Below are 288,358 nucleotides of genomic sequence, written 5' to 3'. Positions count from 1 at the left end.
TTTTTTACACACTATGATTGCTTATAATACAGCGTACACACGGGTGGACAATCCAATCGTGTGTGGGCTTCACCGGACCTTCAGCGGACTTTTCCAGTCCCAAATTTGACGGACTTTAGATTTGGAACATGCTTCAAATCTTTACGTCGTAACTCCGCCGGACCCAGAAATCCGCTCGTCTGTATGCTAGTCCGACGGACAAAAATCGACTCTAGGGCAGCTATTGGCTACTGGCTATCAACTTCCTTATTTTAGTCCGGTGTACCTCATCACATACAAATCCATCGGACTTTGGTGTGATCGTGTGTAGGCAAGTCCGTTCGTTAAAAAGTCCATCAAAAGTCCGTCAAAAGTCCGCTGGAAAGTCTGTCGGACCAGTCCGGTCGAAAAGTCCGACTGTGTGTACGCGCCATAACAGTAAATATCACTGTTACAAACAACCATTTTTACTGAATGATATTGATTCATTCAGTGTTTACTATTTGTGATTAGCTGTAATTGGCCACAGCTAATCACATGGTACAGATGGGCTGTAATCGACTCTGTGTCTACCATGTAATCACTGTGATCAATCATAGAGATCAACACAATTGTACACAATGAATGGACGCCATCCATTGTGTACTATTGTCATGTGATCCTGCTGTGATTGGTCAGCATTGTGACACAGTGTGGCCCATGGACATGCACAAGGCACATTCTGGGGAGGATGTCATATGACGCCCACCCAGAACTGTAAATGTCCCGCCCAGCCGTCATTATTGCTGCTACTGACACCAATGCTGTGGGTTATTATTGTACAAACTGGCACTTATGCTGGCGATTATTATTATGAAAATGGACTCTTATGTGAAAGTGTGGCTCCTTGTGTAATGAGGGCCCTTCATGTAAGGGGGCCACTGCTATAAAAGGGAACTCGGATGTAAGGGAGCTCACTTGATGCTAAGTAGGAGCTCCTGATGTATAGGGGGACTCCGAATGTGAAGGGGAGACGCCTGATGTATAGGGGGACCCCGTATGTGAAAGGGAGGCTCCAGAAGTATAGGGGGACTCCGGATGTGAAGGGGAGGCTCCTGATGTATAGGGGGACTCCGGATGTGAAGGGGAGGCTCCAGAAGTATAGGGGGACTCCGGATGTGAAGGGGAGGCTCCTGATGTATAGGGAGAATCCGGATGTGAAGGGGAGGCTCCAGAAGTATAGGGGGACTCCGGATGTGAAGGGGAGGCTCCTGATGTATAGGGGGACTCCGGATGTGAAGGGGAGGCTCCAGAAGTATAGGGGGACTCCGGATGTGAAGGGGAGGCTCCTGATGTATAGGGAGAATCCGGATGTGAAGGGGAGGCTCCAGAAGTATAGGGGGACTCCGGAAATGAAAGGGAGGCTCCAGATGTGAAGGGGAGGCTCCAGATGTATAGGGAGAATCCGGATGTGAAGGGGAGGCTCCTTATGTATAGGGGGACTCCGGATGTGAAGGGGAGGCTCCCGATGTATAGAGTGACTCCGGATGTGAAGGGGGGCACTGAAGGGCATTGATAGGTGGCACTGAAGGGCACTGATCGGCAGGGGTAGGTGACACTGATAGGTAGCACTGCTAGGTGGCACTGATGAGGCACTGATTAGCACCAATGGTGGGCATTGATAGGTGCCACTCGTGGGCATTGATAGGTGGCACTGATTGCTGCCACTTATGTATTGGTGGGCACTGATAGGGCACTGTGGGCACTGGCAGGTGGCACTGGCAGGCGGTACTGATGGTACTGGGCACATATGAGGCGGCTCGCCTCTTCCTCTTCGGGACTGATGTCCCTTCAACAGAAGCCATGATCGGCTTTATTTTCTCTTCATGCTGTCAGCGTGAGAAGAAAAAAACAAAAAACGATTACCGATCTTCTGTTTACATCACGTGATCAGCTGTCATTGGCTGACAGCTGATCACGTTGTAAGGTACCGGGGTCAACCCCTTACTCCGATCTGTGATCACCCGAGTCTCATTGACTCGGGTGATCACAGCGAGCGTAGCGTGCGCCCTTTAGGGGGGGCGTGGTGAGCGTGCAAAGGGGAGGGCATCTATTGACGGACTCCCAGCAAAGCAGATCCACGCTGTAGCTGTCATTCGGCTATAGTGCAGATCTGAAGGGGTTAACATAAAAAATAACTTGAAAAGTAAAACACAATAATGTAAGAGATCAGTAACTGTCGGGTATGTGCATGTTTTCCGATAGCTGGGAGAAACATTGCAGACCGTACTGAAGTCACTGGATCAGCATGGCGGTATTTCTAGTGAAGTTGAGCTCCCGCAGCCTCATTATTCCTCCCTCTACAGGATACCTTTAAAAGTTTCAACAGACGGACAAGGATTCCTTAAGGCTCCATTCATATGGATCATATGAATTTTAATCTATAAGCGATGAATTTGAAATGATAATTTACATCACAGCAATCAAACACGATAACGCGGAGCTGAATGACCTTGGCCGAGTCTCTGGCAGAGTCTCCGAGGCAAAAATAGATCTCACAATCTGCAGACCATGAAATCATTGACCGCCACTGTTAAGTAGTCAGCTGCTGCGCACACCAAAGTCACATTAGAGCCCGCCGCCCTCCCGCTGAATTTATGGATGTCTCCTTTCCTCTGTGTGCTCAGGTGGCAAAAATACCCCTCAAGGTAATGGCGTCATAATGGTATGACCCAAGGATGAAAACTAACGTTCGGCTTTCATCGTAATTCAAGGAAAGGAGTAAAGACTCAATGGCAGAAGTACATCAACTGTCACAACTATGACCAAAGGAAGAAATACTGCCAACTGTCACTCACAGAGGCCAACTATCATCAGTAGGTTAAATCACCTTACTTGTCACAAAGACTTCCACAGTAAGTAGTTTGTGTCCCTCCCACAAGACCATGATGAAGGCATCCCTCAAGGTTGAGGACTCGCCAAATATTTATTGTACAAAGGATTCATCAGGAGAGTATGGCACTATTATTTGATCCAAACGGCAGTACTAAGAATGCGACCACTACAGAGATTGTCAGTCTGCATTCTTCTCACTGATCACCAATGTAAGGATCATTCTTCCCACTAACCACCAGTGTAGGGAGCATTCTTCCCACTGATCACCAACGTAAGGATCATTCTTCTCACTGACCACCAATGTAAGCAGAATTCTTTTTACTGACCACCAATGTAAGGAGCATTCTTCCCACTGATCACCAAAGTAAGGATCATTCTTTTCAGTGACCACCAGCATAAGGAGCTTTCTTCCCACTGACCACCAATGTAAGGGGCATTCTTCTTACTGACCACCAATGTAAGGAACATTCTTCTCACTGATCACCAATGCAAGGAGCATTCTTCTCACTGATCACCAATGTAAGGATCATTCTTCCCACTGATCACCAACGTAAGGATCATTCTTCCCACTGATCACCAACGTAAGGCTCATTCTTTTCAGTGACCACCAACGTAAGGAGCTTTCTTCCCACTGATCACCAATGTAAGAAGAATTCCTCCCACTGATCACCAGAGTAAGGAGAATTCTTCCCACTTGCCACCAATGTAAGGAGCATTCTTCCCACTGACCACCAATTTAAGGGGCATTATTCCCATTGACCACCAATGTAAGGAACATTCTTCTTACTGACCACCAATGTAAGGAGCATTCTTCTTACTGACCACCAATGTAATGGGCATTATTCCCATTGACCACCAATGTAAGGATCATTCTTTTCACTGACCACCAATGTAATGAGAATTCTTCCCACTTGCCACCAATGTAAGGAGCATTCTTCTCACTGACCACCAATGTAAGAAGTTTTCTTCAAACTGACCACCAATTTAAGGAGCATTCTTCCCACTGACAACTGGTTTAATGGGATCCTTTTCTCACTGACCAACAGTGTAAGGGGGCCTTTCTCCTATAGACATCCAATGTAAAGTGGTCTTTCTCTCACCATAGGGGGTACTTCTCCACTGACCAACAGTATAAGAGGCACATCATCACTGGCCACTAACATAAGGGGATATTCTTCTCACTGTTCACCAATGTACAGAGCGTTCTTCCCAGTGAACACTACATAGTTAAATGGAACATTTCTCTCACTGTACATCAGTGTAAGGGGCACCTTCTCCCAATGACCTTCATAAAAGGTAGTCCTTTTGTCACTGATCCCCAATCTACAGGGGACCTTCTCCACTGACCACCAATCTACAGGAGACCTTCTCCACTGTCCACCAATCTACAGGAGACCTTCTCCACTGACCACCAATCTACAGGAGACCTTCTCCACTGTCCACCAATCTACAGGGGACCTTCTCCACTGACCACCAATCTACAGGAGACCTTCTCCACTGTCCACCAATCTACAGGAGACCTTCTCCACTGTCCGCCAATCTACAGGAGACCTTCTCCACTGACCGCCAATCTACAGGAGACCTTCTCCACTGGCCACCAATCTACAGGAGACCTTCTCCACTGACCACCAATCTACAGGAGACCTTCTCCACTGTCCACCAATCTACAGGAGACCTTCTCCACTGACCACCAATCTACAGGAGACCTTCTCCACTGTCCACCAATCTACAGGAGACCTTCTCCACTGTCCACCAATCTACAGGAGACCTTCTCCACTGTCCACCAATCTACAGGAGACCTTCTCCACTGACCACCAATGTATGGGAGCATTTCACTAACCACTAATGTAGGCAGGTACATTTCTGCTGATCGTTAATATAAGGGGCATTTCACTAACCGCAAAGAGAACAATACAATGTTCACAGTGCCGGACCGGAGCCCGCGATATCCAGAAGTAACTCCGGGAGCGATGTTGCCGGCTGGAGCGGTGAACGAGGACCGCTGCGGGGGCTTCAATCTAAGATAAGTAATACATAATGAGCTAGTATGCTATGCATACTAGCTCATTATGCCTTTGTCTTGCAGGTTTTTTTTTTTTTTGCTAGGGTTTACAACCACTTTAACCGCTTGCCGACCAGCCGCCGTCATTATACTGTGGCAGGTCGGCACGATCCTGCGAACCGTCGTAGCTGTACGTCGTTTTGCAGTATTGGGATAGCAGGTGCACGCGCCTGCTGAGGTCGCGACGACCGCCGACTACGAGTGATCGCGGGCACGAGAGGCAGAACAGGGACGTGTGTGTGTAAACACACAAATCCCTGTTCTGTTCTGTGAGGAGTGACAGATCGTGAGTTCCTAATAGCTAGGAAACACGATCTGTCATTTCCTCTAGGTCAGTCCCCTCCACCTACAGTTAGAACACACACAGGGAACACAGTTAACCCCTTGATCGCCCCCTAGTGTTAAACCCTTCCCTGCCAGTGACATTTATACAGTAATCAATGCATTTTTATAGCACTGATCGCTGTATAAATGACAATGGTCCCAAAAATGTGTCAAAAGTGTCCGATGTGTCCATAATGTCGCAGTCCTGATAAAAATCGCAGATCGCCTCCATTACTAGTAAAAAAAAATAAAAAATAAAAAAATAAAAATGCTATAAATCTATCCCCTATTTTGTAGATGCTATAACTTTTGCGCAAACCAATCAATATACACTTATTGCGATTTTTTTTTTTTTTTAACCAAAAATATGCAGAAGAATACATATCGGCCTAAACTGAGAAAATATTAGCTTTTTTTAAAAAAAATGGGGATATTTATTATAGCAAAAAGTACAAAAAGTAAAATATTTTTTTCAAAATTGTTGCTCTTTCTTTGTTTATAGCGCAAAAAAATAAAATAAACGCAGAGGTGATCAAATACCACCAAAAGAAATCTCTATTTGTGGGAAAAAAAATCTCAATTTTGTTTGGGTGCAGCGCCGCACGACCGCGCAATTGTCAGTTAACCACTTGCCGACCGCCGCACGCCGATGTACGTCCAAAGTTTGCCGGCGGATATCGTTGTTATGGCAGCAGCTAGCTACCATAACCCTGGTATCCCCGTTTTTGTGCGGCGGTCGGCTTTCAGATAAAAAAGGATTCTGCAGCGGATTCGCTGTGAGATCACTTTTATCGGCGGCGGGATAGGGGCCCCCCCTACCGCCGCGATTCGATGCCCTCCGCCGCTTACCGGAGCCGTTGTAGTGCTGTGCCTGGAGACGAGAGAGGCTAAGATGGTGCCCACCCGTCTCCATGACACTGCTGGGCATTGGCACAGTACTGGGGCCCCTGTGGCCCCTGGTGCACCCTTTGTTATTATACACTGTTACACTGGTCAAAACGTCACTTCCGCCCATATGTCTTAAAGGCACATTTTTTTTCAATGTCATTATTTTGAATGACTTTTTTTTAATTGCATTTTAGTGTAAATATGAGATGTGAGGTCTTTTTGACCCCAGATCTCATATTCAAGAGGTCCTGTCATGCTTTTTTCTATTACAAGGGATGTTTACATTCCTTGTAATAGGAATAAAAGTGACACAATTTTTTTTTTTTTAAACAGTGTAAAAATAAATAAAATAATGTAAAATAAGTAATAAAAATAATTAAAAAAAAAAAAAAAACCCTTTCTGTCAAGCTCGCGCGCAGAAGCGAACGCATACGTGAGTAGCGCCCGCATATAAAAACGGTGGTCAAACCACACATGTGAGGTATCGCCGCAATCGTTAGAGCGAGAGCAATAATTCTAGCCCTAGACCTCTTCTGTAAAGGCAAAACATGCAATCTGTAGAATTTTTTAAACGTCGCCTATGGAGATTTTTGAGGGTAAAAGTTTGACGCCATTCCACGAGCGGGCGCAATTTTGAAGCGTGACATGTTGGATATCAATTTACTTGGCGTAACATTATCTTTCACAATATAAAAAAAATTGGGCTAACTTTACTGTTGTCTTAAAAAAGTGATTTTTTTTCCAAAAAAAGCGCGCTTGTAAGACCGCTGCGCAAATACAGTGGGGAAAAAAAGTATTGCAATTACCGCCATTTTATTCTCTAGGGTGTTAGAAAAAAACAATATATAATGTTTGGGGGTTCTAAGTAATTTTCTAGCAAAAAAAACTGTTTTAAACATGTAAACACCTAAATTCCAAAACGATGCTGGTCTTTAAGTGGTTAAAGCGACGCAGTGCCGTATCGCAAAAAATGTCCCGGTCATTGAGCAGCCAAATCAATGAATGAAGTGGTTAAGTACATCCAGGTCATTAAGCCACCAATGAAGTGGTTACCAATGTCCCGGTCATTGAGCAGTCGAATCCTCCGGGGGTGAAGTGGTTAAGTAGATCCTCTGTATTGCACCTAGGGAGCCATCCTCAGCACAGCCCCAATATCTCTTGCGGGGGGCTCTGGTTGAATGCTGGGTGGCCTCTTTAGGACCCACCTGGTGACACAAAGGGTCCGCCGTGACAAAAATATCGGGTTTGGGTTGACCGACCCTTTAAACAAACCACCCAGCGTTCCCAGAAAGATCTCTAAATCCGCCCTAGACAATTACACATCAAACCACGGCGCCTTGGCATTCCCCGCTCTCAGCGCGCTGCGATGGAATGAGATAAGCGGCCCTCATTTCAAGTCGACATCCTGGTATCTGTATAGAACAGGTTTACGCTCCAGGAAAGGCACAAACTAATATATTCTTTGCCTCCGGTGAGAGATGTATCTACAAATATCTAAAAAATCCTAAATGAAATAAAAATGCAGATAAATGGAAAACCGCCTGAGCCGGGAGCTGCGACTCTCCCCGGTGGCGGCGGCAGTGCGATGTTTTTAGGGCATTTTAAATTTCAATATTTCTGCATTTTTCCCCTGACGGCCTCTGATTGAGGGAATGATCGGCTTATATTCATGTGGATATTCAATCATCTCCTCGTATAAATACAACATTTCCATAATGAAGGCCGTTAGTTAAAGGACCACTATAACTAAGGGGGTATAAAAAAAGTTTCTTTAACGCTGAACTCTGGGCAGATATAAAAAGGCACAAAATACTTGGGCTCTGTAATCATACAATAAAACGCCATTACATTTATTTATTTTTTTTAAAAGCAAGCAGTCAGCCTCATACAGTCCAGGTACAGCAGAACTCAGATTTGGAGAGGGAGAAGCAGCACAACGAGCCAATAAGGTCATATGCTGACAAGGTGCATGCCTGTTAGGAGAAGAAAGCAGAAAGAGGATTTCCTCACTGTGCTGCTTCTGCATACCTCCCAACATTTTGAGAAGGGAATGAGGGACACCTACCAGCAAACGTATGTAGGCATAGGACACGCCTCCTGCCACACCCCCTTAAGCAAAAAAAAATATGTTAACCAATTAAATCCACAAGAGTTTTTTTTTACCACTACTATTCCTTTATATTGGCTTTTAAAATTTACAAATGCAGCGATTTAGAATTTGGATGAGAGGTTTAGCACTGAGAAACACTTTTTGAAAGATAAAAAGTGCATTTTATATACAACTATATAGAACAGACCAAAATGAGGGACAAATGGAGAGGGAAGAGGGACGGAGGGACATTGCTCCAAATCAGGGACAGTTGGGAGGTATGCTTCTGCTTCACTGTCCAATCACTGTCTGGGGGCGGGTCCATGACAGCCTGGACTCAGGAAGTGGATTGATAGTTGTTGGCCTATCATTCGAGTGGAAAACTGAGGACATCTAGTGGTGGAAAAGAAGAACTGCAAGAGGCAGAACTGGATTAAAATAAGTTATTGAAGTTTGATCTTCTGATGGGCTCTTAATATTTTTATTCTTGACCAGACATCTGCTTTAGGTGTCTATAAGTAAAATATATCCTCCAACAGTACTGTCTGATCTCAGATATCAGATTTTTAATCTATGTAAAAGGTGAAGGAAAGCATTGATTTTTTTTTTACGCGTTCACTTTTTTTTATTTTCAACACTTTTTTAGTTAAAATGATCTGTTTCAAATGCAGCTTTATGCATTGACATACCTCCATAGACCCAGTCTGTCCAGACAGTATGGTCACCTGCTGACTCTGAAGTTGAATCCAAATCAGTTAAGTAATTGTAAAGGATCAAATTATAAAAAAAAAAAAAAAATTAACAAACATGTCAAACTTATCTGCTCTTTGGAGTGGTTTTGCACAGAGCAGCCCTGATCCTCCCCTTCTGGGGTCCCATGCTGGTGCTCCTGTCCCCCCCCCCCCCCTCCAGCCGAATGCCCACTATAGCAAGCTGCTTGCTATGGGGGTACTCGTGCATGCACGCTCCCGAGTCTATGGACTCACAGAGTGTGGCTCAGCCCCGCCCACCGCTCCCTCCTTACTAGCTATGATTGACAGCAGCAGGAGCCAACAGCTCCCTCTGCTGTCTCTGAGCCAATGAGGAGGGAGAGAGTGGAGGGAGCAACTGCCCCCCTACTTACTGGATCAAGTTTGGGCTCAGGTAAGTATGGGGGACTGCATGCATATGCATTAAAGAGTTCCTAAACCCAGGAGCCTGCATTCACTATATCTGGTCTCCCGCAGTACACAGAACATGGAAATGCAATTATTTTGGTAAATATAAACTGCTAAATACCTTTTCTCATCAGCAGTATATAGCAATCTTGTGACTTCTATCAGTGTCTGGTTAAAGCTTGTAAGAGGAGTTTGCATTCTCCTCTGGTCATCCTATGAGGCAGCAGGACCCCTGACCCTCTGTCTGGACAGTGCTGATTGGTACTGATCACATGCACCCCCCCCCCCCCCAAAAAAAAAAAAAAACTCTCTAGCAATACACACCAAAATGAGAATATGCAGAGTGACTCCAAGGCTCTGTACTATTAGGAGATAGTTTGGGGACAGTAAAAGAAGGGAAGACAGGATCGAACAGCTTTTTTACACAATAGGAGGATTAAGTGGTTCTACTGTGAGTATAACAAGCATGTTTTACTGCATATAAAGACTGATTTTACTGTTGTGGGTTTAGTAACACTTTAAAGCGGCCCTTCAGTCATGTTTTCATCTTTCCATGTTTAAATCTTCTGCCCTTGTTGTCCTAACTTTGGATAGTAAAAGTTTTTTTTTCTGCCACTAAATTACTTATACAGCCCACTTCCTGTTTGTCTGGTCATTAGCCTAGCCTAACTCTTTCACTTTCCTGAGAGTTTGCCAGGAAAGGAGGGGGATGAGTCATAAGAGGGATAATGAGAGCTGCAGAGCTGGAGGTGTGCCTCTGTGTATATCCAGGAAGTGAACAGGCAGCAGCTTCAGCTGCCCACAGTTAAAATGATTGCAGCCAGACTCAGTAGAGGGAGATTTCTGCAGCATATTTGGCAAGTGCAGAATCACAGTATATATAAAATAATAAAATAATATGCAAAGTGGTTGGAGGGAAGCTTCAGAATGGCAAATTATGTGAGCAGACCGCAGTTCCTCTTTAAGGTAAAAATGCTGGGTTTTGGTTTCAGGTTGTATGTCTGTTGTATGTCTGTTCTCTGTGAAGCAGATCAGCTGCTTCCTGCACTGTCCTGTCCCCTCCCCTACGTGTGACGATACAAGGGAAATTCGTATCTTTCTCAGGGGGATCCCCCTGAGGAAGATACAAATTTCCCTTGTATCGTCACGCGTGGGACAGGACGGTGCAGGAAGCAGCTGGTCTGCTTCACAGAGAACAGACATATGATCAGAAACCAAAACCCAGCATTTTAAGGCACATTACAGATTGGTGTACTTAATGCACCCAACCCATGTGAGTACTCTGTACTGAGGCTTTTTTGTTTGTACAATAAAATTGTGTTAAACGATATCACGCTATGAAGTGTGTTTCTACTGTTTGTATATGAGGATATATATCATTGAGCAGTCTGGATCCATACAGCTAACTTAGAATCCTTGAAGTGATTCATATGCGTGTTTGACCAAACTTAATTGCGAGATGACACGCTCTAAGGTGAGCGGCCATTACCTGAGGGTGGGGAGCACCTGAGTGTGGACACCGCAACACATTTTCACAGTTTTATGAAGTCACCATTATACCTTTAACCACTTGCTGTCCGCGCTATACCCGAATTACGGCCACAGCGTGGACCTGAATTTCCAGGAGGCCGTCATATGACGTCCTCCCCTGTGCACGCTCCCTGCGCGCTGTGATCACCGAGTCACTGAGACTCGGGTGATCACAGATCCGAGTAAGGGGCCGGTCTGGTCCCTTTACCACGTGATCAGCTGTCATCAGCCGGTCCCATCCCCTTACCACGTGATCAGCTGTCAGCCAATGACAGCTGATCACATGATGTAAACAAATGATCGCTAATCATTTTTTTTTTCTCCTCACGCTGACAGCTGACAGCGTGAGGAGAAAGAAAAGCCGATCATCGGCTTATCTGCAAGGGACATCGGTCCTGAAGCGGAAGAGGCAATTATGCCTCATCTGTGCCCATCAGTACCCCCTGCAAGTGCCACCACCACCTGCCAGTGCCCACAGTGCCCAACAGTGCCACCTATCAATGCCCACAAGTGTCACCTATCAATGCCCATGAGTGCCACCTATCAATGCCCACAAGTGTCATCTATCAATGCCATGAGTGCCACCTATCAATGCCCACAAGTGTCACCTATGAATGCCCACAAGTGTCACCTATCAATGCCCATGAGTGCCACCTATCAATGCCCACAAGTGTCACCTATCAATGCCATGAGTGCCACCTATCAATGCCCACAAGTGTCACCTATGAATGCCCACAAGTGTCACCTATCAATGCCCATGAGTGCCACCTATCAATGTCCACAAGTGTCACCTATCAATGCCCACACGTGTCACCTATCAATGCCCATGAGTGCCACCTATCAATGCCCATCATTGCCACCTATCAATGCCCACAAGTGTCACCTATCAATGCCCATGAGTGCCACCTATCAATGCCCACAAGTGTCACCTATTAATGCCCACCAGTGGTGACAATCAGTGCCACCTAGCAGTGCTACCTATCAATGTAACCGATCAGTGCCCATTATTGCCACCCATCAGTGCCCATCACTACCACGCATCAGTGCCCATTACTGCCACCTATTGGTGCCCATCAGTGCCGCCTCATCAGCGTACATCAATGAAGGAGAAAAATGACCTGTTTGCAAAATGTTATAACAAAATATATATATATATATATATATATATATATATATATATATATATATATATATATATATATATATATATAAAAATCTTTTTAAATTCAGTCTTTTTAAATTTTTTTAACAAAAAATAAAAATTGCAGAGGTGATCAAATACCATCAAAAGAAAGCTCTATTTGTGGGGAAAAAAATTATAAAAATTTCATTTGGGTACAGTGTTGTATGACCGCGCAATTGTCATCCAAAGAGTGACAGCGTAAAAGCTGAAAATTGGCCTGGACAGGAAGGGGGGTTTAAGTGCCCAGTAAGCAAGTGGTTAATAAGGACTATATACAGATTATGTTGGACTGATCTGCGTTGTTTATATGCACTATAGCACTTTGCGATTCACGTTTGTGGCACCATATATTTAACTCTCATAAGTTTGTTTATTATTTTTATTTTTGTCTGTGGAATGTGACACTTAACACAGAATTTATCATCACAGCAATCAAGAAAAACTCTATATACAGTTTTGGAATATATTATAATTTTTGTCAGTTTATCGTGTTTTTTTTTTTTATTATTATTCCTCATTATTGTAAAGTCAGATATTCAGATCGCCTTGTCTGATTCCGTCACACTGACAGTCGCGGAAATGATGACAGGGCTTCGGAGCTTCATTAGGAGACGCCGCTCTCGGCCCGGGGTCTTCAATACGTGCCGCTCCTCATCCATTTAGTATCACTTTGTTTCTTGGCTCGCAGGGAAAACGCTAAGTTACAGGCAGACGCACGCCACATAATAATTTGTCGGTGTCAGCGGCGGCTGTAGACAGCTGTTTAAGATATTGTACAGCAATTTAAAGCAGATAAGCAGGCATGAGTGGCGGAGGGAGAGGATGAAGGCAGATTTATTGAGTAATCCCCGGAGGGGGAGCCGCGGGGACATTTCAGGTCATCGTGAAAGCAAATGTTAATCTTTTAATTTTTTTTCCTACGTAAACCCGCTGGGGAAAGTTAAAGCTGAATTCCAACCTTCCCTTCAGTCTTGCACAGTTATACCGGCTCTTCTCCTGTTCAGAAATGGCTTATGGTGACTGTGAGCTTCTCACAATGTGCATTAGAAGCTGCAGGCAAGTCACATAGAGCTATGGTTGCCACCCATCCGGGATCCACCCGGACAGTCCGAGTTTTGAATCATGTGTCCAGGTTTCAGACCGCCTGAAACCCGGACACATTATTCGGACTGGACTGTGGCTTCACGTAACCAAGTACCACAACCGCCAAGTGCCTAGGTGTGTGCACGGGCCAGGTGTGCCTGGGCTCAACCTAATCATTAGAGATGCCAACAGTCTGGAGGGCTAACTGCAGTTGTCTAAGACGAGTGTCTGTGCCACCCTCTCTCACACTGTACAGAGCCAGTACAGTTCCGCTCAGGGGCGTAGCTATAGGGGTCTCAGGGGTCTCAATTGTGACCGGGCCCCATGCTCCAGGGGGCCCATGTGGCTCCCCTGTGCACCTGATAGGAGGGGCAGTGGGGGTGACAGTTCCTCTGTATGTCAACCCCACCACCCCTCCTATCCAGGCCCTGCAGCCAGGTCTATGCGCAGTATCTAGCTCGCCATGCCCCTGCCTCAGGAACTTTTGCTGAGCCATACACCAGTCATGGGGGGAGGGGATGCAGAGAAGGCCGAACTACAAGTCCCTGAAGAGGGGGGGAGGGGCAGAGGAGCCCATGAGGGTCAACAAAGTATTAATTACACCCAACCAACTACTATCACTGACCTAGGATCCTCTGACCCTAGATAAAATAACAACAATAAAAACCACTGACACCAGTGGCAGAACTGCCAGGGCAGGAAAGGTTGCCCTTGCAACTGGGCCCTGGTGTTCTGCCACTGTGGGGCGACCCCAAGACAGCAAGAAGGGGGCCCACTGCAGAACATGTGAAAGGATCCCACTACGGGACCGTAAAAAAAGAGCCCTGCGACAGGAGTAAAGGGCCTCTGGATCAGCGGGAAGGGCCCGGGCCCAGAGGGAGGGGCCCCAGCTGGGAGTCAAGGGGGCCCTTAACGGTTTCTTGCGGGGGGGCCCTAAAGGTTGTAGTTACGCCTCTGGTTCTGCCCCCACCAAAAAACGGATGGTAGAGGAGAGAAGGCTCGTTCTGCTCCTCTTCCTCCTGCCCCTACCCCTCTGTGTCTAAAATTTGAAGCCCAGCAGCTAGCAGGCCTGAGTCTCCATCCTTGGGTGGGTGAGCTCACCATCCACTGTCTGTGACTTCCCTCCCTTCTCTCTCCTACCTCTGAGGGAGGGAGTACCCTAAGGTAAGGAAGACTAAGATGTAAGGGGTGCTCTGCAGACTCTCATGTAGGGCGGGGCTTTGGTAACCCTGATTTAAAGGGGAATGTTAGGAACTCTGATGTAAGTGGGGGCTTTGGTCAGCAGAACCCCCCCTACATCAGATTTCCTCTTTACACCAGTCCACAGTGTCCCCCCTAAAAAAATAAAAAAATGTAGTGCCCCGACTGTCCCTCGCAATATTGCAGGCTGATCGCCGCCATTACTAGTAAAAAAAAATATATATCTAAAAATAAAAAATCCATAAATATATCCCATAGTAGATGATATAACTTTTGTGCAAACCTTGTGGATGGCCTTCCCAGAAGAGTTAAAGCTGTTATAGCTGCAAACTCAATATTGAACCCTGAGGACAAAGACTGGGATGCCATAAACCACTTGCCGACCTCCCGTCGTCATCATACTGCGGCAGGTCGGCACGATCCCGCGAACCGTCGTAGCTGTATGTCGGTCCTTTTAAGCGGGATAGCAGGCGCACGCGCCCACTGCACAGCGGGGGGTGCCAATGCTTGTGACCAGCGGTCGCTATGACCGCCGGCCACAAGTGATTGCGGGCATGAGAGGCAGAACATGGACATGTGTGTGAGGAGAGGAGAGAGAGATCGTGAGTTCCTACGAGCTGGGAACGACGATCTGTCATTTCCACTAGCTAGTCCCCTCCCCCACAGGGAAGGGGAGAATCACCTCCCAGGGAACACAGTTAACCCCTTGATAGCCCCCCTAGTGTTAACCCCTTCCATGCAGTGACATTTATACAGTAATCAGTGCATTTTTATAGCACATATCAATGTGTCAAAAGTGTCCGATGTGTCTGCCATAATGTCGCAGTCCTGATAAAAATCACAGATCGCCGCCATTACTAGTCAAAAAAAAATGCCATGAAACTATCCCCTATTTTGTAGACGCTATAACTTTTGCACAAACCAATCAATATACGCTTTTTGCGATTTTTTTATTACCAAAAATATGTAGAAGAATACATATCGGCCTAAACTGAGGAAAAAATTTGCTTTTCAAAAAAAAATTGGGCTATTTATTACAGCAAAAGGTACCAAATATTGTGTTTCTTTCAAAATTGGTGCTTTTTTTTTGTTTATAACGCAAAAAATAAAAACCGCAGAGATGATCAAATACCACCAAAAGAAAGCTCTATTTGTGGGGAAAAAAGGACGTCAATTGTGTTTGAGCACGGCATTGCACGACCGCGCAATTGTCAGTTAAAGCGATGCAGTGCGGTATCGCAAAAAAATGGCCTGGTCATTGAGCAGCCCATTGTTCCGGGGCGGAAGTGGTTAAAGTTCATGGTCGTGTAAAGGCAGGCGTCCCAATACTTTTGACAATATGTATGTAGTTCCTATAATTTTCAGCGCCACCTAGTGGCCATAATGCACTTTTTTCCATAACGACTTCAATCAGGAAAAAAAAAAAATGCATTGTGGCCACTAGGTGACGCTACAATATTAAATCAACACATATTAGAGAAAATACAGCGATTTTCTTTCTAAATCTGCAGATGTTTGTCAATTCTACACAACAAACATTTTATACATAGCAACCTATAAGATCAGAGCAGGATAAAAAAAAAAGCTGCAGGGGTCTGTGATTTGCCTTGGACCCCTTGGACTTGCAGCCTTGTTACAACTGCCACTTCAACAGCCCCAACTTCCACACCACCCATACTCACATTATATCCGTACAGGAATAGTTTGAGCTGATATAGTACATAATTTTTTTTTGGCAGGTAAAAGATCTACAGAAGATTATTAGAAGGCTGTCTCTTTGCTGTCATAACGATCTACTGTGTATAATTGGGATTGATAGCTACATCATTAAATATCATTAACATGCTAGTTTGTAACTGATCAGATATAGTAACCTTTCCATCAAAAGGCTTTCTCCTTCAATGCAACGCGTGTCTCATTGTCAGTCGCAGTTATGAGATGCTTGGAAATGTTTTTTAATTTTTCTGATATTATAAAAGGTCATACCATCCAAAACTGACAATAGAAAGTTAAAATAAATAGACTCATTTTTATTGACTGACTCCACTGTATACAAGAACAACAACGAAAAAAGGAAGAAAAAACAGACAGTAGTTGGATCAACTGCAGCATAGTGACATACATTTTCTGACACTTCTTTCTTAAGTTAAAATCAATATTTTTTGCTAGAAAATTACTTGGAACCCCCAAACATTATATATATTTTAGCAGAGACCCTAGAGAATAAAATGGCAATTGCTGCAATATTTTATGTCACACTGTATTTGCCCAGCGGTCTTTCAAATGCAATTTTTTTGGGGAAAATATACACTTCAATGAAAAAAAAAAAAAAAAAAAAAAACGAAACAGTAAAGTTAGCCCAATTTTTTTTGTTTTAATGTGAATGATGATGTTATATCGCGAGAATCGTGAGAGAATTGTGATCTATCTTCTAAGCAAAAAAAATCGTGATTCTCATTTTAGCCAGAATCGTGCAGCTCTACTCTGTGATAACCAGTGTTCATTTTGTAGACTAAAACATTTTCGTCGACTAAATTAATACTATTTTAGTTGACTAAAATACGACTAAAACGAAAACAATTTAGACGACTAAAATACTACTAAAACTAAAATGGCATTTTAGTCAAAAGGGTATGACTAAATCTAAATTGAAATTTGACTTTAAAAATTAACACTGGTCTGTAGTGCATGTTCATACCTTAATACCATAAATAATAACATATTCGATTTTTCACTCCAGCAGTATATAACGAGTTTGTAAATTGTAGAGAAATGCTTAAATAATGCATTACAATTTAACCACACCCATTAGATTTTAGACCACTAAAATGATTTTTAGTCAACTAAAATGATTTTAGTCGACTAAAATGTACTGGAGATTTAGTCGACTAAATTACGACTAAAACTAAAACAATTGCAGAAGACTAAAATGAGACTAAAACTAAAATGCCGTTTTAGTCAAAAGACTAAGGCTAAAACTAAATTGAAACTTGCTGCCAAAATGAACACTGGTGATGACCTTAAAGTGAATAACTTAACACCAAGTTCACTATATGGTCCCCTTATGTATTTGTACACGTTGATCATATCCCCCTTAATCTCCTCTTATCAAAAGTGAATACATTCAGTTCCTCTAATCTTTCCTCATAGCTGAGCTCCTCTATGCCTCTTATCAGTTTGGTTGCCCTTCTCTGCACTTTCTCCAGTTCCCTGATATCCTTTTTGAGAACTGGTGCCCAAAACTGAACTGGATATTTAAGATGAGGTCTTACTAATGACTTGTACAGGGGCAAAATGATATCTCTCTCTCTGGAGTCCATACCTCTACTAATACAATAGAGGACTTTGCTCACTTTGGAAACCGCAGCTTGGCATTGCATGTTATTATTGAGCTTATGATCTACCAAAACCCCCAGATCCTTCTCCACTATGGATTCCCCCAGTTGTACTCCCCCTAGTATGTATGATGCAGATTCTTAGCCCCCAAGTGCATAACTTTACATTTCTCAACATTAAACCTCTTAGTGCATTGAGGTCGGCTTGTAAATTGGAGACATCCTGTAAGGATATTATTCCACTGCTTAGCTTAGTGTCATCTGCAAAGACTGAAATAGTACTTTTAATCCAAGACCCTATATAATTTATAAAGATATTAAAAAGTAAGGGTCCCAACACTGAACCTTGGGGTACACCACTGATAACCTTAGACCATTCAGAGAAGGAATCATTAACCACTACTCTCTGAATTCTGTCTTTTAGCCAGTTTTCTATCCATTTACAAACTGATCTTTCCAAGCCTGTAGACTTTACCTTACACATAAGCCATGTGTGGGGATCTGTGTCAAACACTTTTGCAAAGTCCAAGTATACCACGTCCACAGCCACCCCTCTTTCCAAGGTTTTAATTACCTCTTCATAAAAAGAAATCAGATTTGTTTAACAAATTCTGTCTTTCAAGAATCCATGCTGTCTGTTGCTTAAACAATTTTTTTTCCAGCAAGAACTCGTCTATGTGGTCTTTTATTAAACTCTCCAGTATCTTCCCGACTATAGAACATCAACTATATGGTAAAGACTTTGATCTTTTTGTAATAATGGGCATCACATTGGCCCTGCGCCAATCAAGTGGTACCATTCCAGTCATTAATGAATCCCTAAAAATGAGATACAATGGCTTTGAAATGACAGAGCTCAATTCTTTTAGGATCCGTGGGTGGATGCCATCTGGTCCTGGTGCTTTATCCACCTTTATGCCCTGTACACAGGTTCGCATTTTCTGACGGAATATGTGTGATTGGAGCTTGTTGTCGGAAATTCCGACCGTGTGTAGGCTCCATCGGACTTTTTCCATCGGAATTTCCGGCACACAAAGTGTGAGAGCAGGCTATAAAATTTTCTGACAACAAAATCCGATCCTTTAAATTCCAACCGTGTGTAGACAAATCTGACGGACAAAGTGCCACGCATGCTCAGAATAAATTAAGAGACGAAAGCTATTGGCTATTGCCCCGTTTATAGTCCCGACGTACGTGTTTTACGTCACCGCGTTCGGAACGATCGGATTTTCCGACACCTTTGTGCCACCGTGTGTATGCAAGACAAGTTTGAGCCAACATCCGTCAGAAAAAATCCATGGATTTTGTTGTCGGAATGTCCGATCATTGTCCAACCGTGTACAGAGCATTATTCTGTCTAAATATTTCTGGACCATCTCACTTTTGAGCCATTGTGGATCATTTGAGGCTGTGTCACTACCACCCCCATTATGGACATGAGCTCCCCCATGCTCCTTTGTATACACAGAGCTGAAGAATGTATTTAATAAGTTTGCCTTCTCTTTGTCCCCAGTCACTCACTCCAGATTATTTTGTAAAGGGCCTACATGCTCAGACCCGACCTTTTAACTTTTAATATATTTGAAGATTTTTTGGGGGGTTTGTCCTACTATCTTCTGCAATCTGTCATTCATTTTTAATTTTTGCATCCTTGATTTCTTTTTTACATATTCTGTTATATTCTTTGTAAAATTTAAACGATGATAGTGTTCCTTCATTTTTATATTTTTTTAAAAGCTCTTTTCTTATTATTTATAACTTTTTTAACTTTGGCCGTGAGCCACATAGGTTTTATTTTTAGCTTTTCAAACTTATTGCCCATGAGAATATACTTTCAGTGAGTTGGAAAACAGTCTTTTTGAAGAATTCCCATTTCTGTTCTGTGTTCATCGATGCCAATATTCCCTCCCAGTCTAAGTGCTGGAGAGCAGCCCTCATCCTTGGAAAATTTGCTCTCCTAAAGTGTTAAGTGTTTTTATCTTTCCCGTATGTGTTTTTTGCATACAGCTAACATTAAATTAGATCATGTTATGGTCACTGCTACCCAAATGCTCTTTTTATATGAATATTGGTAATAGGCTCTGCATGGTTTGAGATTACCAGGTCAAGCAGAGCATCATTCCTAGTCGGGGGCCTCAATAAACTGGACCATAAAATTGCCTTGTAATAGGTTTTTTGCCCTTTAACTGTCCCAGCAGTGCCATTACCCCAGTCATACTATTGCTTTATTTTTTACATTTTTTAAATTACAAAAGAAAAATGACATAAAGGAAAGAAAATATAATGCTATTATTAATAATCAATAAAAAATAGCAATGCTCAGGCGTCTACTGTTCATCCTTCCATTGGATCTCCTCCTACAGTGGGTGCCAGCCCCTCTAGAAGGACGTCTCGCTCCATGGAACATTTACAACAGCTAACTTTAGGGGTGTGCACCACTGCCACGCCCTTGCAAAAGGGATACTTTTTTGTGCAATGCAGAAACACATGTCAACCTAGCCTAAAAGATGTCTTCAACACCTTCATCTTAATAATGATAGCAATAGCAAAATTAGGGGGTGCACACCATATAGAGCAACTCCATCCATTGGTAAACTACAAGAGGCTTCAGCTGCAGTCCCTGCATCTTGGCCACGCCCTTCTGATGTGTTTTAGCACTGATTGGGTTTAGGTGTAGGTGGGAGTAGCAGTGGCGGTGCGTCCATTAGGGGTGCTTGGGCGCCGCCCCCTCTCTCCAGCCACCCCCTCTGTGCACTATGGATAGATTGATGCATTGCATGAATCTATCAACGGCCGCTGTATACGCCCCCTATTCAGGCGTCTGGCCAGTTTTTGGGCACCGAGCCTCTGAATTACAGTGGCGGGGGTTTTTTTTGAAGCACCTGATTAGAGCCATAGGCTCTAATAGGCATCAAAAAAAGTGACCTGCGAGTGCAATCCATTGTGCACCCAAGTCTGTTAGCAAAGCAAATGAATATTTGCTTTGCTAACACAAAACCACCTCTAAGGCAATCAGGAGGCCCTGATGTAATACCGGGCATCTAATTGGCTGAAGGCACAGGTGCTCCCATTGGCGCCAAAGAATACAGGAAGAAGACACGCACAGAGGAGTCAGAGGACACACAGGAGCCATCGCCGTGGAACACTGTGCTACCATCCCACAGCTCGACGCCTGTCCCGCTGCCTGACCCACCACCACGATGGGGTAAGTGCCAGGCAGACAGCGGGCAGGCGGGGGGGCACAAAGGCTGCATATGATGGGCACAGAGGCTGCATATTATGGGCATAGTGGCTGCATTTGATGCGCACAGAGGCTGAATATTATGGGCACAGTTGGCTGCATATGATGGGCACAGAGTCTGCATAAGATGGGCACAGAGTCTGCATATGATGGGCACAGTGGCTGCATATAATAGGCACAGCTGGCTGCATATAATAGGCACAGTTGGCTGCATATGATGGGCACATTTGGCTGCATATGATGGGCACAGTGGCTGTATATGATGGGCACAGTGGTTGCATTTGCTGGGCACAGAGTCTGCATATGATGGGCACAGTTGGCTGCATATGATGGGCACAGTTGGCTGCATATTATGGGCACAGGTGGCTGCATATGATGGGCACAGTGGCTGTATATGATGGGCACAGTGGTTGCATTTGCTGGGCACAGAGTCTGCATATGATGGGCACAGTTGGCTGCATATGATGGGCACAGTTGGCTGCATATGTTGGGCATAGTGGCTGTAATTGATGGCACAGTAAGGCTGCAATTGATGTTTTTGTTTCAGTATTTTTCAGTTCGTTTGCGCCCCCCAAAAAATTTTGAGCACCAGCCACCACTGGGGAGTAGTCAAGAAGCTTCCAGGCATGGCGGTGATGGCCCAGCCTCCAAGATGTCCAATCAAAGAACACTTTGCATTCATTGAGATAATACAAGGCGGTCTCTGAATGGCGCCTGTACTAAGTCGTCGACCTTTTGAATGCAGCAGGGAAGCCACTCAGGAATGGGACCTTAAATCTAGTGGAGATCACTGGAGTAGCAATGTCTACTGCAGAGATTTTTAGCTTCTAGAGGGATCCCACAGGTATGATAAATACATAGTTACATTGGTCTAAGTTGGAACTTTGTAAAAATATCCATATTTGGAATTCTTCTTAAAGGTGGTCCAGGTTTTTCACCTTCATGCATTCTATGCATGAAGGTAAAAAACATTCTGTGTGCAGCAGCCCCCCTCATACTTACCTGAGCTCCATTGCGATCCAGTGATGTGCATAAGAGCCTTGGCTCTCCTCCTCATTGGCTGAGCCATTGACTCCTGCTGCTGTCAATCACAGCCAATGACCGAATGAGAAGAGAGAGGGCTGGGGCCAAGCCACAGCTCTGTGTGTGAATGGCCACGCAGAGCAATGGCTCGTGAGCAAGCCTGCTTGTGTGCCGCCATTGAAAACTGCTTCCTCTGGGGCAGTGGCGGCTGGTGCTGGAGGATTTTGGGGGGAGCAGAAGAAGCAGAAGCAGGAGAGGGAGAACATTGTCTGTCAGCTGCAGTACCTGTGTCTGTGTCTCGTGCGGTGGACATCTTGGAATTCTTGTCATCTGTGCAGCCAGCGTGGGAGAGACTGGGAGCCGGTCCTGTTTCTGGTCACAAATCGCTCCATTAATGGAGAGTGTCAAAGGGAAGCAAGCGGGGCTAGAACTGGATCGCCTGGACTCCGCGCTCACCTTACAGGTGGAGCCCTCCGGCAGTCACGGCTTCCCTGGTGCCGCAGCGTCTGCGATGACATGGTCTTCTTGCTCTTGTCCTGATTGGCTGGGTCAGGAAGCCAGAAGCCGATGTCGATTCGCTGGTATCACAGGGTGGGAGGCTCGGGGTGCAGTGCACTGCGCCCCGAGGACAACCTAAAACTGGCCAATTGGGGCCTCAGGCTGTGGTCATGTGCTTGTGAGGGGGTGACGGACCAGGTAGAGACCTGTCGGTCCGGCGCCCCACACAATGCACGGCCACACAGATGGTGCAGGCTGGGGGGCCCTTTGCCCCTTGTTGACTGGCGGCTACTGCTCTGGGGGCACTCAGCAGGAGGGAGGAGCCAGGAGCGCCGGCGGGGTTCCCAAGAAGAGGAGGGTCTGGGCTGCTCTGTGCAAAACCAACTGCACAGAGCAGGTAAGTATAACATGTTTGTTATTTAAAAAAAAAATAATTACCTTTGATATCACTTAAAAATGAATTGCACTTTTTATCAACGTGTAAAATCAGGCATATCAAAATACCCAGAACCCACAGGATAGACCTCAACCAGAACCAGTCTACCTCTTCAAATGCCAACCTTTGATGAAGAGGACAGAGGGCATAGTGGTAGTTATCATTAGTGTGACTCTGAGGACTTCCATCATTGTGTCTTATCTTCTAATGAGCGCTCCTTTCCAGCTTTTGAAGGGATAGTTTTCTTTTGGTTGAGGACTATCCTTAAGTAATTTTTAAAATTGATCTATAAGTGCCATCTTCATTCATTTTTGTTATTACCAGCACTATCGGAGTCACTGTGTTTTAACTGCTTTCCAATGTCTATAACAGTTGTCACTAAATGGCAGACCACGGTCCAGACACGGACCGAGTGACAGTCCTGTCCGGACCGCGGCTGCACCACTTAACAGCCTTAGTGGACTCCTCTCCTCCCGCCACCACTGCTGTTAAAACTCACAGCAGGCTGGATTCCTCTTCTGTATATGTATTTGCCTGTATGTTGCTGCCACTGCTTTTAAACTCGCAGCGGGAATAAGAGGGTAGAAGATATGGTGGGTCTACACGCGTGTGAGGGAGCACTGTGTTTGGTGGGAGCATTGATATTGGGGGGGGGTAGGCAAAAGGGGAGACTGTAAGGGGAGGGGGCAGTGATGTGAGGATAGGGGGCTCTGATGTGAAAGGGGGTCTTTGATTTGAAAGAGGGGACCGAAGAAGCTGTGATATGAGGGGGGCTGTGATGTGAGGAGGGGGGGCTGTGATTGCAAAGGGGGTGTGATCTGTGATGTGGAGGGTTGTGATTGCAAGGGGGATTGTGATGTTGGGGGGGCTTTGATGTGAGAAGAGGGGGCTCTAATGTGCAATGGGGGGGTCTGTGGTTTGAAATAGGGGACTTAAGACACTAATGTAAAGAGGGCTGTGATGTAAAGGTGGTGTGTGTGTGTTTTTTTTTTTTTTTTTGTGGGGGGGTAAGGGGACGCTGTGATGAGTCATAGAACAAAAATTAGATTCGTACCTCTGGAGAAAGAACATTTTACGGACTGGACCTCCATGAATTTGAATTCAATATTTCTGGTGTATAAGAACAAGCCTACTGTGCCTAATGGTGACCCTACCTGTCACCTCTCCTTTGTGCACATACCCAAAAAAGTTCAAAAGAGTAACTAAGACAAATGTGTCAGTAAAGTTAAAGCTACACATCAGATAGAACAACAACAATAAAGACTTGGCTTTACGTTAATCCTGATGATAGTGACAAACACGTCGGAACCTCCAAGGTGACAATACCGCAGGGTCACTATAATTGCCAAGCAGTCCTTGGCCGGGAAGATGGCCTGTGAGATGTAATTTCAGAGCCAAGCACAGATGGCTGCGGTTCACATCTGCCAGCTTAGAAAAGTCGAAGGTTTTACGTAAAGCTGTTGCCCCTTCGGAGGTTTATTGGAGGGATCAACTTGCGCTCGAAGCCTGGTGCGGTTCATAGACCTTGTCTGTAATGATGGACAGATCCGAGAGGAGAGGGAGTGGGGGCAGGGAATTAGAGGAAAAGGTCATACTACAGAAAAGATAGAAAACCTTTTTTATTACTTTATTTAAAGCACCTGCCTGTGTAGAAAAAAACATTATGGGCTTTTATTTTATTTAAATTTTTTTACATACCGTATTTATCGGCGTATAACATGCACGTTTTCCCCCTTAAAATAGGGGGAAAATCGTGTGTGTATGTTATACGCCGATATAGGCTGCCACCGAGGGGAAGGAGGGGATGAGCGCTGCCAAAATAGAGCCGGTGTCTTGCCGAAAAAGTTCACCCGGCGGATAAGGACCCCCCTGTACTGCGCAGGCACAGCGCTTGCGCAGTACGAAGCACTACTGAGCCTACCAAGCAGCCGAAAATAGCCGAATGAGAGTCAGCTGTACACCGCGCCTGCGCTATTAAAACACCACATTCTAACAGATGCTCCCAATGCTACGCTGCACGCTCCCGATGCTCGTGCTACTCTGCAAGGGGCGTGTTTAAGGGCGGGTTTTGCATGGGCGTTTGCATCCGCCCCTTACCACGATATGACAGTTAAAGACCCACCCCTTGCAGAGTAGCACGAGCATCGGGAGCGTGCAGCAGCGCCGGCCACAATGTCCTGCTCATTGCGCAGGCGCCGTGAACAGTTCACTCACAGCTGTTCAGCTTTGGAGATTTTCGGCGGCTCCCTTGTTTTTCGTACAGCGCAAGCGCTGCGCCTGCGCAGTACAGGGGGGTCCCTATCCGCTGGGCGGAACTTTCTCGGCAGAACACCGGATCTCCTGTGTACTCGGCTCGGGTCTCAGTCAAGCTCAGTCCCGCCCCCTGGACATCTCCTAGCATTGACGTCCCAGCATTTGACCAGCGTTATGTCCATCATAGAATCCGGGCCAAGGGGCAGGACTGGGCGTGACGCCGAGCAAGTACACAGGAGATCCAGCTCTATTTTGGCAGCGCTCGTCCCCTCCTACCCCTCGGTGGCAGCCTATATTTCGGCAAAGCTGTAGATGGACACTGATCAGGCTGCAGTGAGGAGCAATGCTGCAGGTGGGTAATGATTAGGTGCAGATGGGCACTGATTAGACTGCAGATGGGCACTGATCAGGCTGCAGATGGGAACAGAATAGGCTGCACTGAAGCTGCAGATGGGAACAGATCAGGCTGCATTGATGCTCACTGACCATTATTTTGCTTCAAAGTGGTTTATTTTTAAAAAAAAGTTTTTTTCCCTGAAACTTCCCTCTGAAATTGGGGTGCGTGTTATATGCCAGAGTGTGTTATACGCCGATAAATACGGTATATGTTGTGAAATTGGAGGTGTTTAGTTCAAACTGGAGAAGAGCATGAGGGGGAGGGGAACCAGAGAATAGCATGGAGACCAGAGCACAGGGGGGAGACTGGAGAACAGCACAGGGGGAACCTGAGACGAGCACAGGTGGGACCGGAGAAGAGCACAGGGGGGACCGGAGAAGAGCACAGGGGGGACCGGAGAACAGCACAGGGGGGGACGGGGGGGGGGACTGGAGAACAGCACGGGGGGGACTGGAGAACAGCATGGGGGGGGGCTGGAGAACAGCACAGGGGGGAGACTGGAGAACAGCACAGGGGGGACTGGAGAACAGCACGGGGGGGGGGTGACTGGAGAACAGCACGGGGGGGACTGGAGAACAGCATGGGGGGGCTGGAGAACAGCACAGGGGGGAGACTGGAGAACAGCACAGGGGGGACCAGAGAACAGCACGGGGGGGACCGGAGAATAGCACGGGGGGATGGGAGAACAGCACAGGGGGTGACTAGAGAACAGCACAGGGGGGACTGGAAAACAGCACAGGGGGAACTGGAGAACAGCACAGGGGGGGGGGAACTGGAGAACAGCACAGGATGGACTGGAGAACAGCACAAGGGGGACCAGAGAACAGCACGGGGGGGGGGGGGGACTGAAGAAGAGCACAGGTGGGACCAGAGGACAGCAGGGGGTTGGATAAGGGGGGCGGGGTGGGAGAGAGCAGAGAAGTTGCTAGGGAAGATCGCAGAGGGGCCAGAAGAGGGTTGAGGGACCTGTGGGCAACAGAAGGAAACTGGATAGGAGGGGCGGCATCAGAGGCGTAGCTTGAAGCTTGTGGGCCCCGATGCAAAAGCTGACCTGGGCCCCCCCCACTACTTCCAACGTGCATGCAGATACTTCCACCGCACGCCAAGATACTCAAAGTGGCTTAAGAGTTTTGAGTTCCCAGAGTACCTCTTTACATCAGAGGACAGGGATTACCGCTGGAGAATCAGAGGACAGGGACCCCTGGCAGGTCACTTGGTAGAGCTCCTTTCCCATCCCAGCACTGTATAACCCCCCCCCACACACACACACACTACACAGGGCTGAAATCACATTCCTTTACACACAATCTATCAGCTTCACAGGGTGTATCTGGCATTTATGTTGCCTTTCTGACCTGTGAAATTCTCTGGTTGGAACGGCAGTGTAGTTGCAGTAGGCAGATACACTCTATGCAGATCATGGCTGACTGGCTGTGTTGTAAAGGAATGTGATTTCAGCTCTGCGGAGAATGAACAGTATAGAGTGCTGTAATGGGAAAGGAGCTCAGCAGCCGGGCATAGCATACAGGGTGGAGGGGGTGGTCAGGGGGATTTGGGGGAGGGGGGCAACTTAGATCTGGGAGGGCAAAGCCATGTGACACAAAATCTGGAGCCTGCAGCCCTTCAGGGGCCCCCCGAGGAGGTGTTAAGGGATTTGTTTTAGCAATTTCTGAAGGTTTCTCTGTCAGTGTTGGGGGAAGGTCACCTCCCGAAGGTCTGTATCTTTTCCCCAGTTGTCAGGGAAGTGGGGTGAGTAGACATCCCCGGGTGGGGGGGTACAGAGAATCCCAGCTGGTGACTAGGAGACACTGAGCAATGTCATACCTCACCAGTGACATCGATCCCATCGTGGCTACAGGACGGCACTCTCCTCCTCTTGCCTCGCTGAGCTTGGTTACCATTCCATGTTGTCAGCACATAGCACAGACACTTCCCCATCCTGGGCTGTTCTCACCCCATGCTCCTCTCCATTCAGGAAATGGCTCACAGCTTCTCCCCAGCCAATGGGGAGAGGGTGTGGACTGTGGAAGGCAAAGTAGAAGCCCAGTACTGGAGCATGGCTGTGGGGCCCTAGGGCAGATCGGAGCTGTATTTTGTGGAGGATACAATAATATGACAGAGAGGCTGCAGGAGCCCCCTGGAGCTAGGGGCGGGGTTGTGATGGTGACCCCTGCAACCCCTTGTGCTATGCCCATGTTCTTCTTGCAGCCACTGAATGCCCACATTTCCTCCTTTACCTCCTGCAGGCATTCAGCAGCTGCAAGAAGAACATGGAGGGCATCAGTTCCTTTATATACCGCCCCTCCTATCCAGGTTTAGAGGGAAGCTGCATGGGCTCCTTGGAGTATGAGGCTGGGTTGCAATGGCGACCCCTGTAGTAGGAAAAAATAGTTCTGGCAGGTTGAAGGAGCAATGAGCAATGAATGGAATGCTGGCAGGATTCTGAGGCTGTGACAGTTGCAGATGAGAGATGGGCCACTGCTGAGAGGATTGCTTGGCATACAGAGGGGTTAAGAAGACTAGTAGGTGAAAAGGTGGCAGAACATGAAATGCTGAAGATGAAGGAGGAGGAGGGGGGGGGCTGCTGCAGGTGTAGTGAGAGCCAAACAAGTAGTGGGAGAGAAGACAGTGAGCAGCTGGAGAGAAGGGCTGCGTGTGAGGAGTCATCATGTGTGCAATGATGCGGGAAACATCTTCAACTCTGAGGGGTTCATGCTGGGACCTGTAGTCCTTTACTTTTGGGGGGGTCACATCCCCCAAAAGTGAAGGACTACAAGTCCCAGCATGAAACCTGCCCTGATATCTAAGGATGTGTCCTCCTTCCATCCAGGGTGTCATCTCATCCAGTGCCCTCTCCTGCTAACTCTTATCTGCCTACTGTCCTCTCCTCTCTGCACTGAGAGGCTGGCTAGCTCCAGGCTGACACACACTCTAAGCTCCTGAGAAGTGCTGACAGTTCAGGATAGAACTCTGGCTGCTGGGGGGAGAGCTGACTGAGGATTTTAACCCCAATGGAGCTTTGCATTTTACTTGCCTTTCTACCATCTCTCCATTTTGTTTGTGCACTCCAGTCTGCCTCAGTTGTTTCTTCTGCATGCCGCTGCCTGGCTGGACTCGAGAATATACAAGGAGGAGGTGGGTGGAGCTAAACAGTAGGCGCGGAGAAGGAGGAAGTTAAATTTCCTCTGCTGTGAATGCTGGGTCTCTGCCTCTCTCGTCCTCGTGATGTCACTGGTTGCTAGATGCTAGGCGGGCGGCAGGTAGCAACCAGTTTGGGCACTGAGCCAGCGCCGGTGGTGAATAAAGTAAAAGGGGTCTCTGCCAGTCAGGGGTCCACCAAAGGGTGACAGTGAGAGACAGCAACGATGCAAAGGATATTTCTTTTTCATACACCATGGAACACAGAGTCAGGCTAATATTCATTACCTGCTGGGTTATACTTCATCGTTAGGTAAATGGACACTGATAGACCAAAGGTCTTCAGACAGGAAGTGATCCCCTATATAACCCCGCCCATACAGGAAGTACTTTAGTTTTTTACCAGTGTCTGCAAGGCGGATGGCACGGTTTGTTTGAGCTCTCTGAGCTCTAGGTCTCTAGTCCCATTGACCGATCAAATCCATTTAGCACAGGTTTTTATGCTTAAATAAATGGTACCCGAGCCTCAAGACTCAAGATCCCGCGAGGCTTTGCCTGTAATGTGGCCTCTGGGTGCTAGACCCTGCGAAGTGGAAATCCTGGACACTACAGCGCTAAGGCATTTCCTGCAGGGTGCTGTACAGGTCCAAGGGAGTGGACCCCAAACATGAAAGGGTACCTAGTCCTTGAAGGTCCAAGTGACAGGAACCCGCCGTGAAGGGTGAAGATTGAGCCCTTACTATCTAAGTGGCCCTGTGCCTGGACGGGTAAGTGAAACCCCTTTATTTTATTATTGTGGGGTGTCCCAGTGATTGTAACAATCAGTCAAGCTAGTGGTGACCATACGGTGGAGTTCTGGGCTAGCTGTGGGTGTTTGCAAAGTGTTCGGCTGTTTTTTACCTGTTTGATGGCGCACGATGGTGCGCCATTTTGCCTTGGTTCGTCATGGCGCACGTGCGTTCCCAGGAGTTTTGCTGGGCTCAGCAGTTTGTTTGGCGGCCATGGCGCACACGGCTTCGCTGTACATGCACCGTAGCCTTTATCTGGCCACACGAACATTTGCATCGTACGCGAATATAGTCACGCCCGTTCGCTGGGACCATGCACATGCATGCGCATGCACAAAACATTCCAGTGCACACCCAGCTTATTTAAGCTGTGTAAGCCAAGTGGTGCTTCCAGAAGGCAGCTGTGGGACACAGAGCAGGCTCTGAACAGACACTTGCAGTGGTTCATTTTTCCTTACCCGGGTCATGTGAGTCACCAGGTGTTGCTTGGCAGGCTAAAGGTGCTTAGCAGGATTGTTGCATAGGGGCTTGATGAGTCCTATTAAAGGGTCTCCCTTCTGAGGCGTTTTAATACTACACCCAATTACTCTTTGTTTGTGGCTATTAAATGTCTTCCAAAAAGAGTAGTGGGACTAACACCATAGGGAAGGGCACAACTATGTCGTCAGTAGTTCCTGATGAACCTAGTCGTATCCCTAGTGTTGTATTCCCTGAAGGACCAGAGGCTTCCGGGCAATCTGAGCCTCTGCGCCTATCTGGTATTGTGTCAACAGTCAATGCTGCTGCTTCACCCTTTATCACTAAGGGTGAACTGTCCTCAGCCCTAGCTGGGTTAGACCACAGGATTGCCTCCATCCAGCAGGGTGGCAGGAAGTGCGACAGATCCCCCTCCCCAGAGTCTCCTAGTCTAGAGCAGGAATGGGTTGAGGATGGGGAAGATCTTAAAGCTCAGGACTCGGTGGAGTGCCCGGCAGATGAGTCTGCTTCCGAGCAATCTGGACAAGGAGATATACAGTCGATGTCTGCCTCTCAGTCTCAGAGGCTTTTGATCCTGACTCTGACCGAAATGGTTCATTCTGCCTTTAAGTTGCCCCTTGCAGAGGTGACTGAGCCCCCCTGGTCGTCTTTGGGATCTCTGAGGCCTTTTCAGGCTTTCCCGCTACACTCCCTGTTGGAACAGGCGGTGTATGCTGATTGGGAACATCATGACAGGACTTTTTTGCCTTTTATATCCCATGGATGAAAAGTTTGTTAAAAAATGGAGCATGCCAGCCGTAGATGCAGCAATCTCTTCCTTAAACAGTAACTTAACTTGTCCGGTAGATAACGCACAGGGCTTGAAATTGGAGTTATTATTAAAGGCTTCCTTTTCTTTGGCCAGTTCAGCTATTCAGCCAGCTGTTGCAATTGGTATTTGCCAGTCCGTAAAGGATCAGTTCAAACGGCCTAACCAGGAGGATGATCTGCCTGAAAGTAAGACAGATATTCCTCGAGTGCTGTGTTTTGCTGTTGATGCTTTAAAGGATTCAATACAGCAGGTTTCTCGTCTGGCTCTCTTGTCTGTACATATGTACAGACTCTTATGGCTTAAGAACTGGTCAGCTGAGCTTCCTTGTAAAAAGTTATTGTCAGGTTTCCCGTTTCATGGGGAATGTTTATTCGGTGATCACTTGGACAAATATATCCAGAAGATTTCCGGAGGGAAGAGTTCTCTACTTCCTGTGAAGAAAAGCACCAGATGTCCCTCATTTAAAAACCCAGGGACTGCTTCCTCAAATGTCTCAGCGTCAGGGCGGTTCCGCCGCCAACAGGCGCTAGGGCCAGGGGCAAGCCACAAGGCCAGGGCCAGAAAAGGCCCTAGGTCCAAAATTCTTCTAAACCCAGCACCAAGCCCTCCTTTTGAGGGAACGCCCCCACTCCATCAGGTAGGGGAAAGGCTGCTGCACTTTGTGGACATTTGGAAAATAACAATTCAGGACGAGTGGGTCACCTCAATTACAGTGGGGACGGAAAGTATTCAGACCCCCTTAAATTTTTCACTCTTTGTTATATTGCAGCCATTTGCTAAAATCGTTTAAGTTCATTTTTTTTCCTCATTAATGTACACACAGCACACCATATTGACTGAAAAACACAGAATTGTTGACATTTTTGCAGATTTATTATAAAAGAAAAACTGAAATATCCCATGATCCTAAATATTCAGACCCTTTGCTCAGTATTTAGTAGAAGAACACTTTTTGATCTAATACAGCCATGAGTCTTTTTGGGAAAGATGCAACAAGTTTTTCACACCTGGATTTGGGGATCCTCTGCCATTTCTCCTTGCAGATCCTCTCCAGTTCTGTCAGGTTGGATGGTAAACATTGGTGGACAGCCATTTTTAGGTCTCTCCAGAGATGCTCAATTGGGTTTAAGTCAGGACACTGGCTGGGCCATTCAAGAACAGTCATGGAGTTGTTGGGAAGCCACTCCTTTGTTATTTCAGCTGTGTGCTTAGGGTCATTGTCTTGTTGGAAGATAAACCTTCGGCCCAGTCTGAGGTCCTGAGCACTCTGGAGAAGGTTTTCATCCAGGATATCCCTGTACTTGGCCGCATTCATCTTTCCCTCGATTGCAACCAGTCGTCCTGTCCCTGCAGCTGAAAACACCCCCCACAGCATGATGCTGCCACCACCATGCTTCACTGTTGGGACTGTATTGGACAGGTGATTAGCAGTGCCTGGCTTTCTCCACACATACCGCTCTATCTTGGTCTCATCAGACCAGAGAATCTTATTTCTCACCATCTTGGAGTCCTTCAGATGTTTTTTTAGCAAACTCCATGCTGGCTTTCATGTGTCTTGCACTGAGGAGAGGCTTCCGTCGGGCCACTCTGCCATAAAGCCCCGACTGGTGGAGGCCTGCAGTGATGGTTGACTTTCTACAACTTTCTCCCATCTCCCAACTGCATCTCTGGAGCTCAGCCACAGTGATCTTTGGGTTCTTCTTTACCTCTCTCACCAAGGCTCTTCTCCCCCGATAGCTCAGTTTGGCCGGAGAATTTTTTTGTAACCTTAGATCTGTGCCTTGCCAGATCTGTGCCTTGCCACAATTCTGTCTCTGAGCTTTTCAGGCAGTTCCTTTGACCTCATGATTCTCATTTGCTCTGACATGCACTGTGAGCTGTAAGGTCTTATATAGACAGGTGTGTGGCTTTCCTAATCAAGTCCAATCAGTATAATCAAACACAGTGGGACTCAAATGAAGGCGTAGAACCATCTCAAGGATGATCAGAAGAAATGGACAGCACCTGAGTTAAATATATGAGTGTCACAGCATACTTAGGAACGTGATATTTCAGTTTTTCTTTTTTAATAAATCTGCAGAAATGTCAACAATTCTGTGTTTTTCTGTCAATATGGGTTGGCAAATGGCTGCAATATAACAAAGAGTGAAAAATGTAAGGGGGTCTGAATACTTTCTGTCCCCGCTGTATATCTCGTGGTTTTCAGTTTGAGACTCTACCCTTCAGGCTTGCTACAGCTCCCCGGGTGTTCACAAAGGTCCTAGCACCAGTACTGGGCCTTTTAAGGGCCCAAGGGATCCTGGTGCTCAGGTATCTGGATGACCTCCTGCTCAGAGATCACTCAGTACAGGCTCTAGAACAGAGCATAATATACACAGTTCGGTATTTGAAAAGCTTAGGCTGGATCATAAATACCAAAAAGTCAGCCTTAAGACCAGCTCAAAGTCTAAGGTATTTATGTCCAGAGGGTCCAGAGACAGAGATAGCCAGCACGGAAGATATTCCAGAGGGTAGAATTGGGGGCATTAGTGGTAGGTTAACCAAAGCGCAAAAACACAAGGTGAGTATAGTAGCAAGTCCTAGTTGCAATCTCGAAACACCCAATACGAGGACAATATGCGACCGGTCTAAACTATATGGCATGTTCACCAATGCCAGGAGCATGGCGGACAAAATGGGTGAACCAGAGATACTGTTGTACAAGGAGGATTTGGATTTTGTGGGAATTTCAGAGACCTGGTTCAACAGCGCTCATGATTGGCTGGCAAACATTCAAGGGTATACCCTATACCGCAAGGATAGAGAGGGTAAAAAAGGGGGAGGGGTGTGCCTATATATCAAGAATAATGTACAAGTGAATGTGAGAGATGACATCACTGAGGGAGCTAGGGAGGAGGTGGAATCCTTATGGGTAGAGCTCCAAAGGGATGAAGCTAAGGGGAAAATAATACTGGGAGTATGCTATAGGCCCCCTAACCTGAGGGAGGAAGTGGAGACGGATCTCCTATCACAAATTGGATTAGCAGCAAGGATGGGAAGTGTTATCATAATGGGGGATTTTAATTATCCAGACATAGACTGGGCGGAAGGAACCGTGCATTCATTTAAGGCTCGCCAGTTGCTTAATGTCTTGCAGGACAATTTTATGGGTCAGATGGTAGACGCCCCAACTAGAAATAAAACATTACTGGATCTACTGATTACCAACAATACAGACCTGATCACGGATGTGGAAATAAGGGGCAATTTAGGTAACAGAGATCACAGGTCAATTGGCTCCAGTATAAATCACACAAATAGAAACATAAGGGGAATACAAAGACAATGAACTTCAAAAGAGCCAACTTCCCTAAACTACAAACCTTGCTAAAAGGCATAAATTGGGATAAAATATTAGGAACAAAGAATACAGAGGAGAGATGGGTTTGCTTTAAGAGCATATTAAATAAGGGCATTAGCCAATGTATCCCGTTGGGTAATAAATTTAAAGGAGCGAACAAAAATCCTGGATGGCTTAACTCCAATGTAAAAATGCATATAAAAGCAAAGGAGAAGGCCTTCAAAAAATACAAGGTTGAGGGATCATCCTCAGCATTCAGACTTTATAAAGAATGCAACAAGAAATGTAAGGGTGCAATTAGGACGGCTAAGATAGAACATGAAAGACACATAGCGGAGGAGAGAAAAAAAAATCCCAAGAAATTCTTTAAGTATGTAAACAGTAAAAAAGGGAGGACAGACCATATTGGCCCCATAAAGAATGAGGAAGGACATCTGGTTACAAAGGATGGGGAGATGGCGAAGGTATTGAATTTATTCTTCTCCTCAGTCTTCACGAGTGAATCGGGGGGCTTCAGTAACCAAAACTGCAGTGTTTATCCTCATGACACATCACAGGAAGCACCTCCATGGTTAACAGAGGACAGAATTAAAATTAGACTTGAGAAACTTAACATTAATAAATCACCGGGACCAGATGGCTTGCATCCGAGGGTACTTAGGGAACTCAGTCAAGTGATTGCCAGACCGTTGTTCCTAATTTTTACAGATAGTCTACTGACTGGAATGGTACCAGCTGATTGGAGAAAAGCCAATGTAGCACCAATATTTAAAAAGGGCCAAAAATACATCCCTGGGAATTACAGACCAGTTAGCCTAACATCAATAGTATGTAAACTCTTGGAGGGGATGATAAGGGACTATATACAAGATTTTAGTAATAAGAACGGTATCATTAGCAGTAATCAGCATGGATTCATGAAGAATCGTTCTTGCCAAACCAATCTATTAACCTTCTATGAGGAGGTGAGTTGCCATCTAGATAAAGGAAGGCCCGTAGACATGGTGTATCTGGATTTTGCAAAAGCATTTGACACAGTTCCCCATAAACGTTTACTGTACAAAATAAGGTCCGTTGGCATGGACCATAGGGTGAGTACATGGATTGAAAACTGGCTACAAGGGCGAGTTCAGAGGGTGGTGATAAATGGGGAGTACTCAGAATGGTCAGGGGTGGGTAGTGGGTTTCCCCAGGGTTCTGTGCTGGGACCAATCCTATTTAATTAGTTCATAAACGACCTGGAGTATGGGATAAACAGTTCAATCTCTGTATTTGCATACGATACTAAGCTAAGCAGGGCAATAACTTCAGCAGGATGTAGAAACCTTGCAAAAAGACCTGAACAAATTAATGGGGTGGGCGACTACATGGCAAATGAGGTTCAGTGTAGAAAAATGTAAAATAATGCATTTGGGTGGCAAAAATATGAATGCAATCTATACACTGGGGGAGAACCTCTGGGGGAATCTAGGATGGAAAAGGACCTGGGGGTCCTAGTAGATGATAGGCTCAGCAATTGCATGCAATGCCAAGCTGCTGCTAATAAAGCAAACAGAATATTGGCATGCATTAAAAGGGGGATCAACGCCAGAGATAAAACGATAATTCTCCCACTCTACAAGGCTCTGGTCCGGCCGCACCTGGAGTATGCTGTCCAGTTCTGGACACCAGTCCTCAGGAAGGATGTACTGGAAATGGAGTGAGTACAAAGAAGGGCAACAAAGCTAATAAAGGGCTGGAGGATCTTAGTTATGAAGAAAGGTTGCGAGCACTGAACTTATTCTCTCTGGAGAAGAGACGCTTGAGAGGGGATATGATTTCAATTTACAAATACTGTACTGGTGACCCCACAATAGGGATAAAACTTTTTTGCAGAAGAGAGTTTAATAAGACTCGTGGCCACTCATTACAATTAGAAGAAAAGAGGTTTAACCTTAAACTACGTAGATGGTTCTTTACTGTAAGAGCAGCAAGGATGTGGAATTCCCTTCCACAGGCGGTGGTCTCAGCGGGGAGCATTGATAGCTTCAAGAAACTATTAGATAATCACCTGAATGACCGCAACATACAGGGATATACAATGTAATACTGACACATAATCACACACATAGGTTGGACTTGATGGACTTGTGTCTTTTTTCAACCTCACCTACTATGTAACTATGTAACTATGTAACTATGTCTGATCCCCAACACACCCCAAGCAAGAGTATTCTTGCCACCCATAAGGATCTGTGCCCTGAAGGATCAGGTGCGTCAGATAAGAGGCACCAGACAACCCTCCATTCGACTCTGTATGAGTCTTCTAGGGAGGATGGTATCCTCTTTCGAGGCAGTGCCCTATACCCAGTTCCATTCCAGGCCCTTACAACAAGACATCTTGTTGGCTTGGAACAGAGGTAGAAAAGCCCTGGATTATCCAATGTGCTTATCTCCTCAGGCATGCTTAAGCCTAAACTGGTGGTTGCAGGATCAGAACCTGCAAAAGGGTAAATCCTTTCTCCCGGTAACTTGGAGAGTACTGACTACAGATGCCAGTCTCTCAGGCTGGGGAGCGACCCTAGACAGGCTCACAGCTCAGGGGAAATGGTCAGGGACAGAGCATACCCTGCCCATCAACATTCTAGAATTATGGGCAGTATGTCTGGCCCTATGGTCCAGGATGGTCTAGCTTCAGGACTGCCCCATCAGGTTTCAGTCTGACAATGCCACGGCAGTGGCCTATATAAACCACCAAGGCAGGACCAGGAGTTGTTCAGCTCTGAAGGAGGTGAACTACATACTAGCCTGGGTAGAGACATGTTCCAATTATATCGGCAGTCCATATCCCGGGAGTAGAGAACTGGAAGGCAGATTATCTCAGCCGCCAGTAGATCTGCTCGGGGCAATGGTCCCTACACCCAGAGGTGTTCCAGGAAATTTTTCAACGTTAGGGGTGGACAGAGGTCGACCTACTGGCATCCAGGTTGAACAACAAGCCACAGCAGTTTGTGTTTCGAACAAGAGATCCTCTGGCAATTGGAGCAGATGCTCTGATAGTTTCATGGAGCCAGTACTCCCTGGTTTATGCTTTCCCTCTGATCCCTCTCCTTCCACATTTGTTGCGCAGGATTCGGAGAGAGGGGGTTCCAGTCATTCTGGTGACAAAAGCCTGGCCCAGAAGGCCCTAGTTCCCAGAGATTGTGAGACTGACAATAGACGGGCCATGGACGCTTCCATGTCGCCCCAATCTACTGTCTCAAGGTCCTATATTCCACCTCAATTTACAGTCTCTAAATTTGACGGCATTGGCTATTGAAGCCAGGGTGTTAAAGGACCGTGGCATCTTGGGACCACTCTAGTGAATGCTAGAAAAGCTGTCACTAGGAAGATTTATCATAAGGTCTGGAAGACTTATATTGCTTGGTGTGAAGCCATAAAATGGCATCCTGGGAAATATGTGATAGGGAGAATTCTCTCTTTTTCACAGCTGTGGAAATCAAATTGGCTTTAAGTACAATCAGAGGTCAAGTTTCGGCCCTATCAGTATTCTTCCAAAGGCCTTTAGCCTCCCATTCACTGATCCAAACCTTTATGCAGGGGGCAACTCGCTTGCTTCCATCCAATTAGGTCACCTATGTGTCCTTGGGACTTGAACTTGGTGCTGTCTGTGTTACAGAAACAACCATTTCCATCGACCTGTTCCATCCTTTTTGGCAAAAGTGGTGTCGGCCTTTCATTTAAATTAGGACATTATTTTGCCTTCTTTTTTCTCTCAGCCTCGTTCAGCAGAAGAGAGACAACTGCATTCTTTGGACATTGTCCGAGCAATCAAGGTTTATTTGTCTAGATCTGCGGTGATCTGAGGATCAGACTCCTTTTTTTGTTTTACCAAAAGGACCCAAGAAGGGGCAGGCAGCTCCCAAAGCTTCCATTGCCAATTGGGTCCGTCAATTGGTTATTCAGGCCTACGGTCTGAAACAAAGCTCCTCCCTTTAGGGTGAGAGCTCATTCCACCAGGGGTGTAGGAACCTTCTGGGCTTTTCACCATCAGGTATCTGTGGCTCAGATTTGTAAGGCTGCCACCTGGTCTTCAGTGCATACATTCACAAAATTTTATCAAGTGGATGTTCGAGCAGCCGAAGATTCGGTTTTCGGCCGCAGTGTACTGTGGGCTGCCGTATAAGTTCTGATGGCTATTGTTTGGCAGGATGTCTCCCCTCAAGGCTATTGCTCTGGGACATCCCAGCAGGTAGTGAATATTAGCCTGACTCTGTGTCCCATGATGTATGAAAAAGAAAATAGGATTTTTACGTCATACTTACCTGTAAAATCCTTTTCATTGAGTACATCATGGGACACAGAGATCCCTACCCTTGAGGATTTAGTGCTTGCTACAAAACTAAAGTACCTGTACTTCCTGTATGGAATCACTTCCTGTCTGAAGACGTTTGGTCTACCAGTGTCCATTCACCTAATGATAAAGTATAACCCAGCGGATAATGAATATTAGCCTGACTCTGTGTCCCATGATGTACTCAAAGAAAAGGATTCTACAGGTAAGTATGACGTAAAAATCCTATTTTTAGGGGGCATTAGGTCGGCCCAGGGCCAGGGTGCAATTCCAGGACACTGTATTGTCCCTGAATGAGGATGCCCGGGACCCGGGACAGAGCTGCCAATTGTGGGAAGGTCCTGCGGAATCCGGGACGGTTGGGAGGTATGCACCCAAGACTCTTAGGGATCTTCAAACTACACAGACCCATCCGGAAATAGCAAAATCCGGAGAAAGCTGCCAGAGTAGTTTTCTCCGTTTCAAATATATACTCTGTAGCTCCGCAGTCCACCGGTATGCAGGCTCTGTGTCCATTTTTAATCTAATCCATAGGGACAGAGCTTTACTGTGTTACAATGTGTAAAAGGAGTCTACTTAAACCAAAAAATTGAAGCTGAACTTTAGTTTACTCATATTTTCCTCCTTTCCATTTCTGTTTTTATTACATACCTTATTTTAGGCCCAATGATGTCATCATTGGGTCTCTATGCTTCTTTATGTAATGCAGGCAGATCAAAGCCTCCTGAAAACATCACAGCACCTTGCTCCAGTACTCCTCTTAAAGTGGTACTAAACACACACTGTTTAACCTCTTTACCCCGGCCCTTTAAGAGGTTTTCGACCCCGGGAGGTGGGGCTTAAGATCACGTGACCACCGTGATTGGCTGTCACAGCGGTCACACACTCCTAAAACGCTGCTTTCGGTTAGGTGACGGTAACTGTGCTGGGAGCGCGCAGCATGCGCGCTCTCGGCACAGCTGTATTGACAGCAATTCACGCTAATATGTGGTCCTGAAAGGCCGCATATTGCCACATATTGCATGATGAAAAAATTTGCATGTGCACGACGAAAACATTTGTTTTGTTTCATTTAGATTTGTTAATCTAGTTATTTTGTTTAGTTAAATTCGGTTGATTCATTCAATTCATATTCGGGATTCGTATTTGGAATTTGTTTTGTCTTTTTACGAATTTTCTTCAAATTTACCAATTTTTTAAAATTCGATGCTTTTAAATCGATAAATTTTGAATCGGTGGAAATGAAAATGTTATATTTTTATTCGAATGCAGCAAAGTAAAAAAAAAAATTAAAACTCTTCATCAAATGATTACAATGACTCTTTAACCACTTGCCGACCAGCCGCCATCATTATACTGCGGCAGGTCGGCACGATCCTGCGAATTGTCATAGCTGTACGTCGGCCCTTTAAATAGCTCTAGCAGGTTCGCACGTCCACTGCACGGCAGGTGACCCGATGCGCGTGGCCGGTGGCCCGAATGTCTGCCAGCCATGTCTGCCGCGATTGTAGGCACGAGAGCCAGAGCGGGGATGTGTGTGTGTGTGTGCCCTATACCACCCCAAACTGCCCTATATCACCCTAACCTGCCCTATATAGTTACATAGTTACATAGTAGGTGAGGTTGAAAAAAGACACAAGTCCATCAAGTCCAACCTATGTGTGTGATTATATGTCAGTATTACATTGTATATCCTGTATGTTGTGGTCGTTCAGGTGCTTATCTAATAGTTTTTTGAAACTATCGATGCCCCCCGCTGAGACCACCGCCTGTGGAAGGGAATTCCACATCCTTGCCACTCTTACAATAAAGAACCCTCTACGTAGTTTAAGGTTAAACCTCTTTTCTTCTAATTTTAATGAGCGGCCACGTGTCTTGTTAAACTCCATTCCGCCAAAAAGTTTTATCCCTATTGTGGGGTCACCACCAGTATGGTATTTATAAATTGAAATCATACCCCCTCTCAAGCGTCTCTTCTCCAGAGAGAATAAGTTCAGTGCTAGAAACCTGTATTAGCTTTGTTGCCCTTCTTTGTACTCGCTCCATTTTCAGTACATCCTTCCTGAGGACTGGTGCCCAGAACTGGACAGCATACTCCAGGTGCGGCCGGACCAGAGTCTTGTAGAGCAGGAGAATTATCGTTTTATCCCTGAAGTTGATCCCCTTTTTAATGCATGCCAATATTCTGTTTGCTTTGTTAGCAGCAGCTTGGCATTGCATGCCATTGCTGAGCCTATCATCTACTAGGACCCCCTAGGTCCTTTTCCATCCTAGATTCCCCCAGAGGTTCTCCCCCCCAGTGTATAGATTGCATTCATATTTTTACCACCCAAATGCATTATTTTACATTTTTCTACATTAAACCTCATTTGCCATGTAGTTGCCCACCCCATTAATTTGTTCAGGTCTTTTTGCAAAGTTTCAACAACTGTGTGGAGAAGTTATTGCCCTGCTTAGCTTAGTTTTGTCCGCAAATGCAGAGATTGAACTGTTTACCCCATCCTCCAGGTCGTTTATGAACAAAATAAATAGGATTGGTCCCAGCACAGAACCCTGGGGGACCCCACTACCCATCCCTGACCATTCCGAGTACTCCCCATTTACCACCACCCTCTGAACTCGCCCTTGTAGCCAGTTTTCAATCCATGTACTCACCCTATGGTCCATGCCAACAGGCCTTATTTTGTACAGTAAACGTTTATGGGGAACTGTGTCAAATGCTTTTGCAAAATCCAGATACACCACATCTACAGGCCTTCCTTTATCTAGATGGCAATTCACCTCCTCATAGAAGGTTAAGAGATTGGTTTGGCAAGAACGATTCTTCATGAATCCATGCTAATTACTGCTAATGATACCGTTCTCATTACTAAAATCTTGTATATAGTCCCTTATCATCCCCTCCAAGAGCTTGCATACTATTGTTGTTAGGCTAACTGGTCTGTAATTCCCAGGGATGTATTTTGGGCCCTTTTTAAATATTGGTACTACATTGGCTTTTCTCCAATCAGCTGGTACCATTCCAGTCAGTAGACTGTCAGTAAAAATTAGGAACAATGGCCTGGCAATTACTCGACTGAGTTCCCCAAATACCCTCGGATACAAGCTATCTGGTCCCGGTGATTTATTAATGTTAAGTTTCTCAAGTCTAATTTTAATTCTGTCCTCTGTTAACCATGGAGGTGCTTCCTGTGATGTGTCATGAGGATAAACACTGCAGTTTTGGTTACTGAAGCCCCCCGATTCCCTCGTGAAGACTGTGGAGAAGAATACATTTAATACCTTTGCCATCTCCCCAACCTTTGTAACTAGATGTCCTTCCTCATTCTTTATGGGGCCAATATGGTCTGTCCTCCCTTTTTTACTGTTTACATACTTAAAGAATTTCTTGGGATTTTGTTTGCTCTCCTCCGCTACGTGTCTTTAGTGTTCTATCTTAGCCGCCCTAATTGCACCCTATACCACCCCAACCTGCCCTATACCACCCTAACTTGGCTTTTACTACCCTATACTACCCTAACCTGCCACTATACACCCTATACTATCATTTACAGGGACCGGTTTGGGGTGCGCCCTGTGCACTGCCTGAAGGGCGCTGGGCAGGATACACAGGAGGTCGGGGGGGGGGGGGGGGTGGCATCATGTTCTACCGCACCAGGTGACACCAACCCTAGTGACGCCACTGGGGTGCTAAACTTTATTTGAAAGATCTGCAAATGCCAACTGTACCAAATTGTCTGTTCTGTGAAAACTGTGAGAAATGTAATGTTGTACTTACAGTATGTAACATTTGTTTATATGTGTGTGTCTGTGAATTTCAGTGGAGTGCAAATCCACTTTTCTAAAGGTCAAAAATATTTATGCAAAGAGTAGCTGAATTCATCCTGCACAGGTACCAATTAGTTTTATGGGAGAGGTGACATTTCTAATCCACTGTTGACAACATCTACAAGCACTGATGAATTTTCAGTGTCATTTTGCGTTTACTGTATATATTTTCCTGAAAGAGCAACGTGGTGATGGACCACTGTAAAGGTTATAGCAGTACCCTAGTACAAAATACCTACCAGCCATGTGACTGTCCCCCCATTCATGCACTAAGGTGAACAAGAAAGCATCTGACAGTCGTTGTTGAAGAGTCAATGAAGAGTCTGATCCAGCCAATAGTGTTGCCATCTTGCAATCATTTGTGCACGTAACATAAACCTAATGAAACGTAAAAGATTGGTCCCTAAAGTTGTCTTTTGCCTGATTCAAACTCCATTTTTGCACTCAGTTTGGACCACTGCCTCTAGCAGCTCCATTATTTGTCATCATAGCAACCAAGGGGATTTTTTAAAATTACCGTATATACTCGAGTATAAGCTGACCCGAATATAAGCCGAGGCACTTAATTTTACCACAAAAAAACTGGGAAAACGTATCGACTCGAGTATAAGCCTAGGGTGGGAAATACAGCAGCTACTGTAAGTGGAAACGAGGGTCAACAATGCCCATTTACAGCCTCACTGTGCCATCTGCATGCCCCACTGTGCCATCTCCATGCCTCACTGTGCCATCTCCGTGCCTCACTGTGCCATCTCCGTGCCTCACTGTGCCATCTCCCTGCCTCACGGTGTCCATCTGCAGCCTCATGTACCTGATCTCCAGAACACCGGCGCTGTGACATGCAGTCTAGTCGGCGGCCGTCCAGTGTAACAAAGCCCCGCCTCCTCCTCGTCCGTGACGGAACACTGATTCAGTTTCCCCAGCAGTAAGTCAGTGTTCCGCCTATCACGGACGAGGACGAGCAGAAGGTGGGGCTTTGTTACACTGCACGGCCACCGACTAGACTGCAAGTCACAGTGCCGGGAGATCAGGCGCATGAGGCTGCAGATGGGCACAGTGACTCGAGCATAAGCCAAGGGGGCTTTTTCTGCACAAAAAAATGTGCTGAAAAACTTGGCTTATACTCGAGTATATACAGTACTCAGGAGTTGGATAACCAGCATGTTAAAATTGTTGATGGAAACTAAACCTGGAGAGATACAATGAATGGAACCTGTGTGGTTTATCTGATAATTTATGAACATATTTTTAATGGTGACTATTACTCCAGTATCTTCTCCCTGAAGCTTCCAGTACACACATGTCAAAAAATAAAGAAATGCACAGTGAGACTTTCATGTCTAACCCGTCTTCCCTTTCATCTCCTGACCTGGGGACATGGTCAGTTATACAATTTTATTGGTTGTTCCATCTTCTAAGCTTACCCTGATTAAACCTAGCACACATGTTGCAGCGGAATCTTGCCCATTGCAATTATTATAGTTGATGTCCAAAAATCTGGATGAATTGTAGGAATAGAATGAAGGCCTCTTGAGCCCCTCGGGAAAGAGAGCCCTGACTGATGGGGGCATGGCCAGGGTGGAGTTAAAGTGAATTTGGCTCACTCAGGATTGGTACAAGAGGGGACAGGGGTTGGGCCTGAGCTCAGGAGTTTGGCACCCCAGGGGATTATGGTCCTTTTCGGACGAAAGCATGGAAGAGCTGCCCACCCTCCCGCCCTATTTTTTTTGATGGTATGTCACAGCGTGTTACGGTTTTGTTGACCTTGCCAGCAAATATGGAAGCTTTTTTATGCCCTGATGGTAATTGGGAGATTGACGGCCGCTCCGGCACTTATGGTAAGGACAGGCCCCTCCTTCATCTCCCTTTTACATTTGGAGTTGAGTGCTCACAGTGCAACTGTGACTGGCACGGTTTAAATATTTAATGTTATGTTTGAGTTAAATAAAGCTGTGGCCTTGCCCTTTCCAACGTTAATGGTTGTATGTGGTTTTTATTGGATGGGAAGAAGGGGTAAGGTATGCTAAGTGGTCATGGTAAGTTGGAAGGGACCTGGGCTTATTGCACCTCAGCAGTCAAGGTAAGATACCAATCCCCTCTATGTACATGGTGTAATTTTTCCAGCATCTCATCACTATTTTTCAGATATGAGTCCCAAAAATTCTTCTCAACTAGCGTGAGAGTATGATTGAGGCTCCATGCTCACTGGGCAACACCAGTTCCCTCTGGCAGAAACACATGTTTAGGAGAGTTTAGGATTGTTTAACATTTTTTTTCTGCCAGAAAGCTCCAATCAGAAATGCAAACCAGAAGGGTTTTTTTCCTGCCTCTAAATGCTGAGTTTAAAATGTGCCTCTAATCATCCTAATATGCATGAACACATAGGATAACACTGAGCTGCTTCTACAGGCAAAACACAAAACTCCAGTGGAAGCAGCAATTTCTAAGCCAGTGTGCCTGGACCCTTATAATTCTAATTTATCTGACTTATCTCATAACATAGATAAGCAGACAGGTGTTCTAATTTGCTCCCACAAACCCAACAACATTATAGACCCGTTGGTTAACACTCCTTGTATAGTACAAGTGGGGCCTCTAATTGAGATATAGTCTTGTCTTTTAGCAGGCCATACATTATGCAATTTGAAAATTGCTCAATTCCCCCAAAATTGCGCAAACCACCTACGGATGCTGGCCCATATTGTTGACCATATATAGTCAAGACCATATTTGGTCTATGACGCCACTTGGTATTCCGGGTTAGCTTGTTTTTGTGTGTGTTGCTCTCTTGCTGACCCGATCCGTGAGGTATCTCTCCCTCATAGGCAGAAACACTACAGAATGATACTAATGATTCTCTACTGATAGACCTTTGCTGCAAATGATAGCGCCCCAGCTGAAAGCTTAGTGTCAATGATGACCAAATATGGTCATGAAACCATTCTCCTAGAGTCTATGTAAGCTTGTTTATTGTCATTTAGTGGTCGCAGTAATACCGCCACTAAATAAATAATTTCCGCCTGCAGCAGCAGCAAACTGGCAAAATTCAGCTATTTAATTTGTTCATTTAGCAAGAGTTCCCTTCACTGGAACTAAGTGGCCAAGCCCAACTACTGAAAAATAACCCCACACCATAAACCCCCTTCCACCAAACTTTACACTTGGCAAAATGTAGTCAGGTAAATACCGTTCTCCTGGCAACCACCAAACTGTCAGAGGAATAGTAGAAACCTTATATGCCAGTATTAGCGCTTCCCTGTGCGCCTGCGTGGTAGAGTAGCGCAGCGGCGCATATGGGTGCGCGATCCAACGGGCCGGCGCACGCGGGTGCACAATGCGGCGCATCTACGTGGGTACGTGCGCGCCATGGTGCGCACAACGTGAGATCCCCCTGGCGGGCCTGTAAAAGGCAGCTCTGCCCCTTGCTTAATTGCTGGTTTGTCTCTTCAGCTTCAGTGTTCCTGTTCCTAAAGCTCTGTATACCTGTGCCTGCCTGCTGTGACCCAGATCGTCTCGACCACCTCTGAATCTCTCCTGCACCTGACCTCGACTTGCCTAACGGACTTCTCTTTCTGCCTGATCTCCGTGTTTGACCCCTGGCTACTCTAAGGACTTTGCTATTGCCTGATCCCTCTGTTTGACCCTCGGCCTGTTTAAAAGGACTTCTCTAATGCTTGACCATTGTGTATGACCCTGGCTTGCCTTAAAGACTTCTTCTCTAACCGGACCACTGTGTTTGACCCTCGGCCTCCTCATCAGACCCTGCTCCAGTTACCTTCGCCAGATCGAGGTGTTTGAGCCTCGGCCAGGATTCTCATCGGTCCAGTGTGCAGTCTACTCTGCATGGTTCTTCTCTCTTCCAGAAGATCTTCACGCCTCTCCTACCTGCTGGTGACCCGTGTTTCTCCGTGCCCGATACCCTCTGTGTCACCTCCAGGGGTGTAGCGCACTCAGCTGCAAGGGGAGCCGCTCTCAGCATCTCGGCCTTGGTGAGTACCTGACACAAATCCAGACACATCCATTGGTTTGCCAGACAGAGAAGCATGATTCGTCACTCCAGGGAACATGTCCCCACTGCTCTAGAGTCCAGTGGTGGCGTGCTTTACACCACTGCATCAGACGCTTTGCAATGCACCTGGTGATGTAAGGCTTGGATGTAGCTGCTTGGCTATGAAAACCCATTCCATGAAGCTCTCTACGCACGGTTGTGCTAATCTGAAGGCCACACGAAGTTTGGAGGTCTAACTCTGAAGACAGGTGGTGACTTCTGCGCACTGTGAGCTTCAGCATGCTTTGACCCCGCTCTGTCATTTTACATGGCCTACCACTTTGCGGCTGAGTTGCTGTTGTTCCACTTTGTTATAATACCACTAACAGTTGACCGTGGAATATTTAGTAGCAAGGAAATTTCACGGATGAACTTATCGCACAGGTGGCAACCTATCCACGCTGGAATTCACTGAGCTCCTGAGAGCGACCCATTATCTCAGAAATGTTTGTGGAAGCAATCTGCATGCCTAGGTGTGCGGTTTTATACACCTGTGGTCATGGAGGTTGTTGGAACACCTGAATATAATGATTTGGAGGGGTGTCCTAATACTTTTGGCAATATAGTGCAGCTCTTGTTTGGGTTGAGATTATGGTCCTGGGGATCATCTCTTGCCACCTTGTCAGGATCATATTCATCTGCTTTCATGTGTCGCTCCATTGATGGCAGGAGTAGTGAGGCATCTCTCCCTCATAGGTGGGACCACTGCAGAATGTAACTTGCCAATGAGGGAGCAACACCTCACTCATCCAGCCAACAAAAGAACGACGAATGGAAACAGGTGAATATTTCACTGTCTCATAGAGCAATCATGATGTGGGCAAGTTGTTGGTGTAGACAGAATCAATAATGTGGCATGGCCCTATAAATGATGACCCAAACAACTAACAAGTAGGGCGCTGGTCTGAAAACTTTTATTGCACAGAAAATGATCAGCAACGCCATGTGCAAGGTCACTGCCTTCATGGCCTGCCCAGACATCTGGCCTCAGGAAAGTGTCGGCAATATATTCGTAAACAAAAAAATGTCTTTTATTGATCATCTTTCTGCTCCATTTATCATCATCTCTCAGATAGAATGGTCTCCCTACGTAACCTCCTTTTTTGTGTTTATCTCATCTGTGAGTTATGGGCGATAGGCTTTCCAAGCATTTACTAGGCTTTGGTTTAAAAAAAGACAACACACAACAACAGTAATAATAATATTATTATTAATAATTGTATTAATGGCAATTGCAATAGCACCCATAGCCCTTTACTATTGTATTTTATGTAATAGTTCATAAAAACAAGTAATAATAATACATTGTTCCTTCCTCATTGGCTGTTGTTTGTGTATACTTTTATCAGCTATTCTAAAAAAACACATAAATAATAATAATAATAATAATAATAATAATTTTTTACATTGCTGTTTATGTATACTTTTTAGGCTACAACAATAAATATAATTATTTATAATAAAATTTGGTTTCTATTACTCTAGCCATTGTTGTTCATTTATAATTTTTCTCTGAAAAAAAAATATTAATACAATATTGTTACTGTTAATTATGCGTTTTTTGGGCATACTTATTGGAAAGTAAAGTACTATAATAATAAAAATGTTGCTTCTATTGTTATTGTTGTTGATACATTTTGGGTTATTCTATAAAACATATAATAATAAAAAGGATGATATTTTATTGTTTCTATTACTATGGCTATTGTTGTTTATGAATAATTTTAGGGCTTATGTATACTTTTATGTGTGGTTCTTTTAAAACATATAATAAGAAGGAGAAGAAGAAATTATCATTATTATTATTATTATTATTTACAGTGCCTTAAAAAAGTATTCATACCCCTTGCAATATTCCACATTTTGTCATGTTACAACCAAATATATACCGTGGGGACGGAAAGTATTCAGACCCCCTTAAATTTTTCACTCTTTGTTATATTGCAGCCATTTGCTAAAATCATTTAAGTTCATTTTTTTCCTCATTATTGTACACACAGCCTCTGCCATTCCTCCTTGCAGATCCTCTCCAGTTCTGTCAGGTTGGATGGTAAACGTTGGTGGACAGCCATTTTTAGGTCTCTCCAGAGATGCTCAATTGGGTTTAAGTCAGGGCTCTGGCTGGGCAATTCAAGAACAGTCACGGAGTTGTTGGGAAGCCACTCCTTCATTATTTTAGCTGTGTGCTTAGGGTCATTGTCTTGTTGGAAGGTAAACCTTCGGCCCAGTCTGAGGTCCTGAGCACTCTAGAGAAGGTTTTTGTCCAGAATATCCCTGTACTTGGCCGCATTCATCTTTCCCTCGATTGCAACCAACACAGCACCCCATATTGACAGAAAAATACAGAACTGTTGACATTTTTGCAGATTTATTAGAAAAGAAAAACTGAAAAATCACATGGTAATAAGTATTCAGACCCTTTGCTGTGACACTCATATATTTAACTCAGGTGCTGTCTGGACGTGATTAGGAAAGCCACACACCTGTCTATATAAGACCTTACAGCTTACAGTGCATGTCAGAGCAAATGAGAATCATGAGGTCAAAGAAACTGCCTGAAGCGCTCAGAAACAGAATTGTGGCAAGGCACAGATCTGGCCAAGGTTACAAAAAAAAAAATTCTGCTACACTTAAGGTTCCTAAGAGCACAGTGGCCTCCATAATCCTTAAATGGAAGACGTTTGGGACGACCAGAACCCTTGCTAGAGCTGGCCGTCCGGGGAGAAGAGCCTTGGTGAGAGAGGTAAAGAAGAACCCAAAGATCACTGTGGCTGAGCTCCAGAGATGCAGTCGGGAGATGGGAGAAAGTTGTAGAAAGTCAACCATCACTGCAGCCCTCCACCAGTCAGGGCTTTATGGCAGAGTGGTCCGACAGACGCCTCTCCTCAGTGCAAGACACATGAAAGCCCGCATGGAGTTTGCTAAAAAAACACCTGAAGACTCCGAGATGATGAGAAATAAGATTCTCTGGTCTAATGAGACCAAGATAGAACTTTTTTACCTTAATTCTAAGCGGTATGTGTGGAGAAAACCAGGCACTGCTCATCACCTGTACAAATACAGTCCCAACAGTGAAGCATGGTGGTGGCAGCATCATGCTGTGGGGGTGTTTTTCAGCTGCAGGGACAGGATGACTGGTTGCAAATGAGGGAAAGATGAATGCGGCCAAGTACAGGGATATCCTGGATAAAAACCTTCTCCAGAGTGCTCAGGACCTCAGACTGGGCCGAAGGTTTACCTTCCAACAAGACAATGACCCTAAGCACACAGCTAAAATAACGAAGGAGTGGCTTCACAACAATTCCATGACCGTTCTTGAATGGCCCAGCCAGAGCCCTGACTTAAACCCAATTGAGTATCTCTGGAGAGACCTAAAAATGGTTTACCATCCAACCTGACAGAACTTGAGAGGATCTGCAAGGAGGAATGGCAGAGGATCCCCAAATCCAGGTGTGAAAAACTTGTTGCATCTTTCCCAAAAAGACTCATGGCTGTATTAGATCAAAAGGGGGCTTCTACTAAATACTGAGCAAAGGGTCTGAATACTTAGGACCATGTGATATTTTAGTTTTTCTTTTTTAATAAATCTGCAATATGGGGTGCTGTGTGTACATTAATGAGGAAAAAAATCTATCTATCTATCTATGTGTGTGTGTGTGTATATATATATATATATATATACACAAACACATGAATATATATATTTCCTTAGTTATCACATGTCTGAAAAACATGTAATTACATGCTCTTTTAAACTTTAGTTTCACTTTTTGAACTCGGCTGCACTGTAATCTCACATCTCACGAGATTACAGGCAGCCCACACACTTTTACACTGATCTCGGCCTTTTCAGAGGAAACACTTCTCCTCTGTTCTCCCTCTGAGAACTGAAGTTCTCAGTTTCATAAACCGGCTGCAGATAATTTTCCTCTAAGAACTGCCGAGAACTGAACTGAGAAAAAACTTCTCAGTTTTATGAATGTACACCATAGCATTTTGCTTTTAGGCCCAGAAGTTCAATTTTGGTCTCATCTGACCAGAGAACCTTCTTCCACATGTTTGCTGTGTCCCATATATGGCTTCTTGCAAACTGCAAAAGGCCAGATTTGTGGAGAGCACGACTAATAGTTGTCCTGTGGACAGATTCTCCCACCTGAGCTGTGGATCTCTGCAGCTCCTCCGGAGTTACCATGGACCTCTTGGCTGCTTCTCTGATGAATGCTCTCCTTGCCCGACCTGTCCGTTTAGGTGGACGGCCATGTCTTGGTAGGTTTTCAGTTGTGCCATACTCTTTCCATTTTCAGATGATGGAATGAACAGTGTTCCATGAGAAGTTCAAAGCTTGGGATATTTTTTTACAATCTAACCCTGCTTTAAAACTTCTCCACAACTTTATCCCTGACCTGTCTGGTGTGTTCCTTGGCCTTCACGATGCTGTTTGTTCACTAAGGTTCTCCAACAAATCTCTGAGAGCTTCACAGAACAGCTGTATTTATACTAAGATTAAATTACACACAGGTGGACTCTATTTACTAATTACTGTATTTATTGGCATATAACACTCACTTTTTCACCATAAAAATCAGGTGCAAATAGCGTGTGCGTGTTATATGGCAATACTTCAATTTTAGCTACCTCGGAGGGGACAGGGAGCGGGGGGGATGAGCGCTGTCAGATTACATTCAGTGAGAATCTCCTGTTTACTTGGCGGCCTCTGTAATAGGAAGCCCCAGCTCCTGGGCCACCACTGGACCACTGTTCTGTTCGATCAGGCTGCATTGATGGCAATGGTGAGGCTGCTGCATTGATGGCAATGGTGAGGCTGCTGCATTGATGGCAATGGTGAGGCTGCATTAATGGTACTTGTGCGGCTGCAAATGGGCATTGATGGCAATGGTCAGGCTGCAGATGGGCACTGACTCTTATTTTGCTTCAAAGTTTCTTATTTAAAATGTAGTTTTTTTTCCCTGAAACTTCCCTCTTAAAATGAATGTGCGTGTTATACGCCTGTGCGTGTTATACGCCGATAAATACGGTAGGTGACTTCTGAAGGCAAATGGTTCTACTAGTATTTAGTTAGGGGTATCAGAGTAAAGGGGGCTGAATACAAATACACACCACGCTTTTCACATATTTATTTGTAAAATATTTTAAAAAACATTTATCATTTTCCTTCCACTTCACAATTATGTGCCACTTTGTGTTGGTCTATAACATAAAATCCCATTAAAATACATTTACATTTTTGGTTGTAACATGACAAAATGTGGAAATTTTCAAGGGGTGTGAATACTTTTTCAAGGCACTGTATTGTTTCAATTATGGTTGTTGTTTACTTTTTAGGTTGTTCTATAAAGACTCATATTATTATTTGTATTATTATTACTATTATTATGATTATTATTATCTAATATTGTTTTCATTACTGTTGTTTACTTTTTGGGTTGTTCTATAAAAACTTATAATATTATTATTATTATCTAATATTGTTTATAATATTGTTTATTATTATATATTATATTGTGTATTATTATAATAATAATAATAATATAATATTGTTAGTTTTCCTTTTGCTGTTATTAAATATTTTTTTGCATTGTATATATAATATATATATATATTATATATACAATGCAAAAAAATATTTAATAACAGCAAAAGGAAAACTAACAATATTATATTATTATTATTATTATTATTATATAATAATACACAATATAATATATAATAATAAACAATATTAAATAATAATAATAATAATAATAATAATAATAATAATAATATAAGTTTTTATAGAACAACCCAAAAAGTAAACAACAGTAATGTAAACAATATACATAATATATAATATACATTTATATATATATATATATATATATATATATATATATATATATATATATATATATATATGTATATATTATATATTATATTGTGTATTATTGTATAATAATAATATAATAATAATTTAATAATTCTAATGCTGCTGTTGTTGTTTATGTATAATTTATTGGGTTGTTCTATAAAAACATAAAATAATATTATAATTATATAATATAATATTATTAATAATAATAATGTAATAATGTTTCCATTACTATGGCTATTGTTGTTTATGTATACTTTTATAGATTGTTTTTTGAAAAAAACATATCATATTATTGTTTTTAATATTGGTATGTGTGTATACTTTTTCGCGTTGTTCTATAAAATCACATTATCTCTATTAAAATGCAATTATTGACGCCTAATTAAAAAAAAAATGATTATTTATTGATCACGGCGTTTGATGAGCTAGGTGAATGACAAATGCAGATCCATACTGAGATGAAACATAAACACACAGAAGCTCTGGTTGTCTCAGAACTGACGCTGTGTGTTTTTCACAGACTTTGTATGTCTCTGATGAAGAAAAAGAAATGCAGCCAAATTCTTGTGACTGTCACCCCCTCCAGTCTGGGCTCTGTGCCCATGCAGGGCATGGGGTTTGCTGTGATCTAAGCTTCCCCCCCCTTTCCTTTCTACATGCCCTGCCATTGCTCGTCAAGCCCAGACTCTTGTGCCAGCTGTGGCTCCAGCAGCAGAATATATAGCAGCAGGGCTTGTACCAAGCGTTGGGAGTGCAGGGAGGGAAGAACAGCTGCAAGCCATTGCTTGTACTCATCTCTTCTATTCCAGCCTCCTCTGGCTGTGTGCATGAGATTGCAGAGACAAGTGCCTGGGAATCCTTCCTCCTTTATAGATGCCACCGAGGAGCAGGAGGAGACATCCTCGTCCCCTCCGTCATCCATATCAGTGGTAGCAGCCTGTATCAAAACAAAGAAGAGCGCCACATAAAAGGATGTGAGCTGGGAGGCTGAGCACAGAGAAGAGGGAGTGAGCAGGGAGCCCGGCAATTTCACCACTACATCCTTCTCTCCGGCAGGGTACCAATCTCCAACATCCACAGCGAACCCAGCCCTTGGTAAGAACAAGGGGGCGTCTGATGGTTGGGTGGGTTCGGAGGGTTGCATGAGTTAAATCACAGCGGACAACATGGAATACGGAGTGTACAGAGACCCTCGACAATTCGCTACATCTTTCCTATCAAAAGTATCTGTTTCCAGCTTACTTTCCCCATCCTTAGGTAAGACGGGGTTCCATTTGGAGGGGTTCATGAAGTTGCCCAAATTAAATTCAAGTCAAATTGAATTACTAACTGGGATTTATGACTGTAATTAAAAACAAAGAGCAACATGCAATTTGCTCTTGCCCATTGCAGCCAATCAGTCTCGGCTTGCCATTGTTTCGACCGGTTGCTATGGGTCATTGGACTAGCCATACCATCCTTACTCTCCGTTGAACCTTACTAGACATATATCAATACACGTGTGCCTAAGGGCTCATAACAGGTTGGTGCAAAACTAAATGTTAACGAGGTTTGGCACACTCGTCCTAGGTTGAGGTGTAGGGGAAGTTTGGACTGTTGCAGAGGTCGGGTCCTTTTGTCTGGTCTGACACATGGGTGGTGCAGTGAGGGGGTTCCATCTATAGAGAGCGTCTTCTTGGAGGTGAACGTGGGGGAAGACCCTGAAGGTTCTGCAGTCCAATAAACAGGGTTAACCCCTTGCCTAGTAACCCACCTGTATCGGATTAAACGCGTAAAGCCCAGTTTTAGTTGTTAGGACTCAAAGACTCTCAACGTGTCGTTGAATAAATGCCAAATATAGATTTAAATTTTTATTGCAATTTTTTTTCCTTTTTCCTGCATTGTTGACCCTTTTTAAAGCTCAGTGTGAGTATTTCATCATAACAGGTCAATCATTCCAAATCAGTGCCCGGAAAATCCATTCCGGCTTGGCTTTTGCACACTTGTCCTGGGTTGAGGTGTAGGAGAAGTTTGGACTGTTGTAAAGGTCAGGTTCTTTTGTCTGCTTTGGCACATGGGTGGTGCGGTGAGGGGGTTCCATCTATAGGGGGCTTGGCTTTTGCACATTCGTCCTAAGTTGAGGTGTAGGGGAAGTTTGGACTGTTGCAAAGGTCGGGTCCTTTTGTCTGGTCTGGAACATGGGTGGTGCGGTGAGGGGGTTCCATCTATAGGGGGCTTGGCTTTTGCACATTCGTCCTAAGTTGAGGTTTAGGGGAAGTTTGGAATGTTGCAAAGGTCGGGTCCTTTTGTCTGGTCTGGCACATGGGTGGTGCGGTGAGGGGGTTCCATCTATAGGGGGCTTGGCTTGTGCACACTCATCCTAGGTTGAGGTGTAGGGGAAGTTTGGACTGTTCCAAAGGTCGGGTCCTTTTGTCTGGTCTGGCACATGGGTGGTGCGGTGAGGGGGTTCCATCTATAGGGGGCTTTTCTTTTGCACATTCGTCCTAAGTTGAGGTGTAGGGGAAGTTTGGACTGTTCCAAAGGTCGGGTCCTTTTGTCTGGTCTGGCACATGGGTGGTGCGGTGAGGGGGTTCCATCTATAGGGGGCGTCCTCTTGGAGGCGAACATGGGGGAAGACCCTGAAGGTCCTGCCATCCAATAAACAGGGTTAACCCCTTTGCCTAGTAACCCGCCGGTATCGGATTAAACGCGTAAAGCCCAATTTTAGTTGTTAGGACTCAAAGACTCTCAACGTGTTGTTGAAAAAATGCCAAATATAGATTGCAATTTTATTTAATTTCCTCCTTTTTCCTGCATTGTTGACCCTTGTAAAGCTCAGTGTGAGTATTCCCCTTCAATCCTAACAGGTCAATCATTCCAAATCAGTGCCTGGAAAAATCCACTCCGGCTTGGCAGTGCCCATCGTATTGAGCTGGCAGCCAGCACGAGCGCCAGAGCACAAATGTGTTTATCAGAAATTGTAATGACAGCGAGTTACGTTGGGGGAAAAAAAAAAGCTTGATCTTTTCACAGTATTGTTCCTCCTCGTGAAAAATTTGCAATTAGCAGCTATTCAGGATTAAATCCATCAATAATAGCGTTTTTTTGTTTTGTTTTGTTTTGTTTGTGGCCCTAAATTGGCACAGCGGTATGCCCCCTCCGTGCTCCCAGCTTAATAAACTGTTTGACCTCATTATGCAATCGCGGGCTGTATTAGTTTTATGTACGGAGAATGCAGAGCTTGTATTTTCTACGCAGAGTGACATGCATATTAATGTACTTCCAGTGTGTTTTTTGACTACCTCTCAGTCATTACCCTCTTAATCACATTTTAGCCTGTGCAATTAACACCAACTTCCCAGACTCGACTCGGTGCCAGGCGCCGGGCACTGCTGAGCCGTGCACGTGTTCGGTCCCTTTGTCCTGTTTTCCCCCGGTGGCTGCAACAGAATCCTTTGTCCTAAAAGCTTCCAAAAAAAAAAAAAAAAATACATCTTGCATTTATTGTTAATAATTTAGACAAAAAAAAGGGGCCATTAGCGAATCAGCATTGGGCTGTGATTCCAAATCACTGAGTGCTATTAAATCCTGATAGGTTGCACGCCTATTCTCCAGTGATAACAAGCAAAAGGATTGAGAGGTCTATTTAGGCTTATCTATGGCAGTTGGGATTTTTTTTTTTTTATTATTATTATTAATTAAAATCTAAAAGGATAGAGATGATCGTAAATATAAATAAAAAATATAAATAAATAAAAATATAAATAAATAAAAATGAGATTACTCTCAGTTTTGCCATAAATTAACCATCTTTAATAATCCTTTTTGCAAGCATATACCCAAGACAATGGCAAATACGATAAAATAAATATGCTAAAATAAAATAATTGCTAGAAATTGGATTGGATTGTGGGTGTCAGGCACAGATCTCATGGGCTTTTTCATTTTTGTTTTCTCTTTGTTATATTGTATTTTGTTTTTGCACCTTGGGCATCTACTTCTCTTGCCCCCCCCCCTTTTTACCAACTTTGGGTACACAGGCTTAGCTAATCAGGCAGGGCTATGTATGAATAGACGCACATTGAGCTGACTGCTAAATCGATTAAATATATGAATATATAAATGATGAAATATATCATCAGATTCGATGCTTTGGGTTACTGGTCTTTGTCATGTCATTATTAATCTTGATCATTTTACTGCTGTTAGAATAGAGTGCTAAGTTTTGTAAATGCCCTCACGCCCCCCCCCGTTCACATCAGCGCGGTTTGACATGCGACATGCGATTTGAGAGGTCAAATCGCATGTTAAATCGCAGCCTATAGCTGGCAAATAGGTGCGTCCCAAATCGGTGTTTAACGCCGCCATTTTGCGGAGCCGCACCGATTTTACTGCACTACTTTTGGCGACTTCGGGGGGGGCGATTTCAATAGACATCTGTGCATGAACCCGCTCAGATGTCTTTCAAGTAGCCCCCAAAGTCGTACTGTAAATGCGGCTTTGAAATCATGCAAGTTCATCTGATTTCGAAGCTGTGTTCAGTGTAAATGAGGGCTTAAAGCGGTGTGGCGTGTCAGGGAGTCACCTCCCTTAAAGCGGAAGTTCCATTTTTGGGTGAAACTCCGCTTTAAATGCAGATTTGGTGGATCGCTGTAATTCAGATCAGCAGTTTATTCTGGTTTTAAATGAGTCTACAAATAAAGATGACATTTGGGGAATTATATAACAGGTGACTCAGGATCACATCAAATATTATTAGACTATTTTCTCTCCAGGTTGAATGTCATTCACCTATAAAAATTAGAGTGAAGCAGAAAAATACTGCATTATGGCCACTTGATGGAGCTGATGATCATAAAAAAATGTATTTATTATGATCATAAGCTCCAACTAGTAGCCATAATGCAGTATTTTCCTGATTCATGCTATTGTGTATGAATGAATAACTATTGACCTGTAGGGAAAATTGCATAGTAACATTTGCAAAGTTCACAGAATTAATAGCTCTGTAATGTTTAAGATTTTTTTTTTTATTATCAATGCTCTCCTATAGTGCATTTTTTTTGTAGAGGTCTATACCTCATACCTGGAAGAGGGACATTTGAGAAGTAATGAGGGACAAAGGGATTTGGTTCCAATGTAGAGACAGGCCCTCCAAATCAGAGACACTTGGGAGCTTTGGTGATTACATCCAGGGGTGTATTTATAAAAACTTAAGTTATTCGTCCAGCAACATTGCATGAACATTCATTCTGTGCGAATGTAGACAAGATCAAATATTATTAGACTGTTTTCTCTCCAGGTTGAATGTTATTCACTTATAAAGATTAGAGTGAAGCAGAAAAATGCTGGATTATGGCCACTTGATGGAGCTGATGATCATAAAAATACATATTTATTATAATCATCAGCTCCATCTAGTAGCCATAATGCAGTATTTTCCTGATTTACTCTATTGTGTACGAATGAATAACTATTGACCTGTAGGGAAAATTGCATAGTAACACTTGCAAAGTTCACAGAATAAATAGCTCTGTAATAAAAAAAAAAAAATACAAACCTATAATGTATTATTTTCATACCTCATACCTGGAAGAGAGTCAATTTGAGAAGTAATGAGGGACAAAGAGATTTGGATCCAATGTAGGGACGGGCCCTCCAAATCAGGGACACTTGGGAGCTTTGGTGGTTACATAGGGGGTGTATTTATAAAAACAATTTGTGAAGTTATTCGCCCAGGGAAATTGCATGTACTTTCCTTCTGTAGCAACATTTGGCAGGTGCAGCTTTTTGAGCAGCTTGGCCTTCTGCACCGGGACCAGAAAGACAAAGTGGCCAATCAGAGAAGGACATGGGAAGCCACTTGGTAGAACAGGTGTGTGAGGGTTGAACATCTTGGCCTCTAAAGTGGATGTGAATCAGTAAGACCAAATATAAGCTTCAACCTGTTACTGTCAATTCAAAAGTCATTCTCTGTATTTTTTAGATTTGCAGCTTTCATTAAAAAAAATCCTGTTGATCCTGCCATGAAGGTCATTGTTCAAGGCACGTCCTTTAATAGGATGACAATCCTGTCTCTCAGTTGTGACCCTTCCTTGTAACCCCCATCACATGGGCTTCTGATGGAGACTACAAATGGCCAATTCAACACATGCCATTCAGCCATTGCTGAATCAGAAGGTGATCAGAAGCATTTAGATGTAACAAGGAATAGAAAAAAAAAAAAAATTAAAAAAAATTGACTATTTTTTAAAAACTAAAATGACAGTTGTTTATGATACACATGGCTTTATCCAACTTGAGCCATACACACATGAACCTTAATGGCATTCCCAGTCTTAGTCCGTAGGGTTCAATATTGAGTTGGCCCACCCTTTGCAGCTATAACAGCTTCAACTCTTCTGGGAAGGCCGTCCACAAGGTTTAGGAGTGTGTCTATGGGAATGTTTGACCATTCTTCCAGAAGAGCATTTGTGAGGTCAGGCACTGATGTTGGATGAGAAGGCCTGGCTCGCAGTCTCCGCTCTAATTCATCCCAAAGGTGTTCTATTGGGTTGAGGTCGGGACTCTGTGCAGGCCAGTCAAGTTCCTCCACCCCAAACTCGCTCATCCGTGTCTTTATGGACCTTGCTTTGTGCACTGGTCCAAACCATTTGGTGAAGGGGGGATTATGGTGTGGGGTTGTTTTTCAGGGGTTGGGCCCCTTAGTTCCAGTGAAGGGAACTCTTAAGGCATCAGCATACCAAGACATTTTGGGCAAATTCATGCTCCCAACTTTGTGGGAACAGTTTGGGGATGGCCCCTTCCTGTTCCAACATGACTGCGCACCAGTACACAAAGCAAGGTCCATAAAGACATGGATGAGCGAGTTTGGGGTGGAGGAACTTGACTGGCCTGCACAGAGTCCTGACCTCAACCCAATAGCACACCTTTAGGATGAATTAGAGTGGAGACTGCGAACCAGGCCTTCTCATCCAACATCAGTGCCTGACCTCACAAATGCGCTTCTGGAAGAATGGTCAAACATTCCCATAGACACACTCCTAAACCTTGTGGACAGCCTTCCCAGAAGAGTTGGAGCTGTTATAGCTGCAAAGGGTGGGCCAACTCAATATTGAACCCTACGGACTAAGACTGGGATGTCAATAAAGTTCATGTGTGTTTGAAGGCAGGCGTCCCAATACTTTTGGTAATATAGTGTATTTATAAAGGAGAGAATCTGACATTCAGCAAACATTTTCAGCAGGCGCATCTTCCAGATCTATGAGGTTTAAATAACAATGATTGATTATTCATCAGAAAAGGTTTGGTGAAAGTCGGAATTCGCTGATTTATAAAGGGACCTGTAAGTGACATTTAATCGAGGTTTCCATCTACTTGAATCCTGAGAGATCCAAACACACAATTGGATATGTATATGTACTCTTTATTACGTGACAAAAGATTTGCAACCCAGCTCAGCCAGTCTTGTGATCCGGGCACCTCTGCCAAACACAGCACAGCAAAGCTGTTAAACACCGTTCACCTCGCTCGCTGAGTCTGCTTAATGAACAGCGAGGGACCATCCACACCCATGAAGTCATCCCTCTGCTCGCTCGGCTGTTTTCTCCCATTAGCAAGAAGCCAGTATTAAGCTGACATCCCTATTCAATGCCACTGAGCCTGACTGCTTCAAATGACTGACCCTCGCTCCCCCAGTATGTGCCCTGCTGAGCAGGGAAAAGGAGGAAGCTAATCGAAAGAAAGATACGGGTACCTATGTTAGCTGTGAATAAAAAATACTGTATATTTTTTTGAATTAGCACATAACAAGATTAAATGGTGTTTCTGTGTATCAAATTGTAATTCCCCTTTAACTGCTTCGGCCCCGGAAGATTTTACCCCCTTCCTGACCAGAGCACTTTTTGCGATTTGGCACTGCGTCACTTTAACTGACAACTGCGCGGTCATGCGACGTTGCACCCAAACAAAATTAACGTCCTTTTTTTCCCCCACAAATAAAGCTTTCTTTTGGTGGTATTTGATCACCTCTGTGGTTTTTATTTATTGCGTTTTAAACAAAAAAAGAGCGACAATTTTGAAAAAAACTCAATATTTTTTACTTTTTGCTATAATAAATATCCTCCAAAAATATATAACAAAACACATTTTTTTCCTCAGTTTAGGCCGATATGTATTCTTCTACATATTTTTGGTTAAAAAAAAATTGCAATAAGCGTATATTGATTGGTTTGCGCAAAAGTTATAGCGTCTACAAAATAGGGGATAGTTTTATGGCATTTTTATTATAATTTTTTTTTATTAGTCATGGCGGCGATCTGCGATTTTTATTGTGACTGCGACATTATGGGGGACACATCGGATACTTCTTACACCATTTTGGGACCATTGTCATTAATACAGCGATCAGTGCTATAAAAATGCACTGATTACTGTGTAAATGGCAATGACAGGGAAGGGGTTAAACACTAGGGGGTGATCAAGGGGTTAAGTGTATCCTAGGGAGTGATTCTAACTGTGGGGGGGATGGGCTACCACTGACATGACAGCGATCACTGCTCCCGATGACAGGGAGCAGTGATCTCTGTCATTTCACAAGGCAGAACAGGAAAATGCCTTGTTTACATCTCCCCATTCTGCGGCTCCGTGACACGATCGCCGGGAGACTGGTGGACATCGAGTCCGGGGGTCCCGCAGGCACAGTCATGCTGAAAGCGGCGGGCGTGTGCGTGCCCGCTAGCCCCGCCAATTAAAGGGGACGTACAGGTACACCCATTTGCCCACCGCTGCCATTGTGCCGATGTATATCGGCGCACAGCAGTTGGCAAGTGGTTAAAAGAATGTTTAAAGGGTAGGTCCACTTAAAGCGGTGTTCCAGCCTCAATTTTTTTCTTTTTTAAAGTCAGCAGCTACAAACATTATAGCTGCTGACTTTTAATAAGGACACTTACCTGTCCAGGGATCCCGCAATGTCGCCCCTTACCCCCTCCGCTTCCCGAGGCCGATCCGTCCATCGGATTGGGTGCAGGTGCCGCCATTCCAACTAAGGGAAACTGGCAGTGGAGCCTTGCGGCTTCACTGCCGGTTTCCGACTGGGCATGTGCGAGTCGCGTGGGGCTTTGTGAATGGCCAGTTTGTCTTCTGGGACACACACAGGTTCCAGACGACAACGGGGGGGGCTCACCGCAGAAGAGGATGTGATGTCCTCGGCCCGGCTGGATCGGAAGTATTCTTAGTACTTCCAAAAAAGGTACTAGAGAAAGAATTTACTTTTTTTAAATATCCAAAAATGAGGGGTGGAGAAGGTGGTCTTTCGTTTAAGACCACCTCTCAAAATTGGGTGGAACTCCGCTTTCAATGGTTGTAAACCCTCACCTTGTAAAACAACCCATTCAGTTTAAAATAGAAATAAAAGGCAAAACATTTTTGTATAGACATAAAAAAAAAAAAAATTATAAACACCTTTTTCCCATTTTTTTTATTCTTTTATAAATGATCGTGTTCCCTCTGTTCTGAGCTGGAGGGAAGAGAAGCAGCAGCACACTGTGCGTCACAGTGAATGGCTGTGCAGCGGGGGCGTGTCAGGACAAGTCTGATCATTGGAGGAGAGCATACTGGGTTTCCAGCATAGCTAGGGAACTGAGCACGGTGTGCTCTCCTGTCTAGTGTGGTCAGTTTTTAATAGCAAAGCAGAGGGACTGGCAGAAACACCGGGGATTTCACTCAAAAGAAGCAATACAAAGAGAACAGGAGACTTTCTCATACAGGTACAGCAGACACATATCGGGAATATGAAGTGTTGGGGTAACACACGCTCTAGGAGTATAGGTGGAGTCTGGTGAGCTGCTCTTCTGGGATTGTCACCATAGGTTCTGACTCTGTAGCACTAGCAACCCACCTTGGAGCCTCACTCTTCATTCTTTGCATTCCCCATAATATAAAACATAAATCTGACACTGAGCTTTGGGACCTCTTGTGGCAGGAAGGATCATCTTTGGTTGCCAGAGGGGGCAGCCCAGCAGCATGGCCAACAAATTCAGACAGGCAGTGCTGGGCTTGCTTATTAGAAAGCCTAGCATTGTTTTTTTAACTTTTTACATGAGTTTATGCTCAGTTTTAACACGCATTTTTGTCGGTTTTAAAGATTTGCAGTTTTGTGCTGGAATTATGGAAACTGAATGAGAATCACTCAGAATGGGGAATTTTTAATTGTGAACAGTTCTGGGCTGCACTCCTCAGAGTACCGCAATCAATGTGGCAGGGCAGTGTACAGTAGTAGTGAAGGCAACAGATGGCACAGATGGCACAGATGTGAAAAACCACAGTAAAAGCATGAAGAGTCACCCACACTCAATGATTGTCACGTATTTATTTGTGGAATGTTATATAAGTCAAACAGGGCCGACATTTTAGAGTTGTGCAGAGTCCCTCAAGATGATCCAGTTAAACATTAGCACATCACTGTTTTATATCATGCACACTGAATCCCCATGTATAATCGCAGGGTAATTTGCATTCATTTTGGTTGTTTTTGATAGGATAATGACATCAAGGGGGGTATACACTGGACCGCATTGTGCTTTTCATAGGGTAGTTATGTCTGCTTGATTTGCACATTGATTGTTCCTGAACCCATTTTCACCTAGGGTTCTTCCAGACGTGGCTAGGGGGTCTAGCTCCAGGACAATTGATCTTCTTAGCTGCCTGTAAGAAATTATGACCACCATAGCAAGGGGGGTATTCTTCCAATTAGCCACCAATTTAGGGGCTTTCCTCCCACAAGCAACCAATATAAAGGACATTCTACCCACCGACCATCAATGTAAGGGCATTCTCCTCACTAGCCACTAATGTAAGCGCTATGCTTTCCACTAACCACCAATGCAAGGAACATTTTCGCCACAGACAAGCAATGTAAGGGGCATTTTCTAACTGACCACAAGTGTAAGGAGTATTCTACCCACTGGTCTCCAATGTAGGGAGCATTCTTCCTACTGACCACAAATGTAAGTGATATTCTTCCCAGTAGCCACCAATGTAAGCTGCATTCTTCCCACTAGTGACAAATGTAAGGAGCGTTCTTCCCACTGGCCACCAATGTAAGAAGCATTCTTCCCACTGATCACCAATACAAAGAGCATTCTTCCCACTAGCAACTAATGTAAGAGACATTCTTCCCACTAACCACCAATGTAAGGTGGCAGTCCACCAACTAGCCACCAATAAAAGGGGCATTTTTTCCACTGGCCACCAATATAAAGGGAATTCTTCCCACTAGCCACCAATGTAAGCGGCATTCTTCCCACTAGTGACAAATGTAAGGGGCATTCTTCCCAGTGGCCATCAATGCAAGAAGCATTCTTCCCACTGACCCCAATATAAAGAGCATTCTTCCCACTAGCAACTAATGTAAGGGGCATTCCACCCACTAGCCTCCTATAGAAGTGGTATTCTTCCCACTGACCACCAATGTAGGAAGCATTCTTCCTACTGACCACCAATATAAAGGGCATTCTTCTGACTGACCACCAATGTAAGAAGCATTCTTCCCACTGACCTCAATATAAAGAGCATTCTTCCCATTAGCAACCAATGTAAGAGACATTCTTCTCACTAACCACCAATGTAAGGGGCAGTCCACCAACTAGCCACCAATAAAAGGGGCATTTTTTCCACTGGCCACCAATATAAAGGGAATTCTTCCCACTAGCCACCAGTGTAAGTGGCCTTATTCCCACTAGTGACAAACGTAAGGGGCATTCTTCCCAGTGGCCACCAGTGTAAGAAGCATTCTTCCCACTGAGCCTCAATATAAAGAGCATTCTTCCCACTAGCAACTAATGTAAGGGACATTCTTGTAAGGAGAATTCCACCCACTAGCCTCCTATATAAGCAGTATTCTTCCTATAGAAGCATTATTCCTATTGACCACCAATATAAAGGGCATTCTTCCCACTGGCCACCAATGTAAGAAGCATTCTTCCCACTGACCCCAATATAAAGAGCATTCTTCCCACTAGCAACCAATGTAAGGGGCATTCCACCCACTAGCCTCCTATAGAAGTGGTATTCTTCCCACTGACCACCAATATAGGAAGCATTTTTCCTACTGACCACCAATATAAAGAGCATTCTTCCCACTGGCCACCAATGTAAGAAGCATTCTTCCCACTGACCCCGATATAAAAAGCATTCTTCCCACTGACCCTGATATAAAAAGCATTCTTCCCACTAGCAACTAATGTAAGGGGCTTTCTTTCCACTGACCACCAATATAAATGAAATTCTTCCCACTTGCCACCAATGTAAGGGACATTTTCCCCACTGGCCACCAATATAAATGGAATTGTTCCCACTAGACACCAATGTAAGGGGCATTCTTTCCATTGACCACCAATATAAAAGGAAATTTTCCCGCTAGCCACCAATGAAAAGAGCATTTTTCCCACTGGCCACCAATGCAAGGGCATTCTCACTAGCCACTAATGCATGGAGTGTTTTTCCCATTGGCCGTCAATTTAAGGAGCATTCTTCCCACCGACCACCAATGAATTGTTTGTTTTCTGGGTTTCCCTGAGACCTGAAATGATTTCAAGGATTCCTCTGGGGTAAAAATGTTGAGAAAGCCTGCTCTATTGCTTTGAGGAAAAGACCCGGCGAGATCTAAAACGTTGGCTTTGTTTGACTTATGTGACATCCTATGAATAAATACGTGGGAATCTTCAATCCTTAACCGAGTTGCTGGAGACTCTTCCTCCTCATCTACAATATGAGTCATTTAACTCTGCAGTGTACTGACTCTATGGATACACTGTAGATGTCGGAATACAGATCAAGTATCATTTCCAGGAAATGCCATAGACGGTACAATGAGGGGGTGTATTGTTAAAGGAACACCATAAACAAGAAGATGAAAGAATCCCTTCTGAGAATTCAAGGGGGGGTGGGGGGTGTAATATTTATCCATCTGAGCGTTGGATGACAATTCATCATTCTGACAGCCCAAGGAAGATCGCTGGGTTCAGCTGCGATGGGATTTTCCTTTAAAGCTCACCTAAAGAGAGATGATGGAAAAACTCGCTACTGAATTATATCTTCAGATTAGCGAACCTGTGTGATTTTTAACATAGGTGATCGCAGGATGCTCCATGTCCAATGTGTACGGCGTTTTTAAGATTAAGCGCCATTTATTGCAACATTCACAAACCTTATCCCTGCAACATGACCGTTTGCTGCCTTTTTGGCATCTTTATGGCCTTTCCTGTGTGATTGAATCTCTTGCTTAGGGCTGATGCACAACATCATGTTTTATGTGCGCTACAACCCAGGATCACAGTGCGTTAAGGCTGGAATCACACCGCAGCATCGGGCGGCTCACAGCAGGAGTCCGGTGCGTCTCCATTCCATTTCAGGTCCCATTTCATCACAAATTTTTGGCTGAATTCGGACCTGAAATAGATCAAAAGACGCACCGGACTCCTGTGCAATCTGCACCGGAGCCGCTCTGGAGATGTGTGAACCGGCTCCATAAAGAACCAGTGACAATCTTCTGCTATGCGAATTGGATGCGTGGAAACCTGCATCCAATCCAACCGCGTGAACCCAGCCTAAAAGCGCATGAAAATGAATATACCATTTTTTCAAGGTCTTCACATCAGTGCATTGAGGGCAATGCGTTATATTTTTCAACAATCTTTCTTAATGCATCTTCTGTATGTTTTACATTATACATTATAGTCAATGGCAACGGATGGAAAATACACTAAAGCACACTATGCTTTATTATAAGTGCGTTTTTCAAATCACGTGTCCATATTTTCACCAAACACAGACACAAGCAAAAAATTGAAGACTGGAAATGCTGGAAATAAAAAGAAAGCAAACACATGTAAAATGCACACAAGACGCAACTAAAACAAGCCTTGTATTGCATTCGTTTTAATAAAACTAGGGCTGTTACTTATTAAAATTTTCATATTCGATTAATCGATTTTTTTTTATCGATTAATCGACTAATTTCGATTAATTATAACACACATACAGATCCAACTACTTTTAGCTGATTTAACACCGTTGTTATGGCAACGGCCGAAGTCGGACATATCGGGGCATGGCTAGGACGTCACACGTCATAAACTCAGCCTCACTGTGCCCATAATTGCAGCCTTACTGTGCCCATAATGCAGTCTCACCGTGCCCATAATGCCGTCTCACCGTGCCCATAATCTCAGACTTACCATGCCCATAATCGCAGCCTCACTGTTCCCATAATGTAGTCTCACCGTGCCCATAATCACAGCCTCACCGTGCCCATAATGCTGTCTCACCTTGCCCACAATGCAGTCTCACCATGCCCATAATGCTGTCTCACCATGCCCATAATGCCGTCTCACCGTGCCTATAATCTCAGACTTACCATGCCCATAATCGCAGCCTCACTGTTCCCATAATGTAGTCTCACCATGCCCATAATGCCGTCTCACCGTGCCTATAATCTCAGACTTACCATGCCCATAATCGCAGCCTCACTGTTCCCATAATGTAGTCTCGCTGTGCCTATAATCGCAGCCTCACCATGCCCATGATACTGTCTCACCATGCCCATTATGCAGTCTCACCATGCCCATAATCACAGCCTTCCTGTGCCTATAATCGCAGCCTCACTGTGCCCATAATTCTGTCTCACCGTGCCCATAATGCTGTCTCACCGTGCCCATAATCGCAGCCTCGCCGTGCCTATAATGGCAGCCTCACCATTCCCATAATACAGTCTCACCGTGCCCATAATGCAGTCTCACTGTGCCCATAATGCAGTCTCACCATGCTCATAATCGCAGCCTCACTGTAGTCAGTGCCTGTGCCTGGATTACGCAGTCTGCGGGCATCTCCTGCTGTGTCCGAGACACACAGTGGGAGATGCCCGCAGACTGTTTATGACATATAGTGGAGGAGGGAGGGAGGGAGAAGAGTGCTGCGCTGCAGCCACAGCTTGGCCCAAAGCGGCCCCAGGGCAGGCAGCCTACCGATCAAAAAAATTTTGATCGATCAAAAAAAGAACGATTAATCGAGGAATTAATCGTTAATTTCCGCAGCCCTAAATAAAACACCTTTTAAATGCATCAACAATGCATTATGCGCATTTGATGAAATAATATTTTAAATACTGGAGCAGAAAAGTATTATAAAGTATCCAAATATTAGTTATCCCCCTTTCCAGGATATTGCTTTTTGCATAAGGGCAGAGCTTTTTTCCTGGTTCAGACCTACCCATCTTTAGTATGACACATTGTGGTGGAGTGGCTACTCTTAGTGCCGTTTCACACTACAGTGACTTGGGACTCGACTTGTCAGATCTCAAGTCACCCCAAGTCACTGGACATAAGAAATTCCATTGAAATGAATGAGAGCCGTCTTAATGTACACTACTGAAGTTGCTCCAACTTCAGAAAAGGTTCCTGTACTACTTCAAGGCGACTTCTAGGCAACTTGTACCCATAGATTTTAATAGAAGTAGCCTCCAAGTCGGATCTCCATCTATATTGAAGTGACTTTACAGGAAAAAGAAAATAGTTTACCCAGGTACTTCCCACGTTTACCCAGACAACCCCCTCCCTCCCACAGAGCTGATTATTCTGTGATTGGCCACAGCCAAAGTCACCTGTCCTGGAGGCAACTTTGTTTTTGCGCAAAGTCACGCTGAAGTTGCCTCCAAATCGCCTTGCAAAGTCGCGCTGTAAGTCGGGTTGCCCCTGTGTGAACCGAGCCTTAGGTTATTTTGTTTTTTTAGGGTTTATATTCATCTCTATTTTATTAAAGTATAGCTAAAGGCAAAACTTTTTTTTTTTAGTTTTGGATAGAGTAGAGATGGGTTAAAACACCTGTCAGTTTTTATTGCTGCCTGTGTCCCCGTTAGGGAATTTCACCCTCTCTATTTGTCCTAATTACTATTATAATTGAAAGTGAAAGTAAAATAAAATCCCAAATGTTGAGTTGTCCCCAGAAAAGGTCTTTATGGACCTTGCTTTGTGCACTGGTGTGCAGTCATGTTGGAACAGGAAGGGGCCATCCCCAAACTGTTCCCACAAAGTTGGGAGCATGAAATTGTCCAAAATGTCTTCTCATGCTGACACCTTAAGAGTTCCCTTCACTGGAACTAAGGGGTCAAGCCCAACCCCTAAGAAGCAACCCCACACCATAATTCCCTCTCTACCAAATGATTTGGACCAGTGCACAAAGCAAGGTCCATAAAGACATAGATGAGCGAGTTTGGGGTGGAGGAACTTGACTGGTCTGCACAGAGTCCTGACCTCAACCTGATAGAACACATTTGGGATGAATTAGAGTGGAGACTGCGAGCCAGGCCTTCTTGTCCAACATCAGTGCCTGACAAATGCGCTACTGGAAGAATAGTCAAACATTTCTATAGACACACTCCTAAACCTTGTGGACGGCCTTCCCAGAAGAGTTGAAGCTGTTATAGCTGCAAAGGGTGAGCCAACTCAATATTGAACCCTACAGACTAAAGCCTCGTAAACACGATCGGATTGTTGGCCAACGTAGCGTCAGACTTTTGTCCGAAGGGCGTGTCCTGTGAACTTGTCTTGCATACAAATGATACACAATTGCCAGCTAACAAACACAAAGGTAGCAATGTACTATGTGGAATTTCAGCTCTTGAGCGCCACCCTTTGGGCACCTTCTGCTAATGTTGTGTTTGGTGAGCATCGATTCCGAGCATGTGTGTTTCTACTTTGGACTTTTGTGTGACAGACTTGTGTACACACGATAGGAAAATCTGACAACAGACCATTGTCCGCCGAAAATTTACCAAGCCTGCTATCCAACATTTGTTGGAGGAAAGTTGGACAACAATTGTCTGAAGGAGCGTACTAACGGTCAGGTTTTAGCCAAACAGTCTGTCATCACACAATTCCCTGCCGAAAATCCGATCGTGTGTACGAGGCTTCAGACTGGGATGCCATTAAAGTTCATGTGCTTGTAAAGGCAGGCGTCCCAATACTTTTGGTAATATAATGTTCGTGGATGTCCATTTGGAAAACCACCTCTACATCTTGGGTACTATCATTGAGTGGTGAGCCCAAAAATGGGACAACCCAAGGAGAAAAGAGTATCGAAAGAAGAGAGAGAGAGAGAGAGAAAAGAAAAGGGGGGGGGGGATTATAAAAAGAGCAGAGGCTGTGAGATTCAGATTTGTCCTCGTTTCCGGAAATCATGCTATCCATATATTCAATATTGTTCATTTCACAAGCCAAAGCAGCCAAAGATGGTGGTCCAGGCTGACACCAACATCTGGCAATGGCAGATCAGGCTGCTGTCAGGAAGTGTCTAATCAGACTTTTCTTAATGTGTTTGTAGGATCCTGGCAGCATAGAGATTATCGGGATTTGGGGTTGAATTGGGTATTTACTGCCCACCTGGGCATCATACAAACGTAGTATTTCACCCCAAAAAGGAACAATGCGCAGACACATACCCCAGATATGGAGCATTGTGCCCAGAACCTGCAAACAACACCAACATTCATCGGGGACAGAAGGGTCAGTTTAGTGGAGGGTGGTAGGGCAATGATACCAAACACAAAGAAGATGATAATTGCGTTCTTGGGCACACGCCGGATTTTTTTATTTATCCACATGCTGTTAGTACTAGACTGAACATTCAAGCTACATATCAGATGTTGCACACAGGCAGCTTGATGCAATCAGTGCTCAGTGGAAAACAATAAGGGAATAGGATTGCTGCTATTGTTGACCGGCTACCGAAAATGCCTGACTGTCTCTGAATTCTGACTTCAGATGCTGCATGCTTTTTTTAGGCCAGTTATTTAGAAAGCATAGAAGACAGAGATAGCCAGTCAGATAGCATTTTTAGATGAAATCATCGGTGTCAGCCTACTTATGTAAAAGCAATCCTCTAGATAGGATTTAGCCTTGCTGGGGTGTGATTGTAGCTCCATCTGCAGCATCGGTCCAGTGCAATGAGCATTATCCAACTTATGCAGGAACATTCCATACGGCCAGCACAGCGGTATGGGAACTGGATGGAGGCTTGTTGACTGTAATGAGACCCAGCACTTGGTTGACACGAGCCTGCCCATACCGTACACAGCTTACCTCCTTTGTACAAGGGCCTTGCATCCTGTTAGTTGTTCCTCACCTGGTCGCTGACTTATCTGAGCTCCAGTTGCAGCCTTCTTTCCTGGAACTTGATCTGGTTGCTGCTTTGTTTTGCCAAACCTGGTCTTGTCTATCTGCCTTGTGCCCATTTCCTGGGCCAAAACTAGGCTAAACTAACTGCAGACTATTATTTGACATCAAGACCTTCCGCTGTATATGGGGATCCTTCGCTGTATATGGAGACCCTACACTGTATGTATAGAGTCAATGCAATGTATATAAAATCCCTCCACTGTTTATGAAGTCCCTTCACTAAGGCCCTTCACTGTTTATGAAGTCCCTTCACTAAGGCCCTTCACTGTTTATGAAGTCCCTTCACTAAGGCCCTTCACTGTTTATGAAGTCCCTTCACTAAGGCTCTTCACTGTTTATGAAGTCCCTTCACTAAGGCCCTTCACTGTTTATGAAGGCCCTCCACTATATACCAAGAGAAGGAAGTGTCACCAGCTCACCAGGATCTCCAAAATCGGGTCCAAAACTTTAATCACTTAGTATAAAAAAAAAGAAAAAGAAGTGACATTTCGGAGCCACATAGGACGCCTTCATCAGGCATGTGATGTGACCAATCATGCCTGATGAAGGGGTCCTGTGTTGCTCCAAAACGTTGCTTCTATTTATTTTTTTGATACTATGTGATTAAAGTTTTGGACCTGATTTTGGAGATCCTGGTGTGCGGGTGACACTTCCTTCTCATGATTGCAGTTGGTTCCAGCCGTTGGTCATTTCAGCACCCAATTTAAGATACAGCAGTTTGTGCAGGAACGTGTGCGTTGGGAGTATTGCATTGGAGGTCCACTGTATACCAAGACCCTGCTTGGTATATCAAGAATGTCCACTTTATATCAAGACCCTTCATGGTACATGGAGACCCTACACTGTACAAAAAAGAAAGGGTCTGGATATACAACAGAGAATCTCCATATACCGCACAGGGTCTCAACATACAGTGGAGGGTCTGTACACTGTACACCAAGACCCTGCTTGGTATATCAAGAATTTCCACTTTTTATATCAAGACCCTTCAAGGTACATGGAGACCCTGCACTGCATATCAAGATCCTTCTTTGTGTATGGGGACCTTCTCCTATTTATAGGGACCATGTCCAGTAACTTGGCATCCTCCATTTTGTATGGGGACCCTCTGTTGTATATCCAGACCCTCCACTGTATGTTGAGACCCTGTGCGGTATATGGAGATTCTCTGTTGTATATCCAGACCCTTTCTTTTATATAAAGGGGTTTCAATGTTGGAGACCCTGTGCTGTATATCAAGACTCGCTCCCGTCTATGGAGACCTCGTCCAGTATATTGGGACCCTCCAGTGTATATATGGACCCTCTGCTGAATGACAGTATGTATACTGAGAGGATGAATAACAGTTGGCGTTCTGGGCGATGAATGACAGGTGATGTTCTGAGACAATGAATGACAGTTTGTATTCTGAGATGATGAATGACAGTATATTTTCTAAAAGTCTGAATGGCAATTGATATTTTAAAAGGCAAATTTACAGATGGGTTTTCTGTAAAACTAATAGGCAGTTGTTATTCTGAAATAATGAATGACAGTTGGCGTTCTGAGGGGCAAAATGACAGTTGGTGGTCTAAAGCAGTGTTTCTCAACTCCAGTCCTCAAGGCACCCCAACAGGTCATGTTTTCAGGCTCTCCATTATTTTGCACAGGTGATTTGATCAGTTTCACTGCCTTATGCCTGGTACACACAATCAGAAAACCGCCCGAAAAATACCGATTTCGGAGCGATCGTACGATAATCTGATCGTTAGTACAGAGCTTTCGAGAGCCGATCAGGACAGTTCATCCGATATTATTTGATTGGATTTGCGCAAATTTTTTTTCATACGATGCCAGATGGTACGATTTTCGTTTAATCAGTACAGCTGTCCTTCAAAAATGCAATACAAATGCATTACAACACATGACATCACTTCCGAATCTTTATTCTGTTGTACGAGAATTTTCGTGACTTTAATAAACTCATCAGATTCGATCTGAGATTAGCATGCAAAAAAAAAAAAAATGGACGATCATTCGTCCAATAATCTCATTGTGTGTTCTGTGCATAAGTACCATATTTATCGGCGTATAACACACACTTTTTCCCCTTTAAAATAGGGGGAAAATCGTGTGTGAGTGTTATACGCCGATATAGGCTGTCACCAAGGGGAAGGAGGGGACGAGCGCTGCCGAAATAGAGCCGGATCTCCTGTGTACTCGGCTCGGCTCGCAGTCATGCTCAGTCCCGCCCCCTGGACATCTCTTAGCGTTGACGTCCCGGCATTGGACCAGCGTTATGTCCATCATAGGATCCGGGCCAAGGGGCGGGACTGAGCGTGACGCCGAGCCGAGTACACAGGAGATCCGGCTCTATTTCGGCAGCGCTCGTCCCCTCCTTCCCCTCGGTGGCAGCCTATATTTCGGCAAGGCTGCAGATGGGCACTGATCAAGCTGCAGTGAGGAGCAATGCTGCAGGTGGGTACTGATTAGACAGCATATGGGCACAGATCAGGCTGCAGATGGGCACAGATCAGGCTACACTGAAGCTGCAGATGGGCACTAATTAGGCTGCATTGATGTTCACTGACCATTATTCACTTCAAAGTGGTTTATTTTTTTTTTTAAAGTTTTTTTTCCCTGAAACTGCCCTCTTAAATTGGGGTACGTGTTATACGCTGATAAATACGGTAATTACCACAGCTGTTTCATATGAGGGAAATCCTGAAAACATGGCCTGTTGGGGCGCCTTGAGGTCTGGAGTTGAGAAACACTGCTCTAAAGTGATAAATGACAGTTGATGTTTTGAGATGGTGATTGACAACAGGTGTTCTCAAATAATGACTGACAGTTGGCCATGATGATGATGATGAATGACATGATGATGATGAATGACATGATGATGATGAATGACAGGTGATGTTCTGAAACTCTGAATGACAGTTGGGGGGGTTGATTTACTAAAACTAGAGAGTGCAAAATCTGCTGCAGCTTCTGCAAAGAAACCAATCAGCTTCCAGTTTTTTGTTTTTTTTGCCAAGCTTAATTGAACACGCTGAAGTTAGAAGCTGATTGGCTACTACCGTGTTTCTCAACTCAATTATCTTTCATCAACTCACAGCATCAATTATCGTTCATTGTCTCATGTCAACTGTCATTCAGCCTTACAGATCACGAAGGGGTTGCGTTACTAAAACTGGAAAGTGAAAAATCTGGTGTAGCTGTGTATATTAGCCTAGTGTTTCTCAACTCCAGTCCTCAAGGTGCCCCAACAGGTCAAGTTTTCAAGCTGTCCATTATTTTGCACAGGTGATTTGATCAGTTTCACTGCCTAAGTAATTACCACAGCCATTTCATCTGAGGGGAGTCCTGAAAACATGACCCGATGGGGCAGCTTGAGAACTGGAGTTGAGAAACACTAGGCTACTATACACAGCTGCACCAGATTTTTCACTCTCCAGTTTTAGTAACGCAACCCCTTGGTGATCTGTAAGGCTGAATGACAGTTGACATGAGACAATGAACGATAATTGATGCTGTGAGTTGATGAAAGATAATTGAGGTTCCATGGTGATAAATGACAGCTGATCTGCTGTGAGTCCGAATGACAGTTACTGAATTAGACTACCAGAACTATCTTTCCTGATGGCTCCGCCCCCCCATGCCTCCAGGACTTAACTCATATAAATTTGAGCCCACCTACAGCCTCGGCGTTCTTCTTTTTCCTCCTATAGAGGCTAGTGGATTTTGAATGCGCTGTGAAGATTGTAAATACCCTTACGAAAAACAAGAAAGGACAGCGCTAACTGTGCCTATAGTAGAATATGGCATACATTCCCAGTATTATTGCTGATAAAGATTTTACACTGGACTCTTTAGAAGTCTGTTCTGAAGTGCCTGCAGGCGTGGCTTGATTTAGGTCTATGCGTAAGTATGCTCATTTCGGCTATCTCTGCCTTCACCGGCATACAGTGGGCATCCAACACTTAATTATACTGTTTTTCAAGATGCAATTTGGTTGAAACCTCGAATTGTTGTTTCCGAAATGGGATCTCCCATTGCTGTTGAACGTTATTGCATCAGATGCCTTCAATCACCCTGTGGTACCTCTCACTGAAAACTGCTTTACTGGTGGCAATAACATCAGCCAGAAGAGTCAGCATTGGTGGCCTTGGGGTTTAAAGAACCCCTACTTGCGTACTTCCAGACACGGTGGTACTCATGCCAATGCTCTAATTTTCTGCCTGTACTGACCTTCAGAGTCCATATCAAACAAGAGGTTGTCCTCTTACGTTCCTTTTGGGGAGTACTCAAGAAATGAACCCATTGGATGTAGGCCAAGCTTTAAAATGTTTAATCAAGGCGACTTCTGGCATCAGGAATTCGGAGCATCTGTTTGTCATTCCAGGTGGAACACATAATGATTTTTTGGCTTCCAGCAAGATTATTGCCTCTTGGTTGGTAAAGCTCATCTCTTTGGCCTACAAGTTGAAAGGGTTGACTGTGCCAGGAAAATCACGGCACCCTTCACTAGAAGGGTCTCGACCTGGAGAGTGGCAGCAGGTCGAGTGTCTTAAACTATCTGCAAGGCAGCTACGTGGGCACCAAAATATTCATATTCATGGCTTAATGACAGTTGAGTTTGGCGGAGGCATCCCGGCTTCTGTTTTTTTAGTCAGAATTGAGGAGAGTGTGTAGCATTATCCCTCTCCTGTTTTGGCTAGTTAGTTCCCAGTTGTGCTGACATGGAGCCGTCAGGAAAACGGAAAATTGAGTTCAAATACTTACCGTAATTTTCCTTTCCTGACGAGCTCCATGGCAGCACAGATCCCACCCAGCTTGGCAGGACAAGTTACAGAACACTGAAGCTGTAGGTGGGCTCAAATTTATATGAGTTAAGTCCTGGAGGCCAGGGGCGGGGGGTGGGGGGGGGGGGAGCCTATACCCAGCTGTGCTGCCATGGAGCTCGTCAGGAAAGGAAAATTCCGGTAAGTATTTGAATTCAATTTTCCGTTTTCAGCTACTCAGAAAACCAACTGTTATTCGTGTCACTGGGACAGGAAGTGATGAGAAATCTTCACTGTGGGGACAGCAATAACGAGTCAGGAGCTCTACCTTACCTATTCAATCTTTAAAGTGGACCTCCGGACCAGAGGTCCTCACTGTGCTCATAGAATCCGGCCTTTTCACAAGACACTTTGCATTCTGCGCTTCACATTCTGGTCCATCTAAATGCTCAGCTGTGCTGGACCTGTCGCTGTGTGAAATATTCCCTTTACTTTGTTGCAGAGTTCAAGGGTAAGCAGGAAAAATGAGTGACAATGTATAATTATTATTGGTGTAAGTAATGAATATAAATTGAATTAAAAATGGAGCATGCATATAAATTGATACCTAATCTTATAATTTGTGCCAGCGCCTCCCAGACTCCTCTGCTTCCCCCACTCGCCAGCTCTCGGAGTGCATGTTAATGGGCACGATGCTAAATAAATGCTAAATTTAGTCTTTTAGTGACATTACCTGATGCTTGCTCAGCGTTTTTAAATAGAAAATAAAGCAGGAATAGTTAAATAGAGTGAAACATGTATTTTAGACCAACCTTTGGATTTATTAAAATATGCAAAGCATTAAAAGAGACCTGGACTCAGCAAAAAAAAAAAATGAAGAGTGTCATAGCTGAGCTCTGCTTCTGGAAAAATGCTGGTTGGCTGGGTTATCACATAGCTAGCTCCCAACAAAAAGGTTGACGCCATATGAATAAAATCTGACCATCGTAAACGCACCTGGCAGTGGTTTGTCCCAACCCTGTACAGGGGGTCCCCGGGTTACGAACAGGATAGGGACTGTAGGTTTGTTCTTAAGTCGAATTTGTTTGTAAGTCGGAACAGTACCTTTTTTAAGTGCAAATCTAGTCTCAGAGACAGGATGTAAACCCAAATCAACAGAGAAAGGCAACCGGATGGCAGGGGCGGCATGGTTAGTTCAAATATGTTTTGTTTCTTTTATTTTTTTACTTTTTAAACACTTTCTTTTATTTGTATTTATTTGTAGCTTGTCGTTTACTTTTTTTTTATTTTTGTATAATTTTCTTATTTTTAATATTATTTTTCTTATTCTTTACATTTTTTAATTATTTATTTTATTTTATTAATTTAATTATTACTGTATTTCTTATTTTTATTTTTTTTATCAATTTTTTTTTCACTTAACTTTATTGCTATCACACAGGAGGAAACAATTCCCTGTGTGATAGCAATTGGAGGTGACAGGTTCTCTTTATTGACCCTGTCACTTCCAAAACAGGAGTCCAGGATCGCAGCTGAGCACAGCTCTCCCCTCTCACTATTGTGTACAGCAGAGAGGTACACTGTATGGCACAGCAGGGAGATGGATGGTGAAAGCAGCCATCAGAGGCCAGGCAGGCTGGCCGGCCGGGCGGCCGGCCGCGGTGCACCATCGCGGGGCAGCGGCGTAGGAAAGACCGGGGATCGTGGAGGCTTCATAGGCCGCACAAGGCCTCGGCCACGACGGGCAGTTTCAGCAGCCTGGCAAGCCACCGGACCATACCAGGCCTGTGGATGGGCAGGCAGGAGGACGAAGGGGACCCGCAGCCAAGCCAGGAACGGAGGAAAGGCTCAGGAGAGGAAGATTCGGCCAGCAGTGACGTCATTCGGGCCCCGTTCGTAAGTAGGGGTCGTTCGTAAGTCGGATGTTCGTAAGTCGGGGACCCCCTGTACATGTTACTGGACAGCTTGGACTGTTACAGGAAGGGAAAAAAAACCCTTACATTTTACAGGGTGCTGTTTTTATGAAAACATCTTCACGTGTCCTAAACAAATATATCACTAAGGCTGCTTTCACACTGAGGCGCTTTACAGGCGCTATAGCGATAAAAATAGTGCCTGCAAAGCGCCTCTCCTGTCACTCCAGTTATATGATTACATAGTAGGTGAGGTCGAAAAAAGACACAAGTCCATCAAGTCCAACCTATGTGTGTGATTATATGTCAGTATTACATTGTATATCCCTGTATGTTGTGGTCATTCAGGTTCTTATCTAATAGTTTCTTGAAACGATCGATGCCCCCCACTGAGACCACCGCCTGTGGAAGGGAATTCCACATCCTTGCCGCTCTTACAGTAAAGAACCCTCTATGTAGTTTAAGGTTAAACTCTTTTCTTCTAATTTTAATGAGTGGCCACGTGTCTTGTTAAACTCTCTTCTGCGAAAAAGTTTTATCCCTATTGTGGGGTCACCAGTACAGTATTTGTAAATTGAAATCATATCCCCTCTCAAGCGTCTCTTCTCCAGAGAGAATAAGTTCAGCGCTCGCAACCTTTCCTCATAACTAAGATCCTCCAGACCCTTTATTAGCTTTGTTGCCCTTCTTTGTACTCGCTCCATTTCCAGTACATCCTTCCCGAGGACTGGTGCCCAGAACTGGAACGCATACTCTAGGTGCGGCCGGACCAGAGTCTTGTAGAGCAGGAGAATTATCGTTTTATCTCTGGAGTTGATCCCCTTTTTAATGCATGCCAATATTCTGTTTGCTTTGTTAGCAGCAGCTTGACATCGCATGTCATTGCTGAGCCAATCATCTACTAGGACCCCCAGGTCCTTTTCCATCCTAGATTCCCCCAGAGGTTCTCCCCCCCAGTGTATAGATTGCATACAAGCCCGAGTGCTTTCACACTGGAGCGGTGGGATTGTGGGACGTTAAAACAGTCCTGCAAGCTGCATCTTTGCAGTGCTTTAGGAGCGGAGTATACACTGCTCCTAAAGCAGCGCCCCTGCCCATTGAAATCAACGGGAGCGGCGCTTTTAACCCTTTATTCTGCCACTAGCGGGGTTAAAAGCGCCTTGCTAGCGACCGAAAAGCGCCTCTAAAAATAGCAGCACTTTACTGCCGATGCCCCCGCACCTCAGTGTGAAAGTGCCCTTATGTAGGTACACAAGCTAGTAGACAGAGTTATCAGTTACATGATGCTGCTAAATATGGCCTGGTCATGTAGACATCAATGGCCCCCCAGACATGAAGCAGTTAAGCGATTGCGGGTTTCAATCTATAGTCGCTGTATGTGCAATAAAAGAAGCACAGCTTCATTTTTCAGATAAAGTTTCTTTTGTTGGTAAGTTCCCTGTAATGCTGCTGTTAATGCGACTGTGTTTTCTGCCAGATGCGTCCTAGCCGCCATATATTGATTCAGTCGTACAACGAGCGTCGTGTTGAACACCTAATGGGCTGTTACGTCTATGGTCAATATTCAATTAGCTGTATTTTTCCTTTGTTGTCTGCGATGCCGACACTGGCATTAGCTTGTGTAGGAATTGTTCTGCAGAGATCCATTAAAGGGCCCCCCATATCTGTAGACATCTGCTGTGAAGAGGGAGCTAGGAGAAGGCAAATGGAGTGCTTTGTTATACCCATGATGAAGATTTAGGTTTAGTTTGGAAGTATCTTGGCTTGGTTTGGTCCTGTGTGCCTCTAAGTTATCATAGGAGGCCAGCAAGGATAGGTTGTTGGTGGTAAAGGTTTGGTGGGCTCAGCTGTCATTCAGCCCCCTGACTAAGAGCTGTTGGGTGAAATGCACCTGAGAGGCTGAATGACAGCATCCAACATCCCAGAATGCTAATTGTCATTCAGGCTTCCAGAAAACCAACTGTCATTCAGCCTCTCAGAACGCCAACTTGAATTTAGCCTCATGAAACATCGACTGTTATTCAGCCTCTCAGAATACAAATTTTCATTTAGCTGCTCAGAGCACCAACTGTCATTTAACTTCTCAGAGCACCAACTGTCATTTTTTTTTTTTTTTTTCTTTTTTTGCCACCTCAGTGATTATAGTTGGAGACCTGATCCACTTTATCAGTGTCATCTATGTCTCTCCTTTTTTTCACATCATTTGTAGCTTACTTGACAAGTGTACATATCTTATATTCAATTTAACAAATACAAAAAGGAAAGGAACCCCAACCCCTAACCCTCTCTCCTATCCCCCCTCCCTCCCTCCCCCCCGCACCTCTTGTGTACATTTGTTGTTATCTCTATTTTTAATCAATTCTTATTCTCAGACCTTCAGCAATACTCCATAATTTTTTAAAGTCCTTCCAGTTTTGCCACTTGTTCCTCCCTTCTACTGATTCAGCTTCACTTTCAGGTCCTCCTTCCTCCATATATCGGATCCCTTCTACTACATCAACCCACTCCCATATTGATGGGCCCTCTAACTTCTGCCAATTTTTTGCTATGACCTTTTTTTCCGCATTCAACAGGTATGGTACTAAGGTGTTTTTATATATTTTTACCTCCCCTTCTATTCCGTGATGTAACACTGTCCAGGGGTCTAATTTAACTTCTATCTTAGTTATTTGCTTAATATATCCCAAGATTTTTAGCCAGTAACGTTTGATTACAGGGCAGTCCCACCATATGTGGGCCATGTTTCCTACACCTTTACACCCCCTCCAGCACTCCGATGTTTTATCTTTTTGGTATTTACTTGCCTTATCCGGGGTAATGTACCAACCTGTTAAGATTTTGTAGTTCATTTCGGCGACACTGATGTCGATCGTCGAACTGTGGGTCAGCTCCAGGGTTTTCTTTAATCTATTACTATCTAACTGTACGCCTAATTCATTTCCCCATTTGATAATAAATGGTGGTATCTCCCTACTACTCTTCGCCAAGCCCAGTTTGTAAATTTTAGAAATTATACCTTTAGTATTATTCGACATACATATCTTTTCCAACTCTGATAGCTCCTCCCCTGATCTTATTGGGTGTGGTAGGCGGCTGATAAAGTGGCTTAACTGCAGGTATCTCCAGCGATCTAACACCCAAATATCTGTTTTGTGCTTTAATTCCTGAAACGTAGCTATCTTCCCCTCTTTAATAATATCTCTCAACTGTACTGTTCCCTTTTTTATCCAACTCCCCCCAATTTCTTTTTTACCAGGTGCAAAATAATCATTCTCTGAAAGTGAAATTAACGGAGAATTATAAGTGTTATTTACTTGTTTGTAAACTATATCCCAAACTCTAAAAACCGCCTTTGTCAGTGAGTGTGTGTTTGTGTCTAATACCCTATAGTGTGGAGGGTTCCAAATCAAGTGCCCTAAGTGCACCTTACTCAAACTATTCTCTATATTTACCCATCTTTTCTGTGAGTTCTCTCTAAACCACTCTATCGCTCTTGAGACCAGTGTTGCCCTATAATAACCCTGAATATCAGGTATCGCCAAGCCCCCTTTTCTTTTTTCTTGCTTTAAGATGTCAAAAGACACTCTAGCCCTTCTGTTTTTCCAAACAGCTCTCATAATGATTGATTTCAATTTTTTAAAATAGTACTGAGGGATATTCAATGGGAGCATCTGTAGTTTATAGGTGATTTTAGGTAATAATATCATCTTTATGGCGTTAATTCGTCTAACCCATGAAAGTGGTTTAGTTGTTATCCTTTTACTCTCCGATTTTATTTCATCTAATAGTGGAATAAAATTTGCTTTGTAGATCTTCCCTAATGAATTAGCCAGTTTTATACCCAAGTAATTTATTTCTTTTTTCCATATAAATTTAAATTCCTTTTTCAAGTTTCTTTCCTCCCTCTTACCCAGGTTGATATTCAGGATTTCCGATTTTGCTAAGTTAATTTTGAAGTTTGATATTTCTCCATATTGCCTCATGACTCCGAGGATATTAGCCATTGATATTTTGGGGTTGGCTATGAAAAGCAGAACATCGTCTGCAAAAGCCGCGATCTTGTGCTCCTCATCTCCAACCCTTATACCCCAAATCTCCGGGTCTGCCCTAATCACTGACAACAGTGGCTCGAGGGAAAGGACGAAGAGCAGGGGGGACAAGGGACACCCCTGCCTCGTCCCATTTTCCATTTCAAAAGCCTCTGAAAGGGAGCCATTGATTTTTATCGAGGCCGTAGGGTGGTTATACAGAGCGCGTATCCTATTGATCATTTTTGGACCTATACCCATAGATTCCAGAGTTTGGAACATGAACCCCCAGTCTACTCTGTCAAACGCTTTCTCCGCGTCTATAGACAAGAGTAGACCTGGGGGTCCACTGTCCTTAATATGCTGCAGCAAGAGGAGTGCTCTCACGCCATTGTCTCGCCCCTCTCTTTTTGGGATGAACCCCACTTGGTCTGGATGTATCAGGCCATTGAGGTTCTCTTTTAGCCGATTTGCTAGGACTCTGGCATATAGTTTAACATCGGTGTTGATCAGCGATATCGGCCTATAACTAGAGCATAATGTAGGGTTTTTCCCTTCCTTTGGGATAACCGTGATCTCTGCTCTAAGAGCTTCTCTACTCAGGTCGAAATCTCTGCCCAACCCGTTCATATACTCGCAGAGTCTAGGGGTCAATATTTCTTTAAATTTTTTGTAATACCTATAGGTGAATCCATCGGGCCCCGGGCTTTTACCTGAAGCTGATTCTGATAGTGCTCTGTTGATTTCTTCTATCGTTATGGGGTTTTCTAAGATATCTCTGTCGGCCTCATTGATCTTCGGGAGGTTGGCTTTCTTCAAGAATTCTACTATTTTCCTATCCTTTGCTCCTTTTTGCCTTGTATTTTTAGCTACTGAATATAATTCACTGTAATATTCCTTAAAGGATTCCCCTATCTCTTTTGTTGTATGTAGCATTACTCCTTTACTATTTTGAATTTTTTCAATATAGTTTCTAGTTCTTTTCTTTCTTATTATATTAGCTAGTAGTCTACTGCTCTTATTTCGACTCTGATAGTTTTCTTTCGCCACCTTGTAAAATGCTTTTTTTGTTTCTAGATCTGTATAATCTTTTAGCTCCTCCCTTTTTTTCACCAATTTTTGATAGACTCTCCTCCCTTGGCCCGAGCCCTTCTTATGTTCTTGCTCCAGATCATATATTTCTTCAGTTAGTTTTTTGATTTGTTCCTTTGTTTCCCTTTTTCTCATTGCCCCTATCTTCATTATTACTCCCCTTATGTAGGCCTTGTGGGCCTCCCACAGGGATGACCCTGATATCTCTGCTGTATCATTCGTTGAGAAATATTGTTTTAAATCCTGTTCTATTTTCTCTACGTTTGATGCTTCTTGTAAAAGATCTTCATTCAATCTCCAGGTTATTGGGGTTCTCTGATTTCCTGGGACATACAATCTCATACTAACTGGGGCATGGTCTGATATGGTGATAACTTCTATCTTAGCCTCCACGACTCTTTCTAACAATGAATGTTCCGCCAATATATAATCAATCCTAGAGTACGTCCCGTGCGCAGAGGAATAGAACGAGAAATCCTTCTTATTTGGATTCGTAATCCTCCATACATCCACCAGTTGACACGAATGCAGCTTCTGTTTTAGTTTCTTCAGCTTCCCGTTCGTAGTCCCCTGCGCACGAGACGTACTATCTACCTCTGGAGCCATACACATGTTGAAATCACCCATCATAATCAGGCTACCTTCTTTAAACTCCATTAGTTTCCCTAATATTGTTCCAAGAAAACCACTCGGCTCTTTATTAGGTGCATAAATATTTGCCAGTGTAACCTTCCATCCCTCCAAGGAACCCTTCAGGAATATATATCTTCCCCCCTGGTCTATTAGCCTCTCTTCGACCTTAAAGTTTATCCCTCTTGCTATCCCTATTGCCACTCCTCTCGCTCTTGATGTTATTGAGTCCCCGTAAAACCAAATTGGGTACATATTGGACTTTATCTTACTTTTGGAATAGTATGTTAAATGGGTTTCTTGGAGGAACACAACCTCAGCCTTATATCTCTCTAATTCCCTCAAGATCTTGTATCTCTTAGTTGGCTCATTAAGACCCTTTACATTATAGGTCATAAACTTTAATTTTCTTATCTCCTCACTTTTTTTTTTTTTTTTTTTGATCTTTGTTGGGTCTGTATTACTGAGCTAATCTGAGTTCTTCCTTTGTTAACTTCTATCCTTCCTTTTCCCCTCTTACTTCCTTGTACACCGGGTTCCCCTTTCCCCTCCCCTCTCCCCAACCCCCCCTCCCTACCCCTCAGCCACCCCCTGGCTCCCCATTCGCCCTGCGCCATAGATACCATGGAGCTTGGCAAATCACATGTTGGGGGTGGGAGCCCGAGTGTGCCCTTTACCCCCCCTGCCTGGTGTTTTAAGCAGGGGGGGGCAATCCAGATATCACAGAAACTCCTCCTCCCTCCCGCCACCCCTCCACTCTACTACTCTACTAAACCACTAAACCACTAAACCAACCTCCCCCCACCCCCCCCACCCCCCATACCCTCCCAGTCATCCCTCCACCCAGCCCGGCAGCTCTGGTTCTTTCATATCAAGCCTATCACAGAAGTCCTTTAAATCCTCTGGGAACCTCAATCTTGCCGATCTTCCGTCTCTAAAGCCCCTCAGGCACGCCGGAAAACCCCAGCTATACTTGATGTTTAGTTCTCTCATCTGATCTAATAAAGGCTTCAAAAGCCTTCTCCTAGCAAGGGTTTCGGGAGCGAGATCTGTATAGATTTGGATCTCTGACCCTTCAAATTTTACCGGGGGTTTATCTCTCATTTTGGATAGGATTACAGCTTTGTCTTCATAGTACCTAAAGCGGATTATTATATCTCTCGGCCTCTGGTGGTCCGAGTTGAATACTTTCCCAACTCGGTGAGTCCTTTCTATTTTAGGGAATTCCTTATCCTCCTCTCCCATCAGAGGCCCCAATATTTGGGGGATCAACCTTCTCAGATCTTCTCCTTTGTTTTCTGGGACATTACGGAGTCTTATATTTTGTCTCCTATCTCGATTTTCCTGATCCTCGATCTTGTATAGGATTATCTTCTGGTTTTGTCTAGAAGTTTTAATTTGTTCTTTGAGGTTCATTATCTCCTTTTCCAATTCCTCCGTTTTTTTTTCCGTTGTTTCTACCCTTTCCAATAAGCTTCCCAGGTCTGCTCTCACCAGGCCTATTTCTACTTTTATTGAGAGCTCAAGATTTTTGAGCATGTCTCTCATCTCCTCCTTTGAGGGCATTGGGGCGCTTGTTATTCTCTCTTCCATCCGACTTAAGTCCCCTTCACTTTCCACTATTGAATTTTCCTTTGATTGGATCGTTTTATCCCCCGCTTTATCTGGGGTTCCCCCTCTTCCTTCTGTCCTCGAACCTCCTTTGGCTCCTTGCTCCCCTCCTTTTGGACTCCCACCTTGGGACATGAACTGTTTTATTGAGCTTCCAGCTGTCCTATCTCTCGGCGTTTTAGGTGCCCCCCCTTTTTTTGTTGTTGCTTTACTCATTCCTCCCTTCTTCCTCTGACCCCCTGTTGGTTTCCCCAGGATTAACTGGACTTCCTCTCTCCTCTTGTGGGTATGGATCCTTCAGGGGTATCAGCCCTGATGGTTATTTTCTGGGTCCTGCTCCAGGCAGTATGCCGTCTTTATACTATTAAGTTGTCCAATCAGGGGGGGGGGGTGAACACCTCCTGGGATATAACCCAGGCCCACTAGGTACCCGTACCTCAGAGATGTCTCGCTTTACTCAGCCCCCAATTCTAGAATCTTCTGCCTCGGAATCCTTTTCACAGTTTTAATACAGGCTTCATTGCTCTACCAGGCTAAAATACATCCCCAAAAAAAACCATAGCTTCAATCCATTTACTTCTGTCCCCGTTATGTCCGGCTAAATGTTAGCAGGTTGTTAGAAATGACATTAGTGATGACGCCCAAGCTGAAGGGTTCAAACCAAACAATTGCTCCAGACACCTTGTCCTTCATTCACCCCTCATACCGTTATAGCAGGTTATAATATTAAAGCTGAGGGTTTCAAACAGGTACCACGGCTTCAACTGCCGTCTCTAGTCATTAGCTTCAGTCACCACTATATCAGGCAGTTATAGAAAAGTGTCTCTAACACATATAAACGGACATTTATAGCTAAAGCTGTTCCTACGTTACCACCACCGGGCTCAGCAGAAATCCAGCTGGGTCTCACGTTGTCTGATGAGGACTGTGGGACAACCGAGGGGGGAGGGGGGAGCCGGGGGGGGGGGGGAAGGGACGCCGTCAAATCCTCCCTTCTTCTCCGTCTGTGCTGAATCCGCAGCTGCCTCCCATGAACCGAAAGCGGCGTGTGAAGCTTCGGAATCCTTCCCCTGTTAGGATCTGGGGACCACAGCAACAGCGCTCGTAGTGGCGTTCGAGGATCTTCCTCCCCCTTTAGCGTGCGGGCATATCCTGTGTGGCGGCTGCACCAACTGTCATTTAACTTCACAGAGCACCAACTGTCATTTAACTTCACAGAGCACCAACTGTCATTTAACTTCTCAGAGCACCAACTGTCATTTAACTTCTCAGAGCACCAACTGTCATTTAACTTCACAGAGCACCAACTGTCATTTAACTTCTCAGAGCACCAACTGTCATTTAACTTTTCAGAGCACCAACTGTCATTTAACTTCTCAGAGCACCAACTGTCATTTAACTTCTCAGAGCACCAACTGTCAGTTACCTTCTCAGAGCACCAACTGCCATTTAACTTCACAGAGCACCAACTGTCATTTAACTTCTCAGAGCACCAACTGTCATTTAACTTCTCAGAGCACCAACTGTCATTTAACTTCTCAGAGCACCAACTGTCATTTAACTTCACAGAGCACCAACTGTCATTTAACTTCTCAGAGCACCAACTGTCATTTAACTTCTCAGAACACCAACTGTCATTTAACTTCACAGAGCACCAACTGTCATTTAACTTTTCAGAACACCAACTGTCATTTAACTTTTCAGAACACCAACTATCATTTAACTTTTCAGAACACCAACTATCATTTATTGCCCTTTTACACTGGGGCGGGGGCGGCGGTAAAGCGCTGCTATTTTTTTGCGGCGCTTTACTGTCGTATTTGCGGAGGTATTCGGCCGCTAGCGGGGCACTTTTAACCCCCGCTAGCGGCCGAAAAAGGGTTACAACCACCAGCAGCAGCGCTTTGCCGGCAGGATAGCCGTGCTGCCGATTGATTTCAATGGGCAGAAGCGGTGGAGGAGCGGTATACACACCGCTACTTCACCGATTCAAATATGCTGCTAGCAGGACTTTTTTATCGGCCTGTCAGCACACTGCTCCAGTGTGAAAGCCCTCGGGGAGAGACAGCAGCGGCTCTTTCAGGGCCGCTTTGCAGGCGCTATTTTTAACCCTCTAGTGCCTGCAAAGCGCCCCAGTGTGAAAGGGGTCTTGAAGGGGTTGTATAGGTTCGATTTTTTTTTTTAAATAACAACATATTATACTTACCTCCACTGTGCAGTTCGTTTTGCACAGAGTGGCCCCAATGCTGCTGTTCTGGGGTCCCACGACGGCTGTCTCGGCTCCTCCCCGCTAAAGCTAACCCCCTCTGGGAAGCTCTTTCCCAAGGGGTTTAGCTTGTGGACGTGCTCCCGTGTCAAACACCTGGCGTCCATAGATGCCAAGTGTATGATTCGGTCCCGCCCCCCCCGGCGGCCGCGTCATTGGATGTGAGTGACAGCAGCGGGAGCCAATGGCTGCACTGCTATCAATCTATCCAATCAGTGGAGAAGAGGACGCCGGGGGACACGCACAGCAGGTGAACGGGCTCAGGTAAGTAAAACAGGGGGGGGCACCAGAGCACCAACTGTCGTTTAAATTCTCAGAGCACCAACTGTGATTTAGCTTCTCAGAGCAACCAACTGTTAGCTCTCAAACTCATTGACTATTTATACACAGACACTGATTGTGATTTAAAAAGCCAATTTAGAAATGTAGCCAGTTTAGAAATTAAACTTTAATTGCCATTTTAACCCATGTATGCCACCACCTGTGTCTGTACCAAGGCCAAACATGCCAGGGTATGTAAACTTTTGATCAGGGCCATTTTGGGGATTTCTGTTATCATTATGATTTTAAAAGGAGCCAAAAAACTATATGATAATAAATGGCTTCACATGATCACTATCCTTGAATAAAAGACAGTTTTTTGGCACGATTAGTCATATTTTCAATATAAATGTCAAAATTTCACAATTTCTGCCAGGGTATGCAAACTTTTGAGCACAACTGTAAATAAATAAAAGCTGACCATCGTATGCACCCCTGTCAGTGGACAGTTTGCTCTGTTAAAGGCAGTTGAAAAATAGCACATTTCCTGGCTGCATCACCAGGTTAAAATAAAGGAGTAAAACCTAAGAAAAGAAATCTACTGTAATAAAATATTTACAAAAATGTGAGGGGTGTACTCACTTTTGTGAGATACTGTAATGGTAGGTTGCAATATATTCAATTTTTGCTTTTGGGTTTAGATACACTTTCAGCCTCTCAGTACACCAACTGTCACCTAGCCTCCTAAAACAAAACAAACTGGTATTCATACACTTAGATCACAACTGTAGTTGAGCCTCTATAGAACACCAACTGTCATTTGGCCTCATAGGTGACCAACTGTAGTTGAGCCTCTCAGAACACCAACTGTCATTTGGCCTCATAGGTGACCAACTGTCTTTCAGACTCTCAGAACACCAACTGTCATTCAGTCTCCTAGAAAGCCACCTGTCATTTAGCTGCTCAGCAGACCATCTGTCATTTATCGTCTCAGAACACAAACGAATCCTCTTGGAACATCAGCTGTTATTCAACCTTTTAGAAAACACATTATCATTCAGCCTCTCGAATAACCAACTATCATTCAGTCTTTCGGATCACAACTTAAGCCTTTCAAAATGCAAACTGGCATTCAACCTCTTAGAGCACTAACTGTCATTTATCCTCTTGGAACACCAACTGTTATTTGCCTCTTTGAACATCAACTGCCATTCCCCGGTTTTCATTTAAACTCTCAGGACACCCACTGTCATTCAGCCTCCCAGAACACCTTTAGTCTTTTAAAACACCAACTGTCCTTCTGCCATTTTTTATTTTTTTTTGCATCAGAACTTCTATTCTCTCCAATGTTAAGGCTTGAAGTAGGTTGATACAGCTTAGAAAGAGGTCAATTGCGGGTCATATGCACCTTTCTAATTTGTTCTTTAAATGATCTCAAAACCATCTCAAACTGATCTCAAATTCACGAAGAGTGCACCTACCAAAGTGGACACTGTGTATAACCTCAGCAGTTCTCTCATGACAGTTTCATAATGAAGCAGTAAGGTCTGGCTAGTACTTTTGGGCAGGACCTAATTGCCATGGAGGACAGGGGCCATCCTTGCAAACTATTGTACATCCTTTTTTAAAGAAGAGCTCCAAGCTCCCCACAAATACTGTAGCTGCTGGTTTTTAATGTAAAGACATTCACCTGTCCAGGAATCTTCAATCGGCTTCGGGTGGAGGCGCCGGCATCTCTAGTAAGGGAAACAGGAAGTGAAGCCTTGCGGCTTCACTGCCAGTTTTCTACTGCACGTGCAAGAGCCGCGATGTGCCTTGTGAATGGTCCCATTGTCCTCTGGTACCTGTGATGTGTTCCAGAAGACTGTAGGGGTTGGGGGGGGGGGGGTTGAGAGAATGCAAACAAGCAGAACTTCCCCTTTCGGGTGAAGTTCTGCTTTAAGTCAAGTGTAGTGTCGATGTCTTACGTCACGCCAGCTGATGGGGAAATCAGCTGGTGTGACGTAGCGTAGGAGGCATTATTCGACGGGAGGCACTCATCGACACTACACCAGAATGTTTTCTTCAAACAGTACATGCTTCAAGTTTCAGAAAACAGGTCAAACAATTAAACTACTTACAGTACTTAAAGCGGAGTTCCACCCAAAAGTGGAACTCTCGCTTATATGCTTCCCCCCCCCCTCCGGTGCCACATTTGGCACCTTTCAGTGGGGAGGGGGGAATGGGGGACCTGTTTTTGACAGGTCCCCTTCCCCACTTCCGGAAACTGGCCGCGGCCCGATCTCCGAAGAGTTCGTCCCCCCTCCTCGTTCCCCGCCACCGGGCTTTGCGCATCACGCAGTCGCAGTAGGGAACCAGGAGTGAAGCCGAAAGTCTTCACTGCTTGGTTCCCTTACCAGGAATGGCGGCGGCAGCACCCGGGAGTCAATCCGAAGATCAGCTGGGGTGCTGACATCGTGGGCTCCCTGGACAGGTAAGTGCCCTCATACTAAAAGTCGGCAACTACAGTATTTGTAGCTGCTGACTTTTAATTTTTCTCACCCAGGCTGGACCTCCTCTTTAATCACTTGACAAAAGTTCCTCCCATATTTAAAAGGTGAACTCTATTCTTCTGACAAACTTTGTAATGTATGGCTACAGCCCAAGATATCAAGTAAGCTGTTGTGCACACCTGCTATTCTGCACAAGTGAGACACAAGGCACTTTTGAAAATCCTGATGTAAATTTTGAAGATGGATTGCTTCACAGTGCCTGCAGATACAGAGGTCAATTCAAGCTTGTTTTAAAGCTCATTCATTGTTTGATAAGAATATGGAAATATTTGAATATTCTGGATACAACTCTGCTTTAAGCATAACGCAACAGGAGGAGCAGAACACTGCAAGGTGATAGGTGGGAAAACTCCAAGGTGAGCAGGAACACCTAAAACTCTAAGATAGGCAAGAACACCTAAAACGCCAAGATTCCAGTGTACAGAGCTAGAAAATACTAGGGTGAGTGAGGAAGTTTTTGTTACCCAAAGTGCTGATCCAATTTAGTCTCCCAATACAGAACAGTAAAATGAAAGGGAGTGTGGGGGGGGGGGGGGGGGGTTGCATTGGGAATACAGACAGTTGTCTTTAGATGTAAAATACAGTGAAACCCAACCGTATTTCCACTATCTCAGCGCTATGCAAGTATCAAGTATCTGAAATAATATAAAGTCACAGATAATCTAAAATATGTATCAACCTTATAAATAAAATCTAATCAACAGCCACTTAAATACCATGCATAACAATATTGTTAAATAGTAATGAAAAATTAGTACACAGAGTCCAGCTCTAGTTCCTAGAATCACTACAGCAGCGCTACTGTCATAATAAATTATGACCAGCTTTCATGTGGAAACACACACAAGTAAAATCAGTTGATAGAAGGTGAATAGAGTCCCAGAAGATACAGGAGTGATGATCCTATGATGATAAAACTATAGTGCACCTCACACCCAAGTCTGTGTGTGACACTCCCCTTTGGGGTTCACACTCACCCGAGAGTTGAACACATCAGGCATTTTTTATGCGCCAGTGAAGTCATGATGATGAAACGTGTCAGAGCGTGACCTCACGGCGACCGGAAATTACCTGTGCGTTCCACGCACAAGAAGTGATGAACGAGGAGGTAATCAGTGGAAGCTACCTTCCTATATTGTGAGTCTTTTGACTACCTGGGTCCTGCCAAACTCGGACTGTTTCAAAGTTTACCTCATACGCATTATGAAAATGGATGGGATGTATTGATTGAACACCTTAATAAACATGAGTTGAAACAATATCACGCTATTGGATACTTTCTTCTATCCAAGTACCGGTGGATATCGCAGGATAAATTGTGACCCTTTCCATGATACTGAGGCTGACCGTTGCCCATACATATCAATGGCTGATGTGTTCAACTCTCTGGTGAGTGTGAACCCCAAAGGGGAGTGTGACGCACGGACTTGGGTGTGAGGTGCACTATTGTTTTATTATCATAGGATCACCACTCCTGTATCTTCTGGGACTCTAGTCACCTTCTATCGACTGATTTTACTTGTGTGTGTTTCCACATGAAAGCTGGTCATAATTTATTATGACAGTAGCGCTGCAGTTGTTTTTAGATGCTTAGATACCTAAATAAATGCAGATGATCGTAACTCAGAGAATGAAGCCCTTTGCTAACAGTGACGAGGGTTTGTGCTTAGCAATGATTTTTTTCATTAAACATTTATGGGAAAGGGTTCCACCATGGGAAAGGGTTCCACCATGCACTGGGTAGGGGGCCAGTGTCCTAGTTCTAGCCGGGGGTGTGTGGCTCCATAGCGAAGTCATTGATTCATCTTCTAACGTGGGAAGAAGAAAAAAAAAAAAAAAAGATCTCTGGGCTGGAAGTTTTCAATTAGTAATGAAACACTGTATGCTTAAATCGAATGCATTGACTGGTTCACTCGCCACGCTCCCCCTTCTCACCTCTCCTTTCACACACGCAGATCGCGATCTACAACGCAGCTCCAAATATTCTCATCTACTAACAGAGATGTTATTGACAAGAAAGGAAAAGTAGGTTAGTCTGTGCGCTGTTTTCCTTCAGTTAACTCCTTTCTAGCTGATCTCTAGACCGGTGTTTCTCAACCTTTTTTCAAACAAGGCACCCTTTAAAATTATGGACAATCTCAAGGCACACTCCAAATTATGGACAGTCTTAAGGCACCCCATTGTAAAATGTAAAAACTATTCTAATAGTTTTACATAATGCAGCAACATCAAAACACGTAGGACACCCAGTGTTAGAGGTAATTTATTCTTCCAAAGCAAATACTAGTACTGACTAGTATTCCAGTGTTTCTCTTCTCCCTCAGTTTTTCTCCATCACTTAGCTAATAAGACCCCAAAGCTGATGGAGAGAGGCAAGGGAGGACCATACAAGGATGATATGCAGGCAACTGACATCCTCCTTATCAACTGATGATGCCATTGGTCATTAGGAGTTTGGCAGCTAGAAGGTTGTAATGGTGTGCAATGAAAACCTTTGGCTTTGTGTAACTAATGCCGCGCACACACGAGCGGACTTTTCGACCAGACTGGTCTCGACGGTCTATCCGACGGTCTTTCGGCAGACTTCCGATGGTCTTTCCTAACCAACAGAGTTGCCTACACACGATCACACCAAAGTCCGACGGATTCGTACGTGATGACGTACGACCTGACTAATATAAGGAAGTTGATAACCAATAGCTGCCCTAGCGTCAGTTTTAGTTCGTCGGACCAGCGTACGGACGAGCGGATTTTTCGACCGGACTCGAGTCCGTCAGAAACATTTGATTTCTAGGTCCGTCGGATTTTTGGGAAAAAAAAGTCAGCTGGAGCCCACACACGATCGAATTGTCCGACGGAGTCTGGTCTGCCGGATCAAGTCTGCCGGAAAGTCCGCTCGTGTGTACGCGGCATAAAAGGCAGGTTTCATCCATCCACTGGCTTGTATACAATTTTGAGGCAATTTTTAGGCATTTTGCATAGGCACCTGAAGAAACCTCAAGGCACCCTGGTTCAAAGACCAACATTTAATCCTGGTATGCTCCCATTAATAAATCAATAAACAAGTGCCTGACTGTGTCTTTATTGTAAGCTTCCTGTAGTACCCCACACAGCATGGAGAAGGGAGAGTCAGCAGTGTGACTGGCTTTGCACAATCTTATACTGGGAGATTGCTGACAAGAGGAGAGAGCAAAGTGCTGGCTTTCTCAGTGGGATGTGGTGCCCCTTTCACTGTCTAATCAGAAGACTGGAGGTGGGTCAGTGACCGGGTAGTATTGCTTAATGGCAATGAAGAAAGGCAAGGTCACTGACCTGACTGGCAGGGGTGCCTGGACCACCAGAACAGGCAGAGAGTTACAAACCTTTTGGCAGGTTGGACAAACTGCATATTCAGATTTCAATTTTGTTGTTTGGAGTTCAACTAACTAGGCTATTATTGGTATTATAGTTTGGAATAGTATCAGAGCATCAGACACCAAGCTCGGGCTGTGCAAACTGTCTTGCATTTTTTAACTAATGGTTGTGCCTTTTTGTCCATCTAAACTTCCAGTTTTTTTGGGGGGTTTTGTTAAATTTTCCTTGTAGAAGTCAACTCAAGCCTTATGTGGAAAGGTGAACTATATACTGTATATGTAGCACCCTCCTAGTTAGGTGCTAGGCTTTCAGGTATATTTAGTTCTTTTTGTGCTCCTCTGTAATCTGTGGAGCTGTGGCTGATTGCTTTGGGCTGATCAGGGTCCCACAGTCTGCACACTAGATTGCTTCTCCCTGCTTTCTGGAAATTTCCAGAACATGGGAGTGGAGCAATGTGAGTGAGCAGTCTAAATATTTATAAGGTTCCAGCTAATCCCTGGAAGGGGTGACCAGAAAGTGGTTGAAGAGACCATAAATAAACTGAAGCTGGAGCAGTCGGGGTTCTTGTATCGGGGGAGAGGCACCCAGCTGGGAGGGTTATTGCCCTCCCAGGCCAGCTCAGTGAGGTCCCAGGAGACAACTAGGGGGGGGGGGGGATTTACTCAAAGAAATCTCTGAGGATAAAGAAGAAGGGGGAATCTCACGCAGGGATAAGTCTGGAGAGTCCACATTTTAAATGTCTGCCTGATGCAGGAGGGAGGCAGCCAAGTACTTGAGGACTTGTGAGTATAGACCTGACAGCAGAACCTGGGTGACTGTGCTGCTGTTAACCCCTCGGTGCACTGTTTCCAAGGCATGGGGCTTTGTTTATGGTGCCTCAGTGCTGTCCATTTCCCTGAGAACCGATTGAGGGGACTGTACTAAGAAGTGGCCCCAGAAAGGAAAGTGTCATGTTATTACTGGTCAGCATTCTGGACTATCCCGCAGTTCCCTATCCTATCCAAGTTACTCAGCAATAAATATAAGAAAGACAACCCCTAGACCAGGGTTTCTCAACTAGGGTTCCTCCAGAGCAAGGGTAGGGAACCTCGGCTCTCCAGCTGTTTTGAAACTACAAGTCCCATGAGACATTGCAGGAACCTGACAATCACAGCCATGACTCCTAGAGGCAGAGGCATGATGGGATGCGTAGTTTCACCACAGCTAGAGAGCCAACGTTCCCTACTCTTGCTCCAGAGGTTGCTAGGGGTTCCTTGAGCAGTAAACAAACTCTGCCTATCGGATAAGTTCCCACAGATGACATTGATCTTTTTAGTTGTCTGTAAGGGGGTAATTTTTCCCAATGACCACAAGTATAAGGAACATTCTTCCCAATGACCATCACAATAATGTATCATGAGTTTTACATATAGTAATTTTTAGCAGGGGTCCCCTGAGACCGGAAAGTTATTTCAAGGGTTCCTCTGTATTAAAAAGGTTGAGAAAGGCTGCCCTAGACTATTCATTGAGCCAAAGGAGTGAATGGTGCTGTGTGCCTGGCTTGTCGCCGCGGTATAGGGAGTGATGAACCTGGGTTAAATCAATGGCCCTTGCAGGGGTAGCACTACATATAGAATGTAAAAAAGATTTTTGTCCACTTTTTCGAAGATGCTGACCCACTTCTGTTTTGTAGATCCTGAGACAGGCTGCACAAGTACACTTGCTGCCTTTACTCTATTTATCTTGCACCCCTGATTTCTCTTAAGATAAGCGCTCTTCACATATGTCATGCACATGACGCACTAAAGTACACCTGTCAAGAGAGACATTCAGGGAAATACAAGCAGAATCTAGTCAATTACAGGAACAGGGAGAAGATATCTCTGAGGAATCCTTACTATTCACTGAATACTGTTGCCATGGTTGCAAAACAAGCAGTTTTTGAATAGCAGCTGTTGAAGGACACAACATTAAATAACAAATTTACTTATTTAATGAATATACCTGTAAAATTGAATGAAGCCAGTTTTTTTTTTTTTTTTTTTTTTAATGAAGCTAGCTTTGAAAGTCATTTTACTAAGAAAGGGCTAATAAGTTTTTATAAAAAAAAACAAGACCTTTTTTTTTTATGCATTGAAGGTTGTTGGAACCGAAATTATATTCGGTTCAAATGGTACTTTTGATCTGCACATAAAAGAACTAATGAAAATACACTATGATATTACTACTATGTGTTTATGAATGAAGCCTACAAAGCTGTTCACAGGCTTCATTCGTAGAGGAACCGCTGTCAGCACTACAAAGACCCAAACTGGGAGCTAGCTGTCAAACATAATGCCCACAGTGGGGAGGTGTAGCTAAGGACGAATGTTTATTTTGGGTGTAGCGAGGTCTTCAACTGTTTCAAGAGGAACTATGGAAAAAAATGTATTTTCCCATGCAGTGGGGCACTGCATGGGTTAACTGCTCGTATTTGTCTAGGGGATTTATGAGAGGAGATATACTTACCTAATCTGCCGTTCCACCAAGCATAAGACCGGTCCCCACCGCTGCTGTTCCCCGCACACTAGTGGTCTTGTGAATGGACTGTTCCTGACGTCATCACGCCCATAGACCTGTGTTCTGCCGAAAACTCCAACTCGCCAAAATCTCCAACCATGTCACTTTCAGTGACTCTCCAGTATCAGTAATTGGAGATTTCCATGAGCTGATTGTTTTCACAGAACACCGGCAGCGTATATACTACGTGCACGACGAATCTGCTGTTTTGACAGAACACCGGGTAAGGAGAAAAAAAGTTGTCGCCGCCTTGGAAGTGGCCATTTTGTTGGTTACTAGTGGGCGGACTAACAATGTCCACTCATTATATCGTGTACTGTAGTGTATACGCTGCCGGTGTTCTGTGAAAGCAGCCAACTCGAAAATCTCCAATTGCTGATACTGGAGAGTAACCGGAAGTGACACGGTTGTAGATTTTGGCGAGTTGGAGGTTTCGTAAGAACACCGGCTCTGGATGTGAGGACAGCAGGAACAGTCCACCGCTGGACATGGGGGAGCGTGGTTTTCCAGAGGATTGAAGGACCGGGTAAGTACAGCTTTTCCTTGTGCCCCTAGACAAAACGAGCAGTTAACTAGACGTGCGCACTGCCGAAAAATTTGTCTGTTTTCCTTTCATTTGTTTGTTTTTTTGTTTTTCGAGTCATTCGCTATGATCACAATTCGTAAATTGGTAAATTCGAAAATTCATAAATTCATAAATTCGAAAATAAGAAAAAAAATCCGAAAATTCAAAAGAATAACTAACTAACTAATAATAACTAACTATTAAATTATAGGTATTGAAATTTCCTTTCAAATTTGGCTGTTAGTGAACGTAACACATACAAATTTATCCGAAGTTACGAATTATAATTAATAATGAATACCGCATCTAAACAAATGGAACGGAAGGAATTAATAATAATGATAATAAAAAGGTTTTATTATTATTATTATTGTTATTTATTATTATTCATTTGTTGCGTTCCATGCATTTAGATCCGGCATTCATTATTTCGGATATATCGTAACTTTGGATACATTCGTATTCGTTACGTTCACTAACTGCCAAATTTGAAAGGAAATTCCAATACCTATATTTTAATAGTTAGTAATAGTTAAAGAGGAGTTGCAGTCTGCTCACATAATTTGTAATAAAAACATCTTTGCCATTCTGAAGCTTCCCTCCAACCACTTTGCATATTATTTTCTATACACTGTGATTCTGTACAGTGGAACCTTGGTTAACGAGTAACGCGGTTAAGGAGCATTTTGAAAGATGAGCAACTTTTCTTTTAAAATTCTGACTCGGGTTGCGAGTGTTGTCTTGCAAAACTAGCAGAATTTAAGTTAATGTGGTGTGCAGTACCGCATTTGGCCAGAGGTGCGGGGGCGCCGGTGACACTCGGAACGCCTCTGAGCCGTTCAGAGCCATCGGAAATACTCAGAAATACTCGGAAACACTCGGAAATACTCAGTTCCCGAGTGTTTTCGAGCCTTTACGAGCCTTTCCGAATTCAGCCGAGCTGTCCCCGAGTCTCTGGCACCCCCCCACCTCTGGCCACATGCGGTATTGCATGCAATAGAAGTCAATGCGGAACGAATTATCTTCGTTTCCATTGACTTCTATGGGGAAACTCGCTTTGATATGCGAGTGCTTTGAATTACAAGTATTCTCCTGGAACGGATTATGCTCGTAATCCAAGGTTCCACTGTACTTGCCAAATATGCTGCAGAAATCTCCTTCCACTGAGTCTGGCTGCATCCATTTTTACTGTGGGCAGCTGAAGCTGCTGCCTATTCACTTCCTGGATTTACACAGACACACAGAGCCACACCTCCAGCTCTGCAGCTCTGATTGGCCCTCTTATTACTCATCCTCTCTCCCTTCCTGGCAAACTCTCACTAGAGTGAGATAGAGAGAGCTGTGCATGATGTCAAACGCCTGGGCATTTTTCCAGACAAGAAACAGGAAGTGGGCTGTATAAAGTATTTACTGGCAGAAAACATTTTTTTTACTATCCAAAGTTAAAACAAGGACAGACGATTTATTAGATGGAAAGATGAAAAAATGACTGAAGTTCCGCTTTAAGTTATTATTAGTTAGTTCGGATTTTTAAACTTCGAATTTCCGATTTTTCGAATATTCTAATTTACGAATATTCAGAAAAATGTGTCAAATGGTTTTTCGTTAATTCGGATATTTCCAAACTAACAAATTTGCTGAAATTCATTAAAAAACAAATTCGGAACGAAAAAGAATTGCACGTCTACAGTTAATTGTGGACAAAGCCCCACTGCATGGGAGAATAAAACATTTTTCATGGAGGTCTTTTTTAAATATAATGTCGGACAAAAAAAATTACTTCAAATATGTTGGGTGGAAAAAAGAAGACATAATGTAAAAGTGGGCCTGGAATTTTTTAAAGGGAACATATAGTCATTTCAATGTTTTCCGATGCTATCCTGGCGCAACTAAAGTGAAACCAAGGTCAGAGGGGTGCACAGCAGAAGGATTTCTGGCAAATAGGTAATAACGTAGAAAGTTGTGACATCTGCCTTTTAGAAGTTTAAATTGATTGACGGGTTCGCTGAAGAGCCTAAAGGGATCTTCTGATGCTATTACTTTGAGTCACTGACCTAGAACAAGCATGCAGCAAGTGAAGAAACAGCCCCTGATCTGAAGACTTGTTCCAGCTCGGTGACTTAGTATTGCATACGGCATTGGATTAGCATGGCAGTGAGGCAGTCGGCGGGTTCAGAAGGAGGTCAGCTGTGGCAGGTCACATATATCCCTCCATGCAGCTTTAATGTCTTTTTTTTTCAGGCAGAAATCAGAGAAAGATCAGATGGAAGGGAAGGCTCTGCTGTAAATTGGTGGGGCAGATAGAACTCGGGCGAAGGTGAAGTGAGTCAGACAAAGACTTCAGATATTTAAAGCAGAAAGTGACAGCTGCGCAGGTCGGTGTACAGCTAACAGAAAAATGTGCATTGGGGGGGGGGATATAGAAACGTATAATAAAATAGAGACCCAGCACCCTTATCCATCACAGAGACCTGAACTATAAACGGCAACAGTTAGATTAAATCCTGTAAATTTTCAAAAAATTATGATATCCAAAATTATCCATAGGCGATGATTTAAAAATAATTTACAGGTTATCTGTTTAGCGTTAACCATGAATTATGGCGCTATAATTATTGCTCTCCCCCTGACGTTTGCATGGATACATCCTCACATGGGTGACGCAGTTGGTGTTTACACGTGCTCACCCTACGCTGCACTTTTTATATGGGGTGTGTCTGGGGGTGACAGGGGTGCTTTAACATTTTTATCAATTATTTTTTATTATATATATATAGTTTTACAAATTTTTTTTTTAACTTTTTTAAAAAAATGGTATTGCTATCACAAGGGGGCTATCTATGTGATAGCATTGGTAGGGGACAGCTCCTCTTTATGGAGGGTGGGCACACTTTGAGAGCCCCATAAAAGTGATCAGGTTGCTCTAGTCTAGAGCCACCAGGATCATTTTTATTGGAAAGTCCTTCGCCATTTAACCTTGGTAGTCAAGTGAAACTAAAGTAGTCAAGTTAAACTATATAGCAAAAAACGTTTATGGAGAAGGAATGGACTTTAAGGCATAGAGCCTTGGGACTTTAAAGGTGTCTGAATTATGAGGGTGTTCAGAAATGTATTCCCAATTGAACATATTGGTTAAAAAATAAATTTTATTACAGCAATTAAAAAAGCCATGAAAAGGCTATACAAAACTATATTTTTTTGGCAAGGTTCCCACTTTTTGTAGTAATTCAGTACTCATATTATACATAATTATCTATCTATGTTTATACAAAAAAACTAATTTTATTGTCTAATGCATTACTCATGTAATTTCAAATTTCCATTTATCCTCATATTGAAGTATCTTTATGATTAACCATTATCATATTATGTATATAATGACATTTCACTATATTGATTTGTCTTCCTTTTCTCTTATGCAATTTTTAGTTTAATTGATGGCAAATACCAATTCTCCTGAAGAAGCTCCACTGAGCGAAACATGTTGAGAACAAAGTGGTATCCACACTAGGCACTGTGACTGTATTTTATTAATTTTGTGAATTTTGTATAGCTATAGCCTTTTCATGGCTTTTTTAATTGCTGTAATAAAATTCATTTTTTAACCAATATGTTCAATTGGGAATAAATTTCTGAACACCCTCATAATTCAGACACCTTTAAAGTCCCAAGGCTCTATGCCTTAAAGTCCATTCCTTCTCCATAAATGAATATTTGGGATGTGGTGTCATAAATTTTGGTTTTCCTTTGTTTCACCATATTTACTATATAGCAAAAACGTTTTTATTAAACACATGTTTGGAAGCGAAAAAAAAGGGGGTGTTCGAGGATGACCATTAGATATTAGGCCTTTAAAAAAGTACATGTTTTTAATACAATATAATGATTAATATAATATAATATTATATAACATACAGTAATATAATATACATAGATTGTACATCCAGGATATCAAATTCTTTAAAAAACACTGGATATCATATGTGACTTTTGTCGTTTACGCGTTTCACGAGTAATCTGGTTCTTCAGGACCATACTTCAAAGACAACAAATATGTTACATATCAATTTTGATCTAAAAATAAAAAAACATAGAAATATCTATACAAAATAATTATATAAGTACAAAAATGTGTCCAAATTAAAAGAATCTGTCCGAAAGGGACAGAAACGTACAAAACATAAGAAAACAGTTCTTACAAAAAAATATACACAAGACAAGATGCTAAACTATATAGCCAAGTTTTGGATTGGATGAAGGGTTAGCAGCCTTGTCAGCTTTTTTTTTAATGATGAGAGTACCGAACCACAGGAGTTCTTCCCAATCAATAGGTTCTATCAAGAGTTGACATCCAACACATTCCTGGGGTCATACACAAGTCCACCTTTATCAGGGCTACAATATAACAGAAACATGTTTTTATAACACCGATTTAAATTGCGATAGTTAGTATAAAATCTATCTGACTACATATCTATATCTAGGACTTCAAATGGGCTTTAATGTTGCAATAATCCATGCAAAACTAAGATTAGGAGGACTTCAAACATGTGTCCGCCTCAAATACAACAAAGAATGCAACGTGCCAACTGCTTTTTACATTTTTCCAATTTTCCCAAATTTTCTCGAAATACAACCTGGTAAATTACTGTATCTATACATACTTTGTGTGATGTTTCTGACCTTACGTGATAACCTCTGTGTTCATCCAGCCATGTCTCTGCACCTATAAATAGGACACCACCCAGCCTGAAGGTGAACACACTCTGCCTAATCTTATCACCTGTCACTACAATAAGGTCTCTTAGGCCCCTTTCACACTGGGGCTTTTTGCAGGTGCTATTGCGCTAAAAATAGCGCCTGCAAACCGACCCGAAAGTGCTGCTGCTTTGTCTCCAGTGTGAAGGCCCTTGGGGCGCTGGTAGGACGGGAAAAAAGTCCTGCCAGCAGCATCTTTGGAGCGGGGAAGGAGCGGTGTATACACCGCTCCTTCCCTGCTCCTGCCCATTGAAATCAATGGGACAGTGCGGCTATACCGCCAGCAAAGCGCCTCTGCAGAGGCGCTTTGCAGTGGTTTTTAACCCTTTCTCGGCCGCTGGCGGGGGGGTAAAGCTGCCCCGCTAGCGGCGAATACCGACGGTAAAGCGGCGCTGACAATAGCGGTGCTTTACCGCAAACGTCGCCCCCCCGCCCCAGTGTGAAAGGGGCCTTATTAAGCAGTCACTTCTGCAGGCTGCTGGATTAGGCTGGGTTCACAATAGTGCGAATTGGATGCAATAGCAGGAGATTGTGACCGGCTCTCTATGCAGCCTATTCACATATCTCCGCTGCGGCTTCGGTGCAAATTTGCACAGGGGTCCTGTGCATCTTTTGGTCCATTTCAAGTTTGAACTCAGCCAAAAATTCGGAAACGATGAACGGCGACGCACCGGACCCCTGTTGTGAGCCGCATGCAGCTTATGCCCTGTACACACGACCGGTTTTGCTGTCGGAATAAAATCTGAAGGTTTTTCGGATGGAATTCCACTCAAGCTGTCTTGCATACACACGGTTACATCAAATTCCGACTGTCAAGAACGCGGTGACGTACAACACGTACGACGGGAATACACGTACAACGTCTCGTACTTGCTTTAGAGCCTGCATCATTTTTGGTACGTTGGAACAGCATACAGACGAGTGGTTTTCCTGATAGGAATTTGTTCCGTCAGTAAAAAATATATAACATGTTCTCTATCTAAGTCCGTCTGAATTTTCAACGTAAAAAGTCAGATGGGGCATACACACCGTCGGAATATACGATGAAAAGCTCCCATCGGACTTTTTCTGTTGGAAATTCCCACCCTGTGTACGGGCATTAGATGTGAACCCAGCCTGAGAGATTTTTTTTTTTCCGTATCATCCTGCAGACGCAACATGAAGATGACTAAACTGATAGATGCTCAAAAAAAAAAAAAGGGATTTATAGATGTATATAGACATGTCATTTATTAGAGTTTGACACAGAGCAATGGAAAAAATAAAAAATGTGCAAGAAGGTTTTGATGGAAGCCTTCAAAATTTAAAATAAAGGCCACCTTAAAAATTGCAAAAATCTATTTTTAGATGTTGTATTAACGGCATAAAATGATAAAAGGAATGCACAAAAGGCTTTCTTTCATTTTGGTAGCCTAAAAAAAAAAAAAAAAAAAGTATAAAAAGTCATTATATTTAAAAAGGATTTGCCAGAATGGAAATTTTGGAGACACCATTGCTGACTTGCTGACAAAGTATGGAGGTCAGAAGCAGAGTATGAGCTAATTGATTTAGATTGAATTAATTTAGCTGTAAAATTACTAATTTCGTTACCTGCAAAATTTTGACAAAGTAAAAAATAATTTGTTCATTCAGTTACTTAAGTTGAATTTGCTTTAAAAAAAAAAAAGTTTGTTTTCTTTATCTAGAGGGTGTGTTTTTAAGGTCAGTTTAGGTTTTTTTTTTATTTTTATTTTGAGCACTTTATGTTTGTGTTTTTCTTTTTTATCATTTGATCATTATTTGTGTTCGGTCACTTAATTTTTTTTTTTGACTCTCTGTTTCTTTTTTTTCTGTTAAAAAAAAAAAAGGCTTACCTAGGATCTATTTTTGGGCTCAAATAAAGGTCCAGGATATTTGAGTGGAGCTTCAGTAACCTTCAGGAGCAATTTAAAACCCATTGTATAGTTAAAGAAATTAAAAAAAAACTTTAATTTAATTGACTGCAACGCATTTCACTAAAAATAAGTAATTTAATCAAAATCTCCTAAAATCTTGTTATAATTTAGTGGAAATGAAAATGCTCCATTTGGCTGATTCCTAGATAGAAGCTTACTTCAGTGGACGTTTGCTTGCACCAGGCCGGTAACCCACTAAGTAGCTTATTGAAGGATGGAAACGAATGAAAATTTTAGGGACAATGATTGGCAATTTATTTTGTAAGGGACCCAGACTTTGGACCAGGCACGTCAAACTGAAATAAAACAGTGAGCTAAAATGAATGAAATTATGCTTTAAAGTGAAAACAATTGCAGGTAAAAGCACAAAAAAATCAAGGATTGTATTGTATATATAATAATCAAGTATTTTATATAATTGTATATATAATTATGCATTCTAATAATATATACAATATATACATATATTATTAATGCATAATTACTTGCAGCTTTTTTCTCTCCATAAATTATTTTTTATTTACTGATAATATGCTTTTGAACTTGCTGGAAGATTTGACTGCTCCAGGAAGAATCATTTACCTAGCACAACCCCTTCCTTCCTTGAACATCATAACTAGGGTTTAACTCAGGGGTCTTCAAACTACGGCCCTCCAGTTGTTCAGGAACTACAATTCTCATCAAGCCTAGTCATGTCTGTGAATGTCAGAGTTTTGCAATGCCTCATGGGATGTGTAGTTCAACCGAACCTGTCAGTGCCAGGTCAATCAACAGAGGACAAGGCATTTTGTACACAATGGGGTGAGGATAGTCACTTCATCATCAAAATAATATGGCCACATGGAACGAACCTAAGCTAATCACTAGTCATAACCCTCTCCTTTTCTCCTTTTCTGGGAGTGTTCTATTATGCCGCGTACACACGGTCGGACTTTTCGTCTACAAAAGTCCGACAGCCTGTCCGACAGACTTCCGGCGGACTTTCGGCGGACTTGCAGCAGACTTTCTAACGAACGGACTTGCCTACACACGACCACACAAAAGTCAGACGGATTCGTACGTGATGACGTACACCGGACTAAAATAAGGAAGTTCATAGCCAGTAGCCAATAGCTGCCCTAGCATGGGTTTTTGTCCGTCGGACTAGCACACAGACGAGCGGATTTCGGGGTCCGTCGTAGTTACGACGTAAAGATTTGAAGCATGTTTCAAATCTAAAGTCCGTCGGATTTGAGGCTGAAAAAGTCTGCTGAAAGTCCGGAGAAGCCCACACACGATCGGATTACCAGCCAGCTTTAGTCCGTCGGCGTCCGTTGGACTTTTGTAGACGAAAAGTCCGACCGTGTGTACGCGGCATTACTGTTGTGCTGGCCCAGCTCCTACTCCCCTCCCTACACCTCCTTTTATGCAACTGCTGTTGGAGAGTGAAGGGGAAAACTATAGAATGTCAACAGCTCTGCATCTACTGGGGCTTCTGACATTAAAGACATAAACATAAACATTTATGCCACAATCGAGATCCTAGAGGTACTGTGTTCCTTGGGATCGATAAATTTAGTAGCAATTGGAGAGGTAGTAATACAATCAGAGGAATATCACGCTTAGAGACCAAGTGGATATATCAGGTCAGATGCTATGCTCCTCATGGAATTAATATTGAGTGGGACGTTAACTCCTTCATCAATAATAGTTGATTGATGAGGTGAGGTTATCGAGCCCTAGTTCTGTCTCCTCTAGATTTTTTTATTCAGATTTTTTATTCAGGTTTTAAGTGTCCTTTTTTATTTTATATAAGGTTTATTCAACCATGCTGATGTTGATTATTCATATAATGTTATTAGTTTAGCTATATCTCTGTTAACCGCAAGATGGAGCTGTTTCCTGGTTCAGTTGCTGTAACATTTAAATACCTTAGATTTATGCTGTCGCGGCCTGGACTAACACTAAGTTGTGGTTTTTTACCTATTGTGTAATGTCTTGGCTTACGATGGCATTTATCTTCTTATGTGTATTTTATTACATTCTCAATTTATTTCCGGTATCCGGAACATACATATTCCATTCTGTTTCCCTTGGATCAGTTTTGGTTTACATCTATGACTGCATTCGGTCATTGGAGCACATAGTAGCTTCCTGATTCCTGTTTTTGGAATGCAGAGACCGATCTGCCCATTGTTAAGCTCTCCCCTATATATATCAAGCTCAACACGCCCCTGGCGACGTCAGTGATGACGAAAAGCGTAGGGAGGAGCCTGTGATGTGTGACGCGACTTGTGTGCTGGCACGCAGCTGCCATTTTCCTGGTTGGAAACGCCGGACGTTTCCTTCATTTGAATGTTATCTACTACTTAAATGTGCGTGTTACAACTTAAACAATTCAATAAACAAGATGTTTGGGATGTCTGCACTATGAAGTTTTTCTACATGGTTAATACATGTGGTGCAGGAGCTGTTATATTCAATCCCATACTGGTGTGGATCTGATATTAAAAGGCATCTAGGCTTGCATGTATTCACCGTAAGGAGCTGCAGTCTTTTATCCCCCATGCTGCTGAGGAGCGGTTATTGGAAAAATACCTATGCTTGTTTAAATCTACCTAAGGGTAAGAGGCAATGTGTTTGGGTGATGGTGGCGGTGTCCTTGCAAGAGGATTTCACAAGATTTTTCCCTGTTATTTTGGACTTTTAAAGTGAAGTTGTTGTTTAAGTCATTTAAAACACTGAAAGCTCAGTATACAGTTTCTATTTTAACGCTACACGATTTACCACATTGCTGACATTAAAGGCTCAAGGTTTTTTTACCCTCATGCTCCTTCTCTATGCAGCAGCCCCCCCCCAACACTTACCTGAGCTCCATTGAGATCCAGCAATGTGCATGAGAGCCTCAGCTCTCTGGGGACTCTCCCTCCTCATCGGCTGAGACAGCAGCAGGAGCCATTGGCTTCTGCTGCTTTCAGTCACAACCAGTGAGCCAATGATAAGAGAGAGGGGACGGGGCCAAGCCGCTGCTGTGCGTGTGAAAGAACACGCAGAGTAGCACCTTGGGAACAAGCCTGCTTGGTCGTCCCCATTCTTGCATTGGGGGCACTCGGCAGAAGGGAGGTCCAGGAGCACCGGTGGAGGCCCTCAGAAGAGGAGGATCAGGGCTGCTCTGTGCAAAAGCATTGCACAGAGCAGGTAAGTATAACATGTTTGTTATTTTTTAAAAATTGCCTTTAATATCATTTTTAAGATGGCGGCACCCAGCAGCATTCCCAGGGCTTGTGGATGTCTACATAAGGGAGGCTTTTACAGGTACTTGCATAAAACACGATAAATGCACCTCTAATCTTATGAGATTATTTTGTTAAGATGAATGAATTAGCAACAGGGAATCTTTAAGGGGCAACGTTATATTTACTCAGGGCCACAACTAAATTACATGATAAGGAGTCCAGTACTTAGGTAGTAAGTACCCAACAATATGGGACTCATTGCAACTCATAAATCTTATCCCAGAGAAGTAGGCCATTATAACATTTCCTGGAGTAATGAACTGCAAAACTGCACAAGACTTGGAGTTCTATGTATCAACTGGAGTTTTGCTGGGGCCTCATCCAATTGAAACTCTTCAACCACCGAGGGCCAAAAAAAAGGAGAGAAGGTCCTTTGGGCGTTCTCAACTTGCACTGATCCTAATTCACCCTTATCCTGGCCGCAATCTTTTAGAAGTACAACTTTCTTGAGTTGTCTTTTTTTTTTTTTGACACATCCTTTTCTGAAAATACCACTCGACCTGAAACTGTCAGCTGGCGGGAAGAGAAGTGTGAAAGGGCGAGGTGTAGCGGTAAGGGGGAGTAGGGAGATTCAGATGGTTCTGAATGAATTACCATACATTACCGACAAGTTAATCATGGAGGAGTTAAGGGCTTTGGAGAGCTAAAGAGGACACTGAGAGATCTCATGTTATCCAGATGAGTCACTTTAAATCTTTATTATCTCTTCCAGCCTAACAAGTGCATCTCATTCCAAAAGCTCCTTAAAGTGGACCTTTCAGTAATTTTATAAAGCAGTATAACCATGCAGATTATGGTGAGAAAGGACTAAAGGGAACAAAATGCCCCCCAACCAAATCAGTATGTAGCACAATAAAGTCCTCTTAGGACAGAACGTATTCACAAAATGTCCCATTCTGTTACATATCCCAAAAATAGGATTATTCCTAATTTCTGGACAGTGGGCAGAGCCATGCCAATCATTCCTTTATGCCCCAACATCCAAATGCACTTACTGACCCCCTGGTGTATAGTGCAAATCTGGCCTAATATTATAGAGCCATTTATTCCAAACTACAAACAACTGTTGGTTTTTTTTTTTGTTTTCTTTTAGCCTGGGGTGCATAGAGCAAAAACAAAGCACCAAAGTGAACCAAGTAGAGTACACTTATGTACATTTAAAAGAGTACACTTATGGTGTGTCGTATGGTCCCCTCCAGAAGATCAAGGACCCCTCCCTGCCCCCCCCCCCAGGGCGTAGGACTCCTGAAAGGGGCAAGGCACACTTAGGTCCACTTAGCCAAGAGGCTCAGTGGACTCCTCTCCTCACCTTCAGCTGAAGCCAACCAACGAGTACAGGGTGGGGGCTCTCCCAAAGACAGAGACCCCCCCAAAGCAGGTGAGCAAGGAACCTACCTAAGAGCCACATATCACCCCCTTAACTTCAGGGTAGGCCTGAAGACCCAAACCCTACAATCCAAGTTAAAAAAAGCACAAGTATTAGTGCAAAGTTACATACACTTGAGGAAAATAAGAGAAATTTAAAAAAGTGCCAGTGCATGTGCAGTGGCTAGGCCTTGTGGCCTGGTAACAAAATTTGCCCTGGTCTCGGCCAAAAAGCTTAATGAGGCTTGGTGCAGAAAAAAGCTTTGGCGACATAACCTAGTGCTGTTTTACACAGTGGGGTCCCACACCCATAGTGCTACACCTGCACCCCCAGGACTCAACTTTTAGCTGGCACTTAACACCACGGCTCTTTGTCATCTCAGTCCCTGACCAGACAAGGTAGCACAATCAAATCATGAGGCACTGGCCCCCTTGGAATCCTCCACCAAGAAATTACTCCAGGCGTTCCTCCTCGCCCAGTGGGTGAACTGGTTTTTGTTCCCCTGAGAAGATCCCTCAGGTCCTATAATGAAGATGAAAATGGAGAACAGCCAAATGCACATACAGACCTGCTAGAGGTATATAGTGCAAATACAGCCTAATATTATAGAGCTGTTTATTCCAGCTGTTTCAGGCTTTTTGAACCTCAACACTGCAGTGTACGGAAGCCATAGCTTATATGGAGTAGGGCTTGTGACCATACAGGACAATTGTCAGAAACCATGAAATCAGACCGAGACAGAAGTACAGTTAAATCACACTTGTTTAATAATAAAAGTAAAAAGAACAAGCGTAGTCAAAACATAGCCAAAGTTCAGTAACTGGAACGGATAGTCAACCAAGCCAGAAGTCAGGGATCAAAGTAGTGGAACAGCAAGCAGGATCTGGAGCCAGAAGGGATGTCAGCAAAGTAAGTCTTTAAACAGGAACGCAGGAGATGTTTCTTGTGATGTTGACCAAGGCGAAGGCAGAGCTCCTCTGGACTGGACGGCTTAAGTAGGTAGGACTGATGAGCAGGATATCATCAACAGCTGAGTCACTGTGGAGAGATAGGAGCTGGCAATTAGCCGACAGCTGAGCGGCCAGCTCAGAGAAGGAAGGGCTGAACCCAGCCCTGACAACAATATAACTATACAGGTTATGGTGAGAAGGGCCTAAAGCCCTCCAATTGAATCAGTATGTAGCACTATAAAGCCTTCTTGTAACAGCCTCTTAACACCACTCATCTGCCCACTTTCCAGGTAGGTGTGCCTAAATTATGCCCACTTTACGGTTTGGTCCTACCCAGATCCTGCCTCCAAATATGTGGGCATAAAATGCAATGAAAGCGCCAAGAGTCCAACGTTTTTAATGATAAAATTGTCTCATAGAAGATAAAAAGCCAACATGCTTCAGGGGTCAGACTCCCCCTTCATCAGGGCTTAGGAATTGTGGTTGTACCCAAATGGACAAAGTAGATAACAATTATATCTGCACTGTGAATTACTGTTTGCAGCAGTTTCACAAGAGCAGGTTAAGCCAGCTTTAATGAGTACAGCATCTGTATCTACCCCCCTGTATGTACTTGAGTTTAGTCTTAATATGCGGGGACCGCCTATCACGCTTATTACCGGTTGGTCTCACCCCAGACCCCAACTTTAAATACGCAAAGACCGCCCACATGTGGCCCATAGTCCCTCAATTAATGCCTTTTTGAGTTACTATCCATGTGCAGTAATTTTAAATAAGACTAATGCTGTGATCCTGGGACCTAGCCCCAGACACGTCATTGGTGAGACAGAAGGCCAAAATGGGGGACAGTCTCAACAAATTCACGATAGCTGACATCAGTACCAGGACAGGTTTTTCCAGCACCCAGGGCAAGGATATGGAACTGCGCCCCCCTCCACCGCTGCTAATGCATGCTATAGAATGGGTGTGCTGCCCTGTCCCCAATCCCTGCCCCCTTGCTTCAGCTGCTCAAGCTTGGCGCGGAGTGTGCACTGTACATGCGTGGTCAATCACTTGCTTACCAGCAACTTCCAGCAACCACATGCATTGAAAAAAATTTACTTAAGCGCTGATATGAACCTAATTGGTAAGTAAGAACTAGTTCAGCTGCAACTAATTAAATGTGCTCTGATGCCACATACAAGATACTAATACAATAATAATAGTGCGCTTAAACCCAACTAATGAACAATAATACACAGTGCACAACAGTGTGATCACCAATAATCCGCAGATGTGCAGAATAATCAAAAAATAATAATATCGCTCCTACCTCTATGAGTAGAGGTATAATATGTGTACACACACAGTGATAGTAAAAAAGTGTAAAGAAAGTTCCAACAAAGAAATCCCCACCACCTAGGAATAAAGTTCCTGCTCACCTTCAAAAAATGAATGAAACAAAAAACCCCTTAGTCAAATAACACTTTTCAGAAACATGGATCCTCGCTACGGTGAGCTTATAAATTCCCCGTGATTCAGATATTCTGTTTTCTCCAAGGATTATGGATTCTAAAAAAACTCTCAAAGATAAAAAATACATCATTGCGCAAGATTGCTGTGTATTCATAAATTCACAATTAATATAGACTATTCACTCACATTTGGTTTGGTTAAAAAAACGCTGATTGAACGATCAGTAGTGCATGCAGCTGTCCTCCTCACTGCACATCTGGTATAATGAAACACTGGAGGTGATGTCACTGGCTCCCTCCGACGTGTTGCGTCACAGGTCACGTGACTTTCTAAGGGAAAATGAAACAATGTCAACTCCACATGCATGTTGTATTTTTAATGTCAGCTGTGGGCATTTGGGGTGAAGAGTGAGCATGTTGGAGCACAGCACGAGAGCAGTAGCTGGTCTGGAGAATGCGTCTAGTCAGGTGATGCCCCCCCATTACCACTACGCTCAGGGCAGCTGCCCCTCGTGCCCACCCCTTGGTTGGCATGTTTGCAAGACTGGCTGAACAGGATTAAGAATCCTTAGGCAGATTAAACAGTAAACACACATGTACAATACTTAGCTATTTGCTGTGAATTCCACGTTTGGCGAATATGTAAATGAAACATACTGGCAAATGCCAGTTATGGTTTTCCCCAGCCAAGGTGAACTGATCTTGATACTAGTAATACATTTATCATTTAGGTTCACTGCATTCCCACTTATGCATTTGGCATGACTCTCATCAGCCATACACTCAGGGAGAAGGCGCTCATTAAACTACTGAGAAATATACATCCAACTATGAATTGGAATGAGGATTAGTTTCGAGACGCAAGGCCCTCAGTGTAGAAGGAGCTCATTAAGGCTTCTCTGTCACTGCAAATTATACCGGGAGCCGTAACGCAATCCAAAATGATTTGTTAGGCTCAGACTGAGGAGAAGATGGTCTTATTGATTATTTTCTATCCTACATGGGAAGAGGGGGTGACTCATCACGAGATGGTGCGACCCCGAGGCCCCCCGGGCACCTTGAAAGGCGTCTTCGATATGTGACTGCCAGACTTATTGAACCTGAGCCTGGGGGGGACCAATTATGTTGATAGCGTTCGAAACTGACTCCGTGTCGACGCCACTCAGGAGAAGCCGGTGATGGCTGACAAGTCTATGTCCCTTTATGTCAGCTGTCACCTCTGTAGAAGAGATGTCTTCACTAGGGAGCACGGCGGATCTATTTTCATGTTTGTACAATAAATGGGATCACACTGAGCACAAAATCCGAGATGTGTCATCATGACAGCCCCATAGACATGTGTGACTTTATTCAGCAAAACAGACAAAGTGCCATAACCATAACGGATCAAACTTCATCAGCAAACACTAGAAAACCAGCATGGGAGCCGTCTGCGGGTATCAAAGCTGAACGCCAGTCTTCCCCTCCGTCTTGCACAGTTGTACAGGATCCTCTCATGTACTAAAATGTCCTACTATGATTTCACTGCACACGGTGAGCTTCTCACTACGGACATTAGAAGCTGCAGCAAGTCAGCCATGTCCTGGCTGGAGGACATCCACATAGCTCCCAAATGTCCCTAATTTTGAGGGACTGTCCCTCATTCCTGCCCCTTTGTCCCTCATTTTGGTCTGATCTATATAACTGTATATAAAATGCACTATTTATCTATCAAACTGTGTTTCCCGGTACTAAACCTTTCATCCAATTCCTAAATTGCTGCATTTGCAATTCCAAAAGCCAATATAGAGGAATAGTAGTGGTAAAAAAGCACTTGTGGGTTTAACCACTTAAAGACTGGAAGGATTTACCCCCTTAATGACCAGACCATTTTTTGCGATTCGACACTGCGTTACTTTAACCGCTTGTCGACCGGCTCACACCGATATACGCCGGCAGAAGGGCACGTACAGACATATTAACGTACCTGTACGTTGCCCTTTAAGAAGCAGCTTGAAGCGCAAGCTCCGTGAGTGTGATCGCGGGTCCCGCGGACTCGATGTCTGTGGGGATACCCGCGATCGTCTCACGGAGAGGAAGAACAAGGAAATGCTGATGTAAACAAGCATTTCCCCGTTCTGCCTAGTGACACTGATTACAGCTCCCTGTAATCGGGAGCGGTGATCAGTGTCGCGTCACACATTGCCCCTCCCCCTCACAGTTAGAATCACTCCCTAGGACACACTTAACCCCTACTGCGCCCCCTAGTGGTTAACCCCTTCACTGCCAGTCACATTTACACAGTAATCAATGCATTTTTAATCGCACTGTATATATGTGAATGGTCCCAAAATAGAGCCAAAAGTGTCTGATCTGTCCGCCATAATGTCGCAATCATAATAAAAATCGCTGATTGCCACCATTACTAGTAAAAAAAAAATTATTTAAAAAAATGCCATAAAACTATCCCCTATTTTGTAGACGCTATAACTTTTTAAAAGCTTATTGCGATTTTTTTTTTACTAAAAATATGTAGAAGAATACGTATCGGCCTAAACTGAGGAAAAAAAATGTTTTTTTATATATTTTTTGGGAATATTTATTATAGCAAAAAGTAAAAAATAATGCGCTTTTTTCAAAATTGTCGCTATTTTTTTGTTTATAGCGCAAAAAAAAAAACGCAGAGGTGATCAAATACCACCAAAACAAAACTCTATTTGTGGGTTAAATCGACGCAGTGCCAAATTGCAAAAAATGCTCTGGTCTTTTGCCAGCCAAATGGTCTGGGGCTGAAGTGGTTAACTGACAATTTCGCGGACGTGCGACGTTTTACCTAAACAAAATTGGCGTCCTTTATTTCTCACAAATAGAGCTTTCTTTTGGTGGTATTTGATCACCTCTGCGTTTTTTATTTTTTGCGCTTTAAATAAAAACAGAGCGACAATTTTGGAAAAAAAATATATTTTTAACTTTTTGCTATAATACATATCCAAACAAAAATGTAAAAAAACTTAATTTCTTCATAAATTTAGGCCGATATATATTCTTCTACATATTTTTGGTAAAAAAAAATCGCAATAAGCGTATATTGATGGGTTTGCACAAAAGTTGTCGCATCTACAAAATAGGGGATAGATTTATGGACTTTTATTTATTTTATTTGTTTTTACTGGTAATGGCAAAGACCGACAATTTAGAAAAAAAAACAATATTTTTTACTTTTTGTTATAATAAATATCCAAAAAATAAAAATAAATTTCTTCATCAGTTTAGGCCGATACGTATTCTTCTACATATTTTTGGTAAAAAATCGCAATAAGCAGATATCGACTGGTTTGCGCAAAAGTTATAGCATCTACAAAATAGGGGATAGATTTATGGCATTTTTATTATTAGTATTATTTTTTTACTAGTAATGGCGGTGATCTGCGATTTTTAGCGGGACTGTGACATTGCGGTGGACAGATCGGACACTTTTGACACTTTTTTGGGACCAATGACATTTATGCAGCGATCAGTGCTATAAAAATGCACCGATTACTGTATAAATGACACTGGTAGGGAAAGGGTTAAAACTAGAGGTGATCAAAGGGTTAAATGTGTTCCCTGGAAGGTGTTTCTAACTGTGGGGGGAGGGAACTGACTGGGAGTACAGAGAGATCGCTGTTCCTAATCACAAGACAGAACGGGGTTCTGTTTGTTTACATTGACAGATCCCCATTCTGGCTCTCTGTGGAGCGATCGTGGCTGGCCGGAGGACATTGTGGTCGCAGGTCACGTGTATCAGCTCCCGCTGCTGTGCAGCACACGTGCGCGCCTGCTATAGCTGGGACCGACGTACAGCTATGGCCATTCGCGGGAACAAGCTGACCTGCCGCAGTATAATGATGGCAGCTGGTCAGCAAGCGGTTAACCAATATTTTTTTTGTACAATTATCCTTTAAGGGAACATGGTAGGGAGTGTGTCCTATGCCTACATACTTTTGCTAATAGGCGTCCCTTAGAGCTACACGATTAATCGCGATCTCGATTCAAACCCCCCCCCCCCCCTCTCGATCTTAATCCAGCATTTCCACGATTCATACAGTGCAGAGATGTTCGCTGCTCACTCACAGCTGTCAAAAAAAAAAAAAAAGAAGAGTCTCCGGCAAATTGCTTAGCGCTGAGGGATAACTATAAACAATGTATCATTTGGTTCTTTTAGATCAAAGGGATGAACTTCGGTCTGTAAATGAGGCCTAAAGACTAAATCTTTTTATGAGACTTGCTGTTTACAAGTTAAAATCTGTATTTTTTTGCTAGAAAAATGACTTAGAACCCCTTAAACATTATATATAAATATATTTTTAACAGAGACCCTGGAGAATAAAATGGCCAGTGTTGCAATATTATATGTCACACTGTATTTGCGCAGCGTTTTTTCAAACGCAATTTTTTTGGGAAAAAAAACCACTTCAATTAATAAAAAAAAAACCTAAACAGTAAAGTTAGCCCAATTTTTTTGTATAATGTGAAAGATGATGTTACGCCACGAGAATCGTGAGAGAATCATGATTTTTATTCTAAGCAAAAGAACCATGATTCTCTTTTTATCCAGAATATAGCAGCTCTAGCGTCCCCCATTCCCATCTCAGAAAGTTGGGAGGTATGCATCCAGCATCATCTAACACTTTCCTCCCCAGGCTGATGGTCTCTGGCCTGCCCCTTGTATTTTCAAAATTTAAATAGCATGTTGATGAGGGGGGTAAAGGAGGGACGATAAAACATAGGAAGATTAAACTTTGAAGTGTTTCTAATGGTCGATGTAACAGGTTATACTTACCTGCTCTGTGCAGTGGTTTTGCACAGAGCCCCGATCTTCTCGGGTCCCCTAGCGGCACTCCTGGCCCCTCCCTCCTGCTGAGTGCCCCCACAGCAAGCTGTTTGCTCTGGGGGCACCCAGACAGGCTCGCTCCCAAGCCACTGCTTTGTGTGTCATTTCTGGAGTCAAATGTGCCCGAGGCTGTCTCAGCCAATGAGGAGGGAGAGTCCTTGGGGAGCTGAGGCTCTTGTGCAAAGCGCTGGACGAAGATTGGACTTAGGTAAATATTTGAGGGGGGAGGGGTTTTATTCTAGTGATTTGAGCTGAAGGGTGAGGATAAATATTTGGAGTAACCTTCTAGAAGGGTCCTTCCCTCCTAGGTTTTTTGCCTGAATAGGATGTCAGAGAAGGGCTATTACCATCATGCATAGAATGCATTAAGGTAAAAATCCTTGAGACTTTAGAACCCCCCTTTAAGGTAAAAATCTTCTGCATGCAGCCCCCCATACACTTACCTGAGCCCGATCTCGATCCAGTGATGTGCACGCAAGCAGCAGCTCTCTCAGCTCACTACATCCTCATTGGCTTAGAGGCAGCAGCAGGTGCCACTGCCTCCTGCTGCTGTTAATCACAGCCAATGAGGAGGGGAACAATTAACTGGCCTTCTTCAGTTCTTGAACCAGAATAAGTCTGCTGCTAGTGAAGAAAACCCTATTTGTCTACCTATTTGTGGTCAGTAACCCAGAAAGATTCTGAAAAAGCATGACAGCCATGCAACTTGCTTTTTTTTTAAGAGACGTCAGTAATGTTGGCCTCCATGTATCTTCATTTTTTAATCTTCTCTAACATGTCTTTCCTTTCCACGGCATCGTGGTTTGCAGGTAACATGGACACAGATGACCCCCTGTTACAGGACGCCTGGCTCGATGACGAAGACGACGAGGTGGCCTTCAGATCACCTATATGCAAGAACTGCCAGTGGACTTCTAAGCCTTTAAAAGACACCATGCCACCGTGCGAGTTTTGGAATATAGTGGGATGGGTGTTTACAAACGTTTACTGCGCTGCTTTTCTACTGGCCTTGGGCTGTTTAGTCCCCGTCGTCCTCTCCGTCATCATGTTTGTACATTACCCGACACTTGACATTGACATCTCTTACAATGCATTCGAGATCCGCAATCACCAGTCCTCCCAGCGGTTCGACGCGCTGACCCTTGCCTTGAAATCTCAGTTTGGCACCTGGGGGAGGAACCGCAGGGACGTTGCAGACTTTACATCTGAAACATTGCAGCGGTTGATCTTTGAGCAGCTACAGCAACTCCACCTGAATACCTCCCAGCAGGACGGCCCCGTACGGGTCAAACGCAACTCCCCGTGGTGCAATAACACTTTGAGAACTAATGGCTCAAACTCCACTCCTTCAGTACCCTTGACTCTGGCGGTGAATCAGTCCCGCCACCCACGTGGGGCATCTGTTAAGGAATATTCAGGTGTTTACGTGACTCCCAACACGCAAAGCCATGCTCACTGGCGGATTGAACTTATCTTTTTGGCCAGAGGGGACGAGGAGAATAATATCTTTACTAAAGAGCGTTTGATGACCATCCATAGGATTGAGAGGAAGATCATGGACCACCCCCACTTCCGGGAATTTTGTTGGAAACCTCATGAGGTCTTAAAGGACCTTCCATTGGGATCTTATTCCTACTGTTCACCTCCTAGTTCCCTCCTGACCTACTTCTTCCCCACGGAGAAAGGGGGCAAGATTTACTATGATGGTATGGGCCAGGACCTGGCTGACGTGCACGGTAAGTCTACAGATTGTAATTTTCCACTACAAAAAGTTGAAAAGCTGGAGAAAACTTTTTTTTTCTTTTTTTAAAGTAAAGGCTTAATGAGAGTCGAAAAGCTGCAGAAATGTTGAAAGTTAAAAACTAGAAAGTCAAAAAGTTGCAGAAATGTTAAAAAATGTAAAGCCTTATGAAAGTTGAAAAGCTGCAGAAACTTCTTTTCTAAAATTAAATGACTCGTGAAAGCTGAAAAGCTGTAGAATTTTTTTTTTTTTTTAATATGAAAAGACATTTGAAAGTTGAAAAGCTGCACAAATATAATTTTTTTAAACTGGAAGACGGGTGAAAGTTGAAGGACTGCATATTACTTTTTTTAAATCAAAAGGCTGGTGCTCATATCCTAGTAAGAATTAGGTCCACACTTGCCCATTGACCATGCTAAGCAGCCGTGGTCATGCTGCTGTCAGGCATTCACAATACGATACTGCCTCCTCCTTAAGGCGGAACTAAACCCAACATTTTAACACTTTCATAAATCACGTGTTGGGAATGTAACTGTCACATTGGTTTTGCTCTCAACCAAACTGGCAAACCATCAAATGGCTGGTGCCATAACTGATCAAAAGTGCAGCATCATGGCAGTTGAAGATCAATTTTGGTCCAATAAAGGCCAAGCTGACAGCTTCCTTGGCTAAAAACGATAGGAGGGTTTAGTTCCGCTTCAAAGCCTGTTTTTTTTTTTTTTCTTTACTTTGCCGAATGGCAAATGTACTATATATGGGACTAATGCACTGCAACTACAAGCCAAGTGTTTGGTTCTCTGTTGCGGCACAGCCCCATTGACTTACCTGACGAAGGGGCCCTGCGTGGCTCCAAAACCTTGCTGTATGCTTACCATGTGACCATGAAAATAAAGCATTGGACCTTTTTGAGGAATCCTTGGTGTGCTGATGATACTTTTTCCTGGGTTAGTGAGACACAACTCTTGAGGAATGAGAACAGGAGGCAAAGCAGGGCAGCAGCATTGTCAATTTGGGGGTGGGTGGGTGGGGGGGGGTAAATGTATTAGCAGATTTAAATACAATAACAAATTGAAGCCAAACTGCAGCTAATACTTTATGGTCAGTTACAGCAAAACAGGTTTTTTTTTTTTTTTTTTTTTGGGGTGGGGGCAGTGGTGGCTGCACCATTAGGGAGGCTACTCCCTAATCCATGCGCCCAGCCCCTAATCTACATGGAGGGCGATGGACACATGGATTTCAATGTTTTTTTTTTAAGCATGTGGTTAGACCCCGAGGCTCTAATTGGCTTCAAAAAGGGTGGGCTCAGGATGCAGAGCACTGCTCCCCGAGCCCACCCAGTTGTGTGACATTAGCAAATTAATATTTACTGTCTTCCTGTTTCTCCTCCCTATCAAATCGGGCAAAACTCAAATTTTTTTCCAAGTGCCAGAGTCAAAAATGGAAGTGAGGGGGGACCCCGTCTTAGACAAATGCCACTGGAACGGGTGTCCCTATTGGAAGACTTCTCCTCCCCTCCTGTTTTGGTGGCAACTGTAACCAGGGCCACTGATCAGAGGGTATTACCTGTCCTTCAGTACGGGACCCAGGCCCCAAAAGTTCAACAGGGGGGCCTAGAGCAGCAGGAGTGGGTGCAATTACTGAAACCAATCCCCCTGTGCCCCCCCCCCCATGTTTACAATGCTTCATTTGATAATCAGGAAGCCGGTCCTGAGCCCTGATTGGCCGTGAGTCCTAAAACCCGATTTGCCATGAGTCCTAAGTGTAGCACCCTGGGGTTTAGTCAGGGAGCGCCTCACAAATTTACTTGCCAAGAGTAGTCATCTTGGTCGATTGATAGAGATCTATTGATGTCTCCCAAAGTTTGGCATTGTTGTACTTTTCTCTTCTACCACTAGGTGGCCAGGAACATGGTGGTACTAGATATGAGAAGGCCAACCCAAGGTCAGGTTATGGGTATATGGGGTATCTCAGCCAATGGGCAGGGGTTTTCTTGAATCCCTTGGCCTGCTGGGAAAACCTATATATTGGGGTGAGGTCAGGTGATCTATGGTCTGTGCCACCTGGACGGCTGTCTGGGTGGATGTGTGTCGTATGCCCGGGCTGCTAGGCCAGAGATTGGGCCCATCCCGGGGGCATCTGGCTGCCAGACTGTGTGAGGGCCTATCCAGAAGCAAGAGGGCAGCTCAGGGTTGGGACTGCGGCTTGCAGTCCAACCAAAAGTGACGGTCCTGTCAGCTGGAGAACCAGCCGGAGTCAGTGGTCGGAGGTAGAAGGGAAGCTGTCACCAAAAAGGGACCGACCACCTTTACCAGGGACCATAGTGAGTAACTGAAGAAAGTGCTGGAGCCATATTCTCACCAAACGGTACGCACGGTGGGGAATCGGACTTCAGGTGGTGATCAAGTCAGGGACCCAACCCGAGGTGACACTTGCAGGGCAGCCTTGTGAGTCAAGCCAGGGACCTCTCCGGTTAGCAGGGGTGAAGCTTGAGAAGTACAGTGGGGACGGAAAGTATTCAGACCCCCTTAAATTTTTCACTCTTTGTTATATTGCAGCCATTTGCTAAAATCGTTTTAGTTAATTTTTTTCCTCATTAATGTACGCACAGCACCCCATATTGACAGAAAAACACAGAATTGTTGACATTTTTGACTTTTGACATTTATTAAAAAAGAAAAACTGAAATATCACATGGTCCTAAGTATTCAGACCCTTTGCTCAGTATTTAGTAGAAGAACCCTTTTGATCTAATACAGCCATGAGTCTTTTTGGGAAAGATGCAACAAGTTTTTCACACCTGGATTTGGGGATCCTCTGCCATTCCTCCCTGCAGATCCTCTCCAGTTCTGTCAGGTTGGATGGTAAACGTTGGTGGACAGTCATTTTTAGGTCTCTCCAGAGACGCTCCATTGGGTTTAAGTCAGGGCTCTGGCTGGGCCATTCAAGAACAGTCACGGAGTTGTTGTGAAGCCACTCCTTCATTATTTTAGCTGTGTGCTTAGGGTCATTGTCTTGTTGGAAGGTAAACCTTCGGCCCAGTCTGAGGTCCTGAGCACTCTGGAGAAGGTTTTCGTCCAGGATATCCCTGTACTTGGCTGCATTCATCTTTCCCTCGATTGCAACCAGTCGTCCTGTCCCTGCAGCTGAAAAACACCCCCACAACATGATGCTGCCACCACCATGCCTCACTGTTGGGACTGTATTGGACAGGTGATGAGCAGTGCCTGGTTTTCTCCATACATACCGCTTAGAATTTAGGCCAAAAAGTTCTATCTTGGTCTCATCAGACTAGAGAATCTAATTTCTCACCATCTTCGGAGTCCTTCAGGTGTTTTTTTTAGCAAACTCCATGCTGGCTTTCATGTGTCTTGCACTGAGGAGAGGCTTCCGTCGGGCCACTTTGCCATAAAGCCCCGACTGGTGGAGGGCTGCAGTGATGGTTGACTTTCTACTACTTGCTCCCATCTCCCGACTGCATCTCTGGAGCTCAGCCACAGTGATCTTTGGGTTCTTCTTTACCCCTCTCACCAAGGTTCTTCTCCCCCGATAGCTCAGTTTGGCCGGACGGCCAGCTCTAGGAAGGGTTCTGGTCACCCCAAATGTCTTCCATTTAAGGATTATGGAGGCCACTGTGCTCTTAGGAACTTTAAGTGCAGCAGAAATGTTTTTGTAACCTTGGCCAGATCTGTGCCTTGCCACAATTCTGTCTCTGAGCTTTTCAGGCAGTTCCTTTGACCTCATGATTCTCATTTGCTCTGACATGCACTGTGAGCTGTAAGGTCTTATATAGACAGGTGTGTGGCTTTCCTAATCAAGTCCAATCAGTATAATCAAACACAGCTGGACTCAAATGAAGGTGCAGAACCATCTCAAGGATGATCAGAAGAAATGGACAGCACCTGAGTTAAAAATATGAGTGTCACAGCAAAGGGTCTGAATACTTAGGACCATGTGATATTTCAGTTTTTCTTTTTTAATAAATCTTTAAAAATGTCAACAATTCTGTGTTTTTCTGTCAATATGGGGTGCTGTGCGTACATTAATGAGGAAAAAAATGAACTTAAATGATTTTAGCAAAATGGCTGCAATATAACAAAGAGTGAAAAATTTAAAGCGGGGTTCCACCCAAATTTTGAACAATATCTGTATGTATTCTCTTCCTTGCCTAGATGCTGACATGCCGTTTAAAAAAATTTAAATCGCCGTAATTACCTTTTATTTTTCTATTCTTCTTTGCACTTCCTGGTTCTCCTCCCGTGGGAGTAGGCGTGTTTCAAGCCTCTCCCAGACTCCTGGGAGCTAGTCTCAGGCTTCCCAGGATGCCACTGAGCATGTGCGGGAATGAGCGGTGAATGCTGGGAGCACAGCATTCACCACATCCAGGAAATAAATGCTTGTGGGCTTCAAATGCCCACAATGAAGATGGAAACTGCCTGCAGTGAATAATATAAGTTATTCTTTCTGACGAAATCTGACACAGGCAGACATATTACACACAATATGTGAGTATGTAATGCTGAGAAGAAAAGTTTGCAAATGAACTCAAAAAAAAAAAAACGATAGATAGGTGGACCCCCGCTTTAAGGGGGTCTGAATACTTTCCATCCCCACTGTATTTGGAGTGCCAAGCTAAGGACCCAGCAGGGAAGCGTGGGTGACGCTTGAGGGAGATACCACCGCCAACCTTGGAGGAGCTCAAGGGATTCAGAGTCAGCGAATCAGAGGGTCTAGTGAAAGCTTGGGAGCTCAGTGTTGAAGAACTCCAAGAGGCAGTTGTAGTGGAGTTGAAAGAACTGTTAAAGGACTGTTGCCATAGGAGACAGCATTCCTGCATGTGCAGAAGTGGCACCTTGCTGGGGCCTTTCGCTGCACGGCTGTCCTCCTATTGAAGTCTCGGAGTCTGCCAATTGAATCGATAACTACTTAAGGGTGTCCTGGCCCTTACCCTCTTTCCCCCAAAAATACAAAAAGGACTGTCAAAAGAAATAAAACCTCTTTTACATCCAAGAAGTGTCTGGCGCCCAATGACTTTTACCATCTCTGCACCCACTATGCCTCACAACCCACTACATATTGAAGGATGTCAGCTATCTCTGGCCTTGGAGGTCCTCATTAGACTGGACAAGGCCGGAGACCTTACTACAGAAGTCCTGATTCGCCGGGACTTGTGAGGAGACACGGGGGAAGCCGCCGAAGCAGTGACCTGGATGGGGTTAAATGCGGGCTCGCGCTGGGGGTGGGGGTGGTGGTGGGGGTGTTGGGAGGCCCTTTGGGTGGGGGCCGCCCCACCAAGAAAATTGATCACCAACTGCCACTGGTGGGGGTGGGGGGGTTAAAGGTTTTATGTGAATAAATAAAACCTGATCATTTTATTCGCCCCTGCCAGTATTAAACGGTTTGTCTCATCCATGTAAACTGATACATTCTCCTGGAGAGCTTGAGCTTTTGAAAAACAACAGACTTGCTGGCTGGCTAAGACTTGGTAAGCTGCAATATAATAAATGTTTGCTTTTGCGTTTAATATCACTTTAATTCTACTGACAGACTGCATCAATCCAAAATGTAATTTTGTATTTTGAGTTCCACTTTAACGGCTTCCTGACCAGCCGCCGCAGTTATACTGCGGCAGGTTGGCTCCCCTGCGCGAGCCGGCGTAGCTATATGTCGGCTCGCGGGGTCGGGACAGCAGGTGCGCACGCCCGCTGCACAGCGGGCGTGCCAATGCTCGTGGCCGCGGGTCGCGATGACCGCCGGCCACGAGCGATCGTGAGCAGGAGACACAGAACAGGGACGAGTGTGTGTAAACACACACTCATCCCTGTTCTGTTCTGAGAGGAGTGACAGATTGTGTGTTCCTTTTAGCTAGGAACCACGATCCGTCACTTCCTCTAGTCAATCCCCTCCCCCTTCAGTTAGAATCACCTCGCAGGTAACACAGTTAACCCCTTGATCTCTCCCTAGTGTTAACCCCTTCCCTGCCAGTGACATTTTTACAGTAATCAATGCATTTTTATAGCACTGATCGCTGTATTAATGCCAATGGTCCCAAAAATGTGTCAAAAGTGTCCGATGTGTCCGCCATAATGTCGCAGTCATGATAAAAATCGCAGATCGCCACCATTACTAGTAAAAAAAAAAATAAAATAATAAAAATGCTATAAATCTATCCCCTATTTTGTAGATGCTATAACTTTTGCGCAAGCCAATCAATATACGCTTATTGCGTTTTTTTTTTACCAAAAATATGTCGAATAATACATATCAGCCTAAACTGAGGAAAAAAATTGTTTTTTTTATATATTTTTGTGGGATATTTATTATAGCAAAAAGTACAAAATATTGGGGGTTATTTACGAAAGGCAAATCCACTTTGCACTACAAGTGCACTTTGAAGTGCAGTCGCTGTAGATCCGAGGGGGACATGCAAGGAAAATAAAAAACAGCATTTTAGCTTCATTGGTTGATGAAATCAGCAGAGCTTCCCCTCATTTCAGATCTACCCCTCAGATTTACAGCGACTGCACTTCCATGTGCATTCGTAGTGCAAAGTGGATTTGCATTTCGTAAATAACCCCCATTGTGTTTTTTTTTTTTGTGGCTCTTTTTTTGTTTATAGCGCAAAAAATAAAAACCGCAGAGATGATCAAATACCACCAAAAGAAAGCTCTATATGTGGGGAAAAAAGGACGTCAATTTTGTTTGGGTGCAACGTCGCACGACCGCGCAATTGTCAGTTAAAGCGACGCAGTGCCGTATCGCAAAAAGTGCTCTGGTCAGGAAGGGGGTAAAATCTTCCGGGGCTGAAGCGGTTAACCGATCGGTGCCCAGACGTTTGCACAAGACTGTATGAAGGAGTGGAGGTGATAGAAGTGCCTGCATTCATCACACGTTATCAGCTATCAAATAATGAATGAATTGCATCATATGGAACTACAAAGTATCCTTGTTCTTACACAGCGTTTGTTCGGCACGTCTCTCTGTATAGCTCCAAGCAGATGGCAGCTGTGAAAGTGAGATTGGTGTTAGTTCTTCTAATCTTTGAAGAATTAAAGCTGAACTCCAGGCAAATCTATAAGACACAAATAATGCAACAACATTGAATTCATTAATACATCATTGAATGTGCTTTTAAATGAGAAGAGTGCAGGGACCTGATTGGGCGTTAGTATCATCCTCTTGCAATCCCTGTACAGCAGAGCTCAGATTTGGAGAGAGAAAAGCATCGCAAGAAGCAATCAGTTGTGTGGCAGGTTTCATATGGTCACAAGGGACATGCTGATAGAAGGACATAGCTCCCAACTGGCCCTGATTTGGAGGGACTGTCCCTCTGTCCCTCATTCCTCCTCATTTGTCCCTCATTTTGGTCTGATCTATATAATTGTATATAAAATGCATTTTTTATCCTTCAAAAAGTGTTTTCCAGCGCTAAACCTTTCATCTGATTTCTAAATTGCTGCATTTGTACATTTTAAAAGCCAATATAAAGGAATAGTAGTGGTAAAAAAAAAAGTCCTTGTGGATTCAATTAACCTTTTTTTTTTTTGGTTAATTCACCTTTAAAGGGGTGTGGCAGGGGGCGTGTCCTATGCCTGCATACGTTTGTTAGTAGGTGTCCCTCATTCCCATCTTAAAATGTTGGGATGTATGGAAGGAGAGAGCAGAGTGACAGAGAGATGAGTTCATCTGTCTGCTGATTTTCCTTTCGTTGTGCAGTCATAGGTTGAAGTGGTAGATTGGGCCTTAGGTAGGTATAGTTTGGTGCTATTATTATACACTATATTGGCAAAAGTATTGGGACACCTGCCTTTACACGCACATGAACTTTAATGGCATCCCAGTCTTAGTCCATAGGGTTCAATATTGAGTTGGCCCACCCTTTGCAGCTATAACAGCTTCAACTCTTCTGGGAAGTCTGTCCACAAGGTTTAGGAGTGTGTCTATGGGAATGTTTGACCATTCTTCCAGAAGAGCATTTGTGAGGTCAGGCACTGATGTTGGATCAGAAGGTCTGGCTCGCAGTCTCCGCTCTAATTCATCCCTATCGGGTTGAGGTCAGGACTCTGTGCAGGCCAGTCAAGTTCCTCCACCCCAAACTCACTCACCCATGTCTTTATGGACCTTGATGTCCATATGTCAATATGTATTTTGCTACATATTTTTGGTAAAAGAATCCCAATAAGTGTATGTTGATTGCTGTACAAACTATGGGATATTTTTATGGAATTCTTTTTTTTTACTAGTAATGGCGTCGATCAGTGATTTTTAGCGGAGCTGCGACATTGCAGCGGACAAATCGGACACCACTTTTGACACTTTTTGGGGACCAGTTACATTATTACGGTGATCAGTGCTAAAAAAAATGCGCTGTCACTGTACTAATGAGAATAAAGAAATACAGTGGAGCGCTAAAAACGATAGTGAACTGAATAGTAAATATGCATAACATATAACCAATATAATAATCAAACAAAAATCCAATGTTCACTGTTGTGAACTAAAGAAAAATGAAAGTTCAAAAAAGAGTGTCCATCAAATACACAATGAATCTTCAATCAAATGAAAATGGTGCAGACAAAATAAAAATGTCAGGGAAGCTGTAAATGTGAAGAAATCCTCTGTCATAGAATTATAGATGGGTACTCTTACCGCATACGGTGGACCCACTTACCAGCGGTATATGGGCTGAATGCCTCATGGTTTAGGTTGGGCAGGAGAAGGATCACTCCAAACAGGATAAGACCACTCTTCAACGGTGATGGTCCAGGCGAGGTTCCTGAATCCCTGTGGTTCTCCAATGTATGACGAACACCTCCACTCAGTGGGAGAGCCTTCAGGGGGTCGGAGTATATGCAACAAAACTCAGTCGAACCAGGGGGAGAATAAGAAACTACTGGTGATCCCCAGTATAAAAATTAAAAGAAGAGCAATATGGGGAGCAAGCGTAGAGAGTCCGACGCGTTTCGTCCCAAAGGACTTCAACTTGGGCATGAATACTATTCAGTTCACTGTCATTTTTAGCACTACACTGTATTTCTTTATTCTGTTTGGACTTTGTTGTTTGTGAGTATTAGCAGCTTTTTCACATATTTTGGTTAGTAATTTCCCACAGTTTTCTCACTGTACTAATGACACTGGCAGGGAAGGGGTTAACATCAGGGGCAATCAAAGAGTTAAGTGTGTCCCTAGGGGGTGCTTTCTAACTGTGTGGTGGGCGCTTTGACTGGGGAAAAACAGAGACCCGTGTTTTTGCTTAGCAGAAACACAAGATCTCCGTTTTCCCCTCTGGCAGAATGGCGCTCTGCCTTGTTTACTCTCCTTAGAACGGTCAGCGGGTCTCGGCAGACATCACATCCGCCAGACCCACTGATTGGCTCCCGCTGTGTCCAATCACAGTGGGAGCTGGGAGCTAGTCGCCGACGGCACTTGCGTGCCCCAGACCCTGTGTACGAAATCACCTACAGACACGTGATATTGCGCAGGAGGGCCGCCCTGCCGCAGTATATAAACCATACATAAGTATCCCTGCATTGCTCCTACATAACTCCCAACTTTTTGCGATAGAAAAAAGAGGGCGGTCTGGATGCTGCCTCTTAATATAACACAACTCCATCCCTATTAAACATTCAAAACAAGAGAAAATTCGCCCATGGGACTTTAAATGAGTTGGTCATATAGGTCATGATGAGTAGTATAAAGATTTATTGAAGTTCCAAAAACATAATTTATAATGAGCATAAAAACATCATAGGGCATGATTAGACCATTGACATATTGATTACAGTATAAAAATACATAGTATACATATACAACTTAGTACTCAACGCGTTTCGCGAGCTCTGCTCGCTTCTTCAGGAGTTGGTGTATATGCAGGATATCTACAAAATAATAGGTATCAATAAGATATAACATTCAATAATGATAATGGTCAAAGAAGAAGTACGTGGCCTAAAGGAAATACCCCATACTTGCATTATGGTCAATGGGTCCATAGGACTGATCTACAAAGGCAACAGCGGAAAGTACTCCAACCGGGAGCTGAAGGTGCGTAGCCCGCAGTAAGCCGAGCGGGGGTCCAGTAGGAGGCGGACATGGCGAGGAAAAGGAAGAAAAGGAATGTTGTATATCCTAGGATGTCCCAGAGGCCACATATGTCATGACAACTGTAATAAAAATTATATATATGTATGTATCTTCTAGAGTAATATAAGGGTATAAATAGTATGATATCGCTCTTATGTAAAGAAATCCATGACATAATAGGTGTGGGTGCAAACAGGAAAGAAAGGAAAATGATAATAAGAGAGTGTAAAGGATGCATGGTGTGAAAGGAAAAGAAAAGAATTGTGTTCCTTGGTGTGTCTCAATAGCCATATATAGTATGTTCACAATGTTGGCAGTAAAATGTATGTAGATCTAATGGTAAACACCATAAAGGTGAGATAAATATGTAGAGATAAGGTATCTTTGGATGTCCATGTAGTATACTAGAATGAAAAGAGGGCACAAACAAGCAAGGGTGAATATGAACACAATACGAGGAGTAAGATGAAGACAAACCAAGATATAGAAAGAAAACTAGAGAGATGTGTCTTAGTAATAAGTAATGAGTATAACATTCCACACATAGTATGTGCAAGTGAGGTTGAGTAAAAATAAAATGACATTTTGCATGATAGTGATGTGCTTACCCATGTGTAGGACCTCTCAGGTACGAGGGAACAAGCCAAGTGAGGAAAGAGAGGAAAGTTCGCCATGTCACAGCCTCTAAACTTAAACCCCCGAGCGGGAGCGTTGGGCTACGCCCCTAACGCCATACGAACGTGGCTGAGGTGGATGCCCACGCTGCGCATGCGCGAGCTCCTCCAGCCAACGTGATCACGCACTGCACGCCAAATCGTGGAGCCGCAAGGATGCGGAAGTCACACGATGGGTGCAGGTGTATGGCGCCGATGTAAAGGTGGCCCCGCCCATACAAATTAGGAGGGGAGGGGACAGCAGGGGAGAGGGTAGCCCCCCATTTATACATCGCAGCTCCCGGAAAAGAGAAACAAAACTGCGGCCACCGATGGATACAGCACATAGGAGACACTACCATAAATCAGCTAGAGTGGCATAAATGAATGATATAGTACTCATATATAATGTATAATGGCAATTGGTAATAGTAAATATGACCACGAGAGCAGCAAACGGACCAAGTGGGCTAGTAGGTGTCTTCCACCTTAATAATTCAATAGAAAAAAGAGGGCGGTCTGGATGCTGCCTCTTAATATAACACAACTCCATCCCTATTAAACATTCAAAACAAGAGAAAATTCGCCCATGGGACTTTAAATGAGTTGGTCATATAGGTCATGATGAGTAGTATAAAGATTTATTGAAGTTCCAAAAACATAATTTATAATGAGCATAAAAACATCATAGGGCATGATTAGACCATTGACATATTGATTACAGTATAAAAATACATAGTATACATATACAACTTAGTACTCGACGCGTTTCGCGAGCTCTGCTCGCTTCTTCAGGAGTTGGTGTATATGCAGGATATCTACAAAATAATAGGTATCAATAAGATATAACATTCAATAATGATAATGGTCAAAGAAGAAGTAACTTTTTGCGATGGGAATGAGGGACACCTATTAGTAAGAGTATGTAGGCATAGGACACACCCCCAGCCACGCCCCCTTAAAGGAGAATTATATAAAAAAAAAAAAAATAGTTGAACCCACAAGTACTTTTTTTTACCACTACTATTCCTTTATATTGGCTTTTGAAATGTACAAATGCAGCAATTTAGAAATCAGATGAAAGGTTTAGCACAGAGAAATGCTTTTTTAAAGATAAATAGTGTGTTTTATATACAACTCTATAGATCAGGGACAGTTGGAAGCTATGCTCCTGTATTGAGTGCTCCTTCCAGCGAGCTCCTAGCAATGCAGAGGATCCCACATCTGGAGGAAAGTCCCTCTTCACTGGGCTGGAGTGGCTTCCTGTGAGATTTGGGATGCTCTGTGTTTCTAGGATCTCGCCGGAAGGATTGTGACCTCTGCAGTGTGGAAGCTGACTGTGCGGTAAGTGCAATTCCTTTTTTCCCTAATTCTTTTTTTTAAAGCTACCATGTGATGATTATTTGAGTTGAGGAGGCCTGAAATAAGAAGTGGACCTTGTTTTTAACCACTTCAACCACTTTTGTCCCTTCCTGACCAGGCCAATTTTCAGCTTTCAGCACTGTCGCACTTTGAATGACAATTGCGCGGTCATCCATCACTGTACCCAAACAAATTTTTTTATCATTTTGTTCCCACAAATAGAGCTTTCTTTTGGTGGTATTTGATCACTGCTGGCATTTTTATTTTTTGCGCAACAAATAAAAAAAGACCGAAAATTTTGAAAAAAACATTTTTTTTAAAGTAACCAAGGCCGCTGATAAGAGGGTAGCACCTGTCCTTCAGTACGGGACCCAGGCCCCATAGGTTAACAGGGGGGCCCAGCGCAGCAGGAGTAAGTGCAATTACTGAAACCAATCCCCCTGTGCTTCAGTTTGTAAATGAACAGGGAGCCTCTGAACAAAATGCTTCCTGTTCATTCACTCTGCAGCTGAGGCTGCAGAGATAGGATTGAGAAGTCTGTGTCCTCAATCTCTTTCTCCATCTCAAAAGTGACATATTGTGGGGTTCATTTACTAAAGGCAAATCCACTGTTCACTACAAGTGCACTTGGAAGTGTAGTCGCTGTAGATCTGAGGGGGACGTGCAAGGAAAATAAAATACAGCAGCAAATAGAAAATAAAAATCTTTTACAACAAAAAAAATGCTTTAGCAGCGAAAGAATCAGGAACAGTCGGGCTTGGGAGAAAAGAGCTAAATATGTTAAACTCCACCTTTTTATGCATATTACATTCAAAATGTATTTTTCATTTTGGGTAAAGTAGGGAAGGGATAAAACTTTTGTTAGTATTTCATTTTAAAATAAATTTAATTTGTTTTCATATGTGTCTTATTACGGAGATTTCACTTAATTTCCTGTCCTATAGGCCAGGGTTCTCCAAGTTTTCATAACAAAGGGCCAGTGTACTGTCCCTCAGACTTTGGGGGGGGGGGCAGACTGTGGCCAGTTGGAATGAAAAAATTTCCTTGTGTCAGTGGGAGTAAACAGAGCCCCATTGTTGGTGTCAATTTGAGGAATAGTTCCCCATGATTGGTGTTAGTGGGAGGAATAGTGCCCCATCATTGGTGTCAGTGGGAGGAATAGTGTCCCATTGTTGGTGTCAGTGGGAGTAAACAGTGCCCCATCATTGATATCAGTGGGAAGAATAATGCCCCAATCATTGGTGTCAGTAGGAGGAATAGTGTCCCATCATTGGTGTCAGTAGGAGGAATAGTGCCCCATTGTTGGTGTCAGTGGGAGGAATAGTGCCCCATTATTGGTATCAGTGGGCGGAATAGTGCCCCATTATTGGTATCAGTGGGAGGAATAGTGCCCCATCATTGGTGTCAGTGGGAGGAATAGTGTCCCATTGTTGGTGTCAGTGGGAGTAAACAGTGCCCCATTATTGGTATCAGTGGGAAGAATAGTACCCCATCATTGGTGTCATTGGAAAGAATAGTGCTCCATCATTAGTGTCAGTGGGAGGAATAGCGCCCCATCATTGGTGTCAGTGGGAGGAATAGTGCCCCATCATTGGTGCCAGTAGGAGGAATAGTGCTCCATCTTTGGTGTCAGTGGGAGTAAACAGTGCCCCATCATTGGTATCAGCGGGAAGAATAATGTCCCAATCATTGGTGTCAGTGGGAGGAATAGCGCCCCATCATTGGTGTCAGTAGGAGGAATAGTGCCCCATTGGTGTCAGTGGGAGTAAACAGTGCCCCATTATTGGTATCAGTGTGAGGAATAGTGCCCCATCATTGGTATCAGTGGGAGGAATAGTGCCCCATTGTTGGTGCCAGTGGGGGGGAATAGTGCCCCATCATTGGTGTCAGTAGGAGGAATAGTGCCCCATTGTTGGTGTTAGTGGGAGTAAACAGTGCCCCATTACTGGTATCAGTGGGAAGAATAATACCCCAATCATTGGTGTCAGTGGGAGGAATAGTGACCCATCATTGGTATCAGTGGGAGGAATAGTCCTCCATTGTTGGTGTCAGTAGCAAGAATTATGCCGCCATTGTTGGTGTCAATAGGAGGAAAAGTGTCCCAAGGGCTTGATGTAAGAAAGCAAAGGGCTGCATCTGGACCCCAGGCCGAAGTTTGGAGACCACTGCTGTAGGCGCAAAAGGAAGTGAAAAGATATCTGTCAGATGTGAGGGAAAGTCACCGAACACATCACCACACACTACAATCTGTATAAATAAATGTCAGATTTGCCAAAATTATGTAAGGTGAGAACCTACCTAAACTATCCCATCATTTTGTATCCAACCGGACAGGCCTTTGCACTAAATACGTGTTGATAGTTGGTAGATCTAAAGGAGATACAGTTAGGTTGTGTCCCCTGTGCATGGTCAGATTAAGACAGTCGGCCTGGGAACAGGTGTCCTCATTGGAAGATCCTTATTCCTGTTCTGATGGCAGCTCAAAATTTTGAATCTACCCTTCCTTTCCTTTGCTGTGGCATTGGTGATAAGGCCAATTAGAAAAAATGCAAATCTCCCTAACAAGAACCAAAAAAAACCCCAAAAAAACTGTCAGGGGTTCTAACCCCCACTCCGTCCAAATCAAAAAAACGAGTTTTGCCTTTAGGTATACTTTAAGTTGGTTGACAGTAGCAGACTCTAGAACTGGTGTTCCGCAAAGAAGGAGAACACGAGCTACAGAGAGAACATGGGATAGAGAGGAAAAAGTGAGCCATACTTTAGGAGTAATTCCTGAAAAAGTTTGTCTCTCGTACAAGAACAGAAGCAAGGTGCCACTGTGACCAATTGTGTTTTTTAATTTTTTTGCTAGTTCTACAAAATAAAGTAGCCTTTCTCAACCTTTAACCCAAGAGGGACCCTTGATATTATTTTCATTTCTCAGGGAAGTGCTAAAATCACGGAAAGAATGCTCCTTACTTGGCGGTCAATGGGAAAATTGTTGCTTACATTGGTTGTGAGTGGGAAGAATGCCCCTTACATTGGTTGTGAGTGGGAAGAATGCCCCTTACATTGGTTGTGAGTGGGAAGAATGCCCCTTACATTGGTTGTGAGTGGGAAGAATGCCCCCTACATTGGTTGTGAGTGGAAAGAATGCCCCTTACATTGGTTGTGAGTGGGAAGAATGCCCCTTATATTGGTGGTGAGTGGGATTCCCCATCTTACAGTGGTTGTCAAAATGCCACCCTTACAGACCGCCAAAAAGCTCATTGGTATCATGCAACTGGCTCTGCCAAGTAGCGTTGGTCGCAGAACTATGCAGGGACCATCAAATAGAAATTCATTTAGCCACAGCTCAAGGAATCACTGGAAACCTCTAGAGAAACTATGGTTGAGAATGGCTGATATAGAGTCTATCATGGTAGGGTGAAGTCCTCTGTATTGGCCATGGTAGTTGGACAGGTTTTGAAATGTTGGTGCATATGTCTCACTGCTGACCTAGAAATAGAATTAGCGATTTAGCGGGGCAACTTGCCAGCAAGCACACATCACTGAAACACCAGATTTGGAGGGTATGGGGTATGACAAGTGTCTTGTGTAATCTGCCTCCAGAATAATGATTGTACTTTTACAGGATCTCTGAAGCTGGCCATGACTCACCCGGAGTTTTACTGGTATGTGGATGAGAATCTCACGACAGAAAACCTGAAAAGTTCTCTACTACGGAGCGAGATTTTATTTGGTGCTCCTCTGCCCAATTACTATTCTGTGGAAGACCGATGGGAAGAGCAGCACAGGAAGTTTCAAAACTTTGTCACCTCCTACGTTGGCATTCTGTCCAAAGAGTCCACCAGGTAAGCCGTTGGCTTTGATCACTCTTTTAATGTTTCATATTAAAGTAAATGGACGCTTAAGCCTAGTATACAGCATTAGCATTTGGTGCCCTCATCCCATGTTGAAAACGAGAACAACTAAAACGGTACAAAAATTCTCAAACGACAGAGGACAACTTCCTACCTACTTAGATATGGTCTGTGTCTAGTCTATGGTCATACTTTGTTTTCGATCTTGCACAGATTTGCTCATTCGAATTTTCTAGTATGATTACTGTGCTAAGGGAAAATCAGACGTTATCATAACTAACAAGAAAACAGAAAACATGTCCAACATGTCCCTTTTTAGTCTAAACAGTCCATATCGGCTCTCCAAAGCAGTGTACTTATGAACAGAAAATTCAATTTTCGGCCCATTTTCTAATAGAGTGTACTTGGCTTTATCTGTCCTGGTGACCACTGTCACAGGGACCGAAAGTGAAAATTTTACAGTTGCCACTGGAAAATGAATATATGGGAAATCTTCCAGTGGAGGGCACTTATTTCAAAGGCCACTGTCTACGAGGGGAAGATGAATAGATGGGAAATCTTCCAGTGGAGGGCACTTATTTCAATGGCCACTGTCTACGAGGGGAAGATGAATAGATGGGAAATCTTCCAGTGGAGGGCACTTATTTCGAAGGCCACTGTCTACGAGGGGAAGATGAAGAGATGGGAAATCTTCCAGTGGAGGGCACTTATTTCCATGGCCACTGTCTACGAGAAGAAGATGAATAGATGGGAAATCTTCCAGTGGAGGGCACTTATTTCAATGGCCACTGTCTACGAGGGGAAGATGAGTAGATGGGAAATCTTCCAGTGGAGGGCACTTATTTCAAAGGCCACTGTCTACGAGGGGAAGATGAATAGATGGGAAATCTTCCAGTGGAGGGCACTTATTTCAAAGGCCACTGTCTACGAGGGGAAGATGAATAGATGGGAAATCTTCCAGTGGAGGGCACTTATTTCAAAGGCCACAGTCTACAAGGGGAAGATGAATAGATGGGAAAACTTCCAATGGGGGCATTTTTTCCAAATGCAGCTGTCAACGAGTTGAATTGTTCTTTATTGTGGAGAGATTTTCTTTTATTTCCTTTTGTGTTTCTGGCATTGAAACTAGAGGAACATCTTTACAATAAGGCACATACATGGCTTGGTAATGCTGACTTGTGCCCTACTGTTCCATGTGAAGTGTGAGTTTTAATGATAGGCGTACTTGAAAACATTAAAGAAGTTCCGCATGATTTTCTAGAAAGGATTCAACATCGGGCGGAATTGGAGGCTTTTTTTTGACTGTCTGTGATGAGGAAAACACGTCTCCCTTGGGGCGCACCGTGCCAGATCTGTATCGAACTCTCTGAACTTGTACAGAGCTTATGACAGCCACACGCTTGAATAGGCTCCAAGAGTTTTCACGTAACTAGACAGAAGCGTGCTCCTATGCCGTCTAGATTCACTCTTCCGCTAGAAGAGGTTACTGCACAGGCGGGAGCAAGGCTGGATGGGAAACAAAATCCCAGAAAGGGGAAAATAGTCTGTTTTCACCTCAAATGTAAAATCTTAATGAGACAGCTTGTTTATAATTAAAGCGAGATGCTGAGGTTAGCCGATTCTGCTGAAAGCATTGTGAAAAGTCTCTTCGGAGAGGTGTGTTCAGAAGACAGAGCCAGTTTCAAGGCAGACTCCTCAGCATTCTTCTCTTCCAGTCCTAATAGACAATTCATTGTTGAGTTGTTGCTGGGTGTTTATGCTCTGTCTGCAGCATTCTATATTTGAATCTTGCTGAACGGATTACCCTGTATATGAGGCCACCAGAAACAGTCAGTCAGCCACTATAGTTAATGCAGCAAAAACATTCCTACCATTCACTCTTTACCACAATCTTCTACACCCTCTACCATCTACTCCTGACCTCAGTCCTCCACAGTCTACACAAGTGTTCTCCAACCTGTGGCCCGTTGGCTGGATGTGGCCCTTTGCATGCCCTTGGGGCACCATTCCTCCCATTGACACCAACAGTGTCCTTTGACACGACAATGTGGCATTATTACCTCCACTGACATCAACAATGGGGCATATCTCCCACTGATATAAATGATTTGGCACTATTCCTCTCACTGACAACAACGATGGGGCACTATTCCTCTCACTGACAACAATGATCATACCGTGTTTCTCCCAAAATAAGACCTACCCCGAAAATAAGACCTAGTGTTATTTTCCAGGAGGACTGCAATATAAGCCCTACCATGAAAATAAGCCCTAGTTTAAAATGCTTGTAAAATCCTATAATCCACTCTATTGCGGGAAAAGAGCGCCGGTGGGTCACAGAAGCGCAGAGCGGCGCTATAAGGTATTTAGCACAATTATATTACAGAAACACACACATTGTACGTTATATACTACTGTAATATAGTAAATTATAGGATTTTACAAGCATTTTAACTCAGTTCACACTGGGTATTCCTGACAGGCAGGGAAAGAGAGGGGGAGAGAAGACAGCACATTACATGGTAAGACCTACCCTGAAAATAAGCCCTACTGTGTCTTTTGTTGCCAAAATTAATACAAGACCCGAGCTTATTTTCGGGGAAACATGGTAGGCGTGCACACAGGTTGTGCCAGGTGTGCCAGGTGTGCCTTGGCACATCCTAATCGGGGTGTGGAGCAGATTCCCCCTGGGGCACTATTCCTTTTACCGACAGCAATGATGGGGCACTATTCCTCGCACTGACACCAAGGATTGGGCATAATTCCTCCCACTGATATCAATGATGGGTCACTATTCCTTCCACTAATACCAATGGCGGCAAACTATTCCCCCTTCTACTGACCACAGGTGCTATGTTACTTTTTTACTCCCTCTGACCACTAAGCCCGAGTTATTGTCTACTCCCACAGATGCTGGGATGTTTTCTACTCCCACTGGCTACAGTCCGGCCCCTCTAAAATCTGAAGGACAGTAAACTGACCCTTTGTTTAGAAAGTATAGAGTTCCCTGGTCTACACCATTCATTATCCCCAATCTGACACATCCTTCACTATTGAACAGTGGCGGTGCGTCCATTAGGGGCGAAGGGGCGCCACCCCCCTAATCCATGCGCCCGGCCCCTAATCTACATGCAGGGAGCCGGACGCATGGATTTCAATGGGATTTTTTTTAAAGCACATGATTAGAACCTGAGGCTCTAATTGGCTTCAAAAAAGGGTGGACTCGGGGCGCATAACACTGCGCCCTGAGCCCACCCACTTGTGTGACATTAGCAAAATAATATTTGCTAATTTCTTCCTGCTTCTCCTCCTGGCCAGTCAGGAAGTGGGTCCTGAGATCCGATTGGCCAGGGAGTCTTAGGACCATAGGATAATCGGGTCTAGGACCCACTTCCTATTCGGCCAGGAGGAGAAGCAATGCCTGTTCGGCCGGAAGTAGAAGCAATGAGAAGCTGGAGCAAGGAGCAGCATCGGCCTCCTAAGGTAAGGCCACTGATGACCGCTGTACATCTGCTGCGGGGGGGGCACTGATCGCTGCCGTCCGTCTCCCGTGGGGGAGGGGGGGCAGGTTTGTTTGCAGCCCCCCCCCCCCCCCGAAAAAAAATATTGAGCACCAGCCGTCATTGCTATTGAATCCTTACTCCAAACCTCCACCGCCTCCTCACCCCCCCACCTTTATACCCTCTTCATTCACTCCTTACCCAAATTTTCCACTCCCTCCGCCATACATTTCTTACCTTATTCCTTCACACCCTGCACCATTTACTACTTACTTAAATCCTCCACACCTTCCGTCGTTCAGACTTTACACCAATCCATTACACCCTCCATCAATCACTCCTTGCCCCTATCCTAAACACCCTTCACCAATCACTCTTTTTCCCAATCCTTCACAACCTTCACCATTAACTCCTTTTCCCAGTCTGCAATCTTATACCTCTTACCCGAATTTTACACACTCTTCCCAGTTCAGTCCTTATCCAAATCCTCATCACCCTCCACACTTCACTCCCCACCCCAATCTTCTACCACACCCTCCCTAGTTCACCCAATCTTGCACACCCTCCCTAATTCACTCCTTTCACCTTCCATCATTCACTTCTTACCCCAATCTTCCAAGTGTTCTGCTATCCACTCCTTACTCCAATCTGCCACACCCTCCTCTATCACACCTTACCCCAAAACCTCACACCCTCCATGATTCACTCCTAACCCTAATTCCCCACATTCTCCTCTATTCACACCTTATCCCAATACTTCAAAACTTCTGCCATCCATTCTTTACTCCTATTCTCCATATCCTCCCCTATCACACCTTACCCCAATCCTCCAAACCTTCCACCATTAGCTCTTTACATTAATTCTTCACACCCTCCAACATTCACATCTTATCCCAATCCTACACATCCTCTGCCATTTACTCCTTAATACTCAATCTTTCAAGGCCATTACCATTTACTCGTTGCCTCAGACTTCAACATCCTCCACCGATCATTCCTTACCTCCACTTCCTATGACAATTTCTTCTAACCCCAATCCCCAACACCCTCCACCAATTATTCCTTATACTAATCCCTCAAGTCTTTATTTTTATCTCTGTTTGGAATTTAACACAGGTTCAGGGACCTCAGGTACCCATATTTAATTTTTCCCTCTGGTTTAGCAGTTTTGCACAGTGACTAGATCTTACAGGACATGAGTGGTCCTTCAGGTGGAGGGAAGAGCAGCTGCACTGAGCCACTGTTTACCCCATAGAAGAAGGCTTGAGGGGTATGTGATTATGCTGTGTATGGGGGACTTCTGAGGACAGGAAAGAGAGGACAGAAAATTCTGAATATTATTGCTGCTGCACATAAGTTGGTACTATTGGCAACTTGCAGAGCACCATATGCAATATTTGTTAAGTAGCAGGGAAATAGTTAATCGGGCTAGTTACTCTTTATCCAATATTCACATTTCCCGTAATTAAATGAAGACTTTACTGAGACCTTACATCACTTTCCCCTTCTGGAAATGCTACTTTCCAGGTTTTCTGCAACATTGATAATTTATTTGTCACTGAACGGGTGCAAGAATGCTGCTAGTTGTGGCGTTGGGGTGATCATACCTATTTGGCAGATGCGTTTTCCAATATATAATGCCAGTCCAAGTTGCATTTTAGGGCATGGTATCCCACTTTTATTAAACAGAATGGAATGGTTCACATAGAAATCAGTTGCCCACGTAGGGCTTTCCACCATCGGCATCAACTGAAAATGCTAAGCCACCTGGCTCCCTTGTCAGCAGCAGTCTTCTTACCAGTCCTTCTGACTGTATTGTCCAGCTCTCCTGGTTCTCTCGGCTCGGTCAGCCTTTAGTCGCAGCACCCTGCTGCATGGCCACTCCTGGCCTCTGGATAGGGGTTCTCCTGACACTCTAATAGGAGCTAACCTGACTCTTGTGAGGAGACCTCCTGTCTCCTGGTTACTGGATATGGCACCTCGTACCCCTGGTTGAGACCTCCTGACTCTTAACTCCTGGCTAGGGCACCTCTGACCCATGGTGATACCTCCTGTCTCTTGACTCTTGGCTGGGACTCCCTTGACCCATGGTGATACCTCCTGTCTCTTGACTCTTGGCTGGGACTCCCTTGACTCATGGGTGATACCTCCTGTCTCTTGACTCTTGGCTGGGACTCCCTTGACTCATGGGTGATACCTCATGTCCCTAATATGGGAGCTGTCTCCAAACTGGGAGCCCTGAGCTATTCTCAATTTTTGAGTATATAATGACCCTGCACACCTGTGTACTCAGACAGGCTGCAGGCATCCAGTAAAATCCGGGCACCGGATTAAAGTTTCCTTCCCACTCAAGACACTTTGGAACCGTCAAGCTCTGGGCCCCAATCCAGGTTTACAGAATCCAGAGAAAGCCAAAAACACAGCTTTCTCCAGAATCGATAGTCTGGAACTTTAATCCTTATTGCGATTCCTGTGCTATTTTTCCTACATTTTCACAGGCCCTCGCACTGTCACATAGTGAACTCAAAACTTCTAATCCACATATTTGTTCTGTCTCAGTAATTCAAAAAATATTAAAGATGTTAGTGTGTACTTGTCTCAATCCAGAGCACCAAGTGTAATGTCTATCTGCTGCCCCATTCCTCTGCTACCAGCATGAATCATTTCTGACTTTCTGACACCAAGAGAAAAAAAAGGTGATGGGGGAGGGAACTCCAGCACACAGCCTGTGATTGACAGCATCAGCTCCGTTCATGTGTGCTGTGTGGAGGGGTGTGTGTCTCTTTCCTCCAATCAGCTCTCAAAGCTCTTCTTACTGAGCTCTGCAAAGTGTAACTTCAGGTCCCCACCCCCTTATTTCTGAAAGCTCAGACAATCTGTATAAATTCTGCAATTTGAACAGTCAAAGAGAAGAGAAGACTGCAGTTAAACAGGTACAACATATGTGGGGGGATTTGCTTCAACTCTGTGTATCACCTGAGACAAGTAACTTCACTCAGTATATATAAGGGTTTACAACCACTTTAATTGTTAACCACTTAAGGACCGCCTGCCGTCGTTATACGCCGCTACTTTGACGTTAAATACCATTGGTATGGCAGCAGCTAGCTGCCATAACCCGGTGTTTTTAAAAACGTCTGGCAGTCCTCTTTCAGGTAAAAGTGATCTCAGCGGCGGATTCGCTGCAAGATCACTTTTATTGAGGGCGGGAGAGGGCCCCTCCTCCCATCGCGCTCCGGTCGTCTCCATCGCTTACCAGAGCGGTGGTAACGCCGGAGATGATCGGGTCCTTTCCCCTCACTGCCTAGATGCCGAGTGAGGGAAAGATGGCCTCTGCTCGGCTCCATAGCATTGGAGAGCGGAAGCGAAGTCAAACGTCACTTCCGCCCAATGGGAGAATTTTTTTTTTCTTGTAAAAATAAATGACATTTAATTTTTTATTTTTTATTTATTGAATTGAATTTTTATTTTATTAAATATGAGATCTTAGAACTGAGGTCTTTTTGAGGTTAACATTCCTTGTAATAGGAATAAAAGCAACCCAAATTTTTTTTTTTAAAGGACAGTGTAAAAATAAAAAATAAAAAGTAAAATAAATAAGAAAAAAATTAAAAAATTTAAAGCGCCCTGTCCCGCCGAGCTCACGCGCAGAAGCGAACGCATACGTAAGTCGCGCTCGCCTATGAAAACGGTATTCAAACCACACATGTGAGGTATCGCCGCAATTGTTAGAGTGAGAGCAATAATTCTAGCACTAGACCTCCTCTGTAACTCTAAACATGCAACCTGTAGATATTTTTAAACGTCTCATGGCAGGTAAGTGAGGCTTCTTGGCAACGCAGGTGGGGGCGCTCTTTAACGCTGCCCTAGGTGGCTTGGGGAAGAATTACAGCTGTGATGATTCTGCTTATTATAAACTCCAATTGATTGATATTTCCTATTTCTATGCCAAAGCAATTGCCGAGCAATCCCCGGTAGTTTTGTATTTCCGCTACAGATACTAATTTAAAGCAATCTGCGGCTTCATTTAGACCTTCACTATAAATTCTGGGAGTAAATGGCTCTTCTGTCTTAATGTGATTAGAATTGAATTCTGTTTAGCACCTGCCACGTTTGATACAAGCATTTCCCGTATTTTAATACATTAGCCGCTGTTATTTCTTTTTAACACTTGATGTGTGGAGAACGGGGTAACTTGCTGAAAGCGGGCCTGTGGGAAAAGCTGGCGGCGAAAGTGGAAATCCTTAGTGAAGACCTGACAGCCTAAGCCGCCAAAACTCGCTATTTGTTTTAAGATCATTCACCACCGCCCGCAGCTTCCCCTAAGAGATCCCTATGTCTGTGCATCGGAGGATGGGAGCAACGTTCCCCAAACTGGCATGGCCAAGTCGGAGGTAGCACACTCCTCAGGGTACCTTCTCCTAATGGGATTAGATAGAACTGACTTCCCTGACTTCAATGTTTACCATGTCCCCATCCATTCCAAATCAGCAGCCATTAAAATATTATGTATAAATATAATATATAAAATATTAAATATCAAAAATAGGTAACAGGTTCACCATAAGTGTAAGGCAGAAAAGATAGATAGATAGATAGATAGATAGATAGATAGATAGATAGATAGATAGATAGATAGATAGATAGATAGATAGATAGATAGATAGATAGATAGATAGATAGATAGATAGATCGATATATGCATCAATCAATAGATTATAAAATAGGATGGATAGATGAATTATTAGATTAATGGTGGAGAAACCCTTGTCTCTTGTAGTTGGTGACCAGGTTTGCACACATCTCAGGAGGGATTTTTTGATCCACTCTTTACAGATCTTCTTCAAATCCTTAAGGATTCTTGGCTGTCACTTGGCAACGTGAAGTTTCAGCTCCCTCCGTACATTTTCTATAGGATTAACTACTTCAATGCTGGGCACTTACACCCCCTTCCTGTCCAAGCCAGTTTTCAGCTTTCAGCGCTGTCGCTGTTTAAATGACAATTGCGCGGTCATGCTACACTGTACCCAAACAGAGTTTTTATCATTTTGTTCCCACAAATAGAGCTTTCTTTTGGTGGTATTTGATCACCTCTGCTTTTTTTATTTTTTGCTAAACAAATAAAAAAAGACCTAAAATTTTGAAAAAGTTTTTCTTTTGTTTCTGTTATAAAATTTTGTAAACAAGTAAGTTTTCTCCTTCACTGATGGACACTGATAAGGCAGCACTGATGGGAACTGATAAGGTGGCACCGATAAGGTGGCACCAATGAGGTGGCACTGATGGGCACTGACGGTCACTGGTGATTGGCACTGATAGGTGGCACTGATGGGCACTGGTAGGCGGTACTGATGTGCAGCACTGATGGGCATTGATAGGCGGCACTGATGGGCACTGATAGGTGGCACTGATGGACACTGATACGTGGCACTGATGGGCACTGATATGCGACACTGATAGATGGCATTGATAGTCATCACTGATGGCACTGGCAGGCATTGGGGATGGGCACTGATTGGCAGCTGCCTGGGCACTGATTGGCAGCTGCCTGGGCACTGATTGGCATTTCCCTGGTGGTCTAGGGTGGCATACCTGGTGGTCCAGTGTGGTGGCAATCCCTGGTGGTCCTGGCGGCATCCTGGTGGTTCTGGGTGGGCATCCAAGGGGGGGCTGCGCTGATATCAACAATCAGCACAGACTCCCCCCCCTGTCAGGAAAGTAGCCGATCGGCTCTCCTCTACTCACGTCTGTCAGACTGACACACCACACCACCGATCGCCGCGATGCGCGCCCCCACGGGTGAGTGAGAGCGGTCATTCTGGAGGACCATCATATGACGTCCACCCAGAACGACAGCCGCACCACCCCGCCGTCATTTGACGGCGTGGTGGGCGGCAAGTGGTTAAGGTCTGGAGACTGGTTAGGCCATTCCTTGACCCTAATATGCTTCTTCTTCAGCCACTCCTTTGTTGCCTTGGCGGTATGTTTTGGGTCATTGTCATGCTGGAAGACCCATCCACGACCCATCTTCAGTGTTCTGGCTGAGGGAAAAAGGTTCTCATCCAAGATTTTACAATACATGGCCCCGTCCATTGGCCCCTCAATGCGGCAAAGTCGGCCTGTACCTTTAGTAGAGAAACAGCCCCAAAACATAATGTTTCCACCTCCATGCTTGACTGTAGGGATGGTGTTCTTAGGGTCATAGCCAACATATTTCTTCTTCCAAACAGGGTGAGTTGGGCGGCACAGCAGTGTAGTGGGTAGCACTCTCGCCTAGCAGTAAGAAGGGTTGCTGGTTCAAATCCCAACCACGACACTACCTGCCTGGAGTTTGCATGTTTGCCCTGTGCCTGCGTGGATTTCCTCCCACACTCCATAGACATGCTGGTAGGTTAATTGGCTTCTGTCCAAAAAAAATAAAAAAATTGGCCCTAGTATATGAATGTGAGTTGGGGACCTTGGATTGTGGGCTCGATGTGAGTGTGTGATGTATGTGTAGAGCGCTGTGTAAATTGACAGCGCTATATGGGTACCTTAAATAAATAATAATAGATGAACATCTTAATGAGATGCAATGTATAGGGATAGGGACAATTGTAGACATGCACCCACACTTGCTCAGGTTGGACTGGTGTCTTTATTCAACCTTACTAACTATGTAACTATGAATCATTGATGCAGCAGACTTTTCGTCCGGACTGGTCTGACGGTCTATCCGACGGACTTTCCCAACGAACGGACTTGCCTACACACGATCACACCAAAGTCCAACGGATTTGTACGTGATGACGTACAACTGGACTAAAATAAGGAAGTTGATAGCCAGTAGCCAATGGCTGCCCTAGTGTCGGTTTTTGTCCGTCGGACTAGCATACAGACGAGCGGATTTTTCGACTGGACTCAAGTCAGTCGGAAAGATTTGAAACATGTTCCAAAGCTAAAGTCCGTCAGATTTTCGATCGAAAAAGTCCGCTGCAGGTCCGATGAAGCCCACGCACAGTCGAATTGTCCGCCGGACTCGGTCTGTCGGACCAGTCCGGTCGAAGCGTCCGCTCGTGAGTACGCGGCCTTAGATATTCATTGGCATGACTGTACATGTTCCTTTTTGAGGAGGGGGATCATGCGGGCGCTGCAGGATTTGAATCCATGGCGGTGTTTTGTGTTACCACTGGTTTGTTTGGTGACTGTAGTTCCAACTGCCTTGAGAACATTCACAAGCTCCTTACGTGTAGCTCTGGGCTTGTTTTGTATTTCTTCCATTTGCAAATAATCGCTCCAGCAGTTGTCTCCTTCTCACTCAGCTTCTTGCTGATGGTCTTGTAGCCCATTCCAGCCTTGTGCAGGTCTACCCACAGTCTGTGGGTGCCAGAATTATTGTTGGTTGGTAGAGGATCAGATGCTTTTATTACTCACTGAACTGCAACTCAATTTATAACATTTGTTTCATGTGTTGTTTTCTGTATTTTTGGTTGATATTCTGTCTCTATCATTTAAAATACACCTATGATAACAATTGAAGGCCCTTAATTTCTTTGTACGTGGACAAACCTACGAATTCTGCAGGGGATCAAATAATTATTTTCCCCACTGTAGATAAATAGATAGATAGATAGATAGATAGATAGATAGATAGATAGATAGATAGATAGATAGATAGATAGATAGGACTGACAGGGCCATCTTTAACACAGGGCAAAAGGGGCAGCTGCCCTGGGCCCAGCCATTGTTGTGGGGTCCAAAACAGCTGCCCCTTTTGCCCTGTGTTAAAGACGGCCCTGTCAGTCTTATCTATCTATCTATCTATCTATCTATCTATCTATCTATCTATCTATCTATCTATCTATCTATCTATCTATCTATCTATCTATCTATCTATCTATCTATCGTGTTCATCTATCTAATAATCAATCTATAGATAGATAGATAGATAGATAGATAGATAGATAGATAGATAGATAGATAGATAGATAGATAGATAGATAGATAGATAGATAAGACTGACAGGGCCGTCTTTAACACAGGGCAAAAGGGGCAGCTGCCCCGGGCCCAGCCATTGTTGTGGGGTCCAAAACAGCTGCCCCTTGAGCCTGTACAGCCCTGAAATAGTTGGTAAGAGGATTCGGGAGGGCCCAAGAAAATGTTTGCCCTGGGTCCAATCAATATTAAAGACGGCCCTGAAGACTGAACAACTTTTTTGTTCTTCATAGAAGAAAGTTCATTGTTATGGGATTGCCGCTCGACTTTCTTTCTCCTTGCAGATAAAACTTTGCGTTCACACAGCCTTTCCTTCCTTTCCTTTAATAATACACAATTACAATTCCCGTGGCATTTATTTCTAAATAAAATATGTACAGCCGTAATAAAAAATGCATAAATGTCACTTTCAGTTGCGCATGGAATCTTTTCCCCCCCAGTCCCTCGGCTGCTGACGAAGCGGGATCGCTCTCACCTGTGCCTCTGCGGATTGACACCGCATTGTTCTGCTAAATAGCGCTGTCTTCTCGAATGTGCCGACGTTCTACGGGAGAGACACAATCTTTAGCTGCATTTCTGTGGACGTCAGCAGTTTGCACAGGGGGAAAGTACAAAAACCCACTGACAGGCCTGACAGGCTGGGAAAAAAACATGCCAAGGAAATTAGAAAGCGGTCTGGGACTGGTGCAAGCTTGGCTATTGTCAGTGTGAAGAATAAATATATTCCTAATGTACAGCCTTTGCCACCTACCAGAATTCTCCTGTTAGAATATTAGGTTGTACGTCAAAGACAGGAGAAAAGCTGAGGACACTTACTGTCATATAAAGCTGAAGCCCAGGCACAAAAACGGTCATTTAAAGATAAGGACATACAGTGGATATAAAAAGTCTACACACCCCTGTTAAAATGTCAGATTTTTGTGATGTAAAAAAAAAAATGAGACAAAGATAAATCATTTCGAGAACTTTTTGCACCTTAAATGAGACCTACAAACTGTACAACTCAGTTGAACAACAAACTGAAATCTTTTAGGTGGAGGGAAGTAAAAAATTAAAAAACTAAAATAATATGGTTGCATAAGTGTGCACACCTCTAAACGAATACTTTGTTGAAGCACCATTTGATTTTATTACAGCACTCAGTCTTTTTTGGGTATGAGTCTATCAGCATGGCACATCTTGACTTGGCAATATTTGCCCACTCTTCTTTGCAGGAACACTCCAAATCTGTAAGATTGCGAGGGCATCTCCTGTGCACAGCCCTCTTCAGCTCACCCCACAGATTTTCAATGGGATTCAGGTCTGGGCTCTGGCTGGGCCATTCCAAAACTTGAATCTTCTTTTTTTTTTTTAACGAACAGAATGTTCCCTTATTGAGACAAGAAGGTCAAGGCATGATACAAAATTTGTCCAACATGGACTAAATCAAAAGACATAGTACAGGTGAGTTTTTAAGACAGGTAATAATGTGTACATCAACTGTGAAGCCATTCCTTTGTTGATTTGTATGTATGCTTTGGGTCGTTGTCATGCTGAAAGATGAAGTTCCTCTTCATGTTCAGCTTTCTAGCAGAAGCCTGAAGGTTTGGTGCCAATATTGACTTGTATTTGGAACTATTCATAACTCCCTCTACCTTGACTAAGGCCCCTGTTCCAGCTGAAGAAAAACAGCCCCAAGCATGATGCTGTCCCCACCATGCTTCATGGTGGGTATGGTGTTCTTTTGGTGATGTGCAGTGTTACATAGTTACATACATAGTTACATAGTAGGTGAGGTTAAAAAAGTCCATCAAGTCCAACTTGTGTTGTTTTTGCGTCAAACATATCTTTTGGACTTATGTCCAAAAAGTTCAACCTTGGTTTCATCAGACCATAACACATTTTCCCACATTCTTTTGGGAGACGTCAGATGTGTTTTTGCAAAATTTAGCCAGGCTTGGATGTTTTTTTTTTCTTCAGAAAAAGCTTCTGTTTTGCCACTCTACCCCATAGCCCAGACATATGAAGAATACGGGAGATTGTTGTCACATGTACCACACAGCCAGTACTTGCCAGATATTCCTGCAGCTCCTTTAATGTTGCTGTAGGCCTCTTGGCAGCCTCCCTGACCAGTTTTCTTCTCATATTTTCATTAATTTTGGAGGGACGTCCAGTTCTTGGTAATGTCACTGTTGTGCCATATTTTCTCCACTTGATGATGATCTTCACTCTGTTCCATGGTCTATCTAATGCCTTGGAAATTCTTTTGTACCCTTCTCCTCACTGATACCTTTTAACAATGACAACCCTCTGATGCTTTGGAAGCTCTATGCGGACCATGGCTTTTGCTGTAGGATGCAACTAAGAAAATGTCAGGAAAGACCTACTAGAACAGCTGAACTTTATCTGGGGTTAACCAGAGGCACTTTAAATGATGGCAGGTGTGTACTGACTCCTATTTAACATGAGTTTGAATGAGATTGCTTAATTCTGAACACAACTACATCCCCAGCTATAAGAGGGTGTGCACACTTATGCAACCACATTATTTTATTTTTTTATTTTTACCCCACCTAAAAGATTTCAGTTGTTTTTTTAATTGAGTTGTACAGTTCATAGGTCACATTAAAGATGGAAAAAGTTCTGAAACGATTTATCTTTGTCTCGTTTTTTTACATCACAGAAACCTGACATTTTAACAGGGGTGTGTAGACTTTTTTTATCCACCGTAAATCCACATTGTGTGCACCACATCTTTGCTAGGTACACCTATTAGCAAAAATATTTAGGTAGGTATAGGACACACACCTGCCATACCCCCTTAACCACTTGCTTACAGGGCACTTAAACCACCCTCCTGTCCAGACCAATTTTCAGCTTTCAGCGCTGATGCACTTTGAATGACAATTGCGCGGTCATGCTACACTGTACCCAAATGAAATTTTTATCATTTTTTCCCACAAATAGAGCTTTCCATACCATAGATGGGTCCCTAATATAGTAAGCACAGCAGATTTTAAAAATGCCTCCAAAGAAACAAGGGCTAGGCCAACATGACCACTTAAAGAAGAACCGATCCATTGTAGGAGCGGGTGGGAATGTTCTTCCTCCATGAGTCTTCTCTGGATGCTGGGAACTTGCCAGACTTCCTACAAGACCCCCTTTTAACCCCCTCTCCCCACTGAAAACCCACCAATCCCAGTAAGTGACTCCATTTCAATTTCCTGAACTTTTGTTAACCCTCTCAATCCCTGATTCCACTGTCCCCCAGTCATGCTAGCCCTACGCTATTTTTATATATTTTTTTGTGCTATACTATACTATCTATCTGTTTCTCATCCCTGCAATATAGGGATGAGAAACTTAAAGATTTATTAGTAAAAGCAGCACACTGTACACACATTACACATAGTTAGGCACACATTTACCCCTTGATCACCCCTAGATGTTAATCCCTTCTAAGCTCCAGCGGGCAGAGTGAAACGCGTTGGGGCGTAGCCTGGTTGGAGTCCAGGCTGAGGTTGCCACTCTCTTCACCTCTCTAGGATAACTTGGATGTGCGACTTCCAGGGGCCACCCTTTTCTTGCAGGAGCCAGGACAGGCTCCATTCCCTGTCAGCACTCCAAACAGCAGCTGTGGTTGCACCATCTGTATACCCCCCTTTTTGCCTATCCTGCACACACATCCATTTTTCAGGCCATTGGTACAGTGACAGTGTATAAAATTACCACTGTTCATTAGTGTCACTGGTGATGTCAGTGGCAGTTAGTCATTTTCCTTCAGCATCAGTTAGTGTCAGATTTTCCGCCGCACTATCACAGTCCCAGTATAAGTCGCTGATCACCGCCATTAGTAGTATAAAATAAAAATTCCAGTATCTATACCATAGTTTGTAGGCGCTATAGCTTTCACACAAACCAATCAATATATACTTATTGGGATCGTTTTTTAAATCAGAGACATGAAACCGAATACATTTTTGGCCAAAAAAATGTATTTATTTTTGGATATGTTTTATAGCAGAAAGTAAAAAATACTGTTTTTTTTTTGTTTTTTTTATTCAGTCTTTTTTTCGTTTATATCTCAAAAAATAAAAAACCCGATGACGATCAAATACCACCAGAAGACATCACCATTGGTGTCACTGGTGATGTCAGTTGCAGTTAGTCATCCCCCCCGGTGTCAGTTAGGGTCAGATTTCCCGCAGCGCCATCACAGTCCCAAAATAAGTCGCTGATCACCGCCATAAGTGGTAAAAAAAAGAAATAATAAAATAAAAAGTATCTATACCATACTTTGTAGACGCTATAACTTTCCTCAAACCAATCAATATACACTTATTGGGATCTTTTTATCAGAGATATGTAACAAAATACATTTTGGCCAAACATTTATAAAGAAATGTTTTATAGCAAGTAAAAAATATTGTTTTTAAAAAAAGAAATCGGTCTTTTTTCGTTTATATCGCAAAAAATAAAAAAACAAGAGCTGATCAAATACCACCAAAAGACATCACCGGTGTAATTGGTGATGTCAATGGCAGTTAGTCATTTACCCCCAGTGTCAGTTATGCAGCGTACACACGGGCAGACTTTCCAACCGGACTGGTCCGACAGACCGAATCCAGCAGACAATCCGACCGTGTGTGGGCTGCATCGGACTTCCGACGGACTTTAGATTTGAAACCTGCTTCAAATCTTTCCGTTGTAACTCCGCCGGACTCAGTTCCTAACGGAAAGCCTGTTCCTCTGTATGCTGGTCCAACGGATCCAACGGGTACTATATCTCACGCTCGCTGCAATAGGAAAAACAAATTTTCCTATTGCGGCGAGCGTGAGGGGGAGGCGACAATGTCCCTTAGGTCTGGTGTGGATTTTAAGGGGAACCCCCTAAGCCGAAAAAACAGCGTGGGGTCCCCCCCAAAATCCATACCAGACCCCTATCCTAGCACGCAGCCCGGCCGGTCAGGAAAGGGGGTCGGGACGAGTGAGCGCCCCCCCCCCCCCGAAGCGTACCAGGCCGCATGCCCTCAACATGGGGGTGGGTGCTTTGGGGGAGGGGAGGCCCTGTGGGCCCCCGGCCCCCCCACCCCAAAGCACCTTGTCCCCATGTTTATGAGGACAAGGGCCTCTTCCCGATAACCCTGGCCATTGGTTGTCAGGGTCTGCGGGCGGGGGACTTATCGGAATCCGGGAGCCCCCTTTAATAAGGGGGCCCCCAGATCCCGGCCCCCCACCCTATGTGAATGAGTATGGGATACATTGTTCACCTACCCATTCACCTAGGAAAAAAGTGTCAATTAAAAAACACACTACACAGGTTTTTAAAGTAATTTATTAGACAGCTCCGGGGGTCTTCTTCCGACTTCGGGGATTTCTTCTGACTTCACCGCTGTCTCCGCCTCTTCTCCCGGTGTCAGGTTCTTCTCCCGCTCTCCGGCCTCTTCTCCCGGTGTTCGACCTCTTCTCCCGGTGTCCAGTTCTTCTCCCGCTCTCCGGCCTCTTCTCCCGGTGTTCGACCTCTTCTCTCGGTGTCCAGTTCTTCTCCCGCTCTCCGGCCTCTTCTCCCGGTGTTCGACCTCTTCCCCCGGTGTCCGGTTCTTCTGCCGGCTCCTCCGCTATCTTCTGTCGCTCTTTTGCTAGCGGTGGCCTGGACTTCTGCTTCGTCTTCTTCCCTCTTCTCTTCTTCCAATGTTGACACAACACTCTCTCCCACTGTAATGGTGTGTGAGCGCTCCGCAATGCCTTATATAGGCGGTGACCCTGCCCCCTTATAACGCCACAGTCCCGAGGCATGCTGGGACTGTGACGTCATAAGGGGGCGTGGTCAACATTACACGCAAACCAACCAATACATACTTATTGGGATTTTGTTATCAGAGACATGTAGCAGAATACATTTTGGCCAAAAGAAAAGAATTTTTTTTTGGATATGTTCTATAGCAGAAAGTAAAAAATATTTTTTTTTTGTTTATATTGCAAAAAATAAAAACCCCAGTGGCGATCAAACACCACCAAAAGAAAGCTCTATTTGTGTGAAAAAAATGATATCACATTTGGTTTGGGTACAGCGTTGCATGACTGTGCATTTACCAGTTAACCACTTCAGCCCCGGAAGATTTGGCTGCTGAATGACCGGGCCATTTTTTGCGATTCGGCACTGCGGTGCTTTAACTGACAGTTGCGCGGTCATACGATGCTGTACCCAAACAAAATTGACGTCCTTTTTTTCCCACAAATAGAGCTTTCTTTTGGTGGTATTTGATCACCTCTGTGGTTTTTATTTTTCACGCTATAAACAAAAAAAGCGCGCCAATTTTGAAAAAAACACAATATTTTGTACTTTTTGCTATAGTAAATATCCCCATTTTTTTTTTTTTAAAAAACCCATTTTTCTCAGTTTAGGCCTATATGTATTCTTCTAAATATTTTTGGTAAAAAAAAACCGCAATAAGCATATATTGATTGATTTGTGCAAAAGTTATAGCGTCTACAAAACAGGGGATAGATTTATGGCATTATTATTATTATTTTTTTTTTTTACTAGTAATGGCAGCGATCTGCGGTTTTTATCGGGACTGCAACATTATGGCGGACAGATCAGACACTTTTGACACATTTTGGAGACCATTGGCATTTATACAGCGATCAGTGCTATAAAAATGCATTGATTACTGTAAAAATGTCACTGGCAGGGAAGGGGTTAACACTAGGGGGCGATCAAGGAGTTAAATGTGTTCCCTGGGAGGTGATTCTAACTGTAGGGGGAGGGGACTGACTAGAGGAAGTGACAGATCGTGGTTCCTAGCTAATAGGAACACACGATCTGTCACTCCTCTCAGAACAAAACACAGATTTGTGTGTTTACAAACACACTTCTGTGTTCTGTCCCTCGTGCTCGTGATTGCTTGTGGCCAGTGGTCATTGTAACCGTCGGCCACGAGCATCGGCACCCCCGCTGTGCAGCACGCGCGCCTGCTATCCCGATCCCGCGAGCCGACGTACAGCTACGACGGTTTGCTGGATCGTGCCGACCTGCGGCAGTAAAATGATGGCAGCTGGTCGGCAAGCGGTTAAAGTAGCGCAGTGCTAAATAGGAAAAAATGGCCTGGTCACAAAAAGGGTAAGACCTTCCAGAGCTGAAGTTAAAAAAAAAATAAGAAAGACCGGTCACTGCTGCTCTCCCTCCTTGTGACTGGTCTTGTCTCCGCTCCTTCTGATTTTCCGCAGGCAGCCTGTAGTGGGTGGGGTTTTGCTGAACCCCTCCCACAACGCTGCTCTCTGCACAGTCTTTGTACAGCACAGTGATGATGTCACTGCTTCTGTCACAAGGTAATATCTGGGTTTGCAAAGGCAAATGTTAAACACAAAGCTGATTTATATTCTTTGTGTCTATGGAGGAATATATTTATATGAAAGTTTTTATGCCCGGAGTTCAACTTTAATAATGTTACATGGTGTTCTATATTGGATTGCCCCTTTAATCCTCGTATACGTATCAATGCGCTTCTGACCACTTCGCTGCAAAGTCTTTCCATCTGAAATCTGCAATCTTAATAAATATACTTCATAATTTCTTCTGGGTACCCGCAGAACTGAAAGGCTCATTTTGTCTGCCCGGTCTGGATGATTAATTAAATTGATTAACAGTGTGGATAATGCGGCTGATGTATTGAGCTATGCCCAGTGCTGTTCAAACAGGGATCTTTATGGGAACACGGCCTTTGAAGAGCGTTATTGAAGAAATCGGTTCGATGAGCAAGCTCATAAATTAAATTAGTTGCAAACCTAAACCATTAGGAAGATGGTAACGAGCCATTAACAAGTGGCAGTAAAACTCCATACTAAAATGTTTTTTTATACCAATATAAATCTAAGAGGAAAAAGACCGGAGGGGCTTTTGTTTACTGCCCCCTAGTGGCTGGTCTGGCTAACTAAATCAGGGGTCTCTAAAGTTATCAGTACAAGGGACACATTTTATATCAGTTTTATAGGTGAAGGCATAAAATTTAATTGAATCAGTTTGTTTTACTTGGGTACTTGGGGCTCTTTTTTTTCTAATCAAACTGATTTGGTTCAGAACAACAGAGAAAAAACCTCAGTAAAGCAAAGAAATTCCAAACAATTTGAGCCAATGATGGGAAAGGTGCAGACCGAGTTTTTGTTCAATTTTTTATTAAACTCTCCATCAGAATCCCCCAATATGTGAGGGCCCCTATCAGAGTCCCCCCTAACATCAGGGTTCATATTAGAGTCCCCCCTTACATCAGACTCCACACCAAAGTATGCCTTTACTTTAAAGTCACCCCTTACATCAGAGCCCCCATTATCCCCCCCCCATCAAAGTCTACATCAGGGTCCCCATTAGATAACCCCCCCTTACATCAGAGGTCCCCATTATCCCACCCCCCCTTACATCGGAGTCCACGTTACAGTCTCCACTAAACTCAGGGTTCCCATTAGCATATTCCCTTACATCTGATTCCACACCAAAGTATGCTTTAACATCAGGGTCAACCCTTACATCAGAGTCCCCATTAGATACCCCCTACATCAGGGTCAACCCTTACATCAGGGTCCCCATTAGATACCCCCCTTACATCAGGGTCCCCATTAGATACCCCCTACATCAGGGTCAACCCTTACATCAGGGTCCCCATTAGATACCTCCTACATCAGAGTCAACCCTTACATCACGGCCCCCATTAGATACCCCCTACATCAGAGTCAACCCTTACATCATGGCCCCCATTAGATACCCCCTACATCAGAGTCAACCCTTACATCACGGCCCCCATTAGATACCCCCTACATCAGAGTCAACCCTTACATCAGAGTCCCCATTAGATACCCCCTACATCAGGGTCAACCTTTAGATCAGGGTCCCCATTAGATACCCCTTACATCAGAGTCAACCCTTACATCAGAGTCCCCATTAGATACCCCCTACATCAGGGTCAACCCTTACATCATGGCCCCCATTAGATACCCCCTACATCAGAGTCAACCCTTACATCATGGCCCCCATTAGATACCCCCTACATCAGAGTCAACCCTTACATCAGAGTCCCCATTAGATACTCCCTACATCAGGGTCAACCCTTAGATCAGGGTCCCCATTAGATAGCCCCTACATCAGAGTCAACCCTTACATCAGAGTCCTCATTAGATACCCCCTACATCAGGGTCAACCCTTACATCATGGCCCCCATTGGATACCCCCTACATCAGAGTCAACCCTTACATCAGGGTCCCCATTAGATACCCCCTACATCAGGGTCAACCCTTACATCAGGGTCCCCATTAGATACCCCCTACATCAGGGTCAACCCTTACATCAGGGTCCCCATTAGATACCCCCCTTACATCAGGGTCCCCATTAGATACCCCCCCTTACATCAGGGTCCCCATTAGATATCCCCCTTACATCAGGGTCCCCATTAGATACCCCCCTTACATCAGGGTCCCCATTAGATACCCCCCTTACATCAGGGTCCCCATTAGATACCCCCCTTACATCAGAGTCAACCCTTACATCAGGGTCCCCATTAGCTATCCTCCCTTACATCAAAATCACCCCTTACATTAGGGTCCCCATTAGATTCCCCCCCCCCCTTACATCAGGGTTTACATCAGAGTCAACCCTTGTATCAGAGCTGACATCAGGGTTCCCCCCTACATCAGTACCCATATCAGAGTCCCCCATTACATCAGGGAACTCCTCCTCAGGGTTCTCATTAGAGTCTCCCCTTACATCAGACTCCACACCAAAGTATGCCCTTACATCAAAATCACCCCTGACATTAGGGTCCCCATTAGATTCCCCCCCTTACATCAGAGTCCACATCAGAGTCTCCCTAACTCAGGGTTCCCATTAGCATCTTCCTTTACATCAGGTTCCACACCAAAGTAGGCTTTAACATCAGAGTGAACCCTTACATCATGGCCCCCATTAGATACCCCCCCCCCTTTACATAAGAGTCAACCCTTACATCAGAGTTGACCCTTACATCATGGTCTCCATTGGATAACCCCCCCCCCACTTACATCAGAGTCGACCGTTACATCAGGGTCCCCATTAGATCCCCCCTCACCCTTACATCAGAGTCTAAATAGGAGTCAACCCTTGTATCAGAATTGACATCAGGGTTCCCCCCTACATCAGGGCCCATATCAGAGTCCCCCATTACATCAGAGGACCCCTCCCGTTACATTAGGGTTCTTCTTCAGAGTCCCCCCTTACATGCGACCGCCACACCAGAGTATGCCCTTACATCAGGGTCCCCATCAGATTGCCCTCTTACATCAGAGTCCACCCTCCCTTATATCAGAGTTGACATCAGGGTTCCCCTTTACACCAGGGCCCATATCAGAGTCCCCTTCTTACATCAGATGACCCCTCCCTTACGTCAGGGTTCTCATCAGAGTCCCCCCTTACATCAGACTCCACACCAGAGTATGCCTTTACATCAGGGTCCCCATCAGATTCCCCCCCTTACATCAGAGTCTACATCAGAGTCAACCCTTATATCAGAGTTGACATCAGGGTTCCACTTTACACCAGGGCCCATATCAAAGTCCCCTTCTTACATCAGATGACCCCTCCCTTACGTCAGGGTTCTCATCAGAGTCCCCCCTTACATCAGACTCCACACCAGAGTATGCCTTTACATCAGGGTCCCCATCAGATTCCCCCCCTTACATCAGAGTCTACATCAGAGTCAACCCTTATATCAGAGTTGACATCAGGGTTCCACTTTACACCAGGGCCCATATCAGAGTCCCCTTCTTACATCAGATGACCCCTCCCTTACGTCAGGGTTCTCATCAGAGTCCCCCCTTACATCAGACTCCACACCAGAGTATGCCTTTACATCAGGGTCCCCATCAGATTCCCCCCCTTACATCAGAGCCTACATCAGAGTCAACCCTTATATCAGAGTTGACATCAGGGTTCCCCCTTACATCAGGGCCCATATTACATCAAAGGACCCCTCCCTTACATCAGGGTCCTCTCCAGTGTCACTCCTTACATCAGAGTCCACATCAGAGTGCCCCCTTACATCAGGGTCCCCATGAGAGTTCCTCTCTTATTTCAGAGCCCCCTCCCCCCATACATCAGGGTCCCCATCAGAGTCCTCCCTTACATCAAATTCCAAATCAAAGTTCACCCTTCTTTCAGGATCCCCCCTTAAATCAATCTGGATCCCCATTAGAATCCCTCCCTTACTTCAGAGTCCCCATTGGAGTTCCCCCTTACATCAGACTCACCACTAGAGTCTGCCTTTACATCAGAGTCCCCCCTTCCATCAGGTTCCCCATCAGAGTCCCGCCTTACATCAGAGTCCCCAGAAAAGTCTCACCTTACCTTACATACTTGCAGCATTACTGAACCAGCAAGGCGAGAGCCTGGAGGCAGGGCAGGTGTGAACAGAGGACGTTCTGTCCTCCTGTGAATGCTGGGGCAAGCATGTGATTGCTTGTGGATCGCTGCTCACCCACAGTTAGACCTGATTGCAAGCACAGTGGACCCGCATGGAGGATGCGCTACTGACCTTAGCTGCAGGGTGAAACAAATCTTGTAGCGGGCCACATTTGACCAAAGTCTGCAGACCCCTGGTCTAAACCCTAGAAAAAAAAAATGTAATATAATATATACAGTGGGGACGGAAAGTATTCAGACCCCCTGTAATTTTTCACTCTTTGTTATATTGCAGCCATTTGCTTAAATCATTTAAGTTCATTTTTTTCCCTCATTAATGTACACACAGCACCCCATATTGCAGATTTATTAAAAAAGAAAAACTGAAATATCACATGGTCCTAAGTATTCAGACCCTTTGCTCAGTATTTAGTAAGTTTTCCACACCTGGATTTGGGGATCCTCTGCCATTCCTCCTTGCAGATCCTCTCCAGTTCTGTCAGGTTGGATGTAAACGTTGGTGGACAGCCATTTTTAGGTCTCTCCAGAGATGCTCAATTGGTTTTAAGTCAGGGCTCTGGCTGGGCCATTCAAGAACAGTCACGGAGTTGTTGTGAAGCCACTCCTTCATTATTTTAGCTTAGGGTCATTGTCTTGTTGGAAGGTAAACCTTCGGCCCAGTCTGAGGTCCTGAGCACTCTGGAGAAGGTTTTCGTCCAAGATATTCCTGTACTTGGCCGTATTCATCTTTCCCTCGATTGCAACCAGTTGTCCTGACCCTGCAGCTAAAAACAGCCCCACAGCATGATGCTGCAACCACCATGCTTCACTGTTGGGATTGTATTGGACAGGTGATGAGCAGTGCCTGGTTTTCTCCATACATACCGCTTAGAATTAAGGCTAAAAAGTTCTATCTTGGTCTCATCAGACCAGAGAATCTTATTTCTCACCATCTTGGAGTCCTTCAGGTGTTTTTTATCAAACTCCATGAGGGCTTTCATGTGTCTTGCATTGAGGAGAGGCTTCCGTTGGGCCACTCTGCCATAAAGCCCCGACTGGTGGAGGGCTGCAGTGATGGTTGACTTTTTACAACTTTCTCCCATCTCCCGACTGCATCTCTGGAGCTCGCCACAGTGATCTTTGAGTTCTTCTTTACCTCTCTCACCAAGGCTCTTCTCCCCTAATAGCTCAGTTTGGCCAGACGGCCAGCTCTAGGAAGGGTTCTTCCATTTAAGGATTATGGAGGCCACTGTGCTCTTAGGAACCTTAAGTGCAGCAGAATTTTTCTTGTAACCTTGGCCAGATCTGTGCCTTGCCACAATTCTGTTTCTGAGCTCTTCAGGCAGTTCCTTTGACCTCATGATTCTCATTTGCTCTGACATGCACTGTGAGCTGTAAGGTCTTATATAGACAGGTGTGTGGCTTTCCTAATCAAGTCCAATCAGTATAATCAAACACAGCTGGACTCAAATGAAGGTGTAGAACCATCTCAAGGATGATCAGAAGAAATGGACAGCACCTGAGTTAAATATATGAGTGTCACAGCAAAGGGTCTGAATACTTAGGACCATGTGATATTTCAGTTTTTCTTTTTTAATAAATCTGCAAAAATGTCAACAAATCTGTGTTTTTCTGTCAATATGGGGTGCTGTGTGTACATTAATTAGGAAAAAAATGAACTTAAATGATTTTAGCAAATGGCTGCAATATAACAAAGAGCGAAAAATTTAAGGGGGTCTGAATACTTTCTGCCCCCACTGTACAGTATATAGGGATGATGGAATGATAGGAGAGAATGAAATGGTCCGGAAGGTTAACCTGCCATTCTCTTATGTACAGTGTTTTGTTTCTCAATATTTCTGATGGATGTCTTTGTTTCATCTCTGTAGTAAAGTACAAGTGCTGTACGGGGGGACCGACCTGTTTGACTATGAAGTGCGGACGACCTTCAACAACGACATGCTGCTGGCGTTCATCAGCACAGGCTGTATCGCCGTCCTCGTTTACATCCTCACCTCATTCTCAGGTACCGGGTGAATTGTGATTTTCTTGTAAAAAAAATGTATTTATATATGGCCATTCTGTAAGCCATGCGGTAAAGAAAATCCATTTTCTATAAATGCCTCATTGCCTCATCCAGAAGTCTCTACAGAGCCCAAGGCCACATTACAAGCAGCAATAAAGTAGAACTTAAGGCAAAGCTTTTTTTTCCTTTTGGATAGAGCATAGCTCCCGACTGTCTCCGATTTGGAACAAAGTCCCTCTTTCCTCCTCATTTGTCCCTCATTTTGGTCTGATCCATATAGTTTTATATAAAATGTGCTTTTTATCTTTCAAAAAGTTTCCCAGTGCTAAACCCAGTGCTCATACAGGGCGCAGGGGCCCCCCTATTACACGCAGGGTGCCAGATGCGTGGATTCCAATGGGGTTTTTTGTTTTTGAAGCACATGATGAGGCTCTAATTGGCTTCAAAAAGGGTGGGCTCAGGGCACAGTGTTGTTGTGTATTAGCAAATTTATATTTGCTAATGTCTTCCTGCTTCTCCACCCGGCCAATCAGGAAGCGGTCCTTAGACCCGATTGGCCAGGAGTCCTAAGACCTGATTGGCCTCAAGTCCTAAATCCTGATTGGCTGGGAGGAGAAGAGACCGCCGGGACTCGGGAGGAGACGCAAGGGGGGGGGGTGGACCGCCGAAGCCGAAACCTGGATGGGGTAAGAACAGGGCTGGCGGGGGTCCTGGTGGGCGATGAGTGAGCATGGGTTAGGGTTGCCACATCATCCCTTTAATCCAGGACACACATTAATTACACGGGTTCTGTGGCTGATTAAGGTGATAATTAAACTCACTTAGTGCCTTATCTGCATTAAATCCACTTCAGAATCTGTGTAATTAATCTGTGTCCTGGATTAAAGGGATGATGTGGCAACCCTAGCGTGGGTGGGTAAGTGGCAATCAATCATTCTAGCGTGCCGGGGGGGGGTTCTGGTTTGGCTGGCTGGGTGGGGGCCACGGGCCGCCCCCCAAGAAAATTGTGCTCTTTAGTGCCACCCATCAGTGCCACCTATCAGTGCCCACCAGTGCTGCCTCATCAGTGCGTATTAGTGCCACCTATAAGTGCCCATCAGCGCTGCCAATCAGTGCTCATCAGTGCCTCATCATCAGTGTCACCTGTCAGTGCTGCCTCATCAGTGCCCATCAGTGCCACCTATCAGTGCCCATCAGTGCAGCCTATCAGTGCCCATTAGTGCCCATCAATGAAAGAGAAAAATGACCTGTTTGCAAAATTTTATGACAAACTATGAAAAATGTTTGCTTTTTTTTTTTCAAAATTTTTTGTTTAGCAAAAATTAAAAACCCCAGTGGTGATTAAATACCACCAAAAGAAAGCTGGTAAAAATGTGTGTAGGAAAAAAATTATAAAAATTTAATTTGGGTACAGTGTAGCATGATCACGTAATTGTCATTCAAAATGTGACAGCACTGAAAGCTGAAAATTGGCCTGGGCAGGAAAGGGGTATGAGTGCCCAAGTGGTTAACAGTCATAGACATATTTATGTATTTATTTATTTATTTATTAAAATGCTTAACCTACGCAGTCTTACCCGAAGGCCTCGATGCGCAAATATGAAAATTTCCAAAACGTAAGAGTTGTATGAGGCCACGGGTCCTCACACTACAGAGTATTATAGCTGAGGTTTCCATTGTAAGGAAAGGCAGAAACATTCATAGATTTTCTTTAGATGTGTACAGACGCTCGTTTTAGTATCATTTGTGATAATGTTTGAACCAGTTCTTATATTATTATCATTAACAATAATAAAGGTGTCTCTGTATTATACAGTGTTCCTGTCCTTTTTTGGGATTGCCAGCATCGGCCTCAGCTGCCTTGTGGCTCTTTTCCTTTACCACGTGGCCTTCGGGATACAGTACCTTGGAATATTAAATGGGGTGGCAGCTTTTGTCATTGTTGGTATTGGTAAGTATATTGTCATTTAATGCTTTTTCTATTATATAGAGTTACAGTAGTATTGTATGCAATGTTGGGCTGCCGCCCCCAAAAGATGGCTTTTAATGTGGGTGGCTATGTAGTTAGCAGTCCAGCCTTGCAGCACAGAAGTCCTAGGCTCAGTTGAGTCTCAAATATTGAGGGGTATGGATAACTGGATTGCCTCAACTGCAGGAAGACTTTTCAGTGGTAGTAAACTCTGTAAGAAAAAATAAATAAACATTTCGACCTGCAAGGCAATATCATAATGTGCTAGTATGCACCACATACTACCACATTATGAAGGACTTACCTTAAAATGACGCCCTCCAGCAGCGCGCTGTCACCACTGCAGAGGCTTCCATCTTCACCCAGTTTTCCTTTCGGGTTCAGGGACTCCCAGACGCCTGGTTGGGTGAGCCACGGTGACGTCACTCCCAGGCATGCTGTTCCTTCAGAGTGCATGCGCCGGTGATGTCACCGGCTGCTGCTCGCTAGAATATCTCCTAAACGGTTCACTTTTTGGAAATATTCATTCTACCTACAGGTAAGTTTTATCATAAGCTTACCAGTAGGTAAAAATAAAAAAAGTTTACTACCACTTTAACCACTTGCCAATCAGCCGCCACAGTTTACTGAATGCAGAATGGCACGGCTGGGCGAAACTACGTTATGTTACGCCGCTTCGCCCTGTGGCCACTAGTGGCGCCCGCTGCTCGCCCCTGGAGCCGTTGTGAGTGCCCAGTGGGGCGATGACCACCTGGCTCCCGTGATCGCTCGTGACATACAAAGATTTATGTGTTTACACATGTGTGTAAACACATAGATCCCGGTTCTCTGAGGGGAGAAGAGACTGATCGTGTGTTCATACAAAGTATGAACACCGATCTATCTCTTCCCCTAGACAGTCCCCTCCCCCTTCAGTTAGAACACAGAGAGGGAACATAGTTATGCCCTTGATATTGACATTTTTACAGTAATCAATGCATTTTTTATAGCACTGATCGCTGTATAAATGCCAATGTTCCCAAAAATGTATCAATGTATGTCCGATGTGTCCGCCATGATGTCGCAGTCCCAATAAAAATCATAAAAAAAGTAATAAATAAATAATAGATTTCTCCAAGATATCTAAACGTGCTACTACAAATCGGTTGCTATGCAAATGATCAAGGCTGCTAGACTATGCGTCCCAGTACATTGGAGGTCCATATTCTCACCTTCGATGAAGGAGTGGTTCAAGCCTATTAACCGCGTAGCAGAGATGGAGGAGCTGAATTCTTCATAAAGCTTCCAAATACTCTGATATCTGGGCACCCTGGGGAACCTTTTGAGGTTCTCAATCATACCAGGAGGCTACAACAGGATACCAATTCATATCTGGTCACAGTTGCAAGATTCTGAATCGTGGTTGTCTCAACTGAAGGTCTCCTATGGTGTGATATTCCTACACATACTCATCAGAGATAGATGGAGATGGCAGTTGGTGGTGGCCCAACCCCCTCCCCATTCCTTATCTTTTGTTCTTTGCTTCCTTTTTCTCCTCTCTTCTTTTCCCCCTTTTTCTTTTTTGTTTAGACCCGTAGTTTGGTCCTACTGGGTGTGAATGGCAGCGTTGGGAATGAACTGAGATAGCCACCTACTATATTCATGTCCTTTATCGCTAGTTGACCAACCTGCCCTTAAATTAGTAATATGTTCCCCACTTTCATACAGTGGTCAGTACCCGGTTATCTCAGGAATTGCTTTCAGTAATATGGGTCAATGTTAGTAATGTTTGTATTTGTTTATCATACTCTTATTGGGGGGGTGTTCTTAGTACGAGACCCTTCTACTACCTTGTGGTAGGTTTTGTTAACTTGTTGACTTATTTGGTTTGTCATCTTCCACTTACATGATTGTGCAATGTATTTGGAGTTTATTTTTTTTTTATTTCTTTTAAAAATGTAATTAAATGTTTATGCAAAAAAATAAATGAATAATAAATAAATGCGGATGAGAAAGCCTGAAAAACATAGCAACAAATGATGAAATAGATGATATTTTTCTCTATTGGCTGATCAAAAAACGCTTTACAAATGCTGTACACAATAGCTCAAAAACGCTCATAAAAACGCGACTCGCAGGTGTGAATGCAGCCTTTTATCTGGGAATGTGAAACTCTGATACAAAGATGAATTCTGATTGGTTGCTCTCAGTTATGCCACTTTCCTCAAGCCATAAACGTTGCGTCCCTCTGCCCATTGCAGTATAAACGCACTTTCTACTTTTTAACCACTTCCGGACCGCCCGCCGTCGTTATACGTCAGTACTTTGACCATACCTCCCAACTTTTTGAGATGGGAATGAGGGACACCTATCAGCAAAAGTATGCAGGCATAGGACACACCCCTGGCCACGCCCCTTAAAGGAGAATTGTACAAAAAAACAAGATTGGTTAAAAACCACGACTATTCCTTTATATTGGATTTTGGAATTTACAAATGCAGCAATTTAGAAATCAGATGAAAGGTTTAGTACTGGAAAACACTTTTTGATAGATAAAAAGTGCATTTTATATACATCTATATAGATCAGACCAAAATGAGGGACAAATGAGGAGGAATGAGGGACAGAGGGACATTGCTCCAAATCAGGGACAGTCCCTCGAAATCAGGGACAATTGGGAGCTATGCTTTGACGTTGAATACCATGGTTATGGCAGCAGATAGCTGCCATAACCCCGGTATTTTTAAAAACTGCGGGCGGTCCACTTTGAGATAAAAGTGGTCTCTGCAGCGCATTCGCCGTGAGATCACTTTTATCAGCAGATATCACTTTTAGCCGTCGGTAGCGGTGGAGACGATCAGGTCCTTTCCCCTCTGAGGCTGGAAGTTGAGTCGAGGGAATGATGGCTCCATACCATTGGATGACGGAAGCGACGTCAGACGTAACTTGCCCAATGGTCTTAAAGGGGAAATTTTTTTATTAAAAAAAAAAAAAAAAAAAGTCTTTTTTTTATTGCATTTAAGTGTAAATGTGAGATCTGAGGTATTTTTGACCCCAGATCTCACATTAAAGAGGTCCTGTCATATTTTTTTCTATTACAAGGGAAGATTCCTTGTAATAGGAATAAAAGAGATCCAATTTTTTTTTAAAGGGTCAGTGTTTACATAAAAAATAAAAAGTAAAATAAATAAGAAAAAAAAATAAAAATAATTGAAAGCGCCCATCCCGCCGTGCTCACGCGCAGGTGTGAACGCATACCTAAGTCGTGCCCGCATATGTAAACGTGTTTGAACCACACATGTGAGGTATTGCTGCGATCGTTAGACAGAGAGCAATAATTCTAGCAAAAGACCTCCTATGTAACCCAAAACTGGTAACCTGTAGAAATTTTTAAACTTCGCCTATGGAGATTTTTAAGTGTCAAAATTTGTCACCATTCCACGAGTGGGCGCAATTTTGAAGCATGTGGCATGCTGGGTATTAATTTACTTGGCGTAACATTATCTTTCACAATATAAAAAAAAAAAATTGGGCTAACTTTTCTTATTTTTAGAATTCAAAAAAGTGTATTTTTTCAAAAAGAAATTGCGTTTGTAAGACCGCTGCGCAAATACGGTGTGACATAAAGTATTGCAACGACCGCTATTTTATTCTCTAGGGTGTCTGAAAAAAAAGTATATAATGTTTGTGGGTTCTAAGTAATTTTCTAGCAAAAAACTTAACTTGTAAACGCCAAGTATAAAAAACAGGCCCAGTCCTTAAGTGGTTAATAATCTTTGCTGTAAACCGTGCGCCCGAGCTCTACAATCCAATTAAAGCTGACTTTAAACAGTTGAGTCTGTACTGAACTCCTTGGTGGCTCACAACGGTTTTGCCTTTATATAAAAGTACTTTTCTTTTTATCATTCTCCCGCTTTCCGACAAGCTGCAATTCAATATTTCTTTTTAGGTTATAAAATCCGCATGTGGTGCAGCTTGATAGAAAATCATTGTCTTCTCTGTGATCAGCGCACAATGCTGTCGCTGCAGTTTTGCGGCCAGAAAATTCTTTGGCTTTTTATGTTTAAAGTGCACCTGTAGCAAAAAAAAAAAAAGAAAAAAAAAGTTGGCTCTGTTAGTTGGCAGGTTATATAATTCACTGTGCTTTTGGGGCACAGAGGCAGCCAGAGGGTAGTAAAATCAGGCGGATGAGCTGTGGTTTTATCGCATCCCTGACCGCCCACCTGGGCAAGGGCATCTAGCTGTTTGGGCGCAGCCATGATGCTTCACGGCAAAAACATAGATGGCAGCTGGCAGGTACATCTCTCTTCACTCTCTTCTTCTTCTTCTTTCTTTACTTTCTTCTTCTTCTTCTTCTTCTTTCTTCACTCTCTTCTTCTTTCTTCACTCTCTTCTTTTTCTTCTTCTTTCTTCGCTCTCTTCTTCTTCTTCTTCTTCTTCTTTCTTCGCTCTTTTCTTCTTCTTCTTTCTTCACTCTCTTCTTCTTTCTTCACTCTCTTCTTCTTTCTTTACTCTCTTCTCCTTCTTCTTCTTCTTCTTTCTTCACTCTCTTCTTCTTCTTCTTCTTCTTTCTTCACTCTCTTCTTCTTTCTTCACTCTCTTCTTCTTCTTTCTTCACTCTCTTCTTCTTCTTTCTTCACTCTCTTCTTCTTCTTCTTCTTTCTTCACTCTCTTCTTCTTTCTTCACTCTCTTCTTCTTCTTCTTCTTTCTTCACTCTCTTCTTGTTCTTCTTTCTTCACTCTCTTCTTCTTCTTTCTTCACTCTCTTCTTCTTCTTTCTTCGCTCTCTTCTTCTTCTTCTTTCTTCACTCTCTTCTTCTTTCTTCACTCTCTTCTTCTTCTTCTTTCTTCACTCTCTTCTTCTTCTTCTTTCTTCACTCTCTTCTCCTTCTTCTTCTTTCTTCACTCTCTTCTTCTTCTTCTTCTTCTTTCTTCACTCTCTTCTTCTTCTTCTTCTTCTTCTTCTTCTTTCTTCACTCTCTTCTTCTTCTTCTTCTTTCTTCACTCTCTTCTTCTTCTTCTGTCTTCACTCTCTTCTTCTTCTTCTTCTTCACTCTCTTCTTCTTCTTTCTTCACTCTCTTCTTCATCTTCGTTCTTCACTCTCTTCTTCTTCTTCTTTTTTCTTCACTCTCTTCTTCTTCTTCTTTCTTCACTCTCTTCTTATTCTTTCTTCACTCTCTTCTTCTCTCTCTTCTTCTTCTTCTTCTTTCTTCACTCTCTTCTTCTTCTTTCTTCACTCTCTTCTTCTTCTTCTCCCTCTTCTTCTTCTTCTTTATTCTTCACTCTCTTCTTCTTCTTTCTTCACTCTCTTCTTCTTCTTTCTTCACTCTCTTCTTCTACTTCTTCTTCTTTCTTCACTCTCTTCTTCTTTCTTCACTCTCTTCTTCTTTCTTCACTCTCTTCTTCTTCTTTCTTCACTCTCTTCTTCTTCTTTCTTCACTCTCTTCTTCTTCTTCTTCTTCTTTCTTCACTCTCTTCTTCTTTCTTCACTCTCTTCTTCTTCTTCTTCTTTCTTCACTCTCTTCTTCTTCTTCTTTCTTCACTCTCTTCTTCTTCTTTCTTCACTCTCTTCTTCTTCTTTCTTCGCTCTCTTCTTCTTCTTCTTTCTTCGCTCTCTTCTTCTTTCTTCACTCTCTTCTTCTTCTTCTTTCTTCACTTTCTTCTTCTTCTTTCTTCACTCTCTTCTCCTTCTTCTTCTTTCTTCACTCTCTTCTTCTTCTTCTTCTTTCTTCACTCTCTTCTTCTTCTTCTTTTTCTGTCTTCACTCTCTTCTTCTTCTTCGTTCTTCACTCTCTTCTTCTTCTTCTTTCTTCACTCTCTTCTTCTTCTTCTTTTTTCTTCACTCTCTTCTTCTTCTTCTTTTTTCTTCACTCTCTTCTTCTTCTTCTTTTTTCTTCACTCTCTTCTTCTTCTTCTTTCTTCACTCTCTTCTTATTCTTTCTTCACTCTCTTCTTCTCTCTCTTCTTCTTCTTCTTCTTCTTTCTTCACTCTCTTCTTCTTCTTTCTTCACTCTCTTCTTCTTCTTCTCTCTCTTCTTCTTCTTTATTCTTCACTCTCTTTTTCTTCTTTCTTCACTCTCTTCTTCTTCTTTCTTCACTCTCTTCTTCTACTTCTTCTTCTTTCTTCACTCTCTTCTTCTTTCTTCACTCTCTTCTTCTTTCTTCACTCTCTTCTTCTTCTTTCTTCACTCTCTTCTTCTTCTTTCTTCACTCTCTTCTTCTTTCTTCACTCTCTTCTTATTCTTTCTTCACTCTCTTCTTCTCTCTCTTCTTCTTCTTTCTTCTTCTTCTTCTTCTTCTTCTTCTTTCTTCACTCTCTTCTTCTTCTTCTTTCTTCACTCTCTTCTTCTTTCTTCACTCTCTTCTTCTTCTTCTTCTTTCTTCACTCTCTTCTTCTTCTTCTTCTTTCTTCACTCTCTTCTTCTTCTTCTTCTTTCTTCACTCTCTTCTTCTTCTTTCTTCACTCTCTTCTTCTTCTTTCTTCGCTCTCTTCTTCTTCTTCTTTCTTCGCTCTCTTCTTCTTCTTCTTTCTTCGCTCTCTTCTTCTTCTTTCTTCGCTCTCTTCTTCTTTCTTCACTCTCTTCTTCTTCTTCTTTCTTCACTCTCTTCTTCTTCTTCTTTCTTCACTCTCTTCTCCTTCTTCTTCTTTCTTCACTCTCTTCTCCTTCTTCTTCTTTCTTCACTCTCTTCTTCTTCTTCTTCTTCTTCTTTCTTCACTCTCTTCTTCTTCTTCTTCTTCTGTCTTCACTCTCTTCTTCTTCTTCGTTCTTCACTCTCTTCTTCTTCTTCTTTCTTCACTCTCTTCTTCTTCTTCTTTTTTCTTCACTCTCTTCTTCTTCTTCTTTCTTCACTCTCTTCTTATTCTTTCTTCACTCTCTTCTTCTCTCTCTTCTTCTTTCTTCACTCTCTTCTTCTTCTTTCTTCACTCTCTTCTTCTTCTTCTCTCTCTTCTTCTTCTTCTTTATTCTTCACTCTCTTCTTCTTCTTTCTTCACTCTCTTCTTCTACTTCTTCTTCTTTCTTCACTCTCTTCTTCTTACTTCACTCTCTTCTTCTTCTTTCTTCACTCTCTTCTTCTTCTTTCTTCACTCTCTTCTTCTTCTTTCTTCACTCTCTTCTTCTTCTTCTTTCTTCACTCTCTTCTTCTTTCTTCACTCTCTTCTTCTTCTTTCTTCACTCTCTTCTTCTTCTTTCTTCACTCTCTTCTTCTTCTTCTTCTTTCTTCACTATCTTCTTCTTCTTCTTTCTTCACTCTCTTCTTCTTCTTTCTTCACTCTCTTCTTCTTCTTTCTTCACTCTCTTCTTCTTCTTTCTTCACTCTCTTCTTCTTCTTCTTCTTCTTTCTTCACACTCTTCTTCTTCTTCTTCTTCTTCTTTCTTCACACTCTTCTTCTTCTTCTTCTTTCTTCACTCTCTTCTTCTTCTTCTTCTTTCTTCACTCTCTTCTTCTTCTTCTTTATTCTTCACTCTCTTTTTCTTTCTACATTCTCTTCTTCTTCTTCTTCATCTTCTTCTTCTTCTTCTTCTTCTTCTTCTTCTTTCTTCACTCTCTTCTTCTTTCTTCACTCTCTTCTTCTTCTTCTTCCTCTTCCTTCACTCTCTTCTTCTTCTTTCTTCACTCTCTTCTTCTTCTTCTTCTTCTTTCTTCACTCTCTTCTTCTTCTTTCTTTACTCTCTTCTTCTTCTTTCTTTACTCACTTCTTATTCTTCCCTAGAGTAGGCAGAAGAAGAGAACTTTTTTTAGGTTGCTATGGGTTACGGCAAATTGTTATTTGTGTTGCTGTAAAGTCATTAACCTTTTAATGTTGACCATGTGACCACTGTTGGAGCCCATTGCAGCAGTCTTATGATACAGAAGCCGCGCTACCTCCCGGGCACTGAAGTCCACTTAAAGCGGAACTAAGCCCATCAATTTAATGGTTTAAAAAAAAACAATTACATTCTCGGCATGTCAGGAATGCTGTCACAGTTGCTTGTGTTCTCAACCAAACTGTCAAGCCATCGAATGGCTGTTGTCATAACTGATCACATGTGCAGCATCATGGCAGTTGCAGATCAAACAGAAGCTAATATGGCAGCTCCCTTGGCTGAAAAGGATAGGAGGGTTTAGTTCCACTTTAACTGGTTGCCGAGTTCAGTACAGACTCAACTGTTTAAAGTCAGCTTTAATTGGATTGTAGAGCTCGGGCGCACGGTTTACCGCAAAGATTATTAACCATTTAAGGACTGGGCCTGTTTTTTATACTTAGCGTTTACAAGTTAAGTTTTTTTGCTAGAAAATTACTTAGAACCCCCAAACATTATATATTTATTTTTCAGACACCCTAGAGAATGAAATGGCATTGCAATACTTTATGCCACACTGTATCTGCGCAGCGGTCTTACAAACGCAATTTCTTTTTGAAAAAATACACTTTTTTGAATTTTAAAAATAAGAAAAGTTAGCCCAATTTTTTTTTTTAATATTGTGAAAGATAATGTTACGCTAAGTAAACTAATACCCAACATGCCATGCTTCAAAATTGCGCCCGCTTGTGCAATGGCGACAAACTTTGACATTTAAAAATCTCCATAGGCGAAGTTTAAAAATTTCTACTGGTTACCAGTTTTGAGTTACAGAGGAGGTCTTTTGCTAGAATTATTGCTCTCGCTCTAACGATTGCGGCGATACCTCACATGTGTGGTTCAAACACCGTTTACATATGCGGGTGCGACTTAGGTATGCGTTCGCACCTGCGCATGAGCACAGCGGGAAGGGCGCTTTAAATTTTTTTTTTCTTTTTTTTCTTATTTATTTTACTTTTTATTTTTCATGTATACACTGTCCCTTTAAAAAAAAAAGCCCATTTTTTTTTCTTTATAGGAGGGTTTAGTTCCACTTTAACTGGTTGCTAGGACACGGCGCAACCCCTATCTCTGTAAAGAGCCGCGTCTGCCGCTCTTTAACCATGTGATCGGCTGTGTCCAATCACAGCCGGTCACATGTAAACAAGGAAGTACCGGTAATCGGTGCTCCTTGCCTCACACTGACAGAGTGTGTGGCGAGGAGAGCCGATCAGCGGCATCTCCACGCAGGGAGACATGTAGGAATGTAATCAGTGCCCTGATTACAGTATAGTAAAAAAGTGTCACCATACAATGCCCACCAATGCCAGCAATCAGTGCCCACAAGTGTCACCAATCAGTGCCCACCAATGCCAGCAATCAGTGCCCACCAGTGGCAGCAATCAGTGCCCACAAGTGCCACCAATCAGTGCCCATTAGCGATGCAAGTCCGTGCTGGCAATCAGTGCTGCCTATCAGTGCTGTCCATCAATGCCCATCACTGCTGTCGATCAATACCAATCGGTGTCGCTCATCAGTGCCACCCATCAGTGCCCATCAGTACCACCTATCCATGCTGCCTATCCGTGCCGCCTATCAGTGCCCACCACTGCCACATATCAGTGCCCACCAGTGCTGTCTATTAGTGCCCATCAGTGCCACCCATCAGTGCCCATAAGTGCGGCATATTAGTGCCGCCTCATCAGTGCCCATAAGTGCCACCTCATCAATGCCCACCAGTTCAGCCTATCAGTGTCCATCAGTGCCACCTCATCAGTGCAGATCAGTGAAGGCGAAAAATTACTTAGACCCCTTTCACACTGAGGCGCTATAGCGTTAAAAATAGCGCCTGCAAAGTGCCCTGAAACAGCGGCTCCATTCACTCCAGTGTGAAAGCCCGAGGGAGCGGTGCGCTGGCAGGGCATCAGAAAAAGTCCTGCCAGCAGCTTCTTTGGAGCGCATTAGGAGCAGTGAGTTCACTGCTCCTAAAGCGCCCCTGCCCATTGAAAACAATGGGGCAACGCTGCTATACTGTCTGCAGCGGCGTTTTGCGGGTAGATTGAACCCCTTTTTGGCCGCTAGCAGGGGTTAAAACTGCCCCGCTAGTGGCCGAATAGTGCCGCTAAAACGTCAGTAAAGCGGCACTAAAATAGCGCCGCTTTACTGCTGACGCCCGGGGCGGCTCAGTGTGAAAGGGGTCTATGTTTTTTGTTTTTTTTTAAGCTGAAAAATGGCTTGGGCAGGAAGGGGTGTAGGTGCCTGGTAGGTAAGTGGTTAATAGGCCGGGGAAGGCGATATGGCTTCTGTATCATGTTATTACTGTGATTGGATCCCTCAGCGGTCATCTCTTCCATCTGTCCGCATCTGGCTAGTAATTAGAAGCCTTAACCGAGAACTCCCAGCACACAACCTCAGGCTACCACCGTGGACAAATACATGCTGTGGATAAAGCCCATCTTATTTTTTTACCCCATACAGGGCTGCAGGACCGCTGATAAGGCAGTACTACCAGCCCTCCTGTACTGGGCCCGGTTCTATCATCTCAGCAGGGGAGGGCCGGTGCCAGCAAAAGGCTGCTTTGGCAGCCACCTTAGGAAGCCAGGATGGGGGTGGGCAGAAAAAATCTGAATCCCCAACCACTTGCTGGGGATTCAGATTTTTAACATACACTATATTGTCAAAAGTATTGGGACACCTGCCTTTACACGCACATGAACTTTAATGGCATCCCAGTCTTACTCCGTAGGGTTCAATATTGTCCATAGAGTTCAAGGTCCATAAAGACATGGGTGAGTGAGTTTGGGGTGAAGGAACTAGACTGGCCTGCACAGAGTCCTGACCTCAACACAATAGAACACCTTTGGGATGAAATTAGAGTGGAGACTGTGAGCCAGGCCTTCTCATCCAACATCAGTGCCTGACCTCACAAAAGGATCTTCTGGAAGAATGGTCAAACATTCCCATAGACACACTCCTAAACCTTGTGGACAGCCTTCCCAACAGCCAACTCACTATTGAACCCTACAGACTAAGGCCCCTTTCAGGCAGGCTTTCCAATCAGGTCCGACTGTCAGTCTTTCAGGATGGGACTGCCCGTGTGAAAGGACCCTAAGACTGGGATGCCATTAAAGTTCATGTGCGTGTAAAGGCAGGTAGGCATGTGCTCGTTTCGATCTGAAATTTCGGATGTATCCAAATTTCAGAATTACAATAGTACTGAATCTAAACGAATCCGAAAAAAACGAAAAAAAAAATTCGGACAAAATTCTAATTCTAATTGTTTTCTAATTCAAATAGTTTTCAAATTCGAATAGTTCACGAATTTAAAAAGTTTTCAAATTCGAATAGTTTTCCAATTTCCAAAGAGAGTAAAATAAAATAGAAAATAAAAGAATACACTAGAAAAAATAATAATACAATAGAAAATAATATAACAGAAAATAAAATAATAGAATATATTAGAGTAAAACAGAACACAATAGAATAGAATATAAAAGAACAGACTAGACTAGAATATAATAGAAACAAATAGAATAGAATAGAATGGTTATATTCATTCTATTCTATTCTGTTGTTTTTTTCTATACTATTGTGTTATTTTCTATTCTATTCTACTCTATTATTTTCTATTCCATTCAAATTCAAGTTGATTCTATTTGAATTTTGGAAAATTGTTATAATATTATAATATATTGATTCTATTCTATTCTATTTTTTTTTAAATTGTATTCGATTTTCAGAAGATGGTTATAATCTTTCTATTTAATTATTATTTTTTTTTTATTCTATTCTATTCCTTTCTATTTTATTCTATTCTATTCCATTCTATTCTGTTCTTTCCTTTGTTATCATATTTTGTTCTGTTTAACTCTATTATATTATATTCTTTTATTTTCTGTTATATATATATATTCTATTTTATTCTCTTTGGAAATTGGAAAACTTTTCAAATTCAAAAACGATTCAAAATTGATTTGAAAATGTTTCGAATGGATCCGAATTTTAAAATTCAAATAGATTTGAATAAGAATATATGAAAAATTCCAAAAACAAATTAAACTGATTAAATTAATTTAACGAAACAAATTTATGTAATTAACGAATCGAAACGAAACAAAACTAAACAAATGTTTTTTTCGTTCTGCACATGTCTAAAGGCAGGCGTCCCAATACTTTTTACAATATAGTGTACCGGTTTCCTGACGGGCACAGAGTGGAGTTTTGCCTTGCCTGCCAGCAGTTCTGTTTTTGGTGCTGTGAAACGTCCTGGGTGGGTGCTGTTCAGAGGCAGTTTGGTTGGGATTTTGGGTGCAGCATTGCGTCATTCACCACACGGGTGAAATGTGTGCTGTATGGGGGTTGCATTGTGTGAGAGGGAGGGGGGGCAGGGTACACCTTCACCTGTGTGGACAAGGATCCTTGCACTGGCCTTGACCTCATACAGTATCTCACAAAAGTGAGTACACCCCTCACATTTTTGTAAATATTTTATTCTATCTTTTCATATGACAACACTGAAGAAATGACACTTTGCTACAATGTAAAGTAGTGAGTGTACAGCTTGTATAACAGTGTAAATTTGCTGTCCCCTCAAAATAACTCAACACACAGCCATTAATGTCTAAACCGCTGGCAACAAAAGTGAGTACACCCCTAAGTGAAAATGTCCAAATTGGGCCCAAAGTGTCAATATTTTGTGTGGCCCCTATTATTTTCCAGCACTGCCTTAACCCTCTTGGACATGGAGTTCACCAGAGCTTCACAGGTTGCCACTGAAGTCCTCTTCCACTCCTCCATGATGACATCACAGAGCTGGTGGATGTTAGAGAAAAACAACAAAAAAGGCGCCTCTTAGTAAACTGTACATTTAATAGCGTATTGGTATTAAAAACACTCACATTTAAAACTTAGATAGTCCGGTATGGGGAACTCAGTATAGGCATACGAGATGGCGTCCTCCTCTGTCCCACAGTCTATTTCCTCTCTTTCTGACGCCGTCAGAAAGAGAGGAAATAGACTGTGGGACAGAGGAGGACGCCATCTCGTATGCCTATACTGAGTTCCCCATACCGGACTATCTAAGTTTTAAATGTGAGTGTTTTTAATACCAATACGCTATTAAATGTACAGTTTACTAAGAGGCGCCTTTTTTGTTGTTTTTCCCTTTGCATATTTGGAGCGGCTTCATCTCCCATCCAAAGGCTGCCCTGGTTATAGACTGTTTTCTTCTCACGGAGAGCGCATTGCTCTAAAGGACATACCTTCAGCAACATTTATTATACTGCAAACTGAGTAACTTGCGCTATTTTGCCTTTCACTGGTGGATGTTAGAGACCTTGCACTCCTCCACCTTCCATTTAAGGATGCCCCACAGATGCTCAAAAGAGGTTTAGGTCTGGAGACATGTTTGGCCAGTCCATCACCTTTACCCTCAGCTTCTTTGGCAAGGCAGTGGTCGTCTTGGAGGTGTGTTTGTGGTAGTTATGTTGGAATACTAACCTGCGGACCAGTCTCCGAACGGAGGGGATCATGCTCTGCTGCAGTATGTTATAGTGCATGTTGGCATTCATGGGTCCCTCAATGAACTGTAGCTCCCCAGTGCCGGCAGCACTTATTCAGCCCCAGACCATGACACTCCCACCACCATGCTTGACTGTAGACAATACATACTTGTCTTTGTACTCCTCACCTGGTTGCCGTCACACATGATTGACACCATCTGAACCAAATTAGTTTATCTTGGTCTCATCAGACCACAGAACATGGTTCCAGTAATCCATGTCCTTAGTCTGATTGTCTTCAGAAAACTGTTTGCAGGCTTTCTTGTGTATCAGACCAATTTGATGCAGTGTGCGGCGTATGGTCTGAGCACTGACAGGCTGACCCCCCACCCCTTCAACCTCTGCAGCAATGCTGGTAGCACTCATATGTCTTTTTCCCAAAGACAACCTCTGTATATGACGCTGAGCACGTGCACTCAACTTCTTTGGTCGACCATGGCGAGGCCTGTTCTGAGTGGAACCTGTCCTGTTAAACCGCTGTATGGTCTTGGACACCATGCTGCAGCTCACTTTCAGGGTCTTGGCAATCTTCTTATAGCCTAGGCCATCTTTATGTAGAGCAAAAATTCTTTTTTCAGATCCTCAGAGAGTTCTTTGATATGAAGTGCCATGTTGAACTTCCAGTGACCAGTATGAGAGAGTGAGAGCGATAACACCAAATTTAACACACCTGCTCCCCATTCACACATGAGACCTTGTAACACTAATGAGTCACATGACACCGGGGAGGGAAAATGGATAATTGGGCCCAATTTGGACATTTTCACTTAGGGGTGTACTCACTTTTGTTGCCAGCGGTTTAGACATTAATGGCTGTGTGTTGAGTTATTTTGAGGGGACAACAAATTTACACTGTTATACAAGCTGTACACTCACTACTTTACATTGTAGCAAAGTGTCATTTCTTCAGTGTTGTCACATGAAAAGATAGAATAAAATATTTACAAAAATTGTGAGGGGTGTACTCACTTTTGTGAGATACTGTATATGCATTACGCGGTCAGCAAGAGATTAAACCAAATATAGGGCAGGCACAACAAAGGCAGTGAGCAGTTACCATGGCAACCAGTCAAATTTCAGCTTTTACTACTTGGGAAATGTCAAACTATGAAAACGTATTTGTTGCTAAGGGTTACCGCGCACATCGCCCTTTGCCTTATGTAAAAGCACCTCTTATGTTCTTATTTACTATGAACCATTTGTGTCTCTTCATAGGAGTGGATGACGTGTTTGTGTTTATTAACACGTACCGCCAGGCCGAGCACATCAAAGACCCTCGTCATCGCATGATCCACACCGTACAGACGGCTGGGAAAGCAACCTTTTTCACCTCATTGACCACCGCCTCAGCCTACGCAGCAAATATCTTCTCCCAGGTTAGAAGCAGAGACATTTCATCGGGCCTGGGCCTGACACTTGTGTTCTTGTTGAGGAGGCCATTTTGATGGGCAGAGCCCCAGGCAGTCTAAAGTAGTGTCCTCTCTAAGGCTTCATTCACATGTGCAGCTAGAGTGTAGAAAAACCAGGTGGTTGAACTGTGGTTTAATGCCACCCCTCCCCAACCCGTTGCCCCAATCTGGGTGCTCAGTTCTGTACAGATACAGCATCTTGGCCATTGGCAAAACGTAAAAAGCGCGTTGCATTCAGTGGGTATTACGCAACAAATGCAAGTCTACAGGACTGCGTTTGACAGGTGGTGAGGAGGTGATATGTCGTGTTCTCATTGCCTGCTTAAACCCTGAAAATGCCGACCCACCATTCCACATCCACGTGCGTTGCGGTGTAGCCCCATTCACTTGTTCAGTGGCAGTGCCATATGGCAAATGCAACACACCCTTTCATTTTTGGCGTGGCCTCATTTACTTGTTCAGGTGGGCAGTAAGGTTGGCTGTGTGAACAAGCCTCCCAAAATTGATGGTCTGGCTGTGTTCACGTTCTGTTCTATGTAACGGCAGAGGGTTCTGATACATTGAAAACATATCTTTAAAGGGTTAGTTCACCTTTACCGAAAAAACTACCTATGTGGGTAAGGGGACCAAAGCTGTGCAGCTTTGACTAAAGTTGGATAATGTCTTTGGTTTGGCCAATTGATAGGAGGTCAATTGATTCCAACCTAATTCTGGAATTTCTGCACTTCTCTCTTTTATCACTAGATAGCCAGGTATCTGGTGGCATTAGATAAGACAAGGGCATTGCAAGGACAGATTAGGAATAGATAGGGTCGCTCAGCCAATGGGCAGGGATCTTCTTGGGTCCTTTGGCCTGCTGGGAGAGCCTATTTATTTGGGTGAGGTCAGGTAATCGGGGTTCTGTGCCACCTGGACGGCTGTCTGGGTGGACATGTGTTGTATTGCCCCGGGCTGTTAGACCAGAGCCTCAGGCCTATCCTGGGGACATCTGGCTGCTAGGCTGTCTGAGGGCCTATCCAGAAGCAAGAGAGCAGCGCAGGGTTGGGACTTGCAGTCCAACCAGAAGTACTGGTTCTGCTGGCCGGAGAACCTGTCGTGGTCAGAGGTAGAGGGGAAGCTGTTGCCACTAAGGGACCATCCACCTTAATACCAGGGACCACAGTGAGTAGCTGAAGCAAGTACCAGAGCAGTATTCTCATCAACCGGGAACGTTGAAGAATTGGGAAACTTCAGCAGGTGTCAAACCAGGGACCCAGCCAATGGAAGGGATGCTTGCAGAGCAGTCTTGTGTGCCAAGCCAGGGACTGAGCAGGCCAGTGAGGTGACGCTTGAGGAGTATCTGTGAGTGCCAAGCTAGGGACCCAGCAGGGACGCGGGGGTGACGCTTGAGGAAGACACTCAGTGCGAGGATTGGAAGAGCTAGGGAGATCCAGTAGCAGTGGATCAGTAGGTCTAGGTGATAGACTGGAAGGTCAGTTGAGTGAAGATCTAAAAAGGAGATTGTGGAGGAAGTGAACAAGTTTATTGCAACCTGTGTTAGAAACTGTTCAAGATTGTTGCCATAGGAGACAGCATGTCTACACATGCAGATGTAGTGTCCGGCTGGGTGCCTTTCCTGCATGGCTGTCTACCTATAGAAGCCTATAGGAGTCTGCTAATTAACATTGCAACTAGGGTGGACTTGATGGACTTGTGTCTTTTTTCAACCTCACCTACTATGTAACTACTAAAGGGTGTCCTGGCCCTAACCCTCTCTCCCACAGTTCTATTCAAGAGAAAATAAATCTCTTTGCATTCAAATGTCCGGGGCCCATGCATCTACCTTGCACTACACCCACCATGCCTTGTAACCCACTACATAGAAGGATGTCAGCTGTCCCTAACTCTGAAGCTCACCATTAGGCCCCAGGGACCCCGGGACCTCGCTACACTAAGAAACTCCCAGCTGTTACTGTTCACCTCCACTTCTACTGAAGTGAGCTCTCAAACCCGCGCATATGTGTGGTCCACTACCTCCTCCATCTTAGCATTGCTGATCTCAGAGCTACTGCAACAGGGGAGAAAGAGTGCATGCAAGGGGGTTTGAATCAACTGGGAGAGTCTTAGCAACCTCTTAGCAACAAGGCAGGATGCCATCTCAGGAATTTTTTTGGTCAGGCCTTGGGAGGTACATGAAAGGTCTAAAGCTATAGCAAGGGCATTTTTTAAAGCTGTATAGTTTGTTTTTATCTATAGATGCCCCCTACCCGCATACGCAGTATTTTGGTAAAGGTGAATTAACCCTTTAAAGTGTATATCTAATCAAAAGGAGTAGAGTTGATTGCCATCAGTGTCCCCATTGGGAAGATTACTCCTCCCTGACTTCATGTGTGGGCAATAGCACAAGAGGTAAGAGAAAGTCTCCTCAATGTGGTCAGAGCAGTAACCTGATGGAGGTTCTAACCTTTCCCTACTCCCCAAATAAAAATCTGGGACAGGATTCTTCATCTCTGATAGATACATAAACCACTATCAACTAGTATCTGAATATACACTATATGGTCAAAAGCATTGGGACGCCTGCCTTTACACACACATGAACTTTATAGGCATCACAGTCTTAGGGTTCAATATTGAGTTGGCCCACCCTTTGCAGCAATAACAGCTTCAACTCTTCTGGGAAGGCTGTCCACAAGGTTTAGGAGTGTGTCTATGGGAATGTTTGACCATTCTTCCAGAAGCGCATTTGTGAGGTCAGGCACTGATGCTGGACGAGAAGGCCTGGCTCGCAGTCTCCACTCTAATTCATCCCAAAGGTGTTCTATTGGGTCTACCTGACCTCACATATGCACTTCTGGAAGAATGGTCAAACATTCCCATAGACACACTCCTAAACCTTGTGGACAACCTTCCCAGAAGAGTTGAAGCTGTTATAGCTGCAAAGGGTGGGCCAACTCAACATTGAACCCTATGGACTAAGACTGGGATGCCATTAAAGTTCATGTGCGTGTAAAGGCAGGTGTCCCAATACTTTTGACAATATAGTGTATTATAGTTTGAGCTTCCTATATGGCTGCCCTTTCGGTGATATAATGAGCGCCAATTTTTTTTCTTACATTCTGTACTGAAGTTTTGGTTCATATTACAAAATGGCTTCCTTAGATATTGACCTGTCAGTCTGCATTTCTATAAACCGCCGCGACGGCTGTCAGAAAATTGTCTTGCAGACTAACAACCTGAGATTGGCTACGGAAGAGGGAGCCGAGTTTTATTCCTTTCCTCCGCTCTGGAATTAGTTTTATGAATGTTTACTGCTCAGGCTGATATTGTTTCCTGACAGTTCTGACTCATCTCCCGTCTTGCCGCAGATCCCCGCTGTTCATGACTTCGGCCTCTTCATGTCACTCATCGTCTCGTGCTGCTGGGTAGCCGTGCTGTTTATAATGCCGGCGGCGCTGGGAATATGGAGAGCCTACGTTTCACCGCTGGAGACGCTGTGCCACTCAAAGTGAGTTTCATATTCCGAGGGCTGGATGACGGTAGAAATTGTTGAAAGTATTTTCTAGCCTGATGTGCGTCTTGTGCACCTACCTTACGTGATGACAGATAGGTCACTTTACGACTGTAGTCTTTTATCACGCTAAAGGGGACATGTATTGAGAGGAATATACAGTACTGTGCAAACATTTTAGGCAGATGTGAAAAAATGCTGTAAATGAAGAATGCTTTCAGAAATAGAAGTGTTAATAGTTTCTTTTGATCAAAATGGAAAGTAAATGAACAGAAGTGGAATCCAAATCAAATAAATATTTGGGGTGACCACCCTTTGCCTTCAAACCAGCATTGCTTCTTCTAGATAGACTTGCACACAGTTCTTGGCAGGTAAGTTGTTCCAAATATCTTGGAGAACTAACCACAGATCTTCTATGGACATTGGCTGCCTCAAATCCTTCTGTCTCTTCATGTAATCCCAGACAGACTCCATGATGATGAGATCAGGGCTCTGTGGGGGCCAAACCATCACTTCCAGGACTCTTTGTTCTTCTTTACCATGCACATAGTTCTTAATGACACTGGCTGCATGTTTGGGGTCGTTGTCCTGCTGCAGAATAAATTCAGGGCCAATCACACAACTCTGTGAGGGTATGGAACGATGGATAAGTATCTGCCTGTATTTCTCAGCATTGAGGACACCATTGATCCCGACCAAATCTCCAACTCCATTTGCAGATATGCAGCCCCAAACTTTCAAGGAACCTCCACCACCATCTTTCACTGTTGCCTGCAGACACTCATTATTGTACCGCTCTCCAGACCTTCACCAACAACCTGCCTCCTGCTACAGCCCATAATTTCACATTTTAAGGCTGGGTTCTCACTGTCTTCAGATGCAGCTCACAGCAGGGGTCCGGTGTGTCCCCATTCTCTGTTTCAGGGGTGAATAGGGCCCAAATTTTTGCCTGAATTCAGACCTAAAACTGAGCCAAAGACGCACAGGTCCCCTGTAAATCTGCTCCGCAACCGCCATGGAGCTGTGTGAACCGGCTCCATTGTGAGCCAGTCACAGTCTCCTGTCATGCGAATTGGATGCGGAGAAATCCACATCCAATTCGCATCAGTGTGAACTCAGCCTGACTCATCAGTCCAGAGCACCTGCTGCCATTTTTCTGCTCCCCAGTTCCTATGTCATGCATGGTTGAGTTGCTTAGCCTTGTTTCCATGTCAGAGGTATGGCTTTTTGGCCACAATTCTACCATTAAGACCACTTCTGGCCAGAAGTCTATGGACAGTAGATACAGGGCCTTTTTTAAGAGCATTATAAGCCCCCGGGCAATACAGTGCACTGGGGTCCTGTCTACACAATCACGCACGAGAATAAAAATGCAAATTATCAATAAGGCTATATTTTTTGGTACTTCCAACAAAATCAATGTTTAAACATTAACACAACGATTGGACAATAAAACAAGAGCTCTGCTCTAAAGGTTATGTTCACCAACAAGTAATAAAGTTCTTTTTCCTCACCTTTCCTACACTTCCTCGAACTAGTGGCAACTCTAAGATTGATATAGACCCCCTGCATATTACACAGACCCCCCCTACAGTGCAGACCCCTCCACAATACAGACCACCCTCTACAATACAGACCCCCCTACAGTGCAGACCCCCCCTACAGTACAGACCCCGTACAATACAGACCCCCCTCTACAATACAGACCCCCCTACAGTGCAGACCCCCCTACAGTACAGACCCCCTTACAGTGCAGACCCCCCTAAAATACAGACCCCCCCTCTACAATACAGACCCCCTACAGTGCACACTCCCCCTATAGGCTACAGTGCAGTCCCCCCTACAATGCAGACCCACCCTAATGCCCCGTACACACGGTCGGACTTTGTTTGGACATTCCGACAACAAAATCCTAGGATTTTTTCCGACGGATGTTGGCTCAAACTTGTCTTGCATACACACGGTCACTCAAAGTTGTCGGAAAATCCGATCGTTCTGAACGCGGTGACGTAAAACACCTACGTCGGGACTATAAACGGGGCAGTGGCCAATAGCTTTTATCTCTTTATTTATTCTGAGCATGCGTGGCACTTTGTCCGTCGGATTTGTGTACACACGATCGGAAATTACGACAACGTATTTTGTTGTCGGAAAGTTTTATAACCTGCTTTCAAACTCTGTGTGTCAGAAAATCCGATGGAAAATGTGTGATGGAGCCTACACACGGTCGGAATTTCCGACAACAAGGTCCTATCACACATTTTCCGTCGGAAAATCCGACCGTGTGTACGGGGCATTACAGTGCAGACCCCCTACAGTGCAGACCCCCCTACAATACAGACCCCCCTCTACAATACAGACCCCCCCTACAGTGCAGACCCCCTACAATACAGACCCCCCTACAGTGCAGACCCCCCTACAATACAGACCCCCCTCTACAATACAGACCCCCCCTACAGTGCAGACCCCTCCAATACAGACCCCCCTACAGTGCAGACCCCCTACAGGCTACAGTGCAGACCCCCCGTACAATACAGACCCCCCTTCAGACCCATAATGTACCTCAGTCCTCAGATGATCAGGCGGGACATGCGCAGCACTGGTCAGGTCCCCCCCCATGTGTAAACATAAAGGAGGAGGGGGAGGCAGCTTTACCTCTGCTCAGCTGTTTGAGACAGCCGAGCCTGATCGCGGCCACGAGAGAAGGGGATGGTTGCGGCCGAGTCCCGGGTGTGCTGATGGGTGTCACTCGGGTGCGGCTTGCACCCACCCCTCCTGCAAAGCCACTACAGCTCGCCTCAGGCTCTCCATGTACCTGTCACCGCCTGCTATCAGCGATCAGTTCTATAAAAATGCACTGATTACTGTGTAAATGTCACTGTCAGGGAAGGGGTGAACACTAGGAGCCGATCAAGGGGTTAACTGTGTTCACCTCGTGTGTGTTCTAACTGTGGGGGGATGAGAGTGACTAGAGGAGATGCCAGACCGTTGTTCCTAGCAAGTAGGAACTCACGACCTGCCTCTCCTCAGCTCACAAAACAGGGATTTGTGTGTTTACACACACGTCCCTGTTCTGCCTCTCGTACCCGTGATTGCACGTGGCCATTGCGACCACCGGCCACGTGCATCGGGTACCCCACAGTGCAGCGGGCGCGCGCTATCCCCGATTAAAGGTCCGACGTACAGCTACGACAGTTTGCGGGGACGTGCCAACCTGCTGCAGAAAAATGACGGTGGCTGGTCGGCAAGCGGTTAAAGTAGAGCATTACATTCCCAATCAACATTGATTATTTGTAATCCTCATGCTGCTAACATTGGTAAATACATAGGAAAATACAGGCAGATACTGTACTTATCCTTATGCCATACCATGTGGTTAGTTCTCCAAGATGTTTGGAACAACCTGCCTGCCGAGTTCCTTCAAGAACTGTGTGCAAGGCCCCGGACCCCTGCTGTTAGCTGCATCTGAAGACAGTGTGAACCCAGCCTTAAAATGTGAAATTATGGGCTGTAGCAGGAGGCAGTTTGTTGGTGAAGGGCTGAAGAGCAGTACAATAATGAATGTCTGCAGGCAACAGTGAAAGATGGTGGAGGTTCCTTGCAAGTTTGGGGATGCATTTCTGCAAAAAGAAGTTGGAGATTTGGTCCTGATCAATGGTGTCCTCAAAGCTGAGAAATACAAGCAGATACTTATCCATCATGCCATACCCTCACAGAGTTGTGTGATTGGTATCATTAAGAACTATTTTCATGGTAAAGAAGAACAAAGAGTCCTGGAAGTGATGGTTTGGCCCCCACAGAGCCCTGATCTCATCATCATGGAGTCTGTCCAGGATTACATGAAGAGACAGAAGGATTTGAGGCAGCCAATATCCACAGAAGATCTGTGGTTAGTTCTCCAAGATTTTTGGAACAACCTACCTGCCGAGTTCCTTCAAGAACTGTGTGCAAGTCTACCTAGAAGAACTGATGTTGGTTTGAAGGCAAAGGGTGGTCACCCCAAATATTGATTTGATTTGGATTTCTCTTCTGTTCATTTACTTTCCATTTTGTAAATTGATAAAAATAAACAAAATAAAATATATATTTTTGAAAACATTCTTACGTTACAGCATTTCTTCACACCGTCCCAAAACCTTTGCACAGTACTGTATGTGCCTCTATTTCTTGTCTTTTGACTCAAGTACATGGGACTACCCCATAGTAGAATACAATAATGAATAAATAAACACCAGACAATATAAGAATGTGAATAGATTTTATTTAGGCTGAAGAACTCTATTGAGGTTTAATAAACATAAAAATAACTATAAGAAAAACATAATAACTCTAAATAATTTAATTTAGCCACTTGTCTACCAATGGCAGCTGGTAGACAGGGATTTTAAACACGCTCTATAGCAGCTGGTTTGTAGTATGGATGATGGGCACTTATGTGCCGGTCTGCCGCACGATCACTTTCACATCCCGCAGAAGTTAAAGCTCCCCCCCGACTGACTGTCCCCCTTATAAATCCTGGATTCTGATTTCCACCTGTGGATCCAGGACCTGCATGGCAGGTGCTGACCGATGGAGCAGAAGAAGACCAGCAAACCTCCATTCTCGGATCTCCCCATCCAGTGAATACACACGGAAGTCCTGTTTAGACATGTGCAGAACGAACAAAATTTATTTTGTTTCGATTTGTTATTTACATAAATTTGTTTAGTTATATTCGTCTAATTTATTCAATTCGTTTTCAGAATTTGTTTCGATTGGTACCTTGAATTACGAGCATAATTCGTTCCAGAAGAATGCTTGTAATCCAAAACACTCGTATATCAAAGTGAGTTTCCCCATGGGAAATAATGGAAACTCAGATAATCCGTTCCACTGCTATTTTATGCAGTACAGCATGTGGCCAGAGGTGTGGGGGGAAACACTCCGAGAAACTCGGGAACAGAGTGTTTTTTGAGTGTTTCCGAGCGGCTCCAAGTGTCACCGGCACCCCCCCCCACCTCTGGCTAAATGCGGTACTACACACCGCCGAGGATTGAATCCTGCTCGTCTTGCGAGACAACTCTCAGGATTTGTAAAAAATAATAGCTGGTATTGCGAAACGCTTGTAAACCACGTTACTCCCAATCCATTATCGATCCCCTTCGATGCGGCTCCACACTCACCCTCAGTTTATTTCCACTAATGCGAGCAGGCGAGTGGAAATTCTGAGGGCTGACATAGGGGGCTATTGTCGCCCTATGTGATAGCAATTACGGTAATCACTTCCTGCCGGCAGGGCGTACATGGACGTTCTCTGTTTTCAGTGGTTATACCGGGTTACTGCCTGCACATACAGGCATCATCCCGGTATCGATCTTTGCAGCTGGCGATCCTGTACAAGGCAGAAGTGATCTAAGTGGCTAATTAACACTTCTGCATGTAGAGGAAGAGCCCCCCCCCCCCCCCCCGCCGCCTCTTCTGGGCTTTCCATTACATCGCGGAGGCCAGGTAATGGCTGCCCTGTACAGAGAGCGAGGAACTGACGTTGTCACTTCCGGTTCCGCCACTTTGTTTACCTGGCCACCAACGGCCAGGTAAGTAGCCGATCAGACCGATCTGTGTCTGATTGATTGGCTACATGGGAGGCCAGAGGAGAGACCATAAAGAGGACCTGTCACGTCCCATGCTATCACAAGGTGTTGTTCATCCCTTGTGATAGCAATAAAGTTATGCCGCGTACACACAAGTGGACTTTTCGACCGGACTGGTCTGACGGATAGAGTCTGGCGGACAATTCGACCGTGTGTGGGCTTCATCGGACCTGCAGCGGACTTTTTCGGTCGAAAATCTGACGGACTTTAGATTTGGAACATGTTTCAAATCTTTCCGACGGATTCCAGTCCGGTCGAAAAGTCCGCTCGTCTGTATGCTAGTTCGATGGACAAAAACCGACGCTAAGGCAGCTATTGGCTACTGGCTATCAACTTCCTTATTCTAGTCCGGTCGTACGTCATCACGAATCCGTCGGACTTTGGTGTGATCGTGTGTAGGCAAGTCCGTTTTTATACGGAAAGTCCGCCGAAAGTCCGTCGGATAGACCGTCGGACCAGTCCGGTCGAAAAGTCCGCTCGTGTGTACACGGCATTAGTACAAAAAAAAGTGTAAAAAATATTATTTTTGTATTAAATAAATAAATAAATAATAAAAAAAATTCAAGCGCCACTGTCCCACCGTGCTTGCGCACAAATGTGAACGCATACGTTACTTCCGCACACATATGTAAACGGTGATCAAACCACACATGTGAGGTATTGTTTGTGAATGTCAGAGTGAGAACAATAATTTTAGCACCAGACCTCCTGTGCAACTCTAAACTGGTAACCTGCAAAGGCGTTTACAGCGTTTATATATATATATATATGTGTGTATATGTATATATATATATATATATATATATATATATATATATATATATATATATATATATATTGTTTGGGGGTTCTAAGTAATTTTCTAGCAAAAAAGTAGATTTTTTCATATAGGAGTGAAGTGTTAGAAATGGTCTGAATGGCAAGTGGTTAATGGAATTGTAAAAAAATTAAAAATTAAAACATTTTTATTTATTATTATAGTGTTATTATTATATCATATACATATAAAATAAAATTTAAAAAAATACAATTTTGGGTTATTATTATATTATTATAACATATACATATAAAACAACATTAAAAAAAAAATACAATTTTGGGTTATCCAGTATAGGATTTTGTGTTTGAGAGCAGCTTCTCCAGAGCCATTGTGCCCTACCTGAATTTGTGTGACCATCTCTGATCATGAGCTATTCTATTTATGAGTTAAATCTAGCTCCTCAGTCACATATATTCCAGTTGGTCTCATGCTCTGTCCATCCACTATTGTCAGGCTTTGTTGTTCTAATGAAATGCCTGAAGGATTGCCACTTCAGCTCCGAAGAAATGGAATTTAAATGCATTTCAGTCTTGCTGCTTTTGTTTACTGCTCTTCGGTAATACGGCGTGCCTTACCGAGGACATTTCCAATAATGTTCTTCTCTGTTTTCAGTTGCAGTGAGAAGTGTCTCAAGAAAAGCAGTCTGAACATCTATGAAGATCTTATACTAGGCCGTGAAGCTTGTTCCCACCATGTTCCTAGCACTGTCCCCTATCTGGATGATGACATTCCTCTGCTGACGGTGGAAGAGGATGCTGGTAGGTTGACTCGCTTCATTTGTGACATATTAAATCATGCTGTCTGATGGAACTCTGCAGATGTGCTAAAGTCAGATCACTCACTCAACTCAATCTGGGTATTCATTGTACAGTCCAGCCAGGTTCAACAGGCTTTTCAGCGTGCTTCTAGGTTGGTCGGCAGACCCCTGATATATAGTACACTATATTGTCAAAAGTATTGGGCTGCCTGCCTTTACACACATGTGAACTTTAATGGCATCCCAGTCTTAGTCTGTAGGGTTCATGACTGTAGGGTTATTGAGTTGGCCCACCCTTTACAGCTATAACAGCTTCAACTCTTCTGGGAAGGCTGTCCACAAGGTTTAGGAGTGTGTCTATGGGAATGTTTGAACATTCTTCCAGAAGCGCACATGTGAGGTTAGGCACTGATGTTGGATGAGAAGGCCTGGCTCACAGTCTCCACTCTAATTCATCCCAAAGGTGTTCTATCGGGTTGAGGTCAGGACTCTGTACAGGCCAGTGAAGTTCCTCCACCCCAAACTTGCTCATCCATGTCTTTATGGACCTTGCTTTGTGCACTGGTGTGCAGTCATGTTGGAACAGGAAGGGGCCATCCCCAAACTGTTCCCACAAAGTTGGGAGCATGAAATTGTCCAAAATGTCTTGGTATGCTGACACCTTAGGAGTTCTCTTCTCTCGAACTAAGGGGCCAAGCCCAACACCTGAAAAACAACCCCACACCATAATCCCCCCTCCACCAAATGATATGGACCAGTGCACAAAGCAAGGTCCATAAAGACATGGATGAGCGAGTTTGGGGTGGAGGAACTTGACTGGCCTGACCTCAACCCAATAGAACACCTTTGGGACAAAAGCGCTTCTGGAAGAATGGTCAAACATTCCCATAGACACACTCCTAAACCTTGTGAACAACCTTCCCAGAAGAGTTCAAAAAGCTGCAAAGGGTGGGCCAACTCAATATTGAACCCTACGGACTAAGATTGGGATTCCATTAAAGGTCATGTGCATGTAAAGGCAGGTGTCCCAATACTTTTACCAATATAGGGTATGTGCAAAAACTTGAGCACTTTATTGTCCTGCTACTTGCCCTGGTAGTTAACACTAAATTATTATGTTACAGCTTATTTAAAAAAAAGCAAATCAACGCAGCTCCAAATCCACCTTTAAATGAAGCCCCTGCTCAAACAGTGACGGGCGGCTCCCTGAGAAATTACAGCTAAGTTCACAAAGGCTGGTCAGCTACATGTCCCCCTTGTAGGCCTGTATGTCTATGTATATAGTAGGCATGCTTCATGCGGAGTAAATAAATCAAGTTATGCAGCAGCACTTACTAGTATCAATATGCACAGACAGACCAGATCTCCCCTCCCTACAGAAACATGTTCATTGGCACTGCCCATGGGCATACTATACAGACACATATATATAATATAGAAGAATTTGACAAGACATGCATGCAATGAATATTTGTGATGTTGTATTGGACAATAAGAGGTGACAGGCTGTTTATACATTTTCTTTCTATTTAAGCGCTGTCTATTATTTACAATTGTGAGCCCGATAAAGCACCTCCCTGTCTGCTCTCTCCAGTGGCCCTGGAGTTCGGTGACGTCCCCCTGGTCTCTGTCCTGCCAGATAACATAGAGCAGAAGATGGAGGCTGACCATACAGATCAGCTCATCAGGTGGCTGCACACCATCCTGCACCACTGCGTCCTGTGGACCACCGTCAAGGGCCGCCATATTACTGTTGGTGAGATGATCCGTCCTATTTGCCTTTTGCTGTTCAATGAGAAGAAATACAGTGAGATTATAGTGACCAATTCATATTGGTCTTTCATTGTCCTGAGCTGTAGAACATTGGTTGGTTGTACATTATATTACTAAAGGGAAACTAAACTCTCTCAGTCAACATTACCTATTATTAATCCTATCGTTGCTAGCTGTCACACTTACCCCTAATGCAGGTGGTCAGACACTGTAGCTGGCTTCTGTGTTTTTCACCTATAGCAGCTCCCTTCCCATAAGGCATGCAGGCCTACCGGTACTCGGTTGCCCCCAGGATTAATACACAATGCTATAGTGCCTGGCTTCCATGCCTGGGCAGGAGCAAACTTGAGCACAGCAAATAGGTACTTGTGGTTGGCAAGGTTCAGAATAGTCAGGGTCAAAATCCGAAGTCAAAGGCAGGCAGTGTTCAGAGAATAGTTGATATTCAATCCAAGGCCGTCAATGAGGAAATCCAATCTAGCACAGCAGGGCAGACAAACAGGTAGCTTGATCAGGTATTACACAAGCTATCACAAGCATGAGACTGCAGGCTTGGCTGGCTTAAATCATGTTTGGTCTCCACCCAGAGTCTGGCCACAATCAATCACCTTGCAGGTGGATAGACAGACAAGAAGAATACCACGACCAAAACCAGAATGCTGGAACCAACAGCTTTGATGGAGCAGAAGCGCACACGCTCCTGAGACTAGCCTTAGTAATTAGATAGGAAAGTATATCACATTTACTTGTTTTAAAAGTACTTTAGTTGCTTCCTGGTTTCTAGCCTAGGCCAAAAAGATGTCCTACATCTCAGGAGTCTTCATGGGCATTTTTCCTTTCATCTGGAGGGGCTTTCTAAGCTAAGCACACCCACCTGCGCTGCCTGCAGGCTGGGCAGCAAGAGCAGGTGGGTTCAAACATGCTTGGGACAAACGTAAATCTATACTGAGACAAAAAAGTAAATTAAGCAAAAAAAAAAAAAACATATTAAAAAAATGGTGCAGATTCGATGGACCACTTGGTCTTTTTTCTGTCATTACTCTTCTAAGTTACTCAAGATTGCAATGGCTAGAAATGCTAGGGGGTGGTTTTCAAAGTGATTTCCTAACAAAATAAAGCATGTGACCTCCTGTGCACCCCAGTGTCATCTAGTGACTCCAAATGACGTCTTGTGCACCCCAGTGTCATCTAGTGACCCTAAGTGACCTCCTGTGCACCCCAATGTTATCTAGTGACTCTGAGTCACCTCCTGGGTTCTCCAGTGTAATCTATTGACTCCTGTGCACCCCATGACTCTAGTACACCCCAGGTCATCCTGTGTCATTTTGTGATCCCAGAGTGTCCTGTGTGCCCCATGACTCCAGCACACTTCAGGGCATCCCATGTCATCTTGTGACCCCAGTGCACCCAGTGACTCCAGGACATATCAGAATATCCTGTGTCATCTACTGACTCCTAGTACTCCCAATGCACATCTGTGACACTTGTGTTACCACAGAGTGTCTGTAATGTTCCACAGTTGCCTGGCCTGGTATGCTCTGCCTCCAGCACTTGCTGCTGCATCACGACTCTCGGGTAGGCTTCTGAAATCCCCCAGGCTGTCCTTCACTCATTGGATATGGACCCTTGTCCATGACAGTAAATTTTTTTTATTGGTCCCAGCAGACACCTAAACAGCTATAGTGCCTGCTTTGAGATGCTAACCGGCTGTAGGCTTCACTGATTGCAATGGGCATTTGAAGGCACATAATAATTAACACAATCCCTAGTTAATGCCACGATTTCCACGTGGCTCTTTACCTATTTACTTCCCCTCTCCCCCTCCCCTTCCTCCATCTTTTCCCTAAACCATGCCCTTGTTCCTGCTCTCCATCATCCATCATACATAGTTGTATTCCTGACTTCCGATGAGAAGTGATTGTTCAATTCCATTATTACTCAGGATTACATTTTTTTTTTTTTTTGATGATGATGGATAGTAGATTCAACCCTTGGAGGTTAACCTGAGACTATTATTTTTTGCTTAAAACATGCTTCTTCTTTCATGTAATGTTGGATGACAGTTATCTTTTGTGGTCAGACCTTTCATGCCTTTGTTTTACTGTGTTGACAACCTGAGAATTGGCTTTGTTCCAATGATGCTTCTGATACTACCAGATTTTTTTTCTTTTCCAATAAAAATATTGAAATATAAAACAATCCCTAGTCTAGTAACTTGTGTTTTACAGCTTAAATTGTATATATATATATATATATATATATATATATATATATATATATATAGTATCTCACAAAAGTGAGTACACCCTTCACATTTTTGTATATATTTTATTATACCTTTTCATGTGACAACACTGAAGAAATGACACTTTGCTACAATGTAAAGTAGTGAGTATACAGCTTGTATAACAGTTTAAATTTGCTGTCCTCGCAAAATAACTGACTGGCAACAAAAGTGAGTACACCCCTAAGCGAAAATGTCCAAATTGGGCCCAAAGTGTAAATATTTTGTATGGTCACCATTATTTTCCAGCACTGCCTTAACCCTCTTGGGCATGGAGTTCACCAGAGCTTCACAGGTTGCCACTGGAGTTCTCTTCCACTCCTCCATGACGACATCACAGAGCTGGTGGATGTTGGGGACCTTGCGCTCCTCTACCTTCCGTTTGAGGATGCCCCACAGATGCTCAATAGGGTTTAGGTCTGGAGACATGCTTGGCCAGTCCATCACCTTTACCTTCAGCTTCTTTAGCAAGGCAGTGGTCGTCTTGATGTTGTGTTTGGAGTCGTTATGTTGGAATACTGCCCTGCGGACCAGTCTCCGAAGGGAGGGGATCATGCTCTGCTTCAGTATGTCACAGTACATGTTGGTATTCATAGTTCCCTCAATGAACTGTAGCTCCCCAGTGCCGGCAGCACTCATGCAGCCCCAGACCATGACACTCCCACCACCATGCTTGACTGTAGACAATACACACTTGTCTTTGTACTCCTCACCTGGTTGCCGCCACACACGCTTGACACCATCTGAACCAAATAAGTTTATATTGGTTTCATCAGACCACAGGACATGGTTCAGTAATCCATGTCCTTAGTCTGCTTGTCTTCAGCAAACTGTTTGCGGGCGCCCTTGTGCATCATCTTTAGAAGAGGCTTCCTTCTGGGATGACAGCCATGCAGACCAATCTGAGCACTGACAGGCTGACCCCCCACCCCTTCAACCTCTGCAGCAATGCTGGCAGCACTCATATGTCTATTTCCCAAAGACAACCTCTGGATATGATGCTGAGCAAGTGCACTCAACTTCTTTGGTCGACCATGGCGAGGCCTGTTCTGAGTGGAACCTGTCCTGTTAAACCGCTGTATGGTCTTGGCCACCATGCTACAGCTCAGTTTTAGGGTCTTGACAATCTTCTTATAGCCTAGGCCATCTTTATGTAGAGCAACAATTCTTTTTTTTTTAGATCCTCAGAGAGTTCCTTGCCATGAGGTGCCATGTTGAACTTCCAGTGACCAGTATGAGAGAGGGAGAGCGATAACACCAAATTTTACACACCTGCTCCGAATTCACACCTGAGACCTTGTAACGCTAATGAGTCACATGACAACAGGGAGGGAAAATGGCTAATTGTGCTCAATTTGGACATTTTCACTTAGGGGTGTACTCACTTTTGTTGCCAGCGGTTTAGACATTAATGGCTGTGTGTTGAGTTATTTTGAGGGGACAGCAAATTTACCTGTTATACAAGCTGTACACTCACTACTTTACATTGTAGCAAAGTGTCATTTCTTCAGTGTTGTCACATGAAAAGATAGAATAAAATATTTACAAAAATGTGAGGGTTGTACTCACTTTTGTGAGATACTGTATGAGGCCAAGGCCAGTGCAAGGATCCTTGTCCACACAGGCGAAGGTGTACCCCGCCCCCCCCCCCCCCCCCCCTCACACAATGCAACCCCCATACAGCACACATTTCACCCGTGTGGTGAACGACACAATGCTGCACTCAAAATCCCAACCAAACTGCCTCCGAACAGCACCCACCCAGAATGTCTCACAGCACCAAAAACAGAACTGCTGGCAGGCGAGGCAAAACTCCACTGTACTGTACTCACTTTTGTGAGATACTGTGTGTGTGTGTGTGTGTATATATATATATATATATATATATATATATATATATATACAGTATATATCAGTCATAACATTATGACCACTGACAGGTAAAGGGAATGTCTCATTACTATGGCATCTGAAAATTGATGGGATATATTAGGCAGCAAGTGAACATGTTGTCCATGAAGTTGATGTGGTGAGAGCAGAAAAAAAATGGGCATCGCAGTTTGTTGTGTATGGGGCTGTGAAGCCCATGGTGACCCATGTCCACAGCCAAAAGCTTCTACAATGGTCACATGAATGTCAGAACTGGACTACAGAGCAATGGAATAAGGTGGCCCGGTCTGATGAATCACGTTTTCTTTTACATCATGTGGATGGCCAGGTGGGTGTGCATCACTTACCTGGGGAAGAGATGGCACCAGAATGCGGTATAAGAAGGCAGCCAACAGAGGCAGTGTGATACTTTGGGCAATGTTCTGCTGGAAAACCTTGGGTCCTGCCATTCATGTGGATGTTACATTGATGTCCAATGGGATAGGGTTGTTTTAGCAAAAGGAGGTCATAATATTAGGTGGGTGGGCTTAATGTTATGGCTTATCGATGTGTGTGTGTATATATATATATATATATATATATATATATATATATATATATATATATATATATATATATATATATATATATATATATATATATATTTTTTTTTTTTTTTTTTTTTTTTCATTAAAATGGGAAAAATCCCATTTATAATTGATCCTGTCCTTGTACTTGTTTTGTGTAATTGCAGCGGCAGTCCCCATAGTTTTCCTGATTATCTAGCATCCACTAAATATTGAAGTAACAGCTTTGGTTGAACACTTTTAGTCTAGAGAAGTGAAGTGTTTGGTTGCTGTGGGTGATCTCCCTCTGCACACGTTATCCAATAAGCCTTCTATCTGCATCCCATTTCTTTCAGGTTTTTTTGTGCTGGTCCTCATCCTTTCTGTATCATTTGCGGCACGTCTTCGTCCGGCCAGCCGGGCTCCGGTGCTCTTCAGACCGGACACGAATATTCAGTTACTGCTGGACCTGAAAAACAACTTAAGTGCGGAAGGAATAAGCTGTGTCACCTGTTCAGGTAGGTGTGAACCAAGCACAGCAAGCCAAAAGAGTAAAGAGACTTTAAATATGCCTTACCAGCAGGGGCGGGACAGCGGGTGGTCAGGAGGGGCAGCTGCCCTGGGTGCTGTGGTATCATGTGAGGTGGAGGGGCACCACAAGGACATTAGGGGGAGGGGATTTGTCTTGGAAGGAGGGATTTGTTGTTCTAGTTGGGGAAATTTGAGGGGAAGTGCTAAGAATGGTAACCTAGGGCCCTTTCACACTGGGGCGGTTTGCAGGCGCTATTGCCCTAATAATAGCCCTTGCAAACCGACACTGGAGCGGTGCGCTAGCAGGACGGGTAAAAAAGTCCTGCTAGCAGCATCTTCGAAGCGGTGAAGGAGCGGAGTGTATACCGCTCCTTCACCGCTCCTGTCCATTGAAATCAGTGGGACAGCGCGGCTATACCGCCGGCAAAGCTCCTCTGCAGAGGCGCTTTGCGGTGGTTTTTAACCCTTTCTCAACCGCTAGCGGGGGGGTAAAACCAAATACCGACGGTAAAGCGCCGCTTACAATGCCACCCCCGCCCCAGTGTGAAAGGGCCCTTAGGGGGATTTGGGTTGGGAGGAAGAAGATTCATGCTAGAAGGGGGGATTTTGGGGGAATTTGTGCGGGGGGGATTTTAAGTGGGGGGGGGGGAAGATGTGTACTAGGATGGGAATTTTTAGTGGTAGAGGATTTGTAGCAGGAGTGATTTTTATGTGTGGAGGGGGGCATTTGGGGGGATGGGGCACAATTTGTGCTGAAAGGGAGGATTTCAGCAGGGAGGTGGATTTTTACTAGAAGGAGGGGGGATTTATGCTTAGGGGTAAGCTTACACATTAGTGCTCAGTGTTTTTGTAGGGGGATTTTTACTGACACCTAATGCTGATAGACCTTGGGGGGGGGCACAGTTTGGCATGTTTTCCCTGGTTTTAGATGACCTTGTCCCGCCACTGCTTACCAGTGCTATAAAAATACTAAAAACCTATTGATATACTAAAAGTGCTATGTGTGTGGATGCGCTGCTCTCATTTATACTCTCTTTCCTATCTATGTATTTCCTATCTATTAAACATAATCTTATTCACCATCCACCTATTTAAATATATCACATTAAACAACAATCATATGCAAATTGTGTAAATCATATAAAAGTCCGGTGACATGTATCACATGATAATAAAGTCCCTTCATATATGCTTGCAAATCTTCCGTTAGTTTGCCGTGATCGGCGTGCTCTTGTGTTTAATCAATTTAAAGTGACTTTAGTGCTTCACCACCACCTGTGAGATTGGCCACTCACCAGATATTTCTTTAAAACTGCACCTTTGGTTCATTCATAGGGATAACCACTCCACTCAAAGGGAACTTCTCCAATAGCTATACTAGGACCTTAGTGTTCCTCATAAAAATGGATGAAAACGATCATCGCACAATAACGTTTAAAACCTTTATTTCATAAAACACAAAAAAAAACAAAAAAAAACTATGCACTCACATTTCCAAGTGCCATTATGCCGGCACAGAGCTTTTCCAGCAGTTAGGGACAGGGTGGGCGCTGCAGCCCGGTTCGCCTGGTGTATGCTGTGCTGTCTCCGTGTGCCGCTTGCGTTCCCCCCTTGTGTTCGTTCGCGTCCTCACCAATCACGCTCGTTCCCGGTCACGTGGGTGCAAAAAATCTCCCAGCAGCCTCTACGCGTTTCGCATTCCAATGTGCGTCATCAGGAAGCTGCCGTTTGATTGGTTCTCGTTCTATTTATGTTGAGCACGGGCGGAAATGACTCTGCCGCCATCTTGGATGTGGGTATTCCCTTAGTTCTATTCTATTGGGACTTCCTCCCTCTTGGCGCCATTTTAACTATGGGCGATTAGCCCATTTCGTGGTTATCCAGTGTACACGCCGTTTCCCCCACTCTACCATTATTCGTTCTTGTTCCGATTTGCCCATTAATATGCTAAAATTTTTTAAACCAACCCATCTATATCTGCTGGAGAGGCTTTCACATATTAGTAAGTTAATGGCCCTTATTGGCCCTTAGATGCTTTGGCATTATGAACATCTTATACATATTTTTATTCTTATTCCGTGGCTGATTGCCGCACAATGTGTAATATGGAACAGCAAATCCTTGCTACTTCCAAAAATTTTTTAAAAAATACTAAATATGGAAATAAACAATATAGATTAAACTAAACTGGGAAATTAAAATAAAAATAAAAATAAAATAAAAATAAAAATAAAAATAAAAAAATAAAATAAAAATAAAAATAAAAATAAAAATAAAAAATAAAAATAAAAATAAAAATAAATAAAATATATATATATATTGATATACTGTACATTAAAATTAAAAAACAATTTTTTTATATATACAAAATGTAAAACTAGTAACTAATAACCCTCCTACAGGGGTATCAAAAATCACAGACGTAATGCACATAAATCAGCTCTGCAAGTCTACGCGTTTCGTCTACGAGTATCAGCTTTATCAGGACAAAGCTTTCTTGTGCCACAAGAATAAAAAGGAGGTGATCCATCTTAAAGACATATTAGAAATGACCACATAATATATAATAATAAACTGTCTATAGTATAACTGGGGGTGCAAACAATCACGAAAGTGCCTTTTTTTTTTTTGGCTTGGTAGTCTCCATATACTTTTGGACTGAAGCCCCCCAGTGCTATTTGATATTCCTCTTATAATTTGCATTGAGACCCCTATTTCATTTTAAGTTTGGTCTGAACTGAGCCTGTCTGCTGCCAAACAGCACTTGCAATTTTCTGGTGATTTACTGTAATGTGATGTTGTAATATAAATAATGTTCTGTTGGTGATTGATACAATTTGCTATTTCAGTGTGATTTTTTTTTTCTGGTGATATAAAAAGTTGTTATGGCGTGATATAATTTTATGTTACTGGTTGATATAATTTGCTTTTACATTGCAATATGTACTTATATATTATATAAATATATATATATATATATATATATATATATATATATATATATATATATATATATATATACTATTATACTATTATCAACTACTGTATAGCTAGTAGTAGTTGGTCACATTCAACTGGAATTGCTCTATGATGTTAAAGTGGAACTTTAGTCAGAAAATGAAGTCCTGCTAAGTCACTTCAGGCTGGTCCTCTTTTGCCCGTATAGCTATGTATTAAAAATAAGTGTCTATACTGTTTAAAATCCAGTGATACACTGTCTCACCCTGCTCTGCACATGCTCAGTTGCTCTCTAATTTCAGGCACAGCACTGAATTTGTTGAGGCCGATCTGCTGACAGCCTAAATATTTACTGCTGCTCAGGGGCTCTGGGCTAAAGCATAATGGCAGCCTCCAGCAAGAAGAAACAGAAACAACGCTGGAGGCAATTTACAGCACACACTAATTTTGGTAGCACAATTACTAATGTGGAATGTATGTTCCTTGCTATAAGTTGTTAGGGGTAAAGTTCCACTTTAACCGCTTGCCGACCGCCCTGTAGCAGTTTTACTGCTACAAGGCGGCAGCTGTGCGCTGGATCTCGTGTATACACACAGAGGAAGCCGATGGGCAGGGGTTAGCCTGCCAGGCACTCAATGTTCGTTGGCACCCCCCCCCGGTCGTCTGGCAGAGAGACAGAACTGCGATCTGCCTAGGTAAACAAGGCAGATCGCCGTTCTGACAGAAGGAAAGGGATGGAGTTTGTGTCCCTGCAAAGCAAGTAATAAATTCCATCTCTTCCACAAGTAAAAGCACCTCACACATAATAATAAAAAAAATTATATATATATATAAGCCATAGTTTGTAGACGCTATAACGTTTGCTCAAACCAATCAATATACGTGTATTGGGACTTTTTTAACCAAAGATATGTAGAAGAATACATATCAGCCTAAATTTATGAAGAAATTCATTTTTTTTCAATTTTTTATTGGATACATCGGTCTTTTTTTTGTTTATAGCGCAAAAAAATACGCCATCGGTGATCAAATACCACCAAAAAAATCTATTTGTGGGGAAAAAGGACATAAATTTTATTTGGGTACAGCGTTGCACAACCGCGCAATTGTCAGTTAAAGTAATGTAGTGTCGTATCGCAACAAATCGCCTGGTCATGAAGGGGGGTAAATCTTTTGGAGGTCAAGTTGTTAAAGAGTTTTTGTAGCTTATCCAAGCCACTCCTTCAATGAGAGTCAGGAAGATACCCCAGCGTTTATGTCGCCCTTATCCAATCACCATGGAATGTGTCAAGGCAGATGTTGGTTGGAAACAGGATGGGACGTGTGAAACGTGACGTCAGCTAGTCTGCAAAGGTGATAATCCTTTGAGTTGCGGTATAATCCTTTGAGTTTATTTATAAAGTTGAGTCCTGTCCGTGATATTTTTTTTTCATTTGCCCTAACACACAATTTTTCAGGACAAGCTTTCTTCAGTTTTAGTAAATCAACCCCAAACCAATCAGTATACGCTTATTGCGATTTTTTTTTTTTTTTTTACCAAAAATACGTTGAAGCATATATATCGTCCTAAATTTATGAAGAAATGTGGGGTTTTTTTTACCTCTTTTTGGGGATATGTATTATAGAAAAAAAGTTAAAAATATAGTTTTTTTCAAAATTGTTGGTCTTTTTTTGTTTAACCACTTGAGGTCCGGGCCATAGCTGAATGATGGCTACAGCGCGGACCTCAATTTCCGGGAGGCCGTCATGGGACGTCCTCCCCTGTGCACACGCACCGCGCGCACCCTGCAGGGCGCGCGGTGTGTGCGCTGTGATCACCGAGTCACGGAGACTCGGGTGATCACAGATCCGAGTAAGGGGCCGGTCCCGGCCCCTTACCATGTGATCAACTGTCAGCCAATGACAGCTGATCACATGATATAAACAAAACCTCGGTGATCGGTTTCGTTTTCTCGAGGAAAAACAAGCCGATCACCGGCTTATGTCAAAGGGACATCGGTCCCGAAGAGAAAGGAGGCACATATGCCTCATCTGTGCCAACAGGTGCCATCTATTATTGCCACCTGCCTGTGCCCACAGTGCCCACAAGTGCCACCTGTCAATGCCCACAAGTGCCACCTATCAATGCCCACAAGTGCCACCTATCAATGCCCTCCAGTGGTGCCAATCAGTGCCACCTAGCAGTGCTACCATCAATCAGTGCCCAATCAGTGCCCAATCACCGCCACCCATCAGTGCCCATCACCGCCACCCATCAGTGCCCATCACCGCCACACATCAGTGCCTATCAGTGCCGCCTCATCAGCGTACATCAACGAAGGAGAAAAATTACCTGTTTGCAAAATTTTATAACAAAATATAAAAAAAAAATTTTTTTTTTTTAAATTCTGTCTTTTTAATTTTTTTTTTTACAAAAACTAAAAACCTCAGAGGTGATCAAATACCATCAAAAGAAAGCTCTATTTGTAGGGAAAAAAATGATAAAAATGTCATTTGGGTACAGTGTTGTATGACCGCGTAATTGTCATCCAAAGTGCGACAGCGCTAAAAGCTGAAAATTGGTCTGGACAGGAGGGGGGTTTAAGTGCCCAGTAAGCAAGTGGTTAAAGCGCAATGATTTAAAACTGCAGAGGTGATCAAATGCCACTAAAAGAAAGCTCTATTTGTGGGAAAAAAATAACATAAATTTTATCTGGGTACAGCGTCGCACGACCGCACAATTGTCAGTTAAAATAACGCAGTGCCGTATCGCAAAAAATGGCCTGGTCATTAGGGGGGCAAATCCTTCCGGGGTTAACCTAGGATAGTTAGTGAATTCCAGGGTATCCCTGGTGTAAATGCCAACCTGACGGAAAATGTGGATGTATAACGGAGGAACTTGGAGTCTTCAATTTTTCAGATCATAAACTTTCTGAACCAGGAATAACAGTTCTCTCCAAAGGCCTCACATTCTGCCCAACTACCGAACTGGATAATTTACAGGTATTCTCAGAGATGGAGGAACTCATCCGGAGACTAGGGCTCAAAGAATATTTTAATAGTAATGTAAGGAATCCTAAGACAATTGAATGCGACAAAAAAGAAAAAGAGCAGCAACTTCACACCTCCACGCAGACTGGGGTGGAGATGTTAAAATGGCAATATATGCCGAAGACAGATTGTGTTGAAGGCCCATACCTCTGTTCAGATATGGTTCTTCCAGTTTGACTTAGATGGCCTCATACACCTCTTGTGAACCAGCTGTCACGTCCTAAAAAGATTATCCCTTTTTATTTAGAGTTTTTGTAGCTTATCCAAGCCAATCCTTCAGTTCTAATGAGAGTCAGGAAGATACCCCAGCATTTATATCCACAGAGGTAGCAGTTGCCCTTATCCAATCACCATGGAATGTGTCAAGGTGGATGTTGATTGTCCAAGCTCAGGATGGAAAGTGTGAAACTTGGCGTCAGCTAGTCTGCAAAGGTCCTTACTGTACCACGAGAGTCCACAGTTGCCCTAGACCCTCCGCCTTTTGTTTTTCCAAAATTTATAGGACGACGGTACATTATCATACTCTATCAGTAGCGTTAATTAAATTTATAGTCTGCAAAGGTGTTAATCCTTTGAGTTAGTGTATACACTGTTTGAGTTTATGTATAAAGTGTCAGAAACAATTGAGTACTGTCCGTGATACTTTTTATATTTGCGCTAACATACAATTTTTCAGGACAAGCTTTCAGGGTATTTCCCCTTCTTTAAGGTCCAAGCAGTATTAATACACAAAGGGGTTGATTTACTAAAGCTGGAGAGTGCAAAATCTGGTGCAACTTTGCATAGAAACAAGCATTGAACAAGTTGAAGTTAGATGCTGATGCTTTATATATGCAGAAGACACATTGGGTTTGATTTACTAAAGGCAAATCCACTTTGCACTACAAGAGCACTTGGAAGTACAGTCGCTTTAGATCTGAGGGGAAGATCTAAAATAAGGGGAAGCTCTGCTGATTTTATCATCCAATCATGTGCAAGCAAAAATGCTGTTTTTTATTTTCCTTGCATGTCCCCCTCGGATTTACAGCGACTGCACTTCCAAGTGCACTTGTAGTGCAAAGTGGATTTCCCTTTAGTAAATAAACCCCAATGTGTTGAAGGCCCATACCTCTGTTCAGATATGGTTCTTCCAGTTTGACATAGATGGCCTCATACACCTCTTGTGAACAGCTGTCTCAAAATATTATCCCCTTTTCTTTTCTTTAAATAACAAACATGTTATACTTACCTGCTTTGTGTACTAGTTTTGCACAGGGCAGCCCCGATCCTCTTTCTTGGGTCCATTGCCGGTGCTGCTGCTCCTCCCCTCTACCAAGTGCCCCCATAGCAAGTCCCTTGCTATGGGGGCACTTGTGCATGCTTGCTCTCAAACCTGCTATTGACACACAGAGCACAGCTAAGCCCCGCTCCCTCCTCACTGGCTGTGATTGACAGCAGCAGGAGCCAATGGCTCCTGCTGGCTGTCTCTGAGCCAATGAGGAGGGAGAGAGCTGGGAGAGCCACTGCTCTTGTGCACATCACCGGCACAGGTAAGTATAAGGGGGGTGGGGGGTAGCTGCACACAGGTTTTTTTTTACCTGAAGATAAAGAACCTTCAACCTTTAGAACCACTTTAAGGAAATGTTTTCAGCACTACAGAACAAGTTCATTTGAATGTGACTTACTACTATTAGCTATACCATGATGTGGATAAATGAGAACCTTCACAGGCATCAATTACTGTAATGTCATGATACACTATGATGTGCTATTGCTCTGTGATATAATGTACTGCTGTGGTGAGATGTAATTTACTATTAAAGTGGCACTTGTGACTAATGATATAATTTGCTGTAATGGCATAATAAGGTATCATGTCTGTTGCTGGGTGATGTAATGTGCTGTTGCAGTGCAATATGAATTGCTTATGTTGCTTTACTTAATTTTTTTAATCTCGTAATAATGTTCTCCTAAAAATGTTCAGTTCAGAGACATAAATTTTGTGTAGAAGGGAAATCAATTTCCTCCTTTTTTTTGTTATTGCATGAAATGCATTTAAAGCCCAACTCCAGGTTGGACATTACCCACCCCAGTTTTTGGGGCACCTTGTTTTGTATCCCCTCCAACCACCTTTATTTTTTATGAGTACAGACTCCCATCTTTTTTCCTGGGGTCTTCTGTCCAGTCCATGGGGGACAGATGGTTATGATTCTCTGCAGTATTGGATCCAGGTAAGCAGGATGGAGCACCCCCAAGGGGTGTGTTCTTGAAACCCTGGGCTCCCAGAAAGTGGGTTAAATGGAGCTGAACCTCACTCAACCAGAAAGACGGGCTACATTTGACTTCAAAGTGTAAAATTTTACACTTTGAGCCTTTCAGTTGTGGAGGTATCCTTTCTATTGAAGACGAATTGGTCAACAATGTGATGTTGACTTCATGTTTTTAGCCAGAGCTCCTCCTTTTGTCCACATGTTACATTCAAAGTGGTTAGCCAACAGGGTTTGACACTGGAGGGAAGGTGTGGGTTGCAGTGGGAGCTGCCTTTCAGATTTTTTTTAAATTTAGCCAGTGCTGGGCTATTTATTTATTTTAACCAGAGCTGCCTTTTAAAAAAACATATTTTCTTGTTGATCATTATTTTGCCTCTTAAAACAATAGCTGAATTCACTAAGCTGCAGCACGTGTTATTTGCAGCCTGGTTTGTGCTACTAATACAGGTTGTGCAGTGACCTTATGGCATGCAGAGCCGGCTTAGCCACACAACATATTCTTAGGATGGTGCCCACAGCAAGGAAATAGAACTATTTTTCTTTCTGAGCACAATATCTCTTATTACACACGCGCTACATTTACAATTGACCACATTCTGGGAGATGACCTTCCCCCTTTCACAAAACAATCTCAGTGACCCGTTCCGGGGAAGGTTATCTCTCCAGAGCCTGTCAATATTACATTCACTTAGCCCCTTTAATGCCACAATAGAGGTGCTGAGACGCGATCAGTCTGCACTGAAATAGCCATGACATTTAATTTAGATGGAAAAAAGAAACGTACAACAGATTCTAATTAAATATATGCTATGGGTTGACCTTCTTGCAGGTTAAGGCAGAAGCTTCAGTGATGAAGAGTACCTGTCAGGCATATATGGGCGAGAAAGCCATTTTGTGGCTCCATGATATGTAATAAATGCCAATTTTTAAGCCTGATATTTAATTAGTAATGTTTTTAAAGCCTAACTCCTGACCATTTCTTTAAATAATAAGGGCACCAGCCAGCTTAAAAAAAATAAAAAAGCAGATCAGGCGGCAATCCAAAGTTTTTCACATCAGTACTTCTTTGATGCCCAGCGTCATTCAACCTGAAAGATTGAGAACATACTATGCATGTACAAATAAGAATAGAACCATGGTCATGCGCCCTAAGGAAGCATCACCATGACACCCTACGATATCATCAGATCAGCACTGATCTTTGCATCTCTGATAAAAAAAAGTTTAATTTTTGTAATTAAAAAGCCATATTTGATCTCCAGTCAATGACTTTGTCATGGCTTAGAATCAGTGATTCTCAACCAGGGTTCCGTGGAACCCTAGGGTTCCTCCAGAGGATGCTAGAGGTTCCTTCAGCATTGGGCAATTTCTGTCTCTCAGATAAGTTCCCACTCACACCATTGATCTTTTTAGCTATCTGTAAGGAGGTAATTCTTCCCAATGACCACAAGTGTAAGGACCATTCTTTCCACTGTCCATCACACTAATGTATCATGAGTTGTAGATTTCTAATTTTTAGCAGGGGTTCCCCGAGACCAGAGAACTATTTCAAGAGTTCCTCTGTGTTGAAAAGGTTGAGAAAGGCTGGCTTATGCCACGTACACATGACCGGTTTTGCCATCGGAATAAACTCCGAAGGTTTCTCCGATGGAACTCCGACGGAATTCCATTCAAGCGGTCTTGCCTACACACGGTCAAACCAAAGACCGCCCAAAGTCCGACCGTCCAGAATGAGGTGACGTACAGCACGTACGACGGGACTAGAAAAAGGAAGTTCAATAGCCAGTAGCCAATAGCTTCCGTCTCGTACTTGCTTCAGAGCATGCGTCGATTTTGGTCCGTCAGAACAGCATACGGACGAGTGGTTTTCCCGATAGGAATTGGTTCCGTCGGAAATATTTAGAACATGTTCCATTTCTAGGTCTGTCAGAATAAAAAAAAAACGCCTGTAAAGCACCTCAGTGTGAAAGTAGCCTAAGGTAAGCTGGGTACCATGGGCCCCCTGCCCAGAGTGACTCCCATCACAACAGTCATTAACCACTTCAATACCAGGCACTTAGACACCTTCCCGCCCAGACCAATTTTCAGCTTTCAGCGCTGTCGCAATTTGAATGACAATTGCGCGGTCATGCTACACTGTACCCAAACAAATTTTTTTATCATTTTGTTCCCACAAATAGAGCTTTCTTTTGGTGGTATTTGATCACCTCTGCGGTTTTTATTTTTTGCGCAACAAATAAAAAAAGACCGAAATTTTTTTTAAATAACAAGTTTTTCTTTGTTTCTGTTAAAATTTTTTGTAAATAAGTATGTTTTCTTCTTCAATGACGGGCACTGATATGGCTGCACTGACGGGCACTGAGACGGCGGCACTGATGGGCACCAATGAGGTGGCACTGATGGGCACTGATGATGGGCACTGATAGGCGGCACTGATGGGCACTGATAGGTGGGACTGATGGGCACTGATAGGTGGCAGTGGAATGTGGCACTGATGGGCACTCATAGGTGGCACCGATGGGCACTCATAGGCGGCACCGATGGGCACTCGTAGGTGGCATTGATTGGTACATATGGGTGGCACTGAAGGGTACTTATGGGTGGCACTGATGGGTACTTATGGGTGGCACTGATAGGTGGGCACTGATGGGCACAGATGGGCACAGATGGGCACTGACAGGAGGCACCAATGGGCAATGACAGGTGGCACTGATGACACTGATTGGTGGCACTGATAAAATGTATTGGTGGCATTGCTGGGCATAACTAAAACATAATAGTGCCAATCAGTGCCCATTTGTGGGCACTGATTGGCACAGATTGGGCACATTGGGCACATGTGGATGGCCATGGGGTACATACCTGGCCATCCACATGTTGCCCCTTCCCTGGTGGTCCTAGTGGCGATCCCTGGTGGTCCAGTGTGGTGATCTTAGGGGGGCCTGCACTGATAAACAATCAGCGCAGACCCCCCCTGTCAGGAAAACCGCCGATCGGCTCTCCTCTACTTGCGTATGTCAGATGCGAGTGAGGAAAAGCCGATCAACGGCTCTTCCTATTGACAGCGTGATCAGCCGTGATTGGACATGGCTGATCACGTGGTAAAGAGCCTCCGCCGGCTGACACACCGCTCCACCGATCGCCACGATGCTCGCCCCTGCGGGCGCGCGGCGGCATGTTATCCTGCTGGACGTCATATGACGCCCAGTCAGGATAACGGAACCACTTCCCGGACGTCAATCCGCTATAGGGCGGGCGGGAAGTGGTTAAAGTAGAAGTTCAACCTAACACTAAAATCGCTACATCTACAGGCATCCATGATCTAACACTAACCTATCTAGCCCGGTAAAGAAAAAATCGATATACAAACCTTTTTTTAAGCCGTTTCGTTTCGGTCTCCCATGGTGCAGCTCTGCAGAGGCGACAGCCGACAGTGGCTGGGAAATGAATAGGAAGTGACGATAGAGTTACTATGGGGCTTTGGTTTTCGGCTGCCTCCTCAGCACACGCCTCCACAGGAAAGCAGCCGCTGACAGCTCAACGTGGGACTAGTCTGGAGCAGCTTTAAATATGTATAGTGATTTCTACTTTACAGGGCTAGATATGTTAGTCTTAGATCATGGATGCCTGTAGATTTACAGATTTTAGTGTTATGCCGCGTACATACGATCAGATTTTCCGACGGGAAATGTTGGATGTGAGCTTGTTGGCAAAAAGTCAGACCATGTGTACACTCCATTGGACAATTGTTGTTGGAATTTCCGCCAACAAATGTTGGCTAGCAGGAAATTTTTCACGGACAAATGTCTGTTGTCGAACTTTCCGATCGTGTGTACACAAGTCCGTCGGACAAAAGTCCACAGTACAAGCACGCATGCTCGGAAGCAAGGACGAGCCGGAAGCGGTCGGTCTTGTAAACTAGCGTTTGTAATGGAGAATTAACATTCGTGACGTGGCAAATTATGAAATCTCGAAATGCAGCGCACAATTCTCTTCTTCTTTAATGGGATAATAATGAAGCTGCTTTGCTGGTGATACTGATGGAGTTATTGCAAACAAATTTTCAAAGGCTTTTTTTTTCTAGTGATATCAAGAATAATATTATTATGGTTTTTTTTTTTATTTGTGCAAGTTACCACAACACCATTATCCCGTAGTTTTTAAGACCAAAATACAACTATGTTTCTTGTTCCTTGTCAATTTTACATTGTATTTTTTTTTAAATGTAACTGCCTACTCCCAAACTGTCATTTGAAGTAAAACACATAGCCAAGTATTATTCTCCACAATTTTTTTTATTGTGCATTAAAAAAAAAAAAAAAATTAGACATGCTATCTGCCAATAGAACTTAACCAAAAAGTACATTCTATGCATCCAAAAATATAGAAAATATAACAAATCAAATCATTATTCAACCAAAAAAATAATGTCAAAGCAATAACTCCAAGGCCAATATTAAATAACACGTTATCTCCTCTGATTCCGCAACATGTCTGGATGACAAACGGCCGTTCAAAAACGAACTGAAAAGCACGAAATGAAAAACGCGAAAAGAAAAGCGCAAATCAACACTCACCAAACTTCTACTAACACGAAATTAGCACAAAGGGTGGCGCTAAAGAGCTGAAAAACCACGTAGTACGTCAGTACGTACGTTCGTAATTGTTGGCCAACATTTGTGTGACTGTGTGTATGCAAGACAAGTTTGAGCACACACCCTTCGAAGAAAATACCACGGTTTTGTTGTTGAAAAGTCAGATCGTGTGCACGAGGCTTTAGGGTGAATTTCTACTTTAACTGAAATAGAAAAGGCTGTGTAGAAGGCTTAAAACTGAGTGAGGAACAGCCAAACTCCTTTATTAAGGTGTGGTTGAGGAGGACGGTTTCATGTTATAGGTCATACACCACGGCAAGACTGAGCACAGCAACAAGATACACAGCCAATGCCATTAAGAACTATCTTCAGCATAAAGAAGAACAAGGAGTCCTGGAAGTGATGGTTTAGTCCCCACGGAGCCTTCATGGAGTCTGTCTGGGATTATATGAAGATGGGTTTGAGCAGGGCTGGACTGGGACAAAAATTTGGCCCTGGACTTCACCCAGACTGGCCCACTTTGACAGGTCTCTCCCATGCCGGCTTGCCACCCAAGCCCCCCCCCCCCCCACTAGCTATTAGCCGTTCTACATTATTTCTCTTATAGGCAGTATCAGTGGGGAAGCTAGACATTATTTCACCTGGGGCAAAGAATCAGTTTGGCGCCCCCCCCCCAATGGAACAAGATTAGGCAGGAAAGTGAGGCCGCCCTCCCCTTCCAGATCGTATGATGAGCTTCTAAGTGTTGACTCCTGAGCATCATGTCTGTATTCAGGCGCGCTGTATAACTAGCCAGGGAGAGGAGGTGAGCACTGCGGGGGGGGGGGACAGAGGACTGGAGGGAGGCAGCGGTCCACTGTCACTGAAATCGGCCCACTGAGCCATCGGCCCACCGGGAAACTCCCTGTAGTCCCAATGGCCAGTACATGCCTGGGTTTGAGGCAGCCTACAGCCACAGAAGATCTGTGGTTAGTTCTCCGAGATGTTTGGAACAACCTACCTGCAGAGTTTCTTCAAAACCTGTGTGCAAATGTACCTAGAGGAACTGATGCTGTTTTGAAGGCAAAGGGTGGTCACAGAAAATATTGATTGGATTTGGATTTTTCTTCTGTTCATTTACTTTCCATTTTGTTAATTGATAAGAATAAACTATTAACATTTCTGAAAGAATTCTTCATTTACAGTATTTTTTCACACCTGCCTAAAACGTTTGCACAGTACTGTATGTGGTCAGAGCCAACAAGATTTACATACTTGTGTCATCTCTGAACTGGTATCTCAGTCCAGGAAGATGGTGACCTTGAATGATGCCTGAGCAAAGCTGGCCCCATCCTACTGGAGAGAAAAGATCACTGTGAAAGGAAATAAATATCTTGAAGTGTTACATTGACGCATTACTTACCGTGCATGCACTCACCGTGAAAGTATATTTGATGCTATGTTCCACTTCAAGAGATCCAGAAGTTTCAGAAGCAGTTTATGTATCAGGGCACTGGGGGAAGGGATGGAAAGTAGCTTTGGTTTATAAGCACTTTTATAACACTGCCGTGGCATGGCACCAAGTCGGTGAACCCACAGAGCCGCCTGAAAAGCACTCTGCTCGGAATAATCTCTTCCAATAAACTTATTGATGTTTACTTTTGCTGCGCCGAGACTTTCAATAAGCTGTGAATTGATCGGGTCAGCGGGCTGTTCTTTCAGTGAGATAATTGGTCACTCTGGGGCCTTATCCACCCGTCCCAGGGTGATATCCCAGACTGTATTCATATAAGCCCATGGTAAGCGTATTTAACGCTGCTACTTGTGGGACATTTAAATTGATCTGCCTATTATAAATATATCGCACTTAATGAAAGTAAAGACTTTTGAAGTTATAGGAGTTGATTTTTTCAAATATTAATGGTAAAGACATTAAAAAGTTTAGAAATGCTCAGAGCCGCCTTACTTATTGAATGGGAACAAATACCGCGCTGCGTACACTCGTCACCTGAAGGAAACAGATGCCGTATGAAACTTGACTTGATCTAGTTCAGGAGTTTTCAAACTTTCCATTATGAGCGCCACATCATGTATTTTACAAATATATACTGACCTTACATCAGGATCCCCATCAGAGTCCTCCTTGCATCAGAATCCCTATCAGAGACCCCCTGAATTCTCCTTATATCAGAGTATTCCCTACCATCAGGAAGCGGCCGACCTCCTCGGAAACCAGCGTGAAACGCAAGATGGCACCTGGTCCAGAGCTGACATCAGCGGGAGGATGTGCTGGCGTGGATGGGGGCGGTAAAGTGCTTCAAAACATCAGGAGAAAACAAAGAAAAAACTGCGCTATGCCATAAATGATAATAAATGCATAAAAATCAATTAATGCAATTTCGAAAAATGTGAGAAAATGTCAAATATGGATATATACATTGAAATTATATAGCAAAGTCCATAGGTCAGAAATTAAAAGAATTTTCTGAATAATAATAAGTGCATACAAATCAATTAGTGGCAAAATCAAAGAATAGTGAAAAAACATCAAATGTGAATATATATGTTGATGTTATATAGCGGAGTCCATAGATCAGAAAATCAGAGAATCTTCAAGGGGGATGGGAAGAGTCCCCTGATAGCTCTTCATAGGGGCCAGTGTGGAAAGGTAGGAAAATGAAAACACCCCTCACAGTGATCTTCCACCACCTAGAATGCACGCTTACCAGATTGCAAGCAGAACAGGCACGTATGTAGACTAAAACCTGGTAGGCAGTTTGCAATAAAGCATCCCTCTGTGTAGCGTGGCCGGTAGTAGGCAACCCGGGCACATATATGACCTCAAATCCGCATATCCAGCCAGCAATAAGGCATCCCTCTCGCAGCGTAGCTGCGGGCATGTGATGGATGGTACAGCAACCCAAATCATGGACATAAGGGCAAAGAAAGAATGGCCATAGTGTAAATCCGATAAACAATATATTTATATAAGGTAGAAAACTTACAAGGTAGCAGTATAAAAAGAGCGATTCGCCGGCCGGCTGGCGAGCGCCCGTTCGAGACAAGATGCGATGACGTCAGAGCGTCAACCTTCTGATGTACGTTTCGTCTGTAGCTGACGTCGTCTGGGGAACCTTCAAAACATCAGTTTCCTGCTTAAAGCGGAGTTCCATCCAAAAGTGGAACTTCCGCTCATTTGTCTCCCCCCCCCCTCCGGTGCCACATTTGGCATCTTTCGGGGGGAAAGTAGTAGCGGATACCTGTCTTTGACAGGTATCTTGTCCCCACTTCCAGGAGATCTCGCCACGGCGAATTACACCAGCAGCTCAGCTCCCACTCAGCTCTTCCGCTGCCGCCAAGCCAGTAGGAGAGAGGAGCGGAGCCCTGCGCATGCGCAGTAGGGTTCCCAGCGTGAAGCCGTAAGGCTACACTGCCGGATACCCTTACCCGCAATGGCGGCGGCAGCACCGGACAGCTGATGGAAACATCAGCTGCGGTGCCAACATCGCTGGACTCCAGGACAGGTAAGTGTCCTATTATTAAAAGTCAGCAGCTGCAGTATGTGTAGCTGCTGGCTTTTAATTTTTGCAGGGATGGGCGGACCTCCGCTTTAAAGTGGATGTAAACCCAATTCATAAAACTTGAGCTGGGCACATATATCTGCAGTGTTTTATTATCTCTCTTCAAAGCCCTGTGTCCCTTAGCTTTCTCCTGCTCAGTAGCTGTGTTATCAGCATGATAACTTCTCATGATTATGAGACAACACGAAGAGCACATTCTAAAGGATATATACAGCTGAAGACAACAGATATACATGTAAAACAAGTTCTCTGAGACAGCAGTGTGTGTCGTGGGAGGTTGTTATAAATAGATTAGCAGACAGCTTGCCGTCTCACAGCAAAGCTCTGCACATTCCTTCCTTCGGCAATGTGGAGTGGGGTGTGTGCCTTTCCTTCAATCAGCTGTCTTGGCTGTATGCCAATAATCCACTGACCAGGAAGAGAAAATCTGTAACACGAAGACCCCTTTCTAAAGGATATGTAAAGCAGAAGACAGCAGATATACAAGTAAAACTTATGTAGGGAGATTTGTTTCATCTCTGTGCATCTGAGGCTGTTCACTTCACTGGGTATATGTGAGGGTTTACCATTCATCCTTTTGAATTGTGTTACCGCCCCCATCCACACCAGCGTGTCCTCCCGCTGATGACAGCTCTGGTCCAGCGCCATCTTGTGTTACACCCTGGTTGCCGTGGTGGTCGGCCTATTCCTTGTATCCCTGCTCCAGCCGCTCCCGCTACATTGGAACCGCCACTGACGAGAAACTCAGGGGAGACTCCCCACACTCAGCCATGGATCCTCCATATACATGCCTATCTTGTATCTACAGTTCTAATATGTGAGTTGCCAGTTGTTGCCAAAATGAAGCTCAGTCCATCTTTCTCAAGATTCTCAGAGAAGTCTTGAGAAAGATGGACTAAGCTTCATTGAAACTTTGACAATAAAAACACTACTGTTTTTGATCTTTGTCCTTTGCAAGACCCGTGAGTGTCCCTAAACCAGTTTTGGATATATATATATATATATATATATATATATATATATATATATAATCTCACAAAAGTGAGTACACCCCTCACATTTTTGTAAATATTTTATTATATCTTTTCATGTGACAACACTGAAGAAATGCCACTTTGCTACAATGTAAAGTAGTGAGTGTACAGCTTGTATAACAGTGTAAATTTGCTGTCCCCTCAAAATAACTCAACACACAGCCATTAATGTCTAAACCGCTGGCAACAAAAGTGTGAACACCCCTAAGTGAAAATGACCAAATTGGGCTCAATATTTTGTGTGGCCACCATTATTTTCCAGCAATGCCTTAACCCTCTTGAGCATGGAGTTCACCAGAGCTTCACAGGTTACCACTGGAGTCCTCTTCCACTCCTCCATGATGACATCACTGAGCTGGAGGATGTTGGAGACCTTGCACTCCTCCACCTTCCATTTGAGGATGCCCCACAGATGATCAATAGGGTTTAGGTCTGGAGACATGCTTGGCGAGTCCATCACCTTTACCCTCAGCTTCTTTAGCAAGGCAGTGGTTCTTCAATGTTGTCACATGAAAAGATATACCGTAATAAAATATTTATAAAAATGTGAGGGGTGCACTCACTTTTGTGAGATACTGTGTGTGTGTGTGTGTGTATATATATATATATATATATATATATATATATATATAACCATTAATCCACAAATCCAGTAAGTTGGTAACTTTATTCTTTGCCTGTTCTGCACCCTTGCCAACTACCCTGTTTCTGAGCAATTCCTTCCTATGTTATGGTGGAGAGGGAGAGCTGCTCTGTAGTTCTGTTTTTGGGTGACAACAATGCTCCTACATGGGTACAGCATGGTAAGTGTTGTCAACCCAGGACAGGAAGTGTTATCTGAAGGAATACCCAATTTAAATAAAGAAAAAATATCTGAAAAAACAAATTCAGCCACCATATCTAAAGACTGGTAAACTGCAAAAATACATGTTTGTTGTTTGTTTGGATACACTTTAATTTCAGATGAAGTTGGGAAAGGTGAAAACCTTTCCCAGGTTTTCTTCATGCTTTATATCACTGGGGGAACATTCCCCTTACTTTCTATCCCAGTGAGGAAACAGAAGTGAGTTCAGAACATATGTTCTCACCCTTACCCACTCCAAAATGTAAAAGAGTATGTCTGGAGCTATCCTTTATTTGGGTTAACTGTAAAGTGTACCTGTAGCAAACGTAAAGGTATTAAAGGATCATTCAAACCAAACTAATATTTCATTGTTTGGTATATGATGGGGTATTAACCGCCTGATAGATAGAGAATACAAGTTTATTTATAGAGAATACAAGTTTATTTAGCATTATGGAGAATATATCAGGAGGAACTGGGACACACAAGGATGGGCAGGGACACCCATAACTCCTAGGTGGACAGGATCAAGAATTATGGAAGAGAATTCCCACTTTTGGAGCCAAGAGCTGTCTCAGCATGTCATTCCCAAATGATAGCTAAAATATCACTTTTGGGTGGTCTACCCCTTTAAACAATACAAGGAGAGTTCCTAGCAGTGAGAGAGTGGCAAGTCAAAAAGGAAAGGCTTTACAGCTTATGCTGTGAGTTAAACATGTTTAGCTTCCATTCAGGTTTGCTTGAAGGCTTTTGAAGGCTGATTTTTCTAGCCTTTTAGAGAGACGCACTATGCCATTTATTAATTTAGTTTCCCTCTTCCTCTGTAGATGACTGCAGAGATAATTTAAAATAGAACAAAAAGTGGAGCTTTCCTTTAAGCTGGCGCCCAGGCTCCCCAAGCTGTCTGTCTTTTGCTTATTCATTTTGTGCAGGGTGCGTCTAGCCCAGACATGACGGGAAAGAAGCAGCAGACTCCTAAATCTTCCATCCACCTTGTGCCAGGAAGCTAAGATGAGGCATCCATAGTCTTATCTCAGATTTCTCTGCCAGTTCCTGTCTGCATCTTTTATTTAAACCCTTCCTGGCCTAAAGCTTAATTTTCTTTCTGTTTCTCCTCTTCCTGAAACTTGAAACGAGAGACGCAAGATGGGAGCAGGTTCCAACCCAAGGGAGACTAGCTGAAATTAAATTATTTCTAACTGGCGTCTGTTTGGTGCCAATCTGCCTCCTCCTTCCAGACGACAGAATACAAGTTACACCATAGAAGTACTACAATACTACGACTTATGAAGGCCTTTATGGTGTTGACTGTTATGGGTTACTGGTGATAGGGCAGAACTAGGCCAGTGTATATATATCCATTAAGAGGTCAGAAACAATATTAGGCTCAAGTTGCTTTAAGTTAGCAAAAATATTACATATTATATTATTAGTATGGATGTTATTTTTTCATTCTTGATCATAAAGGAGACCTTGAATACTCTATAGCAGTCTTTGTTAACCAGGGTTCCTCCAGAGGTTTCTGCTGGTTCAGGGGGCGATCAGTGAGCACTTGCAGTTGGATCTCCTGTCTGACAGTGCATTTGTAATCCTGGCACCATCACTTGACAGTGGCACCACACTGACCTCCAATATCATTAGCAGTCTTTCCCATTGCTCATTGGTGTAAGGCGTCACTTCTCCATTGACCACCAATGTAATAGAGATGCTTCTCCACAGACCACTGATGGAACGGGCACTTCTCGACCTGTATGTTATTGACTGTATGGGTTACTGGTGATAAGGATGAAGTAGGCCAATGTATATATATCTATATAGAGGCTGGAAATACTATTAGGCTCAAGTTACTTTGCGTTAGAAGAGTTAATACATTTGTGTTTTCGCTGCTAATTATGGATATTATTCTTTCATTCGTGATCATAAAGGAGACCTTGAATACTCTCTTGCAGTTTTCCTTGACCAAGGTTCTTCCAGATGTTGCAACAATGGGTTCAGAGGGTGATCAGTGAGCAGCTGCAGTTGGATGCCCTGCCTGAAAATGCCTTTGTATTTCAACACCAACATTATTTGGCAGTGGCTAGTTGGGACTAGTAACCATTAATTTAAGGGGCACCACACTGACCTCCACAATAATTGGTAGTGATTCCCACAGACCGCCAGTGAAAGAAAGGGGTCACGTTTCCACTGACCACCAAAGAGACGCTTCTCTTCAGATCACTGATGGAGGGGGCACTTCTCCACTTATGTGTTATTGCCTGTTATGGGGTACTGGTGAAAAGGCAGAACTAGGCCAATGTAGAGGTGCACATCTTCACTGGTCTCACGATTAGATTTGATTACGATTATCTGGTCAACGATTCGATTAGATCCCGCGATGCATCACGATGCATCACAATTACCGACGAACTCCCACTTCCACTTGGGCTGTCTAGGTGGCCATTCCTCCCTGCAATCTTCTGGGACACATCACAGGTCCCAAAAGATTGCCCGGCCATTCAGGACAGCGCAGTGAGACATGGGCACCCAGCTGTGAAGCTGCAAGCTGTCACAGCCGGATGCTCACAGTAGTATTGCCAGCGCCGTGGACAGGCGGGGGAGAGAAGGGAGGGTTTGGGTGGTCACATCGCTGGATTAAGGGACAGGTGAGTGTCTTTTTATTAAAAGTCAGAAGATACACTTTTTTGTAGCTACTGACTTTTAATAAACAAAAAATTTACTGGAACTCCGCTTTGAATTAAAAATAACCTCACTCCCTTAACCACTTCAGCCCCGGAAGATTTGGCTGCTGAATGACCAAGCCATTTTTTGCGATTCAGCACTGCGTCGCTTTAACTGACAATTGCGTGGTTGTGCAACGTTGTAACCAAACAAAATTGACGTCCTTTTTTTCCCACAAATAGAGCTTTCTTTTGGTGGTATTTGATCACCTCAGCGGTTTTTATTTTTTGCGCTATAAACAAAAAAGAGCAACAATTTTGAAAAAAAAAACACAATATTTTGTACTTTTTGCTATAATAAATATCCCCATTTTTTTTTTAAAAAAGCAATTTTTTTCTCAGTTTAGGCCGATATGTATTCTTCTACATATTTTTGTTAAAAAAAATCACAATAAGTGTATATTGATTGGTTTGCGCAAAAGTTATAGCGTCTACAAACTACGGGGATAGATTTATAGCATTTTTATTATTTTTTATTTTTTTTTTTTACTAGTAATAACGGTGATCTGCGATTTTTATTGTGAGCGAGACATTATGGCGGACACATCGGACACTTTTGACACATTTTTGGGACCACTGGAATTTATACATTGATCAGTGCCATAAAAATGCATTGATTACTGTAAAAATGCCACTGGCAGGGAAGGGGTTAACACTAGGGGGCGATCAAGGGGTTAACTGTGTTCCCTAGTGTGTGTTTCTAACTGTAGGGGGAGGGGACTGACCTAGAGGAAATGACAGATCGTGGTTCCTAGCTATTAGGAACACACATCTGTCACTCCTCACAGAACAGAACAGGGATTTGTGTGTTTACACACACTCGTCCCTGTTCTGCCTCTCGTGCCTGCAATCGCTTGTGGCCATCGGTCATTTTGACCATCGGACACGAGCATAGGCACCTCCGATGCCTGGCCCGTCTCTCTGCTTTCACGTCTCCTGACGTCAGCAGGGAATTCTCAGCCCCGCTCAGCTGACGTCAGGAGAGGTGTGAGAGGAGAGCTGGAAGGGAGAGGAGAGAGGCGGGCACTGTACACAACAGGGGAGACACCCGGAGCGCTCTCCTGGGAGGGGCGGGGCAATGACGTAACCGGCAATTGATTTGTACGGTCGCATGCATCGATGCCGCATCAGGGACACCCGAATCGCGATGCATCGATGCAGCAATTAATTTCAGCACCCCTAGGCCAATGTACATATATCTATTTAGAGCCTGGAAATACTATTAGGCTCAAGTTGCTTTAAGTTAGAAGAATTATTACATTTGTGTTTTTGCTGCTAAGTATGGGTATTATTATTTCATTCATGATCATAAAGGAGACCTTGAATACTCTCTTGCAGTTTTCCTCAACCAAGGTTCCTCCAGACATTGCAATGGGTTCAGGGGATGATAGATGAGCAGCTGCAGTTGGATGCCCTCAACACCAGCATTATTTGGCAGTGGCTAGTTGGGACGAGCAACCATTAATGTAAGGGGCACCACTGCCCTCAATATAAATGGCAGTTTCCCACATGGACTGCCAGTGTAAGGGGTCAATTCTCCACTGACCACCAATATAATAGAGGCGTGTCCAAGGGTGGACTGACAACTCATGGGGCCCCCAGGGAATAGGAGATTATGGGGCCCCCAGGCAATAGGAGAATATGGGGCCCCAGGCAATAGATTATGGGGCCACACAGTATACACACACACACACATACAGTACACACACACAGACACACAATATACACACCGTATACACACACAGAATACACATACACACACTAAAAAAGGTACTGGAGAGGCGGGGCAGCTATAATCTTGGGATTTTTTTAAAAAACACAGATTTTTACATACTGTCCCTGGTTTTATTGAGGCTGGTAACCCTGATGGGGCCCCTTAGTGGCATGGGGCACTCGGGCACTGCCCGAGAATGGTCAGTCTGCCCCTGGGCGTGTCGCTACAAACCACTGATAGAAGGGGCACTTCTCCCCTTGTATGTTATTGACTGTTATGGATTACTGATGTTAAGCAAAACTAGGCCAATATACATATATCCCTTTAAAGGCCGGAAACAATATTAGACACATGTTGTTTTGAGTTAGAATTATTAAATTTGTGTTTTTGCTGCTTAGTATGGATATTATTTTTTAATTTATGAATATAAGGGGGACCTTGAATACTCTATTGCACTATTCCTCAACCAAGGTTCCCCCAGTGGTTGCCAGGGTTTCAGGGAGTTATCAGTGAGCAGCTGTAGATGGATGTCCTACCTGGCAATGCCTTCGTAATTTCTACCAAAGCCATTAATGAAAGGGGCACTACACTGACCTCCAATATATTTGGCAATCTTTCCCACTGACCGCCAGTGTAATGAGGCACTTCTCCATAGATCACAAATAGTTACATAGTTACATAGTAGGTGAGGTTGAAAAAAGACACAAGTCCATCAAGTCCAACCTATGTGTGTGATTATGTGTCAGTATTACATTACATATCCCTGTATATTGCGTTCATTCAGGTGATTATCTAATAGTTTCTTGAAGCTATCAATGCTCCCCGCTGAGACCACCGCCTGTGGAAGGGAATTCCACATCCTTGCCGCTCTTACAGTAAAGAACCCTCTACGTAGTTTAAGGTTAAACCTCTTTTCTTCTAATTGTAATGAGTGGCCACGAGTCTTATTAAACTCTCTTCTGCGAAAAAGTTTTATCCCTATTGTGGGGTCACCAGTACAGTATTTGTAAATTGAAATCATATCCCCTCTCAAGCGTCTCTTCTCCAGAGAGAATAAGTTCAGTGCTCGCAACCTTTCCTCATAACTAAGATCCTCCAGACCCTTTATTAGCTCTGTTGCCCTTCTTTGTACTCGCTCCATTTCCAGTACGTCCCTCCTGAGGACTGGTGCCCAGAACTGGACAGCATACTCCAGGTGCGGCCGGACCAGAGTCTTGTAGAGCGGGAGAATTATCGTTTTATTTCTGCAGTTGATCCCCCTTTTAATGCATGCCAATATTCTGTTTGCTTTATTAGCAGCAGCTTGGCATTGCATGCCATTGCTGAGCCTATCATTTGCCATGTAGTCGCCCACCCCATTAATTTGTTCAGGTCTTTTTGCAAGATTTCCACATCCTGCGGAGAAGTTATTGCCCTGCTTAGCTTAGTATCGTCTGCAAATACAGAGATGGAACTGTTTATCCCATCCTCCAGGTCGTTTATGAACAATTTAAATAGGATTGGTCCCAGCACAGACCCCTGGGGGACCCCACTACCCACCCCTGACCATTCTGAGTACTCCCCATTTATCACCACCCTCTGAACACGCCCTTGTAGCCAGTTTTCAATCCATGTACTCACCCTATGGTCCATGCCAACGCACCTTATTTTGTACAGTAAACGTTTATGGGGAACTGTGTCAAATGCTTTTGCAAAATCCAGATACACCACGTCTACGGGCCTTCCTTTATCTAGATGGAAACTCACCTCCTCATAGAAGGTTAATAGATTGGTTTGGCAAGAACGATTCTTCATGAATCCATGCTGATTACTGCTAATGATATCATTCTTATTACTAAAATCTTGTATATAGTCCCTTATCATCCCCTCCAAGAGTTTACATACTATTGATGTTAGGCTAACTGGTCTGTAATTCCCAGGGATGTTTTTTGGGCCCTTTTTAAATATTGGTGCTACATTGGCTTTTCTCCAATCAGCTGGTACCATTCCAGTCAATAGACTGTCTGTAAAAATTAGGAACAACGGTCTGGCAATCACCTGACTGAGTTCCCTAAGTACCCTCGGATGCAAGCCATCTGGTCCCGGTGATTTATTAATGTTAAGTTTCTCAAGTCTAATTTTAATTCCGTCCTCTGTTAACCATGTAGGTGCTTCCTGTGTTGTGTCATGAGGATAAACACTGCAGTTTTGGTTACTGAAGCCCCCCGATTCACTCGTGAAGACTGAGGAGAAGAATAAATTCAATACCTCTGCCATCTCCCCATCCTTTGTAACCAGATGTCCTTCCTCATTTTTTATGGGGCCAATATGGTCTGTCCTCCCTTTTTTACTGTTTACATACTTAAAGAATTTCTTGGGATTTTTTTTGCTCTCCTCCGCTATGTGTCTTTCATGTTCTATCTTAGCCATCCTAATTGCACCCTTACATTTCTTATTGCATTCTTTATAAATTCTGAATGCTGTGGATGATCCCTCAACCTTGTATTTTTTGAAGGCCTTCTCCTTTGCTTTTATATGCATTTTTACATTGGAGTTAAGCCATGAAAGGGGAAACTTACACTTACCATCAATGTGACAGGAGTGCTTGTCCACTGATCACCAATGTAAAGGGGGTCCTTCTTTAACGCCCACCAATGTAAGAGGGTTCCTCCTCCCTGAACACCATGGGGGCAATCTAAGGGGACTCTTCTTCACTGACTGCCAATGTGAGTGGATTCTTCTTCACTGATCACCAATGTAAGTGGGCCCATCAACTGATCACCAATATAAGTAGGAACTTTTCCATTGATCTCTAATGTAAGTAAGCCCTTCTCCCCGACCACAAAAGTAAGGGGACATTTGTTTTATTTAAGAAAACCAATATAAGTGGGCCCTTCTTCACTGACCACCAATGTCAGGGTCCCTTCTCCACCTACCACCAGTGCAAGAGTCACTTTTCCACTGATCTCCACTATTTTTACTTGAAGGGGGCTGCTTCAAGTAATTACTTCTCTTTAATTTGGTTTATAATAAATTATTTTTTTTGTATAGCCATCCTTGAGTTCAGATTGCACAGCCTGCCGAATGATTCTGAGAAGATACACAACCCCTTTTTTTCTGCTGGCAGACATGGCACTGCTTGGGTTAGTCGGTTATACATAGGTTGCCAAAAAACACCCAGACAGCAGTGGAACATCCCAGTAGAAATCCCAGTATTCTTTCCAAACTCTAGAGATGCATCTTGCCATTTGTCAATACACTCGAATAAAAAGTGAGGAAAATTAAAATATAAAACAACGTTGTTTAGACGGGTATTATTTAGTCTAACTTTTAAATGAAAAATGTAAACTGGCTATGAACGTGCTGGATATGTCTATAACTATATTGAACCCTTTTGTATTACAAACGGTAAATTCATGATTTTTTTTTTATTGTCTCTTGTGAGCAGGTTTATTCCAAGAGAAACCTCGCAGCCTTCAAAACAACATCCGGACCTCATCGGACAAGAAGAAGAGAGGCTCGCTGTCAATGGGGAGCTCACACGGAGTCTTCAGTGACACCGGACATGAAGGTAAGGACTACAAGGACCCACTGGTGAGACATGAGACAGCTTTATACTGCTATGGAGGTCTGAATCAGGAGCAGAACTCTGTGCTGCATTGTGTATTAGTAGCTTCTATCCTGTGCTTCATGTACTGGTCAATATGAGAGAGTGGGCACAGAACACCTCTACAGCTAATTCCCAGTCTAATCATTTGGGGGCTCTTGGTTTAGAAAGTCATCTAATTTGCATGTTATAATGATTGATTGATATATATATAGATATATATATATATAGATAGATATAGATATATATATATATATCTATATCTATCTATATATATATATATCTATATATATATATATATATATATATATATATATAGATATATATATATATATACTTTATTGTCAAAAGTATTGGAACACCTGCCTTACACTCACATGAACTTCAGTGGCCTCCCCGTCTTAGTCCGTTGGGTTAAATATTGAGTTGGTAACATAGTGTATATATATTGCTAGAAACGTGGCTTCTTCTGTGTATAGAGTGGCTGCCTGCCATTTTAAAGCTTAGTTCTTCTTCACTTGATAAACATGGCAGCAGCCAGAATAAGACCTGTCTTGTTATTGACTGTCAGTGCCGGTTCATACTGGTGCGATGCGAGAACACTGCGAATCCACTGCGTGTTCCCGCATCGCATGTCAGTTCACACTGCCATATGCGAATCGCTGGGGAGTGTCAATACATTGTTAACGACACCCCCAGTTCAGCTTGCATATCGCACTGCGAACTGACAGTTCGGACATGAATCAGATCGCATATGTGTGAACACACATGTGATCCGATTCTGGTCCGAACAGAAAAAAGGGTCCTGTGCGTGTTTGCACCGAATGCGGTGCGATATCAACCATACTATCTCTATGGCTGATATCGCACCACACAGACATCGCATGTAATGTGAATGGCAGTGCGCTGCGAATTACATGCGATGTCTGTGCGATGTTTGGCATCGCACCAGTGTGAACCGGCACTAAAAAATTATTTTTTTTCTTCTCTCCCTGCTCAGATCTGCAGAGAACAGTGTACATTTCAAGGTGTCCATGGGAAGGGCGGACTACAATATATAGACTGTCATTGAACGCTACGGCTCCAGCACCCTGGCTGTCCACCCTGTCTCGTGAAGATGATGTTACCTCTTTCCAGGTATGGGAGTTATGCACTGACCAGCAATATTCCCCAATAGCTACAGGGCTCAAGAGTCAGTCCAAGCAAAATCAATATTAATTAGGGTCAAGTCACTCACTGGTCTCTTATCCTTTGGATTCCAGCAGTGAGATCTCTGAAGCTCAATTTCCAGCTCCACCTAAGGCATTACATTAAGCAACCTCACTCTGTTGGCTAGATTTGTCATTTACATTATATTGTGAAGAATGTAGTAGGAGGAATGACTCCATGGCAGGCCAAGAGGAGCAGGGCTACACAAAGCTGATCTTGTCCCAAAGATCAATAGGAAGCCAATGGGACCAATATCAGCTAATAAATTAAATATGCAATACAGTTAATAAAAAACAAATACAGTAAAACAGAGCATTACAGAGATCATTTATCCATTGGTGTGTGTCAGTGTGTTCCCAGAGTGAGTTCTCACCATATCCAGTCACGCAACAACATAAAACCACATGGGCCTGGTTTGCTTGTCTTAGACCTAACGTCTCATTCAAGGAGATGCGGCTTCTTTATTCTTCATCATCCACTTAGATATTGATTGAGATGAGGTGAAAAATACAACTTTTCATGTTTTCAGTGTGTTGTTGCTCTTCTGTAGTCCAATGAATGTGCAGGTTTATTGGCCATAGAAGGCACCGGTGCTACCAGTCTGGGCTGTACTATCTGGAAGGCGTGGATCAAAAGCTCTGGATCCAAAATGAATTTCCACAGTGAGGAGTCTGTGAAATCCATATTTGTATTTATTTTTACTAATATATTAAGTATTTCCCACTGGTAGGAGCTGGCCCTATAAGAGATCCTAACACCATAGCCATGGGGACTTGGGCTTCCAGATCATGAGAGAACTGTGATTTAATGGTCAAGAGTCCATCCTACAAATGACTGCTAGGTGACTGGAAGCTATTGGTGACAGAGTAGTCCCAGTCCTAGGGAAGTACAATTAAGTAGACATGTGCAGAATGCAGAATTCGTTTTGTTTATTCAAGTTCTATTCGATTCGAACTTTCCAAATTCCATTCAAATTCCATTTGAATTCCAATCAAAATTGATTTTATTCTATTTCAAATTCGAATTTTGGAAGATGGTTATATTCTTTTCATTCCATTCCATTCTGTTTTTTTTCTATTCTATTCTTTTCTGTTCTATTCTTTTATTTTTTATTCTATCCTTTTCTTTTCCATTCTATTCTAATCAAATTTAAATTGATTCTATTCTAAATTCGAATTTCGGAAGATTGTTATATTCTTTTTTTTATTAATCTATTCTGTTGTTTTTGTTTTTTTTCTATTCTACTCCATTCTTTTCTATTATTATATTATCAAATATTTTATTTATTCAAAAGACAAGACCACAGGGCCAACATAGTACGTTGGATTCATACGTTGGATTCGTAGAGTGGCTAAAGTGTATAGTGTCCAGCGAATTTGTCGCATATTAGAGAGTCAAAAGAGAACATTTTTAGTCAGCAGTATCGTTTCTCAGGAGAGCCTGTCCCTCGTCAGAGTATACAAACATGTTCCATAAGGTCCAGGTCTTGGAATATTGGTCCTGTTGGTGTCTGGCTGTGAGGATAAGGTCTTCTATTTTGATTATGTCCTCAACTTTTCTCAGCCAGAGGCTGATGGTCGGTGAAAGTGGGGATTTTCACTGAAGGGGGGGATGCATGCTTTGGCGGCATCAAGGAGGTGGCGTATCATAGATTTCTTATACGTTTTCTCTGGAGTGGCGAAGGCGTGAAGGAGAAAATAGGCTGGGTCGTCTGGGATAGGACGTTTCGTGAACTTGTGTATGATTTGACAGACCCTTTTACAAAAGTCTGCGATTTTAGGGTAGGACCAGAAAATATGTAGGAGTGTTCCTCGCTCCTCCTGGCATCGCCAGCATAGATCTGACATTGAGGGAAAGAATTTGTGTAATTGGGATGGGGTACGATACCACAGTAATATATTATTCTAAAGTTAGTCTCCTGTATTCTCGCACAAATGGAGGATTTGTGCGTGAACCGAAGAATACGGTGGCATTGATGTGGGCTAAATTGGGGTTGATAGTCCGCTGGGGGTGTAATCAGCAGGTTGTATATGAGAGGCAGCGCTTGGGGCAGGACGTTGATGTCCGAGCAGTATTCCTCAAGAGTTGTGAGAGGTTGGTCAGGGTACCGGGAGACGGTATAGATTTTAAGAAATGGCGTAGCTGAAATGCTCTCCAAGAATCCAGCCGGAAAGGACCCATGGGGTCCGTAAGCTCCAGCATGGACATCCATCTCCTTACGGTCCTGAAATGGGAGGTTTGAAAGTGATCTCAGCTGATCAAGTTCTGGAAGATGACATCGTGGAGTCCCGGCGTGAACAGTGGGTTCCCCAATATGGGGAATAAAGGTGAGTTCCGGAATGAGCGAGAGGCTTTGTTGAATAGTTGGGAGCATATGCGCATAGTGGGGCCAATAACGGGGTGTCTCCTGAGGTTGGAAGGGAGTGATGCGTAACACCAGGGTGCCCATCTGAGGGGTATGTCACTCTGGGCTTGTTACAATCGGGGCCATAACTTGGTGTCACGATGGCGGCACCAGTCCACAAGTCTACTTAAGTGTGTTGCGTGATAATATGTGTGAATGTCTGGCATTGCCAGGCCTCCGTGTTGCTTGGGCAGGGAAAGTAGTTTCCTGTTTAGTTTAGTTTCCTGTTTAGACGTGGTCATTTGTTAGCCCAAATGAATTAAATGAACAGTGAGTTTAAAATAACTTGCGGGGATGGAGATGGGTAAGGCCTGAAAGAGGTATAAAAACTTAGGGAGAATACTCATTTTAAGTATACTACAGCTGCCAAACCACGAATGAAGTCCCGTGTGCTATGTATTAAGGAGGGATTTGACTGTTTTCAGAAGTGGGGGGAAGTTTAGTTCAAAGAGTTTTGAAAGCTTTTGGGGGATGAATGTGCCCAAATATTAGTGGCATTGGGTGTTAGTGGTGTTGGTGATATGTAAGAGATTGAGGTAGTGATGGTATTGTCTCTGGCTTCTCTGGATGGAAAAAAGCCCACTTGGTCCAAATTAATCAAGTAGGGCAGGTGTTGCTGCAGTCTGGTTGCAATAATTTTGGTAAATAGCTTGAGGTCTGTGTTTAGTAGGGATCCTTGCCCTCTTTTGGGATCACCGAAATTTGTGCTTGGAGGGTAGTCTCATGGAAAGATTTCTCCATGCCTAGATCATTAAATAGTTCAACCATGTATGTTACGAGAGAGGGGAGTAGGGTTTTGTAATACTGAATTGTGAAGCTGTCCGGCCCTGGTGCTTTCCTTGGTTTGGTGTTCCCTATAGCCAGTTGGAGATCAGGTAGTGTAATGGGGTCGTCAAGGAGTTCACTAACATCGTTAGGTAGCGAAGACATCCAGGAGGAAGATATGTAGTCCGTTATGTGATTTTGGGAGGGGGTTGCTATTTGGAGATTATAGAGAGATTCATAAAATAATTTAAATTCTCGTGTGACATGATTTAGGTAAGGTGGTTTTATGATCAATAGAGGACATGACGTGTGGTATGTAGGACGCTAGTTTCTGCGACCGTAGGGATTGGGCCAGTAATCTACCACATTTAATGCCCGATTCGTATGACCGTTTACGACAGACCTGAATCGCTGCTTTGGCTTTGAAGTGTCGTAGGTCAGTGATTTGTTTATGGACGTTGTTAAATTCTCTTTCCAGAGGTGGTGACGGGGCATGTTTATGACGTGCTTCAATGGTCTGATAATCCCGCAGAAGGGAGGTCAGTTGTAATGTGCGTTGCCATTTAATCCTGGACCTGTGTTTACTAAGCACCCATATTACCGCCTTGTGGGCTTCCCAGGCAATGCCCTTGTCGCAGTCAGGTGTGACATTGGTGTGAAAATAGTTACCTAGTACTTTGACGATATCGGCCAACATGTCTTGGTCTTGTAGAAGGCTCTCATTCAGCCTCCATGACCTATTTTGAGCTGTGAAATTGTCAGTTAGGGCATTGGACAGAACCACCAGAGCGTGGTCTGACCATGTTATGGAGCCTATGGAGGTGTCCCGGACCGCATTTGCTGGGCATGTGTGATGAGAAAGTAGTCTATACGTGGGTAGACTTTATGTGGTGGGGAATAGAATGTATAGTCTCGTTCGCGGGGGTGAAATAGATGCCAGGCATCTACCAATTGGGTATTGTGGAGGGATTTCGCGATACGTCTGCGGGAGGAACCGAGGAAGATCCTGCGGAGGTATCTTCAGCGGGGATCAGGTGGGTATTAAAATCCCCTCCAAGAATTAGTTGGCCCTCTGCAAACTCAAGAAGTTTCTCAATGTGCCGGCAAATTTAAAAGGTCTTGTTGACTATTGGGGACGTAGAGATTTGCCAGTCTCACCTAGATGCCGCCAATCGTGCCTTTTAAGAATAGGAATCGGCCAGCAGGGTCTTTGACCGTATCGAGGCAAACCCAGGGTACCCAGGCAGACAACAGGATAGATACTCCCCGAGCCTTCGCCGTTGGGTATGTAGAATGGTATGTCACACGAAAGAACTTAACGGGTCACATGACACCGGGGAGGGAAATGGCTAATTGGGCCCAATTTGGACATTTTCACTTAAGGGTGTACTCACTTTTGGAAGGGAGCGGTTTAGACATTAATGGCTGTGTGTTGAGTTATTTTGAGGGGACAGCAAATTTACACTGTTATACAAGCTGTACACTCACTACTTTACATTGTAGCAAAGTGTCATTTCTTCAGTGTTGTCACATGAAAAGTAAAATATTTAAAAAATGTGAGGGGTGTACTTACTTTTGTGAGATACTGTACATATTGAGACATCTTCTCTAAAGGACCAAAACCAGACACAGCCATGCGCCTGATATTTTCATAGGGAGCTTAGCAACAGCAGTCTTCGCCTTTCTTTTAGAACTGCTAAAAGATTTATGTAGAAATGTTTTTCAGTTGGGTTCCCAGTTTGTTTGGTTTGTTTTTAGTATTTTTGACAGATGTCATCATTTCCTGCATAATTTAGTAGTCTGTAAATGAAATATAATCTTTCTAAACTTCTGTTGTTGAATGCTGCATGCTTTTTATCTTTCTCGTCACACTGATTGTATTGTCACTGACAAAGCAAACAGTTGAACAAACAAAGCGATAAAAATTAAAAAAATAAACAAAAATGGAAAAATAAGTGGTGGGGGAGTTTCAATTATTATTTTCCTGGATAATAAATATGAGAGGAGAGATTTCTGTGAAATTTGGCAAATTATAAACTCCCAGAGCTGTTTGATGAGCTGCTTAGATAAAATTTGTTTTTAAAAAGAAACAGAACTCTTTTTTTTGGTCTTTTTTTTAAATGTATTATAATAGTTTAATTTATTTGATCTGCTATTCATTGTGGTACGGTTTTCCCTTTTTTTGTGTGTATTCGATCATTATTTGTGTACTATCGCTTTACCTTTTTCATAAAAAAAGTAACATAATGAAGCTAACGAGAGGTAATTTTTTTGACAAAAGCACCGGTCCAGCTTCTGCAACCCTCAGGAGCCATTTAAAGCCCGCTCTAAAAAACACCCCAAAACAACTTAAAGTATAACTAAAGGCAATTTCTTTAAATTTTGGATAAAGTGGTGAGGGATTAGAACCCATGTCAGGTTTTCATTCCTTACATAGTTACATAGTTACATAGTAGGTGAGGTTGAAAAAAGACACAAGTCCATCAAGTCTAACCTATGTGTGTGATTATGTGTCAGTATTACATTACATATCCCTGTATATTGCGATTCCTGATATGTAAAATTTAGCAAAGACAGGTAATAGAGTGCAGAAAAGTATTTTATTGGATGATCAAAGAATAATAAAGAGCCAGTCTGTTTGGAGGATTCACACACTTCTCCATCATCAAAGGAACAGTGCACATTAACCCTTTCATGACTAAGCCTATTTTTGAAATTTGGTATTTACAAGTTAAAATCCGTATTTTTTGTTAGAAAATTACTTAGAACCCCCAAACATTATATATATATATATTTTTTAGCAGAGAATCTAGAGAATAAAATGAAGATTGTTCGAATATTTTATGTCACACGGTATTTGTGCAGCGGTGTTTTAAATGCAAATTTTTGGGAAAAGGGACACTTTCATGAATTTTAAAAAATCCAAACAGTAAAGTTACCCCAATTTTTTTGTATAATGTGAAAAATGATGTTAAACCGAGTAAATAGATACCAAACATGTAACGCTTTATAATTACACGCACTCGTGGAATGGCGACAAACTACGGTACCTAAGAATTTCCATAGGCGACGCTTTAAATTTTTTTTACGGTTACCAGGTTAGAGTTACAGAGGAGGTCTAGTGCTAGAATTATTGCTATCACTCTGACAATCGCAGCGATACCTCACATGTGTGGGCGCGACTTCCGTATGCGTTTTTTTTGCTACGCGAGCTCGTAGGGACGGGGGCACTTAAAAAAAAAAAAAAATGTCTTATTTATTTTATTTAATTATATATTTATAAATTGTGTTTAAAAAAATTTTTTTTTGATGACTTTTATTGCTGTCACAAGGAATGTAAACATCCCTTGTGACAGTAATAGGTGGTGACAGGTACTCTTTATGGAGGGATCGGGGGTCTAAAATCCTTCCTTTGCACTTCAAAGTATTCAGATCACCAAAAACGGTGATTCTGAATACTGTGTATTTTTTAAAAATCTGCGCCATTGGCAGCCGAGTATACGGGAAGTGACGTCATGACGTCACTTCCGCGTTTACAATTAGAAGGCTGGAACGAAGCCGCCCACAGCTTCGTTCCAGCCCGCCCCCAGCCGCCAGAGGCAGCCGATTTGTCAGCGGGCCTCCCAATCGAACGGGAGGCCCGGTAAGAGCGGCGGGAGGAGGGGGACATCCCCTCCCGCTCCTCTGGTATAACAGCCGAGCAGCTTTTAGCCGCATCGGTTGTTATATTCGGATAGCCAATCGCCGGCTCTAAACAACGGTACCGGGATGATGTCTGCAGCTGCGGGCATCATCCCGGTATAACCCCCGAAAGCCGAGTATGCACATCTGTGTACGCTCGGCGAGAAGGGGTTAAAATAAATATATATAATAATATTCATAAGTTCATGAAGGAGATAACATTCTATGTTATAAAAATTTTTTTAAAAATGACTTTCAAAAATTCATTACAAGTTATAGTGATATTATACAGAATAGTGTGTACATTCCCACCCTCTGCAGCTATAACAACTTCAACTCTTCTGGGAAGGCTGTCCACAAGGTTTAGGAGTGTGTCTATGGGAATGTTTGACCATTCTTCCAGAAGTGCATTTGTGAGGTCAGGCACTGATGTTGGAAGAGAAGGCCTGGCTCGCAGTCTCCTCTCTAATTTTTCCCAAAGGTGTCCTGTCAGGTTGAGGTCAGGACCTTTGCTTTGTCCACTGGTGCTCAGTCATGTTGGAACAGGAAGGGGTCATCCCCAAACTTTTCCCACAAAGTTGGGATCATGAATTGTCCAAAATGTCTTGGTATGCTGATGGCTTAAGAGTTCCCTTCACTGGAACGAAGGGGCCCAACCCCTGAAAAACAACCCCACACCATAATCCCCCTCCACCAAATTATTTGGACCAGTGCACAAAGCAAGGTCCATAAAGGCATGGATGAACCTTGTGGACAACATTCCCAGAAGAGTTGAAGCTGTTATAGCTGCAAAGGGTGGGCCAACTCAATATTGAACCCTACGGACTAAGACTGGGATGCCATTAAAGTTCATGTGTGTGTAAAGGCAGGTGTCCCACTTATAGTACATGTATATATATATAAATTGGGGGGGGGGGGGCTTATTTGTATGTATTGTTTCTTTTTTTCATCTGCATTGTAGCCCTGCTGATGAAGGGGGAGTGTGTAAAATTCCCAAAATAGTATTTTCTATTACTGATTATTCAATACAATACATAGCCCATGCTTTTTTCAGCCTCACCAAAGCTACATATTAGACGGTCACCTACAAACTTAAACTGTTATTAAACTGATATCTGGTACCTCTTATGCATATTTTCAGTTTTTTTGCTGTCCTGGTTAGAGAGATTCTCCCAAATTTTGCTGATCACCAATGTCACCAGAATGAAATGAGGGTAGATATGAATTTTTTTTTTTACCAGTAAACCAGAAATATAAGAACACTTGTTCCTGTGACAACTGTCTAAGAGGAGCTTTATCTTTATGTAGCAGCCCAGGAGCATATCTGCCAAGAGGCAAACAAGGCATTTGCCTTGGGCGGCATTTTACAGAGGGGCAGCGCCGCCCTCCATGCGACCGCGCTATAGCCGAATGACAGCTACAGCATGGTCGTCTAGTTCTGGGAGGGCGTCTGAGGCACGCAATCGAGGCGATCACAGATCGGGCTAAAGAGCCAATCACAGCGTCTCTTTACCACGTGATCAGCTGTGTCAAATCACAGCTGATCACGATCTAAACACACTTGTTGGATAACGGCATTCCTTTCCTCACACTCTCACAGCATGTGGAGAGAGCCGGTAAGTGTAATAGGGGACATCCACATTGATAATCAGGGCACTGATCATTAGTGTCCTGATGATCAGTGCAGCCTCAACAGTGCCCATCAGTGCTGTCAATCAGTGCTGCCTTTCAGTGCCAATCAGGGCTGCCAATCAGTGCCCATCAGTGCTCCAATCAGTGCTGCATATCAGTGCCAATCAATACCCAACAGTGCTGTCTATCAGTGCTGTCAGAAACCATGAATCAGACCGAGACAGAAATACAGTTAAATCACACTTGTTTAATAATAAAAGTAAATAGAACAAATGTAGTCAAACCATAGCCAAAGTTCAGTAACCGGAACAGATAGTCAAACAAGGCAGAAAGTCAGGAAGCCAGAGATCAGCGTAGTGGAACAGCAAGTAGGACCTGCAGCCAGATGAAATGTCAGCCAAGCAAGTCTTTAACAGGAACGCAGGAGTCTCTGTGATGTTGACCAAGGCGAAGGCAGAGATCATCTGGGCTGGACGGCTTAAGTAGCAGGACTGATGAGCAGGATATCATCAACAGTTTAGTCACTGTGGAGAGATAGGAGCTGGCAATTAGCCGACAGCTGAGCGGCCAGCTCAGAGAAGGAAGGGCTGAGCCCAGCCCTGACCAGTGTTGCCTATCAGTGCCCATCAGTGCTGTCCATCGGTGGCTACCAGTGCTGCCTATCAGTGCCAATCAGTGCTGCCAATCATTTCCCATCAATGCCGCCTATCAGTGCTGCCTATCAGTGCTGCATATCAGTGCAGCCTCATCAGTGCCTCCTCATCTGTGCCCACCAGTGCCACCTCATCCTATGTTCCGCTGACCCTATCCTCTGCTCCATTGATCATATATGTGGCACTTGGACGAATCATGTCTAAGGGGCTGATGAAGAAGCCGTACCTGTTCACTGTGAATAGCTGCAGCTTCCTCATCAGACCCTGAGACAAGAACCATATACCACGGCTGGGGTGGGACAAATTTAGATGGGGGGGGGGGGGTGCCCGATTTTAGTCTTGCTTAGGGCAGCACAAAACCAAAATACACCACGGGGCTCACTGTAACTTATGTGTCTTTCTTGTCACTGAAGATTAGCATACAATATTTTTAGGGCTGATGAATAAACCAAAAAAACAAGGGCCTCACAGTTGTTTCATTCCAACCTGCTCCTCTGCAGTCACTGAAGCTTTATATTACAACAGAGCCTGTCGCACTGGTTTAGAATCGCTGTATCATTTTTGTACCCTAAAGACTTTCAGGCAACGCTTGAGAGAAACCTGTCCACCGCTGCGTACCTCAGGATTAGCCAGAATGCTTTTAGGACAGGCAGATGTGATGTTGTTGGGGAAGATAAAGGTTTTCCTGGCAGAACGCTCCCATTTCAGAGCTGTTTAAGCAGCTCACATCTGCGTAATTTTGTCTCGCCGCAGATTTGCATCAGTGCAGATAACACAGATGGAGAGATAGGACTATGAAGCTGCCATCTCTGCTTTGTTGTGCTGGAAGAGAGATTACATCTTGGTGATCCTGGAAACAAGTCAGCCTAACTGGGAATGCAGTAAGGCAGCAGAGGCAGCTGTCTAGGGCACACAAATGGCCGGGGACTGAAGAGACAACACAGGTTCTGCTTTGTGAAAAAACGGCACACCAGGCACCCTGGTTGAGAAATATTGGGTTACGTCAATAATAACAGTCAGTACTAATTCTCTTTGAGCTGACCTTTTCAGGGAGGACATTTTAAAAGCTGAACCAGCACTGGAGGGTATAAATCTGCAAAGACTGTATGTGTTTAGATACATGAGAAGATGTAAATGGCAGATTATATGGCTACTAGTTTTGGACACCTATCACACCTATACAATATGGCTAAAAGTATTTGAACACTGCTCCCAAATGATATGACTTCAGGTGTTTCCAGTTTTGGATACGGTTAATGCTACAGCATACAAAGACATTTTAGATGGCTGTGCTCTTTTGGTAACCGTTTGGGGAAGGACATTTTCTGTTCCATCATGACTGTCCCCCTGTACACAAAGCCAGCTCCATAAAGACATGGGTTTATAAGTTTGGTGTGGAGGAACTAGCATGGCCTCCACAAAACCCTGACCTCAGCCCCATTGAACACCCTTGGGATGAACAGGAATGGCAGTTACAAGCAAGGTCTTCCCATCCAGCATCAGCACCAGATGTCACAAATGATCTTCTAGCTTAGTGGTCTCCAAACTGTGGCTCTTTTCTTAACTTTATCCGGCCCTTGAGGTATTATTCTGGCATTAACACCAACGGAGAGGGGGTCATGTCTTGCCACAGACACCAACAATGGAGCGCTATTCCTCCCGCTGACACAGCAATTTCTCCCCTTAATACCAAAGATTGGGCATTTTTTACTACCACCGGGCACAGTCCGACCCCCCTAAAGTCTGAAGGGCAGTAAACTGGCCCTTTGTTTAGAAAGTTTGGAGACCCCTGTTCTAGCTGAATGGGGAGAAATTGCCACAGATGCACTCCAAAATCTTCTTTCCAGAAGAGTGGAGTCTGTAGTAGCTGCAATGAGGAAACAAACTCAGTATTGTTGCCCATGGCTTTGGAACTGAATGTCCAACAAGCTCAAATAGGTGTGATGGTCATGTGTTCATAAACCTTCAAACCTTTGGCCATAGAGTATATTTCGTAGTCTATTTATTCAGGTGATTGGCCACCGTCACCAAAGGCCATGTGCAAGAACAATTTTTTGGCCCATATATATATATATATATATATATATATATATATATATATATATATATATATATATAGTGTGTGTGTACATATATATATATATACTGTATATATAGACCTGAGCACACGCTTAGCACAGAAGCCTATGCCATCAATAGACACACATGTGTGGCGTGTGGGTGGTAAGGCCTACCCTCTTTGTTCCCGCACATATACATTACGTGGGCACCAAAAGGTTAAGGCATCACTAGAGAAGCCTCCCATTTCAGGTCTAGCATTCAGTCATGCCTAGCACCCACCTGATCCACTTCTGGTTTAAATGAATGGCTAGGTCCCAGAGGGTCCTCCAAAACCTCCAAGAGGGTCCTCAAGCTCCATACCAACCTCAACAGTTAAAAACATGGAAAGGGTCATGAGTGAATTCAGAAGTACTGTATTTTTTTTTTTTTTTACTATAATTAAGTCAAATTTTAAAGTGAAAAAAAATACTTTGAGCAAACTTGCTTTTTGAAAGCCCATGGCGTGTGAAACACACTCAAAAACTTCACCCGGTGCCAAAAAAATGTGCACACACATGAATAGTGAAACACAAAAACGTGCAACGGGTGTACACAAGCCCTCTAAAATCAGAGGGCCTTGCCCTGATCCCCCAGGGTGTGAGGTTCCAGACGGGGACTGGGGTACTTTACACTTGGTCCATCTGGCCGAAACTTGGAGCAAACTTGCTAATGTATTTGAGAAAGGCGCACAAATCTGCCATAGCTCATAGCAACAACCGGTTTGATCCCATTATTAAATTACCCTGTTTCCCGGGAAATAAGACCTAGCGTGATTGTCGGTAATGGCTGCAATATAAGTCCTACCCCCCAAATAAGCCCTAGTTAAAGTCCTTGTAGGTCTTATTTTCAGGGTAGGGCTTATTTTCAGGGAAACAGGGTAGGGCTTATTTGGGGGGTAGGGCTTATATTGCAGCCATCACCGACAATCACGCTAGGTCTTATTTCCAGGGAAACAGGGTAGCTATTCTCATTGCCATGGGTGAGAGCACATGATTGCTACTTGCATTTTATTTTAACAGGCCCAATGTATTTTTAGGTCTAGTCTGTTTTTAATAAAAATATAAAGCATAATAAACAATAACTATGAACTTGATATATACCATAATATAATTTTTTTAACAAGCTTTACTACACATTCATAGCGGCTTATTAAAAGCCTAATGTATTTTTTAAGAGGAAATAAATACTGAAATTTAACATATTGTGAACAGGCGCTAAAACTGACCATGCTTATCTTGAGCTAACGGGACCCTCGGGATACCATTCACTTCCTTAACAGGGCTGCACAACTACTGTTCTTCAGGGCCCCTGACATGTCGGGATTTGGGGGTCAACAGAATCATTTTTCTTAGGAAGAGAAATCTATGCTGTATTTTCATCATATTTTCTATAATGTTTAAATTAAAGTGTATTTATAGCCAAAACTTTTTGTGTTCTGGATAGAGAGAGGACAGGTAGGAACCTCTTGTCATTTTTTTTTATTGTTGGTAGTGAAAAGTCTAATGAGAGCCGAGGAACTATGAGTCCAAAAATCTTTAATACCGGTGTTAATTCCTACAAATAGACATAAAACAGCCAAAGCATTTTACATTCTCATAAATATCCCTCTTGCTCTTCTATGGCTGCTGTTCCTGGGCACTTTCTATGGTTTATTCTCCAAATAATTATTTTTGGGGACTTTGCCATTTTTGAGTCCTAACTACATACAATATTTGAGCCACAAAGGAGGGGAAGAGCTTTCAGCTCCCAAAGCCTGTTGGCTGTTTTGTGTCTTTTTGTATGAATTAACACCAGTAATGGAGATTTTTTGGCTCGTATGGGTGGATTTACTGGAGACAGATAGACTGTGCACTTTTTAGTAAATGAGGGGAAGCTCTGCTGACTTCCATCATCCAACCCTGTGCAAGCAAACATGCTGTTTTTTATTTTCTTTGCATGTGATTGAGTATTCTTTGCAAAGTGACGCTTCATCTCATTTTCTAAGCTCTAACTGCACTTGCAAAGTGAGTTTGCACAGGTTATTTGCTTTTGGTAAATCCACGACTTAGTTCCTTGGGCTGGTACTCTCATTAGACTTTTCTATCCAAATTCTGGGCCCCCTTGCTAAAGGGGTACCCTGTTTGTGCTGAGAGCATCCTCAGTGGAGCCATTGCTCCCCGTACGAATGTGAATGACCTTCTTCAACCAAAAATTTTTGGTAAGTGATATCCAGCACCGTAGGCATACATGTTCTCATTTTTTCTGCTGCTTGTGTCCCCAAAGGAAAGACTCCACTTCTGGTGACCATTGTCACTAGGACAGAAAGTGATGGAAATTCAACATTTTACAGTTGTCAACAAAACAGAAGGTGAAATCTTTTTGTAGGGACAACTGTTCCAGAGGAGATTTCCACTAACTTTTGAGAGGCTTCTTCTCAATTTCCTGTTGTATTTCCAGGACAGGGAGTGACAAGCAATCTTTGTTCAATGGGACACAGACAGCAAATAACCTATCCCTACTCTGTTCAAAACGGGAAAAGAACATTTTGGCTATAGATACACTTTACATGTACAAAACTGGAAATTCTCCCAATGACTATATCACTTCCTGATATACAAGAGATGATATAAAATCTTTACATACTTGCATGAAGCAGGCACTGTTTTTGGTCAGTCCCTAAATTTGTGTTGAGAGCGGCAAACAGAGCACAATGGCCTGGTGGCTCACATGTACAGTATCTCACAAAAGTGAGTACACCCCTCACATTTTTGTAAATATTTTATTCTATCTTTTTTTAATGTGACAAAACTGAAGAAATGACACTTTGCTACAATGTAAAGTAGTGAGTGTACAGCTTGTATAACAGTGTAAATTTGCTGTCCCCTCAAAATAACTCACACAGCCATTAATGTCTAAACCGCTGGCAACAAAAGTGAGTACACCCCTAAGTGAAAATGACCAAAATGTGCCCAAAGTGTCCATTTTTTGTGTGGCTCCTATTATTTTCCAGCACTGCCTTAACCCTCTTGGGCATGGAGCTCACCAGAGCTTCACAGGTTGCCACTGGAGTCCCCTTCCACTCCTCCATGATGACATCACAGAGCTGGTGGATGTTAGAGACCTTGCGCTCCTCCACCTTCCATTTGAGGATGCCCCACAGATGCTCAATAGGGTTTAGGTCTGGAGACATGATTGGCCAGTCCATCACCTTTAGACCCCTTTCACACTGGAAGCATTTTTCAGACGCTTTAGCGCTAAAAATAGCGCCTGTAAAGTGCCTGAAAAAAGCCTCATCTGCAATTCCAGTGTGAAAGCCTGAGTGCTTTCACACTGTGGCGCTGCTCTGGCAGGACGTCAAAAAAGTCCTGCAAGCAGTTTCTTTGAGGCGCTTTAGGAACGGTGTATACACCGCTCCTAAAGCACCTCTGCCCATTGAAATCAATGAGCAGTGCCACCGAAGTGCCTGCAAAAGCGATTTGCAGGCACTTTTAACCCTTTATTCGGCCACAAGCGGAGTTAAAAGCGCCTCACTAGCGCCCGAAAAGCGATGCAAAAACAATGGTAAAGCACCGCTAAACCTAGCGGCCCTTTACTGCTGACGCCCGGGCGCTGGCAGTGTGAAAGGGCTCTTACCCTCAGCTTCTTTAGCAAGGCAGTTATCGTCTTGAAGATGTGTTTGGGGTCGTTATCATTTTGGAATACTGCCCTGCTGCCCAATCCCTGAAGGGAGGGGATCATGCTCTGCTTCAGTATGTCACAGTACACGTTGGCATTCATGGTTCCCTCAATGATCTGTAGCTCCCCAATGCCGGCAGCACTCATGCAGCCCCAGACCATGACACTCCCACCACCATGCTTGACTGTAGGCAAGACACACTTGTCTTTGTACTCCTCACCTGGTTGCTGCCACACACGCTTCACACCATCTGAACCAAATAAGTTTATCTTGGTCTCATCAGACCACAGGACATCGTTCCAGTAATCCTTGTCCTTAGTCTCCTTGTCTTCAGCAAACTATTTGTGGGCTTTCTCGTGCATCATTTTTAGAAGAGGCTTCCTTCTGGGTGACAGCCATGCAGACCAATTTGATGCAGTGTGCAGCGTAAGGTCTGAGCACTGACAGGCTGACCCCCCGCCCCTTCAACCTCTGCAGCAATGATGGTAGCACTCATACATCTATTTCCCAAAGACAACCTCTGGATATGATGCTGAGCACCTGCACTCAACTCCTTTGGTCGACCATGACGAGGCCTGTTCTGAGTGGAACCTGTCCTGTTATACCGCTGTATGGTCTTGGCCACCGTGCTGCAGCTCATTTTCAGGGTCTTGGCAATCTTCTTATAGCCTAGGCCATCTCTATGTAGAGCAACAATTGTTTTTATCAGATCCTCAGATATTTCTTTGCCATGAGGTGTCATGTTGAACTTCCAGTGACCAATATGAGAGAGTGAGAGCGATAACACCAAATTTAACACACCTGCTCCCCATTCACACTTGAGACCTTGTAACACTAACGAGTCACATGACACCGGGGAGGGAAAATGGCTAATTGGGCCCAATTTGGACATTTTCACTTAGGGGTGTACTCACTTTTGTTGCCAGTGGTTTAGACATTAATGACTGTGTGTTGGGTTATTTTGTGGGGACAGCAAATTTACACTGTTATACAAGCTGTACACTCACTACTTTACATTGTAGCAAAGTGTCATTTCTTCAGTGTTGTCACATGAAAAGATAGAGATAAAAAGTATTTACAAAAACGTGAGGGGTGTACTCACTTTTGTGAGATACTGTATATCTACAAGATAAAGGATTATTTGTAAAGGGAATGTATAGTTTTAAAGTAATGCAATAAAAATTGATTATACTGATATATAGTATATGCATACATATAAAACATTTTTAATTAATAGCACTAAGCAGTGTGCCATGCTATGATTGTCTATCAATACAAACCTATTACTCTAAATCAATCAAATCTAAAAAAAAGGGGGGGGATTAGAATTTAAAAATGAATATTTGGATGAATACTATAATTACGAGTGTCTGTGAGTCTCTAGTGGAAAGATCCCTGCAATTTCATTTCCAACTCCTTCCACGTGCTTTGACCAGTATTGGGAGCCCCACTCTTTCTGTTGGATATTTTTGCTACTTTATAGATAATGCAGAAAGAGTTCTTAGCTTTGGGAACTCCCCAAACATATGGAAAGTCATTAGGGTTTATTTACTTAAATTGGAGAGTGCAAAATCTGGTGCAGTTGTGCATGATAGCCAATCAGCTTCTAACTTAAAAATAAATAAAATAAATTTGAAGCTGATTGGTTTCTATACAGAGCTCCACCCACTTTTGCACTCTACATTTTTGGTAAATCAACCCCATTGCATGATTCAGCCTACCAGTCTTCCCCCATAACCACAGAACTCTCACCATTTAATTAGGGCATTCTAAAGGTTTGTGCAAATCCCAGTCCCCGAGGAACAGAATTGTGCAACCCTGTCTAGTTGGCACCACTCTGTGCTCGGAGATTTCTTCTCAGTCTCCAGGGATCAATGGGGAGCCATCTAAAATGATCTGTTATTAAGGATGCTGCTCTCCTGAGGCTGACTCATTACGCTGTTTGCACCTATTATAGTGATTTAGATCATCAAGCCAATTATCCAGATTGTGTAACAGTCTCTCTGCAAGCATGGTCACCCTTAGCGCCAACCTAGCTACCCCAGTTTTATTATGTTGTTAGGGCTGAGAACTCAGAGAACGCTCAGGAGTGCAGACCAGAGGGTGCCACCTTGTAAAATATGTGTTTTCGTTAATTGTTTAGGTGTATAAGATTCCTTACGGTAACTACACCAGGAAGCTGACCGCTTGTGTGTCCACCATAGGGCTGCAGAGTGACGTTTGTCCCAAGAAGTGGATGATCACCTCCTCAGCCTGCGACTCTCGCCGAGGGTGGAAATTCGACTTCAGCTTCTACGCTGCTGACAGGGAGCAGAATTACACCAGGTAAATTACCGCATGGAAATCGCATCACAAGTAGTTACACAAAAACCACCACACTTTTTGCTAGTGACCTTTAAAGTGTAATTCTAGGCAAGGAAGGGAAGGGTTGGAACCAGTGTCATGTTTTTATTGCTAGACAAAAAGTTAAAACCAGGTGCTGGTTAGAGATTCTCAATGAGTCAACTAATTGCATTGACACTGGGCACACTGGGCACACTGGTTCTTGTTCAACACAACTCCACAAAACAGGGGGGAAGCCCAGCATTGAGAATCTATATACCGTATTTATCGGCGTATAACACGCACTTTTTTCCCCTTAAAATCAGGGGAAAATCGTGGGTTATACGGCGATCCCCCGCCGATTGTGAGCCTTTTGGCGGCTCTCTGCGGCTTTCGCCCATTCTCTGTGGCTCTCGGCCGCTTTTGGCCATTCCCCGGCCGCTCTCGGCCATTCTCGGCAGCTTTCGGCCACTTTCGGCCATTCTCGGCAGCTCTCGCAGTCTCGCGTGAGCCGGCGAAAGCCGAGTGCGCCCGAAAGCCGCCGAGAACGGCCGAGAGCCACCGAGAATGGGCGAAAGCCGCCAGAAGAGGCCGAGAGCCGCCGAGAATGGCCGGGAGCGCCCGAGAACGGCGGCGCTATTTTTAAACGCCATTGCAAACACAGTGCAAGGCAGATGGACACTGACAAGGCTGCAATGAGGGACACAGCTGCAATGAGGGACTACAGATGGACACTGACAAGGCTGACAAGGCTGCAATGGGGGACAAGGCTGCAGTGGGGGACACTGACAAGGCTGCAATGAGGGACACTGACAAGGCTGCAATGGGGGGACAAGGCTGCAATGAGGGACACTGACAAGGCTGCAATGAGGGACACTGACAAGGCTGCAATGAGGGACACTGACAAGGCTGCAATGGGGGACAAGGCTGCAATGAGGGACACTGACAAGGCTGCAATGATGGACAAGGTTACAGATGGACACTGATGAGGCTGCATTGGTGGGCATTTAAATGTAAGTTTTTTTTCTTAAACTTCCCTCCTAAAAGTTTTTTTCCTTAAAAATCTCTCCTAAACTTGGGGTGCGTGTTATACGCCGATAAATACGGTATATACAGTCCACTGAGAGTGCCAAAAAAGTCAAGGATTCAAAAGTTTTTAATGATAAAATTGATTCATAGCAGAAAAAATACAATGCGTTTCGAGAGACAAACAGATTCCCCCTTCATCAAGGTTTAGGAATTTGATTGAGCTTAAAGTGGTTGTAAAGGCTGAAGGTTTTTTTACCTTCATGCATTCTGTGTCTGCAGCTCCGAGTTCAGCCCATCTAATACTTACAGTGGATATAAAAAGTCTACACACCCCTGTTAAAATGTCAGGTTTCTGTGATGTAAAAAAATGAGACAAAGATAAATAATTTCAGAACGTTTTCCACCTTTAATGTGACCTATAAACTGTACAACTCAATTGAAAAACACCTGAAATCTTTTAGGGAGGGAAGTAAAAACAAAAAACTAAAATAATGTGGTTGCATAAACGTGCACACCCTTTTATAACTGGGGATGTAGCTCTGTTTAGAATTAAGCAATCACATTCAAACTCATGTTAAATAGGAGTCAGCACACATCTGCCATCATTTAAAGTGCCTCTGATTACCCCCAAATAAAGTTCAGCTGTTCTAGTAGGTCTTTCCTGACATTTTCTTAGTAGCATCCTACAGCAAAAGCCATAGTCTGCAGAGAGCTTCCAAAGCATCAGAGGGATGTCATTGTTAAAAGGTATCAGTCAGGAGAAGAGTACAAAAGAATTTCCAAGGCATTAGATATACCATGGAACACAGTGAAGACAGTCATCATCAAGTGGAGAAAATATGGCACAACAGTGACTTTACCAAGAACTGGATGTCCCTCCAAAATTGTGGAAAAGATGAGAAGAAAAGATGAGAAGAAAACTGGTCAGGGAGGCTGCCAAGAGGCTACAGCAACATTAAAGGAGCTGCAGGAATAACTGGCAAGTACTGACTGTGTGGTACATGTGACAACAATCTCCCGTATTCTTCATATGTCTGGGCTATGGGGTAGAGTGATAAGATGGAAGCCTTTTCTTACAAAGAAAAACATCCAAGCCTGGCTAAATTTAGCAAAAACACATTTGAAGTCTCGCAAAAGCACGTGGGAAAATGTGTTCTGGTCGATGAAACCAAGGTTGAAATTTTTGGCCATAATTCCAAAAGATATGTTTGGCGCAAAAACAACACTGCACATCATCAAAAGAACACCATACCCACCGTGAAGCATGGTGGTGGCAGCATAATGCTTTGGGGCTGTTTTTCTGCAGCTGGAACAGGGGCCTTAGTCAAGGTAGAGGGAATTATGAACCGTTCTAAATACCAGTCAATATTGGCACAAAAACTTCAGGCTTCTGCTAGAAAGCTGAACTCGAAGAGGAACTTCATCTTTCAGCATGACAACAACCTAAATCATACCTCCAAATCAACAAAGGAATGACTTCACCAGAAGAAGATTCAAGTTTTGGAATGGCCCAGCCAGAGCCCAGACCTGAATCCCATTGAAAATCTATGGGGCGATCTGAAGAGGGCTGTGCACAGGAGATGCCCTTGCAATTGAACAGATTTGGAGTGTTTTTGCAAAGAAGAGTTGGCAAATATTGCCAAGTCAAGATGTGCCATACCCAAAAAAGACTGAGTGCTGTAATAAAATCAAAAGGTGCTTCAACAAAGTATTAGTTTAAGGGTGTGCACACTTATGCAACCATATTATTTTAGTTTTTTTTTAATTTTTACCTCCCTCCAGCTGCAGCAACCATCACTAGGCTGAATAATGTCACCCACCCCAGTAGATTGATAAACATAGCTCATGTGAATGCAAGGATACCTTTGGGGCCATTTATATTGAAATATCTTACTGGAGAACCCTGTGCTATGTAGGGATAACCAAGGCCCGTAATTTACAAAAAGGCAAAACCCTGAGGCAGATAAATGTTGAATGGTACCAGGCTGTATCTTGGTTTATTATTTTTGTACATTTTCTTGTTATGTCACTTATAGTATAAGTAATGTTAAAGGGTTAGTTCACATTTACCATAAATCTGCCTATGCAAGTAAGGGGCACCTGTACACAAAAACAAACTGTGCAACTTTGAAGTAGGATAATGCCTTTGCTATAGGTATAGTCCATTTAGGTACTTCCCAAAGCCTAGCCAAAAAAACTCCAGAGTTGGCATCATCCCATTCTGCCTTGTTGATAGGACATTGCTGAGACACTTCTAGCCATTACTGCTCGCCCCCACAATCAAAAGAGCTAGCTCTCAAACTCCCGCACATTTGTTGTCTACTATCTCCTCCATCGCAGCATCGCTGAGCTCAGAGCTACTGTGACAGGGGAGAGAGCGCATGCCAGGTGGCTTGATGTGGCTGAGGGTGTCTTAGCAACATCCTAGCAACAAGACAGAATGGGATGATGCCAGCTTTGAGAGTTTTCAGCCAGGTTTCAGGAGGCCCACACCTATTGAAAAGGCATAACTTAACTTTGGTCAAAGCTGCACAGTTTGATTCTATCCACTGGTTCCTGCATAGATAGTTCATTGTTAAAGGTAAGCTAAGCATTTAAAGCTGAAGCTGGGCACCATTTAATTTGGTTTTGTATTCAAATAACATTAAAAAAAAAAAAAAACTAGTGGAAGTATTTAAGTGTGTTTTTATATCAGCCTCCTGCAATCACCTATGCAGCAGTGCTAAGATTGGGAAAGGTTGTAATAATACTAGGAGCCAATCATGAGATTCTGCACAGCACAGTGCTGTCAGTCTCCTTCAGGTATCTTCCTGATATGAGAAAAGAGTAGACTGTTGACCGTATTAGTGTTCTGATGCTCTTTCACTGCTCAATCACAGACAAGCGTGGGTCATCGATCATGCTATATGCAGGCTTACCAGTAAGTATCAAACACAAATTGAGTTTGGTTTGCTTGGATTTGAGCTAGTGTAGAGAATGGTCTGACCGCACAGATGCAGTGGCGCCACAATCAATGTGTCCCGGGGGGCTATTGTAATTTAAATGTACCCCTGGGAAGGAGAAGGAGTATCTGCAATAAGGCCTGCTTCCCCTGCAGACACTTTGATCATTTCCAGCATGTTGAATTAAGCTGTTTATTTGGCCTCTCCATCCATCAGCACACTGCAACTCTTCTTTCAAGTGGTCTGTCTAAGCTGCATCTTGCTTATTCCCAGGGCTGGATAGACGGCTCGGCTCAGAGCCTCTGCGGCCGGCTCTCGTATGATCCGCGTGCTTGATATTCTGATCTTGTCTGGGGAAGAGGCAGGCTTGTCTGTCTAAATGTATTATTTTTCATGGGCAGCAAACCTTTATATGGACACCTCATTTTGAAACTGATCATAATGATTATATTGTTAAATAGTAATTAATTTTAATAATGGTCATTTTTTTAATGCTTAAAACAACCCTCAAGATGAGAAATTTAGTTATACTTACCTGTGTTCATGCTGTTCAAGAACTACAATCACTGCTTGAATCCAACATTTCCAGCTACAGGCCTTACATCACCACTGTGCCTGCACAATATATGATTTATGTTCTGCATTGTTTGTTCTAGTATTGATGTACAACAACAGATTTGAAGAGATGGCTATCTAAGGAGACGTCAAAGCAGTAGTTATCTCCTTTCAAGAGTGAGTCATTTGTTTGACCTACTCCCTAATAAATTTCAGCTTGAAATGAGTTCTGTAAACCACATTTTTTAACAACAAAGGAGCAAAGGAGTTAGAGGAAAACGTGCAAAAAGCTTACAGCTCCATCTACTGGCCAAAAAGAAATACTCTTTTACACAGACAATGTTCCCTTTCTGAAAGTTCTTACCTGGCTTAGGCTATTGCAATAATAGCCTAAGTGATTAATTTTAATAATGGTATTTTTTTAATGCTTAAAACAACCCTCAAGATGAGAATATTAGTTATACTTACCTGTTCATGCTGCTCAAGAACTACAATCACTGCTGGAATCCAACATTTCCAGCTACGGCCCTTACATCACCACTGTGTCTGCATAATATGTGATTTATATTATGCATTCTTTGTTCTAGTATTAACATTTAATGTACAACAACAGATTTGAAGAGATGGCTATCTAAAGAGAAATCACAGCAGTAGTTATCTCCTTTCAAGAGTGAGTAATTATATTGACCCACTCACTAATACATTTCAGCTTGAAATGAGTTCTGTAAACCAGATTGTTTTACAAAAAGGAGCAAAGGAGTCAGAGGAAAACATGTGCAAAAGGCTGACAGCTCCATCTGCTTGCCAAAAAGAAATACTCTTTTACACAGACAATTTTCCTGATCTGCAAGTTCTTACCTGGCTTAGGCTATTGCAATAATATATTCAACACCTTAAAAGTGATTGTAAACCTTTGTTTTGTTTTTTCTTCTTTATAATAAAGATGTCATACTTACCTGCTCTGTGCAATGGTCTTGCACAGAGCAGCCCCGAACCTTCTCTTCTGGAGTCCCCCACCGGTACTCCTGCCTCCACCTCATCTGCTAGTGTCCCTAAAGTTCTGTAAACCACATTTTTTTTACAACAAAGGAGCAAAGGAATCAGAGGAAAACGCTCAAAAAGCTGACAGCTCCATCTGCTGGCCAAAAAATAAATCCTCTTTTACACAGATGATTTTCCTGATCTGCAAGTTCTTACCTGGCTTAGGCTATTGCAATAATATATCAAACACATTAAAAAAGATTGTAAACCTTAATTTTAAAAAAATAATAATAAAGATGTCATACTTACCTGCTCTGTGCAATGGTTTTGCACAGAGCAGCCGAGAGCCTCCTCTTTTTGAGTCCCCCACCGTTACTCCTGGCTCCACCTCTTCTGCGAGTGCCCCCAAAGGAAGTTTCTTGTGCCGACTCGATCCTGAGCTGTGCTGCCTGCCTCTATAGACACAGACAGTGTGACTCGGCCCCGCCTCCTGCTCCTTTGGTATTGGATTTTATTGACAGCAGCAGGAGCCAGTGGCTCCCGCTGCTATAAATCTGCCCAGTGAGGAGGAAGAGAGTCTCCTGCTCAGCGCTGGATCCAGATCGGGCTCAGGTAAGTATGGGGGCTGGGGCTGGGGGGGAATCATCTGCACAGGGGGTGTTTTACCATAAAGTGGTTGTAAACCTCGTGAAATACGACCAAAGCATATCCCTCTATACATGCTTCAATCAAGGGCACAAAATAAAAAAGCAGACAACGTAGGGATCTCCAGCTGATTGACAGAATAAGCTCTGTCCCTGTGTCCTGTGTGAAGGGAGAGTTGTCCCTTCCCTCCAATCAGCTCTCAGATCTCTCCTCACTGAGCTCTGCAGAGTGTAATTTCAGCTCTCCACCCCTTTTTTTTTCTCACAGCTCAGACAAGCTTTATAAATTCTCAAATTGAACAGATGTACAGAAGACTGCAGATAAACCTGTATAACTTCTGTAGGTGGTTTTGTTTAATATCTGTGTATCACCTGAGGCCAGTCATGTCACTGGGTATGTGTAAGCAACCACTTTAATACAGGGAATACAGAGAATACATTAAGGTAAAGTGTCACTAAACCCACATCATAACATAATAATTATATGCTGTTCATGCACACTCAGTCACTATGTAATTTCTTTTTCTGTATTCTACAAAAAACCTGGTTGATCCTGCTGCTCTCTATCTCCACCTTCTGTTCATGTCCCCAATTCAGCTAGGGATTTTACAGATGTGGTGGCAACTCTGCACATGCTCAGTTTTCAGTGAGTTTCTATGCTGAGCATTTCCTTTCTATCACATCTGAGCAGCCCATGTGGCTATAGAGTCACACATGTGGGCGTTTACATTGTGGTAAAGGACAGCCCATTCCCTCAATCCTCCTCCATGCCCGCTAACTAGCTAAAAACAACAAGGATGGGATATTACTTGTAGATTAATGGAGGCTTCACCTCCCTCTTATTCTAAGACAGAGGCTGGAGGGGGAGTGACACAACCTGTGACAGGCAGAAATCCACCCACACCATGTTTATCACAAAAAACAATAAAGATTTGATTTCAAATATATATTTGTATGACAATTTAAAACAGTTTATTGATATTATTTATTTATTTTTACTCTGTAAGTACTAGAAGCTCCTCCTGCTTATGCTTCCCTGCAGACAGGCTGGGAGAGAGCTGGGTCATGTGACAGCTGTATATCAATTAGGAAAAAAGGTGCTTAGATGTTATATTTATTAAATAATTACAGCGTCATCATACAGAAATAGAAGTTGTAAATGTACACTGTAAATTAAACAAGGCGTGTTTAGTATCACTTTATGGCTTTAGAACCAGTTTATATTAATTCACTGTATTTCTACTGATAATGAAGGGATTCTCTTTTTAGCAGTTTCAGCAATTAGCATAATCCAGGGAGATTTTGCACAGCCGAGTCATACTTGAAATGGGATTTAAAGTCAGTCTGTCATATACATATCTAATGTGTTTCAGGGGAAAAGCGCTCTGCCTTCTTCAGGGTAATTGTGAACCGTGGGGACTGCCAGGGCTGCTGTTAGAAATCACGGGGCCCCATACAGCCTATCTGACAGGGCCCCCCTTCCCAGCCAAAAGTAACTGAGCACATAGATTTATTAGTTGCTTTCTTTGCAGCCTCAGCAGCATAGATTAATGAATAGGAAAGGAAATGCTCTGAGGCTTCCTGCTCATTCACAAACTGAAGCATAGTAAAAAAAAGTTTACTATGCTTCAGTGATGAATGGACATAGGAGTGTTTGGTACCGATCGCTCACTGTGTTCGTTCAGGAAAGGAAGGAGCTGATAAATTAGATATTTACCGGCCCCTTCCCTCGCTCTTAATCCTGAAACATCTCACAGTAGCTGCCAGCGAGAGAGGAGAGGAGGGAAGCCAAAAGTGCTGCAGGGAAGAAGAGCAAGTGGGGGCCCTGACAGCAGATGGAAGGGGCGCATCTGCAAGGACCAATCCCCCTGCAGTGCAGCCAGAGGGAGACAGAGGAAGAGAATCTGGCAGTAGACATGTGCGTAACGAAAAAATTTGTTTCATTTTGTTTTGTTTTGATTCATTAATCTAATTATTTCGTTTAGTTCAATTCGTATTTGGAATTCGTATTCGGAATTCGTATTCGGAATTTTCGAATTTTCTTCAAATTTACCGATTTTCTTTTCGTTTCGAAATTTTCAAATCGATAAATTTTAGAATCGGTCGAAGCGAAAATGTTATATTGTTTTCAATTTGAATGCAGCAAAGTGAACAAACAAAACAAACATCTTCATCAAATGATTACATTGACTCTTTAACTGCTTGCAGACCAGCCGCCGTCATTTTACTGCGGCAGGTCTGAATGATCCCGTGAACCGTTATAGCTATACGTCAGCTCGCGGGATCGGGATAGCAGGCTTGTGCGCCTGCTGCAGAGCGGGGGTGCCCATGCTCGTGGTCGACGGTCGCGATGACCGCCGGCCACGAGCGATCGTGAGCACGAGAGGCAGAACAGGGACGTGTGTATGTAAACACAAAAATCCCTGTTCTGTTCTGTGAGGCGTGACAGATCGTGAGTTCCTATTAGCTAGGAATCTGTCATTTCCTCTAGGTCAGTCCCCTCCCTCTTCAGTTAGAAAAACACACAGGGAACATAGTTAACCCCTTGATCACCCCCTAGTATTAACCCCTTCCCTGCCAGTGAGATTTTTACAGTAAATCGGTGCATTTTTATAGCACTGATCGGTGTATAAATGACAATGGTCCCAAAATAGTGTCAATAGTATTTGATGTGTCCGCCATAATGTCGCAGTCCCAATAAAAATCACAGATCGCCGCTGTAATGGAAATTTGTAAGTTCTGTATATAATTATATTCTATTTTGTATGTATTGCACACTGCCCTCACTGTGCACACGGCACTAATAAGGTTTTCAGTAAATGTTTACATTCTTTCGAGTCCTGATTAGAATTAGCCTGCCTATGTTACGCCCCTTGTTACCATAAAAGTACAATTGTAATATCAATGTGACACCTACCTAATCATGTGTATAAAAACCTTCAGTTGCTTCAATATAAAGCAGAACAGTTATTTGGAAAGATGAGGAGTGTATCTTTTGTGTCTGTTCCCTACTGCAGTAGTTATTAATAATTTGGAACCACTAATCAATATGAGGATAGGAGTTGCCTATCTATAAAATGTCCTGTTGATCGCCATTACTAGTAAAAAAAAAAAAAAAAAAATCAAAATGCTATAAATCTATCCCCTATTTTGTAGGCGCTATAACTTTTGCGCAAATTAATCAATATATGCTTATTGTGATTTTTTTTTTACAAAAATATGTAGAAGAACACATATCGGTCTAAACTGAGATTTTTTATTTTTTTAAATAGGGATATTTATTATAGCAAAAAGTAAAAAATATTGTGTTTTTTTCAAAATTGTCACTCTTTTTTTGTTTATAGCGCAAAAAAATAAAAAAAAAAAAACGCAGAGGCGATCAAATACCACCAAAAGAAAGCTCTATTTGTGAGGAAAAAAGGACGTCAATTTTGTTTGGGTGCAATGTCGCACGACCGCGCAATTGACAGTTAAAGCGACGCAGTGCCGAATGGCCCGGTCATTCAGCAGCCAAACCTTCCGGGGCTGAAATGGTTAAATCACCTTTGGATTAACGAAAACAGCATTATTTCGAAATGGTACTCTAATAACACACACCGTCTTTGAATTCAGCATTATGTGTAGTTAGAATTTGACAGGAGTTCAATGTAAAATTCGATTCAAATTTCAATCTGAATTTCTAAAATTCGGACGAATTTCGTTACGTTATTCGTTCAAGCTGACAGTGCTGCAGGGGGAGGCAGAAGAGGTTCGGGGTCTGCAATAAGACAGTACAGCCGGCTCTCCTGCTCAGCAGGTGCCTGGGCCCCCCTTTTGAACTGATTGTGCCTGGTCCCCCCTTTTGAACTGATTGTGCCTGGTCCCCCCTTTTGAACTGATTGTGCCTGGTCCCCCCTTTTGAACTGATTGTGCCTGGTCTCCCCTTTTGAACTGATTGTGGCTGGTCCCTTCTTTTGAACTGATTGTGCCTGGGCCCAGTACAGGAGGGCTGGCTGTACTGCCTTATCAGCGGCCGTGGGGAATGCAGTTAGAATGCTGATATTCTTGGTTTTTTGGAGCATTTGTTTGCACCTTCAGTGGTAATTAGTTGATAGGGGTGTTTTTAAGGTTCCAATTTTTGCAAAGAATAAAGTGGACATGTACATTTGAAACATTTTTTCAAACTTCTTCAGTGCTCTATAAACAGATATTTTATTTACGTCACTGTGCTGCATTCAATATTTTATACTGCATTGCTTATTTATCCTGCAATAATTTTCTCAACAAGACATTTAGTGAACTTCTACTGTTACGTCTTGTACCAGCATGAAAGACCAAGGTCATTTCAGAAGCTCAGCCCAACCAACACAAAGTTCAAGAGGACACATCTTACGCTCCTTGCTTTTCAATTCTGTATCGGAGAGAGAAATCTTGTTTTTCCAGCTTTGAGTGTCTTTCGAATTGAATTTTTAATGCAGGATTGATAAAACATTCATGGGCACTTTGCCGCTTTAGAAATGACAAAGTAGAAAGTGGGAAGAAACGTTCATTTAGATTTTGATAGTCCTGCTCGGAATTCGATCACATCTGTGTCTTTCATTAACATTAAACAAAAAAAACCCCAGAGTTTCCTGTAAAATATCCGCCTAATGTGCTCCTCACATCAAATTGCCATTTCAGGATAAACAGCTTTTGCTAAAAGTTGCAAGTGGTTTATAATTAAAAGAAGATGATGTACTCAATTACCTCAAAGATTTGTTTAGATTTTTACTTCTGCTATGGTTTGCTGATATTAAAGCTAAACTTCGGCTGGAGAAAAAGATCTTAGCTGAAGGCACGTTTTCCAGATGGATTATGATTATTGTCTTGTTATGGAGCACCAAGCATCTCTAGATATATGTTGACCATTATGCCTGATGTAGGGCTAAAGATGAACCTTTCCTCCAGGTTTTTTTCTGGGTCTCATGAGAGGACAACCCCCATTCCCCCCCCCCCCCGCGGTAGGTTCCTTCTGGGCTACGCTAGGCACTTGGGATGAGAACACGCTGAGTCTTGTCCACATCCACCTATCCGGTGTATCACCACTACCTCACTCCCAGTGACAGTATGGGGTCCTGCCGTGCACCGAGCGTGAAATCTATGCCTGCAGTAAACTTCTGTACCTGTGTACAGGCTGGGGATCTCAGTGGCTGGAGTCCGCTCCCTCCTCTAAGAGGCTATCCCACCTGCTCCAGGCACACGCTTAACAACAGGCTGCTTGGTAGACTTCCGTTACCATGGGTAACCACTTATATCTGCACATTGCACAGACTTTGGTACTGACACCTTTATACCCCAGGGTGTCTAGTGACCGACACGACAAGCCATGTGGGTCGGTTACTTGCATTACACCCATTGAGTAACTTCAGACCAAGCGGGAACAAAGTTTCAAAGCAAAATGAACATCTCAAATTCCAACATGCAAGAACAACACTTTTCCTACATCCTTACTCCTAACTCAGGCTGTGTGCTGCCCCGGCATACCTGCAAAGGTAGAGTCCATGTACAAAGAATAGGATCCATTAGTGGCATTTCCCAGTGCTGGAATCTTCGGGGACAAACGCCAGGTCCTGATGACTTTCTACATCATGGCAGTGGCAAGCAACATTCCTTTGCTCCTCCGATCTGAAGCTCTCCAATCTTCCCTCTTATGAGGTTTTCTTATAGGCTCTGGACCTCTCTGTTCAGGGGCAGGGGGAGGGGGGCTCTCTGCTCTGGACCATGTTCCCTCGTTTATATAATAAGGTTAGTGGGTCGAACCCAAAGATAACCCTCCAAGACTGAAAAACTGAGATAGGCATTAACTTTTACCTCCCGTCCGGGGCAGCATCTAACTATCGTAAATTTCACCCGCTTACATGCCCATTAACCATCCTCTGCTGTGCTAATTCTGGCCCCTTGTGACCAGCATCTCCACTCTACACAAGTCAAACTTGCAGCTTGGTCCAGGTATCACCCCCTTGAGTAAAGACTACAAAGGAGAAGATTCAGAAGTTCTTTATTTGCTGTCACCCGGTCTTGTTTCTTTGAAATGACAGATGGCAGTCACATAATATTGTATATTAGGAGTTGTGCACTAAACACATGCCAATAGTAGCCCAGTCAGTTCCATGAGCCATAAAGTCCAAATGAGACATCCAATAGGTAAAGTGAAAGGATCATGCAGCTCTGCTGTTATATCAGCTGTTATACATCTCTAGTGAAAGTAGAGAAGAACATGGAAGGCGCAGGTGTGTTAAAATAGAAGATTTTAAAGACAAATTCCAGGTCTGGGTATTTTATACAAAATTTGATTAGTCCAGCTTGGACCAATTCAACAAAGTATATACCATTCCTGGCCGATGCCCCTGCAAGCTGGAAACCACTGAAATAGACACCACTACTCCAGTGGTCTCCACTTGCTTCTGAGTCCCGTCTTGAGCACTTCCTGAATTCAGAATGCAGCAGACCCTGCAAATAGAGCTTTCAGAGGAACAATGGGAACGTATCTTTACTATAGCACATAAAGGTTCAATCAATGTCACAATTCAAGAGAATAATTACAAAACCATCTCTCGTTGGTACTGAACACCGGTCCTGCTCCACAAATACAACTCTGACATTTCTGACAGATGCTAGAGATGCTTCAGGGAACAGGGTACTCTCCTACACATATGTTGGGCATGCCCACTAATACAACCATTCTGGGCCCAGGTTCATGAAATGACGACACAAATCTCCACATACCCTCTAGAGCACACTCCAGCCCAATTTATATTTCTTCATTCCTCCACATTCATGCAAACATATTGTAAGTCTTTGGTTATTCATATGATCAATGCAGTCAAAATCGTCATTCCGACACACCAGGGTTCACCCCGTAAACCGTCTATTGCCGAATGGCTTAAATGCATCGGAAAAATTACAGAAATGGAGGAGCTGATTTATATAGCCCGAGACATACCTAAATTCTCACGCATGTGGGCTTGTTGGACCTATTTTACAACCACAGACAGATACAAGAACTTAATGAAAATATATACCATTCCTGGCATCGGCCAGGAATGGTATATACATTGTTGAATTGGTCCAAGCTGGACTAATCAAATACTAACCCCCCCAAACTGAATGGTTTATTCATGCGTATGATCCCCTAATCAATACTTGGAGTTTGGGTTGTGATGATGGACCTCCCTCCCCTAACCAAGGAACGAGTCTGGGAGGTCCTTCGCCATGGCGAAGCACCATTCGATGATATATGCTGTGACCATAGATCACAAATGCCTTAATATGCGTCTTTACCACGGTCTAAGTAAGATGACTATACCTCGGAGACTGAGGAGGTAACACCTTCCCTACCAACCCCCCCCCACCAACCTTCTCTTTCCATCTTCCCCCCTCCCTTAAAACCCTTCCGTTTTATACAACCCCTGGCTTTCCTTATTCCCTTACACCATCTTTTCTCTTTTTATCTTATCATCTTACATCAATAAGTAGCCCCGAGTGAGCAACCTGTAGAATAGACAAACATTCCCTCTGGAACTCAGCCCACATAAAACAACTCAACAGTAAACCGTATAAACTACCCCACTATAAGATAGCTTATCACAAGTAATAGGCTTCATCTTCTCACACCCTCTAAAGGCCCATACACACGATATGAAAATCAGATGGAAATATTTCGTAAGACGAGCTGATTTTCGGATCGTTAGTACGGTGCTTTCGACATCCAATTTCACTTTTTCGTCAGACAAAAGCTGGATGTGCAGGCTATTACATTTTTGTCGGATGTGAACTCAACGTCTGATTTTCGGATAGTAAGTACAGAAACCGTCACACAAAAGTCCAAAGTACAAACACACATGCTTGGAATCAAGGAACAACCGGGAAGAGTTGGGTCTTGTAAACTACCATTCGTAATCTAGAATTACCATTCGTGGCACGGCAATTGATGAAATGTCAAAATGCACATTCTCATTTTCTTTAACCACTTGCCTACAGGGCACTTTCACCCCCTTCCTGCCCAGGCCATTTTTCAGCTTTCAGCGCTGTCACACTTTGAATGACACTTGCGCAGTCATGATACACTGTACTCAGATAACATTTTTATCATTTTCTTCACACAAATAGAGATTTCTTTTGGTGGTATTTAATCACTGCTGGGTTTTCTATTTTTTACTAAAAAAAAAAAAAAAAAAAAAGACCAAAAATTTTGAAAAAAAATTTTTTTTTTAACTTAGTTTCAGTACATTTTGTAAATAAGTAATTTTTCTCCTTCACTGATGTGCACTGATGAGGTGGCACTTATGGGCACTGATGAGGCGGCACTTATGGGTACTGATTAGGTGGCACTCATGAGGAGGCACTAATATGCCGCACTTATGGGCACTGATAGGTGGCACTGATTGGCACTGATAGGCGGCACTGGTGAGCACTGATAGGTGGCATGGATAGGTGGCACTGATGGGCACTGATGGGTGGCACTGATGGGGGACACTGATGGGCATTGATGGGCAGCATTGATAGGCGGCACTGATAGCCAGCACTGACTGGCATCACTAATGGGCACTGATTGGTGGCACTTGTGGGTGCTGGTGGGCACTAATTGCTGGCACTGGTGGGCAATGGTGGGCACTAATGGCTGGCGCTGATTGGTGACATGGTGGTGCTATATTGTAATCAGGGCACTGATGATCAGTGCCCTGATTACATGTTTTATTGTTCCCTGTGAGGAGATGCCGCTGATTAGCTCTACTTGCCACACACTCTGTCAGTGTGAGGTGAGGAGTGCCGATTACCGGCATCTCCGTGTTTACATGTGACCGGCTGTGATTGGACACAGCCGATCACATGGTTAAAGAGCCGCAGACACGGCTCTTTACAGAGATCGGGGTTGCTAGGACACGGCGCGGCCGCACTGTGCGCCCCCATGGGCGCGTGAGAGCATCCGTTCTGGGACATCATTATATGATGTCGTCCCAGAACAAGAGCCGCACCTTCGTCATTAGACGGTGGACGGGCGGCAAGTGGTTAATGGGATAATAATGAAGCTGCTTTGCTGGTGATACTGATGTAGTTATACCAAACGTATTTTAAAAGGCATTTGTTTTGTAGTGATATAAATAATATTAATATTATGGTTGTTGTTTGATTTTTTTGGGGAAGTTACCACAACACCATTATCCCGGAGTTTTTAAGATCAAAGATACAACTATGTTGGTGTCCCTTGTTAATTTTCCATTGTGTTGTTTTTTATGGAACTGCCTATTTTCAACTGTCATGTGAAGAAAAACACATAGCCAAGTATTATTCTACACAATTTTTTTATTCTGCAGAAAAAAAAAACAACAGAAATTAAATTAGAGATGCTATCTGCCATCCAAATAAAAATAACGTAACAAAAAAGCGCATTCCATGCAGAAAAAAACTAAGAAAATATAAGAAAACAAAACACTACCAAAAGAATACACAAATCTGAAAATCGAGAATCAACACTCACCAAACTTCTACTAATACGAAATTAGAAGAAGGGTCCTAAAGGGTGGCGCTCGAGAAATGAACTTCCTCTTCATACTCTCGTAATACCTCACTACGATCGTGTTTGTTGAATGACAATTTGCGGATAGTTAGTATGCACACACGCGCACGTGCTTCTGACAAAAATCAGACGCTCGGTCGTACAATGATCGAACCGTGCGTACGAGGCTTTAGACTGTTTGTTGTGTAAGATGTTATATATTGCCTGACTTGTATCTATTATATGTACAATATGCTCCTCGTTCTCTGACGAGGTATTTTACAAAAGTTACTGAAATGTACTGTTCTTTTATTTTCAATAAAATATATTTTGATTACAAAAAATTAAAAAAAGAATGCAGCAGACCAGCTGCTCAGCACGGGACCTGGAAGCAGGTGGAGATCACTGGAGTAGTGGTGTCTACTTCAGCTACCATGCCTGGAATAAAACAATTCTCACTTACAGTCCAATATGTATCAATGAGTAGGCACGTGATTTTCCCAGTGTGATATAGCCCCGCCCCCCCAGGATTTCCCTGCAGCTGTCAAACTGTCATCAGTGATGTTGGCACCGGCACACTGGACCCACTGGCAGGCTGACATGTGTGGCATCACGGCAGCTAGAGTCATAGTTACATAGTTAGTCAGGTTGAAAAAAGACACAAGTCCATCTAGTTCAACCATAAAAATAAATAAAAAATAAATAAATAAAATATATTAAAAATAAATAAATAAATACATAAATACTGACATATAATCACACACATAGGTTGGACTTGATGGACTTGTGTCTTTTTTCAACCTCACCTACTATGTAACTATGTAACTATGTAATAAATAAATAAAATAAAAACATATCATACAATCCCATATACCCACAGTTGATCCAGAGGAAGGCGAACCCCCCCCAGCAATTCATGATCCAATTTTCTCCAGCAGGGGAAAAAAAAACCTTCCTGATCCCCCAAGAGGCAATCAGATTTTCCCTGGATCGACTTTACCTATAAATGTTATTATCCAGTTATATTCTGTACATTTAGGAAAGTATCCAGGCCTTTCTTAAAGCAATCTACTGAGCTGTCCAGAACCACCTCTGGAGGGAGTCTATTCCACATTTTCACAGCTCTTACTGTGAAGAAACCTTTCCGCATTTGGAGATGAAATCTCTTTTCCTCTAGACGTAAACCATGCCCCCTTGTCCTCTGTGATGACCGTAAAGTGAATAACTCAACACCAAGTCTTTCCAGATGAGACTACTTCTTAACTACTTGACGCTGTAAGGCAATGCGCTTTGGGGTTCTGCCCCTTACTAAAGCTTATTTGCAAAAGCTGGCTGAATGGATTAAAAACCAAATGTGGAAGCCCTTGTTCAAGTGAACTGTCTGAGGCTTAACTGCAGTAAAACTGAGGCTCAACTGCCTAATTTTACCATCCTCTAACCGTCCTTGTGAACATTGCATTGCTTTTGCATGCGTTCAAGTGTGTTTTTTTAGGTGCATTTTTCTTTTTTCTTTTTTTTTTTTGAGGTTTTATTTGCAACCTTTTTTTTTTAGACCTGTGTTGCATTGCATTTACACATGTTTGTGCACATTGCGATGTGAAAAATTGCAGCCTGCTCTACTTTTTTCAAACTCATGTAACCAAATTGCAATAATGCACCCATTGAGAAACGTTCATTTTTATTGTCATTGCATTTGGAATGTGTTTGTGAACGCATCCAAACATATCTGGTTTTAATAGGCCCTTAAAGGAGAAGTACAGCCAAAGCTCGTTTGGCTGGGCTTCTCCTGTGGATCACAGAATTGCAGTTCATTCTGCACTTCTGTGACCCATTTTCAGCAGACAACCGGCTGAAGCTCGCTGTCGGCTGATGTCGCAGAGCTGGTCCAAGCTCGGGGAAGACCACGACAATGAAGTCGGGATCCACCCACATGCTTGGACCGCCACCCGGCTCAGCCTCTCAACGAGCCGCAGAGAGCCTGAGCCGGCTGCTCCCACCCCCTCCACAGCCCAGCGCTCCAGTGAGCAGGGGGGGGGGGGGGCAGAGAGCTGGTGACTGAGAGACATGTGCACTGCTGAAAAATTCATTCGTTTCTGTTTTCATTTCATTTGTTCTTTTTTTGTTTTTTTCGGGTCATTCATTATGATCGCAATTCGTAAATTCTAAATAAATTTGTAAATGAGTAAATTCATAAATTTGAAAATTCGTACATTCGTGAATTCGTAAGTTCAGAAATCTGAAAATCCCAAAATACGAAAATAAGAAAGAAAATCCGAAAATTCGAAATAATAACTAACTAACTAACTAATAATAACTAACTATTAAATTATAGATATTGAAATTTCCTTTCAAATTTGGCTGTTAGTGAACGTAACAAATACGAATTTATCCGAAGTTACGAATTATCCGAAATAACGAATGCCACATCTAAACAAATGGAATGGATCAAATTAATAATAAATAATAATAATAAAACGTTTTTATTATTATTATTGTTGTTGTTATTTATTATTATTTATTTTTTTCAAAATATTTTGTATTGATTTTCAAAAATAAAGAATTTTACCATACAAATATTGGAGTTCTACAGACTCCTTAAAGTGGGCTTCCACCCAAAAAAAAAAAAACATACATGAAAAATCCTAAAAAAAATACAAAAAAAATTTGGATATATATATATATATTTTTTTTTTTACTTACCTCTAAATGCCTGTTGCTAGGGGGTCCCTCGTAGTCTGCCTCTTCCAGTGCCTGGGCTGGTGACATCACTTCCCCCTCGGCACAGGAAGAGCTCAGCTCTGCTCCCTCCCTCCTGTCAATCATCTGGGACCCATTACAGGTCCCAGTTGACTGAGCGGCCAATCACGGCGCGCGGCGCCACTCGCGCATGCGCAGTGGGTGCCAGGCTGTGAAGCCACAGCCCGGCGCCCACAGTTGCAATGCTGGCGCTGCTGAACGGAGGGGAGGAACGAGCGGGGCTTCGATCCCCCGCATCGCTGGACCCTGGGACAGGTAAGTGTCCAATTAAAAGTCAGCAGCTGCAGTATTTGTAGCTGCTGACTTTTAATTTTTTTTTTTTGACTGGAACTCCTCTTTAACAATGAAGTTAAACTTATTATTATTGTTATTCCAACTGTAAATTTTCTTAATAAACATTTGCTGGTGCTTAAAGCTGACGGTATCGTCCATTACATTTTTATACCATGTTTCTGCATTTGAAATGAGACCTATTTTCTTTCACTTATATATCAACTTCCGTAACGTGTGGATACTGTTTGAGGTTAACAATATAATTCAACTAATCATCTAAGTTATTTATTATTATTAATTTATTACGTTCCATTCGTTTAGATGCGGCATTCGTTATTTCGGATAATTCTTAACTTCGGATAAATTCGTATTCGTTATGTTCGCTAACAGCCAAATTTGAAAGGAAATTCCAATACCTATAATTTAATAGCTAGTTATTATTTCAGATTTTCGAGTTATCGGGTTTTAGGATTTTCAAATTTCGAATGTACGGGTTTTCAAATATACGAATTTACGAATTTCCGTTTTTTCGAAAATTCAGAATTTACGAATTTTCAAATGTATGAATTTTCGGATTTACAAATTTCTGAAATTTACAAATTTTCGAATTCACGGATTTTCAAATTTACGAATTTTCAAATCTTCGAGTTTACGAATATTCAGAAAGATTGGTTCATTTTTCCGTTAATTTGGATGTTTCTGAATTTAAGAATTTGTCAAAATTCTTTAAATAAACGAATTCAGAACTTAACTAATTGCACATGTCTAGTGATTGATAGTCACCACTCAGGGAGCCCTGAAAACTGAATGATCGGCAGTGTTTGATCGCTCGGTTCTCAGTGTTAGAGGCGTGGGGGGACAGATGCAGCATCAGACCAATACTGCATACACCTAGGTGATTATGATTCTTAAAGAAAAAAAAAAAAAAAGAGAACATACATTTGTTTTTTTTTTCTGCTTGTTCACAGAACAGACGGAAAGACACGGATGTACTAGAGCCTTATATTATAAAAGTCTCCCCCGATGTCGGGGTGCGCAGTGTAAGAGCAATTCTAGGGGACCGGTGCGACAAGCAATTAGGCCGGGTATTTCAAATCCAATATTTATCTGCAACAATCAATGGATTAATTATGTGATCACAATGTAAAATGTTATGTTTTTTCTTTAGGAAACTTTACTTCACCTTGGTGCACAAGAACCCCGTACATGGGAAGATCTGCACCTCTCCTGCCGGGTGCCAGGGGTCCGGGTCCGACGTGTCCAACAGAGGGGCCTTCTATGTACCTACAGAGAAAGGTGAGCAAATGGCCCTTGTCAAGGCAATATGGAACTGGAGAGAAATAAGAACTGTCTGTATTGTCATCTGTATCATTTTTCAAAAAAAAGCTTCACCTTTTATCCTCAAAGTGATTGTTACCCCAACATTTCATATTCCTGATACAGTATGTGCCTGCTGTATCATGTACTTGTATGAGAAAGTATCCTGTTCTCTTTGTATTGCTTCCTTTATGTAAAATCTCTGGTGATCCTGCCAGTCCCTCTGCTTTCCTATTAAAAACTGACCACGCTAAGCAGGAGAGCACACCGTGGTCAGTTCTCTAGCTGGTCTGGAAACTCAGTGTACTCTCCTCCAATGAACATGTCTTGACACCCCCCCCCCCCGCTGTACAGCCATTCACTGGGAAGCTCCAGTGTGCTGCTGCTTCTCCTCCCCCCCAGCTGTTATGCAGCTGAGAACAGAGGGGATGTTATCACTTATAAGAAAAAGGGAAAAAAGGTATTGAAAATGTTTTTTTTAATATCTATACAAAGATGTTTTGCCTTCCTTTACTATTTTAAACTGAACGGGTCGTTTTACAAGGTGATCGTTTACAATCACTTTAACCACTTCAATACCGGGCACTTTTACCCCCTTCCTTCCCAGGCCAATTTTCAGCTTTCAGTACCCAACACTGTACCCAAGTGAAATTTTTATTATTTTTTTTTCACACAAATAGAGCTTTCTTTTAGTGGTATTTAATAACCGCTGAGTTTTTTTATTTTTTGCTAAAAAAACAAAACCAAGACCGAAAAATGTGAAAAAATAAATTTCCCTAGTTTCTGTCAGAAACTTTTATAAATAAGTCATTTTTTTCCTTCACTGATGGGCAATGATAAGGCAGAACTTATGGGCACTGATGAGATGGCACCGATGAGGGGGCAGTAATATGCAGCACTGATGGGCACTGATAGGCGGCACTGATAAGTGTCACTTATGGGCAATGATATGCAGCACAGACAGGCAGCACTGATGAGCAAAAAGTGGCATTGCTGATGGACACAGATTAATATATAAATAAAACTTAATTGCGCTAGCAGTGATGATATAATTGGAAGGTGTTTAGGAGACACAATATATATGTGTAAATCCCAACCAGAAATAACAATAAGTGCATAAATCTTACAACAGAAAATAATGTATGCTAAAAATCAATAATCATGCACCAACACCACTTATAATCAGTCCATAATTAAATAATTCAAGTAAAAAAGAAAAAGTCTGTTTAGTTTGTCTCATCACCAAGCCATGAGGACTGATAGGCCGAAGTAATTTTTATCGGATGTGCATTGATTGCAGAAAGAGAGTAATAGATGTGCGCTTACCCCTATTGTTGGACCTCCTCTATGGCAAGGTCTTATGGGCTTGCAGATTTCACCCTCTGCAGGGACAAAGTGTTGGTATCCGGGTCTTGACAGCATGCACCGCAGACTTCAGGATGGTCAGGATAGTCCAACTGTTCCAGTATCAGAGGGGGGACTCAAGAATGGAAGAGCCCATAATCAGAAAAAAACATAAGGAGAAGAAACTCCAATGGTGTGATATCGTTGGGGTTTTATTGGTTATAAACAAACCACAAGTGAACATTTAAAAATTCTCATAGAAAAAAATATTTACATAAAAAGCCGGCACAGATTGGCATCACCAATGGGCATCACCAATGGGCACTGACTGGCATCACCGATGGGCACTGTTGGGGCTGCACAGATAATCAGGGCACTGACGATCAGTGCCCTGATTACCTGTACAGTCTCCTCTGTGAGGATATGCCGCTGATGAGGGGGCAGTAATATGCAGCACTGATGGGCACTGATAGGCGCCATTGGTAGGTGGCACTGATCGGTGGCACTGATAAGAGGCATTTATGGACAATGATATGCAGCATGGATAGGCAGCACTGATGAGCAAAATGTGGCATCGCTGATGGACACAGATTGGCATCGCTGATGGACACAGATTGGCATCACCAATGGGCATCACCAATGGGCACTGACTGGCATCACCGATGGGCACTGTTGGGGCTGCACAGTCTCCTCTGTGAGGTGATGCCGCTAATGAGGGGGCAGTAATATGCAGCAATGATGGGCACTAATAGGTGGCACTGATCGGTGGCACTGATAAGTGGCACATATGGGCAATGATATGCAGCACGGGGATAGGAGGCACTGATGAGCAAAAAATGGCATCGCTGATGGGCACAGATTGGCATCACTGATGGGCACAGATTGGCATCACTGATGGGCACTGTGAGGAGATGCCGCATAATCGGCTCTCCTCTCCTCACACTCTGTCAGTGTTAGACGAGGAGAGCCAATAAACAGCACTTTCGTGTTTACTTGTGGCTGGCTGTGATGGGTAAAGAGTCGCGTCATTACTCTTTATCAATCGGGGTTGTGTAAGCGTGGTGAGACTGGGGCGACATCATATGACGTTGTCCCAGAACGAGAGGGGATCCCGCCCGCCGTAATTTGTCTATGCAGCGGGCAGGAGGAGGTTAAAATACCTTCCTTGAGCTCCAGTCTGCTAACTTTGTTTAGGCTGAGATGATAAAAAGAAAGAAGGAGGGCGCACCGACCTCATGCATTACCGATGGTAGAATTTGATTAAAAGCATAAAAGGCAAAGTTTATACTCACAAACGAGCATATACATGAGGCTTGTCAATTGGTGAGACTACGTTCTAGACACCACGCATTTAGAGACTAAATACCCAAGTGCAGGAGATTTTTACTGATTTTTTGTTAGGCTGAGATGATGTCATCAGTTTGCTGCATTCAGGAGGAAGCATTTCCTTAGTCTCCTCTCCCCCAGTGATCAGATGGCAACATTGTTACGTTACTCGTAGAAGGGGCTGATCTGTGTTAGGTAACGCCCGCATGTGATGGCTCGATCTCATTGCTGCAGCTTCTAATGCACATTGCGAGCAGCTCACAGTGTGCAGTGAAATCAGAGTAAGCAAAGGAGAGCAAAGGGACGGCTGGGGTTCAGCTTTTCAGTCATCCATATTGCAGCCCCTCGATCTTTGGGCGGCTCTGCCGTTTACTGAACTCAAGCAACACGTGCACCGCCGGCGGAATATTAAACAGCACAACATAAGGGGCTCCCAGACACAGATGTGTTTTTTTTATTACGGAGCTAAAGCAGATTCATAGAGCAGATAATGAAGAAAGCGAAAACTCCAGCCCCACCGTATTAAATGACAATGAAGCCAACAGTTGCGGCTCATCGTTTGGCTTCCGCATCTGCCAAAGAAAATATTCTTAGAATGGAAACGATCGCCCCGGAATTAGCTTTTTCTGAAATAAAACTCCCAGCAAGACGCTTCCTTTATGTACGCCACGATGACGGAAGGCAGTGATCTCCCGTATTGTAAAAGCGGCTCCGACTAGCAGAACGCGGCTGTCAGCAGGACCTGGCACAGGGCAGGCGGCTACAGTATCTGTTCAAGAGCTTTGATTGCTTCCCTCCAAGGAAATGCAGAATCCAAGAAAAAGGAACTCTTATTAAGGCCTCGTGTATAGTGGGGAAAATAATTATTTGATCCCCTGCAGCAGGGGTGGCCTGTCCATTGAGGGCGCACGGCGCCGCCTCCCCCCGTCCATCGCCGCCTGCCCTATCCATGTGTCTGGCCTCTTTCAGGACACCACAGCATGGATTCCAATGCAGGAGGGCTGATTTTTTGAAGCACCAATTAGAGCCAGAGGCTCTAATAGGCTTCAATATAGGCTTGAATGGAGGAGAAGATTCGGATGCCGCACACCGGTGTGCGGCATCCGAATCTTCTCCTCCATTCAAGCCTGCTTTGCCTAGCATTCAGCCAGCACCTGGAGCTCTTCTGCTCTGAAACTTCTACTTACACCTGGGTCAGTGTCAGCCTGAGCGGTGGAAATATTTTCTTTGCTAGGCTTCAATATAGGGTGGGCTCGGGTCGCAGAGAGTGTGCTCCGAGCCCACCCAGGTGTGTTACAACAGTGAACCAATATTCGCTGTTGTAACGCCGACCCTCCTCCCGGTCAATCAGGAAGCTGGTTTTGACACTGGTCATCTGATTGATTGAAAGGACAAGCAATCCTACTGGACGCCTAGGAGGAGGAGGGAGGAGCCACAAGGCGGAAACTGCCGTGATGCAGAGAGGACACCGCCACTGCCCACAACCCGCTGCCCATAGGAGCCCACAACCCGCCACCCGTAAGAGCCCACAACCTGCCCATAGGAGCCTGCAACCTGGCCGCTGCCCGCTGCCTGTAGGAGCCTGCTCGTCTGCAACCTGGGGTAAGTGCCGGGGTATGGGGGAGTAGCCGCCGACCGACCAACCAACTGGGGGGGAGGGGATTGGTTGTTTGCCGCCCCCCCAAAACACCAGCTGCCACTGCCCTGCAGGTTTTGTAAGTTTGCCCACTTACAAAGAAATGAAGGGTCTATAATTTTTATCATTGGTATATTTTAAATGATAAAGACAGAATAGCAACCAAAAATCCAGAAAAAAACCCATGATACAAATGTTATAAATGGAGTTGCAGTTCAGTAAGTAAAATAAGTATTTGATCTCCTACCAACCAACAATAATTCTGGCTCCCACAGACTGGCTACAGTATGTGCTCATGTGGTACACAGATTAGGCCTGTCAATATAAGAACATTTTTTACCTTAACGCAAGGAACGCAAGGACCACTGGGATGTGGGAGGAGACGCGGGGTAAGTATGGATGGGGTAAGTGCAGCGGCTGGCGGGGGGGGGGGCCTGGTGGGTGATGGGCAAGTGATGCGGTAAACGAGCAATGGGGGGGGGCATCGATCGAGCAAACGAGCATGAGCCAGGGGAGGGGGAAGGTTGGCTGGCTGGCTGGGAGGGGGGTGGCTGGCTGGCTGGGGAGGCACTGGGCAACCCCCCTTCAAGAACATTGGGCCCCAGCCGCCACTGGCTTTAGAACCACTTTAAGAATTAGGCTGCATTCACGACTAACGCACAGGAATGCATGTGCATCTCGCTTGTGATGCCATTAAATGTTATTGGCATCTAAAACGCAGTTAGAAGATTACAAATGTGCCAAAACACGCGAAACGCTAAAATATTTTGGTGCGTTTGTCGCGCATAGTGAAGTCTATTCAAGTGAATAGGCTGTCCTATGCACAACACACCGAAACGCACAATAAACACGCAAAAACCGTGCGCACGTTCCCGCTACACAAAGTGTGAATGTGGCATTAGGCTTGGTTCAATGTGTGTGCACATGTGGTTCTGTTTGTTTCCAAGCCCTGTGTGTAAGGCAGCCCATTCATTTTAGTGGCCTGCCCTACACGTGAGAAACATTTAAAAGAAGTCCCTGACCCTTTTGAGAAATTGCGCCACACCAAAACATATTTTGCTGTGGCACTAACAATGACACCAATGCACGTCTAAAAAAGGACAGCACGATTTTGCACATGTTGCCGCAATGCTCAAATGTGACCTCTGCTCCGGCAATGCAACATCAGCTCTCATCGGTGCCGACATCTCTGTCTGGTCTTCTTCCAGGTTTGGCAATCTTGACCATCTTGATTGGCTAACCTGGGACTTCCATGCATGTGCACTGGAGTTAATTCATCATGGCACCCAGCAGATGCCAGGGCTGTACACTATGCTGCACTTGCCCAGCTCAGTATACACTTTAAAAAATATAGTGAACTGGAAGGTAAGGAGCCATTATTGCACAAATGAGATAGCTTGCACTTTCTGTAATTAAATCCCCTCCTGCTCCCAATTATTTACCATTTTGACAAAGTTACCAAAAACAAATGCAATTGTAATATAAAGCACTTTGTCAGCCCTTAGATGTGATGGATGCATTAGGCTTTATTTCCATTATTATCACCTGGGGATCCTGCCAGTAACTCACTTCCTTCCTGGGGATCCAGCCAGTAACTCACTTCAAATCTTAGGGTGACAACTGGCTACAAGGGTGAGTTCAGAGGGTGGCATAGCTCCCAACTGTCCCTGATTTTGAGGGACTGTCCCTGATTTGGAGCAATGTCCCTCTGACCCTATTTGCTCCTCGTTTGTCCCTCATTTTGGTCTGATCCATATAGTTGTATATAAAATGCACCTTTTATCTTCCAAAAATTGTTTCCCAGTGTTAAACCTTTCATCCAATTTCTAAATTGTTGCATTTGTAAATTTTAAAAGCCAATATAAAAGGAATAGTAGTGGTAAAAAAGTCCTTGTGGATTTAATTAACTTTTTTTTTGGTTAATTCTCCTTTAAGGGGGTGTGGCAGGGGGTGTGTCCTTTGTCTACATACATTTGCTAGTAGGTGTCACTCATTCCCATCTCAAAATGTTGGGAAGTATGGGGTGGTGATAAATGGGGAGTACTAGGAATGGTCAGGGGTGGGTAGTGGGGTTCCCCAGGGTTCTGTGCTGGGACCAATCCTGTTTAATTTGTTCATAAACGATCTGGAGGATGGGATAAACAGTTCAATCTCTGTATTTGCAGACGATACTAAGCTAAGCAGGGCAATAACTTCTCTGCAGGATGTGGAAACCTTGCAAAAAGATCTGAACAAATTAATGGGGTGGGCGACTACATGGCAAATGAGGTTCAATGTAGAAAAATGTAAAATAATGCATTTGGGTGGCAAAAATATGAATGCAATCTATACAGTGGGGGGAGAACCTCTGGGGGAATCTAGGATGGAAAAGGACCTGGGGGTCCTAGTAGATGATAGGCTCAGCAATGGCAGACAATGCCAAGCTGCTGCTAACAAAGCAAACAGAATATTGGCATTAAAAGGGGATCAACTCCAGAGATAAAACGATAATTCTCCCACTCTATAAGACTCTGGTCCGGCCGCACCTGGAGTATGCTGTCCAGTTCTGGGCACCAGTCCTCAGGAAGGATGTACTGGAAATGGAGCGAGTACAAAGAAGGGCAACAAAGCTAATAAAAGATCTGGAGGATATTAGTTATGAGGAAAAGTTGCGAGCACTGAACTTATTCTCTCTGGAGAAGAGACGCTTGAGAGGGGATATGATTTCAATTTACAAATACCGTACTGGTGACCCCACAATAGGGATAAAACTTTTTCGCAAAAAGGGAGTTTAACAAGACTCGTGGCCACTCATTAAAATTAGAAGAAAGGAGGTTTTAACCTTAAACTACGTAGAGGGTTGTAAGAGTGGCAAGGATGTGGAATTCCCTTCCACAGGCGGTGGTCTCAGCGGGGAGCATTGATAGTTTCAAAAAACTATTAGATAAGCACCTGAATGACCACAACATACAGGGATATACAATATAATACTGACACATAGGTTGGACTTGATGGACTTGTGTCTTTTTTCAATTTCACCTAATATGTAACTATGTAACTATATAGGGCAGGTTAGGGTGATATAGGGCAGTTTGGGGTTGTATAGGGCAGTTTGGGGAAGTATAGGGCAGGTTGGGTGGTATAGGGCAGTTTGGTGTGGTATAGGGCAGGTTGGGGTAGTATAGGGCAGATTGGGGTGGTATAGGGCAGGTTAGTGAGGTATAGGGCAGTTTGGGGTGGTATGGGGCAGGTTGGGGTGGTATAGATCAGGTTGGGGTAGTATAGGGCAAGTTGGGGTAGTATAGGGCAGATTGGGGTGGTATAGGACAGGTTGGGGTTGTATAGGGCAGGTTAGTGATGTATAGGGCAGTTTGGGAAGGTATAGGAGAGGTTGGGGAGGTATAGGGCAGTTTGGGGAGGTATAGGGCAGTCTGGGTGGTATAGGGCAGATTGGGGTGGTATAGGATAGGTTGGGGTTGTATAGGGCAGGTTAGTGAGGTATAGGGCAGTTTGGGGAGGTATAGGGCAGTTTGGGGTGGTATAGGGCAGGTTAGGGTGGTATAGGGCAGTTTGGGTGGTATAGGGCAGTTTGGGGAGGTATAGGGCAGTTTGGGTGGTATAGGGCAGTTTGGGGAGGTATAGGGCAGTTTGGGTGGTATAGGGCAGTTTGGGGTAGTATAGGGCAGTTTAGGTGGTATAGGGCAGTTTGGGGTAGTATAGGGCAGGTTAGGACGGTATAGGGCAGGTTGGTGAGGTATAGGGCAGTTTGGGTGGTATTGGGCAGTTTGGGGAGGTATAGGGCAGTTTGGGTGGTATAGGGCAGTTTGGGGTAGTATAGGGCAGTTTAGGTGGTATAGGGCAGTTTGGGGTAGTATAGGGCAGGTTAGGACGGTATAGGGCAGGTTGGTGAGGTATAGGGCAGGTTTGGGTGGTATAGGGCAGTTTGGGGAGGTATAGGGCAGTTTGGTGTGGTATAGGGCAGTTTGGGGAGGTATAGGGCAGTTTGGGGAGGTATAGGGCAGTTTAGGTGGTATAGGGCAGGTTAGGGTGGTATAGTATTTTTCAATCTCACCTACTATGTAATGATGTAACTATGTAACAACGCTCACCTTACTGTATCTAGTTTTCAGTTCAGGTCATTAACAGGTATGTTTCTGTACTTGAAGAAATATATATATATATTATTCATGTGTTTTTTTTTCTTTCAGCCACTTTAAAGAAGTTGTCACCAACCCTGGATTTTAACCCTTGCCTGAACACAGCCTGCGGAAAGCCTGCTGTCCGGCCTCTAGTAGACACCGGTGCTATGGTGTTTGTGGTGTTCGGAATTCGAGGGATAAATCGGACCAGGGAACCAGATAACCATGTACTGGGTGAACTGGTAGGGGAAAAACCGAGTTCTATTGCCAGTATTGGCAATCTTCTTCAAACTGTCATTGTCCAGCTGTTGTTTCCTAATTCAATGATTTGTGTTGGCTGCTGTAAAGCCATACTGCTTTGTATATACACTCACCGGCCACTTTATTAGGTACACCTTGCTAATACCGGGTTGGACCCCCTTTTGCCTGCAGAACTGTCTTCATTCTTTGTGGCATAGATTCAACAAGGTGTTTGAAACATTCCTCAGAGATTTTGGTCCATATTGACATGATAGCATCACACAGTTGCTGCAGATTTGTCGGCTGCACATCCATGATGCCAATTTCCCGTTCCACCACATCCCAAAGGTGCTCTATTGGATTGAGATCTGGTGGCTGTGGAGGCCATTGGAGTACAGGGACCTCATTGTCATGTTCAAGAAATCAGTTTGAGATGATTTGAGCTTTGTGACATGGTGCATTATCTGCTGGAAGGAGCCATCAGAAGATGGGGACACTGTAGTCATAAAGGGATGGACATGGTCAGCAACAATACTCAGGTAAGCCAAAGCATTTTAACAATTCTCAATTGGTACTAAGGGGCCCAAAGTTTGCCAAGAAAATATCCCCCACCAACCTGAACTGTTGATACAAGGCAGGATGGATCCATACTTTCATGCTCATGCCAAATTCTGACCCTACCATCTGAATGTCGCAGCTGAAATTGAGACTCACAAAATCAGGCAACGTTTTTTCCAATCTTCTATTGTCCAATTTTGGTGAGTCTTTGTGAATTGTAGCCTCAGTTTCCTGTTCTCAGCTGACAGGAGTGTCATCCGGTGTGGTCTTCTGCTGCTGTAGCCCACCTCAAGGTTGGATGTGTTGTGCATTCAGAGATGGTATTCTGCATACCTTGGTTGTAACGAGTGGTTATTTGAGTTACTGGTGCCTTTCTATCATCTCAAACCAGTCTGCCCATTCTTCTCTGACCTCTGACATCATCAAGGAATTTTCCTCCACACAACTGCCACTCACTGGATATTTTATTCTTTTTCGGACCATTCTCTGTAAACTCGAGAGATGGTTGTGTGTGAAAATCCCAGTAGATCAGCAGTTTTTGAAATACTCAGACCAGCCCGTCTGGCACCAACAACCATGCCACGTTCAAAGTCACTTAAATCCCCTTTCTTCCCCATTCTAATGCTCAGTTTGAACTTCAGCAAGTTGTCTTCACCACGTCTAGATGCCTAAATGCATTGAGTTGCTGCCATGTGATTGGCTGATTAGCAATTTGTGATACCAAGCGATTGAACAGGTGTACCTAATAAAGTGGCTGCCGAGTGTATGTAGTAGAGTGAAGTAGATTGCCACTCTACTTTAGTAAATGAACTCCAAAGTGGGAGAACAGGAAGACACTTAATAGGATGGCAGCTTCTAGTCTTTGGTAACATTTATTATTGAAGCTGTGTGCATGTCATTGTCTGATGTTTGTTTTTTCGCCCTCTTTGTGTCTTTTCCGGAAAGGGCAGGGTCATCTACGATGAAAAGTTTGACCTCTTTAAAGAAATCGGTAACCTGTGTAGTCTGTGCAAGGTGATCGCCAGCAACAGGGATTTGGTGAAGCCGGGCGGAGCTCAGTGCCTTCCTTCAGGTAATCATTTTTTTATGCATTTGGCCTCAAGACAAAAACATATCTTGTAAATGGGTTGGGACAGTCTGCTATGAGTATGGCTTCAGCCGAAACGCGTTAACATTTTACTACTGTATCTAAGGAATTGTTGCAATGGTTGTTACCAAGTAGCCGACTTCATTGCATTAGAGGATTATTGATACAACTCAAAGGAATCTGGACCAGAACACCGGAATCCAGTCCCCTAGGTAATTTGCAGTAGAGCATATTGTCTTTGTTGTGCTGGGACAGAGGTGCCTTAGGTAATGTCCATATGTGATGCTGAACCTCCATGTTGGTACGAAGTATTTATAAAGACATATGCAATTCTTTTTTTTCAGAATTTGTTTTTTAATGAATTTCGACAAATTCATTAACTTGGGAACATCCGAATTTTTGAATTTCCGAAATTTTCCGAATATTCAGAAATTTGAAAAATTTAAAAATGTGAAAATTCGGAAATTCGAAAATTCAAAAATCCAGAAATGTGGAAATTCAGAAATTTGAAAAAATCCAAAAATAAGAAGGAAAATCCGAAAATTCGAAAGAACAAAATTTCGAAAATAAGCACGAAAATTTGAAAGCCCGAAAATTCGAAAATCTTAAATAATATAGCTGTTAGTGAACGTAACTAATACGAATTTATCCGAAGTTACGAATTATCTGAAATAACGAATGCCGTATCTAAACAAATGGAAAGTAACAAATGAATAATAATAAATAATGATAATAATAATAAAAACGTTTTATTATTATTATTTATTTTTATTTTGTTCCGTTCCATTTGTTTAGATGCAGTATTCGTTATTTCTGATAATTCGTAACTGCAGATAAATTCGTATTCGTTCACTAACAGACAAATTTAAAAGGAAATTCCAATACCTATAATTTAATAGATAGTTATTATTAGTTAGTTAGTTATTATTTAGAATTTTCAGATTTTCGTTTCAGATTTTCTTTCTTATTTTTGGATTTTCTTTCTTATTTTCGGTTTTTCGAATTTTCGGATTTTCGAATTTCCGAATTTTCAGATTTTCAAATTTACGAATTTACAAATTTATGAAAAAGACAAAAAACGAATGAAACTAAAACGAACAAATTTTTGGCAGTGAACATGTCTAGTATTTATTACCTCCCACAGAGATCATAGTATTCCACCCTGGCAATGTCTTCATCTGCTTTTCCTCCTCAGAAGTTTGGGCAGCATTCAGGGCCACCATCCAGTTTCTGGACTGAGATGCTGGCTCAAAGATGACACAGTCATGTTAACCTGTACAGTTCTTTGTGTTCACAAATGTCCGACATAGATAAACCCCTAATGCAGCCTCTCACCTTGTGACTTATTGCAATGTTGCAGTCTGACCGGGAAGGGAGATGGAGGAAATGCTTCCTCTTGCCTGCAACAGAATGATGACATCATCTCACCCTAGGCAAAGTCACTGGACTAGAGCTGAAGGGCTTCCTTTTGAAGCTGCAGCTTTTCTGAAAAATGATACTGTGGCATGTCAGGAATTTATATACGCAGATATATAAAGTTGCTAAAATGTCTATTTTAATTAGCATATCTACCCATCTTTTATTCAAGTAAATAAGATTTTGTACTAACTTTTGAGCTCTGGAATACCAATTTTATTTATTACAGCTATTTTTAATTAGCACCAACAATTTACACATACAGTATATTCTTCATTTACATACCTCAAGAAGTTTACAATTTAAGTTCCTAACTCACATTCATACATACACTAGGGGCAATTTAGATAGAAGCCAATAAACCTACCAGCATGTCTTTGGAGTGTGGGGAAACCCACGCAAGCACAGGGAGAACATGCAAACTCCATACTGGTAGTGTAATGGGACTTGGGTCATGACTCATGGGTCTTGGGAGCATATACTGTAGTGTCAAGGGGTGATGTCATGGGTTTTGGGAACAGGTAGTGTCAAGGGGTAGTGTCATGGGTGCAGGTAGTGTCTATTGGTGGTGTCATGGGTCTTGGGAGCAGGTAGTGTCAGTTGGTGATGTCATAGTTCTTGGGAGCAGGTAGTGATAAGGTGTGGTGTCTTGGGGTTCAAATTGGCCTAGTGCTGCTTGGTGGAAGTTCTAACCACGAAGCCACTGTGTCATGGGTCTTGGGAGCATGTAGTGTCAAGGGGTAGTGTCATGGGTCTTGGGAGCAGGTAGTGTCAAGGGGTGGTGTCATGGGTCTTGGGAGCAGGTAGTGTCTATTGGTGGTGTCATGGGTCTTGGGTGCAGGTAGTGTCTATTGGTGGTGTCATGGGTCTTGGGAGCAGGTAGTGTCAGTTGGAGATGTCATAGGTCTTGGGAGCAGGTAGTGATAAGGTGTGGTGTCTTGGGGTTCAAATTGGCCTAGTGCTGCTTGGTGGAAGTTCTAACCACAAAGCTACTGTGCACAAGCAGAGAACCACTTGGCTAATATATGCAGTATATGGGTGCCTGGCAGGGCGGGATGAGTACTTGTTCACAGTCCTATTATCTGATCCTTTGTCTTTTAGGGTACAGTATATCATCCTTTCTTCAAATGTTACACCCCGAATGTAAGAACATTCCCGAGCCAAACCTTCTCCCAGGTCAGCTCTCCCATGGTGCTGTTGGTGTAAAGGATGGAAAAGTCCAATGGATCTCTATGGCGTTTGAATCGGTAAGGGTCAAAGAGATCATACATATACTGCAGAGACCAATGTGTCAAACAGAGGCAATGGCATCCACCATATTTCTTTCAGATTTCCTTTAAGGTTGATATAAAAAAATACAAAAAACTTTGACAAGTCCGTTCTCTAAATGTGGGCACCTTGAGGTTGATGAAAGCAACTTGTCTATGTTTCAGTCAGCAGCTTACAAAGGACAACAGTTCTTCGCTGTGTCTCCCATGACATATGGGTACCTCTCCATTGGCTGTTGAGACATTCTCTTTGCATTATGAGATGGCGGGATTGCATGGGACTAGCATTCGAATGTTACCTGTGAACCATCAAAAATCCCATGATCCCTTTAATAAGCTGTTCTGCTGATGGCAATGGCCCAGGTGAAAAATTTGAAAACAAAATCCCTTTGCATAAAAAGAGCAGAGCTTTTCGATTGCAATTGATTTTGCTGAAACAAGAAATCTCATATTTGTATGTTGAGCCCCTTAGGCAAAACGCGCTTACTTACTCTCTTTTTTTCTTTATGTAGAGGGTGCGTGTTTTTAAGGGTATTTAGAGAGTGTGGAATTAATTTGGATACTTTAGTTTTTGTGTGTGTATTAGATCAATAATAGTATTGTGTGGCTTTATTTTTTATTTGACTTTTTTACAGTCCAGGAAAATTATGAGCCTACTGATGGGCCATTTAAGTTTGCTCACCCCTACACCTGGCCTTAGTTCTTACTGTATTTTAAAATTGGGGGAGGCAAAGGGGGAGACTTATTAAAACTGGAGTGTGCAAAATCTGCTGCAGCTCTGCATAGGAACCAATCAGCGTCCAGGTTTTATTGTCAAAGTTTATCGAACAAACTGAAGTTAGAAGCTGATTGGCTACTATGCAGAGCTGCACCGGATTCTGAGTGCAGCAAGTTTAATAATCCCCCCCTCCATGGTTGTGTCGTCATATTCCCCTGTGTTGACTGAAATCGAGAAATCCTCAAAGGATGTGATTAAGACCATCAGGATTAATGTACAGCATCTCACAAAAGTGAGTACACCCATCACATTTTTGTAAATATTTTATTATATCTTTTCATGTGACCACAATGAAGAAATTTGCTGTCCCCTCAAATGTCTGTCCCCATTAATGTCTAAACCGCTGCCAACAAAAATGAGTACACCCCTAAGTGAAAATGTCCAAATTGGGCCCAATTATCCATTTTCCCTCCCCGGTGTCATGTGACTCGTTAGTATTACAAGGTCTCAGCTGTGAATGGGGAGCAGGTGTGTTAAATTTGGTGTTATCGCTCTCACTCTCTCATACTGGTCACTGGAAGTTCAATATGGCACCTCATGGCAAAGAACTCTCTGAGGATCTGAAAAAAAGAATTGTTGCTCTACATAAAGATGGCCTAGGCTATAAGAAGATTACCAAGACCCTGAAACTGAGCTGCACCATGGTGGCCAAGACCATACAGTGGTTTAACAGGACAGGTTCCACTCAGAACAGGCCTCGCTATGGTCGAACAAAGGAGTTGAGTGCACGTGCTCAGAGTCATATCCAGAGGTTGTCTTTGGGAAAAAGACATATGAGTGCTGCCAGCATTGCTGCAGAAGTTGAAGGGGTGTGGGGTCAGCCTGTCAGTGCTCAGACCATACACTGCATCAAATTGGTCTGCATGGCTGTCATCCCAGAAGGAAGCCTCTTCTAAAGATGATGCACAAGAAAGCCCGCAAATAGTTTCCTGAAGACAAGCAGACTAAGGACATGGATTACTGGAACAATTTCCTGTGGTCTGATTAGACCAAGAAAAACTTATTTGGTTCAGATGGTGTCAAGCGTGTGTGGCAGCAACCAGGTGAGGAGTACAAAGACAAGTGTGTCTTGCCATAAAAGGTCAAGCATGGTGGTGGGAGTGTCATGGTCTGGGGCTGCATGAGTGCTGCCGGCACTGGGGAGCTACAGTTCATTGAGGGAACCATGAATGCCAACATGTACTGTGACATACTGAAGCAGAGCATGATCCGCTCCATTTGGAGACTGGGCCTCAGGGCAGTATTCCATCATGATAACGACCCCATACACACCTCCAAGACGACCACTACCTTGCTAAAGAAGCTGAGGGTAAAGGTGACGGACTGGCCAAGCATGTCTTCAGACCTAAACCCTATTGAGCATCTGTAGGGCATCCTCAAACGGAAGGTGGAGGAGCACAAGGTCTCTAACATCCACCAGCTCCGTGATGTCATCATGGAGGAGTGGAAGAGGACACCAGTGGCAACCTGTGAAGCTCTGGTGAACTCCATGCCGAAGAGGGTTAAGGCAGTGCTGGAAAATAATGATGGCCACACAAAATATCGACACTTTGGGCCTAATTTGGACAATTTCACTTAGGGGTGTACTCACTTTTGTTGCTAGTGGTTTAAACATTTGGCTGTTGGCTGTGTGTTGAGTTATTTTGAGGGGACAGCAAATTTACACTGTTATACAAGCTGTACACTCACTACTTTACATTGTTGCAAAGTGTCATTTCTTCAGTGTTGTCACATGAAAAGATATAATAAAATATTTACAAAAAATGTGAGGGGGTGTACTCACTTTTGTGAGATACTATATATATATATATATATTTATATATATATACATACAGTGGCTTGCGAAAGTATTTGGCCCCCTTGAACTTTTCAACCTTTTGCCACATTTCAGGCTTCAAACATAAAGATATAAAATTTTAATTTTTTGTGAAGAATCACCAACAAGTGGGACACAATTGTGAAGTGGAACGAAATCTATTGGATATTTTAAACTTTTTTAGCAATTAAAAAACTGAAAAGTGGTGCGTGCAAAATTATTCGGCCCCTTTACTTTCAGTGCAGCAAACTCACTCCAGAAGTTCAGCGAGGATCTCTGAATGATCCAATGTTGTCCTAAATGACTGATGGTGATAAATAGAATCCACCTGTGTGTAATCAAGTCTCTGTATAAATGCACCTGCTCTGTGATAGTCTCAGGGTTCTGTTGAAAGTGCAGAGAGCATCATGAAGACCAAGGAATACACCAGGCAGGTCCGTAATACTGTTGTGGAGAAGTTTAAAGCCGGATTTGGATACAAAAAGATTTCCCAAGCTTTAAACATCCCAAGGAGCACTGTGCAAGCGATCATTTTGAAATGGAAGGAGTATCAGACCACTGCAAATCTACCAAGACCTGGCTGTCCCTCTAAACTTTCAGCTCAGACAAGGAGAAGACTGATCAGAGATGCAGCCAAGAGGCCCATGATCACTCTGGATGAACTGCAGAGAACTACAGCTGAGGTGGGAGTGTCTGTCCATAGGACAACAATCAGTCGTACACTGCACAAATCTAGCCTTTATGGAAGAGTGGCAAGAAGAAAGCCATTTCTCAAAGATATCCATAAAAGGTCTCGTCTAAAGTTTGCCACAAGCCACCTGGGAGACACACCAAACATGTGGAAGAAGGTGCTCTGGTCCGATGAAACCAAAATCGAACTTTTTGGCCACAATGCAAAACGATATGTTTGGCGTAAAAGCAACACAGCTCATCACACTCAACACACCATCCCCACTGTCAAACATGGTGGTGGCAGCATCATGGTTTGGGCCTGCTTTTCTTCAGCAGGAACAGGGAAGATGGTTAAAATTGAGGGGAAGATGGATGCAGCCAAATACAGGACTCCATGAAAACATGTTGGAGTCTGCAAAAGACCTGAAACTGGGACGGAGATTTATCTTCCAACAAGACAGTGATCCCAAACATACAGCAAAATCTACAAAGGAATGGTTCACAAATAAACGTATCCAGGTGTTAGAATGGCCAAGTCAAAGTCCAGACCTGAATCCAATCGAGAATCTGTGGAAAGAGCTGAAAACTGCTGTTCACAAACGCTCTCCATCCAACCTCACTGAGCTCGAGCTGTTTTGCAAGGAAGAATGGGCAAGAATTTCAGTCTCTCGATGTGCAAAACCGATAGAGACATACCCCAAGCGACCTGCAGCTGTAATCGCAGCAAAAGGTGGCTCTACAAAGTATTAACGCAAGGGGGCCGAATAATTTTGCACGCCCCACTTTTAATTTTTCCTTGATATACAAGCGATGTCTTGATATAAGAGTAGCGTCATGTCACAACTGGAGTATAAAAAAGAAGAGAGGAGCCTCTAAGTGTAGCAATATGGTTACATTTAATGAAGGTACAACATTTAGCAACGTATTGCTATACTTAGAGGTGCCTCTCTTCTCTTTTATACCCTGTTAAAAAATGCTTTGACATACAAGTGCTTTGGATTACAAGCATGTTTCTGGAACGAATTATGCTCGCAAACCAAGGTTTTACTGTATATTTATTTATATAAATGTTTATTGAGTCCAGAAATTTCAATTAATTTTAATGGCTGGTTTTATAAACATTTACTTGTGATGAGGACTGTCACTTGTCTTGGACACAAAGCCAGATCTCCTCTCTTAGGTTTTTACCTATTGGGTTATTCATATATTCATTACGATTTCATGAATTCCTCCAGAAGCCCTGTATATGTAAGCATAACAAGATTGTTACCCAATCCTCCAGTGTCTTCCGCAGGATAAAAATAAAACAAGGACAAGCATGGAAAAACCCCCATCCTGGTGACCCCCCACTGCTTTCCTGCTACATGCATGTATAATGAATGATTCTTCTCTCGCAGACCACCTACAAGGGCAAATCGTCTTTCCAGACATACAAGGACTATCTGAAGTGGGAGTCTTTCCTCCAACAGCAGCTGCTGCGTCTCCCTGTGGACTCAGCTCTCAAACATGGATTTCAGACCTGCGAGCACTGGAAGGAGATCTTCATGGAAATTATAGGCAAGTGACAGCTACCACAATACTTTGTATACTACCTTCCTTATGGGGCATTTTAGTACTGGTGTAAATGCTATCACCACCAAAACTATTAGCTTTTAGTGGGTTGAATAACAAGACTCTTGAGCTTAGGTAAGATGTAGCTATCTCCTCCTTGTTAATTCTTTCTGTCCCACTGCTTGTACCTTCGTTCTCCACTGCATTCAAGAGACACCGCTGCTTGAAGAATCTTCAGCATTTGCCACCTTTGTGTGGGTTGGGTGCCTGGCTTCCCTCTAAACTCTGTGCTTCCTAATGCTGACCCCTACATAACTACAGGGCAAAATATTGGTGTAGGTGCTGACAGAAGGAACCACAGCACACAGCATTGGAGTGAGCACCCAACACACACAAAAGAATTGAATGATGTAGACTGGTGTTTCTCAAACTTTTTAAGCTGGAGGAACCCATGGCCTAAGGGAACCCCTGCTAAGTACTATTACTTGAGCTCATAGTATGTTAATGGGATGGTCAGTGGGAATAATGCTCCTTACATTCATGGTCACAGTGGGAAGAATCCCCCCTTACAGGTTTAAAACAGTGGTCTCCAAACTGCAGCCCACGGGCCAGATGTGGCCCTTGCTTGCCTTTGTTCGGCCCTTAGGGCGCTATTCCTCCCAGTATCACCAACAAAGGGGCATTATTCCTTCCACCTACACCAAAGATGGAGAGATATTCATCCCACTAACACCAATGATGGGGATAATTCTTCCCACTAATACCAATGATGGGGCACCATTCCTCCCACTAATCCCAATGATGGAGAATATTCTTCCTACTAATACCAATACTTCCTACTGCCCACAGGCATTATGTTATTTTTTTACTCCCGCTTACCACCAAGTCGGGGGCATTTTCTACTCCCACTGGGCACAGTCTGGCCCTCCTAAAGTCTAAAGGACAGGGAACTGGCCCATTGATTAGAAAGTTCAGAGAACCCTGGGTTTAAAAGATTATTGGTGTCAGTGGTTAAGTATCTGAAAGGCAGAAATTGCTCATTGAAAGAAGACCTGGCAACCTCTGGAGGAACCCTAGCTGAGAAAGGCTGCTGTAGACTCTTCAGGCAGTGATACTTCTTGAATACGGAGGAGAACGGTGGTTCAGGCAGAGAGGAAGGTAATAACTGCCTCTTCTTTTCCATGCATTAAAAAAAAAAAAAAAAATTCTGTTGGGTGGTGACCAGGTCACTTTAAAGCAGAGTTCCACCCAAAAGTACAACTTCCGCTTTAATCGCTCCTCGCCCCCTTACATGCCACATTTGTCGTGTAATTTTTTTGGGGGGGAGTGGGTGCTTAGTTTTGAAGGGGACTTCCTGTCCCACTTCCTGGTTCCGGCTACAGACCGCCTAGGCGGCCCCTCCCTCTTGGCAATCTTCTGGGACACGTGACAGGTCCCAGAAGATTGCCTGTCCACTGGGAGAGCACAGCGCGACTTGCGCATGCGCAGTGTGCGCCCGGCCGTGAAGACTGGGCCGAAGATTTACCTTCCAACAAGACAATGACCCTAAGCACAAAGCTAAAATAACGAAGGAGTGGCTTCACAACAACTCCGTGACTGTTCTTGAATGGTACAGCCAGAGCCCTGACTTAAACCCAATTGAGTATCTCTGGAGAGACCTAAAAATGGCTGTCCACCAACGTTTACCATCCAACCTGACAGAACTGGAGAGGATCTGCAAGGAGGAATGGCAGAGGATCCCCAAATCCAGGTGTGAAAAACTTGTTGCTTCTTTCCCAAAAAGACTCATGGCTGTATTAGATCAAAAGGGTGCTTCTACTAAATACTGAGCAAAGGGTCTGAATACTTAGGAAAATGTGATATTTCAGTTTTTATTTTTTAATAAATCTGCAAAAATGTCAACAATTCTGTGTTTTTCTGTCAATATGGGGTGCTGTGTGTACATTAATGAGGAAAAAATGAACTTAAATGATTTTAGCAAATGGCTGCAATATAACAAAGAATGAAAAATTTAAGGGGGTCTGAATACTTTCCGTCCCCACTATATATATATATATATATATATATATATATATATATATATATATATATATATATATATATATGTTTTTCCACTTTAGCTAGTTTTGAAGATGTGTAGACTTTTACTCTGTTCTGTCTTTCAGGGGTGCAGAGCGCTTTGTACGGCTTGATTCTGTCACTGGTTATCTGCGTGGCGGCTGTGGCGATCTTCACTACACACATTCTCCTGCTCCTCCCGGTGCTTTTTACCATTTTAGGTACACATACAATGGATCCATAATGCATTTATATCTGCCGCATAATATGCCATCTCATCAAATCACTGTTTGACTTTCCATTCTGTTGTGTTCAGTATTGCACGTTGTCCATTATTGGAGATGCTTCATGCTCTGTTAAGGCTTGATGACCTGCAGAATGAAGGCTGAGCCCATAAGATGTGTGATCTGTTTAAGCGCGACTCGAACAGATACATTACACTCATTAGAAAATTGAATTTTGTCTCATCTGCAGATATAGGGGGAGTGTGCTTGTATTGCCAATGTCCATTCTGAGCAAACTACATAAAATGAAATGACTTTAGAAATATATTGAGAACTGTTTATATTACATACAGGGATTTGTAGATTCTCTCTCTAGCTGCAGTCTGTATATCAGACTTTGCAGTCAGCTCTGTTTATGTGAGCTTATACAGGGTAATAAGGAAATCAATAACTTCTGCTCACAATGAGGGTTTGAACATTTATTTGGAATAGAAAAAGTTACAAAGTAAAAAAAAATTGAAAGCAGAGAAATGAATGTGCAAGGAGATCCTCAGACAGCTGAAGAGATCACCTGGTCCCTTCACTAAAATGGGGGACTTCTAAGCTCCAATTTTGGACAGTTGTCATGTAGGACCTATTTTTCTTTATCAGGGGTGTACTGGACACTGGGGATGTGTCCTGGACGGCAGTTATAGTCCCCCAGTATAGTCGTGATCCCTTTAAGGGGGACGGTTTTGGAGACAATGCTTGGTACTCGGGTGAGGTGTTTCGGGACTGATTTCCAGTACTCTCTGGATTAATTAGTTTGTATTTGGGACACAAATTTTGGAGGTTCAAAGAGTTTTGAGTGGGAGGAACCTCCAAACCCTGCCTACCAGGCAGTGTAGAGGAGTTCCCGAGCTGTGAGCAGGATGAATGCTCTGGGAACCAAAACACTTGTTGCTGACCCCTTTCAGCCTGTACGGCACACTTAACCATGGTGGAGCCCTACCCCAGTATGGGACCAAGAGATTGGTGTTGAGCCAGTCATGTGGTTCCTTTGGCAGAGCCCACTACCCCGCCCCAAAGCACCCCTTAATGTTGAGGGCATGTGGCCTGGTATGGTTCACAAGGGGGGAGCTCGTTCATCCCTCCCCCTTTCCTGACCTGCTGGGCTGCATGCTCAGACAAGGGTCTGGTGTGGATTTTTTTTGGGGGGGGCACGCAGTTTTTTCTTAATTTTTGCATGGGGTTCCCCTTAAAGTCCATACCAGATCCAAAGGGCCTGGTATGGATTTGGGGGGGGGGGGTGTTTTTCTAAACATTTTAAATGCAGCTGGGTTTTACCAGTATTAAAATAAACGTGTTGCTTTGTCCTGCATGGGCATTTAAATATCCCTTCCCTGGCATACCTCAATGGTACAGCTGGGCAGACCTGGTTCTGAGCCACATGGCTGCTGACAATGCTAAAGTACTACTGTTAGTTTTGCAGAATAACAGACATGGAACTCAGTTTGTATGTTCCTTCTTTCTCCTCTTGTGTTACAGGTGTGGTGTGTCTGGTGGTGACCTTAATGTACTGGCTGGGATGGGAGATGGGAGCAGTAGAGGCCATATCCCTATCAATTCTGGTTGGCTCATCTGTGGATTACTGTGTCCATTTGGTAGAGGGATACCTCCTCGCGGCAGACAGTGTTCCTCAACATCTCAAGGAGGTAACTCACTAGGTCATTCAACCTCGAGACAGCTCTAGAAACCAAGCTCTTTAATCATTATGTATCAAGATTTTACATTTCTTTTTTTTTTTTTAAAGCAACAAAATAAACAAGATGATACAAATCATAGCAAGATGACAAGAGAATGAATACATTTTGCTTTAGAAACCAGGTTCTCAGTTGGCGAGAGATACAATAATACAAACAGAAAATCAGGTCCCCATTAACTGCCATCAGTTAAAGTAAAGGCGGAGAATTGATAGTGAGATTGTGTTAGGAAGACAAGCTATCTAGAGTGGTAGCCCTTCTCTGAATAGGCAAGTGGAAGCTTATAAGATTCCTCTGACATATATATGAAACTGCTTTAGGGAAAATAAAGAAAAAGAAAGAGAGATAAGGATAAGGAATAGAGTAGAAAAAAAAAAAGGTAGCGGTGTGGAATAAAAGGAACGAAATGAAAGGTTATAGATATATCAAGAAGAAAAGAGAAGTGGGAAGATTGTTGGGAATACTAAAGAACACTGGTCAGGGAAGAAAGAAGGGGGGAAGGGTTGAGGACTCCGGGGGAGATGTTGGAAGGTGGGGGTTGGTGGAGTTGGCACTGGAAATAATCATCCTCATTATCCTGTATCTAGGGCCATTCCCTTCTATATAGGTTGAGAGAGGAGATTCTCTGGGCTATTTTCTAGTCCAAGAGATTAACAAAAGAGTTAGGAGCAATATCTTTTATCTATAGCTCAAGGTTAAAGCGATATTAAAGTCTTGTTTTTTTGTTTAAAAATAACAAATACGTTATACTTACCTGCTCTGTGCAGTGGTTTTTTTTCCCAGTAGCGGGAACCAATGGCGTCTGCTGCTCTCTCAGCCAATGAGGAGGGAGACCTGGACTTCATGGCTCTCGTGCAACATCGCTGGATAGAGATGGGGCTCAGGTAAGTATAAAGAGGGCTGAGGGGGGCTGCTGCACATAGAACTTCTGGCTTTAGAACCCACTTTAAAGCTAGCCATAGATGGTTTGAATCTCGGCTGGACAACACAAAACAATCTCCTGCACTCAGGAGCTAAGTCCATATGTACAGTGTAAGTGGTGTAGCTAACCCTTTGGTTAAAATATGGAAAGTCGAAGGTCTTGCTGCCCTCCTCAGAACTATGGGTATCCTTAGAGCTGAAACATATAAAAACAGGGAGGGAGCACCAACCTTGTGCATTACCAAAGATACATTTTATTTAAATAAAAACAAGTCATACTCACAAACAAACGTTGAAAAGAAGGCTTAACATTGCTCCAAAAATTCAGAACTGTGTCTTCTTGTCCCTCGTAACGCGTAAGCCGTGTACGATACCATCTGCTTCCTCCTAATACCCGGTCCAGGTTGCAAGTTTTGAATTTTTGGAGCAATGTTAAGCCCTCTTTTTAACGTTTGTTTGTGAGTATGACTCTTGTTTTTATTTAAATAAAATTTATCTTTGGTAATGCTCAAGGTCGCTGCGCCCTCCCTGTTTTTCTATTAGAATCTCGGCTGGTTCAGGGACTGGCCGAGATTCGAACTATGTATGGGCAGGCTGATTGTACCCAAGTCGATCCATTAATTATTGCCAACGGCTATAGCCACTAGAAATAATCACTGTGTTCTCCCAGCAGGGATGGCTCCCACAAACTCCTTCCCAACCCACTGGGAGAACACAATAGTCCTGCGGGAGGGATTCCCCTGGTTGCAGGAAAGAAAATCGCAACATTAATGGCCTGCCTAAGGAATTCGGGTCAGCAAGTTACCACTTGCCAAATCAAGCTATAATAAGTACTACAAAAATTTACAAACTTAAGCTCGTTCTACATTGATAGATTTTTAAAAACACAATTTATTTTAAAGAACATTCACTTTTATAGTCATAGTAAAGGTCAAATCTTTCTTTGCTTTCAACCACAGTAATGAGAAAATTTGAAGGAGCAGGATTTAACAAACGTCAGCCTGGGAAAAAATACAAACACAAAAAAAAAAAAAATGCCTTGACCAAAAAAAAAAAAAAAAAAATGTAAAAACCAACAAAAAAAAATTTGGTCAGATGTGACAAATCTAAATATATTGAAGGAATCACAATAAATAATAAAGAAAGAAGTTTGTGAGAAGTCTGTGTGAATATGAGCAGCAAAACGACTTCATTCTTCTCACATTATAAAGAAGAAGAGAGTGTGTTGCATTAAACAATTTTTTACATTGCAGCCAGACGAAAGTGCTGTATCCATTGCGAATGCTAATTTTACCAGACCGAGCTGTTCTGTCTCGGAATTTCTTCTGAGCATGCGTGGTACTTTGTGCGTCGGAACTAGCCACACACGGTCGGAATTGACGCGATCGGATTTTGTTGTCGGAAAATTTTATAGCCTGCACTCAAACTTTGTGTGTCGGAAAATCCGATGGAAAATGTCCGATGGAGCCCACACACGGTCGGAATGTCCGACAACACGCTCCGATCAGATATTTCCATCGGAAAATCCGACCGTGTTTACGGGGCATTTCAGTGAATGCGTTTTCTGTTTTAAGTCCATTCGTTCCAAAATCAAATTTTAAAAGCAATTAAAATTTTGAAGTACTTTCGAACAACATTCTTCAAGATGTCGATTGTAGTGAGAATAATGGTATGGAAATCTATTAGTGTGTGGCCAGGATAAATCCCTGTAGCTGTTAAAAAACTCACACTGTGGTCTTACATGATAGGAATTTTATGACTCTCATTCCAGATCCTTTCCATTTTCAGTTCTGTATAATAACGAGACATACAAATCCATTGCTGATTGGTGGGTCACTCTACCATATTTACATTATCATTACTGGTATGAGATAAGAATCATTGCGCCCCCCCCGCCATCTACAGGAATGCCCTTGACAAGTAACCTACTTCTTGTTGCAGTAAATCCATCGTAATATCAGGTAGTATGCAGGCTCCTGGGAAATCAAGCGAGATAATGACATCAGCATGGGGCGGTGGATTCTGGGAAGTCACGTCCATTTTTGATTGCTTTGGTTCCAAAAAAGAACATTTTTAAATGCTGTTGCCAGTTGTATTTGCCAGTAAAAAGAGATAAGCCAATTTAAATGTTAAATTACAACATAGCTGATATAGCAATTTTATACAATAATTTTATACAATAATTTTATACGATCCATCACATTTTTAACACAACTAGAATTATCTTGCTTAACATCCATGATTATAACCTGATATTTTTAATCCCTTGACATAACACAATGCGGCCTGCGGCTTCAAGGGGTTGAACCGAGGTGATGCCTGCAGCTGCAGGCATCACCCCAAAACAGTTTTTAGAACCGACGGTCGGCTTTCTAGTAATAACAACCGATGCGGCTAATTAGCCGCTCGACTGTTATTACAAGCAGCGGGAGGGGATGTCCCCCCCTCCCGCTGCCTTCCGCGGCTTGCCCGTGCTCTCCCGTCCCACCGGGAGGCCGACACGTCCGCTGGCTGGCCGGAGACCTGAACAATGCCGGAATCGGCTTTGATCGGGTTTCCGATTTAGTAACTTGGTTTACTGAAGACGTAAAGGCGCCAGATTGAAAAAAATAATTACACCATTCAAAACAGCCAAACTTGAATGCTTTTAAGTGCAAAGGAGGGATTTGGAGTCTTATAGAGTACCTGTCACATGCCTATTACCGTCACAAGGGATGTTTATATTTCTTGTAACAGCAATAAAAGTAATCAAAAATAAGTAAAAAAAAAGAAAAAAAAAAATTCTAAAGTGCCCCATCCCTCCGTGCTTGGATGCATACGTAAGTCGCGCCCGCAAATGTAAACAGTGTTCAAGCCGCACATGTGAGGTATCACTGGGATCGTTAGAGTGAGAGCAATAATTCTAGAACAGGACCACCTCTGTTACTCTAAACTGGTAACCTGTAGAAATTTTTAAACGTCGCCTATGGAAATTTTTAAGCACTGTAGTTTGTCGCCATTCCATGAGTGTGAACAATTATAAAGCATGACATGTTAAGCATTATACAAAAAAATTGGGTTAACTTTACTGTCTTTTTTTTTTTTTTTTTTTTTGTTAATTCACAAAAGTGTATTTCTTCCAAAAAAATTGCATTTGAATGACCGCTGCGCAAATACACTGTGACATAAAATATCACCATTTTATTCTCTAGGGTCTCTGCTAAAAAAAAATAAATAAATAAATAAAAAAAAATAAATTTATTTATTTATATAAAGTCCAACTAGATGGCTGTGAGTGCAGGCAGGGAGGCCCATCCTAGCTCCAAGCTGCAGCATTGTCAAAGGAAAAGATCCATAAGCCACACATCATGAAGCAGACCCATGTGCATAAAATGAGATGAACAGCCAGGCCATGCCCCCGACATGTTTCGCTCCACCCCTTGGAGCTTACTCATGTTCCAAGGGGCAGAGCGAAACACAGTGGGGGCGTGGCCTGACTGGGGTCTGGGCTGAGGCTGCCATTCATCTCATTTTATGCACATGGGTCTGCTTCATGATGTGTGGCTTCTGGATCTTTTCCTTTGACAATGCGTATCATAAACTACTGCCATTTGTTTCATAAAATACTGTTTTCAATTTTTCCTCCACCCTTTGTTAGCCACTTCCTGTCTACATGCGTTTCCTCTAGTGTTGGCTGAACATCATTGCTCTGTACTGGCTTCTTGATGGTGACCATTAACTGTAGACCACACCTACACAATATGTGTTGGCACAGTCAACAATTGGGAGACAGTTGTCATCCCATACCAGGAAGAGACTGGACAATAGCAGGATCAGGGATTCTTTTAATAAAAGTTGCAAATTTTAAAAAATACATTAACATTTTAAAGTTTATACTGTATGCGATTTTACTGATTGAGTGTACATCACCTTTAGCTAAAGGTCATAAAAAAAAAGCTGTACCAGTTTCATGGTTTAGGAACGTTGAAGTACTTGGTGAGCATCAAGATGTAGTAACTGCCCAGTTGTATGCCCTATATAGCAAATACTAAAGTTGAGTAATATTTTTCTTTTTTGATTGTACTGCTTGTCTGTTCTTTCAGGACCCAACTGCTTGCCGTCAATGGAGAGTCAGTGAGGCTGTTCGCCATGTTGGTGTAGCCATTGTTTCCAGCGCTATCACCACGGTCATAGCCACCATCCCACTCTTCTTTTGCATCATCGCTCCCTTCGCCAAGTTCGGCAAGATTGTTGCGTTGAACACCGGCATCTCAATTGTGTACACTCTGGCCGTGAGCACAGCACTGCTCAGTATGATGGCGCCCAGCACCTTTGTCAGGAACAGGACTTCTTTCCTCAAAGCCGCTCTGGTGGTTGTCCTTTGCGCTGCCGGGAGCTTTTGTGTTTACATGGTCCTGCTCAAGACAGGGTTGACCATTCCCATTCTTAATGGGACCCCGCCGTAGAGCAAAAAAAAAAAAAAATTTTTTAGACACATTTTTATATACACAATTTTTTTCCTCAATGGTGGGTATTGTCAGAAGTGAACAAAAGCAACACACTGTGTTTTCTTTTACGACAAATGCACTTTATTTTATTGTTCTCTGATGCATACAACAGCAGACGGGCCGACAGGAGCTGTGCAGATTAATGAGAGGGCAGAACCTTTTGGCAAGTTCCTCAATTTATGGAAGCATTTGTGGCCTTAATAAGCGCTAGCAGTCTAAGATTAATGGACGTTACTCCGAAAGAGTGGCCTACTGAATTTAAAGAGGTTCCAACCAAATCTAAAAATTCAGTGCTTGAGCATTCAGTGTAGATGTACATAGTTCAGGCATTCTTGGTGTGCTTTCCATCAATGGTAAGGATTTCATGATAATACTTCTCTATCCCCATTGGCCTTTTGGCCAAATTAACTAAGGGTAATACATTCAATTGCTAATTGTATTGAAAATTATAGCAAACTTTCTTGGTCCTCCTTTAAAACGTTGACTTATCCTTGAAAAATGTACATAATATTCTCTGCAGTTAATCATTTAGGTTGAATTCCAGGCAAACAGCTAAATACACAGATGAAATACTTATATTGGAGACCTGATTTCTCTGTTATAGTTAAAGTGGAACTTCACCAAAAAGGGGAAGTTCCGGTTGTTTGCATCCTCCTCCCCTCCACTGCCACATTTGGCACTTTTTTTTTGGGGGGGGGGGGGGGGGGGGGGGGCAGGTACCTGGTTTTGACAGGTACATGTTGCAATATCTGGTCAAGTTCCTTCGGCACACCTCTTTCCCCCTGCAGCCATGTGGGACACATCACAGGTCCCAGAAGACTGTGGGACCATTCGCAAAGCACAGCGCGGCTCGCACATGTCCAGTAGGAAACCAATTGTGAAGCAGCAGGGCTTCACTGCCGGTTTCTCTTATTGGACCCAAAGCCATTTAAATAATCGGCTTGGGTGAGGACATTGCGGGATCCCTGGACAGGTACGTGTCCTTATATTAAAAGTTAGCAGCTACAGTATTTGTAGCTGCCGACTTTTAATTTTTGTCGGAGGAGACTGGAGCTCCTCTTTAAGTAACCTTTACAGGTCTTGCCCTTCCTCCAACCTGTGACTTGACAGAGAAAGACGAAGCAGCAGACTGATTAGCCCAACCGTCACGCTGCTCCCCCCCCCCCCCCCCCCCCCCATATCAGCATGCCCTTTGTTAACACAAGAACTACAACTGACTAGATACTTGTGCTGTTTCTCCCTCTCCCTGATTGAACTTTGCTCTACGAGGGCTGCAAAAGGCTGATATCAAGTCAAATGTGGGCACTTACATTACAAAAATACATTTAATATTAATGAATACATAGTTGTATTACTCCCTGTCTTTTATATCTGCCTGGAGCTCAGCTTATTGGTAAAATTGTTTTGTTATCCTGAACCAGAGAACAATCTGGATCTGTTCACAGGCCACACTATAGATATAACCTCATCCCGTCCATGTCTTGTGCAGTCATGTTCTATGTGGAGTGCCTAGGGTTCAATGATGATGTCTTTGTTTTGTACAATGCAAAACAAGGAAGTGGACCTGGTGCCATAGGACGGTGATTCTCAACCTCAGTCCTCAAGTACCCCCAACAGGCCATGTTTGCAGGTTTTCCTTTGTCCTGCATAGGTGCATTAAATCAGAGTCAATGGCTTGGTATTTTGGACAGCTATTTTATCTAAGAGAAATTCCCAAAACATGGCCTGTTGGGGGTATGTGAGGACTGAGGTTGAGAACCACTGCCATAGGATCAGCACTGGGGTCATAACGTAGCTGTTAGTGAAAGTTCACCTAAAAATGTTTTTTATTGCAATAGTGCTGTGGATGTTGGCATTTCAAACAACCCATGAGCTTCTCCTAAGCTTCAGAGGCTGAGGTAGTAAGATCTCTGCACCTGAGTTTCCTGCAGGACCCACCTTTAGTGTTCATTACAAAGTTACAGTTCCCGTTTTTTTAATACCCAGAATACAACAGGAGGTGCTCCAGGGAGTTACAAGCGGTCACTTGTTAAATTAACCAGCAGCTATCCAGAAACGAATATCAGTTTTACATTGCTTGACGCTTTAAAGCCTAACTTCAGTCAACATATTTTTTTATAGCAAAAGGAAGGGTTGAGATCTCTGCCAGACTTATTACTAACTACAAGAGCTGTAGCAGATGTGCCACAATTATACAAAAAAATAATATTTTATTAAATATAAGGAAAAATAAAAAAGCCAAAGCATTTCAAAGGAAACGTTTCCCTTCATAGGGGCTTAAATCTGACATAACCTCAAATATGATATAATAATATGTAATACAATAATATACAATAATAATTTTCATTCTACTGAATATCTAATAAAATATAATTTTGGACTCTTTTGACCTATGGTTGTGGTGCTCTCACTACTGCTTGTGTAGTTGAACTTTGCTCAGGACCCCCCTCTCCCCTGGGGATTTTTGATACTTGTGAGCGGCCTTACCAAAGCAAACCAGATTGACCAATGATATGGACTTTCACAAGAATACTGGATATTAATAAGAGATCTGGCACCTCTTATGCATGGACTAGGCTTATATTACTGTGTGTTTTTTAGCTGGAGAGATAACTGTCCCTGTACCACCTTGTCATATCCTGGCACATAGAATGTCACCAGGAGAGAAAACAAAAAGAGAAAATATCCCGATATGGGCACAGGCACAGACTCCCAGAGGTTATAACCCTTCTCTGCTTTCTACAAAAGTGAAAACTGTTTTGCTTGGAGTTGGGCAATAAGTTGAAGGCAAGCTGAATTTTACAGAATTTTTGAATTAGGCACCGAATTTTTTGAAAAAAGAAATTTATACTTTGAGTAAAGTTTAGCTCATAACCAAGGTCCATTCCAAATGCAGTGAACAAAGCTTCTGTACAGACTTCATTTTTCAAAAAGTTTTCAAAAGGTGTATGGTCTATGAGCCCTCAGGAAGGGTGTTCTATCTAGAAGTTCTTTAAGTTAACATATATTGGTAAACAAACTTGTAAGTGATGCAACACACTTTTTACTCAATTTTTATGCACATGTTGATACAGTTACAGGTTTAAAGGCCAAGTCCAGAAAAATATTATCCAAATTAGATCAGGCTTCCTCATGTCAAATCACCTAGTGGGTTCCTACATTTCTTTGAACTGTGATCCCAAGATATATTTGCTAGAATTATTTGTTCTATGCTTTCTCTACCTCCAATTGTGGCTATTACTGTTGTGTTTGGTTTAAGGCAGATGGAGGTAGGTCGCCACTCTGATGATCCTCGATTCACCCCCAAAGAGTAACATATGATGATTGTCACTAGAGATCAACAAACTTTTGAACAGTTTGATCAGTCCGGTTCCACTAAACCTTTTTTTTAAAACTTCCGAGCCTTGGATTTTCTGGACCGGAAGTCCCACTGAAGTCAATAGGTATCCAAACCAGCTCCAACAGTGTGTATTTCAGGGCAGCAAAGAATTGTGCAGATTTGTTTGGGCAGTCCTGGCAGCCCTGCCTGATGAGATAATGGGGCCAAGAAATGAAAAAAAATTAATGCAGTCCAGGAAACCAAGAAGTAGCTCCTAGTAGCCATAAAAGCCTAAAAAGTGTACAAGGGTTACTAGTATAAAAGGGTGGCACTGGCAGGTGAGCTAATGGTGCTCAGGAAGCAGCCTGAGCCATTTGGGGAATTGAACACCAAAAAACCTTGGAAATTTAGATTGGGACATCCAAATTCATAAAATGTAATCTGAATCCAATGTGGTCCCAATTTTGGGATCAACTCTAATTGTCCACAATTCTGGCCTATTACAGTTGGATTAAGAATATACTATATGTGCTTAGGCGCCATGAAAACTCTGACACCTCCAGGGCCAATAAAAAACGTAACCTCTCTCCAGATAACCGATACTAAAAACTTTGGGCTTTAAGAGTCAAATACTCACCTCTTCCACTGCCCTTGCCACCAAATGGTGCTATTTGGAAGATGAATCTTCCTCTGAAGTCTTCAGAAACCAAACACCTCTGGGAATGTCGATCTTCTGGTCCCCTGCTACACACATTGGTTCTACCTGCCAAACTCCACATCACTACTGTGTCCTGTAGCGATGTGGAGTTCAGCAGGAGAAACCAATGAGTGTAGAAGGGGACCAGGAGTTCGACACTGCCAGAAGGGTCAGACTGAAAACTTTAGAGGAAGATTTATTTTTAAGATTTTATTTTTCTGCGGTATCTGCCTAAATGGATAATGGGGCCAAGAAATGGAAACATTTGGATGCAGTCCGGGAAACCAAGTAACCATGGAAGCGTTTTCATTTTCCCCATAGGTTTGATTTAAAGTGGACTTATTATAATAGAATTATGAATTCTATGACTCTATGATTAACTGAACAGTAAATCCATAGGGTGAGCAATACAGTCATTGAACTGCCAACTCCCCAAACAAAATAACTAGGTGATGGGTCATTTGAACAACTGTGGCCTGCCAACACATAACATTTTTGAGTAGACTTGGCCTTTAGGAGACATGTCGTTTTCTCCTTCTTATTCCGAGTATGCTGTTTTCAAGGCACCGTTAGTTCACTTTTATGATAACTGTGCTTTTTTTTCTATTGTCGTGGCACAAGACTTGGAAAACGTACAATCAAGTGTTATTCATGTGTGAGCTGTTCAGAAATTCTTACTGTGTTGCAACATGTTTTCGCAAAAACTACAACTAAAGAACAATGAATGACTGTTTTCTAGGATAATTTCACTTTTTTTCACACATTTTTTTTTAATGGCACA

General features: G+C 43.4%; 1 protein-coding gene across 2 annotated transcripts; it reads left to right on the top strand.

The window, feature by feature from the left end:
• The first annotated feature begins 52,889 nt into the window (after positions 1 to 52,889).
• On the top strand, positions 52,890 to 284,269 carry DISP3 (dispatched RND transporter family member 3). 2 transcript variants are annotated; one of them, XM_073603437.1, is made up of 21 exons: positions 52,890 to 53,279; positions 115,368 to 116,294; positions 132,008 to 132,227; positions 157,001 to 157,137; positions 158,954 to 159,088; positions 173,686 to 173,846; positions 177,227 to 177,366; positions 184,432 to 184,577; positions 186,171 to 186,332; positions 191,425 to 191,586; positions 217,728 to 217,850; positions 218,887 to 219,023; positions 236,129 to 236,310; positions 256,171 to 256,298; positions 264,813 to 264,985; positions 266,487 to 266,613; positions 269,146 to 269,291; positions 273,976 to 274,135; positions 276,295 to 276,408; positions 277,939 to 278,105; positions 283,157 to 284,269. In XM_073603437.1, exons 2-21 carry the CDS (start codon positions 115,373 to 115,375, stop codon positions 283,517 to 283,519), a joined length of 4,005 nt encoding a protein of 1,334 aa, XP_073459538.1. In that variant the 5' UTR covers positions 52,890 to 53,279; positions 115,368 to 115,372; the 3' UTR covers positions 283,520 to 284,269. The 2 variants fall into 2 exon arrangements, with proteins under 2 accessions (XP_073459538.1, XP_073459537.1); XM_073603436.1 differs by lacking the exons at positions 276,295 to 276,408; positions 277,939 to 278,105; positions 283,157 to 284,269 and having other exon boundaries at positions 186,111 to 186,332; positions 273,976 to 274,158.
• The last annotated feature ends 4,089 nt before the right edge of the window (positions 284,270 to 288,358 follow it).

Source organism: Aquarana catesbeiana, linkage group LG10 (genome assembly GCF_042186555.1).
Source record: "Aquarana catesbeiana isolate 2022-GZ linkage group LG10, ASM4218655v1, whole genome shotgun sequence".
NCBI classification, from domain to species: domain Eukaryota; kingdom Metazoa; phylum Chordata; class Amphibia; order Anura; family Ranidae; genus Aquarana; species Aquarana catesbeiana.
The sequence above is the reverse complement of the archived record's forward strand: the minus strand, read 5'-3'. Positions and strand labels throughout refer to the sequence as shown.

Excerpts from the sequence above, each read along its gene's own strand:
- DISP3 (XM_073603437.1), top strand. The coding sequence starts at position 115,373 with ATGGACACAGATGACCCCCTGTTACAGGACGCCTGGCTCGATGACGAA. Across the intron at positions 186,333-191,424 it reads GGGCCGCCATATTACTGTTG|GTTTTTTTGTGCTGGTCCTC; the intron begins GTGAGATGATCC and ends CATTTCTTTCAG. Across the intron at positions 278,106-283,156 it reads TTCCTCAACATCTCAAGGAG|GACCCAACTGCTTGCCGTCA; the intron begins GTAACTCACTAG and ends CTGTTCTTTCAG.